Source organism: Acinonyx jubatus, chromosome D2, assembly GCF_027475565.1.
Source record: "Acinonyx jubatus isolate Ajub_Pintada_27869175 chromosome D2, VMU_Ajub_asm_v1.0, whole genome shotgun sequence".
NCBI lineage: Eukaryota > Metazoa > Chordata > Mammalia > Carnivora > Felidae > Acinonyx > Acinonyx jubatus.
Window position 1 is genome coordinate 37,879,173 of NC_069393.1, and position 261,521 is coordinate 38,140,693.

The following is a 261,521-nucleotide window of genomic DNA, read 5'->3' on the forward strand; positions in this document are numbered from 1 at the left end:
TGTGTGTGTGTGTGTGTCCAGCCGGGTAGGCACGATGCCTGCACACGTCTGTGTCTGTGCCTTGACGATGGTGACACTCATGCGGGAGTGTCTGTGTGAGTCTGGGTGACTATGGGGTCCAGTGTGTGGACCTACGGACAGGCACCTGTGTGGACAGAGGAGCTGCTCGTGAACTTTGAAATGAGCAGAAAGGAAAAGTGTGAGGGTCCCCCCACAGGGAAAACAGCCAGAAGGGGTCCAGACTTCTGTCTCGTAGTCTCTGCTGCCAGGCTCCCCAGGCTCTCTCTGCTCCTTAGGCGTCTCCTCTCCTCCCATGGAGCCGCAGTGGGACCGCCTGGCTCAACTGTCCCGTGCCTCAGTTTCCTCGTTTGAAATGAGTGTACTCACAGCGCAGTTATGAGGATTAAATTAGTTAATATAATGGAGGAATTGAAAACAGCCCCTGGCACACAATGAACACTCTTAAAGGATTCACTGGTGCTACCTGGAGGGGCAGAGTGGGACTGAACCGGGCCGGCCGGAGGAACGGGGTCAGCCCACAGCCTGCCAGGCACTGTCCTTGCAGAAGCCTACAAGGGAGATTGGCCTGGAGCCAGCAGAGCTGGGCAGCCTTTGGCGATGCCGGGAAAATGGAGCTTGTGCTGTTGGAAGAGTCACGAGGCACAACCTGAGCCAACTTGGCACTCACTGGCTGGGCACGTGGAGCTCCTCCCCCATCCCCTTCCGGCTTCCCAGCCACCCCCCCCCCAAGTCCCTCCCACCACTTCCTACCCCAGGAGCGTCAGGCATGGTCCTACCCCCAGCCCTGTTTCCTCCTCTAACTGGCTCCAAAGGTCCACTCTTCATGCCCATTCCGCAGATGGGGAAACTATGGCTCTGAGACGTCCCCAAGAGGCATAGCTGGATGCAGAAACCTAGGACTTTGAAGACTCAGAATAGCTTGTAACGAAGGAAAATGCTAATCTGACCCCAAGGGCAGCCCACCTGGTTCTCAGCTCTTCAGGGTCTACACTGGCTTTCAGAGCCCCTGAAACGGCTCCCTCAGCTCTTCCGGCATCACGGGCTGGACCACTAACACACCCTTCTCTGTATTCACCTTATGGACTCTACCCATCTACCCAAACTCAGGAGAACATCCCCTAAGTGAATCCCTAATACACCTCTTCCACCTCTGCGCTTTTGCTCCTGTGTTCTGCCTTGCTGTCCACACCCACCCAGACCTTCATCTATCAAGGCCCACTGCAAATGCCACTTCTTCTATGAAGCCTTCTCTGATTGCCCGATTGCCTGTCCGTGGGTGGCCTCTCTCGATCCCTGGCCTCTAGGGACCTGGAGACATTCCTCTCTTTGGCCTTAACTGCTTTACCTGCTGAAAGGTCCTAGACGACAGACCAGGAGGTTCTCTGTCCACACCCACCCTCACCCCACAGGACAGGGCAAGAATGTCCATGGGCTGGGGTGCACGGTGGGCATGCACACACACACACACACACGCACACACACAGCTCCATAAGCCCCTCCAAGCCCTTCTACCATGGCCATTTCACATAGTGTTCCCCAGCTTAGGCCCCGGAGCTGACTTTCCTACATTCAACTGTCAGCTCTCCACTCACTGTGTGACCTTGGGCTTGGTACCTAACCTTTCTGTGCTTCAGATTGCTCATCTATCACTGGGAAGAATAGTTCTAATGCCACACGGCCGTGGTGAGAATGAAATGAGGTAGCACATGTAAATTCTTACAACAACACCCTGCACACAGTGATCGCTATATGTTTACCATTGTTGTTAATATTTACACTGTGACAACCAGGACACAAAGAGGCACTGGACAGAATCTCTGTCCCCCAGAGGATGGGAGTCCCAGATAGGAACAGGAAAGGGGAGTCGCATTTCTAATCTCATGCAATGGTCAAACCACCTTGGAAGTAGTCGTCACCGGCCCCACTTTGCAGATAAGGAAACTGAGGCTCCGATAGGTAGTACGAGATTCCCTAGGGCTCACAGCCGTAAGTGGCCAGGTTGGGATTCAGGGCCGGGTCGCGAGGGCTCCAAAGTCCATGCTCTTTCAGCAAGCCCGCTGCCTCTCAGTCTGGCAGCGAGATAAGCCGAGTACACAAATAGCTGTAATCCAAGGTAGAAAGTGGTAAGTGCCAAACAGGGACCGATAAAGGCTCGGGGAGGGCGGGCGCCTGCCTGCCTCGGGAGGGGAAGGGGCGGAGGGCAAGGCAGGCTTTTGAGAGCGGGTGACATCTGAGCACGGCCTCCAAGATGGACAGGCCGAGTGGGAAGACTTTCCGGCTGGAGGGGCCAGTGTGCACGAAGACATGAGTGGCCGCTCCCGCAGTACCTAGCGCGGTGCCTCGTGTGTCACAGGGGCCCAATGAGTATTCGTGGAAGGGAGGGAGGAAAGGCAGAGAGAGAAGGTCAGCATGCCCTGACCCCACTTGGCCTAGGAACTCCCCCTCTCACAGGGAGACAGAAGTCAATTCCTCCTATTCTCTGAAGGGTTTCATGGGGCCAAGGGTCCCCCTTGTCCTAGGACACCCCAGAGAAGTAGCTCAGGACTTTCAGGCTAGAGTTCCTGATAACTAGATGCTTTGCTCCACACCAGGAAGAACTTTCCAACACGTAAAGCTGGACCGGGCTTCTCTGTGGGGCAGGGCAGCGATGCGTCGGAGCCGATCGCTAAATTTTCAGGCACTCTGCGAGCTGCTTGATGTGAAGTCTGCATCTTGAAAACTGGCCACGGTGTAAGTATTTACACCATGGAAGTCGGCAAATGCCATCCATCAGGTGTTCCCCATTACGGAGAGCCAGATGTTAAACACTTACCCAGTACACCACTGAGCAGTTGTCTGCCACGCACGGGAGCGAGCTCCCCGTCCCCAGAAGGATGCAAGCAGAGATTGTCACCTCCTGAGACGAATGGCACCGAGGGGCTCTGGCTTAGATGACCTCAGAAGCCCCTCTCTGGCCCCGAGAGCCTATGAAAAGTCAGGTTTGAGAAAAAATTAATCCGAGTAATTATTCATGCTAGGAAATCATTAACCAATTGACTCAGAGGCTGGGAGTAGGGCAGGAACCAGAGGAAATGTGTGAAGCGCCACATGTCGATGTCATAGGTAGGAAGCCTTGTCTGATATCACGCAGGGAGCTGGGGCAACACTAGGACCAGAAGCGCGTCGCCGGGGCTCCTTCCACAGCCTACATGCTGGGCTGGTGGGGACGGGGACATCTTACTGCGCAGTTTGTTTGGGGTCTCTCCTCCAACAGAATATAAGCTCTGTGACAGCATAGACCACATCTGTTTTGTTCACGGTGGGATCCCCAGGGCCTAGTTTTGTGCCTGGCATGCCGTAGGTATTCGATAAGTGTTCGTTGAATGAACCAGTGTGTCTGGGATCCCTTCCTGTGGCAGCATTTGGAGAACTGGGAATATGCCGTCCTCTGAGACCATTACTACTCATGCTTAGCGACATGCAAGGCTGGGGTTCACATACTGATTCTGCCCCTTCTTGTAGGACTTTGGCCAAACCACTGGGCCTCCTGAACCCTCGTTTTTTTTCTCTGCAAAGTGGCTTGTGCCGTCTCTGCCTGCCTCTTGAGGTTGCTGCGGCACTCAGGTAACACATAAAGCGCTCTTTACAAACTCTAAAGTGTTGTACCCATAGGAGGAAAGGGAATGCTCAGGAAGCTGGCTTTGATGGCCAGGCCAAGCCCAAGGGCTCCCAGTGGACCCTGGAGAGCGGCCAGGCTGCTGCTCTCTTTGGGCTGATGCTTCGGTAATCTGGATCAGACCGGCTCTTTGGGGAGCAGGAGTGGGGGGTGTTGCAAAACGGAACTCAAGTTTCTAAAGGGGCAGGGAGGGGAGGCTGACGTGAAGACAGCCAGGGAGAGTTGGGGGAACCTCTTCCTCCTACGACCAAGTCTCCTGGAGCAGAGGCAGCAGGCAAACCAGTAACTTTAAAAGGCATTTTTCTGTCTGCAGAGCGGTTTATTGCCACCGCACCTCATCCCACCCCCTCCCAACCCCCAAACCCTCAGTGCTGCAAATTGCCTTAACGAGTGAGCTTGGACTGCCACTTGCCAAGTCAGGTGGGGGTGGGGTGGAAAATCCCGGCATATTCTGAAATCAAACCAGTGTTCCAAATGATTCCATAGAGAAAGGATTTCTGCCACTCTCCTAGACAGGCGTCCGAAGCCGCCCCCGCCCCCTTGGTAGAGTAGGGGAGCGAGGAGGGGGGCCCCAGCTCACTCGGGGTTGGGGATGGATGAGGAAGGAAAACAGGGGGTGGCAGTGCCCCACAGCCCTCCCAAGAGGCATCGGATTTTCGCAAAGAGGGTGAGGGCAGCGGGAGACTCAGAGCTGGGGCCAGGGAGGCAGGTGGAGAGGGTGCCCATGGAGGGGACGACATGTCAGCCTGGGCCCCCAGGGGAAAGCAAAATAGAAAGGCCCTGTGTCAGCAGCCAGGCCCCTGGCGGCCAGGCTCTCGGCTCCACTCTGTTCGGCGGGATTCTAGTCGGCACCAGCTGCAGTCAGGAACAATGCCTGGATTTCTTTCTTTCTTCTTCTTTAAAAAAAAAAAATTTAATAGAGGGGAGAGAAGGACTGGAGCCACTCACTGAACAGCTCAGCATCAGGGAGGCGTCTGGGACCGTGTGTCCTTGAAAAACAGCACAGACTCAGGGACCCCACGGCTGGCTATGAGGTGCACGAAGGCACATCAAACTGGGAGCCCGCGGCCCCACCCTGCTGCTGCCTCACACTTGCTGTGTGACCTTGGGTAGGTCCATGCCCCACTCTGGTCTATTACCCCAGCAGAGGCTGCCTTCCAGACCCTGCTCAATGCTAACTCTTCTCCTTCCTCCAGACTTTCAGAGTGGTATTTGATGTGGGCAGTCCTTCCTGATAGCCTGTGAACTCCTGGAGCGCTGGGTCTGGTTCATCCTTATGTGCCCCTTGCCTCTCCCACTGCACTTGACCGCCTGTCAGTCACTCAGACACTATGCTGGGTGATGGGATAGAGCAGTGAGCCATGCTATGGCCTGAAGCTTCAGCCAGGGGTTGGACGGGGGTAGGGAGGGGATGGGTGCACATCAAAATAATTTCCCTGCCTAGCAAGGCGTCGTGCTGGGCAAATACAACTCCCTGTGCCTCAGTTTCCTAATGTGTAGAATGGAGAAGCTACTACCACTAATAAAAATCAGCTCACGGGAAGAAGGAAGGAGTTCGTGTGCATGAGATACTCAGTGCCTGGCACACAGTAAGAGCTTACTAAGTAATCACTGATGATAATGATGATGCTGGAGGCATGGGGGCTGAGGCCAGGTAGACAGCACGTCTGCTAGAGTTATCAGGGCAGGCCTCTGAGCATGTGGCTGTAGATGTGGCCTTGAAGGTTGATAGCGGTGTGTCCTAGGAGCAGGAAGAGCGCGAGGAGGTAAGAGTACATATAGAATGCTGGCGAGTCTGGAAGCCACCCAGCATGGCTACACGCATGGGTCAGGGCAAGGGGGCGTGGGCCTGGAGGCTCCAAGACTGCTATCCAGGAGAGGAGGGGAGATGTTGAGGTCTGAGATCTTCTCCCACCCCCTCCAGTGCCAGAGAAGAGGGACCCTTCCCTCAGGGTGCAGGAGCATCCCTCGGGATAGTGGTAGGAAGCTTGATCCTCCTCTGGTCGCTAGTTCCAGACCCCCGGCGGTGCTGGACCTCCTAGCTCCCAGATGGCTCTCTGGCAGCACCAGAGGAGAGAAGAGAGCACTGGATCAGGACACCTGGTTCTTGTCCCAGCTCTGATACTTCCCAGCTGTGTGGCCACGGGCAAGCCACCACCTCCTTTCCAGGCTCGGTTTAGTCCCCGGAAAAGGGGCCATTGCGAGGCTCAGAAGATTAAGATGTACCTTGTGAAGCAAAGTGTCAATGTCGTTATACCTATTTATAGTCCTAGACTGGACTGTTCCCTCTGTGTGTGTGTGTGTGTGTGTTTCCCTTTCCCTATCCGGCCAGAGGAGACCCTCTGAGAGCACTCCCCCGAGCAGGGCCCCCCTCAAACCCTAAAGTGTACTGTAGCTTTGTCCAAGGGTCAAAGGCTCAATCAGAGGGAGAAGGGCCATGGGACATCCCCTGTGTCCCATACTCCCTTACTTGATAGCTATGGAAACAGAAGCACAGAGTCTGTGATGTGCTCAAGATACACAAGTCGGGCAGTGGTGCTTCCAAAGCAGGCTCTCAGTTGACTCCCCAGGGCCTCCCGTCAGAAGAAGGGGTTGCTGGCTGAGCTGGGTCTGGAACCATGGACCTCTGCCCCATGGCGGGAACTGAGAAGACAGCCTTCCTGGTGGAAGGGCCTGGAAGAGTCACGGCCAGGATGCTGGGCAGCTGCTGCCTCCAGGTAAGGAGGGGAGTGGGCCATCGGACTGGAATACTGGGAGGAGGCAGCCCAGGGGGATCTGATGTGCTGAAAGGCACATCCACTCTCTGCTGCACCCAACCACCCGCCTCTAGAAACATAGCTGCCTCACAGCTGGGCAGGGACAAAATGCCTCCCGGATCCACCAAGGTGTGAAGACTAACTCTATTCCCCGTTACCCCACTACCATGGGAGGGGACCCAGTCATTCCTTGGCAGGTGAGTAGGAGTCCACCCCGGAGTACTCAGAAGGTCACCTTGTCTGCACCATTGCCCCGTGATGAATGGAGGCAAGTCCCCATTCTCAACCCTGAGGTCCAGTCCCATTCACTGGATAACTGTGAGACCTTAAGCAGGTCACTTAACCTCTCTGAGCCTTTGCCCTCGGTGGGAATTATGCCTTCTGGCTTGTGGAGAGAATAGGATGAGGCAATATTTCCAAAATGCCTGGCAAACAGTAAGGACTCAACAAATGTGACACTTCTCTTGCCCTTTTGGTCCCTGGGCTCCCTTTTGGGGAGTGAAGGGTGAACTGTGGAGACAGAGAAGGCATTCCTGAAGAGGTAGGAAGTTAGCCCCCTGTGTGTCACTCCTTCACTCCCCCAGCCCAGCGAGGGCCCCTGGCCCAGGAGGCCATACTCACTGTACCCTATACAGGTCCTCTGCTCTCCCCAGGACCTAAAGCCTCTTACCACTGCCTTCCTCATGGCCCCCTGGACCTCCTGGCTCCCCACTCCCTAGGCCCAGGCCTAAGCAATGGCCTTCTTTCCTGCTGATGGTTCCCGGAAGGTAAGGCAATTAACAAAACCTAAGTCTACTCTGAAGATGGGTGTGGACAGGACCCTGCATTGGTGCCCACAGGCTGGCCTCATGCAGCCCACACCCTCCTGATGGGCACTAAGCTGCCTCTGAAGCCACATAATTCCTGGGCCCTGCATTGGCAGAGTGGGATCTGTCTTCCAGTTCTCAGTGGCTGGGAAGAGAAAGCACTTTCCCCTCTGCTTCACCCCCAGATCTCTAGGCCCACAGAAGCCAGGGCCAGGAAGGTGGAGGCACATCGTCCCCGAAGAGGCCTGACCATCGCCATGAGACCTTATCCTTGGTTTACAGAAGCCCAGAGAGGGCTAGCAACTTGCCCACGACCACACGGAGAGTCAGTCTATGGATGAGGATACAGAGCTGGGCCGAGAGGTCAGCAGGAAACTTTGTTAACAAGAGCCTGAGTTTGAATCCTGAAGGACCATGGGCAAGTTACAGGGCAGTTTTCTCTGAAGGGGAGAATGGGAATAGCCTCGAATTCAAGGAAGTGTGAGATTCAGTAAGCCAATGCTAAGAGGCCCTCACCACAGAACCCAGCACACAGTAGGCACTAAATAAGTCACAGCTTCTTGCCAGACCCAACAAGGATCCAACCTGCCTTGTTATCTCCCTGAAAGATGAATAGAGACAGCAAGGGCCTGAGTCCCAAAGACTGGGGCCCAGGATCCCCAGGAGGCCGAGGCAGACCAAGGGCCCAGGGGAGATTTCTCAGACTTACTGCCATCAAGTGTCATGCCTGCCCAGCCAGGAAGAGCTGAAATTACCCTTAGCTCCATGCTACAAAGCGTTGAGTCTGCTTTGTGTGCTGGGCTGCTCTCTGCAGTAGCGTGCTAGTTTTCAGATGTACAGGAGATGGCGGGGGGGGGGGGTGGTGTCTTCTGGACAGGAGCTTTTGAACATGAGTGGTCACCCCGCAAGGTTGCCTCCATTCTCCATTTCCTGGAGGTGGTGAGCCCAGGTCACTCACTGAGGAATCTGGACAGAAATGTCGGGAGGACAGCATCCTGACCCATCTTGAACCGGTCTAGTTCTTGGCTGAGGCTGGATTCCTGCCCTCCAGGCCCCAAAACCCAGAAACTCTATCCCGAGGTTTTGGAGCTGGGGTGGGGGCGGGTAGCTTTCTGCCTGCTGCAATGCTTTAGCTTTCCCAGGGGGAGCAGCTGTGGCTCCAGCCACCACTCAGCAAGCTGAATTACACCTTCCAGCCCTGGGTCAGGCCTCCAGGGGTTTCTAAGGCTACCCCCATGTCCTGAACCTGGGCCACCCAGAGGCTGAGGGGGAGGGGCTCAGGAATGTACTCCCACAGGAATGTTCTGGGACCATGCTTCCCTGGTGTCCTGAGAGGTCTGGAAGGCTTTCATGCCACCCACCTTCCCCAAGGGTGCTCAGCTGCCACCTGAGCAGGGAACAGCAGCATGATAATAGTCCATGTGCCAGGTCGAAAGACTGAGGCCCAGAAAGGAGTGCCCTCCCTTGCACCTAATGGCATACGGAGGCAGAATTTCCCCTGGGAAAATCAAGCAAGTTCCCGGCCTCCCCTCCCATGCCCCTGTGGACCTGAGCTTCCATCCTCTGAGCCCTCAGGAATCCAAGCTGAGTTCCCTGGCTGTCAGAGTAGCTAAGCCTTGAGAATGAATTCAGGGCTGGTGAATGCATTTTGCCTCCTTTCCCTCGGTGGTAGAAGGAGTGATCTAGCTGGTCCTGAAGGAGTTCAAGCCGAGGTCAGAGATGCCCACTGGAGGATGTTTTTAAATAGGGTGGGGGGAGGGTCCTCTGGCCCGCTCCTTGCACTGGCCCAGGGTCGGCGCTGATCACTGCCCAGGAGGCCTGGAGGATCTTTGAGTCTGCGTCGCACGTCCGCGCTCCCAAGCGGGCCTCGTCAATCAGGCAATGGCCCTAGCGGGTCCAGGACGTCTTCCGCTAGTCTCTGTCCTCCGGGGAGACCCCCGCCCGGGCTGCCTCCGGGTGCCCGCCCCCCGGCGGTGTCATTGTTCTCTGACGTCACGCCGCGGCCCCGCCCCTCGACCCCCACTCGCCCCCCCCCCCACTCCCTCCCCACCTCCGGCTCCTGGCGCCCAGACCCTCGCAGCCTGCAAAACCCAGGCCTTGCAGGGCTCCCCCCGCGGCCCGGCCGGGGCTGCGCCCCCTTGCGCTCTCCCCAACTTGCCTTTGTTATTCCAGCTCCCTTCCTCGCCTCGCCTCCGACACCGCGGCGGACTGCAAAACACGGAGCGCGGAGTACCAGCCACACCTGGAATCCGAAACCGGCGCGGGGCCGAAGCCTCCCCCGCCTGTGCTGGGAGGAGAGGCTTGCGTGCGCGCGAGTGTGTGTGTCCAACCCGTGCTGTGGGGGCGCCGATTATGATTTGGGACTGAGGGTGCAGCAAATCACGAGCGGGGGGCGGCTTCTGGGTGTGAAAGGGAGGGGGGAGTAGGGTATGTGTTTGTATATGTACGTGAACGTGAGGATTTAATGCCCAGGGGAATGTTTCCTGTTTATTAGTGTATTGGGGGTTGCACAGCGCTATATGTGTGTTTGCGGTTGTGTGTCTGTGTAAATGTGCTTGGTATGGCCGTGTATACGAGTACATTTGTGAGGGAAAGTGTACGTGAGTGCGTGTTTGTGTGTGCGCGCGTGTGGAAGCGTGTTTGTAAAGCTGAGTGTAGGCGCGGATGTGTGTGCTGTTTGCGTAGGAGTTTCCGTGTGAGTGGCAATGGACCAGAGCCAAAGTGGGTGCGCACTTAAGTGCTCTCGGGGGTGAGTCCGCAAGGGGAACCCCTCGAGTGGGTGCACTCAACTGCGCCTTGTGAGTGCCATCGCTCTCTGCGGCTCCTGGGGCAGCGCCCAGCCTGGGACTAGGGACTGGACCTGGGTCCCGCCGCCCCCACCCTGCCCAAATGCTCTGGGCCGAGGGGCGCCCCCGACGGGCCTCGAGGAATCCACGGGTCTCTGGACAGCGCAGGGTGACGGGGGCAGCCCGTGTGCACTGGTCCTTCCCAGCCGTCGGGGACACAGCGCTCCAGCCTCCCGCACAACATCGCCCTCGGTGGTGGCGTGTGGTGGGGATTTCCTCTGCTCGCCCCACCAGCCAGTCCCCCGGCTTTGGGAACAACACCAAAGCCTCCTCCAGGGGGAAGGCTTTGGCGATCTTGCTGGTGACTCGCTCGCCCCCAAATCGGGTACCTGACAGCGTTCGCGGCCCCAAGTGCACTCTAGCTCGGGGCTTGCGAGCGAAGGGGGGGCACTCCGGTGTGCCGGTGATTTTTGCCCCCTCCTCAATGTGGTCCCGTACTAGCTTCAGCATTTCTCTCCTACTCTAAACTTGCAGGAGCGGGGAGGTGGGGGCGGGCAGGGAGAAGTGGAGGAAGGGGGAGAGAGGAGGAAGGTGAGTGACCGGGTGGTGGTGGGGGGGGGGCAGTGGGGGGGAGGACGTGCGAAGCCCTTCCGACCCACAAAAGGTGAAAGCTTGGAGAGGGCCGGGACCGAGCAGCGGGGAAGAAAGAGCAAAAGAAGGGACAGGAAAGGCGAGGGAGAGAAAGAGGCGAAAAGGAAAGAAGGAGAGTGAGCGGCGAGAGCGCAGAGAGCGCGAGCCGAGCGGAGTCGAGCGCTGGCGGCGGCGGCGGCGGCGGCGGCGCGGCGCGGCGCGGCGCTCCGTTCCATCCGTAGTTCCGCGCCTGCTTTTGCCAGCGGCCGGCGGCGCGGGGCCCTTTGGAAATAGAATAGCCAATGTAATCTGACACTTCAACTTGCTCGGCTCCGGGCGAGTTGATTCACTTACTCACCCCCTAACGCCGAGTTCCTTTTCACTGTCTGTGGACATTAAAAAAGCGAGCGGCGGCGGGCGCCCGGGAGAGCAGGCGACCGGGCGGCGGGCGGGCGAGCAGCGACCCGGCGGCCGAGCGAGCGAGCAGCGCCGGCGCAGCGCGGTGACCCCAGCCTCCGTCGGCGCGGAGCAGGAGCTGAAGCGGAGCCGTTCTCGGCGCCCTCGCAGCGCTCTTCCCGGCCGGAGCCGGGCCTGCCCGGCAGCGGCCGCGGCGGCAGCGGCGCGTCCTCCAGCGGCGGCAGCGGCGCTCGCAGCGCCCGGTAAGTTTGGGGCCAGAACAGGGCGCCCGCTGGCCCCGGGCCTTCCTCCCGCTCCCGGTGGACTCTTGGGGTGCGAGCGTGGGGCGCTAGGTGTTGGGGGTTTTTCCCTTTAAGGGTCCGCCGGGACCAGGCAAGCCGGGCGAGCGGCCGGCGGCCAGGCTCCGCCGCGCTCCCCTTGGCGGCCCGGGGCCGAGGCCCAGGCGACCGGCGAACGCCCGGCTGCGCGGAGCCGGCTTGGGCTGCGCGCGGGGGCCGGGGCTCCTCTGGTGTGCGGGGCGTGAGTAAGGTTGTGCGCGCGCGGACCCTGTGCCCGCCTCCTGTCGGTGCGCCTCCAGCCCTCGTTCTGTACACCCAAGCAGGACCGGGATTCGGTCAGGGAGGGAAGGACCGGGATAGGACCACCTCGGTCTCGCATGTCTCGTTTGGGGAGACGCGAAGTTGTGCGCCCGTGTGTACGAGAGCCGCCGGAGACGGCGCTGGATTTCGGGGTGGCAAGGGGTGGTGATGTTAAGTTGTGCATCTGAATTTCCAGGGAAAACACACACTTTTGTAAATGGGAGGTGGAGGCGCGGTTAAGTTGTTTGTGTGTGAATTGCCCGGGGAGACGCGGCGCACGGTACCGGCGGGGAACGCCAAGGGGTGTGTGTGTGTAGGGGCTTCCCGTAGGTCTTTAGAAGCCGGAGGGGCGTTAAGGCCACGGCCTGGACGGGGCTGCCCCAGCCAGGAGGGGAACCCAGAGGGAAGATGTGCGTGTGTGTGCGCGCGCGCTGCAAATACGAAAGTAATTTCTCCGTGTTCTTTCTTCCTCTCCGTCTCCGGCGGCGGCAGCGGCCCCGGGGGAGTGGGAGGCCGGCCGGGGCGGAGGTTGGGGGGCCGGGCCGGGGCTGGAGCTGGGGTGGGGGGCGGGCTCTGGAAGCTTGTTTCACATTCCTGGCGTCTGGGCTGGGGAGAAAACAGTGGGGAGCGCGGCCTCAGCGTCTGGGGCGCGGGCAGCGGGCGCGCGTCGCCCCCTCGCCGGGGACATCTGTCCAGGAAGCCAGGCGGGCGGGGAGAGGGCGCGGTGCGGAGGGCAGGCTCCCCGCCCCGGAGCGGCGGGGGCGCGGGCGAGGGGCGGCCGCCTTCCCGGCCATTGTGCGCCAGCAGATTTTCACGGGAGACTGCCCCGGAGCCGCCGGAGAAGGCCGGGAGTCGCCCTCAGCCCCGGGTTTAAAAGACACTCCAGGAATGTAAACAACCCGGGCAGGAGGGCGGGCTGGCGGGAGCGCGCCGGGGCAGCGGTCCCGGCCCCCCCACCCCCACCCCATCCCTCCCTGGGGGACAACCCGACGGCGGGGCTGCTCAGCGCTTACCCCTTTACCTGCCACAAACTTTTTCCTCCTCTGCCTTCCTTTCCCACCTCGCCCCTCTAGCCGGGCAGAGAGCGAGGGCCTCTCCGGAGGCCGGGGCACAGAGCTACTAGCACCCGGTGCCTGATCCTGGAGGGCTGGTGGCCCGGCCCCTGCTTGGGTGTCCCTCCTCCTGCCTGGGAGCGCAAGCTTCCTTGGGCAGCGCCTGAGTAACTGGGGCTCTGAGAGCTGCCTGCCTGCCTGCCTGCCTGCCTCCCTCCCTCCCGCTGCTCCTTCCCAGCTCTCCCCCTTCTCCTCTCCCCTGACTGCTTTTCCAATGCCTTGACATGAGGGAGGGAGATTTAACTTGGCAGCCCAAACAAATGTTCTCTCAGAGGTCCTCCAAGAAGCTGGCGGCTGGGCTGGCAGGGTGAGGGCACTGCTCGGCCAGCCTTTTCCTCCTCCCTGCTCTGCCATGGCCGTTTGGAGCCCCCTGGGTGGACAGCCCAGGGCATGGGAGAGTGGAGCCCAACCCCGCAGATTTAAGAGGGCAGTGAGAAGCCGCCTGTGGAAGCCCCTGGCTTGGCGCTGGGCAGAAGCTGCAGGGATCTGCCTCCGGGTGCCAAGGGTTTTCTGGAGGCTTTTCTTGAGCAACAGTTTGTCTTCCTGCTGCAACCTGGGAACAGGGCCTGGTAGACCAGAGGGTTAACTAGGGCTGTCTCCTCCTCTCTCGTGGGTGTGAGGACAGGCTGGTTACACAGGGCAGGGCAGGAGGCCAGAGGCTGTTCCCAGAGGTGCCTGCGTTTGCTTATTATTGTTTTTTTGAAGGTAGAGATAAAGAGGTAGGCGCTGTGGTTGGAGAATGAGCAGCTTGGCTGGCGTTGAATTCGGACTTGACTTCCCTGGTGTTGGTACGGTCCCGTGAGTTTAAAAGTTGTTTGTAAGCTATCAGGGAAGTTTAGGACAGGGGGCCAGCCCCTAGCTTTCTCTGTCCTGGCTGCTTTTTGAGGGGATCCAGGGTGGGAGTGTGGTGGGGGGGGGGGAGCGGGGTGGGAGTACGAATTCCTGGCCCCTTGCTTCCCCTCTGCCTGGCCCTTGTGGTGTGGTTTGTGAATGCCCCATGCCTTGCACTGACCTTTCTGTCGTCAAGTTGAGGATGTTGAAACACCAGCATCAAACAAAAGACACATTGAAAGCCCTATCTGCCACAGAGCACGTGTGACTTTGGGGCCAAGGGAATGCATCTGGAGGGAGATGGTGTTTTCCTCTAAGTTTTATGATTTCGGTTGGGTTTTGTTTCTTTTTCCCAAAAGGACAGAAGCATCTCCTTGTCCCAAGTCACGGGGTTATGAAATGCTGGGTTCACATGTAAATCTCAAAACTTTAGACTTTCGAGAACTGGTGGCAGGCGCTGTAGCTGGGGCGGGGGCTGGGGGGGTGGTGCAGAAGCAGGGAGTTTTCAGGAGTTTTTTAAACGGGTTTTGGGTTGGGGTTTGGAGGCACTCAGGGTATGGCTCACAGAGAAGAGTCAGGGGTAAGAAATTGCTGGACTTCTGGGAAGCTTTGATAACTAGCCCCGTCTTTGCAGAGAAGGATTTCTGGCTTCTTTGTGGGGACAATATGTCCCTTTTTCCTCCCAAGGAAAGAAGGGAGGAGGATCCTTGTTCCTTTCACAGCCAGGAACAAAGTGAAGAAAGGTCCAGAGACTGTGGGGTTTGGCCACAGGACCACAGTTCCTCACACACACACACACACACACACACACACGCCCCTAGCAACAGTTACACATTATCTCCATACCTGGCCCCCAGAGATGTGCCCTCACATAGGACAGGTGTCCACCAGTGACTCATCCTGGAAAAAGTTGCAGAGGGAAGGCTCCCACTGAGCAGAGCTGCGCATTTACTGTTTCCCTGATTGACAGAGATGGGGGGTAGATAAGGAAGGAAGGCACTCTGAGGCCTACTGTGTCCTGGGAGTTGTGTCACAAGAGTGCCCATGTGTGAAGCCACGGATACTGAATTCTCAGGCCTTGGCCAGTGTCCAACACGCAGCCGTGACCCTCGCCTCGGGGTGAGGCATTGCTGTAAGAAATTTGGGCATCAACAAGTTAATTTCCGGAAGTTTCTCTGGGCACTCTGTCACGGAACCAGGAAGCAGGGCCTGCCGGGTTGTGACTGGGTCCCCTACGTTTTCATTCATAACTTTGCTCCTGAGGGCTTTTGCCGGGCTCCTATCACCGCCTCATCTTTATGAGGTTCCTTGGGTTTTGTGTGGACAACAAAGGCCGGGCTGCAGTAATTACCCTGGACCCTGCTGCAGCCTTGCCTGGTGGCTTGCTCTGACCTCTCAGCAGGACACGGTGGCCTCTGTCCACGCCCTCTGAGAGGGAAGCTCTTTGTCCCTAGAGCCCCTGACTGTGGGGGGAGGCAGAGCCTGCCTGGGCTGTAAACTCTAGGGGTGATTCTGAGGTTGGGTCTTGCCCTCAGGGAGGATGAAGAGAGGCTGAGAAAGCCAGTCCCAGCCACAGGCTCTGGAGAGAGACCCTAGAAGACCCTTGGTGCGGTCTTCCCAGTGCCTGAGGAGATGGGGGGAAGAGGTGTCAAGAGGCTGGCTGCTTTGGGCCAGTAGCTTCACTGCTGGCACTCAGTCTTCTAATCTGTAAAATGGGTTCAAAGGCAGGAGCGCTCTGATCCCCCTGGGTTGCTATGAGGATGAGACAGATGTGAGCATTAGAGCCCTTGGCATGTGTCTTCTGAAGTCCTGGCAGGCTCTGGGTGCAGAATGGGACACAAAGGTGTTGCATTGGAGGTGCTGGAAGCATTTTCTAGAAGCCGCTTCCCCAGGCCTACTTCCCTGGAAGCTTATTATCCAGTCTCGGCTTGCATGCATGCCCCCTGTGACAGGGCGCTTACCACCTCTGGACAGCTGCTGCCTTCAGTGGACAGCTATGTTAACGTGCTCTGCTACATGGCATGCTTTCTGGAAAGCAACCCCTCCTGACCTTCACTTTGGGCTTGAGGTGCTGGGGGTCCTCCAGACCACAGACTCATTCCTTCCTGGAAGATCACAGATTCAGGACCATACTGATGGCGCTGGGGAGTGGGGTCGGGGCAGGGGCCCAGACTGGTGCCACAGACATGTCCTCAGGGTCCCACAGTGTGAGGATTGTGATCTGTGGGGGACCCAGAAATGTGTAAGACGGTTCCTGCTCCTTAGGAGCTTGTAGCCAGTAAGGCCAGGAAGATCAGTCCAAATAAATAATTAACCGCTACCAGCTGGCTGCCTGCCACAGGGCGCATGACAGCAATAACCACAGCCCCTCGCCTTTGTGTATGGCACTTGGTGGATTTAGAAGCACTCTCCAAATTTACTGAACTCCAACAACAACAGTGGAAGCTAGCTTCTATTTGGAATTACCGCCACTTAACAGAGACGAAAACCGAGTTGCGGAGAGGTAAAGCGACCTGTAGCTAAGCTGGGACTCAGCCCCGGGCCTCAGAGATGCCTGCACGGCTGCCACCTTCCCAGCCCACCCACCAGGCAGGGACACGGGCGCAGAAGTCAGTGTGACCGCCGCAGAATGGGGCCTAGGGAGCTGAAGTTAAGGAGGAGAAGCCATATATAGGCAGGGTCACGGATGGGCCTACCTGTGTCCACCCCCACCCCTACTGCCCCCCCCCCCTTTTGGCGGACGCAGCCCGTGCCCCCAGCGGCTGGGCTCCTTTCCTTTGGCATCGTGTCTTAACAGCCGGAGCTTGCTCTGAACCCCAAACGCTGCCACTTCTGCTGGGGCCCACGTGTCTGTGCGTGGGGCTTCAACCCCATCCCTGGCCCTAGAGCAGGAAGCAGAGATGTTTCCAGGCCCCAGGTCCCTGGGCGGCCCAAGGCTCTTCCCTGGGCTGTGATGGTTTCTATAGATACAGACGTTGACTCAGCCTGCCCCTCCTCTGGCTGAGTCAGTCCCCAGGCTGTGTGGGGTGGCCGCCCTGTGGGGGCTCTTGGGTTCCTTCTACCCCCTGACACGGCCCGCCTGCTGCCCACGCCCCCGTGCCTGGTTCTCTGGGGCTCGTGTGCCTGCCGCCCCAGGACGAGGCTGCGGCTGGTGGGGTGCAGAGCAGGGAGCAGCCAGGCAAGCTGAGCTGGCGCCTCCCCAGGAAGCCTGGCCCAGCCTGGCACACCTGTACAGGTAATGACTGTAGCCTGGGAGGGCCTTGGGTCCCGCCTGTCAGGCCCAGCTGCTGGGGTTACTGCAGGATCATGCTGGGGGAGGCCGGGGTGTCTGAGCTAATTAGATTTCTTAGATTTCAATGCTCCCCTAATCCTGTTAGCCTGGCTGTAATTGTAACCACTTGAAGGTTTCAGCCGTGGCAGGCTGTTGAGGACAGACGGTGTGGGGACTCCCCTCTGCCCTAGCCCCAGCCTTAGACAGGCAGCTGGGGACTGGGGACTCCTTTTCCAGTTCTCCAGGGGCGGGGGCCTGGGTGATGGTAGGTGTTAGTTATGCTTTTCTGCAGAATCTCAGCACCACGGAGTATCCGAGCAGGCATGGCCCTGAAGGATCGTCTGGCTCAAACCCTTCACTCTATAGATGGGGAAACAGAATTCTGCAGAGGGGCAGGGACCAGCCCGGGGCCTCAATGGCTGGTAGTGGCAGAGTGCCTGGGTCTTGTGGTCTGGCTTTGTGATCTTTGTCCCTGGAGACTTCAAGACAGGTCTGGAATTGTACTGTACACGGCTCATGAACCCTCCAGAGAAGTCGATCCCAAAGATAGGGGCTAGGGGGGGTTTCACTTGTCCCCAAAGCCTGCTCCCCAGTTGGCATTACCTGCCCCCCAGTTGGGGGGGCCATGTGGGTCACCTAGTCTGACCATTAACCCCCCAACACACACACACACACACACACACACACACACACACACACACACACGCACGCATGGGTCTGCATGCCTACATACATATATGCTGCTACCTCTGATGGCCAGGGCTGCTGCTGAGGCCTCAGGCCTGCCTTTCCTAGGGCTCTCAGACATGGGGGCTTTCTCTCTTCCTCCCCTGTCCCAGATTCTTGATCTCTTGGAGGATCCAATTCAATGCAGATTATTGGGTGGGGGGAGCGGTGTTAGAGTACAATCTCTTTGTACTTTCAAAGGCTCTTGCAAAAAAAAAATTTTTTTTGGTGTCTGGTTTAAATGGAAACTGCACCCCCTCCCTACCTTTCTCCTGCCCTTCCCCCATTCGCATTACCCACAACTTCATTCGTCCACCCACAGAGGTTGGTGCTTGGGGGGAGTTGGGGGTGGGGGTGGCTATGATGCCTTCAGAACCCCTACCCGGGAGGTTCCCACCCAGCAGTCCCATCCTGTCCTCCACTTTGCTCTGAAGCAGCAGGGAGAGGTATTTGAAACCCTCCTGCCATTCTGGAAGCTCCCTGGCTCTGTGTTTTGCACCCCTGAGCACGTAGTAGAGACCTGAGGGGCCATATGGGTCCCATTCCTTTTCTAGCCCAGGAAGCTCAACTGTGGAAAGAAAGAATTGGCTGTATCCAAGGGCAGCAGTGAATTAGTGACACAGCCAGGCCTGGAACCCTGTCTGTCCAGCCCATTAGCTCATTAAACATTTGAGCATCTACTGTTGGCTGGGCACAGCCCCGTGAGCCATGCTTCGGAGCTCATCAATAAATGCTGTTCCATCTTTCATTGGGAAGGGCCCAGATGAGCCTGGGGAGGACAGGGTCCGTTTCTGAGAGCTCTTGGGGTAAGGAATAAGGAAGGGGCTTTTCCACGGGACTCCCAGATCCTACACAGCTGGAAGGGGATGGGCATTAGCATTCCAACCCAGCAGCGTGTTTCTTAAAAGGTAACCGTAGGCTGGTTTTAGCGTAGATTTGAGGGAAATAAAATAGAAAGTCTCTAGGGAGGATGCAAAGTTTCTCCTCTGCCCAAGCCTATTTAGTCCAAGAAGATGAGTGGCTCCCTCCATCTGTCCCCCACCCCACCCCCACCCCCCAGCCCTCCTAGCGCTGACTTTTGTCCTTTGAGGGCTAATGGCCTGCTGCCTTGTTCCTGCTAACACTTCCTCTGCAGATGGGGAAGCAGGGAAGGAGCCCTCTCCCTCCACCCTGGGAGTCACCTGCATCGGGCCCTGGTGAGAGCACATGAGGAAGAGCCGGCAGGCTCAGGACAGGAGAGGAAATGCCACGTGCCCCGACCTCACCCTGTCCACAGGCACTTACCTAAACCCCCACCCTGCTCCCGGGTGGACCTTGGCCAAAGGCCGGGAAAGCTGGCACATAGCTGTGACCAGCCAGCCCTCTGGCTGAGGGACAGATAGGGCAGAGAGACCTCTGGGAAGGGTCCTGAAACCCTTCCTTGGCGTTTTCAAGTGGGGAGGGCTTTTCGAGGGTCTCCGTCCAACCTTCTTATTTGGCAGGTGAGGAGACCCAAAGCCCAGAGAGGTGAAGGGACTGGCCTCAGGTCACACAGCAAGCTGGCTCCCCTACATCAGGGAGGCCGAGTCGTCTGGGTAGGGAGGGGTGGCATTTTCTATTGCTGTCATGTTTTGGTGCTCCTGCTGTTGTTTACATCTTTATAAAAATTTCCCAGGGGTGCCCGGGTGGCTCAGTCAGTTAAGCATCCGACTTCCACTCAGGTCATGATCTCGCGGCTCGTGAGTTCGAACCCTGCGTCGGGCTCTGTGCTGACAGCTCAGAGCCTAGAGCCTGCTTCCGATTCTGTGCCTCTCTCTGTCTCTCTCTCTCTCTGTCTCTCTCTCTCTGCCCCTCCCCTGCTCACTCTCTGTCTCTTTCTCTCTCTTTCTCAAAAATAAACATGAAACAAACAAAAAAACTTCCCAAAGTCTACCAGAAACATCGTAATAGCCAGTATCGCTTGAGCAACTAATTTGTTTTCGGCTCTCCTCAGACTGCCTGCATTCGTTTTTCAGCTCTACCCTTTATGGCACCCATGACTGTGGGCAGGTTATGTTTAACTTTTCCAACTTTGGTCTTCATGTCGGCAAAACAGGCTTCTCAATAGTATAAAAGTAACATACTGCCTTCCCCATAGGCTGAGAAGATGGAGTGCACCTGACACATAGTAAGTGCTCAAGAAACAGTAGCCTCGGGCGCCTGCGTGACTCAGTCTGTTAAGCATCGGACTTCGGCTCAGGTCATGATCTCACTGTCCCAGAGTTTGGGCGCCACATCAGCTGTGCTGACAGCTCAGAGCCTGGAGCCTGCTTCGTGTTCTGTGTCTCCCTCTCTCTCTGCCCCTCCCCTGCTCACACGCTATCTCTTTCTCTCTCTCAAAAATAAATAAACATTTCTTAAAAATTAAAAAAAAAAAAAAAGAAACAGTAACCTCAGTCATTGTCATAACCATGGCTCCCACCACGCCCGGCATAGCTATGAGTGTCGTGTGGCCTCCAACTTACAGACGACGAGACTCCAGTCAGATGGATGGCTCAATGCCACCCGGTACCTCAGGACCAATCACAGCTGGACCTGGGTCCCAGACTTCCTGACCCTCAGCCTCCTGCCATCATCCGCAGTCTCCCCTGTGTAGCAGGAAGGGCTGGCAGGTCATTGCTGGCATTTAATTGAGTACATTTTAATTCAACGTAGCAGGAAGGCCTGGTCCCCTTGCCGGGGCCAGGGTGTGGAGACTTACTAAGACGGAGACTTACGTCTGGGTTCCGACCCGAAAACCTCTCTCTCCTCCCCTGCAAGTGGAGGCTAGTGGTGATGCCACCTCCCTCCAGGTTTCTTGCCGTGTGAAGAGGAGAGCAGGACAGACTGGGCCTTGTCAATCATGGTAACTGACTGTGGGACCTCAGCCAGTAGCAGACCCCTCTGGGCCTCAGTTTCCCCACCTGAAAATCATGAGCTGGGACCACATCAGCATTCCCCCGTGTGGGCTCTCAGGACCCCCAATCCATAAAAGGAAGGACAGCAGGGCACAGCCTCCCTCTCCTGGGACCCTGTCCCCCCTTTTGGCCTCATTCAGCAGGTTCCCAAACTGTAGGACCCTCTTCCCACCTCCCTTTTTTATGCACAATAGGTGTCGAAGCTACCAGTGCCAGTCTTGGGAAATGCCAGGCTGCACGGTCACCTCCCACTCTGGTGTCAACGGCTCGGTCCCCTGGTTGGTTTCCCTGCTGCAGAACTGCCTTCCCAGAGGGGCCGTGCACAGTGGGGAAGTGGGGGAGTCGAGGGCAGCTTCCATGTGGACGGGATCCGGCCCCCATCCCCAGCCTGCTTTCTTGGCCCGTCCACCTGAGTTCTACTCCTTAAGCCTGCAGCCCTCTGTCACTTTCGCTGGCCTCCTTTTCTTTTATTGTTACCAGACCACAAATCTATGGCTGGGCAGTCCCAAAAGCAAGGCCAGCTTGGCAGAGGCGTGGGACCTCTGCCATGTCCCTAGAGATGGGCCTCAAAGACACGCCGGCTGTTAGGGCAGGAAGAGCCTTGAACTCCGCCCGCGGGGGCCAGGCACCCCCGAACCCGTGTGCGCACCTCTGCAAGGTGCACGTATTTTTTGCAAGTGCGCGTATTTTTCTGGAGCGATGGTCCACGGCTTTATTCAGATCCTTAAGTCAGTGTGGATGCCCGAGAGCCGTGTAACAAACAAGGCCTTCATCCAAGGGTCTAAAATAACCCTGGGCCCTGAGTGGAACAGGACCGCTGCATTGTCTTTCCCCACCTGCTGTCCGCAGACCCTTCCATTCCAACTCCTTGGTGTCAACCACCCTAGCCGTGGGGGCATCTGGGCTTCTGACACCTGCTTCCGATCCAGCTTGACATTGTATGGGTGAGGAAACCAAGACCAAGGGAGGGCAGGGGACCCGCCCAAGGTCACCAACAGGACATAAGACCCGGTACAGGGGCTGGGGTGGCCCCAGGGGACGGCCTCCTGTGCTGGCTGACCTCACTGATGACACCATTTGGTCTTGCCCTCTGTGAGTGCCTCTGTGAGGTGTACCAGGATTTTGGGATTCGTTGTCCCCAGAAAGCTAGGGACTGGGTGAAGGGTGAAAGTGCCCACTGCCCCTGCCACTGCCTCTTCTAGGAAGGCTGGGCAAGACCGGTTTAGGGCATACTTCCTCTGGCTCAGGAGGCCAGGTTCACCCCAGCTGTCTGCACTGCCTACTTATCCCGCTGTCTTGGGTTAATGTTTTCTCTTCAAGGGCCGTGGGGCTCGCTGGTATTTACGTACGGAGAAGCACTCTATATTTTCAGGGCACCTTGCTGGTATGAATTCTAACCGCTGTTGGTGGGGAGAGGCAGCCCGCGGCCCCGGGGAGGGCTCGAGGCCGAGTTGGGCTCCCATGCAGGCAAGCCCACCGCGTGACCACAGATGAGTCACTCTGCCTCCCTGGCTCACAGCCCTCGTGTCCCTGACTTCCTGGGACCCTGGGGGGTGGCCTGTGTGGCTGGCGGTGAGCACGTCGGGGGACTCCTTGGCCTTCCACCTCCCTACCTGAATTGCTCAGCCCTCCTGAGCTCCGGGACCCCTTCGTGCATCCCATCCTGGAAAAACAGAGGACATCTCAGGTGTGATTTCTTGCCTGGTGTTGGGTGATGGGGCCGTGGCTGAGAAAGGAGCTTGCTCGAAGCTGTGAGTTCAGCACTGATTTATCTTCTGCAGGAGGACAGCTTTCTGATCCTTTCAGCTCAGCCTGGGCTGACGGCATCAGTTTGACATGTGTCCTTCAGCTGCAGGGCTGATCCCTTTAGGCAGAAGGAGCGGAGCCGCTTTGGGGTTTCGAACCCTTGAAGGCCCCAGGATTCTCGGAGCTGTCTGCCTGGTGGCTGGTGCCCTCCTAGCGGGCTCCCCAGAGGCAGCCGGGCCAGTGCCTCCTTCGCCTCCCCTGACAAGGGCTCCAGACGCTACTATACTGGTATTCTTGGGGCCTTGCATCCTCAAGACTTCAGGGAGCTTGGCAGCCACCTCGTCTGATAACCTGTCACACAGATGCCACCCCCGCAGCATCCCCACAGAGCACCTTCTGGTGTGGGCTTGCACACCTCCAGGGGCAGGCTGCTCCTTGACTCTCAGCGGCTCCCTTCACCTAGGAAGCTCTATCTTATGTGGAAGGACGCCTCCTCCCAGGACCCAGTGCTCATCTCTGGACCACACAGAATAGGGTGAACTCAGTTCTTGGGAACTCCCTCCCATATGCTACGTCAGAGATCTCGCCTCTCTAGGCTGAGTCCAAGGCTGGAGTGGGCAGAGTGGGCTTCCTGGAAGAGGTAGCCTCCTGTTCCCCGGGCCTCCTCATTATCCGTGTCGCTGTTTAAGAGCCTGGGCTGCTTGGAGACCTCAGGCCTGACCTGGAAATGGTCTGACGCAGGTCATGAGACATGGAAATAGGCTGGGGAGGCCCCAGCAGTGGCTCCTTGGGGTCTGAGGGAGAGAAGGTGGCCTGGCAGCAGCTCTTCAAGCAGGGTCAGGCAGGCCACATGATTCCAGAAGCGTGTCTATCTTGTAGTCTCTCCTGGCACGCTCGCCTCCCACGGAGCCTGGGAGAGTAGCTGGAGGAGGGGTGGTGGCTATGAGAAAGGGTCCCCTTCCTGCCCCCACCTGCCTTCTTACTGAGTCCCGGTCTGCCCAGCTCTGCTCCCTGCTGCTGTCAGGGAACATTCTGCCTAAGTGTCCTGACGCCCCAGAGACCTGGCGTGGCAGAGGGCCCTGGATTTGGAGTCAGAACTCCCGGCACGGCCTCCTACCGACGGTCTCCCCTGGGGCTGTCCCAAGAGTCAGAGGGGAGGGCCGGCGTTTCGCATGCTGTACCGTGTCACAGCATCAGGGAGCGTGATGTTTTGTTACCGTGTGTGGGGACGATAACGTCAGCACAGAAAGGCCCCGGAGATCATCCAGGCCAACCCTCTCATTTAGCTGCTGAGTCTGACCCCAGAGGGGACAGAGGCCTCCCCAAGGTCACAGGGCAAGTTCGTGGCAGAGCTAAAGCAAAACTCCAGGCGTCCTGCCCATCAGCCAGTTCCTGCCCCCTGTCCCTGTCACTTGACAGAAACCCTTGCTAGAGACACACAGGGGGAGATCCCTCCATGGCTGTGGCATCTGGCTTGCCTGGGACTTACCGTCTTCGTCTCACAAAGCTCCTGGGCCTTATGTCTCTGGCCGTGCCCACCAGAACCGCTGGCCCTGGGGGCAAGCAGGTGTTCCCTGGGACCTCCATGAGACAACCGGCTCCCCCAGCCTGGCACCCCTGCCTGGGGCTGCTGCCCTGTAACAGGGCGCTTGCCTTGACTTCCTGCCTTAGACAGGGCTACTTTGCACCCTGCCGGCTGTTACCTTGGGTGGAAATAGAGTCTCCAGAAGCCCACCCGAGACCCCTCACCTAGGTATCTGACCCAGCTGGCTGCAAGATGTCACCCTGGCCTGGGACACATGGCTTGAATGTGTGGCTCTAGTTTCAACCTGGTGTGACCCCCCCCCCAAACCCCCCATGGCTCTGAAAACCCAAAGACGCCCAGACTGTTGGAACAGGAGGGACCTGGGCAACCAACTTATCTCATCCCCTTCTCATTCCCATTTCTCAGATTAGGGAGGTGAGGCTCAGAGAAGGAAGGAAGCTAGCTGCAAAATCAGCAAGATACTAACTCCTTCCCTGCCCCCGGCCAACCTGGCCTCCTTCCATCTCCTGCCTCCCCGAGGCTGAGTCCTGAGGCTGCCCGGGCCAAGAGTGTCTGGAATAGGGACACTGGTAATAGTAACTGCTGCTTTTCCTGCAGGGTGCTTCCAGGCCCTTGGGCCAGGCCCTGCCTCCCTGCCAGACCTGGGGAGCCAGTGCACCTGGGAGGGGGGGTGGGGAGGGAGCACATGGTTCCTGCTGGTGGGTTCCTGCCGGCCTGAGAGTAAGGTTTCCTGGCTCCTCTGGAGCCCCCAGCCCCTGGGAGAGCAGAGCCTGGGATCCTTCTGTGCCTCCCCTTGCCCAGCCCCCCAAGAAAGATTACTTATTCATTCATCAAGTTTGTTGAACACCTACTATATGCCAGGCACTGTTCCAGGCCCTGGGGATACCGTGGTGAACTTGACAGAGGCCTTGCTTACATTGTTATAGGTGAGACAGTGAGTCAACAATTTCACGTATGCTGTCATTCTGAGCTATAAGAAATATTTTGACGAAGAACAGATCAGGATAAGGTGATGTGAGGAAATGGGGGGGGGGGATTGGGCTTCTTTAGATGGAGTGATCACGGAAGGCTTCTCTGAAGAGGTCACATTTGAGCAGATGCCTCAGGGAGGCAAGAGAGTGAACCCCATGGACATTTGGGAGAAGGGCATGCCAGACAGCGGGAGAAGCACGTGCAAAGGCCTGGTGGCAGGAGTGTGTTTGGCATGATCTAAGAAAGGCAGGGAGGCCAGTGCGGGCATATGGTGCGGGAGAAGGTGGAGGATAAGAGAGGAAGTTAACGAGGTGGTCAGGGAGTTGTCACAGGAGGCCTTTTGGAACATAGGAAGGGCTTCTGACTTCATGCTCAATAATTCGGAAGCCACTGGAGGATTTTAATTAAAGGACCGAGACTATCTGATATGCTCTCTAAGAGGATCCCTCTGGCTAGGTGAGCCAAGAATAAACTATAGGGGACAAGGGTGGAAATGAGGAGACCAGCTGGGCGACTTTTACAGTGACCCAGGTGTGGATGCTGCTGGCTTAGACCAGAGCGGTCAGTGGAGGTAGTGAGACAAGGTCAGGTCCTGGATGTATTTGGAAGGTTGACCAAGGTCATGCCCAGAGGCCCATTGGGAATGCCTGCCCCTCCTCCACAAAGCGGACTGAGTGGCTGAGGCTGGACAGCTGGCTGAGGGCTCCAAGTCCTGTGCCTCTAAGTACTTTTCCTTTTATGCTGTCACCTCTCCTGGACCATAAACTACTCCTCCATAAGGAGTCCATTTAACAGGAGGAAGAGTAGAGGCGTGGCGAGGTTTTCCGTGCACCCTAGTCGGCACTGTAATTTCGCCATTCATCATCGGCTCTCCATTCTTTTCCATTCATCTGCTACACTTTTGTGTCCTCTGCTCTGTGCACTGCCACTTTGTAACACGACGTCACCCTCAAGTGCTGTGGCCAGGGCCTGTGTCAGTTCCTCCACCCCCACAATTCTATCTGAAGAACTCCTACGTATCCTTAAGAGCCCAGCTCAAAAGCTGCACCTCTGAACTCCCTTCCCCGACACTCTCGGACCCCGGGGATTTCTTCCTCCACTGAAATTTCTCCTGTTCCTCTCCCTGCTGCACTCGATTGCCTGCGACCAACCGCCATTGGGGCTGGGGCTGTGCTTCCCTTCACACCCCCTCTTTCCGCTCTGTGTCCTCACAGCCTGGCCCGGGGCCGGCACAGAGGAGGGAACAAAAACAGTTCAGTGTATTCCTGGAGCAGAAGCTAGTTGCTATGGAGACAAGGAAGTGTTGCAACTTCCCTGACTTTTGAGGTTGGGGTCACAGAGGGCAGCTGTGTTTTGGTCCCCTGGGATCAACCCAGGATGACCATTCTAGGGTTCTTATGGACCCAGAGTCACCTCAGGCGGGTCCTTTCCCATCCCTGGGCCTCAGTTTACCCATCAGTAGCATGGGAGCATGGGGGTTGCTTGAATCTCGAAGGCCATTTCTGACGTTCCATATCCCTGTGCCTTCAGTCCTGCCACATAACTACAGGCGGGCCCTTTGGGGCCCCTCTTTGGGCCTCAGTCTCCCCATTGGGTTCACCTCTCTCCTCTAAAAAGTTACCTGCCTGAGTCAGACACTTCCAGAATCCCAGAGTTTCAGCAGCCAGGTGGCCTTTGATAACTAAACCTGGGACTCTTGTGACCTGCAGAGGCACAAAGAGGGAAGTCTTGTTTCCGGGGTGGCAGCAGGGGGAGCAGGAAGGTGGGTGGTAGGGGAGAGGCCAGGCCAGCTCACTCCGGTCTGAACCTGTGCAGGCCCTGGTCTCCTTCCCTCACCTTGAAAGCGGCCAGAGCCAGTGTGCGACAGGTGGGCCTTGCTTCGGCTGAAAGCTGTGCCCTCCGCATTCTAGTGTGAGCAGAGGGCTGGAGTGGCCCCAGAAGCTGCCCACAGTGGCGGGGTGGAGTGGGTGGGCAGTGCCTTCTTGCCATGTCTCCTCTCTCTCCTTTGCTCACCCTGGTAGCATCCCCGCCCCAGCCCCAACACCTGCCTGGCACTTCGGAGTGGTTCAGACTTCCCCATTAGGCCCAGAAAGGGAGTGACCTGGGATGAGAGGGCCTCTGGGCTCTCTGGACCTGCTTGCTCATCCGTAAAATGGGTGGCGAGTGCTCACCTCCCAAGGGCTGCCAGGAGGGGAGACTGAGGAAGGCAGTTTGTGCCTAATAAAAACACTGGATAGGATTGCCAGCTGGAGGCAGGCACAGGCCTCAGCCAGAGGGACGCCCCTTTGAACATCGTTTTCGGGAAGTGAAAGCCTGAGCCTTTTCAGGATGAGAATCTGGCGCTGCATATGAGAAGTACCCACCCCACCCCACCCCACCCCACCCCCGCGACCGCTGCCCCGTCTCTGGGCAGTTCCCAGTGGTCAGGAACCATGTAGCCGTCAGAATGTGCTTCCCTGTCTACCGGCGTTCCCGGTGCCGTCTGCTGTCGGGCTGAGTAACACCCCCAGGGCAGTCCTGGGCCCTAGAAGGGGCCCTGCTCAGGGCCCGAAGACCCATTTCCCATCTCACCCATGGTCAAGGCCTGCTTCTCTCTGCCCTCGGTTTCTCCATCTGTGGATTGAAGCTCCTTCTAGCCAAGACACCTTTCAGAAGCCTGTTTGAGCATTTCTCCCTCCAAAAATAAGCAAGGCTCCCTACATCAGCCCCCCAAGATTGAATATTGTTTATCTCACCTCTGCTCAAGAAGTTCTCACTTTTTAAACAGAGGAATTGCCATCTGGCCACATGGCTTTGGACTTCGCTGTGTGGATGGTGGTGCACTGAGTCACCCGGCCCCTCCTTCCCGGCAAGCCTCTGTCTTATCCTTGCCTCCCCCCGGGGGCCTCAGATGTTTCCCTCTGTACTCCGCCAGCCCTCTGTATACTCCTCCACTGGACTGTCCCCTCTGTGAGGGCACTGGCTGGGTCTTAGTCCTATATCCCCAGAGGGCCTGGGGCAGAGAAAGTGCTCCGTAGTGGCTAGGTGGATGATAGAATGGAAATCCTCATCTAGCCAGATAGTTCCAATTTTCGTAGCACAGGGGTCTCACTCTGCTATGTCCACTTGTTGGGAGTTTTGCTCAGTAGAAAGGATCTTTTTTTAAAAAATCATTTTCTAGTAAGCTCTAAGGCCAGGACTGGTTTTATATACTTTTGGTGAATCCCCATCTTTCAAAACTGGTGCTTTCTGACTTGTGTTTTTACATTTCCTCTATTTGCCTTGTTTGAACAGCTACTTTTTCTTTTTGGGACTCTGTAGAGTAAATAATTCTGCCTCTCATTTTCTTGAGATTTCTCATGCCAAAGAGGCAGGGAGGGTTAGTAAACATTCCGCTTTGGTTGTTCTTTGCTTTGTTCTGTTTTTTCCTTTGCGTATTAGGTTTTATCCATTTTATCTGCCTGGTCCCCGGGCCTCTGACACCCCATCTTCCCAGTGATTGCTCGGTGGCATTGCATCTGCCGGACCCACCATGTGCAGTAGTGCACGTTGCATACTGCACAGCTTAGGGACACGTGTATTGTAACCCCTTCTCCACTGTACATTTATTAGATAAATTTCTGGTGGATGGTGGTAAAATATTTTGAGGAAGAGGAGCCTTGTTCTCATTCTCATAAAGCCCTGTGAGGATTAAGAGTTGGACTGCCATTGGCCTATTGCCCCTACTGAAGCTTGGGCTCACCCTTGACTCCTCCCAGGACTGCAACCTGTAACACTGGGTTTCCACGCCCTGCCCAGAACCTGGCCTGTGGGAGTATGTCACCAGGGAACTGAAGCCTCTAGACTCCACCTTCCAGGTGTTTCTAAAGCTGTCCGTCCTCCCCACCCACATGGAGCAGGCTTCTCCCTCAGGTATCTACCTCCAGCCTTCCCTTTTCTCTACTTGGCCACAAGTGTGACCTTAATAAAAGGTCCCTATGATCTTGTTACCTTCTCCACGCTACCTGAAACTCCTTCATGGCTCCCTACCACCCGCAGCCTGGCACTCAGGGCCCTATAGTCTCTGGCCCCAGCTGAACTTTCACTTGTGTGTGTGTTGCACACTCTGTCCTCTGCCCTGTCTGCCTTGGGAACTCCTAGGCATCCTGCAAAGCCCTGCTCGGGCCTTGGCTAGCCCTTGTACACCTGCCAGATCAAATGGACCGGTCCCTCACCTTTGCCCTAGTTCCTCTAGCACTGTTTTCTGACCACTGTTGCAGCCCTAACCCGGCAGGACTGTAGCTACTGTCAGGGTACCCCAGCCGGAGGCGTGCTGTGGCTCCCTGACACCCAGCACCACACTTGGCTCTTGCAAACATTCCAGAATGCTTGCTGAATAAGTGAATGAATAGAAGATGGCTACCCTTTACACAGAATTGGTAGGTTTTGTGGGTTTTGGGGGGGGGGTGCGGAATGTGTATACACACACACACACACACACGTATGTATTTGCACTCTAGGAAGGTGCCTTTCAAGTGACTTGCACACCTTGGTTGAAAAAGAATTGAATGATTTCAGCCCTGGAGTCACAGCTGCCCCATTTACATGGTCTGACCCTCGGCCCCTTCTCTTTCCCTCCCCATCTCCAGTTAGAGCCAGAGGAGTAACCAGGCTGGGCCAGGCTCCCAGAAATGTCTCCTGGTCCTGATCGTCTTGTGCCAAACTGCCAGGGTCTAAGGCTGCCTGGGAGTTGGCTGTGCCCACGTTGCTGCCCTACTCAGCTCAGCTTCCTGGGAGGAAAAACTCAGCAGCAGCTGCCTGGCCGGGCCGCAGGGCCTCTTGGGCAAGACCCCCTGGGCAGGGCGGGGGGCTGGAGCCTCACATGCACTGCCCACGCACCAGGCGAGTCTGCGGGCAAATGGGCTCCAGCCTACCGTGCTGCTGGGGGAGGGCCGGAGGGAGGGCCACCCTTCTGTTGGGTAAACATGGGTGTTCAGGCCTGTCTAGGCACAGCCCTGTGCTATATCTGTTCGAGGCACAGCATGGCATTTCGCCGAGCTGGGAGTTGCCAGGTGTCAGCCTGAGGGTGACAGAGGAGGACACTTGAGAGTCTCCACAGACCTTGCCTGGGACTCGGCCCCTCTTCTCTGATTTCCTCTTGGCTAGTTTTGGCCCCATGCTGTTGGAGTCCCCGCCTCCTTCTAGGGGAAGCAGCAGACCCCTCTTCCTGGGCCCTGAAACCTAGGGCCTAGGAACCCTCAAGGACGGCGATGTTGAATCGGGACAGAAGCCAGGTAGCCATTGTGGGGGGGGGGGGGCTGGGTCCTTCGGGCACTTGGGGTTGTCAGCTGCATGCTCCCTGGAGGCGGGATCCTCTGCAGGACTTGTCAGCCAGCGTGTCACCATCTGTAAATGATGATACCCTCCCCCCAACACCACTGGCTTTGGAGGGCTGTTAATGTCACCTCTTGCAGGCTCCACCTGGAGCACCGAGCCAGCTGGCCCTTTCCAGGACAGGGGCCAGACCTGCCTCCTCCTCTGTCCCTCTCCCACCTTCCTCCTCCCCAGGCTACCTGCTCCCTTTTTACCCCCACACACGTGTCCATGCGTGTGCACATGAGTTCCAGGGTTTGGGGAGGGAGGGGCAGGTTGCAGAGAGACAGGATGAGCCCGAGTGTAATTTTATTTCTGTGGTTCTCCTTTCAGCTGTCACGGTAAATCTATTTTACTTGTCACTTTGTAAATCATTATGCAGGATTAAGCCTTTTACCAGCTTTTAAGGCTTCTGCAGCCATTGACAACCCACCTCTTCCCCGTCCTGCCTTCCGAATGTCCCTCGCTGCTCTGGGCTCTGGCCCCGCTGCTGTTCCTTCGGGCGTACTCTCTTGGCATGACAGGGAGAGCCTGGGGGACAGCACACCTTTCTTTGAGTTTAGCTGCCCCGTTTTACTGACCGGAAAGCAAGCTCAGGAGGGGCAGGGGCGCCCAGGCCCAGTGCCCCGGATGCTCGATTGTTTCCGATGCCCCTTGAAGCGGTACGGGGGGGGGGGGGTAGCTGCTGACAGTAATGGGGGGCACTGCTCTCAGAGGGTATTCCCTCATCGCCCACAGGATCCTGGCCCCCTCCTCTCTTCGGTGGCTATGGTAAAATGGTTCAACACCTACAGGGGGCTCCAGCTTGGAAGAGGTTGAAGGGAGGCAGAGACGGGTTGGGCTGCCCACATGTGCTGGGGCCCGAGGAGGGCCTTCCGCCTGCTGTCAGGGTGCAGGGGGAGCTGCACAAGCTGGGAGAGGGGGCAGGCAGGGAGCTGGAGGTGTCCTTCAAGTCCCCCCCCCACACACACTGGCACGCAGGATCCCATTTGTTTATTTCTCTGGAGTCCCATGCCCTTCTCCCAGGAAGGCTTCGGGATGCAAGAAGAATGAAACCGTCCGCTGAGATGTTCACAGAGTCGTAGACAGTGGCCAGGGCCTGCTAGGCCAAGAGCCAGCAGCGTGTGCTTGTGCATTTCCTATCGCCCGCCCATCGGAGAGGCCTGCTGAGAAAAAAGAGAAAACAAAAAGGCACCCCCTTGCAAGGCTGACACGCATTTTGGGAGCTGAGGCTTGCGGGGTGCCTCCCATGAGAGGGACAAGGATGTATGTGCTGGGGGCCGTGCTGCCCCATGAGCCCTGCCGGGTTGGGCTCGGCCCTGGTGCTCACTGCCTCTTCCAGCAGGACAGATTAGCCTTCCCTCTAGGCCAGGGGATTCCTTCTTATTACTCGGGTTCCTGTGTTCCCTCCTGCCTGTGGCTGGTAGAGGCCCCTACCTTAGAGGCCAACATTCACCCAACCTGCTTCCCCCATGCCCCTCCCACACCTCCTTTGTCTTGAAACTTGACAGATTAATCACTCACTTGGCATCTCAGTCCCGCAGGATGGCTGCTGGAGCATCCCGTTAGGGCAGGTCTCTTTCTTGGCATGGCAAGGACTCCCGAGGGAGAACAGGAACGCTCTTGCAGCCTCCTGATTGCCCCGTCGCAGCCCCCACCGTGCTGGGTCAGCCCCCACCATGCAGACCCTGCTTATTTTCCTGTCTCTAGACTTGAGCTCTTTCTAGAAGGCCAGAGCCCTGTCCCTTGTATCCCATGGCACTGGGAAGGGGGGCGTGGAGCACAGACTTGCGCCTTGCCATCCTTTGAAAGGATGGCCCAGTAAAAATCCGGAGACCTTGACTTTAAAGAGCTGCACAGTCTAAAGTGGAAACCAAGCCTTGGCTATGTGGCAGAATAGGAATGATGCATACCAAAGTACCAGAGAGATGGGCTAAGAAGTTCCAAGGAGAACTTGGAGCAAGTGAGACATGAGAATGGGTTCGAGTGGTCGGGGAGGGCCCCCCTGGAGGAGGCGGCATTTAAGGGTGGTTTTGAAGATGGAGAGGCTTTAGCTAGAATAAGGGAAGAAGGAGGGGGAGGAAGGACACTTCTGGGAGGCAGAAAGGTGTGAACAAAGGAAGGGAGGTATCCACGCCAGGGGTCTGGGGGAGCTCAGACAGTGCCCCATATCTTCAGGGGAGTAACTGAGGCTGAGTCTCCAGCGACGGCTGGGACCCCGGAGGGAAGGTAGGGTTAGGAGGGGAGGTTCATCCTAGAGGTAGGGGCGGGGAAGCTTTGAGCAGGGAAGGGCAGGGACAGAGCAGCGTTTTAGGAGAAGAATCGGAAAGCAGGGGTCTGCCCAGATTGGAGCAAAAGAAAACCTGAAGCCCTGCTGATCACAGGTGAGCAGAGTCCCTCAGGTGTAGTTCAGGACCCAACAACCAGTGCTGGGTGGGAGGGCCTGGGGGACTGGCTGCTCCTCCAGCTGGGCCCCTCCAGCCGTGAGGAAGAGGCAGTAAAATCAGGGGGGTCTGAAGGTCCAGCACCGGTTCGTCCCGACTGCTCCCTTACTGGGCGATGTGGTCCTGCCTCCGTCCTCAACCTGCCAAATGGGGAGATTTAACAACCCCTGTCCAGCCTCTCTTCCTGGCAGCTGTGAGGAGTACAAGAGGCACAGTGAGCAAAAGGTCTTAGTGAGCTGACATCACCCGTCGGGCTTCATCCCATTCTGGAAAATCGGTGGCAGCAGTGACCTGGGGGCAGCCTGTGCATCTAGGCTTCATTACCAACAAGCTGGGTGTCTTTGGACCAGTCACTCCCCCCCTGCCGCAGGCCTCCGCTTTCTCCTCCGTAGTTGGGCCCATCATGGTAATCCCTGCCCCCCTGGGTGCTGAGCGTTGTGGTAAACGCGTGCCACGTACACGGTCGCTGGGGTTCCCTGCCAGGAAACCGAGGCTGGGGCGTCCTTCTGTGGGCGGGGCTCCACACTGCCTGGCGAGCCCAGTTGTCACGACAGCTTCGTGACGCCTCCTTGTAAGCCTCGGAACTTCCACCGAGAGGCTCTGGTGCGTGCCTCCTGGTCTCTGGCGACTTCTAGGTCCGTTTTGAGTTTTCTTGCACTCCCTGCCCACTCCCTGGAGGCCTTCTTAATAGTCTAGTGGTAGCAAGCTCTTATCAGATCCTGGTTATTCCCCAGCAAGCCTCGTACAAGGCATGTGCCTTTAAGCGATGCTCGTGGCTGTTTAGAAATCCCAACACCAGCTGGCAGAGGGGCGGTCAGGTAGCTCGCTTTTCTAGAAGATGGGTGATTTTTTTTTTTTTTTTTTTTAGAACAGATTTTGTTTTTCTGAAAGAAGAACCCTTGAGAGGGTAAAGAGACAGGGTACCAGAAACAGCACCCCCAAAGCTGTTTGCATATGATGCAGGCAATCGAGGAGTTGAGGGACCAGTCAATAGGAGAAAGGCTCCTGAGGACTCACTTTACATGGGGGAAAACTGAGGCCCAGACAGTAAAAGGGACCACCTTGAAGCCACCCACCCAGAGTGACTGGGTGGCCGGTCCAAGCTTCAGACGGTAATAATAGTGACGATTATTTCATTCTTCTTCTCCGCCATCACCCCCACCACCACATTCAAGAGACTTATTGGGGTCTCAGCACCATGCCAGGCGGTGTGTGTGTATCATCTCGTTTAATCTGCCAAAGAACCCAATGAGGAAGGGACTATTTTTATCCCCACTTAACACACTTGCACAAATGGAGTGGTGCGTGGAGAGATTAAGGCCACAAAGCTGCAATGTGTCAGGGTCTCGAACCTTCTCTCCCACTGCTCTTCCGACCCCTTCGCATGCCCTGGATGCCTCTTTGGGGCCCATCCCCGGGGCCAGTCCCCATGAAGCCGCGTGAAGCCATCTTCCTCTTTCTAGGAGGTGTGGGCACGGAGGCCTTTCTGTATGGGGGAGATGAAAGAACCCGTTTGGGATGATTTTTATCAGCTCAGGCAAGCTGGTTTGACTTACAGGAAGGAGCCAATTTGCATTTTGGGAAAGAGCTGAGTGTAAAGGCCACGGTGAGCGCTGGGCGGATTTATAAATCAACGGTCGACCCAAGGCATTGTATGTCCCCAGCCGTACAATGCTGGGCTCACACTGGCACCACAGACCCGTTCTGCACGTCACAGCTGCCCTTTGGACAGAAAGGGCCTGACTGAGTAAGAGGATGCCAGGGAAGCCGTCCTCCGGCCTGGCTTCCCTGGGCACAGGCAGGCCGGGTGAGTTCGGCCGTGGCCGGGGCTGTTTACCGCGGCTGCTACATCGAGTGCCAGGTGCACCGCCCGCTGGCCAGGACGCGTGGCCCAGAAGGCAGTGAGCATCTCCGCTCTCCCCGAAGCTCAGAGGGAGGTGCCAGGGCCAGGTTCTGTGAGTCTGGGTGGTGGTATCGTGGTTGCTGGACAGCCTCCAGAGCTGGCTGCAAACCCTCGTTCTGCCACTTAGCAGTGCTTTTGCTTTCTGGAGCCTTCCATTCCTTGGCCATGAAATGAGTAGGACTTACTTCCCGGGTTATTTTGAGAATTGAGTTAGGTAAGGTTGACTACTGTCGGTGCTCCTAGTTGTCCCCGCCCTGCCATGGGGTAACTAGGTGATTTGGGGCAAGTCCAAGGCTTCCCTGGGCCTCACTTTCTTCTTCGGAAGGTGACGGGGTGGGTGCCGGTCAGGGACCGAGGATCCTCGGGCCGGAGGGGGCTGCTTCCGCCCCACAGAGTCCAGGAACTCCAGCTCCCGGGATCACCAGATTCATATCCTACAAGCTCCCTGCATGGGAACTTGGGCATTCAGCTTCCCAGTCAGCACTCCATCTTCATGGGTACAAAGCGGGGTAATGGAGGTTGTTAAGAGGAAGTGTACTAATGTATGGTTAGTACTTAGCGTAGAGCCAGGCACATGGTAAACGCTCATAAATAAATTATATCTGGAATATTTATTTCAGGAAAAAAAATCTATTTTCGAATCAGAATACTGTCTCTTCAAATATTCGGATTTAATTCCAGATAATACTATATACCCCAAATGACCATAATCCCAGTAGTTACAAGACTACCCCTATCTGTTCACCTTGCGAACTTGCAGAACCTCCACAGTAACCCTCGTTCAAGGCAACCGTGCTCAGATGAACTTAACCAGTTCTTGCCTGGTCATTCAGCCTTCCCAACCTCCAGCTCACCTCTCTGCCCAGATAAAGATTATCAGTCTTTCTTATCTGACTGCTCTGAGAGCAGACCTGCTGCTTCCCCTGCCTTCGGATTGCACCTGTCTGTTGCCTTGGGCTTAGAATGTTCCCAACAAATGCCACCACGTGAGCAAGGGCCCTTGGCCCCCATTCACCCAGAGACATCCCCTGGATCCCTGCACCCCCATAGGGATGCCCAGTTATTTCACAGGGTGCAGTGGATCTTTTCCCTCACTGCTTCCCAGTCTTCACTGTTCTGAGCCTTTAGGGGATCCGTGTCTTGGGGCCCTGGGGACCCTCGTACCTCAATCCTCATGGTCAGTTTGAACCCCGGCAGACAGTAGCACTAAAGGTGCCAGAGGTGGGTACTATGCATGGCCACTTAGGAAGATGTCCACTCCTGCTGCTGAAACTGACATCTCCTGAGGTCCCTATGGGACAGGTGGGGCCACAGACTTCCCACCCCCATTTTGTAGGGAGACGATTGGGTAGAATTTGGTGCAGTTAGTTACATGCTCTGCTCACGTGGTAAGGCCAGGATTGGAATCCAGTTCCTGGCCTGACCTTAAGCCCTCAGTTCCCCACTTGCCCTGCCTCTGAGGGTTCCTGGAAGAAGCTGAGGGTGAGGACGGGCTGGGAGAGGAGGGGCTGGAGAGGAGTCCTGACGGACAAATGTTTGCCCAAGGAGAGTGTTTCAGAGAATCTCTAGCGTGGAGCTCAGGGGTAGGACGAGGAACATCAACCCTGAAACAACCAGCCATTTTCTCTAGAACTTCTTGATTCAAAATGCTCCTTCAGAGACTGATAGAAACTAGGCCCTCTGCCCCTGACCACCCTCAGACTGAGACACTCATTCCCCACATGGGTAAGGGGGCCTGCCGGGGGTCCTGCCCTGCCAGGCTCTGGGGCTGTGATGGTGACCGGACAGAGAAGATCCTGTCTTCGGGGGGGCCCAAGGAGGAAACAGGCCAACCGATGCCCCCTTTATAATTTATGATAAGCACTGAGAAAGAAACAGTGGGTTGCTGCTTGGAGAATACCAAGGGGTGGGCGTGGGGGCCCTTTAGGCCCTTTAGGCAGGAAGGCCTTTCTGAGAAGAGACATGAGATGATGTGGCCCGGGGGTGGAGAGAACCTGAGGCAGAGGGGACACCCTGTGCAAAGGCAGGCCCTGAGACTGCAAAGTGCTTCGTGTGTTCTAGAAACTTGACGGGAGTCTCATGTGGCTGGGGCCGAGTGGCCTGGGACAAGGTGGGTCCCACCCACATGGTCCACCTCATCTCGGGTCTCCCACTTGCCCCCAGATAGCCAGCAGACCTGCCAGACCCTGGTGTGAGCTCCGGCCCGTATCTGCTTGTGGGTTCCATACAGGGCCAGCTTCCTGCCCCAGCCAAGGGGCAGATGACAGGACATCGGTGGTGATTTCTGCCCCCCGCTAGCCACCTCCATCTTTGCAGCATGAATGAGAGGCCTTCTCTGAGCTCTCGGTCTGTCCCCCGGCTTGACTCTTTTTGGGGGACACCACACATGCCACTCTTCACGACCTGGTATTTCAGCGCCCGTCCTGCGGCCGTGGAGGGAGGAGAAGGCAGAGGGTGGGAGGGCTGTCCCCGGTGGTCCTGGAACAAGCCCAGGTTCTCTGGGCCGTGGCCTCGAGAGGTCAGCCGTTGGCCTCGAAACCTTTGTTTCCTTTGGTCTCTGCTTAAAAACTCTGGTAGCAAAGCTGCCTGGAATGGAGTGTGAAGAACTCGAGATAATAATAAAATCAATTGGACTGTTTCCCCAGTAATTCTAGAGACTGATGCATCATTAATGTTGGTAATACAGTGCCTGTCAGATCACAAACTTCTCAATAAATGTGCAGCTGGCAGGCTCTGATAGAAATTGGAGGCAAGCAGAGAATGAGATTTGGGGCCTTTGATATATGGGGTGTCAGCGGTGCGGTGAAGTTTTTATCAATTTCTGTCACTTTGGGCTTTTGTGCTCACTACATATGTGGTCTTCGTGGCACCTCTCTGCGGGCTGCTTGGATGTTAACTGCCCTCCCCCTAGTAGCGCGAGAAGAGCTGAAGGAGGGGCCTCGACGTCCAGGGGGCCCTCTATGGGGCCTCGTTACCAAGAGCTTCTCAGGCGACGTGAGCCCGTGAAATGGGCAAAACCAGAGGCCTTTGGACCTGCCCATGTGTCACTCAGCCACCCCACGAGCATTTATTGGGATCCTGCATTGGGGGTCTCCAGGAGCATTGTTTGTTTGTTTTTTTTTAAAGTTTGTTTATTCTAAGAGAACGAGTGCAAGTGGGGGAGGGGCAGGGAGAGAGAGACAGGGAGAGAGAGAGAGAGAGAGAGAGAGAGAGAGAGAGAATTCCAAGCGGGCTCCACACCACCGCCAGTGCAGAGCCAGAGTCAGGGCTCGAACTCACGAACCTCGAGATCATGAGCTGAGCTGAAATCGGGTGCTTAACTGACAGAGCCCCCCAGGCGCCCCTCCAGGAGCTGTGATGGAAGCCTTGGGCTTGGGGAGGGGGGAATGGTCAAGTGGTCATTTCTACCTAAGGGTCAAGGGTCCGAGGGAAAGTGGAAGGAGTAAGTGCCTGCACGGCTGTGGCCGTGCCTGCCCCGTAGACAGTTGAGGAAGGCCTGTTTGAGAGGGGGCACTCACAGGGCCAAAAGCACCGTGTGCCCTGGAGTTTACGGGGGAGCAAGGAGCTAGACGAGGCAAGGCCCCCGGGGTCGGGGAGAGAAGGTAGGAACTCCTTGCAGGCAGCATCACGCAGTAGTCAGTGCATACCCTCGGCAGCCAGACGGCTGGGACTGTGTCCCAGCCCCTGTGCTTACCAGCTGGGCAACCCCAGGAAAGTGACTCAACCACTGCGTGCCTCAGTCTCTCCGTCTGCAAACTGGGGGTGTAGTAGCAGAGCCACGTACCCCGGAGGGATCCCGTGAGCATCAGTGAATCGATGCCCGTGCAGATCTCAGAACAGGACCCCGGTGCGTTGCGGGCACCTGACCAGCATCGGCATTCCTTTTGCACGGCTGTCTCGGCTGGCTCCAGTAACCTCAGAGCCACACAGAGGAGCTGCGGAGAGGTGAGGTAGGGCGTCCACACACAGCTGGTAGGAAGCAGAGCGGGCATTTGAGCCCAGCCGCTGCTGAGGCTGGGGTTGGGCACGGTGGGTCGGGTGCCATGGGACCGGCGCCTTTCAGAGGACTGGGAAGCCAGCATTCCTGGGGGGGGGTCCCCTGAGCACCAGGGCCCTTGCCCTACTGGACAGGGGTCCCTCCCCGGTCTCCCTTTAACGTGTCCCTCCCTCTCGTGGCTTTGCAGAGACTCTAGGATTTACTCACTTGTTTTGCATCTGTGTTTGCTTTGAAAGGAAGGCCAGGTTGCAAGGCCCCCTGGGGCCTCAGGAAAGAGGAAGCAATCTTGTTAGACTGGGGTGTGGAAAAGGCAGGGGGCTTGCACTGCACTTCGAGCAAGGAGAGGTGGCATCTGGGCCCAGCTCTGTCCCAGGCTCCCTCTCTGCCTCTCAGAGCCTCCCTGACCCATACAGACCCTCCTGGCGCGAATGCTGGTACTTGTTCTAGGTCGGGGAAGGTGGCTGGTCCCACATTTTGCAGGTGACTTGCCTGGGAAGACTCTCACTCCATACACCCCTCCCCCCTGCCTGCCCACCCTGTGGCTTGGGCTTGGAGGAAGTGTCCCCTTCCGCCCAGAGAAGGCTCAGGCTGCCGTGGGAGTGGGGGCTGGGCGAGGCGCTGAGAAGCTGCAAGGTACAGTCGCTGTGGACGCGTTAGAACAAGGAGCAGGTGGCTGTCTCTGCACTGCCTAGAGGGCCTGGTCCCAGAGGCATAGGCGCAGGCATGTGGGCCTTTCCTACCCTGCATGGGTCCCACCGCTGCTGCAGGCATGACCTGAACATCACTTTGCTTATCCCCAAAATGGGACTCCTTGATTGGGGATGTGGTGGGCCATGCCCTGTGATGCTCGGAATGCATCTGCTTTTGAGGGCCAACGATGGACAGGCGGGTGACAGGTTCCAGCCTGTCCCCGGGAGCTCTGAGCCTCACTGGGGGACAAGACAGGCCAGCATTCCTACAGCAGTGGGACCTAGTGGCTGTGATCATAGCCCAGCTGAGTAGAACAGCTTGGGTCAGCCTGCGAGGGAAGGGCATTCAAGGAGGGCTTCCCACAGGAAGTGAACCTCTGAGCTGTACCCCAAAAGATGAGTCAGTCAATGCTCAGCAGAAAAGGGGTAGCGGGGGGCATCAGGCCTGGGTGGGTGGAAGCCAAGGAGCTCAGTGGGGGCCTGATGACGTCCTCAGAGGACCTTAAATGCCATCCACGCCTTAGAGTTTATCTTTAATGCAGGGTCAACAAGAAAAGATTCGGAGGAGAGGAATGACATAGCCAGATCTGATTTATAGAACAATCACAGTGGTGGCAGCGTGGACAATGTTCTCACAGGTCCCCTGAGAGCCCTGCCAGCATCCGGGAGAGAAGGCACGAGACCCAGCACTGGCAGGGGCCTGGACACGGGAGCAGGGGTGTGGTAGCAGCATCTGAGGGGAATGAACTCCAAGTGCCAGTGTGGGGGTGCCCTTGGCCGTCAGGGCCTGTGCACTCAGAACCCCGGGGCACTTGTTTAATGGTGCAGATGCCGGCCTCACCCCAGCATGTCTACATACTCACATTTAATAGGCTGGTGGAGCACTGCAGGGCTGATGGGCAGCACAGAGCCTGGGACTCCGAGGGGTCCGGAGACCATAGGACGACAGCTGATAGCTGATAGCTGATTGCAGAATCTTGAAGATATACGTGGAGATATCGCAGGAGTGGACTTGGCTGGAGAGAGGAGACAGGACTGAGCTCATACCTTGAGAGTTAATCCAGCAGTTACAGAGTGTCCTTCCTGTGCGGCTCCGTGTGGCGCAGGGCAGGCCCTTGCCCTGGGGGAGCTATTGACACTATAATGGAGGGGGGCACAGTGATGGCACGGTGCCAAGCTCGCTCTGCTGGAGAAGGAGGCAACTGAATCAGCCCTCTGGAGTGTCCGGGAGATTCTCAGGCCAAGAAGTGGGGGAAGGGCATCAGAGGCAGAGGGAACAGAGCCTGCAAAGGCTCAGAATACCGGCGGGATTTATCAGAGGGGCACAACCCTTCCAGTCAGGCCAGAAGGCATGGACTTTGTTCCCGTCTAGGGGCAACAAGTCAGCCAGGCCTCCCAAGTCAGAGAAGAAAGGCCAGGGGCTGCTAGATCCCGAGAGGCCTGAAGTCCTCAGCCTGGTGGGTATTCGGGGGTCGAGGGGAGGTTGGTGCTTACCCGTCACCGCCTGCCCAAGGAGGATGACCAGTCAGTGTGCCAGTCCTCTGACAGCCTGCATGTTTCTCCTTGGCACGGCCACATTCATAGGAGCCGTGAGGTAGAGAAAGCCCTGTTTGTCCAGAGGGAGGGGCCGCCTCTGGGCAGGCGACTGGCGCCTACCCCTCGGTGTTAAAGTCCATCTGGGTGAACCAGGGCAGGGAGGGAGGAGGAGGGTGGCCAGGTGATGGCTGTTCTGGCAAGTACACCTTGTCATCTTAGGTGAAGACAAGCCGTGGGGCCCCAGGGGTCAGTATTCTTTCTCGCTACGGTCCACCCCCTGCCCCCCAAGCACTCACACCGAGGATGCACGGTCGGCCCTCCACACTCTAGGAATGAGACGTGAGGAGCAAGATGTCAATTACTGAGTGCCAGTTGCCGCGATACAGAACAGTGGCTGAGGACCAGAGAGGGGAGATGGCCTGCTCCAGGTCACACAGCGAGTTGGACAGCCAGCCGGTTCGCATGGCACCGTGGCCCTCCAAAGCTCTGACTTGAACTGGCCAGGCACCCACAAGGCTAAGTCTCTGGCCGCCTTCTCTGTACCTCCTGCTTTAGCCACCACTCTAACCCCCCGGGAAGAGGGACAGTTACCTCCCTCCTGAAGGGCTGTCAGCTCGCCCGGGGAGGTACTGCCCGCCCCAAGTGGAAGATGTGCAGCGGGTAACGTGGATTTGGGGAAGTCTTGAACCCCTCCTGACAGGGAGGCAGACATCCCAGCCCTGGAAGTGTGTAAACATAGTTATTTTTAGCCCTGGGAAGGCTGTGGGCACCACAGCGTGACCTGCATTTGGCTCAGCCCCCCTCCTCCTGCCCCACCAGGGAGACAAGGGCTTCTTTGCCCCCCTCTCCCACCAGCAGCCTCAGGGCTGGGCCAGTGGATTCCGGGACGCGCTAAGAGAAGGAGCTGGGTGGGGGATCTCAGCGAGGCTGCCCACGGCCGGGAGCTGAGGCCAAGCCCAGCTCACAAGGGGCAGGATGTGGTTTTCAGAGAGGCGACATTTCAAGTTGCAAGAGAAATATTGGAGCCACACGATTTCATGCTTTTTTCCACGGGCTCTTATTGTCTGATCTTTGTACCTTCCTTGGTCTGGGCATCAGGAGGCCCGGTCCCGAGTGAACATGCTACCGCTTTCACCACTGGGTGCTCCCGGGCATGCGGGGCACGTCTTGGTGTCTCATTTATGCCCTCATCAGTGAGGTGAGTTAATTCCCAACCTGGCTGTGGGGTGGGGCGGGGGAGCTGATGAGATCATGGATGCTCACTCACTTGCTCCTTGAAAAAACACTCACTGGGCATCAGTTTTGTGCCAGGCGCTATTCTGGCCACTGACTGTAAAGCAGGGAGCCAGCCTGGCAAGGTGCTGACCCTCCTAGACTAATGTCCTCCGGGTGGGGACAAGAGACAAATAACAAATAAGGACACGCGTCAACAGTAATCAGCCCGTGATCCGCACGATGCGGGACTAATACGGAGGTAGTTGTGGAGTGGCTGGGGTGGTGGAGGGGGCGTGTGTTTTAGACCAGGGCTATCAGGAAGGACCCCCTGAGAAACTGAAATAACGCAGAATGGACTGTCCGGAGGGGAGGAGGTGGCGAGAGGGAGCAGCAGGTGCAAAGGCCGTGGGGCAGGAAAACCAGCGGGGGCTAGAAGGCAGCAGTGCCGCAGGAGCGGGCAGTATACTTGCTGAGGTGGACCGGGGCCAGACGCACAGGGTGTGTGGGCCTTGGGGATGCCTGGGAGAGGGCTATAAACAGGAAAAGATTTGCTCCATGGGTGCAAAGAGGAGCAGGAGGGCAGTGAGAGTGGGAGGCCAGAGGGGGGCTGTTGCCCTGGTTCAGGCAAAGGAGCTGGTGAGAGGTGGGCAGGTTGGAGCCCAGGGAGGGAACCGTGGAAGTGGCAGGTGGCTTGGCTGAGGGGGAGCGTCTGAATTAAGGAGCGTCTGGATTTGATGCCTGGGTGGTCATGGTGGGTGGAGGGGGGTGCTGGGGAGAGGGCAGTTGATCCAGAGGGGGCCAGCAGAGGGTAGAGGAGGAAGAGATGTGGGGGATGGAAGCTGTTGTGGATGCGTGGCATTTGCAATACCTGTCAACGTTCAAGTGCAGAGGGCTGCCCCGGGAGCAGCCGCATGGGAAAGGCCGGGCCCCAGTCTGGCATGGCTCTCCTCCCGGGGGCTCTCTGCCAGCCTCCAGCCAGGCTGTGTGGGCGTTCGCTCCCTCGGGGCCTGGCCTGGGGTCTTGTCCCGGTGCATGATGGACGAGGGCCTTCCGGTTCCCTGACTTCGAAGTGGGTGTGGGGAGGGGAGGGGGCAGTGCCTGCATCCTTGGGGCAGAGGGGCTTGAAGGCTCTGCCCAAAAGGCTGGGCTGGATGGACCGGAAGATGCCCTGCTGGGGGACACTGGAGCACCCTTTGCCATTGGCTGGACCCAAGCCCTGGGTGTCCCTACCAAGCCTTGTTCTCAGGTGGATTGACTTATTGTGAAGTAGCAGTGAGTCCTCGTGTGTCTGAACCAGGATGCCAAGGACAGTGGGAGTTAGCAACACGTTTGGGGTTGTTTTTTTTAAGTAAGCTCTATACCCAACTTGGGGCTTGAACTCATAGCCCCGAGGTTAAGAGTCACATGTTCTACTGACTGAGCCAGCCAGGCACCCCAACACATATCGGATTTTTAACAGCAAACCTGGTTGACCTCCTTTTTTGTCATCAGCCAGCTGTGTGACCCTGAATATGTTCCCTCCCTTCTCTGGGCCTCGGAATTCCCACCTGAGACACCAGGATGGAGTGAAAGGTTCTCAGGGTCCTGCAGCTTGAAATGCTGCATTTTGAGTACAGAGGATTGGTATTGAGGGTTGTGGTGCAGGTAAAGACTGGGCTGTGGAGATGCCTTGCAGGGACCTGGGGAGCCAATGAGGATAGCACAGAAGCCACTTGAAGGATGGTCCCAGGAGGTTCGTCGGACACGCTGGGCTGCCTGCAGAAGGTCAGAGGGAACAGCTTACCATACAAGCAGTTGTGTCCTCACGAAAATCACTAGGAGTTTTAAAGCCTCAGTTTTGCCATCTGCAAAATGGGGTGATAGACGTCGCTGACCTCGGAGGGATGAATAACTACTGAGGTAACGTGAGGAGAGCGACTTTAGAGGCTCGGCTGCTGCTCGTAAAATGTCTTTGGTTTTGGAGGTTGCCTTCTCCCTGTCCGTCTTCAGTTTATAGCCGGAATCCAAATTTCAGGGGAGGGCTCTTTTGCTGCTGGGGCTTCCTCTGACAGCCACAATCCTGGGCCTGGGAGTCCTGCCAAACCTAACTCTGGAGGCAGTGAACCTCACTGTGGCCTTGGGGACTGGCCCACTGGCCTTGGCTTTCTGAGCATTAGCCTTAGGTATTGCCAGCAGAGGCACCTTGGGGCTCCAACCAGAGGCAGTAATGGGCTCTGAAATCACACCAGTTTTGTTTTGTGTCTTATTTCTCAAAGAAGGGATGGGCTTTGATTTCCTATCAACACTGATGTGCTTGTTGTTGTTGTTGTTGTTGTGCGTGTGCGTGTGCGTGTGTGTGTGTGTGTTTTGATGGCTCTGGGTTTTGGAGCTGTGGTGAACGTGCGGAAAATAGCAGATGCTGTATCCATTTGCCACCAAACTGTCTCGAAACGCTATAAATATTTTCTAAAAAGACTAGCTTCCCAAGCCCGATGTGTTAGTTATCTCCTCCCTGAGAAACCGATTCCCGAAAATTAAGACAAATAACCTCTTAAATCACAGTTGTTAACCTCAGGTGTAAAAACCGCTACCATGCCAGCCGCGGGTCAGAGTGACTCCCTCCGCCTAAGTGACTCCAAGTGGCACAGAGCGGATAGTGGCGGCAGGGAGGAAAGAACCTTGCGCTCAGTCAGGAGGTCCGCGTCAGAGGCCTCGCTCTGTACTCACTGCTGTGTGACCTCGGGCCAGCGGGCTCACCTCTCTGAGCCTCTCACTTTTCCTCATCTGTGTAACAGAGACACGTTACCTGCCTCCTCTCAGAGCAGGCGAGCATCTCCGAAGTGCGTTTGTGCTCCTTAGAGGTGCACAAAGGTGACTGTCAGGGGTTCATGCGCTACATCAGTCACGACTGAGAAAAACCCTCTGCGCCACCCCCTCCCCGGCCCCTCCTGATTTTGTATGGAAGGTTATGTTATAAAGTTTTGTTTTGTTTTGTTCTGTTTTAAACAAATGTAGTTTAACAAAAACTGAGTTGATCCCCAGAATGGCATCGAACCAACAGCCGTCTAGACGGCAGGGGGGATTGACAAAATCCGGGTGGGTCGACGGCTGAGAAACCTGGGGCCTTCTCCAGCTCCTTCACCTTCGCGATTCTGGGAAGCTGTCTTCTGACCAGGGGACCCTTCCTGACGGAGGAGCCGCGGGAGCCCCTCCCCCAGGGGGCGGGCCCTGCTGGCAGCCAATAGTAGTTGTTCCACCTACGGGGAGGTCAGATCCCGCAGGTTTTGTTTTCCTCTCCACCTGGGAGGGACAGCCTGGAGTGCTGTTTAGAAAAGCCACGCTGAGGTCGCGTTGGACTCTGAGAGTATGGGGATTGATTGCTAGTGGCTGCTACGGTGTGGGAAGGGAGCTCGGTGACATACCTGCCTTCCTGTCACCCGGGAGCTCCTCCAAGCCTGCGGCTGGCCCCCGTCCGCCGTGCGTCGCCAGCACCGGACATGGTGGTCAGCCGGCAATGGAGCCGGAAGCGCCTGTTGGAACAAAGCAGGTGCTCCTTGCGCAGCCCGTTAGGCAGGGGGCGTCCCCGAACCACACCGTCGGCCAGGAGGGTCAGCGCCCAGCCCTGTGCTGGTGGAGCCCATGTGCTGCTCAGGCCCCCACCCCTCCATGGCTAGCCCAGGGCTGCGTAGGGGGCGGGTGCCCAGGAAGTGTCTTGACAGACCCACGAAGCTGCCAAGGCTTCATATCCCTCATCCGTTGTTCTCGGGGTCCCCACCAGAGCAGGCGTGCAGGCTCCTGGCTTGGAAATGCTGGCTGCCGTGTAGACAGGCATCATGATCGTGCTTTGTCGTCCGCAGTGTGCTCACTCTACCACTGCTTTCCTATCTGGTCAGTAGGATGCCCCCATTTTACAGATGAGGAAATCGAGGCCCAGAGTTGGCAAGTGACTTGCTTGAGGTCACACAGCTAGTTAATGCAGAGACCTGGCCTGACCCATGACACTCCTCTCCTGGCCATTTTGTCTTCCACACACAAAGAAAGCTCAAAAGACTTTATGCATCCTGATGTTCAAACTAGCTTCCTTCCTTCCTTCCTTCTTCCCTCCCTCCTTCCTCCCTCCCTCCCTTCTTTCCTTCCTTCCTTCCTTCCTTCGTTCATTTGGAGCCTTTGGAGCCTAGTAGGTAAGAGTTCTGGAGCCAAATGGCCTGCTTTGCATTTCAACCACTTGTTGGCCACGTGACCTTTGGCAAGTTCCTTGACCTCTCTATACCTCAGTTTCCCCTTCTACAAAATGGGCATAAATACAACACAGGGCTGTTGTGACCATTAACAGCTTAACAGTGCCTGGCTCAGGGGTGAGGACTCTCAAGGGCCAGCTGGTGGTGTTCGCTCCATCGGGCAGTGCGGGGGCTCCCTTTCCATGCTGGGCACTGAGGAATCGTATACGTGAGTCGACAAGAGCATCTCACGGTCTGGTGAATGTGAAGTGAGAGGTGGATATGTATAGCAAGAGAGCATTTTAGGTGGATGATCGAGGCCCGGGGTGCGCTGGGCCCCATGGGGTGGTGGGAGGAGGGACAGTGTGCCTCAGTCCCAGTGCATGATGGGGTGTTGAGAAAGGCTTGCCGTCAGAGGGAGGCTATTAGGGGAGGGCTTGTGGAGGGCAGGGAGGGCCTGCCAGGTGGGGGACCTGAGCGTACAGGGCACAGAGGCATGAAATGGGTGGCCCCTGGGTCTGGTCCTCGAGCACTGGCTCAGGGGTCTGGCCTGGCCCTGGCAGATCACGGCGTCCGGGATTTCTTTGGACAGAGGGTGTCCGCATCCCACCCCCTTGTTAACTTCTGCAGCTGAGGCCTCTGGGCTCTACTCTGGGGGTGTGGTGAGTGTTCAGGAGAAGTGGGAAGGCTAAGGTTGGTTTGTTCCAGTGCTGGGCGGAGAAAATCCTGCCCAAGAACCTTGGCACAAGGTAACTGTCTCTTGCTCATCAGCTGATGAGCCAGCTCCCTGCCGTCTGTCTGTCTGTCTGCCTGCCTGTCTGTCTCCTCTCTGCATCTGTCTGTGCAGTGGAGTATAAACAGCCCCTCTCCAACACACAGCCACCGTGGATCTGCTTGGACGCCTGGTGTGAACATCCCAGCCCACCCGGAGACCCATTTATTCTGCCGCTGGGGCATGGGGCCGTTTTAATCATCCTCGCTCTGCCACGAGATACAGATGGTTGTATTATTAATAGTCATAATTAATCAGCCTCCACGGAGGATCTTTTCCCTGGGCGTCAGATCCTTAGGACGAGCAGCCCCACGAGGGCCCGTTCCAGCCTCCACTTTACAGACAGGGAATGTGAGGCCAGGAGAAGGAAGTGACTCACGGGAGGGCAGCGGGGAGTGAGTCCCAGGTCCAGATCCCCCCGACCGCTGCCAGCAGCCCAGTGTTCCTGCTCAGACGTGGACTGTCCACCACCCCCACCCCCGGCACACCTAGGCGGTTGGGAGAGCAGCCCTCAGCCTAGGGGATGAGGTTAGGAGTCTCTCCAGCTGAGAGCAAGGGAAGGAAGGTAGAATGGGGGGTGTGGGGGGGGGGGGTAGAAGCAGAGAGAGGCAGGGCCTAGTGGGCTAGCAGGAGAGAGATCTGATCCGGGGGTGTGGATGGGGAGCCGAACACCAGCTCCCCCTTCCACCCCCTACCCAGACGGTGGGCCTGGGCCTGATGCTGGCCGCTTCCCCCTCTAAGTGCTGTGTCCCAGAGACAGTGATTTAATGCTTGCGGCAGGCGGCTTCCTGATTTACAGGCCTGTTCTGGACGGGCCTGCCTCCGTGAGCACAGTGGCAGCGAGGGGCTTCTCACACGGTCCTGCGGATGGCCGCCTGCCCACCTGCTCCCCTTGCACACTTGTCCTGTCGCCCTCAGATTGATGCCATTCACACTCACACACCCACACGTGCATGCACACACGGCGACTGGCATGACCGGCTGAGATGCCCTGTCCTGAGACTCTGCCGTGGTAAATGAATGCGGAGAGTGCCCTGGTCCAGAGTCCCGTGGGGAAGTGGGGAGGTGGGCACACGCTCAGAGGCCCTCTGGCCCATTCTCCATTCCCACAGGGGGAAGCTGGGGGTGGGGAGGGGCAGCACACAGCACCAGGCCCTGGGCCCCCATGTGGTGCACCTGAATCTCCTCTCCCCACCGTGTTCACAGGCTTACACTTACACTGTGCCAGGCCTTGGGAACAGCCCCGTGTCACGGCAGATCAGGACACACACCCAGCCTCTGTCGCCAGTGCACGGGAGCGAGCCAGCGTTGCCTAGCCCGTCCTCTGCATCCTCCCCATCTGGAAAGCGGCTTCAGCAGCAGCCACTTCGTGGGGTCAGCGTGAGGGTTAGGGGAGTATAAAGCTGCCGGCCAAGTCCGAGCCCTCCCCCCCTCAAGCCTCAGTTTCCCAGTCTGTGAAGTGGTAATAGTGAGCCTCCCTGGCCATCTCATGGGGCTTTGGGGAGGATCAGGTAAGAAGTGGGCCCCGAGGAGTAGGGGTGCCCGTGACACTTGTTCCGGCTCTGAGCACGCAAGATGAGGGGCTCTGGGCACGCAGGGGCGGGTAGTATGCGGGGGCCTGGGCCACGCGCCTCCGTGTGACTCCCCAGCTGCCACGCGGTAGCCGTGGGATGTCGGCACGCACTTCACCTTCGTCTGAGTCTCCGGGAACCCTGCGTTCCTCCTCTTTGAAGCAGGCGTAGTAATGGTGGGTCCCGTAGTGTGCTGGGAGCATCCGGGAGAAATGTGGGTTGTGGAGGGCTGGGATGGCCCGCCAAGCTTGACACACAACAGCCGCTCGAGTCCGCGGTGTTTGTTAGTGTTTTTGCCAGCCCGATTGCCACGTACGTGGACGCTGAGTTTGGAAACACAGGTGAACGCATAGTGATTGACCTGTTGACATCACATGACAATAGCATCTATGTTTCCAGACTTCGCATCCGTCAGTTCTCACCCAAGAGTCCAGGCCCTTCGAGAACAGGGCAGCTTAGAGGAGGTGAAGCAGAATCACACCCTGGCCTGCAGGCTGGCCTCTCCTGCCTCCTGGGAGTCAGGGGCCGCCCCCCCCCCCCCCCCAGCACAGCCACCTGGCTCCCCAGTGGGAGGCCAGCCGACGCCTCTACTCTTGTTTTGACCACACCTCTGCTGGCCCGAGGCCCTGAAAAGGAGGCCCAGAGGAGGACTCGATGCCTCGCTTGAGGTAGGTGGGACCACAGATCCCTCCAGCAACCCAGGCACTTTCTTCTGCTGGCTGCAGACTGAGCCCACATGCAACCCCTAGCACGCGTGGGCTCCCTGATCTGTGCCCTGCCCCATGCCAGCTTCTGGGGTCCAGAAGAGGTACAGAGTCCCCATCCTGGCAAGGGCTCTGCCGCAGAAATGAGCCCCTGGTGGCCAGGCCAGGGCTCTAAAGGCTCAGAGATTGTGGGGGCCAAGACGGGTCCAGATGGGCAGGGAAGAGGGGAGGCAGGCCAGGCTGGGGCCAGACCTTGAAGGACAGGGGGGATTTAGCTCTCTGGAAGGGGTGGCGTTCCAGAGAGAGAGAAGTGTGTGGGAAAAGGTTTGGAGTCATTCCTAGGGAAAGGCATGCCCTCTCCCATAAGACATCTGGACTGCTCTGGCCCAGATGGCCTCGGCTCTCAGTGACCAGTGGCTGTGGGGTGAAGCAGATGGCCAGCGAGGGGCGGGGCCCCCCTCAGGCCTGAGCCAGGCGAGGCCAAGTGGCCCACACAAGGCCAGAGCCCGAGACTTTGGCACCAGGCACTCGGAGCTCTCGACTCGAGAGTTAATGATTCATTTGTGGCCAATTTCTGCTGGCCATTGCCTGGAAATTCCCAAGCCTGCCCCTTCCATCGGCTCTGGGAGCTCCAAGAATACGGTCTCATTTACACTTGGCTGAGGACATCTCACCCACTATCCAGGGAATGGCTTTTAAAATTAAAGCAGGAGTGATGCAGGTTAGCCGTTAGGAAGAACTGATTATGGGTGGTAGGCCAAGGGCTGGAGTGGTTGGTTTGTATGCAGTAAAGTTAGAGGCCCCTCTCTAACCCCATTTGCCAAGTGTTCACGGTGCCCCCCCGTCTGGCTCAGAGAGGTGTGAACGGAATCCAGTTTAGTGTAATGTGGAAAGGGGTTGCAACGGTTACCAGGGGGAGGAAATAGAGCTTGACCCAGAGCAGGACTTGGCTAGGTGGAGAAAGCTATAATACATGCAAAGGCCCTGGGGCATGAAAGTCCAAGGGAAGTTGTTCAGGCAGGTTGAGTAGTTGTGATGTGGCTGGAGTGTGGAGGGTGTGAAAGATGTCTAGAAGCAAGGACTCAACTCACAGGTAAAGGGCTTCGAGGACTTGGGAGGACCTGGCAATGAGAAGTCAGGACTAGTACCTGAGCAGGGAGAGGTGCGTTTGATTTGGGTTTTGGGGGTCATTTACCCGTTCGTGTCTTGATTCTGCCGGTCGGCAAACCTTTCTTGGCACCCTGGTCTGTGCCAGGTCACGCCCAAGCCCTGCATAGGTCCCTGCACCTGGGGGGAGGTGGGCTAGAGGGAAGGAGTTACGGGTAGTGATCCGGGGGGGTGGGGTTGCCGAGAGGGTCAACGTAGAGACAGGGAGATGGCCGATGACTTTTTTAGACCCACCCGGCCCCGCCACCCCAAGTCTTCAGGTGAGCAAGGCGGGGGTGTTGACGTGACCTTGAGGTTGCTTTGCAGTATGAATGCGTATCTGTTGCTTTGCAGAGGAGCAAACGGAGGCCCAGAGACGGGAGGGTCAGTGCCGTCCCCCTCTCCTAGTCCCGGCTGGCTGCACACATGTCCCAGCCACCCACCCACCCCCTGCTGATTTAAGGGTGTTTCTCCAAATCAGGCAAAAGAGAGCAGCCTGATCCTGCAGGTTGAAACGTCCGGGGGCTTGGGGAGGAGGCTTCCTTTCTATCTTCAACTTCGCAAGTTTAATTTCTTCTGATTATTTCTTGACAGTCCCAGGCGTTGGTGGTAAACAGCGCTCTCCCCAGAATGTTTCCCTGTGACAGCAGCTTTCTCTGGCGAGGGTGCTATCAACACTTGGCAGGACCTCTTCCCGGCTCCTGAGAAGTGAGAGCTTCTGTCAGGCATTCAAGAATGCGGCTCTCCTGGTGTGCCGGGCCAGCAGGGGCCTTGTCTCTTTGTTCCCCGAGGCCGCCAGTAGCCCAGCCTGGCCTCAGAGCCTCAAATGGCCCCCGGTTGTAGATGGTTCCCAAGAGGAGAGGTGGGGCAGTATCGGGTATCTGCCGGCTCCCCGAGGCCTGGTGCCTGGGTCCTTGGCACAGCTCAGCGGCTGCAGGGAGCTCATCTCCAAAGGGTAGTAGCTCTGCCAGACCCGTCTGTGGCCGGGAGACCAGCAGTGTCCCGGCTCTGTGGCCTCCATGGCCTGCGTCACACTGGCTTAGGTGTCCTGAGTCAGAGGCAGGAAATGGATCTGCGTACGGGGGTGGAGGTGCCATTGCCCTGGGTAGCTGGGGTGAACCCTAACCTCCTGCCTGTCCACGCTATGGGGGGCCTAGCCTGGGTTTGAACAGTGCCTGGAGGAGAGGCTGCAGTGACAGCCAAGCCCCTAACCCCACATGGCCGGTAACTGCCATTGAGACATGCAGAGCTGTTGACAGGATCAGTGCTCAGACACAGGCCCAGCTAGGCTGCAGTGCCTTTGCTCGTGCTTTCCTGGAATGCTCCTCCCAGACTCGTCCTCTGGACGAGAATTTACCCAAGAATTACTTCTTTGGCCAAGCCTTCCCTGAAAATCGCCACCACCCCCCCCCCCAGCCGAAGCTGTCCCCTGTTCCTGTGAGCCACCCTCTGGACCTCCATCACGGCCCCTAGCACGATGTAGTGTGACCCCCCCTTTCCCTGCAGAGGGCCCCCACATTTACCGGTGTGGGTGCGTCGAGCTTACTGCTGCTCCGTGGTGCCTGACATATAGTAGGCACTCAGGAAAAGCGGGCTGGATTTAATGAAGGGGTTCCCAAAGGCTGTGTTGGAGTGTCCCTTTGTTAATGATGTGGTAGAGAGAGGAAGAGGCAGTTTGCCAGCAGAGAGGCTGACCTCCCTGTGCCAGGCCCGCCCCGCTCCCCCCCCTGCACGCAGCCTGGGCCCCCATAATTGCTGGGGGCTGCTGCGGACCCCTCCCCGCCTCCATGCAGCCCAGCGCCTTCCTTGCTGGCAGGAGCCGACTCCCTGGGTTGGCCGTGTGATCACTCTCCAGAAAACACCCCAGTGGAAACTGCATGAATGATTGATAAGAGCTGAGAGCTGTTTAATTTTTTCCCCCTGTTTAATGGCTATCAATAATTTAATACGCTCTCTGTATGTTTTTAAGAAATAGCACCCATTTTGCCGTCTCCGGTTTAGCGGGCTAAATGATTTAAGTGTTGGAAACGGGCTCTGAGGATGGAGGTTGAGCGAGTCAGAGGAATCTGGAGCCTGGGGGTGGGGGGAGGCAGGTTCAGAGCCACCAGCGGCATCGGTGGCCTGGGTGTGTGCGCGTGTGTGTGCGTGTGTGTGTCTGTGTGTGTGTGTGTGTGTGTGTGTGTGTGTGTGTGAAGGTGGGAGGGAGGGAGGAGGGAGGGGGCGGGTAAAAGCCAGCGCCTCTCTGCTAAGAGCAAGATAATTGCTTTTCCGGGTCTCACCAAGCAGCAGCCGAACAGCTGTCAGCTCGCTGCCCCCCCTCACCCCAATGCTGAGCTTTTCTGGATGACTCTGGGGGGCCCAGGGGGGCTAGAAAGGAGTTTCAGCTAGGACCACTGTGGGCTCAGAATCCCCCCTCCCCCTGACATCTTTGCCCCCTTCTAAAGCTTTTAAATCATTTTTATTTTAATGATGCAGTTCGGCTGCTGCCAGCCGTGGCTTCCAGATGGGGTGGGGGTGGCACTGGAGTGGGGAGCTCAGAGTCACTAATCTCGGGGCCCAAGGGGACCAGGAAGGTCATCTGCCAGTGCTCCCCAAAACTTTCCAGATGCAAAGGATCACCTGGGAGGACTTGTTAAAAATTTAAATTTCTGGGCTCCATTCCAGAGCCACAGACGTCCATTCTCCAGGGAGAGAGGCCTGGGAAGCTGTGGGCTTACCAAGCAGCCCAGGTGATCCTTATCATCAGAGGAGTTTGGGAAAGAGAGAGTCCAGCTCTAGTTCCGAAGCTCACAGCACCTACAGCACCACGTGGCCACTCCCTCTGTTGGCACCCCTCTGGGGACAGTGCACGCACCACTCTGTGAGATCGCACACCCACCTGTGGAAAGTGTGCTGCAGTCCAGAATCCCTTCTGCTATTAGGCTGGGCCCACTTAGCTGTCCCCGTGTGTGTGTGTGTGTGTGTGTGTGTGTGTGTGTGTGTGTGTGTGTGTAGTTAACCTCTGCCGCAGGACAGATTCCCTCTCCTAGGCCCTGGTGTCCTGCCCTCTCCCATTCAGGCCATCCCCTGGCTTATCTACGCCTCTCTGCTGGACAAGGAGCTTCCTGTTGTAGCAAAGCACTCTGGGTATCAGAGAAAACGTCCAGGGTAGCCCGGGCGTGGGGGTGGGGAGGGCTGGGCAGACACCATCACTGGCACAGTGGGGGCCCGGAGGGAGGCAGAAAGAGACCTGGGCCTCCCAATCGTCTTGGCCTGTCAGGGGCCAGTCCTGCTGTGGAGACAAAGATGTGACTCATCAGAGATCGTCGACTCAGCCAGACCTCTGGATGCCAGTGAGGGAACTGAGGACTCCCCCAAGGTCACATGTCCATGAAGAACAGAGAGCTGCAGAGATGGCGCGGGGGGCCCAGAGAGGGGCATCGAGGATCGAGGCCCTGGTGCTGGGGGTCATCTGAGACCCCAGTCACCCAAGGGCCGGGAGCCAGGACCAAGTGGGGGTTCCTCCTCACCAGGCTCTGAGAGAGACAGGTCAATACCTCCAAGGGTTTCAAGTAGAGCCGATGCCCCATCTGTCTGGCGTTTCAGCACTTCCTCTGCTTTGCCTGGCCGTTTGCATTGTTTCCGCAGAGATGAGCCCCCGACTGCACGCCAGGCTTGCTCTTTTATTTTACTCGACAATTAAGAGGGAACGAGCGGTACGCATTTCACAGGTGTTACCGTCGACTGCATAATGGGGCACCCCCCCCCGAGCTCTCCTCCATTCTGTAGACCCTCTCTGTACCCCCAAATTCAGCCTCACCCTCAATCTATGTGGGAGAAGCCTGGGTCCCGGGAGATGCGGGCATACAACCCATCTTGCGATCAGCACTCCCCCAGGGCCCCGTCACCCCCTGAAATCGGCTCTGGTCTTCGCGACGTCACTCTGGGGTGGGGGAGGTCTCGTCACCTAACCCTGACAGGGCTCCTGCTTGCAGAGCTCTGAGAGCTGGGGAGACAGAGCCAAAGACTTCTCCATGCTCAGGAAGACTCAGCCCCAGAGAGAGAGCTGTGTGAATCTGGATAGCTGGGCAAAGCCTGGGGCAGTCAGGGAAGGCTTCCAGGAGAAGGTGCCACCTGCCCTCAGGCTTGAATCATGGAGGGAGGAGGAAAGGCATCCCGGGTGCAGAGGTATGAGGTGGCCCGGTGAGTGTGTGGGGGGAAACATCAGATGAGTAGGGCAGGGGCTGGGCTGGTGAGGTGGGAGGACCAGGGCTGGGCTGGATCTGGTCTGCCCAGGTGGAGGACCCCACAAGGTTTGTGTGTTTTCAGCTTCATCCATGCAGAAGAGTGTGCACATCCTAAGTGTAACTTGACCAACCGTCACGAAACGAACACGGTCATGCAACCACCACACAAATCAAAAAACAGAACATTCCAGACCCCCTAAAATCCCCTGTGTGCCTCCTCCCACTCACTGCTTCCCCTCCAGGGTAATGACTCCTGATTTCCAACAGCATGCTATCTGTTCCCTATTGCTGCCCAACAAACCACCCCAAAACATAGTGGCTTAAAATACACGACCACCATCGATTATGTCTCATAATTCTGTGGTTTGCCTGGGCAGTCCCTCTGAGGAGTCCCTTGGGCTCGCGTGACTCCAGTCACCTGAAGGGCCGGCTGGACTGGAATGGAAGGTTGGTGATGAGCTCAGTCACATCTGGCCGTAGGCGCTGGCTGCTGGCTGGGCGGCCTCCGTACGGGAGACCGGCCTCCGACAGGGCCAAGGCCATAAACTGCGCGCCCCTTAAAGCCTGGCCTCCATAAGTCCTAAAATGTTCCTTTCACTGAATCCTGTTGGCCAAAACCAGTCTCAAGTGCAGTCCACATTCAGGGGGTAGAGAATAGACTCTCCCCTCTTGCTAGGAGTTGCTCTGTAAAAGAATGTGCTCCCATATTTAGTCCACCACAAGCACAGAGTAGATTTGCCTGCTCTTGACCTTTCTATAAATGCACCCCTGAAGGGTGTTCTCTAGTGTGTCTGGCTTCTTTTGGTTGTTACGTTTGTAAGATTTCTCTGTATTATCGGACACGGTTGCAGATCATTTGTTCTCATTGCTGTGTGGTGTCCATTCCATTGTATGGATGTGCCAGTTTCTCTCTTCTGTGGTTGATGGCCATTTGGAAAGCTTTGGGGCTTTTTTGGCCATGATGAATCGCACTGCTCTGAACATTCTAGTACACGTCTTCGGGTGCCCACATGCACACGCGTATGTAGAAATGGAGGGGTGCCTGGGCGGCTCGGTGGGTTAAGTGTCCGACTCTCAGTTTCGGCTCATGTCATGGGTTTTGGCTCACGGTTTCGTGGGTTTGAGCCCCATGCCGGGCTCCGCGCTGACAGTGCAGAGCCTGCATGGGATTTTCTGTCTTCCTCCCTCTCTGCCCCTCCCCTACTCGCCCTGTGTCTGTCTCTCTCAAAATAAATAAATAAACTTAAAAAAAAAAAAGGTGAAGAAATGGAGTGGCTGGGTTGCTGATAAGCCACAGGGTGGGAGATACCTCCAAACTATTTTCCAAGCTGGTCGCCAGTGCATGTTCCATCAGGAGTGTTTGGGAAGCCTGCAAAGGCTTTGTGGAGGGGAGTGAGATCTCAGTGGGGCTTTTGGAAAAGTCTCCCCCTGGTTGAAGGTCACTGAGCCTGAGGCTTTCTATAATGTCCCCTCCGGGCCCACCTTGAGCCATAGGCCTCCAGGCTGGGGGACGTAGGGCCATCCGATCAGATGGCCTGCCTGGTCCCCCAACACTCAGGGAAGCTGGGTGCCTGCAGCTGGAAGGGATTGCCATGGCGGTCTCCATCCGTGACAGCTCTGGGCAGTGGGCAAGGCAGTCCCCAGAGAGACTGGGGTCTGCTTCTGGCTTTGGCTCTCTCTTGCTGTGGGACCCTGGGAGGAAACCCTTTCCCCATCAGGGCCTCGGTTTCCACATTCGTGAATCAGCAGAGAAGGGTATCACCATCACCAAGTCTCTTGCCTCTTACCAACCTGAGCCTTGTATTCTAGAATCTAACAGGGGGGGAGGGCATCAGGAGGCCCTTGGAGAGCTCAACGGGCTTCCTGATTTCAAGACACATGTCGGTTGGCCAGTTTTGTTCCTCTTGTTCACCGAACACCTTCACCGCACTGTCCGTCCGTCACTCACTCGTCTGTCCGTCCATCCCTCCAGCGGTCGCTGGCCTTGCGAGCCTCAGAGGATAAACTAGATCTCATTCCTGATGTCCGGGAGCTCTGCCCAGGGAGGAAACGGGCCTCCAGAAAGCCGGAGAAGACCCGGTCAGCCAGACCCCAAGCCCCTGGGTGATGAACAAAGAAAGAAGGGGCAGGTCAGGGAGGGCTCTGTGGAAAGGGCTCAGAAAATTACACAGAATTTGTAAGGAAAGGGCTCACTTCACTTGAGCAGAGTCTCCAAGGCCAGCAGGGCTTTGGAAGACAGAGAGAGGAGTGGAAGAAAGGGCTCTGAGTGGAGCACCAAATTTATCCCAAGGCTGGGGTCCCGGGGTCCCGGGGTCCCGGGGTCCCGGCCGGCTGCAGCACAGTGGTTTGTGTGTGCTGGGGTGCTGGTGCTGTGGCGTGGGGCCGCAGAGGGGCAGCCCCCCACGCCAGGGCTGGGGCCAGGCCTCTAGCACGAAGTCCGGGAGACAGGCCCTTGCCGGGGAGGGGGCGGGCAGCGCCCAGCTTCTGGAATGGCTCCGCTTCGGTGCGCCAGGTCAGCCGGAGGAGCCCAGGCGGGCAGAGCCTGCCGGTCAGTGAAGCTGGTGGGAGCTGCCGGGAAGGTTAGCTTGAAGCTCACTGTGCCCCCCTGGTCTGTCCCGCAGGACTTGCAGCGCTGTGCCCGGCCACGTCGGACCGCGGGAGCCACAGCCGTCTTCCCTCCTCGACCTCCTTCCCCTGACGCTCTCAGCAGCCTCGAGTCCTGGCCATCCGCAGAAGCCTTCGCAGGTGAGCGGGCCGGGCTGGCCCCTGCTGCGGCTCACACCAGCCGGTGTGGGTCCTGGGGAGCGGGCGGCCAGGCTGTCACCACTGAGGCACAAGGGGATGGGGCTCACCTCCTAGTTTTCGCTTCTTCCCTGGCCTCCTCCTCTTAGACAGAGCCAGACAGCGGAGGGGGGTTGCGCCCTGGGCTGGGACTTTGAGATTTGGATGTATTCTTTCGCCAAGTCCCCCGTAGCCTTAAGCAGGCCCGTGCTTCCGCTACTGGCGGCCTCGGCCCTCTCATCTATACGTGAGAATAATAATGCTGGGTCTGCTGACATGCTGAGCATTTCACTGTGTGCCAGGCACCATGCTAAGTGCCGTGTAGCTATTAATTCCTTTCATCTGCACACCAACCTGTGAGGCGGGTGCCTGGTATCCTCTCCATTATATAGACAAGAAAACTGAGGCTTGTGGGTTGGAAAGTAACTTGCCCAAGGTCCCATGTCTGGCTGAGCCTCCCGTGGGGTTCACCTTTGGCTCTATATGGCCCCTAATCCTTGGACCAGTCTGTCCCTGGCCTTGCCCACCTCTGCTAGCCTCTTCTTGGGGGGCAGGAACTGAAGCAATCCCGGGGTCTTCAGAAGTGCTAAGTCCTAACCCAACTCGAGGCAAAGGGAGGGGACTTTTACAAGGTAAGTGTGGCTACAGATGTCTGGGGTCGTGACTCATTTGTGGATGTGATGTGACATGGACCAGGCCTGGCCTCTGGGGTCACCAAAGTGGCACCTATGGCCCCTTCTAGAGGAGGGGCATGTTGGCTGCGTAGGGTTCTCCCTCTCTTGGCTTCCCTAATTCAGTTTCCCTAGCTTGTATTAAGCACTTAATATATGCCAGGCGTGATGTCAGGCCCCAGGATACAGGGGAAAGGGGCTCGTCTCATTCTGCGCTCCGGCGGAGAAGCAGGGAGATCACTGCAGATGTCGTGCGACCCCGTACCAGTGGAGCAGACAATGTTCAGAGGTTAGAGGGGGGCGTTCTGGGGGAGGTAACTCAACAGTGAGGAGCGTTGTGGGGAGACAGGAACAGGGGATAGGTAGGAGAGCCTGGCAGGATGGGGGATGAGGTTGGCAAGGGGATGGGAAGATTATAAAGGGCCACAAATGCCAGGCTGGAGAACTAGATCCCCAGGGCAGTGGGGAGCCATGGAGGGTTCTGAGTCAGGTAGGTACCTAATGAAGGTGGCTGCATTGGAGAGGCCATTGGAAAGACCCTGCTGGAAGCAGGGGGACTAGTGGGACTCTCCCAAGCCACACCAAGAGGTCAGATGCCTCAAGTAGGGCCAGAGCAACGGGCACAGACAAGGAGTGAAAATATAAGACCCCAAGGCAGGGAAGTTGTCAGGATTGCAGTTGGCCAGGGTGGGGGGGGGTGGGGCATGAGGGTGGGAAAGGTGCCAGGATGTGGGATGGGGGTTAACGATAGAGTGAGCATAGGGAGTCTGGCATCCAGGAAGGCTTCTTGGAGGTGGTGGGCCAGGTATCTCTGAGAGAGCCAAGATTTTCACGAGGAGGAGGATGATTTGAGTGGCATTATAGTTACACGTGGGCTTCATGTTCTCATGCAGAAATATTGATACACACAGAAGTCCCAGAAGATTCTCCCCACCCACAGTCATACCCATAACCATGAATGCAAGTGCACACACACTCGTGCACAGAGGTGCATACATGCTTACAAACCTGTCCATGCATGCTCAGGGGATACAGCTGTGCATGCACACCCGTACATGAATGGTCACGCGCACAGATGCACGCAGCAAGGTAGGAGGAGCACTCCCTCGCATGCATGTGTACACAGACATCACTCATGCGTGCTCCAAACATACATGCACGCACACAGATAGACTTGCATGCACATACGTGTTCGCAGACACACGTTCACAAACCGCATGGACTCCCCAGCAGAAAGGCACAAGCTCTCACAGCACACACATGCCCACACACGCTCAGGGATGCCTTCACGTGCACACACAAGGAGGGATGTGTTCCAAGGAGAAGTAGCTATTCAGGGATCGGTAGCTTCTCATCTGTCAAAGCTCCCAGGGCACAGGGAGTTGCAGGTTCTGCCTGGTGCGGGAGGTTAGCCCCTGTGTGGGGAGGAAATCTGGGAAGGACCTCCAGGAGACAGCCAGAAGGTGGGGAAAGATCTGCCGGGTTGCCGTGGAGGGACAGGGCGGACCAAGTGTAGAGCCTGGCTCTTGCAATGTCCCAGAGAAGTGAAAGTTCGTTCACTGGCCCTTCCCTCCTCCCCCAGTAAGCGTCCGTCAGAATTTACTAGAATCGGGACTGGCTGCATGTTTGCCTAGTGAGAAACAAAAACGAGGGGCTCATTGTTCACAAATGATTATGGATTTCAAGACGATGGCGGCAGCACATGAAACCAAGAGTGAGTCCTTCTAAGTGTGGGGCCTTGTGCAGTTGCCCGTGAGGCCAGCCCTGCCCGTAATAGGGGTAGTGGTCATGGGATTAAGCGCCAGGAACTGAGTTTGGATGCTGGCTCCACCAGTAGAGACCTCGGGCATGTCCCCTGTCACCTGTGGGAGGCTCGTCTGCCAAGGGGAGAGATGTCGAGCTCTTCAGAGCAGTGCCGGCATCCACGTCGTCCCCGCAGCCCGTGACGGTGGCTTTGGTTAGGGTGGGATTACAGCCCCTCTGACAGGCAGTGCTGTTCAAGGATTCCCTGACCTCTGGCAGCCTAGTTCTTCTGTGCTTTGCCAAACCCACCACGGCAGGGGGCGGTGAGACGGCTGCTCTGTGTTTTATTTGCGAATCTTCTGCCTGGTCGTCTTTTGCACACCCGTCTCTGCTTGGCAAACTCACTCCTGTAGGTCAGACGCCACGGGGCCTTCTCTGAGCCCGGCCTCTATCTCCCAACCTTTGCCCTGGGATCCCTCCAGGAGTCACCGTGACCTCGTGCACTATAGACTTCTCTATCGTGTGCAAAGCCCTTGCACACTCCGGCAGGCCACTGAGCAAGCCCTGTAGAGGTCCTGTTCCCATTTGCTAAACGGGGAACAGAGGCTAGTGCCTGGACCCAGGTCAGGTCCACAACAGGCAGAGGTGCAGACAGTGGCGACAGAGGGAGGTCGCTGGGCTCTTTCGGTATTTTGGAAGACTGGCTTTTCCCCCTGGTCAAGAGCTCCAGCCTCTGGTGGAACTGGAGGTCTGGCCAGCTAGAGTAGACAAAGCCCCACCCCTCTTCCTCCCTGCGGGTGACTTGGCCCAGTCCCCACAGCCAGGCAGACTGGAGCCAGATAGATGTGGCTCCGGAGCTCGAGCGAGTCCCACATCAGGCAGAGAGGTGAGAGGGTCCCGGCTGGTCTGGGCCATACAGCCTACAAAGGGTGGACACAGAGAAAGGGTTTCTGGCCGGGGGCATGACAGCTGGTCCCACGTGGCCAGCACTCTGTAAAAGGTGCTCTGAACACCCGTGGTGGATGAAGGCAGAGGGCACTGACACGATCAAGGGTATGAACTCTGGGCCTCGGCTTTGGACCTAGCTCTGCCGCTCCTCTGTGATGCCAGATTAGTGGCTTAACCTCTCTGTGCTCATTTCCTCAGTGTTAACGTAGGGATAAGAATAGGACTTACCTCACTGCGTTGTGAGGAATCCAGGGAACTAAGCCATGTGAATCCTTGCGACACTGCCTAGAACATGGCTAGCGCTCCACAGCATACAGCTTGATGGTGGGCGAGCAGCTGGAGGACGGTGACAGAGCTGACGCGAGTGCTGTGGACACATGGAGGAGGGTGGTGACATGGTCGGTGTCATTTAAGAAAGGACGTAGGGAGACAGCAGGATGGGGGTTGGGCTGGATTTGAGTTTCATGTGAGGTAATCGCAAACAGTTGTCGATCACACCTCTGTGGGCAGGGACCCGGGGTGACGGCCACACTCCCTGGCCGGCCCCTTCAGCCCCTGGTTTGTGGCTTCATGCTGCCACCATGCATACCCATCCGCTGTCAGTCAGCAGACTTCCAGGGTTACGTGGTGCAAGACGGGTTCGGGGCTGGCTGCAGAGACCTTGAATGCCAAGCCCAGCTCACAGCGGGCCTGGCCAGGGCCATGCAGAGCTGGCATTCCAGGGTCCCCATGTGGCATGCCTGTCAGTCTTCAGCGCCAGCTGAGAATGCACACCCCACTCTCCTTGCCTGGAATTTGTTGCCTGCAGCCCAGGCCCCTCCACCCCCCCAGCCTCTGCAACCCTGACCCCAGCCTGGAGCTGGAAATAGTTTACAGCCCCCTGATCATTCCTGCCACAGGTGGGACACTCTCTGGGTCACCAGAGCGGGGCTACTGCCCTGGCAGGCTCTCTGGGCAGGACTTTGGTCAAGCCTCAGCCCTGCTCACACACCTTCTGTGTGACCTTGAAGCAGCTGCTGCCCTTCTCTGAGCAGTTATTAATTGGGAAGTCAAACCAGAGGCCTGGGACAGGGCAGGGGTCACAAACTAATGATCTCAAGGGACTCAGCAACCCAGTGAAGCTGAGGTTATCCTGTTGTACAGATAAGGAAACTCAGAGCACAGAGAGGTTAAGAAGCATACCCAGGGTCACAGAGCTATTGGTACAGAGCTGGGATTCCGCCCAGTCTCATTTGACATTTTATTTGTATTTTCCCCACTCTATCAAACTGTCTCGGATAGGTACTTGCATGTTTCTGAGTGATCTGTTCGCTCTGTCAGCCAGAGTGTGCTAAACATTTACCAGGCTCCCGTACCGTGCTAGGCATTGGCATCCAAAAGTGAATCTGCGTTTGAGAAGCTGGGTAAGCACAGCCTTGGGCTTGGATGTCACAGAGTCTCCAGTGCAGAGCACGCTTGGAGGGGGCCCTTGATGGGTGAAGGCAGTAGGAAACGGGAGGAGCAGCTCTTCCCTGACACTAGAGGAGGCAGGCCAGGGGACTGCCTGGAGGAGGAGGCTGGATCCTTACACAGAGGAGTGGAAGACTAAGGTCTTCCTGGGGTCTCCGCACAACTTGGCAGGACTCACCCAGTGGGATGTCCAGTTGGGGAGGAAAATTCATTCAGCCACAGCTGGAGGCAGATGCTGAGGCAGCCCCTGAGGGCCTCAAAGGCTGGGCCAGAGTTTGACCTTGATCCTGCAGAGAGTGGGGAGCCAAAAGGGCTGTCGAGCAGCAGCTCCTCTGTGAAGGACAGGAAGGGAGGGCAGGCTTTGACCCACTAAGTGGGGCTCCCAGCTCCACCCAGAGATGGTGACAGCAAGGAGGAACAGGGTTAGAGGCTTGTTTACTCCAGCTAGCTGGACCCCCAGCTTCTCCAGGCCATCTTCAGCACCCCAGGCACCTCTGGGCCTCTCCTGGGCCAGGGGCTGGAGCTCTTTACCAGGAGGAAAATGCTGGAATAGGAAGCTGCCCAGGTGCCACCCTCTGTTGGCACCACCTGCACCCCTCCCTGTGCAGGACGAACCCTAAGTGATGTGGTAGAGACAGAGAGGCCTGAGACCAGCCCAGGGCCGTACAGCATCACCATGGCAGGTGCAAGAGGCCAGCAGGCCAGGCAAGAGGCATCTTTCCTGAGGGTGGGAGGGAAGGTCTAGGGCTCCCTCTGGCTCTCCCAGAGTCCGGTGTGAGCCTCTCCAGTTGGGTGTGATCACCCCTGTAGGTCCACAGAGCTACACATGCGCCACAGGGACCCCTGACCTCAGCCACCAACAGGACTCTCCAAGGACGGGCTGGGATTTGGCAAATTACGCCAAGAAGGATTCCTTGGGTGTTACTCACCATGGGCGCTTCTCCCTCCCACTGATGTTTGCTCACCTGGCTCTGTCGGAGCTCTGGAGTTGGTCTCCCTCTGGTCCATAAGCCACACACTTAGGATGAGGACAAGCGCGACCATGCCCTGTGTCCAAGGCCCCCAGCCTCAGTGACCTTGCAGGGAGGGAGCGGACACTGGGCGGGGCAGCCAGGGTGGCATCTGTATTGGAGGGATACCATCCCTGCTTTGGAAACATAGCAGGTGTAGACCCTGGCAGGGCCCACGACCTGCAGTGGTGGTAGTGACCTGGCCATGGGGCGCAGTGTTTCTGGAAAGGCAGGACCAACCCCTGAGGGGCTGAGGGCACAGAGATTGGGGCCTGGGAAGTTCTAGGGGTCTGTGGAGGTTCGTCCAGAGCCGGCACTGAGAACTTGCATGGGGCGCTGGCTCTGTTAAGCCTCTTTTGTATTCCACCTCCTATAATCATGACCTCCTGCCAAGGCTTCTAACCATTAGGGCCTTTCTTATCTGTTTACCAAGAAGTGAGGGCTGGAGATTGCAGGCCCAGATGCCAGGGCAGAGAGAATGCTCTGGAGTCAGGGCCCTATTTGAAAGCCGACAATCTACATGGGGGTGAGAAAGGAAAATAGATTCAGGGAACTAGGGACCACTCCTGTCTCTTGTCCGCCCTTTGCCGAGCCACAGCATGGTGCCCAGAGGCCTACAGTCTAGGACACTGGATTTGCAGGTATCTAGGAAAAACATCTGGGCTCCAAGGGAGTGTAGGGTCAAAGAGGGCTTCCTGGGGCTCCTGGGTGGCTCAGCCAGTTAAGCGTCTGACTCTTGATTTCAGCTTACGTCCTGTTCTCGTGGTTCCTGAGATTGAGCCCCTCATCGGGCTCCGTGCTGATAACATGGGGCCTGCTTGGGATTCCCTCTCTCTCTCTGTCTCTCTCTCTCTTTCTCTGCCCTTCCCCCATGCACACTTTCTCTCTCTCTCAAAATAAATAAATGAACATTAAAAAAAAAAAAAAAGAGGGCTTCCTGGAGGAGGTGGAGCTCCAGCCGGACCCTGAAGAATGAACGTGACTATGAACTGAAAACATTCCAAGCAAAGAGACCAGCTGAGCCAAGGCCCTGAGGCAGGCACTCAAGAGTAGGGGTGAGGGGCAAATCAGCGGGCGGATGGAGGGCACAGACTGGGCAGTGAGGAAGTGAGTTGGACATGCCCCCTAGAGGCCAGATGGCAAAAGGAGGAGGAAGCTTGCACTTTGCTTCTAACTTACTAAATCCCTGAGCAGATTCCTGCCATACTTCCATTCCTCAGTTTCCCTCAGATCTCCCTGGACTTCCAGACACAGCAGGGCAGTGCCTCAGTGGAAGGGCCTGCCTTTGGGGAGGCTGTGGGCAGGTGCCAGGATCCTAGGCTCCCTGGGAGTTGGCGGGCAACTGGGCAAGGGCACTGGTGCTGGACCCAGGCCTTCTCTTTGGCTGGGGAGAGCTGACCTCAGACTCCAGGGGCTTGCCAGGAGTCTCCCCCAGGCTGGGAGGAGGGGAGATCGGGCCCTCTGGGGCAGACCCTCCTATGGGCTAAGGGTCTGGCTCCCAGAGCAGACTCTGGAGCTGAGAGTTTGGAGGGTGGGCCTCCCCTGTCCTTCCTATCACCAACTACTGCTTTTCTTCTCTCAGAGAAGGGGGGAAGGGGTGGCCATCCGCAAGGGCATGGGCCAGCTCAGAGCCGGACATAAGGAGGTGATCATTTGAGCCCTGCACGCCCGTGCCAGGCCTGTGATGTGTCGCGGGCTCTGTGTGCTGGTGCCCTTCTGAGTTCAGGCCCTCCCTGGAGCCCTGGGCTCAGCCCAGGTTGTGTTTGCTGTCCCTCCACTGACCCACAGCGGCCTTTCTCACCCTCTCCCTATGAGCAGGGTGGTAGCCACAGGCTCTTCGACTCCTAATACCCAAGACTGAGCAAATCTCCCCAGCAGTTTGCACAGCGGCCAGCTCAAGCCCCGTCAGCCCGGGCCTGGCCTGGGTTCCCGCTTGGGAAGCCCAGAACTGTCTTCTGCAAGAATACAGCAACCACCCACAGCAGGAAGGGCAAGCCGCCTTCATGCAAAGTCTCTTCATGACCTCGGCTCCTCTCACCCTCGTAAATAATGAAATGGTGGGCTTTGTGGGGTCCCGTTTTGTAGAAACTGCAGTTCTGGAAGAGAAGGTAGGAGACTTGGCCAGGGTCATGCCGCCAAGCCAGAGCTCAAACCCAGGGTCCTAGGCCCCTAGTCAAGCTCCTTTGGGGACAAGCCAGTGTTTCCTGTTCATGCCAGAAGGCAGATGTGCCAGGGCCTAGAGAATGTGGAGGAAGGGAGACCCACCCTGGGGGCCCAGGGGCCCAGGAGCCGAAAACACACAGGGGACTGTCTCTCTTCCTTGCCTCCAGCTACTTTAATTGGCTGGGTCTGCCAGTGTAGTGACATTTACCTGGTGGGGAGGAGGGCCTCCTTCCACTTGAATCAAGATGCTAAAAATAACTAGGCCCAGCTTCCCGGGGCCCCTGCCCAGCCAGCGCCTGCCTGCCCACCTCAGCGATCTTTTTCCTGGGTGCTGGAAGCTAATTGCTTTGTGAGCACGCGGTTCCTTGCGCTGAGGACTTCCTAGGGGTCATGGCAGGAATGGCATTGCTCACTCGGCTCCGAAAGACTGAGAGGTCTCTGCAAGGCCTACCTGACCCCCAGGTATTGAAGCAATGGGCCCCTCCCCGAGCCCCTGCACCCACCCCCTTTTTCCCTGGGTGGAGTACCCTGCCAGGCTGGCCACCCTACCCCTACATGTTTGGGCCCCTTTCTAGAGCTGCCAGAGTTTCTCCAGGGTTGCCTGAACTCTAAGGGGAGGGGAGGCTGTGCCCCTCATCCTCAGTGTTATCTGGTGCCCACCTCAAGTCCTAACATGGACATACAAGTCGTGGCCGCCTGCCTTCCTGCTGCCTGTTCATCCTGTTACATGAGCAGCCAAGAGGAGCCCAGGCTTTGGAGCTGGACACGTTTAAATCCAGCTGCGCAACCTTCGCAAGTTTCTGAGCCTCTGTATTCTCATCTGTGAAGTGGGCATCATCAGTGATCTGGTTGTGTCGTTGTCAGAATGAAATGAGGTAATTTGCAGGGTGGCGGATGAAGACAGCTGGGCCCGCAGGGCCACTAGGAGGCCTGAGTACCTCTGGGGGCTTTCCTTTCTCTTCCCTTCCTCTTACTATGGCATCAGCAGGCCCTAGTAACCTAATAAATTTGGTTGATGTGTTCGGACTGGAGGGGACAGTCTTGATCCAGACTGAGGATCAGGGACTCAGTCTCCCTGGGAGCAGGGGTCCCTTGCCTGTTCCTACGCAGCCCCAGAGCGGCCTGCTAGGCCTGCCCCGCCCGGGTGTTTGTCTACTTCTTGCCCTGGGTCAGCGTAACCAGAAATGTGTTGACACTGGCCTACAGGTCCCTGGCTGTGGGGTCAGCCCCGTGGAAACAGAAGTGGTTCTCTGGGCTCTGTCCTTGCTAGCCGTGGGCACCCAGGCCAGTGAGCTCATCCGTGAGTTCTGCATGTGAAAATGGGGGTAGTAACGGCCCCTGCCCCGTAAGCGCTGTGAGATTAAACTAGCACAGATATACAGTGGGGTGTGGCTCGGGGAGAGCACTCAGGGTGCATTAGCCAGTCCTCATGGTAGTAAGATAGCAGGAGCAGTCAGTGGTAATAACCGTGGCCACCTGCCATTTGTTGAATGGTTAGTTTCGGGTGCTGTGTCAGGTGCTAAGTACTTTACATACATTATTTAACTTCATCTTCATGACAGCCGTGCACAAGGTGCTCTTATAAGCATTGTGTTCCAGATGAGGAAACCGAGGCACAGAGGGGTCACGTACAATCTGAAAGTGGTAGAACTAAAAACCCAAACTTAGGTTCAGCCCTGCTAGGGTGACCAACAGTTAGGGTTGGCCCGGGACCACCCCGGTTTTAGTACCGGGAGTTCCGTATCCCACACACCTCTCCATTGCTGGCACACCAGGACAGCTGACCATGCGAGCCCCATCTAAATCCTAAGCCCTGCCCGACCCTCTGGACTCCCTCCTTGGTTCTGGGGCTGGCTGGTGCACTCTGGGCTCTGGAGGTCCTGCTCCCGCTGGGCCCCTTCCCCCACCTCACAGATTCCACTTCTAGACTGTCCTCCTTGCCCATCCCCCACAGCTTGGCTGTAGTTCCCCACCCCCACCCCCATCCAGCTACCTCCTCTCCCTCTCTTCCATCTGCCAGCAGGAGGACTGTGGCTGTGCCCCCACCCCCACCCCGACCAGTCTTCACTCTGCCCATTTGCACTAAGGGCTTTGGCACCTCTGCTCCTGGCTTTCTAGAGATGCTCTGGAGACCTCTTCCTCAAAAGAAGGAAGGCGGAGTGAGCCCCCAACCCCAGCCCTGGCCCAGGCAGCCTGGCGAGATCGCACTGGCCCTCCTTCCGGTGAATTGATGGAGGGCACTGCTGACAAAGGAGAAAGGTCAGCAGGGGGACAGAGCCGAGGTGGTGGCAGCCTGCTGGCCGGCACTGCCCTCCCCCACGTCAGGGCTTTCTAGGGGGCGGGGCCCAGTGCTCCTTGGGGTCTGGTCAATTCCTATTGACTCAGGCAGCCACTGGCTCAGCACGGCTGAACAGCCGGGCCCCCAGAGGACTAGGGGAGACGCCTGGGTCATTCTTGACACCTCCCTCTCCCTCACCCCCACATCCAACAGTCATTTCGACCCCTGACCCATCTCTGAACCTGCGTCCTCCTCACCATCCCCACCTTCTGCTGGCATTCGGGTCTGACCATCTTCTTGCCTCTCAACTACTCGACCCTTCCCGCCCCTCTGCTGCCCTCCCTGGCCTCCCACTGTCACCAGGAATAAAGCCCAAGTTCCAAGGCTGACATTAAGGCCCTCCTTGGGTTCAGTGAGCCTGCCCGGAGCTGCCTTCGCTGAGGACTTCCGTGTCCCTGTACCCTCCCCACCCTCCGACGAGGGCCTCTCCCAGCCCTCTCTCCCTGCTCGGGTGTCTCTCCCTGCAGACATGTCTTTCCAGGGCCTGGCCCACCACTTTCGTCCCCAGGACTCTGTCCTCTGGGGGAGGTTGGAAGAGGTCATCTGTGAGGTAGCAGCACCCTGAGGGCCAAGCCTGCAGCAACAGCCTGTGACCAGGACGCTGGCCCGAGTCATTGCCCACTCCATGCCTTTCCTCTGACTCCCCCTTAAGCCATCCAGTGCACCGCGTGCCCTGGCTTCCGGAGGGCAGGAGCCACCTGTCTCCCCAGCTCACACAGGGGCTAAGCCCCAATGAGGGCAGGAGGCACAGTGGTTAGCGTGCAGGCTCTGGGACCCGACCCCAGCTCTATCACCTACTAGCTGTGCGACCTTGGCAGTCACTTAACCTCTCTGAGCCTGAGTGGTACTAATTGTGGGATATGGGTGGTAATAGTCCCTCCTTCGCGGGATGGTGAGAGTCAGTGTAATGACAGGTGTTGAGTATTTGCAGGGCCCTGGAACATCTTACGGATCAATAAAGTCATCTCTCTTCCTTACCATCAGAGCAGGCAGCTACCCTATTCAGGAGATGGGGGGCCTGCCCTCCAAATGGGCTCCTCCTGGTGATTTGGATGGACCTTCCGCTTCCGCCCCCTCACCGCCCCCTCTTTGCCCTTCATCCTGTCCCAGCACTGCTCCCTTACATCCCCTATGACCCCAGGAAACCCAGACCTCCCTGGCTTCGTGCTGTCACCGGCACACCTGCCTTATCCACCCTGTGTCCACAGGATGCCTTCAGAGCAGGGGCCAGGATTTATTATCAGTTTCCCCCGCGGCCCCTCACAGGTGCCTAGAGCACAGCAGGTGCCTAATGGTTGTTTCCCGGGTTGAACTGATGTTCACCAAGCCAAAGTCACCTCTAAGAACAACACAGCAAGGAGCAGCCGGCCCCTGTGCTCATCTGCAAACTGCCGAGGGGCACTTCTGAGCTGGGGTTGACACTAGGTGAGATGCCTGCCCACCCTAGCGTCCTCGGTGCACTCGGGGGAGGCGGGGAGGGGACTGGGGCGGCGCCACGGTTTGACCACCGTGTTGAAAGGGGTTTCGAAGCCCGTGCCTCGCACCGTCCTCTGAACTGTCTTATTTGCCTGGGTCCTTTCCCCACCCCCATGGTTTTCTGTGAAATTGTGTTATTATATTTAAACAAATCAATTCCACTGCAGAGTTTTCCTGTCCTAATGGTGAGTGTGCGGCACAAATACCATTGATCCCTCACAGCCCTGAAAAACAGTTGATGGATAGCACCCGGGCTGGTCTTTGGAGAGGCACTTAGAGCAGCTGTGTGCAGCCCCCTCTGCTCCCCCACACCCACGCCGCCCCCCCCCCATCACGACCCCACCCCACCCCAAATGTCGAGGTTGTGCAATGAAAGGACACCCCCAGCGCTGCCAGGGGTGGAATGTCAGCACAAGGAGCCGGCCCCTTGTGCTGGTAAAACAATCACAGTGCAGATTTTTATTGATTTTGGCTGAAGGCAGGAGCAAGGCTTACGGAGCAGAGAAGGGGTGTGGTGTGATCTCTGTCTTTCCTTACAAGTTCAGAGCTCTGTCCCGAGTGACGAGTGACGGCAGACAGCAGCTCAGGCACCATCTCCAGACCTTGATGGCGCTGCTTTTTATTAAAGGGGCTGGAGGGCTGGCTGGGCTGGGGGAGTGTGAGGTTCCCCTTGATGAAGTCCTTCGGAAATCCTGCTGTTCAAAGTCACCGCACAGGGCTCTGCCTTGCAGGTCACCGTCACGGGCTTGTTTGAGCTTTTTAATGGCCCCAGGTTCGGGCGGACAGGTATTACTACTCTAGTTTAGAGATAGGCAGCCTGAGTCAAGGGCAGTCACTAGAGCAGGGGAAGGGCTGCTGCCTTCTGCGGCCAGAGGAGCCCCAGGCCCTGAACGCTCCCGTCTCCCTCCTGCACCAGCAATGACAGGAAGTTCCTCTGACTACCAGCCTTTCTGCTGTCCCTTCACCTGTTCCTGGGCTTTCTGTCTGTGGAGCCCAGCTTGTCAGCCGGAAGGGCCTACATGGTCATCATGCAAGGGTCTCAAATCGGCACTCCATGGCATGCCACACAAGCCTGTGCACTGGGCCGGGGTAAGGCAGTAGGGAGCAGCAGGGACTGCGGCAAAGGAGAATGCCTGCCTCGCCTAAATCCCTAAGAGCCCAGAGGTTTTAATAACTCCGTGCCCATGAAACTGTATGGGATGGGACTGTGGGCTGAATTTGTCACTGCCCGTCCCCCATTCTAGTACAGGCCTTTGTTTGGGAGACAAGAATGTGTGGCCTGGAGTTGAGAGTGGCTCCTCAAGGTCACAGTGCAAGGCCACAGAGCTAGGATTTGGGTCTGGGAGGAGGTGGGGCCTCTGGCAGTGCTGTCTCCCGTCCCCCTGGGCTTGGTGAGGCCACCCCAGCAGTCAGGGTTAGGGGGCAGGGCAGGGCAGGGGGCTCTGTCCTAGGACAGATAGGCCCCTCACTCAGGAGACCCAAGAGTGGCCCAGTGTGCCTCCCTTCCCTACACTGTCAGAGCACTTACACCCCCACCCCAACCCCCGCAGACAAACCTCCTGTCCCCTGTAATCAGGTTAGCTCCCTGCTCTGTGCTCCCTCAGCTGAGCTGAACCAGCTGCCTCTAATGGCCTGTGGCTCTCCCCCTCTCCCTGGCTCTGGGGGTGGGGGTGGGGGAGGGAAGGTAAGAAATGAACCATGAGTGGGAAGGGGCTACCTTGCTCTCTCCATTCAGACCTTTCCATGGCTCCTAGGATCAAGTCCAAACCCTTAGCCTGGCATCCAGGACCCACTGCCATGAGGCCCTGCTTATCCTCCACACCCCTGATAATGAATGCTCTTTCCTATGGTCATGGGATGCTATGTCCCACCTCCTGGTCTTTGCACGTGCAGGTCCTTTTGCTACTTCCCACCTTCTCGGAAAACTCCTATGCAACCCTCAAAACCCAGCTCCCATCTCTTCCTCTGGGCTGCCTCCACTCAGGACTCCTGCCTCTGTACTCCCACTGGAGACTCCCCTGGTCTGGAGTGTAATCCCCGTGTTTGGGCACTTTATTCTGCAACCTGGTGCTGCTGAGTTCCTGGAGGAAAAGGAGAATATTTTAGAAGAATATGCCTCCGGATGCAGTATGGAGAATGTTCAGTGAAGGACTAGGGCCAGAAGAGAAGAAAGAAGTAGGGACCAGGGTTGGAAAAGAGACAGGAGTGCACAGAACAGCTGTTCCCAGCCCGTCCACACAGCTCCAACCTACTTCCTGTCAGGGAGGCCATTCCCAGGGACACATGCAGGGCCTGAAATAGACACGTGGGGGCCTTGGTGGTACACTTCCACAGCCCAACACTGAGCGCCAAGCACCCCTCCACTCCTTAGGTGTTGAAACTCCTCTCCTCCCAGGACCCTGCCCTTGCAGCCAAGACCCCCTTCCCCAGCCATGCCCAGGCCTTTTCCCTCCGTTCCTGCTAACTTTGTTTTATAAATAAACGATATAAATAGGCCCCTCTGATTCCTCGGAGTGCGCAACGTTTAAGGACGGGGGCAGGCATAATTGTACTACCAAATCCATCAGCTGCCTAATTACCATTTATTTTGCATTTATTTCTGCTAATTAAAAAGAGAGAAACTCCTAACAACTTTTACGTAAATACTATATTTGTTCCATGTAAAGATGGGATGCTAATTTGCTGGTGATTAGCTGATTATCTAATTTTGTAGCTGTCACACAGGATGGCCCTGTCCCCCCCCTTGGCACCCCAGAAGCCACTTGAAGCCCCTGGTCAGGGATGGGACGGATAGGTCCAGGGAGGTCTCCGTAGGTGGTTAGAAGGTCTGGCTGAGGCCCAGAGGCCACCAGGAGCATCACACGTCACCAGGGTTCAGAGAGGCTGAGAGGAACCTTTGGCTCATTCACTGTTTCTGTGCAGATGAAGAAACTGAGGCCCAGAGAGGTCTAGCATCCCGCAGGAAAACAGTAGCAGAGACAGACTGCTGACACAGGTGTTTAGGCTCCCCTTCCAGCTCTCATCCCGCTGTATCGTGCTAATGTCGGGAGGAATGTGCAGGGAGATGGCTTTGTCTGCAGCCCAGAACTATCTGCACCAAACTCCAGCCCCAGTAGAGGAAAGATGTCGTCTGGTCTGAGCTGATGACCAAACCAGACCTTCTGTGTACCCTTCTGGAAACATACACCTTCTCCCACTTCCCCACCCGGCTCTGGGCTCTGCTCCCACAGGCCCCTGAGCACACCTACAGAGGCTTGCCCCCCAAGTCCAGGCCAGCTTCCCCGGGACCTGCCTCCGCTCATAGTATCGGGCCTTGAGCTCTGTGGGCTACCAGGACCTCTGCGAGTGTCTGAATTTCAGATCTTAAGATTATGTGTTTATTTTCATGGGAATTAGAAAAAATATAGAATTAATATAGCAAACCCGTGATTTCACAGACTGTATTGCTTTGAATGAGAGTAAGTAAAAAGAAAGTGATTTAAATAACAAAACGTAAATAATTTAGAGGGAACACAGATGTGGCTTGAAGTATCTAGTAACTGAAGCTGGGGACATGCTCAGGGAGGGTGTGAGAACACTAGGTCCAGAGGCCAGGCGGGTGAGGCCGGGGTCAGCAGCAGGGACCTGAGGTCAGGGTTGGCCAGTCCCTGGCCTGTGGGCCCCCACTGCCCCATCTCATGCCCAGGCCAGCAGTGTCCCTGGATCATGCCCTTCTCTCCTAGCCCTGCAGTCTGTAGGAATCAGCCCACCTCAAAGGAATCATTTGTCCTCAGAAGCAGTCTAACGGTGGCCGGAGAGGTCAGGACCAAGGTCAGCATGGCCCACTGGAAATCTCGGAGGCCAGGGACCCAGTCCTGGGTCCCTCTGTACAATGGGAGACGGTTGTCTTTTCCTCCTAGGGCTGCTGAAAGGACTCTGAGGGCCATGTGCAAAGCGCCCCTCAGAAAATCACTCCGCGCAGTTGGTGGTGAGCCCAGTTACCCGCCCAGGGCCTCCCTTGGCCACCCGCCGTCGCCACGGTGTCTATGTGAGGTGACTGCCGCCAGAGATCTCCAGCTCATCTGCCCTTTTATCGCCCGGCACACAATCGGGGGAAGCCTGGAAGGCTAGGGGGTGCGGGCAGATGGAAAACAAAGAAAGAGAGAAAACAAAGGCACTGTTCCGAGGAGGCTAAAAGGCAGGGTGCGTCCTCCCTCTCAGCCTGGCCCACAGCGCCAGGCCTTGACCGTTCCCCAGGCTGCTGGCGACCCGCCCCACCCCTACAGAAACCAGCCTTGGACCTCACATGGGGTCACCACTCACTGGGTGACCCTGGGGAAGCCACAGTTCTCACCATGTCTGTAAAATGAGGGAGTTGGACAGCATGCTGTGTGACCTTCAGCGAACCCCACTCCTCACCCCCCGGCTGAGGGTCTCTTTGGGTGGGCCCAGCCCATCTCTAGGACACCTCCCTAGCCCCTCGAAGTCAAATGGGGTGCCCACTTTTGCCCATAGGACGGCAGCAGAGTAAGGAAGTGGGGGGGGGGGGGCCTGTTTACCGCCAAGCTCTTGGTGCTGGTATGTAAGGATTTGTGCAGAATGAATGAAATGGTTTTATCGGAGGGGGCTTAACTCAAATGTCTTCCCTTGGCCGCCGCTGCTGTCGGAGGCTCTGAGTCAGAGAAAACTCTCCCGGGCCCTCCAGAGCAGTACCAGTGAGCAGCGGTTGAGGGCTGGTAACTGTACCAAGGCCAGGCTATCTTGGTTCACATCCTATCTGTGTGACCCTGGGCTGGTCTCTTAACCTTGCTGTGGCTGTGTCCTCATGTGTGAAAATAGGTATAGTATGAACTTTGCAGGTTGTGGGGAGATTAAATGGGTTAATTCACATGAAGTACTTAGAATGGTACCCGATAAAGGTCCATTAATGTTAGGTATCGTTATCATTGTCAGTTGCATCACTGTTATTGATCAGAGGCAGACTCACTGGGGGAAGTCGTCAAGCTCTAGTCTCCAGGCTCCACCCAGCACCGCTCTGGGGACGGTGGGGGTTTTGCAGGCAGCCGTGGAGTCTTCCAGGTGGGGCAGGGTGGCGAATTTGCTGTCAGGAACATGTCTGTGTGAGCATCTCCCGTAAATGGTTTAGAGGGGCCTGGACTCCTTAGGTTCTAGGAATTTGTTGTTGTTTCTTTTCTCGTTTTCAATATGTATTTGTAGGGGCGCCTGGGTGGCTCAGTCGGTTAAGTGTCTGACTTCGGCTCAGGTCATGATCTCGAGGTTCGTGGGTTCGAGCCCCGCATGGGGCTCTGTGCTGACAAACAGCTCGGAGCCTGGGACCTGCTTCAGATTCTGTCTCTCTCTCTCTCTGCCCCTCCCCTACTTGTGCTCTGTCTCTCAACAATAAATAAATGTTAATTTTTTTAATAAATAAATATGTATTTGTAATTCTATATACATTTCCGAAGAGAACCCTGAAATAGTATAAGCTCCAGGCCCTGCAAGCCTGGACGCCCTCCCCCACTGCTGCTTATCCTCATTTCCTTTATTGTATTTCTGAGGCCCAGCCCTGTGCTGCTCACCTTGTGACCCCAGCAGGAAGATGGCCCAGGCCTCTGGGCTGAAGGGGGCTAACTTCTCAGCCTGTAGGCTCTCCCCTGAGTACCCCAGACTGCAATCCACACCCCACACCCCACACGCAGGGCTCGAGGGAGCCCTAAGGAGAGCAAGCAGGGAGAATGCGACCCTTGACGAAGGTCTCCTGCAGGAGACCCCGGATGTGCAGGGCACAGAGCCCTGTGCCTGAGTGCCCCTGTGCTGCAGGCTGGAGCCCTGTCCTCTCTCCTCCCCCCTCTTCCCTCTTCTGCCCCATGTGGGCCCCAGTGGGCAGGCACAAGGGGCGGTTGGGGTCGTGGGAAGCAGGTTGCTGAGTTGGAACAGTTGCCCCTGAGGCTGTCACCAGGGTGGCTGGCTGTATGCCAAGTCCCAGGTTCAGTGCCAGGTGGGGGGCCCAGCCTGGTCCCTGCCCCCTGAGAGCTCTCGAGGTAGCTGGAACCACAAGATTCACACCTGGAAGGGCAAAGAGTGGGCAGGGGGAGGTGGTATGAGACCCTGTCACATCAAGAACCGTAGAGAGAGCCCAGGGGTCGTGAAGGCTGGACACTTATGGAGGGCCTCCTGGAGGACGGGCCCTCACTTGGGGAGGCCCCTGGAGACGTGGGTCCTGTGGACCCTGGCCCCTCCACCAGCAGCAGGGCCTCTCGGCCTGGGCTCTGACAGGGACATTTATAACTCACAGCTGTGCGGTCCTGGGCCCAACTGACTGTGGTAAACCGATCAGGCTTCAGGAAGTCAGTCCCGAGGCCACTCCCCACCCCGACCCCACACTCTCCTTCACCTCCTGACACCCACATCCTGTTCTCAGCGGGAGGGGCAGGCACCGGGGCACAGGGCTGGGGGCCCAGTCAGGGTCTCCAACCTTCAGGCAGAGTGGGAAAGGACGGAGGGGGCTCAGTGAGGTCCAAGAACTAGAAGCCAGGGCCTCTGGGGTCACCCCGCTCTACCCCTCGAGGCACACCTGGGGACATTCAGGCCCAGAAAGTCCACCCTGGAGCCACAGGAGCTCAGGGGGACATTCTGTGCTTTCAAATCTAACTGGAGAGGCGGTTATGCCTCTAGCCCCTGCTGACCCACTCTGGCCTGAGGGAGCCTGATGGAAGGGGCAGATGTGAACCAGAGGCCTCAGAGAATGTTGGGAGAAGACATCTTGGACCCTGGTCCTCGGCGTGGCCTGCAGCCCTCCATGGGGACACCCCATCCCTGGACCAAATTCTTCATAAGACCTTAGTGCTCACCTGGCTAGATTCTCACAGCAGAGTTCACGTTTGGCGAAAGAAATGGTCTTGCCCAGCGCTGGGAAGAAAGGACGGTATTAAGTTCCTAGCCCATCATGACTCTGACCCCCTTGTACCTCCCTTGGCATTATACGCTAGCAGATTCCGGGGCCCTGTTAGCCAACCATCCCTCCCCATGACTCTTTCTCCTTCTGTACAAAGAGAGGGTTGATAAACAACAGTGAGTTTGCCAAGGCTTGGCCCATAGAACTCTGGTAACCTGTGACAAGATCCCGGAATGAGATAGTCCCCGAAAGACCTCCGTTTTTCTTTCATTGGTTTTATATTCATTAAGGTATATTGGCAATATAGGACTAGCATATCAAACCACTTATTTCGTGGACAAGGCCAGATTTATTGAAGCTAAAAAAAAAAGAAAGTGACTTGAAGCAAAGGTAAATACTAAGTCAAAAAATATATATATATACTAATTAAATCATTGTACAGCTGGGACTCAGCTGGGACCAAGAATCACGAAGGTCAGGGACTGGGCTGGTTTTCTGAAGAGGTACGTGCACTGAAAATGGCTCCAAGTGCCGGTCACAGATCTGGTGAGCAGTTCATAATGAGGAAGGAATTCAGGCAGGGGTCAGAGAGTGGCTTTAGAAGTGGCTGCCGGCCGGCCGTGTGAGATAATTCCCCGGAGCCAGGCACAGCAGAGAGGAGACACTGTGGGGGCCTGTGGCTGGCTAAAAATACCCCAACAGCTTCTCCCTGTCACCCTGCCTGGGGGCCGCACAGGAAGGCCATGGCTTTCTGCTTTTCTCACCAGGAAGAAAAAGACAACAACACGAAAGCCGCCAAGCCCCAGAAGAAACAAAACCTAGATATGTTTTTTAGTTTTAAAGGCTCCCGCTAGGTGGAGTTGGCCGGCTCGCCCGAGCACCGCAGGGTGGGGGAGACAGGGCCCCCGATAAATCAGGCATCCCGGGATGTGCGTAAGTGGCCTGAGAGGCCACTGAGATTAGCCTGGTTGTGGGGGACCGAGGTGGGAGGGAGTGGACTACTGTCCGTGTCCCTGGCTATTCACACGTGTCCCGTCTCTCTGTACCCAGGACAAGTAGCAAGAGCCTGAGGGTGTCAGACCAATGCTGTGAGGGGTGTGGGGAAGAGAGCCACTGTCCTTCACTTAGCTGCCAGACCCAGAAAGGTAACGACAGACCCCTGCCGCCTTCCCCTGAAACCTGGCCAGGGGCGTGGTAGCGATGTTGGGGTGGGGGGTGGTCCCCGAGCTGAGGGTTGTCAGCCTTTCCTCCCAGCCCCTGACCCGGGCTTCTCTGTAACTCCTTGTGTGTGTCCGGCACAAAATGCTTCCGGGCTTCAGTGTGTCCATCTCTGAAATGGTTCACCATTTATCCCAATTCTTGAGGGCTCTGTGAATGAATCAGTTGGTCCGGATGGTTATTTGGGCTTAATCTGTCTTAGCAACCTGGTTCACTTTGAACTCCATGGGCATGGCCAGGAGTCCTAGGCCTGGTGGATTGAGCAGTAAGGCCACAGGTCAGCAGGGCCAGACGGGGCTCGAGAAGAGAGGGTTTTCTAAGGCAGAACCAGCCAGACATGTGAGTCATTGGAAATGTGGCTGTGGACTCCTTTGTGGCAGTATTTGAAACTTCGGAGTGATTTCCCTGGCAGCTCTGGGCAGGAATGGTTATCGGTATTTTTAGACTGCGAAGACCAAGGCACAGGGAAGCGAATGGTCCTTCCGGGGGTCACACAGCAAGGTCTGGTCACCAGCAAAGTGGCTCAGCTTTACCCTGTCTGCCATGATCAGTTTCTGCACTTTGACTTCTGCTACCCTGCTCTGGCCTGGTCCACTCACCCTGTAGAAGTCTGGCTGTTGAGCCCAAGCCACCAGCAGTTCTGTTGTGTGACCTGGTGGGACCCACCCCTGCATCCGTCCATGCTCTCACCACCCATCCTTACCATTCACTCATCCATCCGTCCGTCTACTCCTCAGCTCATCCACCTATCCTGCCGGCCATCCATTTAGTCATTAGCTCGCACATCAAACACTCACTGACTCTTACACCAAGCCAGGCCTGAACTAAGGGCTGGGTTTTGAAGCTGTATCCGCTCCAGCCCTGCCCTGAGACAGCGCAGTCGGCAGTGGGGGCAGACACGTGATCCCAGAACCGGGCCCAGTTCCATAAGTTCAGCGCTCAGGGCTTGTGTAGTATCCTTGATTGCATGGGGAAGGGAAGAGGAGAGGCCATGGGCTGGTTCTGCAGGCAGGCATTCAGGGAAGGCTTCCTGGAGGAAGTGACATTGCTCATTGATTCACGCCCCAAATGTTCCTTGAGAAAGTCTCCGTGCAGGGAACTGCTTGATGTTCTGGAGACACAGCAGGGAATAAAATGAACAAAACTTCCTTTCCTCATGATGCTTACATTCTCATGAAGAGGCAGGGACAGTAAACACCTAAAACGTGATTTATGATACGTCAGGTGATGCTGAGTTCTAAGAAGGAAAGTTAGCAGAGTAGAGGAACAGTCTGCCGGGTGGGGTAAAGTGGACATCCTTGGACAAAGGATGGTCATTGACAGAGACATAAATGGAAGGAGGGAGGGAAACGGGTGCTTGGCATGTTCAAGGCAGTAGGAGGGACGCCATGTGGCTGCAGTGAATGAGGGGCTGGGAAATCAGAGAGAGCCTGGGGGACCCACTCATGCAGGCAGACGAGAGTGGAGCAGGGACGTGGCTGGGACCCACGTAGAGAGGGTGACAGCTTGGTCTAGGGGTAGCAGGGGAAGGGATGGGGGGCCATGGGAGTCCGAATGTACTCCAGAGACCTTGCAGACAGGCTTGCCTGTGGACTAGAGGTGCTGGATGAGAGAAGACAGGGACAGTCAAGGAAGGCTCTTGGGTTCAGGACAGGAGCCACTGGTAGAACAGAGCGGTCATTTTCTCAGCCAGGAATGAGGGTAGGGGAGGGCTGAAGGAAGCCGACGAGTGAACTTGGAGATGCCTTTGAGACACCCAAGTGGAAAGCTTGAGTAGGCAGTTGGATATATGAGTCTGGGAGGCAGAGAGGTCCTGACTGGAGCTAGAAATGTGGGAGCCGATGTGCACAAAAGAGGTTGCGAGCCATGAGGCTGATGAGGTCACCTCGGGACTGAGTGGAAAGAGAGCAGATCGGAGGCCTGAGTCTGAGTCATGGGCATCCAGCCCTTGGAGGGAGGGAAGAGACGATGGAGGCAGGAGGGAGGCAGAGAAGGTGCAGCCAGGTATGTGGGAGAACCGAGAGAGCAGGCTCTTGATGGAAGAGGGGAATTTTGCTGGCAACGCAGGGGAAGGACACCCCAGGCCCAGGAAACAGCTCAGATGCCTCACTCAATGAGCCCTATTTGGAGAGGGGTGGAAGGGAGGGAGGAGAAACCAGGGGCCCGTGAGCGCCCAGGCTGAGGGTGAGCCCACGTCCCTCCGGGGATCCTCCCTGTCACCTGGGCCGGCACTCTCTGGTCTCAGCTGAGTCCCTTGCCCTGATGCCTGCACACTCTGCATTTTTCTTTTAAGAAGCTTCTACCTGTCCTGACCTCCCACCTCCTCTGTGAGGCTCTTGGGCTCAGGAGACCTCCCCCTTGCCTGGAGCACTTGTCTGAAAACACAGGGCTCAAGGCGGCTGCTCTGAGCTGCCTGCAGGGGAAGGGCACCCAGCAGCTTCCTATTGAATCTCTAAGCACTGCTGGATCCTTTATCTTAAAAGAAGCCGTAGAAACTTCCTGGACTATGAGTGTGTGTGTCAGAGCTGCTCGCTCACGCTCACCAGTTAGGGCAGAGGAGCTCTCTGCCTTTGGTGGGCGATTGTGCGTGAGTTTGGGTGGCGGGGGGAGGCAGCCACCTTTGTGAGTCTCTGGCACCTTATGCCCAGCTCTCAGCTCACAGCGGAGGGAATGCCCACGTGCTGTCAGGGAAGGCTGCAGAGAGGAGCCGCTGCCTGGAGGCAGGACAGTTGCTCAGTGGGGCCCTAGAAGTGCGATGGGAGGGAGAGTGAGCATGTGGCCAGCCGGGGGCCGGGGGTGGTTCCAGGGGCACGGTCCAGCCCACCTGCCTGGGCATACGGCCTCGAGTGACTGGGAGGTGGCCGAGGCCCAGGAGACTGCTCCCTGCTCAGAATAGGATGAGACCAGGCAGGGACTTGGGGGCCCCCTCCCGAGTTCCTTGGGGAGATGCCCCTCTGACTCTGCACCGGGGACAGGGGGACCTGTGGGAAGCCGCTCTGATGATACACGGCTCTGTGGCAGGAGGCTGCAGGTAATCGAATTAGTGTGCTGGGCGGATGGGACGAGTAATCCTGCGCCTTTAGACTCATTTTTCTTTAAGCCTGTCCCCACCCAGTCTCTCCCTAAATCCTTCCACTGCCTGGGTGATGTCCGGGTGGGAGTGGACTTATCTCCATTGAACAGATGGGTAAACCAGGACCAGAGAGGAAGATGCTTTCGTGATGCCACGGCTAATAAGTTGCAGGGCAGAGCTCTGAACCAAGTCTATCTGAATCCCAAGCCCAGACTCTTAACCTCTGCCCTCCATCATCCCCCCGGGCTCTCCTAGAATACCCAGACTTGCAAGGCACCTTCCTGTAAGCCTCCTCTCCAAAGTCCTCATTTTTTTTCAGATGAGGAAACGGAAGCCCAGAGAAGGTAAGTTACTTGTCCGAGACCGCACAGCAAGCCAAGGGCAGAACCCATAGCAGAATCTTCTCTGACCCCCCGCGTCCACTCAGCCCCGGCCCCCACTGGCAGGTGTAGGGATGCGGCCCTGGACTGGGCCCACTTCCCCTTGGAGCGCCCACAGCCTTCTGTCCTCCCGCAGCCTCTGGCACTCTCTCTAGTTGAAGGCACCAAGTTCCTCATCAGAAGGCTCTATTGTGCCTATTGTTTAAATATAGATTACTAATGAAATGCCTTTTCATTGCCTTCCCAGTGAATAGTTTCCGTGTAAAGTTAATTTGCAGTGTTATGTAAATTCTGTTTAACTTCAATCAAGTTTCTAATTATGTTTTTACCGCAGTAATTCCCATTTGATTTGTCATCTCCTGTTAGGTATTTAATGTTCGGTGGGCGGGGGCGCTTTCTCTGTCTCTCCGTTTTCCAGGGCCCTCTCCCTCCCTGACCCCGGGCTCCCTTTCCGGCTTTCTGCTTCTCCTCCCTGCCATCTTTGTCCCTGCCCCTCGCACCTGGGCTGTTACCCCCCATCCTCTCCTTCCCCTCCCTCCTCCCTTCCCTTCTACCCCTCGCTCTTTCTGGCTGTGTCTTCCCTCTCCCCTCCTCCTCTCTGCCTCCCCGCTGCCTGCCCCCTTTCCCACTGTCGGTTCTTCTGGCCCCCGACCCTGTTTCTCCAACCATTCCTCTTTTGCTCTTCCTCTATTTCTGTGTCTCTCCTGCCTCTCTCCACCCTCCCCCACCCCCGCCAGCTCTCTCTGGCCTCGTTTTTGCCCACGCTCTCCCCTTCACACCCGGTCTTCCCGCTCGTCCCTGCACCCTCAGAAGCTGCCTGGGACAGACAGGGGCGACAGGTAGGGTTGGCTGGGTGCGCATCCCTGGGGAACCCAGGCCTGGCCCTCAGAAACCTTGTCAAGGGCTTTGTAGAGGACGGGCCAGCCCAGCGCTGGGGGCCCGGCCCCGGGAACCCTGGGTTGTGATAAGAACACAGACACTACAGGCGGGCTCTCTGGGCCCACGCCTTACTAACCATGTGACCTTCAGGTTGCTGAGCCCTCATCTGTCACATGGGGTGACAGCATTACCTACCTAGTGGGGTCACTGTGAGAATTCGGTGAAGGACTTAGGAAGAAGGAAGGCAGGACTTAGCCAGGTGGCCTGGCCAGAAGTGGCTTCTATTTGAGAATTCCCAGCCACACCCCTTGTCTCTTTGTAGCCTCTGTGGCGGGTTTCTGTGCGGATGGAGTGCTGGGGGTCAGGTCTGAGGCCAGGGCAGGGGGCTGGTGGCATCCTGGAGCCCGTCTCAGCTCTGCCTGTCAAGAGATGTGACCCCCTTCTCCCTGGGTGGGCCAGTCTCGGGGGCTGTGGAGACAGGGCTGCCATTCCCGGGAAGCATCCGAGGCACAGAACCCCCGGAGCCGGAAGAGCCCTCAAGACCCTGGCCTACAGGCTTTTCCCGAACAGACCAGAGGCAGAGCTGTTCCCGCTAACTTGGAGTAGACACCCCCTTCTCGCACCCTTTCTCTTCCCTGGATGTCCCCAGGGTTGGGCCATGCGGTCCTGCTTCAGAACCCCTGATGGGAGAGTACAAGGCCTTGATAGGTCTGTCGCTGACTCCGGGAGACTCCTCCCTGAGCCTCGGCTCCCCTCCTGCCCCACATCCAAATGCTGGGCTTTGGGATTCTCCCTGGCGGGGCGGCCACAGTTTCCCAGCAGGCAGCTGCCCTCTGGGTGGGGAGGGCGGAAGGAAAACACCACACGGAGGCCCGGCAGGCTGGACGCAGGCTCCTCCCCCTCCTCCCCCAACTCCGCTCTCTTCCCATCCAGCATGTCCCTGGCGTGTCCAGGAAGCAGAAAGCAAGTGTTTGGAGAAGGCATTCTTCTGGGTGAAGAAAGGCAGGCCCAGTCACTTGTCCTTCAGAGACATGGGAACCTGAGCTGACCCAGTCCCTGCCCTGCTGCTGGGCCACATGACCACCTGACCCACTGCGAGTGGTTGTGTGTGTGTGTGTGTGTGTGTGTGTCCATCGCTGGTTCAGGAAACCTTAGCCAGTCACGTGGCCGCTTCCCCTGTTTGTCTAAGTAAGCAGTTCAGGCTGGCTATAGCCAGGGGGCTGAGATACGGAGCCAGGGGAGGGGGCCACACTGGCGTGACTGGTGGACATAAGGATCACTGGGGACAGAGGGCAGCCTCTGGGTTTGGTGTGGGGGGGAATGGCCTGCTTCTGATCTCCTGCCCTCCTTGGGCCTCTCCTACCTCCATCTGTCAAGAAAAAGCATTAGGCTTGCTGACTACAGGAAACCCTCCCAGCCCTGAAACGTCCTCTGACCAGAAAGAGCTCAAAAGGGCCGAGCCCCAGGCTACGCAGAGGGGCTTGTGCGTATATACCCACCATCTGTCATATCCCCTGGAGCGAGTTGCTGAGTGCTGGCCCCTCAGCAGGCCTGACTCAGGCCTTCCCACATGCACCCAGCAGGCCACCGATGAGTTCAACAGACAAGTATTAAGCACCTACTATGTGCCAGGACCTGAGCTGGGCCAGGCCAGGAGTAAGCTTGTCAGAACACAGGTCTTCTGGAACTTCTGTGGAACCCCCACACCTGTGAGATATTTTCCTCCCGTTGGATGGGCAGGATCGCCTTTTATTGCAAAGACCTGACGTACCTGTCATGAAGCAGCCGTGTCCCATGCCACTGCCATTCCAAGAAGGTGGGGCCCCAGCACCAGGCAGGGCACAGCAGGCAAGGTTCAGAGACAGTACCTAGGGCCCAACAGACTGAGCAGCTGGGGTGAGAGTCCCCTGCCTCCAGAGAAGGGGGAGCCAGAGCAGATGTAGGCAGAGTACAGAGGCCCTGAACCCCGGGTACCTTGCAGCCTTCTCGGAGGCCACCTGGCCAGAGAGCCCCAGGAGAAACAGCAGCCCCCGGATCCCCCTGAGCATGGCCTCCCTTGGCCTTCCTCCAGATTTGCCCAGCCAGCACGGCATGCCTTAGCTTTAGAGGACACAGTCCCCTGGGACCTAGAGGAGGAGGGGGGCTGTGGTGGCCTGTGGGAGCCATGCATCTGAGAGCCCACCTGGGTTCATGTATCTGTTTGCCTCCTTCCTCCCTGCTTCTTCTCGTTCTCCTTCTTTTGACAAACACTTCCTGGCGGCCAAGTCTGTGCCAGGCCTGTGTTCCGTAAAAGACGCATCTCTGGCCCCGTGGATGGTCACTACCGCGCAGGCATCAAGCAACGTCCCAGGGCAGACCAAGGGTCCAGGCTAAGCTGATGACCAGGAAAGAGGCAGCCACTGGATCCCCCTCAGGGTGCAGCTGACCCCACAGGTTACCTGGGTTCTGGGCAAGCTTAGGCAAACTTTCCCCAGATGGGCTGACGGAGCCCCCCAGGTGCCCAGGATGAGGGGCACAGAGAGCATTGTCAGACCTTGCTTCCGTTGTGATCGGATTTGGGGGTGTTCAACCCAGAAAGGTCTCACGGGCCCATGAGTTCCAGGCCCCTCTGTTATAGCTGGTGCACTCCTATTCAAAAAAGGGAGAGAAGTGGGGTGGCCAGTGGCTGAGCTGGTGACACAGGCCAACCCTCCTGCCACCCACAACTGAACGTGGATCCTGGACAAGGGTGGCTATAAGGTTACTAGGGCAAGAATTCCAGAATGCCACCTAGGGCTGTGTGTCCCCGGCCTCAGCTTGCACGCCTCCAAAGTCAGGAAACCTAAAATTGCCCATGGCTGTCTTAGTAACTCTCCCTGGGAACGTGTGGCCTTACTACCCCCAGGCTGGAGGCTGGCTTCTGTCTTCTACCCTGCTCACCTTAGGCCCGTGGGCCTTAGACTTCCGGCCTTGACAGAGTACTTTCTGAGCTTCACTCCCTCCAGGCAGAGCATCAAGCTGGGCCCCCTCAGGGTCTGTTTGATTGGAATGTGGCTACACTGGGCAGCCAAAGTTAGCCCCTGCCCCAGGGATCAGACCCATCCCAGCATGGCCCCCAGGGAGGTTCTTAGGCTGCTCGTGGTGCACGCAAGAGACCTGGCTCCCAGCTCTGCTCCTGTCCCCGGGGCGATCTCAGGCAAGACCCAGCCCCAGTCAGGCCCAGACCACCTCCCATCCATGCTGAGCCATGAGAGGCTGTGGGTCTGCGGCTGGCCAGAAGAGTCTTCTGGACGTTCTGGCCTGTTTGCTTTCTGAGGCACCTGTTTGCCCAGCAGCCTCGAGAGAGACCTGGGATGCTGGGGCTCCCAAAGCCTGTGCCCTAGGACCCCAGGAGGAGCAGGGTTGGGGGCTGAAGGCCTTTGTTCAAACCTCTTCCCCCTCACTGGGCCAGGCCACCAGTCTGCATATTCCCTCTACGACCCCCACCTGTAGACAGGTGAGTTTCCAGCTCCTGAGACACAGGGACTGGGTCGGGTTCTCCCAGAGGCCATGGGTGACCCCACAGCCCCTGGGCCAAGCTTCCATCCCACCCAGACTGCTGACACTTATAAGGACTCAGGCGTGCAGAGTGGGGAGTGGGGTGAAGGGGCCTTACTCCGGGGGCTGTGCTGTGGTTTGACCACATGCTGTTCCCCCACATGTGTGGGGGCTGCTCTGCCTAGCGAGGGGGTCACACCTTCTGCAGCTGGTGCTATCCTGTCCCTCGTCTTTGCCCTCTAGGAAGCTCTGCCTTGAGGCCTCAAATCCACCCTTCTTCAGCTTTCTCCCTTGTCCTTGTCCCTTCCTCATGGCTCCTCAGAAGTGACACTGTCCCTCTGCCCAGAGTGGGGGAAGACAGTCACTCCAGTCCCCCGGGTGGGGCTGAACCCCACAGCCCCCGCTCAGCTGTGCCTGGAGCTGTGAGCTGCTGGGAAGAAAACCCGCTGCCTTTTGTTAAGTCCTTTTGCTAGGAAACAAGTAGCCGGAGGTCTAGGGGTCAGAGGTCAAAGGCCACCAAACAGGCCAGGCAGCCTGCCCACTCTCGCCCCAGAAAACTCACGCCTTCTGAGGAGGCCTCCACAGGGCCCCGCCTCTCTCCGGGCCTGGGTGGGGCCAGTGGGACAGGAAGCCAGGGAAGGCCTGGAGGATGGGACTCAGGGTGGTCTGGGCCTGAGCCAGGGATGAAGCAGAGCCCAACCCTGGCCTGGCCCCAGGGCCACGGCCACACAGGTCACCCACCCGACAGGAAACCCTGCCCGGCACCCCCTTTGTCCCACCCCATGTTTCCCTCGGGTGGCGCTTCTACTGTTTCCCGTGGGGGCCGCGCCAGGAATCATACCCTCTTGAGAAAGGAAGCCGGACTTCGGGCGCTCAGCCTGACCTGCCTCTGACCTGCCCTGACCCCCTCCTAGAGCCTCCTGCTGATGGACGCTTTGGGCCCACGCCCATGCCTCACCCCACACATGCCGATGACTTATCTTCTCCCAGACAGTCAGTCACCTTTAGGGGACTGGGAAGAGAAACCTCATAGTAGGGCCAGGCCCGGGAGCCCAGAGACCAGGGTTTGGGGTCTAGGATCCACCACCAGCTTGCCCGTGCCCTTGGCCAAGTCACTTGACCACTCGGGCCTCGTCCGTGGAAAGAAAAGGGAGAGGAAGGAGTTCTGCCCAGCTAAGAGCATCTCATGAGCTAAAGCATTTGGGGGTAGGTGAATTTCTACCCTATAAAGACAGCCAGGTTTGGAATCACGTGCCCCAGAGCCTCCTTCATGCATCCCAAACAGCTGTCTCCAGTCCAGCCAGGGCACTTTGTCTATGATGAGCCCCAAGCAGGGAGAGAGACATGGGCGGCAGCTGGTGTCCCCACGGTGGGTGAAGGTGATGATGCTGGTGTGGCCCCTCTCTGGGTCGTTCCACGTCTGGGACCTCAACACAGGGGCAAGGCTGGGCCTCTGCACCCCGGAAGGAACCTGCCTTTCTCTCTCCTCCCAGGAGCCGCGTGAGGGCGCATGCTGGGGTCTCTGCAGTACTCTGCTGTGCTCAGGCCGGCGGGTCTGGTTTGGTTAGCAGGCTAGGGGCCAGGAGCCGGGGAGGGGGTGGTGCCCAGTCTCCTGTCCTCCCCCTCCCTCCTGGTAGGTGCTCTGAGACCTTCGGTTCTCTTTCACTTGTGATGTGGAGCCTAAGGCACAAGGAGGAATGAGATCGTGATAGCACCAGCTCTGAATGTTTCCGCGGTCTTCTGTGGAGGTGCTGCGGGAATACCCTGTGTACGAGAACGCATTTCACCCTCTCTGTGAAGACACGGCTCCTCTCATCCCCATTTCCAGGGGAGAAAACTGAGGCACAGAGAAGCGAATCAGCCTGCCGAGGTGGTTATGCTGGCCTTTGAGCCAGGCAGCTGGCCCCAGAGTCTGTGTCCTCGGCCACTGAGCCGCCCTGCTTCTCTGACCCGTGGCCCCTTCCCCGAGCCAGGCGCCCCCAGCCTACTCCCAGCTCAGTATCAGCAGGGGGTACAACCTGGGGTAACAGCCGCTCCCAAAGGGGCATAAAGGGAGGGGCGGGATGCCACGCAAGCAGACCCGAGTTGCCATCACATCGGATGGGCTGGCAGAGTCGGGGCCACACCCAGAGCTTGTGGACCAGCTGAGAGCCTGTGAGTAACAGGAGGACTGTAGGTCCATGCAGCCCAGCCCCTCCCTGCAGGGTGCTGACAGTGGCCTTGGGCACATTGCCTCTCTGAGCCTCAGCGTCTCCACCTGCCAAATGGGCAGTGTCCGAGCACCGTGTCTGACCTCTGCAGCCCCTCGGTGGGTGTTCGTCTCTTCCCCGGTGCATCAGGCCACTGGCACGAGGGACGTGCCTGGCAGTAGGGTTGACGTGGGCAGGGTGCAGAGGTGGGAGACCCAGACATATTTAGGGAAAGGCTACAGCTCGGAGTCAGGCTGCGGCCTTGAACATAGAGCTGAAGAGTTAGAACTGAGCCTCGTAGACGGTGGGGAGCCATGGGAGGCTCTTGGACAGGGGTGAAGCGCATTGTCGGGGAGAGGAACTGGCAGCAGGGGAGCCTGCTGTGTTCACCCAGGCGTAGGGCTCTGGTTCAAAAGGAGTCATGTGGCTAAGAAGCTTGGCCCAAGTGGGTGGCTCGGCAGGGCCAGTTTTCCTCCTTTCGACTGGGCCCGTGGTCCACAAGGCACTACCGTCCCGGGCTGGAAGTGTGCAGGGCACCACAGGGAGGGGCAAGGCTCAGCGCTAATGTCTCCTCCTCTGCGTGTCCCACAATCCGTGTCCCCCCTCCTTGGACTGGTCTGGGCTTCCCACCCAGGCCTGGGTGGGGCCCCACTGCTCCTTCCTCCCTCTGTGGCTTTCTGGTGGGGACTCAAGACCGCAGTGGGCCATGGGGTGTGAGCCAGGGTGGGGACACTGGCGGTGGGTGGAGTCACGGGATGGGTGGCCATGAGTCAGGAATTGTTGGGCCTCTGTGTCATCTGGCTGCGTGCTGTTCTGGCCTCCCTGTGCCTGTCTGCCTCCTCGCTCCCAGTCACAGCTGCGCCTGTGGGCAGCTCTGTGGGGCTGACCTTGCTCTGTTTCCAAGAGCCCAGAGCCAAGGCAGACAAGTCAGGCCACCTGGACTCCAGGTCCCAGGCGCCCCCGACACTCGGGGTGATCTTCAGCACGTCCCCTCCCCTGAGCCACACTTTCCCAGATTGAAGGATGAGCGTGGGGGGTGGGGGGCGGCTGGCCAGGGGTTCTCAGACCCAACGGGCTAACCAGCGCGCAGCATCCGTTGGGGCCAGGCCTGGTCCGGACGTGGCAGGTACCGTGTTCTCTGACCTAAAGTTGTTTTCACATGGCGCCTCCCATCACCTCTCATTCATTCGTCCAGCAGACATTCCAGAGGTTCTGGGGGCCACGGGAAGAAGACACCCGTCAGGGGGCTGGCCTCAGCCTCTCTTTCTAGTCTGTTCAGGGGTCCAGTCCCAGAGGTCAGGTTCTGGCAGCCCCAGGGATTGATGGGCACGTGAGAGGTGGCTCCCCCCAAATCCCTTGGAGTTGCTGGGCCGAAGGAGCCCCTCTTCCTGAAGGAATGCAGGGAGACCCCGGACTCCAGGGCGAAGGAGGTCATCCTAGGCTAATCCTGACGCCTCCGCCGGGAAACAGCTACGGAGGTCCTCGTGTCTCCTGGCGGGGACCCTGGGACACGCTCTGGGTGTGCTGTGACAGGGAGAGGCTCTGGGGCTGTTCCTCTCGCTTTACAGATGGAAGATGGAGACATCATGGGATGGGAAGGCACTGGCCCAGGTCAAGGAGGGTAAAAAGGCAAAGGGCCGACTGGAACCTACCTCCCTGTAAGCAGGGCCGGGTGGAGACAGGCAGGCTTCTCCAAGGCAGCTGCATCGGTGAGCGTCTTGGGATAGGCCGCAGAGTGCAGCATGATGATGAACGCCCCCTAGAACCCCCTCCCTCCCCAGCCTTCCCGGCAGCAACCCTGCAGCCCACCGCTGGACTGCCCTTGACAGGGGGGACTGGCATTCCTACAAACAGCAAGAGCTCCTGTGGCCTGGATCCTCCAAGGAGGTGAGCCACCCATTCACCCCAATTAAACCTTCTCCCGCCCAACATTGAGTAAACAGAGGCAGGGGTAGGTACAAGGACTTGGCTAAGGACGTGTGGCCTGCAAACAGCGAAACCAGGATTGCATCTAGGCCTGGGTGACATTGGTGCCCGAGCTCAGACCCACTACCTCCTGCTCGCAAGACCAGTACTTTCCTTTGTCTGGCATTTGTAAATCTGGGCCTCGGCCACCTCCTCAAACTGGCCTGGCCCCCATGTGGCCAGAATCCCAGAGGGATGCCTGTGTGAGGAGTGAGACCGCTGGGGGCTAGCCTGGGTCCAGGAGGGGGGGTCACTGGGAACACTCTGTGCTAGGCGGGGTGCCTGTGCCACTGGAAGCCCCCGTGCCCCTCAGCCTCTCGATCATTCCACCTGCCTCCTCAATGGGGGGAGCACAGGGCTTGGAGTCTAGGGGCCCGTGGAGCTGCCCAGCCCTGTATGGATCACGGATGAAATGTCAGCTCAGTTAGTCCTCCAGCAGGTGTTTGCCCAGATAAGGAGACTGAGACCTGGGGGACAGGTGACCTTACCTTCTTGGTCCACCTTCAACACCAGAACTGACCTGGGTTCTCGTCTTGGTCTTGGGCCCATCCCTGTTCCTCTTTGGACTTATGTCCCCACCTGGGTAAGGTGGCAAGCTTAAACTGAGGACTTCCAAGGACTCTTGTGAGAGCCTCTGTCAGGCCCTGTTAATGCTGCAGAGGAATCGGGATTGGGGACGTGCCAGGGGTAGAGAGCAGGGGTATCCCTCCAGAGCTCCATCCAGTGTCCTCAGACAGACAGTGCAGGACCAAGTGGCAGAGGCAGGACACTGAGTCCCTAAGAGAGGCCCGTTGGCAGAAAATTCAATTTAGATCATCAGCAGTGGGATGGGTGGGTGCCAAGGGCCCTGGTTTGGCCAAGCCCAAGTGGGTGCTCCTCCGGGCAAGACCCTAGCCCCTGGCAAGGGAGAGGCTATGCCCACCCCCAAGGGGCTGATGAGAGGGTGGGAATAGAAAGACCATCAGGTGCAGAGCTTACCCCAGGAGTGTGCTCAGCTTTGGCATGCTTTTTCCATTTATATGGAAAGGGACTGGGAGTAGGTGGTCTTCGGGAAGCCCATCTCTGGAGAACAGACCCGCTGGCCCTGCTCCTGAGTCAGCCTTAGGAGGGGCCTGTGCCTTTTGGCTTTGCCTGGGCCTTTGCCCTCCTGCGTGAGAGACTCTGCCCAAAAGGATGATGCCCCAGACCCCCTGTTTTGCTGCCAGGCCGAGGTGGGCACACCTACCAGCACTTCTGTCCTAGAATTATCCAACTTTCGGTGTTTTCGCCCACCTCGTGTGGGCGACACCCACGGGTGTGCAGACACCCTTGGGAAGCATACAGGCTGGCCCTTGTTGGCCTTTGACCTTGCCTCCCCTCCCCCCACTCCAACCCTGCTCCTTCTCTTCCTCCTCTGTCAGTAGTTGTTGAAAGAAAGAAATGAATGAATGGATGGATGGATGAATGGAATGAAGGAACAACCCCCAGAAGTCATTTCTCCATTTTCACAAAGGGGAAACCAATTTCAGATGTTATGAGGGTGGAGAGGACAGTTCTGGGAGCCCCTACCCTTCTCCAACTCCCACTCTTTGGGTCCCCCACGGTGCCAGGGCGCGGCCCCAGGTTTTGCGCTGGGCATCTCCTGTCACCGGGGCTGTCCCCACCTGGAGACATCCATCAGGGCCCCGCAGCAGACTGGCCAGGCCTACGCTTCATTCCTGAGTCCCGGAGGTCAGCCCATGACACTGGTCTGCACCACCAACCCCCCCCCCCCCCCACTTGCCAAGATTCCACACTGGAGAGAGGGAGGCGTAAAGCCCAGGGGCATGGGCTGGGCTTCCCTGGGCCTGGGTGTGGGCAGGTTGTCAGAACAGCTCCAAATACTCTCAGACGAAGTGAAGACAGACAGGATTATTGAACCAAGGTTAGTTCATGATTCTCGGACAGCCCTGCCCAGGAGCTCTGCACCCCCGCCTACCCCCCCTCACCCCAGACAACCACTTACTAGGTCTGCTTTCTTATCTGTTCCTTGAGGCCAGCTGCGGCTACTTCTCTTTGGCGAAAAGACTCAGCATTTCAGTCCCACCCTGGGCACTGGGCCACCTGAGCCTCTGGGCTCAACCCTGCTGTACCTAGAGTGAGTGGACAAGGGTTTCACAGCCAAAGAGATGATCAGGCACCCGGTTTTAATTGTACAAGGAGGAGGAAGGAAACAGCATCAAAGCGTCTGGAGGTTCAGGAATGGGAAAGATCATTTGGGGGACTCTCAGGGAGAGCAGCATGGTGGAGGTGGTCGTTGGGCACCGAAGGAAGGGGTTTCGATGGGCAGAGCTGTTGAAAGTATGACTGGGGTGAGACAGTACCTCTTCCGCCGCTCTGGTCTCTGCTGGGTGCCTCTTGGGCTTTATGGCTCCCTGGTGACAGGACTGTATGGATGGAATGGGGGCAGTGAGGGCTTATGGGGCCGCTGAGGAAGCCCTGGAAGATGGAAGAATTTTCTGCGTGTTTATGGCAAGCTGAGTTTCTCACTCCAAAGGCACAACAGGCATGCGTGTGTGTGTGCTCGCGCGTGTGTTTGGGGTGGTGATTGGCAGCAGGGGTGAGGCATCTCAGAGGTCGCATGGATGTAACCCCCTGCCCCCCCCACACCTACTGGGGTAGTCCAGCCCCTCCCCCAGGGGCCTGCGGGTAGGTCAGTACCCTGCCCTACAAGAGCAGCCTGGGGCCTCTCCTACTGGATGTTTAATCAGAAGCACAATTCAAAGCTGCCTTCTTTCCTCCTGGCCAGCAGGCTTCAACTTCTACCTGGGCCCAGGACCCTCTCCGTCTGGCTCTCCCCCATGGTCTGGATTCTTCTCCCCCAACTGCCCCACTCCCCCCCGCCCCCCGCGTGATGAGGTCAGGGAACATGTATTCCAGGAATGTGGGAGGTGGGGCGCCAGCCTGGTTTGGATAACCATCGCGGTAAATATTTGCCTTGCTCCCAGAGCCGGTACCGGCCGCCAGGGTAGGACGAGGGGCCTGTTCCCAGGGTCATGTAAGGGGATGTTTTCCCGGGTGGATGTCTGAGGTGGGGGAACCCGTGTCTCCCCAGTGAGCCTGGGAACTGAGTCTGAGGCCACCCGCCCTGCGCAGGGCCAAAGACAGGGCCCCTGGCCCACAGGACCAGCAACTGTTTGTCCCATCTGTGAAATGGGGATAAAAACAGCCCAGGTGAGGAAGGTCAGTGCCACGGGAGCCGGTTTAGGTCGGTTCAGCCAGTGGAGCAGGAGGTTAGACCCAGTTTGGGTGCGTCCCATGTGACCACGTTTTGGTCCCAACTTGGCCACTTATGACCTTGAGTAATTTCCCCCTCCTTCAAACTTTTAACAGCCACCATCCCCTGACCTGTTCCTTCCTACGTGGCACCTGTATTGACACGCCCATTTCGCGTTAAGCTGTCACAGCCACCAGGGCCCAAGGAGCACATGTGTTCACGTGATTAGCAGCACGTGACCGGAACCCTGAACTCCAGCTCAGGGATGCCATTGGTACGGCCACCTACCTACAGACCACACTGGGCTGTCTGACCCCCTCCCCCACTGGCCTGTGGGTAAGTGAATGCTCTGGCCGATACTGGGCTCTACAAGGTCAGCTCGAAGCCTCGCTGATGGGTGAACAGCTAGAGGGGTCACCAGTCTCTGTTTAGAAAGGAGATGAGGGCTCAGAGAGGCCAAGTGACCTGCTCAAGGTCACCCAGCATTAAAGGGCAAACCAGGGATTCCAATCCAGCTCTGCCTACCCTTGTTATCGACCTCACCACTGAGGACAAGACCAGGGCTCCAGCCCAGAACGTGGGTTCCGAACCTTCGGCAGTTGTAGAGAACAACCAGTCACTTACCCACAGGCCTGGAGCCACAGGCACAGAGTCTCCAGGGTGCCCCACATCCTGGATGGCCTGTGGCACAGGCACCTTGGTCCTCCAGCAATCCCGGATTGGCCCTGCGTCTACTCTGGGCCAGCCTCAGCCCCAAGCAGCTAGTCCTGTACCTCCCCTCAGGCCCCGGGTCCTCCCAGGGCATCCCTGCAGGAAGAAAGGTTGGGAAGGTGGGTGTGTATGGGAAAAGGTATCTGGGTCCTGGGACACTCCCCACCCCAGAGTGACCTTTGCCGTGTCCCAGGCCCAGCCTTGCCACTCTCCAGCTGTGATACCTCTGGCCACGTTATCCTCCCTCAGAACTCGGTTTCCTGCTCTGTAAAATGGGCTCCCACCCTGCCCTGTCCTGCCCTGCCCCTGGGAGCTCCAGACACACAATGAGAATGAAAGCGTGGTTTGACCTGCAGTCTGCAAGCCCCTTTCTGCCCTTCTGGCCTTCATAGTCAGAGGCTGCCTTGGCCAGGCTGTCTCCCCACTGCCCGCCCCTGGAGTGAAGAGTGAGCAGTGAGGCTGTCTCCCCACTGCCCGCCCCTCCGAGGCTCACAGGGAAGTTGATAGCCCCCAGCCTATCTCTGTGCGCTCGCTGTGTGACCTTGGATATATCTCTTCCCCTCTCTGGTCTGTTTGCCCCTCTGCACGGGCCCAACAAAGAGCCTGGGTGGCTGAGGGCCACGGGGCCCGCGCGGAGGCACCGTGAGCTGGAGTACCCCGAAGCGGCAGGATGGGCGGGTGTCGTTCCTTGGGGCCTGGACGTTGCTCACTGTGTGAGCGAGGACTTTCCGGCTCTGGCTTCTATCTCAGCTGCCAAAATAATTATTTTCTCTTTGTCAGCGGGTCTGCGGGCCAGCTCGCCTCTGGGAAAGGCCTGAGCTGTGGGTGGTGGGGAGGCAGGAGGCTGATTCCGGTTCTGTCCCAGCCACTGACTTGCTGCGTGTCCCTGGGATGGGGGTGGGCGCTGCCTCTCTTCAGGCCTCAGTTTCCTCCTCTGAAAAATGGGGGAGTCAGAGCCTGCGAATACAAGTGCTGTTTGTGTTCCCACGGCAAGAAGTTTGGGGGCTGCCAGAGCCAAAGGGTCAGGACGCAGAGACGTTGTCTTTCCCTGCTGGGGCGGGGATGTCAGCCCTGGCTTTGGGGGCTTGGGGCTTCGGGGCCTAATGCTCCATAGAGCCCAGCACCAGCCCCTGCAAGGTCATTAATGTCTCAGCTGACATACCTGCCCCTCCGGCCCTCATGGGTGCTACTCCCTATGTTCCCATCCCACAGATGAGAAAACTGAGGCACAGAAGGGTTTAATTAACAAATTTGCGCTAAGCCCCACACTTGGTAAGAGGGCGAAACACAGACTTGAACCAGCCACAGCACCCACTTCTCTCCCACTGCCCAGTGGGGTAGGCCAGGTTTGAGGCCTCCAGCGGCCCCCTGGCATGTGTGAGAGCCCACAACTAATGCGGCCTGCACACTCCCTCTCCCTCTGTTAGCCATGGGCTCGTCCCAAGAGACATTCAGCCCGCAGTCCAGTCAGTTTCCCATTTCTTAGAGGAGGATGTGCAGGCCTACGGAGCGTGGCAGTTGCCTGGAGCCCCCCGGGGAGGCACCTTCAAAGCTGGGACCCAAACTTGGGGTTCTGTGGCTGGCACCCCGCGGCCGGGACTCCAGAGAAGTCCACCTGCCAGGCCCTTGGGTCTGGTCCTCCAGGATCTGTAGGGAGGTGGAACAGAGTAAAAAGCACGGGTGGCCCCTGAGGAGGTGGGCGGGTCAGAACCTGCCCCCCAACTGTGAAGATAATCAACAGTGGGGGACAGGGGACCAGGGTGTCCATGCCTTCTCCCTCCCTCTGACATCTCCACATACCCAGTGCACCCCTGCCTCTCTGCCTGCTGTTCCCTCTGCTATGAGCACCACTCTCTCTGGTCTGGACCCCCAGAACAGCCTACATGCCGGTCTCCCTGCCTCCCAGGGTCCCTCCCAAGCCCTTCTCCCCCAGCAACCATGGGAATCTTTTCAAACTGGAACTAGGGTTATGTCCCTCGGCTGTTCAGACCCTCCCGTGGCTCTCAGTGATTGGCCATGCCCCTTGACCCCCACTCACCCCACCTCTCCTTCCCTCATCACACCTACCACCCGCCCGCTCTCAAGTCCTTCACTGAAGCAGGCTTTCTTCCCTGTCTTTGAGTCTTTGCATATGCTGGTCCCTCTGCCTGGAATGCTGTTCCATGCATCTTGGCCTGCCTCTCTTCTGGCTCATCCTTTGACTTTACTTCCCCAGGGAGGCTCCCCTGAACCTTGACTCCATGCTGCGTAGCCCCTGTACTCATTCTTTCTGGCAGATGCCCCTTCTAATTATGTAGCATTTAACTGTTGGAACCCCCACAGGGACAGGAACCCCCATCCCGTTCACAGCTCAGGATGTTTGTTCAGTGTTTCTTGAGCGAATGAATGAACAACACTGAGTGCTTCTGTCCCCGTATGTCCTTAGATGCTCCTAGAAGGCCTGAGAGAGCTTGTGATCCCATTTGACAGGTGAGGAAACCAAAACCCAGGGAGGCCAGGGCCATATCCACATAGCTGGTAACGGGCAGATGGGGGTGTCAGGGGATTATTGGTGTCAGGGCACTCCATGATTATGCCCCTCTTCCGCTCAGCCCCTCTGAGTCTCCATCTGTCAAATGGGGATGACTTGGTTTTGCCCAGTAGGTGGGGGGGGGGGGGGGGGGGGAAGTGGCAGCCCGATCGGTTCCAGGGCTGCCACGAGGGGCTCCTCTGACCACCCCTTCCCCTTGCAGCAGGATGGAACTGCAGTGAGGTGCGGGGGCTGAGCACTGCTGACCAGACGTGGGACGCTGGTGGTTCGCGGGTCACTGAGGTAGGTGTGCCGCGGGTGGGGAAGGCTTGGCCCGGGTGCTTGGAGAAGGGGCAGGCACGTCCTGAGTAGCGACTAGGTGTTAGCCCTGGCATACCCAGCCTTTGATTGGGCCTCGGCCCTGGTGGGCGGGACTGGGTGCTGCCCCGCCCCCTGCTTAGACCTCGTCGGCCCCAGAGGCCTCTGGGACCTGGCCTTTGTCCAGAGTGCCTGCCGGGGAAGGGCTGGGGGAGAGCACCCAGGGAGAGGGGCAGGTTTGGGGTCCCCAGCCTTGGCGCAGCACCTGTGTCTGTACCACTCAGCCCGGGACGCGTGGGCCCCGTATGCCAAGCAACATGGCGGCCACGCAGGAAGAGGCCTGGGTGAGCAGAAAGGCCTATTTGCTGAAATGGGCAGTGTGTCTGGCCACCTCCTTGTCTCCCGCAAACACGCTGAGGTGCACGCACGAATCTCTGGGCTCTGGAGTGAAGAGTGACTGCGTTCAAATCCTGGCTCTGCCACCTGTCCACTGTGGCCTTGTGCGGTTTCTCTGTGCCTTGATTTACCTGTCTGTAAAAATGGGATGGGTTCCCAGCACCTGCCCGCACAGGTGCGTGGACACACCTGGCACCAGAGGCGCTCAGGAGGACACGTCAGAGTCACTGTCAAGGATCCTAGGACCCTTCCTTCTTTCCATACACCGCAGCTCCCGCATCCCCTCCTCCCTGAGCGCCCAGCAATGCCAGGATGGACACGGACTGGTCATCCAACATAATGAGGGGGCGGGGGCTCCCAGGGAGCTCCCAAGAGCAGCAGGAACCAGAAGGTTCTGAGGCTGAGCCTCCCAGCCCTGCCTCTGGCCTGGACACCAGCGTGTCTCATCACAGAGAGGCATTTTAGGGTTGATCGCACTTGGCCCCGTGCCAGAGGGTGACCTGTGTAATCCCTCTTTACTCTGTGGTTCCCAACCCAGAGATGAGAGGCCTTCACAAAAGTGCTGACTTGGGCCAGGGCCCTTTGTCCCAAGGCTCTGGGGCCCAGCGGGGGGAGGCAGAATCTTTGCTCTGGCATGAGGCCTTGCCTGATCATGTCCCTGCTGCCCTCAACTCCCCTCCTGAGGCCCCCGTGCTCGTAGGTGCCCAGACACGGAGCCAGGCAAGCCCTGGGATGCTGCACGCTTCAGTCAGGCTCTGGAACCAAGGGGCAGGGCTGCAGGAGGTCCCGGCTCCCTGCCATTGGCTCGTGACCTTGGGCAAGACTTTCACTTTTGTGAGAGTGGGGGCCAGGGTTCTCATCAGAAAACAGGGATAATTATACCAGCCCTTCTGGGAAGGCCGTTACGGCGACGCTCGGAAGCCTGAAATATTTTTAAATGTTAGAGCTTAGTGAGAGTCTACTGTGTACCAGGCACCATGCTCCTTAAATACATATTTCTCCCCGCAGTAATCCCGTGAGGAGGTGTGTTTAGTGCCTCGTCCGTTCTCCAGAGGCTCAAAGTGGTTAAGAAACCCATAGAGCTATAAGTAGCAGCATGGGGATTTGAACTGTGGAATGAAGCGGCCCATGATGCCTTAGAGACCAGGGGCGGAGCCACAGGCCGGCCTGAGGTGGGTGCTCAGGAAACCGCCTCCCTCTCCGCCTTGTGCTTTGGCCTGGCCCTCCAAGCCCCGCTGCCCTCAGGAACCAGAGGGTGGCCCCTGAAGGCTGGCGACCGCCCCTCCCCAGAGGGCCTGCCGGCAACCCGATAAGGCTAGGGGGACCCACTGCTAATTGTGAGGTAACCTCTGAATTCTCCTTCACGGTGGGTTCTCTTTTCGGATGTGTTTCAAGGTAATTCATTCCCTTTCCAGAAATTGCTAGTGGCGGAGCATTAGGCAGCTGGTAATTAATCATAGGAGCGGCTTGGAGTTTATTTAAAAAAAAAGGCAGACTAGAAAGCCTTGATGGAAAAAGAAAAGAAAAGAAAACCACTCCAAGGCAAGGGTGGTAATCAATACCTCAGTGTCCTAGAAACGGCTGGGGGTGGGGTGGCGGACACGCCTCTCCTCCTTTTCTTCCTGGGGCTGACAGATGGTCAGTGCCTGCAGTAGCCTGTGCGAGGCTCTGCCCTTCACCGTCAGCTCCCTGGGCCTCGTTGAGCAAGTCACTGCCTCTCCCCGGACTCAGCTTTGCCACCTGTAAAATGGGCGAAGGGCAGGTGCCAGACTAGAAACGGATATTGTGATGATGTTTGTTCACTGCCACATCCTGGTGCCTGGTCCTATTATAATTTGGAGCGACAGCTGGAGTGAGGGGCCAGCTCTTTCACTCTGCAAGCTAATGTTAAAGGACAGCCTTGCCCAGCAGACTGGCCCAGCAGAGCTTGGGCCCCTCCATGGCAGCCACACCGTCTCCCTGGCATCCTCAAGTTCAGCTTTCCAAGAGTCTGAGCCGTCTGGAGATTTTTTTCAGTTGCCCTCTGAGTGGGTAGTGAGCTCCTCGTCACCAAAAGTGTGCAAGCTGGGGCCGCACAGGGCAGTCAGGCAGCAGACTGGGTGGGAGGGCGTGAAGAGCATCCCTGAGTTTGAGACAGAACATGAGGTGCTCCAGGGTGGATGCGGGAGGCTGGACGAGCAGAGAGGGGAGCCCCTGCCCAGAGGTCCCCTGGGGAGGGCTGGAAGAGGCCGCTAAGAAGGTTGTCCATGGAGGACACCTGTGCTTTGCGCTTTGGTGCCTGTTCCCTCCAGAAGGAAGGAGGTGGTGTGAGTCTCTCTGTCTCTGTGTGGTTCTCTGTGTGCCCGTGCTTCTCTCCTGTCCGGCTCCCCCTGTCTCCTCACAAAGGCACCCCCGCTCTGCCCCCTTAGCTCACCCACTTTCTCCCTGTGCCACGTCCAGTGCTCCCCCTTGAGCCCCCTCTGGAATTTCTCTCTGAGCCCCAGGACCTTCTCACTTCCGCTCTCCTTACCCTCAGAGACACTCCTAGCCAGGCGTCCCCGCAGACATCTGCTCTGCGTCTGCTCTGTGTCATCGCCTCTGTCATTGCCAGGACTCAGCAGAACTGAGACCTCCCGGGCTCCCAACCTGCCGCCCTGAGCCTTGTTCTTGCAGCTCTGGCGGCACACGGCTCCCCCCACGCCCACCCTGCTCTTTGGAGGTATCCAAGGCAGTGCCCGCACTCCCGGCTTCGGAGGCTGTGCGCTCCGTGTGGCCTTGAGCTGGAGCAGACGCCATCCCGTCTCCAGGGACCCCCCGTGCTGACCACTCGGGATGGAGCCCGAACTCCCGGCTGCCCTGTGCTGTCCTGGGCACCTGGGCCTCTGGCTGCAGGCTAAAGCAGGGAAGCGAGAGGGGGCGTGTGTCCACTCACGGGGGGGGGGGGGGGGGGTTGGAGCCTGGCATTGCCCTCCAGCGCTAATAAAACTCCTGCTGTAATTAGAAGTGAGGTGTCCGAGAGCTGGCTGCCTGGCGGGAGCCAGTGTGTGCTCATGAATAAATAAGTTGTCCTCTCCCGAGGGGAGAAGGAACCAGAGGGTGGCCTCCCAGAGAACCACGGTCCTGAGGGTCTCAGCGGTCTGTGAGGTAGGCTGCTGTGTTCTGGTGGCTGGACACCTCCATTCACGTGGACGCCTTCTGGAAGCTCCCTCGGCCCCCATCCCTGGCCGTCAGACTCCCTGGGAGCGCCAGCCTCCGTGCACCGGCAGACTCAGCCTGGCACTCGAAGCCACCACCGCCGGCCCCAGCCTCCTTGCAAGGCCGCGTCACACGCTAGCTGTCCGCCAGTGCCCTGGGCTGCAGCTTCCCTGTGCCGCCCCCTCCTCACCTTTATGACATGTCCCCGCCATGGCACCTTTGCTCCTGCCCTTCCTTCTGCCTTGAAAGCCCTCCACCCGCGTTGCTGTGTGGCTGGAAACTTTTGGAGCCTTCCTCAAGCTGTGCTTCCTCTACAGGGTCAGACGTGGCCTCCACACCCCCTGGGCCCCACGCCCTCCGCTTCCCAGAGGCCCTGCTCCTTTCCTCCCTGAACTCTCTCAACTCCAAACCTCTTTATGCTCCTGTGTTTCTAGACTGCCTGCCCCCTTATCTTCTCTTTTGTCTTGATTGTGTATTGGAAGGATAACCTATTGGCTCCTCTGTGCTCTTTTTTCCTCCTGAGTCTTTGACACCTGGTGTGTATTTAACGCCTACACCGCCCGCAGATGCCGGTGTTCAGCGGCCCCGTGGGGTTCCCTCATTCGCAGGTGGGGAAACTGAGGCTGGGAAAGGCAGTCTTGCAGATAAGAGTTGGCAGGGTGAGTGCGTGCCTTCCCTGTAGGCAAGGCTCTGCTACCTTTCTGCAGCTCAAAGTAAGGAGCTGGGGCACGGGGCATGGGGCACTGGTCATAAAGGTAAATTGAGGTGGACAGGACCGTGGCTAGTACCTAGGCAACCACACCTTCAAAGAGAGGGGACATGTTGTGAGGGTTCCATTTCTCTCACCGTGGGTTCTGGGGTCCTGGTGCTTCCCCACCGAATCCCCAAACAGCCCTAGACCGAGGGGACCAACACAGGGTGAGCCACATGGGGATCAGTGCTGCGCCTTATCACTGCACGCACAGCAGACAGCCTAGAGCACTGGGGTTCAGGGGGTCCGAGCACCCAGCTCTTCCCAGGAAGAGAAGATGGCCCCTGTCCTCCTGCCGCGCCATCCAGGACGTGGTCTGAACTGCAGAGGTGCCCAAGCGCGGGTCCGTGGAGGATTCCCACACGGTGGGGAGATGCCTGGGGCAGGCAAAGCTACGAAAGCGAAAGCGGGAGGGGGAGGAGGGAGTTGTCCCTGCAGATCCTGGCCCCGCCCCCGCTGGCCTGGAGGGACCTCCCAGGGGCACACCAGCAGCAGAAAAGCCCCTCCAGAGCCCTGTGCCCTCTGGAGCCAGTTTCCCCCTTTGGGACCTGCAGTCCCCGCCGGCTGCACGTTGCTGCCTGCTCCGTTGACAGCTGGTCTCTTGTTTGCCTCTGCCTAGGGATCGTGGCAGGAAGTCTTGGAAAGTCCAGGTGCTGGGCTCATCCTCCCCCCCACCCCGGGTCCCCCACCACAGGCAGGGCTGGGGCCACAGCCCAAGGAGGACCCCCCTCCCAAGGGCTACCTCCTCCCACCTGCGGAGGGCTGCAGAGCTTATGCGTGCTGAGCTAGCCCCGCGAGACACATCTAGCCCGTCCTTCAGCCCCCTGCACCCATGGCTTTTCCTTGTCTCCACTCCTCCATGCCAGCCACCTGCTGTCTCCCCTGCAGGGCTGGAAACCCCTCAAAGAAGGCTCGGGGCAGACTGAACCTTGTCCCCCATCCACCAGGCATGCATGGCTCCTAGTACGCCTATGCTGAACAGGCAGGCACTCACCTGTGTGCCCTTAGTTTTCTTTGGGGACGGCAAGATTTTATCTGGTGTGCCAGTTCTTAAATTTTTTTTTTTAACATTTATTTATTTTTGAGACAGAGAGAGACAGAGCATGAACGGGGTGGGGTCAGAGAGGGAGGGAGACAGAATCCGAAACAGGCTCCAGGCTCTGAGCTGTCAGCACAGAGCCCGATGCGGGGCTCGAACTCACGGACCGCGAGATCATGACCTGAGCCGAAGTCGGACGGTTCACTGACTGAGCCACCCAGGCGCCCCTGGTGTGCCAGTTCTTAATGCGCCGGGTGGGCTGTGTTAAGAAGGATTCTGAGTCTGTGTGTTTCTCGTGGCGCATGCTTGTCCTTTCAGCCCCCAGCTTCCTGGCCAGCAAGTCCATTTGTCAGGTGTCTCGGTCCTGGGCTGTGGCCAGTGCAGGCGTGGGGAGGAGACGGTGACCTCAGTGTGGTCCCTCAGGTGTCCGTCTACTGAGGCTCCTGGGCAGACTGCCCTGCGAACCTTCCAGAGCCCCTGGGGTTATAGGGACCACATAACTCCCAGAGAGCTGACTGGGGAGCACCGGTCCCATGCCCACCACTCCGGTTAATGCGATCGTGTGAAAGCTTTTTCCTCACATCTGTCTTTCCTGTTAAGTGCTTCTCACCCTTCTTCCGTTCCGGTTTGGGAAGCAGCACATCTTGCCTCACAGCTGTTTGGGACCCTCCGCTGCTTCCCCGAGGCTCTTTGGGGGCCTCTTTAAGAGCCTGTGGGAGCATCTCTGCTTCATAACCCTGGTGGGATGCTCCCGTGCTGCCCCCATATGGCCCACGCTCTGGTTGGCCGATGGGACAGCCTAGTGTGTGACGGGTCTCACTGGGTGGCCCCTGGTGAGGTCTCTCAGCCCCACCTCCACCCGACTCCCAACCGCCCTGGGTCACCCTGGCCTGGGGAGCCAGCCCCCTGCACCCCCACCGTCTCTGCTCCCGGCAGACGCCCTCTCAGCCAAGGCTCCCGACCATCCTCCGCCCAGCAGCTCCAGGGTGGCCAAGCACTGAGCCAGGAGAACTTTGATGAACGAACACTCGTAAATAACCCAAAACATTTTTCTCTGTGTGTGGAAGAAACACAACAAAAACACCCACATCCCCTGGCCAGCTTCGCCTGTCCCGTCGCAGCTCCAGGAGGGCTGGTCCAGGTCATCCCATGCCTGCCAGGGGCTCCTTCAGCGGCAGCTTGCATACCTCCAATGCTGGGGAGCTCACCACCTCCCATAAGGGTTTGCTCATGCATGTACACTTCAGTGTGGTAAGGGATGCTTTATGACATGGGGTTAAAGCATGGGTTTCAGGAACAGGTGGTTCTGGGTTCAAGACCTTGCCTTGCCACCTGTCAGCTGGGTGAGTCTGGACAAGTGGCTTCTATCTCTGATACCCTCGGTTAGATCGTAGATGAGGAAAATCTACAAGTGGGGAGAGGCCTGCCTGTCTGCCAGGGGTGCCAGCAGCCCTGTGTGGCACCAGCCTTCTCTGGTAATGGAAGAGGGATGCCCTCAGGGAGCTGCCCCCACCCCTCAGCACTGGAACATCTGCTTGAGGTTGGCATCGGGTCTGGCAGCCAGATACCTCCCTCCCCAGGATACCGGCCTCCTGGGTCCTCTCTGGAGCTCTCCAGTGGAAACTTTCAGGATGGCGATTCCACATGGAGACACAGTACTTCCCCAAAGTGCCAACACACACAGATCACCAGGGGCACTTGTTCAAATGCAGATTCTCAGGTGTCTCTCTTGGAGTCCGATTCTGTAGGTCTGGAGTTGGGCCTAGGGTTCTGAATTTTTAACCAGTGCCCCACTTAACACCTATGATCATGCCAGTCTGGGACACATGGATGCCTGTAAAAGGGAGCTGGCCTAGAGGTTGGGCCCTGGACAGTGTCATGGCCTTCCTGATTGAACTTGGGCAAACCTGTCGCTCTCTGTGGCTGAGTTTTCTCCTGAATTCACCAGGGGTTTCGGCGATCTGTAAGGGCTCTTCCTATTCTTCTAACCCCATGATAATAAGAAGGACATTCCCTGGAGTCCTCTCTGCCAGGACCCCTGAGGCAGACCTCTGGGTTTCAGCCCCATTCCCTCTGGCCACAGAACATTCGGGTCATCAGCCGCTGGCCAGCCCCAGAGCCCCAGGGACAGAGAAGCTGTTCCCTGGACGTGATGTGTCATTTAGTGGTGGTTCCCCTGGGCCTTCCAGGAGGCTTTCAGATCAGCAGGCATCTGCCGAATCCACTCAGATTGGAAATGTCTTCTGCACGCTGAGATAGACCGCTAACTCGGAGCCAGCCGAGGGAGGCAGGATGAAGTGGGGTTATCTGGCTCCTCCGAGGGGCCTCAGAGCTTTACTAGTTAACACACACAGAGGCCTGGAGTGTCAGAACTAGGGAGTGGCCTTGTGGAGCCCCCTCTTTTTATCGACGGGGAAAGTGAGGCCCCAGGAGGAAAATGAGTTGCTAGGTCACCCGGGGAGAAATGGGGAGCAGTGCTGGAGCCCAGGCTTCTTGGCTTGCAGTCTGGTCTCTGGGCCATGCCTGCCACCCACCACGCCTCCCCTTGGGCCGTCTTTCTGGGATGGATATTCTCCCCCACCCACCACAAGGCCTGAGCCCTAAACCAGCCCTCTGCTGCTCCTGGGAAGAAATGGGGCCATCTCAGGACAGGGACCAAGGGGCTGCCTCCTCCCGAAACACTGGGCCCTTCTTTGATCTGCACTGTCAGCCTGAATCAACAGCCCCTGCTTAGCTCCCGGTCCCCCACCCCAGCCAGGACAGCCCCCATGGAAAGTTTCCAGGAATATCCACGCTGAGGGCAACATGAGCCAGAATGAAAAGGCTCTCACTCCCTGGCTCCCTCCCATTTTCCACTCGCTGGTGCTCAAGGGAGTTAATAAGCAGAGGTGAAAACACCGGTCCTGTCCTAATGAGACCTTGTTTGAGGCGGCTAGGGCCTGGCAGGTGACAGAGGAGGAATTATTCACCATCTAGGCGTTCACCCGTCCCCCCACCGCCCCCCCCCCCCCCGCAACTGGGATGATGTCAGGACCTGGGGCGCAGAGTCTGGGCTGTGCTGTCACTCAGACGAGGGAGCAGGGCTCCTTTGACCACTGGCATCCAGCTTACATAGCCAGCCTTGGGTGTGGGCCGGGGTGGGCGGCTCAATCTCCTCCCTGGGCCAGGAGCCCAGCCGGGCCCTCGGTTCATACCCGGCGCCTGGTACCAGACCCACCTCAAGCCCTTTGCATAAGCCGGTTCCTCCTCCCCACACTCTCCCTCTGTAAGCAGTAAGGCTGCAGTATTTAGTAAGCACCTACTGTTTGCCTGGATCTGTGCTCAGCTCTTGGGGAGATAAGGCAACAGAAGACCCTAGGCCAGCCCTTAGGTTGGCACAGCCTAGGCCAAAGTTCGCTTGCAGGGAAGAGAATTAGTCGTACCCAGTGCTCTGGGACCAGGAAGGTGTTGAGATCAAGGAGAAGGAGCTCTTGAGAAGTATGGGATATGGAAGGCTTCCCGGAGGAGGCTGGCTGGAGCAGACTGACACTCAAAGGATTCTGAGGATTTCCAGTGGGGCTGAAGGTGAGGCAGGAAAAGCATAGGCTTAGGTCAGGGTATCGCCCAGACCAGGACCCCGGATAAGCGCCTGCTTGGGCAGGTGACTGTAGTATACTGTGAGCTTGTGCTTGGGGGTGGTGGGGGGGTGGGGGTTGGGGGAGGAGGTGGCTGGGTGATGGCATTTGTGTCCCAGAGCACCAGTGGGAACACACCCGTGGCGAGGAACAGCAGGGAGGCCGCTGGACAGAGCAAGGCTGGGGCTATGCTATTGAAGCAGCCACGGGCTTCAGCCTGGCGCCTCGTAGGCCATGTATCTGCTGAGCGAATGAGCCGTACAGGGGTGACTGTCCTGTAATTGTGGTGGGAATGAGCAGTACAGGGCGGGCACTCGGCAAATGCTGATTGGGTGAAGGGTACATGGCACGCACTTGGCCGTCTGACAAGTGAGAACCCAGGTCGCAACAGAGACCAGGAGGCAGGGGTGGGCAGAGCCCAGAGCAGCCCCAGAGTAATTCTTCAGAACCCGGGGTAGGAGATGCCCACCAGGGGCACACTGTGGCTCCTGACAGAGTGAGGACTCGGCGGGCCAAGTTGCTTAGGGCCCAGCTGCAGTGGGGGCCTCGAGGGGCATGCTTGTACACGCCTTCAGGACACCCCCAAGACAGACCCAGCCGCCCTGCAGCCTCTGGGACAGGGAGAAAATGACTACCCATCACACGTGTGTCACTGAAAGGCAGAGGACAGCGGAGCTCCAGGGTCCTTAGTCAGTACTAATAACGAGAGCGATAATAATAACGATGCCGGGGTGTCTGGGTGGCTCAGTGGGTTAAGCGTCCAACCTTGGCTCAGGTCATGTCTCAGGGTTCATGAGTTCGAGCCCCGCATCGGGCTCTGTGCTGACAGCCCAGAGCCTGGAGCCTGCTTCGGATTCTGTGTCGCCCTCTCTCTTTGCCCCTCCCCCGCTCATGCTCTGTCTCTCTAGCTCTCTCAAGAATGAATAATAAACATTAAAAAAAAAAATAAAAGAAATAATAACGATGCCAGCAGGGAGTGCGGCATCTCCCTTGGTCTGAAACCCTTTGAGGTGGGACCAGCATCATCTCCGTGTGATGGGTGAGGAAACTGAGGCAGGAGGTGGTTAGGAAGATAGCCGAAGTCTCCAGGCGGCAAAGCCAGGATGGGAACTCGTGATGTCTGACTGTGACTCTCCCGTGGGGCTCATCCCACCCAGCCCTCACTGCCAACATGCGGAACATCTGTTTTGACCCAAAGAAGGAAGACACAGACTCTGAGAAATCATTTGAAATCGTCCATGATCGCTCTGTACACAGGTCCTTCTGGTCCCTTCCCAGCTTTGTGGGAAGGTGAACACCCAGTGGTTAGAGAATGGGCCCTTCCCCTGAATTGGGCTTTTGTAATGCAAGTAAATTACCTGCGAGAGCCGTTTGATAATTTAGGTGTTTAAATGGTAATGACTGTGGGGCCAGCCCAGGAGGAGGGGAGGAGGCCGTGAGTCAGATGGGAGATTCAACAGGCACTTAATCTCAGTGCAGTAGGACTTTTCTAAATCTGCCCGTTCTGCACGAAGAACCAACTGACCAGAGACACTGGGCCGCCTCCCCCTGGGGCTGGGCCACGCTGGACGTTCTTGGCTCTGTCAGAGAGGGTTGCGGAGCTTCTGGGGGGTGGCAAGAGCTTGGTGGCTGTGAGTACAGAAGATTGCGAAGGTTCAGGGGACAGCCTGTGTGTCCCAGTTGCCAGCAGATCCCTCAGGCTCCAAGGACAACCTGCTGCTTTTTTAGGGGTTTGGGGAGGGGTCTCCTGGATAGTAATAAGGAAGAATTTTAAGAATAGACCTTGTTCAGCAAACGGAGAGAGAAGTGACTTGCCCAGGGTCATGCAGCCAGGATTTAAGACCGAATCCTTGCTGTTAATCACTGTGATATCGCTCTGTGTGTGTGTGTGTGTGTGCGCGTGCGTGCGTGTGTGGTTTTGGGTAGTCTTAATGATAGTTGTGTTAATCAGCACCTGCACCGTATAATTTGTATACATTATCTAATTTAATTTTCCTAAAGCCTATTTTGCAAGTGAGTAAACTGTTGGGCAGAGAAGTTAAGTCATACAGTCATATGGTCACCCAGCCCTTGGGCGATGGGGTCAGAACTTGAACCCAGCTCCATGTGACTTTCAAGCCTGAGCCCAACCAGACTCAGGGCACCGAGGACCCGCTCTGGGCGTTGCCAGGGGAGAGCCCCTGCCAACCAGGAAGATCAGAGGTGGCTTCCTGGAGATAGATGGGTTTTGTCTCCGACAGACCAGGTATCTTGAACTTTCAGGTCCCAAGCTGTGTAAGGCCCCATCACCTGACCTCCCAGAGGCTCTTCCTCTTGGTCATAAAAGGAGAAGAAAAAGGCTTCCTTCCTGCGGCCCAGAAGGACCAGGCAGGTGGAGGGTGTGTTACCCACGTTCAGCTGGGCTTGCTGAAGCAGCCAGCATCGCCATGGGTTAGGCCTGCCCAGATCAGGGCCCAGAGCCCTTCCCAAGCATCAACTCGGAGCCTTGCAACCAGGGCAGCTCAGCTTTGGGGGGGCCAGAGACACACAGCTCCCGCTGGGAGTTGCAGGGAAAGGCCAGGACAAAGTAGATGGAACAGTGTGAGAAGACATAGGGCACAGCCAGCACGCAGTTGTTGGCTGCAGGGAGGGGAGTGGGAGCAGCGGTTTGTAATGAGGTCCAGTGGCTCACACACTCTTCAGGGGGCAGCGGGGAGCCAGCAAGGACACCGACACAGAAGGACACGGCACGTCACTTCTCACTGAACTGTCATTGAAATGCAGCTTGTGGTAGCCCAGAGATAGCACGCGGGCAGGTAGTGGCTCTGCTACCCTGGATGCTGGCGGGAAAGAGGTGCTCATGGCGGGGAGCCCGGCTGTAGCTGCGACGTCCTTCTGCACGTCTGGCCTTCCAAATGCAAGCCTGGTGGGGGCCGGGAATGGGAGAGGTCAACGAGTTCATTCAGAAACGGGGGTGCGGTGGAGAGAGGTACACACAGTGCCCCGGCTAAATGTGAGATTCCAGAGACACAGGGTGGTAGGGGCTGGGGGAAGCTCAGGGGCCAACAGATCCCACCTCCTCTAGCGAGAGGAAACCGAGGCCCAGAGACAGGAAGGGGCTGGTTCAGAGGGGCCCTGGGCTTCCTTGTTTGTGCTCCTGCCCTCCGGCGGGGCTTGCCACCTCCCACTCCGTCTGACCTTCCGCCCCAGCTCTCCCCCTGACCACGAGTGGGGGGCAAGGCTGGAAGGGATAAGGGTCAGCGTGCGTCGCCTGCAACACCTCGCTGAGCCTTGGAGGGCACAGAGCAAGGGCATTCCTAGCAGGGCATGGAGGGGGGCGGTGCCTCGGGGCCCCGCAGCCTGTCTTTCTCCGTTCCTAGACGCCGACCTTGCAGCACCTGGACAGGGAAGGAGAGCACCCAGAAAAGTCTGCCAGGGCTTTGGAGCTGGTGCGTCTGTGGCATGCTCTGTGTGTCTACCGCAGGGCCCCCTCCGTACCTCTGGCTTGTCTCCCTGTCCTCCCGCAGCGGGCCTCCCGGTCACGCTCATCCGTGCACCCTCTGTGGCTCTTCCCTGCACCCATCTTTGTCTCTCTCCTTCCTTGGCTCTCTTGTGTTTGTCCTGCCCAGGGCAGCTGCACAACTCCAGGGGGCGTCCCATCCACACCTGTTTGCTGTCTCGGGGCCTTTTCCTGACTCTCTCGGTGCTTCCCTGACTTGTGCCCTCTTTCTCGCTGCGTCTCTTGCTGTCTTTTTTCTCAGTCTCTTATTTTCCCTCTCTGGGCATGTCCCTGCATGTGTGTTGTCCCCCCTCCCCAGACGCATGCACACACGGTCTCCGCCCCTCTGTGGGCCGGGCGCGGGTTCCTCCCCACGCCTGAAGGCACAGCTCAGCTCCCTGCAGGCCGGCCAGCAGGAGGGCAGCCCGGAGCTGGAGCCCCGAGCACCCGCCCCCTTGGCAGCCTTGATGTTGTCCTTGCTGAGAAGGTTCTGTGTCCGTGTCTATAGTGGGCCTCCCTGGCCCAGCTCACGGGACTCCTGGGAGCCAGTGCGAGCCTGGCCATCACTCGCCTGGAAGGTGGCTCCCGTTTGGGAATGGGAATGCCCTGGATAGGAAGAAGAAGGGAGGGGACAGTTGGTGAAAAACACAAACAAGCAAGGGATTATGATCCCTGAAAATGTGCCCTTTGTCTAGTGTTGGAATTTGCCCAGAGAGCGAGCAGCGGGGCGCGGGGAGGGCGCCGGGCAGAGGGGCCAGGGTGGGAGCTGCCATGGAGCATTGGGTTGGGGCCGCTGGGTGCGGGCGGGGACGCGTCTCCTCCTCCCCTGGAAACGTCATAAATACGTGGCTGATGAGACGAGCCGCCAGGTCTCTCCAGACCCACCGTGTGAGCAGAGCCTCTTGCCCAACCACCGTCCTCCGTCAGTCATTCAGCAGACGTTTATTTAACACCGCCTGTGTACCAGCGCTCTTCTGAGTGTTTGGGAGACATCAGTGAGCAGGAGACCAGGCCCCTGCCCTCAGGGAAGTGACATTCTAGCAGGGTGAGAAAGAGCAGAGATGTATTGAGCTCCGAGGCCTTCCTGACAGTCCCCTCACCCATTCGTGCCACAGGGCGGCTGGCTGTCGGCGTGGAGGGCCTCCTGGGTGCCAGGACACAGCCTCCTCCCCGTCAGTGTAGACCAAGGCATTCAGTGCCCACTGGCTGAATGCACACCCCTGCTACAGGCATTTCGCAGTTTACCAGGAATTTCCAGAAGCACCTGGAGAGGGGAGGGACCCGCAGGACCTGTGTGGTAGGAGACTTGCAGCCAGCCTGGGCTAGGGCAGCTTCAAACAGCAAGGAACAGAGCCGAGAGCAGCCCTGGGATGGGGTGGAGAAGGGAATTTTGCAGCACAGCACAAGGCCCCCAGCTCCGTGGTTGCCCACGACGTGATCCTAGAGAGGTTCCTAAACCCCGCTGTGCCTCGGTTTCCTCATCTGCAAGATACGAAGGTCAGACAGATCACAGGCTTGTTCTGAGCTCAAATGTGATCACGGTGCCCACTTGTAGGCGTGTGGTGTCGATCATCGGTCAATACTGTCACAGGGGACAGTCTCCCTTTGCCTGAGGGAGAATCTTCCCCCCTGGCAGTTGGGAATCTTCCAGTCTGGTTGGGAATCTTCCAATCTGGTTAGAGGTCATTCTTGCTTCACCATTGGGAAGCCTCTTCCCTCTGTGGGCCTCAGTTTCCCCATCTGTCTATCAAGAGAGTAGGGCTCGCCGACATGGGAGCCAGGAGGCCAGGGATTGCGCCTTGTGCGGTGGGATCACCGGGCACATCACCTGCTAACAAACCCCCATCAGCTGCCAGGCACCTGCAGCCAGAGTTGTTCCGGAGTAAGGCCACTTGGGGATCCCACGGGGTCCCCTCTGGGGTCCCGGGGCTCCACCGGGCCTGCCAGGGGTTCCCAACTGCAGCCACGCCTGGAAGTTTTCTCCCCACACAGCCGGCTGGTGGAGCGCCTGGCAAGGACCCGTAAATTGAAAACATGATGTTTCCTGTCAGAGGCCAGCGCGGGGCTGGACTCGGTGTGGCCTTAGAAAGCTGGCCTCGCTCTCAGGAAGCCCTGCTCCCCACAGCACCGCCACAAAAACAGTGGAAAAGTGAAACCTTTTCAAGTCTGTGTTTCCACTGTAAACAGGGGACGAGAGCTGGCCCCTCGCCTCCTGGCGCTGCTCTGCTGTTCCTCCGCCCTGCGCCGGCCTGCCCAGTCTTTGGAGGCACCTCAGCTGCCCCTTCTGCCCCAGACAGCGTCCCTCCAACTCAGAGAAGCCCTGTCCCCCTAATCATGAGGGCTTCCAAGTTGAGTTCAAGCATTAGCCCTCAGTACCCGTCCTGTGAGGTAAGAAAGACGAGGGGAGGAGACACGAGAGCACAGAGAGGGACAGGACTCGCCCGGTCACACAGCGAAGTGAGGGCGGCGGTGGTCCCCTCCTTCATGCCTGCGGTGACTTCAGCAGGCCTGCAGGCCATGGCGGGAGGCTCGTCATGGCGGACGAGCGTGTGAGCCTGTGCAGAGCTGTGCCCCCCTGCAGCCAGAGTTCCTTTGACTTTGTCCAAGTCAAGATGGAGAGCCTAAGAATGTCCCTTTCTTCCTTACTGTAAAAGTAATGCACGCTTCTTGTAGAAAGCCTGAAAGTCCCATAAAAGTTGAAAGAAGAAAAATAAAAACTGTCCGTGACCGTCCCCACCACTGGTCATGCTGACCAACATTCTGGTGTATTTCTTTCTGGTGACTTTATGACTTTTTTTTGTTCTTTCTCTTTTGGACTCAACTTATGTCATGAGCAGGTTTCGGGGTCATTCAGTGTTCCTAGAAAATGACTTGGTTTTTCTTTAAATTATTTTATTTTATTTATTTATTTTGAGAGAGACAGAGACAGCATGAGTGGGGGAGGGGCAGCGAGAGAGGGCGAGAGAGAGAGAGAGAATCCCGAGCAGGCTCTGCTTTGTCAGCACGGAGCCCGACATGGGGCCCGAACCCACGAATCTGTGAGATCATGACCTGAGCCAAAACCAAGAATCAGACGCTTAAGACTGAGCCACCCAGGCGCCCCTAGAAACTGTGATTCTTAATGGTTCCGTGGAAGGACCTGGAACAGGGCCAGGGCCATATCCTCCTTCACAGGTGTGTTTGGTCCCCGGCCTGGGTGTGATGTGGCATCGGTGGGGACACAGTGGAGAGAGGCCCCCAACCCTGGAGTTTATGCTGAAGGCACCCTGGCATGGACCTCGGGGTGGAGAACCCAAGCGGCTCTGATTCGGCATGTGACCTCGGGCCCGTCTGACCTCTCTTCCCATCTGTGAAATGGGCGAATGGGCTTCAGCCAAGTCCTCGTTCGTGGCTAGTCAGCCTGCTACAGAGGCCCTGCTCGCCAGCTGCCTGCAGACAGATTCTTTCCTTTATTCAGTCCAACGCTGAGTCCCTACTATGTGCAGGTATTGGCTCATCAATTTGACAAAAGGCCCCTGTTCCCAGGCCTTTTCTCCCCACCGTTGTGCCTCCCACACTCCTGCCCCTCCTAACCCTCAACCTCCCCAGGCCCCCCTCCTCTCCAACCCCTCACCAGCCATGGGCTGGAGCCCGGCTGGGCGGGGGCGGCAGGGGTCCCAGCAGGAGCTATCTCCGGCCCCTTCCACCCACCAACGTCCTTGGTGGCCCTTAGACAGCTTTATGGAGGACGGATGGAGGCTGTCTCCCTCCTGGCAGGTTTATTTCTTCTTTTTTCAAGACTTGCTCTGATTTTTCCACATCGGCTTCCCTGGTACCCCCCACCCCTCCCTCTGCATGCTTCCCCCTCCCTCCCCCTCCAATCTGTCAACCCAGCCAGGAGAGAGGGCCACTGGCCTCCAAGGTGATTGAATTATTGGGGGGGGGGGGGGGGAGACAGGCCAGAGTTTTCCGCGTGAGTGCTTTTGGCTTCCTGCCCTTGGAAAGGGGCTGGAGGAGCGGGTACGGCTGGGGGCCGTGGGTGTCCCAGACAGTCCTGCTCTGTCTCCCGTCTGGGCTACAGATGAGCCCTGCCACTGATGGTGCAGGCTAGTCAAAGCCACTGCCCCTGTGCCCAGCCCAGCCCTGCTCAGGCCTCGGTTTTACCTCCAACTGAATGGGCAAGTCTGTAGGAAGGAGAGGCGTTAAGGCAGCCTCAGGCACTGACTCACATAGGAGAATCTCTTCCACATCTGCCGTCTGTGCTGCGGGACCGGGACCCAGTTTGAAGACACATAAAACATCTACTGTGTGCACCGGGCACATTCACATGCATAACTTCACATCAACCTCCCCTTTGAATAGTAACTCAGAGATAGGTGGCAACAGATAAGAGTTGCTGGCCTCGTTTTCACAGTTGAGAAACATGCCTGATCCAAACTCCCCCTGCTCACCTGTGGACTCCTGGACGACCAGGGCTCTGTCTGGGGCTTTTCAGGTTCTCCGGGGAAAGCAGAAGGCCAGACACTCGAAAGAGACCCAATAAATGCTTGGTGAACTTCCTTCTACTGAAGGGAGACCAGAGAGGTGAAGTCACTAGCCCAAGGTCACACAGCTAGAGGTGGAGCCCTGCCTTGCCTGTCTCCAAGCCACTTCTCCTGGTCTAGGTGTTGCCAGAGAAGGCTGCCATTCTGGCTGGCATTGTCCAGCCACATGGCTGCTGTGGTGGCCTGAGAGCTTGGGGTTCCAGGTCCAACCCCCTTCCCACGGGTGTCTGTGCCTCTGCTGGTCGGGCCGCACGCACACCCTCTCTCTCCAGGCTGCCTTCCCTCAGACGAGGGGCCGAGAGGGGAGAGCCCCCTCCCCCGCTCTGCTCCGCACTCCCGCTCATGGAAATGAAAAACACATTGGCTTCATTATCCCGGACTGAATGAGCAGGGTTGCCATGGCGACAGCCATCTCGGGCCGAGAGGGGGCAGGGAAGGGGCTGGCAAGGCCATGGCAAGTGGGGACCGGGCAGCAGGTGAGCAGGTGCACCAGGCGGGCAGGCGGTAGGAACAATTGCTCCTCGTGCCGCCCGACCCTGCGCTGGGCCCCTGCCTTTAGATCGCCACCCTGGGACCCAGAGAAGCAGGCAGGTCCCATCCTCTGCTGAGTGGCCTCTGGTCCACCTGTACTACTGGCTGTCCATCTGTCCCCTCCCTGGAGGATTGCTGAGGGTGAAGGTGGGCTCATGCCTCGCACCATCCTAGAGGTCGAGAGCGAGGGAAAAGATGGGAGGTGGGGAGCCAGATGAAAGCAGTAAGCCCCCTCCCCAGCTGGGACCAGTCCTGGGGCTCCATGCCTGAGGGTGCCAGACTCTGCACACCCCAGGACTCCTGTGTGACCGGTGTCGTGCCGGGGACCCTGTCCTCAAGCATAACCCTCTCCAAAGAGGTTGGATCTTCAAATATCCACCAGGAAAGTCGGGGTGATGGTGGTTGTGGGGATGACAGCAGGGAGGCCTGAGCCAGCATAGTCTATGACTGTGGAGGCCCCAGGAAGGTATCCATGCCTCCAGGCCTGAGCTGGGCTGTCCCCATGGCCCTGACCCTGATAAGCCAGGCTTATCCCTCCCGGGGGCCTACGTCCCATCTGCCTCATGGCCTGTCACCCCAGGCCTTGAGTCTGAGAACAGCACCCTAGGTAGGCCCAGGCTGTGCTCAGGCTGGTCCAAGGGAGACTGAATGTACCCCCTTTCTCCTCTGGGCCACCTGGTGGTGCGGGAGCCCAAGCTGGTCCTCTGGATTATTCTCGAGCAAACACTGCTGCCTCTCTTAGAGCAGATTGCCTCTGCCTGTCCCTCCTCACGATCCAGAGATGCCGGGACGGCTGCTGAGGGCCCCTGCCCAGGAGTACTGAGTGCCCACGAGGGACCTTGCCTTCAGGCAACACTGGTCAGAGAAACCCCACACTGACTCCAATTCCCGTTTCACCCTTGCTCCTAACCCTAAATTTAGACTGAGCCTCACCCCCAATCTTCTGGCCTAGTCCGCCTGGGCACGTTTCCAACTGCGCTCCGTCCAGCTTCTGTTCGGGCTGTTCTGTCCACCTGAATGCCCTTCCTTTGCAGCCTGCACATCGCCAAGTCTAACCTCCTCCTGCTGAGAAAGGCCATGTGACTTGTCCAAGGCCACTGACAGTCAGGGCAGCATGGCCTGGGCTGGGACGTCTGTTCCCCATGGACATGGCTCAGGGGTCCGTATGGCCCTAGATCACGAGCCCAGCAGAGCTCCAGGGGCTGGGGACAGGTTCCCTTCCACTTCTTAGAGGGGAGGCAGAGAGCACCAACATTTTAGCTCCTTGACAGCTGTTCTCAGTGGGGAGGGGCCCAGGAGGGGTGCTCTGGGGCTGACCCCAGCCTTGCTGACCAGGCCTTAGTAAACGGAGACAGTCCTGGGGCCCCTCCCACAAATGGGCCGCGTGCCTCCCAGGAGACAGGTGGTGAGGAGCCTAGCCCGGCAGATGTGGTTGGGGTGTCCATGGCACCGCTCTAGCCTTGCCTTCCTGCCAAATGGAGGGCGGTGCCGAGGGGAAGGCAGCACAGGCAGGGGAAGCCCCAGCGCCTCCCTGGGGCAGAGGAAACCCAGGGGTTCTCAGCTGCAGGCAGATCCCAGGGGCTCATTCTAAAATGCTGGTTCCCCATCCATCCCAGGGAGGCCAGCGCAGAGCCCAGGGATCAGTGTGTTTGCAGCTTCCCAAACCCCAAACCCAAACCATGGGCTATGCTTGACTTGCTGCCTCCAGGCACCTAGCCAGCCTGCCTCAGGGTCCCAGGCCCTGTGCCTTGAGCCTCCGTGCAGAAGTCCCCCCTCCCTGTGCTTCTGGTCCCAGGCTCATGACCCCTTGCTGACCCTCCCTGCATCATGTCCTACAGAGGGCCAGCCTCCGGCCAGCCCTGGGGCCTTGTGCCTACCCCTTCCCCCTCTTCCTTCTCATCCACATCCCCCTGCCCCAAAGCCCATAGTGCCCATGACATTTGTCCCCTCCATTGACCTCCCCTGACTCCGGGGCTGTGTGTCCCGGGCCCACCTCCCAGCCACCAGCACGGCTGCCGCCCAGCTCCCCGCCCTCGGCTAAGGGCAGCCGCTGGGCAAAGCTGTCATTTTCCCTGCCAGGGATTATAGGTTTGGGACTGAGGGAGTCTGAACTGGAGGAGGAGGAGCCGGGACTCTCACCCCAATGCCAACCCCAAGAGACACCTCACGGAAAGGGTGGCCTGGTGCGGAGTGCTCTTTGGGCTGGGACAGGGATTCCTGTAACCAGGGTCACCCCAGCTCTATGTGTGCACGTGTGTGCAGTGTGGATGTCTGTGTGTGCCTGGCCTCTCAAGAGTCACGGGCTCTCTCATACGCATTTAATTTAATCCTCCCACAACTATCATGCAGGCAAACCGAACCCATTTTCCAGATAGAAAAGACACAGCTCAGAAAGGTTGCGGGGGGGGGGGGGGGGGTTGGGGTGGCGCCTGAGTGGCTCAGTCAGTTAAGCGTCTGACTCTTGATTTCAGCTCAGGTCACGATCTCACAGTTGGTGAAATCGAGCCCCACGTTGGGCTGTACATTGGCAGGACAGAGCCTCCTTGGGATCCTCTCCCTCCCTCTCTCGCTGCCCCTCCCCAACTCACGCTCTCTCTCTCTTTCTCTGTGTGTCTTTCTCTCTCAAAATAAATAAATAAACATTAAAGAAAAAAAAAAAAAGGGCAGTGGACTAGCCTGGGTCACACAGGAGACTAGAGCAGAGTCCGGAGTAGGTCTGCCTCGCCTTCAGCTGCCCACCTCCCGCCGGGTGGCAGCTCCCCCATGCCCTGCCCCCACCCGTCCTCCCGCCCATGGGCAGCAGAACTGACTGGGCCGTCACAGGCCTCCACGAGGCCCCAAGTAGCGGGTCCCGTGGTCCAGTGGTGTGTGCCGCAGCCACCATGCCGGCTGCCGGGAAGGCTCTGCAAGGCAAGACTGGAGGAAGAGGGCACGTGTCCCTTTGGTGCTCAGCCATCAACAGCGCCCCTTCGAGCTGGGCTTGGAGGGATAGTGTGAGCCAGGCCTGGAGTATGGCAGCCCCGGTTCGGGGTGTACAGAAGCTGGAAGCATCTCCTGGTGGTTCACACGCCAGTGGGGTGACCCCAACCGGACCCAACCTGAGCCCCCCGTTATCCACTCTGGAGGGAAACGGAGTGAGTGCCTGTGTGCCAGGAACAGGGCCCAGGGACCTCCAATAGGCTTTGAAGAGTTGAGGGAACACGATGGGGTGGTTCCCAGCACAGGCTCTGGAATCAGGCTGCCTGTGTTGGGGTCTGAGCCGAAGTCACATAACCTCCCTGAGCCTTGCTTCAGATGAGACAAACCTAAAGCACATCGCATAGAACAATGAGGGGAGCAATCCACGTTCGATAGATGTCTGCTCGGGTCCCCCTTCTTGGTTCTGCAGGTGCTAACGGGCCCTGCTTCTCACCGTCTGACCAGTGACTGTGGTGTGACATGTGATGGGGCCTCTGGGGGTGGGGGGTGAGGGCGTGGGATAGCTAACCTGTGCCTCCTGGGGCTTCCTACGGGCCAGCATTTCTGATGAGCAGGACTGGGCCACCAGGTCAGCGGCCACTCCCTGGGCTGAGCCGGCCAGCTCTCCTGGACCCATTTCGTGAGTGAGCCAAGGCTGGGGGGAGCCCTGCCTGTTCTTGGGAATTCACGGCATGTCTGCCTGTCACAAGTACCTCGATAGGGAAGATTTGTGGGTGAGATTTGCAATTCTGTTTTCTCTGAGGGTTATAAATCAGCTGCGTGCACACCCTGGCTGCAGCGTGGGCCTGAGGCCACACACACGCGCACTCACACACACGGGCGGAAATGCGGTCCGGGTCCCGCCTGCCGTTCCCCGGGGTGGGAGAAGGCACTCTCCAGGGAGCTGAGCTCTAGGAAGGGAAAAACCCAGGTCTCTAACTGCTGCCCGGCCTTATAGGCTCCCAGAACCAACCAGAATAAAGGGGTCGAGGCTGGGAGACAGGATGCCCCAGTGGTTGGAGAAGCCGCACATTATAGGAGTTATTAGTGTAAGCGCGAGTCTGCCTGGCTGGGACCAAACCTTGGCCTTATGCCTTTCTAGCCATGTTGCTTACAGAGCTTCAGGCCTCAGTTTGCACATCAATGAAATGGAGCCAATTATAGCACGTACTTCAAGGGATGGCTGAGGAATAAAATAAGTTAACATGTGTAGAATGATTTAAACATCACAAGCATGTGGTACGGGTTCTGGAAGGCTTGGCTTTTCTTCCTCCTCATCATTACTAGTTAAGAGATATCTGTAGGGGTGCCCGGGTGGCTCAGTCAGTTAAGCGTCTGACTATCGATCTCAGCTCACGTCTTGATCCTATGGTTGTGAGTTTGAGCCCCGCGTCAAGCCCCATGTCGAGCCCCGCACTGAGCATGAAGCCTACTTAAAAATAAGAATAAAGAGAGAGGGATATCTGTGTTTTGGCGTCAGACTAGGGCTTGAATCCCAGTTCTGCTTCTTGCTAGCTGTGAAGTTCGGCATGCTACTGAGTACCCAGTCCCTCATCTATAAAAGGGGTTATTACTACCTACTTCGTGGGGCTGACTGGGCATAAGAGCGATGGAACTTATAAAGGACACGCTATCGGGCCCTCGGGGAACATCTACCGCTGGTTCGGAGCAGGTGGCTCTGCTCCTAGGCCTGTCTTCCTGGGGAACGTTTAGAGGCAGAGGGAGGCTCTGGGGAGGGGAGTAGAGGGGTGAGTTTCGGAACTTCTGTGTCCCTTCCGCCACCAGGGGAGTAAATCTCCAGCCAGAGTCACTCTCCTTCGCTGCCTGGCACCGGGATTGGCAGGTGTGGCTCACAAGCCTGCCTCTCACTGGGTGGCCTTGGACAGGTCACTTGACCCCTGAGTTCCCTCCAGCGAGGAATAACTGTGCCTGCCTCACCAGGCAAGTAGTGGACGAATTAAATGAAATGATGTGTGTGGTGCTCTTAGCCCAGCGCTGGGCGGCCAGATAAGTGCTCTGGGATGCCATGGCAGGACCTCTCTCTGCCTCCTTTCCTTTCTCCCGCCTGCCCCCAGCTCCCTCCCACACCCAGCCCACAGACGGCATCTTCCCAGGCCAGATGTTTAAATATGCCTCCCCGGGAAGATGGGCCCTAAAATCCACGAATTGCTTGTGGAGCCACTCTAGCGACCCAAGATGGAGGAGGGAGACGAGCTCAGAAATTTGGACCTGCTCTCTTCTGATACAGTTCCCCGGTGCCAGCCACCCCCTGCTGCAAAGTGTGCTGGATGGGAGGCTCGGCCTTGCTGGGCCATCGGCCGCCCACCCTAGAGCCTTCACTGCGCCCTCAGGGTCCTTGGGTGCCCTCAGACTCAGGCTCATTTCCAAGTTGTTTCTGGCACTTTTTACCTGCTCCGTTGTAAAGCCCTGGAAAGTGGTGATCTGAGGATGAGTGGCTCCTTGCACGACTGTGGGGGGGGGGGGGGCGGTGGGGGGAGAGACGGGGACTGGTGCCCACATTTTTGCACCTCTCCCACCCAGCTCACGGCCCAGGCAGGCAGGATGCTGAGGCCTCTGCCGTGGATAATTGCTGGGAGCATCCCAGGCCAAGCCTTGGTCTCCCGGCAGAACTTTGGAGGCTGGACTTCTCTGTTGCCAGGGAAACCAATGTGTTCCCTGGAAAGGAAACCACAGTGCTTTGGCTGTTAAGACACCCCCCTCCCCCCTCCCCAAAACGAGTTCCCTCCAAAACCGATTCCCCCGAAACTGTTGAGTCGGCAGCATGCCGCCTCCTCCCTGAGCCTCTGAAATTATAGAAAATGAAATCTGCCCCTGACCTTGTGCTTTTCACCTCTTTTTTAAACATTCCACTGTAGCACAAGGACATGTTTTGTTTTTTCTTATTTATCTTCCTCCCATGCCAGCTGGGGCTCTCAGTCCTTCTCTCCTCTTGTTGACTGGAGCCAGAAGGGGAAGGACTTCCACATTTTTTTTTCGTTCAGCTGTCAGCAGAAATAAAACAAGCAGGTTTATATTTGGAAAGCAGAGGGTCTCAGCCACCAGATCGCTATGTCCGGGGTAGGTCATAGCCTTCGTGTCCCCTCGCGGCTTGAAATTTGATCTGCAGATTTGCAGGGGAGGGGTGGGGGGGGGATTGGAATGGGCCTGGCTTTCCTCACATTGACTTTTAAATGCCATTGGAGGGTCAAGGGTGATTCCTCAGTGGCTGACAACTCGGGGCCCAGGCAGAGATGGTTCTTCGAAAAGAACCCCCAGGGGCACCTGGGTGGCTCAGTTGGTTGAGAGGCTGACTTCAGCTCAGGTCATGGTCTCACAGTTCGTGAGTTCGAGCCCCGCATTGGGTTCTCTGCTGGCAGTGCAGAGCCTGCTTCAGATCCCTCCCCCCCCCCCCACCCCCCCCCCCGCTCTCTCGCTCTCTCTCAAAGATGAAAAACTGAAAACATTAGACAAGAATCCCCTAGGAAGACCTGAAGCGGTCAGGTAGGGGCAGGGTCTGAGGTGCCCACATTTCCTTCCCATCCGTCTTGCCACCGTGTGCCTGGAGGCGGGGAGCTCTCACTCGGCTGCACAGGCGAGGCACCTGGGTCTCAGAAGGTCCTGAGATTGTCTAAGGAGTGGAGTCAGGGCTCACAGCCAGGCCCCAGTGACCCCACGCATCATTTTATTACGAGACAAAGCAAAACAGGAAAAGAGGGAAAGAGAAATGTGGCCAGCGTTCACTTTCAAGAGCCCTGAATGCTCTTGAAGGGAACGGATGTAAAGGGAACTTGGTCCAAATCCCAGACATCCCCCTTGCCCCTCTTGGGCCTGGGTCTCCCCCCCCCACCCCGCACCTCCCCCCCAACAACTGCCTGGGACCTCCTCCCAAGGCCCCTCCCAGGTCTGCCTCAGGGTCAGTGCTATCAGGGCCACTTTGTTTTGATGATCTGAGCCATTAATTTTCCACCTGGAAGTGACTCTCTGTTCCATAAGTAATTTTAAGCAAATTCTGTTCCTGTCCTTGCGCTTCCGAGGCGGGGAACAAACAGGAGCCCGCTGGCTTTTCCACCTTCCTCAGCAGAGGACGGTTTGTGAGGCAGCTTGTGCTCCAGGCCATGTGCCTTTGGAGCCCTGGGCAGTGAGGGTGCAGGTGATGCCGTCCGCGAGAACAGCGTCAAGGGGCCCGAGACCCAGCCCCAGCTCAGGCAGGTGGGGCCCGAGGAGACACTGAGGCCGTCTCCAGTCCCCTGCGGTCCCGTGCTGGATTTTCAACAGGTCTTTCTTGGTGACTCCTGAAACCCTCTGTCAGATCTTGCTATTAGCATGAGGCTCTAAGAGTGTAGAGTAAACTAATGAATTACAGCATGATTACACAGCACATAATTAACTTTGTAATTAATATGCAACTGCCACTTAAACTAAAACACTGCTTATAGAGACGTACGGCAATAGTAAATCACAGGTCAGAAATAGCACTTTGGAATTTTCAAAAGAATGAGCGTAAGCAGGGAATCACTTAAGGCAGCAGGGCGAGTTAATTAAAAAGCAGATGAATTGTGAGCATCCTACTTCATTTCAGTACCTTCTACCTTAAGAAAGACCCTGAGGCCACCCTTCCCGACTGACTGGCCAGGCCTGGTCCAAAAGGGACCGGGCATGGGGCGCCTGGGTGGCTCAGTCGGTTAAGTGTCCGACTTGGGCTCAGATCATGATATCACAGTTCGTGGGTTCGAGCCCCATGTCGGGCTCTGTGCTGACAGCTCAGAGCCTGGAGCCTGCTTCGGATTCTGTGTCTCCCTCTCTCTCTGACCCTCCCCCGTTCATGCTCTGTCTCTCTCTGTCTCAAAAATAAATAAATGTAATAAAAAAAGGGGGGGGGACTGGGATGCGGTTGTATTTCCAAAATAAAGACAGGCCTTCCTTGCCCCATCCTAGCAACCCCCACGGCTTAGCCCTCTACCAGTCACGCTGGCCCTGTGGGGGCCAAGCCCCCTGGTCCTTGGGACCTGGCTCCACCCTTCCTCCTCCAGAAAGCTTGTGGGGATGCCCCCAGCCCAGCCCTGAGCCTTCCGTAGTTGGGCCTCCATGGTGGGTGCTGACAGCAGGTGGGTTGGGGAAGCTCGTCTGCCTTCACCTGGATTCTGGGTTTCTAGAATATAGGGATGCCATCTCACTTTTTTTTTTAAATCCTTTCTCCCCCCAGCCTCCTGCCAGAGCATTAAAGCAAGAAAGTGCCTGGGTGCCTGGGTGGCTCAGTCAGATAAGCATCAGGTCATGATCCACCCAGGTCATGATCTCATGTTTGTGAGTTTGAGCCCCGCGTTCAAGCTGTGCTGACAGCTCAGAGCTGGGAGCCTGCTTTGGATTCTGTGTCTCCCTCTCCCGCTGCCCCTCCCCTCCTCATGCTCTGTCTCTGTCTCTGTCTCTGTCTCTCTCTCTCTCTATCTCAAAATTAAATAAACATAGAAAAAAAAGCAAGAAAATGCCTTAGGAACCACCTCACCCAGCCTCCATTTCACCAAGACAGTCCAAGGGCTGAGTCCTTATGGTCACAGGGTGACGTAGGCCTCAGCCTGGCCGGAACCCCTCCCCCGTATCTGTTCTAGCCCTGCATCAGGCTGGCGAGGCCTTTGAAAATAGTCAGACCCAGGTTCCCATCCCAGCAACCCCACTGCCTTGCTGTGTGACCTTAAGTAAGTTGTATAACCTCTCTGGACCTCAGTTTGCTTATCTGTAAAATCTGAGCAATGATGCCCAACTCCTTGGGTCAGTGTGAGGACTAAGTGAGCTTACCTGTGAAAGGGCCAGGGGCATGGTGAGTGCTCCCTAAATGCCGAGTGCCCTCGGCCACCCTCTGAGGTTTAGGGGTGCTTGGAGAAGTATGTGACATCTCAATCAGCCCCATCTGTCGAGGGCTGAGAAAACAGGCCCAGAGAGGCCAACTGTGTGTCCACAGCACTGCAGGTGTGCTGGCATACGGTTGGGACCCCCCCCCCACCCCCCGCCCCAGGCCAGGAGCCCACTGAGGACGGACACCTCTTGTGCACATGTCCCACTCTGGGCTGGGCACAGCCAGTGCAGGCTAGCACAGAGCAGCACCCTGGGGGATGGCTGAACTCAAGGCCTCTTGCAGGGCACCTGGGGCTGGGCCATCTGCAAAGCCCCAGGATGGTGCAGAGGGAGCCTGGCTTAGGGGATGGATGGCTGGGCTTTGAAGCTTGACAGATGTGGGTTGGAATCCCAGCTCTGCCATTTTGTAATCTTGGGTGAGATCCTTCCTCGTTTCCTATCTTAGTTTTCCCATCTATAGGTGGTGCTAATCACTCCTATCTTTGGTTATATTATTATAAAGATAATTCGCATAAAACGCCAAACGTGCTACCTGACACACTGTAGATACTTAATGCTACCTGTTTTGTTCTCATTATTATTCACAGCTATGAACAGAGGTTTCCCAGCGGGCTCCCCTCCCCCACAGCCTCAGGGAGTTCTCTGAACTCTGGCCTTCTGGGCCACCTCGGCCTGTGCCCTACCTTTGCAGGTCTTGGCTTGGGTGGGGCGGAGAAGGAACCGGCCTCTGCCTCAGGCAGCTCATGTGACCTTCCAACTCTGGCCTTTGCCCCGGCCTGTGCCAATCTCCTGACCTGGGCCAGCCTTGCTGGGGGCTGGGAGCTGAGCGGGAGCTGGTTGAGTGTATCGTGATAACCAGTGGCTTCTGGAAACTGGCCGGGATACTGGATTCAGAATCCAGGGCCCTAGGCTTCAGGGATGGAGGGCTTCATATCTTGACACCGATGCCTGTGGCTTCTCTTCCCACAGACACTTGAGTTTCTGGTTCCCCTTCCTCAGCCTACCAGCCTGCCCAGCCTCCCCTGTGTCCTCCTCCTCCGGGTTCTCTCCCTGCTGTCTGGGCCTCCACCCTACAGCCACTCCCCTTAGGTCAGAATTTCTCAAGGCCAGTTCCCGGGAAACTAGTTCTATGGGATTTTCAAATGGGTTTAGTGAAAAAAAGTGGTTTGCAATCTAGTAACTTTGGGAGAAGTCAAGTTCTGCGAGGCCCCCGTGTACAAGAGTGCTTTCGTGATCTGCCGGGGAGGGTAGAATACACAGCTTTTCTCCAGCTAATGAGACCAGAGCATCCTTTGTTTAGGGAGGATCTCAAGGGCCCTATTTCTGAGGAACAGACCCCAGGCCACCTCCTCCCGGGTGGGCAGGGCACCGCCCTGTTTTTGCCAGAACTGGCAGTGTTTCCCCTCTGCTCTCCCTGCCTCCATCACCTAACGCTGACTAGCTGGACAGACTCCACGTGGGCATCCAGACTGCTGCCCAGGAGGAACAGAGCCCAGCGCACATGCTGTCAAGTACTAACCTGATCCGCCTTCCTTCTGGAACTTTCCACCACTGGCCTTTGCCACTAGGACAGATCCCTTCAGCTCCTCGACCTGACGTTCTGATCAGTGGGCAAAGGGATGCCTCAGCCACCCACGTCCTCAGACACCCAGCCTCGAGCCCAGGGCATGGTTCTCAGGGTTGCCTGTGTGAGAGCAAGCCCCGCCCCTACCCCATCCAGAGCACAGCCCCTTCTGTTGTTGCAGAAACTGAATTTCTTTTTTTTTTTTTAATATTTATTTATTTTTGAGAGAGACACAGAGCGTAAGTGGGGGGCGGGGGGGGGTTGGTGGCAGAGAGAGAGGGAGACCCAGAATCCGAAGCAGGCTCCAGGCTCCGAGCTGTCATACTGAGCCTGACGGGGGCTCAAACCCACGAACTCCAAGATCATGACCTGGGGCCAAAGTCAGCCGCTCAACTGACTGAGCCACCCGGGTGCCTCAGAAACTGAATTTCTGCCTAAAAGTTTGCTGCAGCTAGATTGAAAACTAGATATTTTGAGTAAGTTTTGAAAATAGGTTTAAAAAAAAAAGGTTGAAGATCTTTAGTATCTAGGGTTGTGGTGTGTGTCCCCCCCCCCCCACCCCCACCCCCACCCCCAGCAAGTCCCGGCTCGTCTCTGGCCCCGGTTTCCTCCTGCCTGTGATGGAGACGATAAAGCCTACCTGGGCCTGGTACAGACCCAGCGCTCATGGGCTCAGGCTGTGCTGAGTGCTTCCCGTTCACTAGCTCGGTGAACACAGCAGCCTATGAAAATGGGCACTGTTATCACCACTCTCGTTTTACCGAGGGGGAGCCTGAGGCACCCGGAGGGCAGTATTTTGCCCCAGGTCACAGAAGCCAGCGAGTGGCAGAGCCAGAATTTGAACCCAGGCCGCCCGGTCACCTTGACCGCTAAGCTGTGCTGCCCGTGTAAGATGAGGTACAACAGGGCCAGGTGAGGTTCTGACGTCCGCGCTGAGTACTCCGTGGAGTGCCTTTGCACGGTTAGAGCGCCGGTCAGCATGTGGCTTCGGACCACCTAGGGGGACTTTTGTCTCTTAGCAGACAGCCAGGAAACAAGTTTGCGGGTTGCCTGTGGGATGCCCGCTTTGTGCCTGGAGGGTTCCAGGGATGAGGCCCCTGCTCCCCCGCCTGGGATGCGGGTGGCGCAGTCCCTGAGCGGCCTCCGAGCAGAAACGCCCTGAGTACAGATGAGGCGACGGGCACCACACCCGGCCGACTCACCCCCTGCTCTACGGGCCTTTGGGAGAAAGGGGGCACTTGTGGGGTCAGGTGCGCCGGCCTCAGCCCAGCCGGGATGCTGAAAATCTCTGCACGGAAACCACAGGTGCTGGCCAGCGGGAGCGGAGCCCCTGCTTCCCGGGCAGGCCCCTGTTTGAGCCTTCTGCATCCACAGGCCTGGCCCCGGCTCTCTGCAGGGAGTGTCTAGATGTGGTGAGGGGCAGAGAGAGTCGAGTTCAGGGCATCTAGGGCTCCTGAGGCCTGGGTAGGAGCCCTGACCCCACCTCTGACCCAGACTGGGCCTTCAAGGCTCTGCTCCACTGCCTCCCCTACCCCTGCCCTGGGCCTCAGTTTCCTCATCTGTAAATGTCAGGATAGGCCTGAGCAGATGCCCAGATCCCTTCTAGATCTAAGACATGAGGACCGTTTTATTTGTTTTTCTGTTTGTTTATTTTTGAGAGAGAGAGAGAGAGAGAGAGAGAGAGAGAGAATGATCAGAGGAGGGACAGAGAGAGACGGAGAATCCCAAGCAGGCTCTGCGCAGTCAGCCCAGAGCCCAATGCGGGGTTTGAACTCACGGTCCTAAGTGGTCCTAAGAGGTCCTAAGTAGGTCCTAAGTGGTCCTAAGTGGCTCATCTGGTTCTATCTGGCTCTGCCTTGGCCGTGCCCGTCTGGAGCTCAGGCAGAATATGCCAGGCAGGTAGCTTTGGAGCCTTGAGGAGCTGGGGGGAGAGAGGGCAGTGGAGAACACCTCTGTGTCTTCTAGAGCCAGAGCTATAAGAACATCTGCATGGTATTCACAACCTTCTAGAAGGCTCCAGCTGGTGATCAGGGGATCCTGGCGCCATCTCCAGCTTCATCCCACCCCCTGTCCTCCAGGGGCCCTCAGAGAACCATTCCCATGCCTCTCTCTTCTCTACCCGATGGCACCTGAGCCTTTGCATTTGCAGGCAAGAGCCTCAAGACAGAGCCAGGTCAAGGCCACTGCCTGAGCACCACTGTCCCGGGGAAAGTCTGCGGCCCGGGCCTGGCACCAGGCAGCAACGTGCATGACTCTGTCTCTGCACTGTCCTCGGCTCTCCACGGCAGACAGTCACCTGTCTGCCCTGGCAGTCGGGGCCAGGGAAGGAAGTGTCTAGTTGAGGAAGGCCTGCCACGTTCCCCTGGAGAGCATGATGCGGTAAAACACCCGGGATTTGTATTCAGACCAGGGTTCGAGTCCTGGCACTTCTCAGTAGCATGACCTGGAGCAAGCCATTGGACCTCTCTGAGCCTCGGTTCCTTCATCTGTAGGACAGTGCGGACAATCGGAACACCACAGTGGGTGTGGAATTCCGAGGCATAAGGTGGGGCAAGAAGAGAATTGAATGGCACATACAGATTCAATACTTGTTTAGAGGCTCTTTGTTTTAGGAAACGAAAAGCAGAGGCAGCGTGGCCTTGGGGATGAGAGAAAACCCAGTGACCTTGTCCAGGATTGAATCTGGTCCTCCTTTGCCTGTTGGGTAGAGAAGCTGTCAAAAGTTCACTATGAGGTCATGGATTTGGAGTGTGATGGGGGGCAGGGGGGGTGGCAGGAGGGTTTGGGCGTCATCACATGCTCCGGAGGGATGAGGCACACCCAAATGCAGCTGGGATTCCCAGCACCGTGCGGGTTGGGACAGGGGGCTGGCACTTTGGTCAGGGCAGTGTTGACACATGTTCTCCCAAGTGAGTTGTCCCTCCCTCTGGATTAACCTTTGGGTTCCAGAACAGGCTGTCCCTCAGGAAGCCCCTACTCTGGCACGCCAAGGGTACATCGTGTTGTCCCATTAACCACCACTGACCACGGGTGTTCCTGTAGACACGGGGGGACGGGGTGCGGGGCTAGGAGATTGGGTCATGGAGAGAAGTGGGTCCACCCTTCCAGGAGCCTCGAGTGCCGAGCCAAAGCACCTGCCCTGTGTGGCCAGGAGGCCGGAGCTTTGTCAAGCCTTGGCAAGGGGGCACTCCCTGAGCTGAGGAGGGGCCGACTGGATTTGGAGGAGCTGTGGTCCAAATCAGAACTTCCCTTTCCAGAACACTGTCCCCTTTCTCAGCTCCTCAGCCCAGCAGGGCGGAGGGGGCCACACCTTTCTGTTGGACAGCTGAGAAGCCAGGCTCGAGGAGATAACAGGGGCCTCCCACAACCTCACAGCCAGGAAGGTCTGGCTCTCAGGTCCCCCCCCCCCTACCCGGGGGGCCTCACCCTGTGCAGGGGCCTGCTCCAGCTGCCTGGCCAAGAATGGGAAGCAGCTGGTCCCGGTCAGCTGCCTGGGGCTGCCTCTTCCCTCCCTCTCCCTTTCCCATCTCCTGTCCCTCTGCCCTTCCCCGACTTCCCCGGGCTGGGGCACAAAGTCAGTCTCCTCTGACTGCCTCTGCTTCACCACTCCTCTCTTCCCCTACCAGCAAGCAGTGTGCCTAGTGCATGCTGCAAGGAGTGGAGGGGACACCCGCTGTGTGACCACAGGCAGTTCCTGCACCTCTCTGAGCCTCTACTCCTTCGCCGCCTCGAAGATGAGGAGGGTGTCAGATTCCATCAGTGCTTCCCTAACCCGAGTCACTTTCTTCCCACGTATGCTATGTTTAAAATGTTTCTTTAATCCACGCACGTTGCCGTTGCTTCCCAATGTAACCTTATCCGAAATAATAATACCCACAGACTCAGCAGTGATCATCGTCCTAGTCCAAACACGTCCCTGCAAAAATGGCAGACCACTGGAGATCCTCCTTGTTCCACCAGGGGTCCGCCACTCTTCGGGAAGCGTGGCCCGGGTTCATGGAGCCTCTCCTGGTGCAGAATCCCTCTGATGAGGGCTAGGTCTTGGGGTTTTCAGCTCGTGCTACTCTGGGTCACGTATATGCCAGCAATGGCCATCCATCTGTCTAATGAGCATTGCTGAGCACCTGCTGGGTACCAGGCCCCGGGCTGGGGTCTGGGAATCTGTAACCGGAAAACATCCCAGCTGATGGGGCAGACGGATACAAAGACATTCCACTGGTATGGTCTGGTACCACCAAGATGATGCGTGACAGGTACACCGGGGGCATACGAATGGAAGTGAGTAGCTATACTGGTAGGAGACAACAAAGACGGTGACTTGATAGATGAAGGGGACCAGGAATTCTGGGCTGAGGGACAGAGGCAAAGACGTGGAGGTGTGATCTTCAGAGCACAGTCCAGGGTACAGGGGGAGGACACAGGATGTGGCTGAAGTAGTGAGGAGGACCTAGACTGACATGCCTGTGCGAGGTTGGCGAGTCCCTGCTGAAGCCAGGATCCGTGACACCTGCTCCTCTTGGAGTCTCGAGAGCAGGTGAAGGAGCTGGCTGGGATGGGTCCCCTAGCCCCGCCCCCCCCCCCCCCCCCCCCCCCGCGGCTCTCCCTCCAGGCTGTCCCAAACTCGCTGGCCTTGGCAATGTCTGGGAACACAGCCTCTGCTCTGCAGGCTGTAGGTACAGCTCCCCCCCCACCAACCCCCGTCCCTGCTGCCAGCACCGCTCGCCCCAGGGGATCTGAGCTGCAGATGTGCATGGTGATTGAATCATTTCTGCACACCACTGCTCACACAGCTCCCCTGGGGACCCCGCCACTTGCCTGTGCAAGCTGTCAGGAGATGTGTGTGCTCAAGTGCATCTGCGCTAGCACTCGAGTGTGTGTGTGTGTGTGTGTGTGTGCACGTGCGCGCGCGCACCTACACCTGAGTGTGCAAAAAGGGTGCATATGTATGCGAGCGCGCACACACGTCCGCAAATGCGCCTCCCCTGGGTGCCTGTGAGTCAAGGGTACCAGTTGACTTGTTTGGCCGCAAAAGTGAAAAATAAAACATCCCGATGTCAGCGTGGCTGATGTTGGCCCACCACCCTCCGGAGCTGCCTCCAGGGCCTCAGCACCCCACATTTCCACGGGGCAGCGAAGAGCACCCCACTCCCTGTTTCCAGGGACGAAAGGGCCAAGGGCCATGGGGCCCCAAGGGCCATGATGTTTTCAGGGAGCCAGCCAGATGGGATCCAGTCCCACTCTGCCCTTGTCTCCCTCTGCACCCCCTCTCCCGCCCCCCACCCCACCCCCGTCCTGCCACACGAGGGCCTCCTGCGTCTCTCGGCCCCCTACTTCCAATCAGCCCTCTGTGCTAGGCACCAACCGAGGGGACACGGGGCCAGCGCCGTGCTAGGTGGTGAGGAGTGGCATAGAAGCCTGGCCCTCCAAGACTTACCTGGGAGTCAGAAGACCACACCGGCTCACGTGTCACCGGCAGAGAACATATCTGCCGTGTTAAGCCAGGCTGAGCACAGGGTGCAAGGAAGAGTGGGTGGCCGAGGGGGCAGCGTCCCCGGGAACAGGGGCTCTCCCTCCCGGGATTCCTGGGGCTGCCCTGGGACGGGCTTACGTAGTTGTTAACGTCAAACATTCTACACTTGTTGAGATAGAGTTTCCCAACTAGCTGGAGCTCCTGACACAGAAATCCTAAAATGTTCAAGTGGGAGGGGCTCTTAAAGGCTGGCTACCCTTTGTTTTACAGGTAGGAAAACGGAGGCCTGGAGGAAGGAGGCAGAGCAGGGTGCCCCCCTCCCACCGAGACCCCTCCCCAAGCTGACTCGTTTTGCAACTCCTACAGGCACGTGGCTGTTCAGACCAGGAGGGAGAGGGCTTGGGGCCAGAGGGGGTTGGGGGCTTCACTGCTTGAGCCCACTGCCCGTTCAGAGATAGGCAGGCGGCCGGGGACGGGCTGGGGCTGTAGATGCACCCAGGGCCAGTACACGCCAGTGATCTCTAGTTGGGAGGGAGCCCGGCCACCGAGGGCACTGGAGCTGCAGCCACGGAGGATTTGTAGCTACTTGTAAAGGCTTAAAGGAGCCCAAGCTCTGAGGAGGGAGGCTGCAGCCCAGCGGAGCAACACTCCCACGGCGGAGGGCGACCTCTGCTGGCCACTGAGCACATGGCCACTGCCCCCGAGCTGCCCGTTTGCAGGCAACTCCTGCGGGGGGGGGGGGGGGGGGGGTGGCGGCTAGCGAGTGGATGAGTTTGGACAGATTGGGTAGAAAAAGGGGACATCTCTTTGGGCCCAGACACAGCTTGAGTGGGGACTTCCAGGAGGCTCTGACTCCAGTCTTGGAGGAGTGGGAAAAAAAACCGCATTAACTGATTTTAGAAAGAGTGTTTGACTCTCAGCCCAACCCCTTCCTGGCTGTGTGACCCTGGTCATGTTGCTTCCCCTCTCTGAGCCTTTTAGGATTAAGTAAATTACCAATGCACAGGGTCAGGCCTGGTGCCTAAACATGGCAGGTCCAGGACAAATGGAGGATTCCAGACTGCTCCTCAATGAGCTGCCTGTCATAACTCCTTCGCCTCTCCACACCCAAGACTCTTAGCCTTCCACGCCTTCATCCTTTTTCTGTGGGGGCTGGAGCTGCCAGCCCCATCCATTCCTGGGGTCAATAACCCCAATTGTCCATTGATCTCCAATGTCACCTCACCTGTGAGCGTCTCCTTCATCAGCTGGACGTTCTGTTCTATAGATTAAGACACATAGGGCATGCAGTTGTCCCCATGATCTTCGCTATCTCTCCTGCTGCCTGCCACCCACCCTGAGTCTCACCAGTGTTCCAGGCCAGGACCGGGGGACACTCAGCAAGGAGAAAAGCCTCTGGGCCCCAAGGTGGCTGCCTAAGTGGGTCTGGGCTCCTGATGCCTGCTTAGAGCTTCCCTGGCTGGGCTGAGTGCCCCTCAGTTTCCAGGAACAACATATCGGTCATTCAATAACCATTTAGCAAGGCCCCACTAGGTCCCTGACCCTACATAAAATATTGTGTGCCTCCTGGGAAAAGTCTACCTAGAGACAGAGTCTTGTGAGGCCACCTAGTCCCCACTCACCATCCTGCTCTACAAAAGGGGAATCCAAGACCTAGAAAGCCAGAGGAGTCTGCTCGAAACCGCCCCCCCCCCCATTTGGGGGCACTTGGGTGCTCACCGCAGAGGAAGAGGGCCCTAAAGAGAGAGCCCCACAGTGCAGGTTTCTAGCCCTCTGGGCACTTAGCTTCACCAACAGCGCCCCCTGCTGGCCGACTGGGCACCATGGCTGGTCCCTGGCCCCAGGAGCCCTCTGGGAGTGAGCGCTGGCTGGGGCTCTGTAGGAGTCAACTCAGAAGGAGAAACTCAGCCCCTGCCTGGGGAACCGACAGGAGTAGCAAGGGGAGCAACATTTCTCCCATGACACACACCTGCCACACCGCAGCAGTCTCCCGGGGGGACCCCCAGCCCCTCCCTACTCGTTGCACCAAAGTTTAGGTTCTAATGGGAAAGCCAGGATGCTGGAGCTGGCTGCCACTACTAAAATTTCTGAGCCTCAGTTTCCTCACTTAGAAGGAGCTCAACAAATAGCCGCCTAGTGGGTAAGACAGAGTGACTACTGACTTGACCAAGAGTGCCATGAACATAAAAGAATTATCTTAATCTCTCCGTGGCCGATAGATCTAGCAAGAAGACCCGGCACAGTGCAGACAGATATTGAAAAGCATTTACTGGGTGAGTTGGAAGCGTGCCTGGATGGGTACGTGTAGACTGAAGGTGTTGGGATGGATGCGTGGGTAAGTGGATGGATAGACAGATGGGCGGACAGGCATGTAGACGGACAACGATGTATAGAGAAGTTGGCTATCTGGGACTATAAATGTGTGATAGGTGGGGTGGATGGAAGGATGTTGGTGGGCGAGGGTAGAAAAAATAAATGTTGGGCGCTACCCCTACATTTACCTTTTTGTGGGAGAGTTCCAAGGCAGAGTGACCCCAGAAAGCATGTATCAGAAGTACAAATGCCCCAAGGACCCACACACTCCACTCCTAAGAGTATGTTCTCTAGATTAATTCACACGTGGGCGATGTGACCAATACAAAAGGTGACCCTGCAACACTGTTTGCAATAATGAATCTGGAGACAGCTTCAGGCCTCATCACTCGGTCTGCAGTGTGAGCCTTCTGAGCAGAAGGGCCTCGTTTGGGGCCTCAGGCCTTCGAGCAGTGCCTGGCAGGGGTGGACATTCAGAATTTAGTTGGATAAATTTCAGAATTTCGTTGGATTCATTAGTACCTTGGAATACGGTGCAGCCATTAAAAAATGAAAAGGCTCTTTATGTCTTGACGTGGAATAAACTTTGAAATATTATCAAGAGGGAAAAAGCAAGGTCCCAAGTAGTGCGTGTAGAACGTTATCGTTTTATGTGTTTCTTCAGGGGTGGCAGGGGACAGTACCCATAGTTCTTTGCTTCTCTAAGAGGAGACCCTCAGGAGACTGGTGACACTGGTCCTCCCAGGAAGGCCTCTGGGGGCTGGGGACAGGGTCAGCACTTCACTGGATACCCTCGTGGGCTTCGATTTTTGAACCACGCAAATGAGTTGCCTTTTCAAGTACAAATGGAGCGGTAAGAAGTGCTTTGAAGGAACTGTGTAGCAAAGAGCTCCTTGGAAGACAACCAGGCCTTTCTTCCCAAGACTGGGCCTGGACACACCATGCTGGTCGTTCGCTCTCGTGCTGGGGGCAGAGAGCCAGGACATGGAAGCAGACAGGCACAGACAGACACAGTCCAGTCTCCTACTAGCCCTGGGGACTTGGCAGATCTCGGACCTCAGTTTCCTCATCTGTAAAAGGAGGATAATTGTCGTCTTACAGAGTGGGCACGAAGAGTAAAGGAGAGAATGCAGGGGCCCAGCCTACCCAAAGTGCCTGGTAAATGGGAACTTTGGTGACACAACAGGAGATGAGGGGCCTTCTGGGAGGGCAGTGTCACAGGATAGCAGAGGAAACCAAGGGCCATGGGCCTCTGTTCAGCACTCTGTGTCCGAACCATGTGTCTGCAGCCTGAAATGCCCGCTGGGTTACGGAAAGCAAACCAGAAGCCTTGGGCCGACTTCTGCTTTGCCCCAGGGACCTGGACCCCTGAACAGTGGGTAGACTCTCTCCTCTCTCTCCAGTTTTTTCTCTTTCTTTCTTTTCTTTCTTTCTTTCTTTTCTTTTCTTTTCTTTCTTTTCTCTTTCTTTCTCTTTCTCTTTCTCTCTTTCTCTTTCTTTCTTTCTTTCTTTTCTTTTCTTTCTTTCTCATTCTCTCTTTCTTTCTTTTCTTTCTTTCTTTCTTTCTTTCTTTCTTTCTTTCTTTCTCTCTCTTTCTCTTTCTTTCTCTCTCTCTTTCTTTCTTTCTTTCTTTCTCTGTCTCTGTCTCTGTCTCTCTCTCCATCTCTGCCTTTGCCATTGTGGCCCCCCCCCAGTGGCCTGAGGACCCCAGAGCCTTTCTGAAGGTGACAGAGTTGCCTTCATTTACTCAGCTTCCCCACCCGGAAGGAAGTCACACTCCTGTTAAAGTTCCCAAGGCCCACAGCCATTCAGGAAGTGAGCCCGGTGACCATGACATTCATGTACCCTGCCCACTGGGCCGTGAGCTGATAGTCGGAGCCCTAGTTCCTGGTATGGGCTCTGACACTGGCCACCTGTGCCACCATGGGTGACTCCCTTCCCCCCTCTGAGCCTCAGTTTCCTTGTCTTGAAGAGAGGGGTGGTGCTAATTCCCACCCTTCTCCTTTCCCAGGAAGGCAAAGGGCGAAATGGAATTGTGGTCCGTGGTGTGGAGAACTCTGAAGCATGGGGGGTTGCGGGGGGGATCCTGGTGCCACGACAGGACGCCACACACGCAGTGAGGGTCACGTGGGAAGACCCCTGCGCGTGTGCACGCACACACAGAGCCACGTCACGTAGGCTGAGCCCTGAACTGGGAATCGGAAGGTGGGGTCGCCGTCCCCACCGCCCCCTAACACGCACGCGCGTGTGGTAACCTGTGTGCCGAATGTGCAGTTCACGTCGTGTCCCACGTGGCCGTGCCTGCGCAGTGCTCACGTGAGTCATCCCCAGAGATCACCCAGGAGCAACTCCTGCTCCCAGCCCAGGTGGGCTTCCCCGGGGGCTGGGCAGCTGTGGCCGAAGTTCCTCCCTCCGGTGCAGGGCCGGCTGGGACAGAGGCCGCCACAGCTCAGAAAGGGCCCTGGAACCTGCCGGGAGCCACTGGGGCCGGCACGTCCGCGTTGCGGCTGGAGAGTGGCCGTGAGGCCGTCAGGCCCGGCACGACCCCAGTGACACCCGCTCTCCTCTGTCTTCACAGGCTGGACAACGTTCATGGCTCTCGGGTAGAACCCAGTGAAACGGCCAGAATGAATTCTATGGACAGGCACATCCAACAGACCAATGACCGACTACAGTGCATCAAGCAGGTGGGTGTGCGGCCTGGGCTCACTTCTCCTCCCCTGCCCAGCCTGGCCCAGCTGGCGAGGGCCGGGCCGCCAAGGCAGCAGAGCAGGAGAGGTGCTGGCCTGCCCTACGTAGCCGGGCCTCGTGGGCGCTGGGTGGAGGTGACAGCAGGCAAGGGCTCACTGCCTGGGTCTCCCTGACCCCCTCGTGAGAACGTTCCTGGCAGAGATCAGCCTAACTCCCGCATCGCATCGCACAGCAGGGCTCACCTGCCAGCTCCGCCCTGTCCTGTCCCTTCCCTCCCCTCCCCTTTCTCCCCTTCCCCTCCCTTCACTCTCCTCCCCTCCCTCCCCCCTCCCCTCCCCTCCCCTCCCCTTCCCTTTCCTCCCCTCCCCTCCCTTCCCTTCCCCTTTGCTTCTCTCTCCTCCCCTCCCCTCCCCTTCCTTCCCTTTCCCTCCCCTTCCCTTCTCTCTCCTCCCCTCCCCTCCCTTCCCTTCCCCTTTGCTTCTCTCTCCTCCCCTCCCCTCCCCTCCCCTTCCTTCCCTTTCCCTCCCCTTCCCTTCTCTCTCCTCCCCTCTCCTCCCTTCCCTTCCCCTCCCCTCCTCTCTCCTCCCTTCCCCTCCCCTTCCTTCCCCTTCCCTCCCCTTCCTTTCCCTCCCCTCTCCTCTTCTCCCTTCCTTTCCCCTTCCCTTCCCTCCCCTCCCCTCCCTTCTTTTCCCCTTCCCTCTCCCCACCCCCTCCCTTCCCCTCCCCTTCCTAGCTGTGTGATCTGGGGCCAGTGCCATGCTTTTCTGGGCTCTGCTGTGCCACCTGGGCCGCTGTGAAGATGCAGGGAAGTGCCCTTCTGCTCCAGTGGTTTCCTATAAAGAAACAGAAAAGAGAAGGTTCTGGGGAATTTGATCATCTTACAGGAAAGGTAACTGAGGCACAGAGAAGAGAAGGGAGTCAGCTGAAGTCACACGGCCCAGCTTCACTTGTGTGAGGCAGGCCTCATCCCTGAGGGCAGCCAGCTCCCCGTCCTGTTGACGATCACACTGCGCTGAGGGGGTGCTCTGCCTGCCAGCCTCCTCTCCGGATTGTTCAGAGTCGGGGCACATTCCAGGTGGGCTCAGAGCCCCCCACCTCCCCCCCACTTTAAGAAGTCTGGCTGAACCAGGGTTGGTGGGCGCCCCCCAGTGTTGGCCGGGAGTGGCGCACCGCCCTCCGGGCGCAGCCTCCTTGCGGCCCTGAGTGCCTGTGCAGACTCTTAAGTGTTACTTTCCTCCAGGAAGCGCTTTGACATCAAAGAGACCTGGGCCCAAATCCTCACTCCTCCATGTGCCCGCAGTCCCTGATCTCAGACCTGTCGCTTTGTTCCTCTGTGCCTCAGTTTCCCCACCCGTCACATGGGTCCGGGCTGTCGCATGGTGGCAGGGGCTGTTGTCCTCAGCGTCTCAGGGGCAGGGAAGCAAGCGCTGGGGTGAGCCCTCTGGCTTAGGTGCCTTAGCAGCACACTCAGGTCACCAGCATGGGCCACTGGCCTCAGGACCCCGGCGGGGGGGGGGGGGGGGGCAGAGCTTGCGGCCCCACCCCCCCCTCCAGCCTGCCCTCCCTGAGCGCCAGGGCCCGGTGGAGCTGAGGCTGGTCCTTGGGAACGAAAGCGTGTGTCTTCTCGTAAGCATCGAGCACAGCTCTCTCTCGGAAGCCCGGGCAGGGTCTGAGGAGAGGAAATTGAAGAAGACTGGTTACAGATTGAACTCAGCCCAAACAGCTCCCCCAAACGCCAATTACGCCTCTGCTCACAGTCACAGAATAGAAGCCAGACGGTGCCCTCCCTCCAGCCCTGCTCTTACCTCCTCCTGGAGGCTCTGCAGGGCTGTCTCCCGGCTCAGCCTGTGGCCCCACTTCTCCCAGCCCTGAGGGATGGGCCATCAGTGGCCTCCACCCCCAACAGTGCAGTCAGGTGCATGAGCCCCTCCTAGCGCCAGGCACGGTGCTCCTTCTGACACCTGCTCACACCCTGACCTTTCTCCCGTGCCTGGCTCTGCGTCCCCAGAGATCAGGGTGCCCTTTACCCCTTTGAAGCATGGCACACGGGGCTCAGATTTACCAGCCAGCGAGGCCGAGTCCCCACTCCACCACTTGCTAGCCACCTAACCCTGCTTAAGCAGCCACTCCACCCTGCTTGGTCTGCAGAATGATGCATCGTGATGGATGCCCAGCCAGTGTATGCCCGGGCAGCCGGAAGGCCAGGGATCTCCTCGGCCGCCCTCCCCCAGCCTGCCCGACCTGCGCATGTGCACACACGGGGCACGCAGAGCTGTGCGCTGGGGCCAGACCCCGACACGTTTGTGAGGGCGAGCGGGCCATCCAGAGGCCTCCCTGGGCCATCCAGAGCTCCCTACACTCCCACAGCCCCCTCCACACCTCCGGTCAGACATGGCTCAGCACTTAACGTCTGTCTGCTCCACAGCTGCCCCAGAGGGCGGCGTGTCTGGCTGAAGACTGTTGATTCTCAGACGTCCTCTAGCCTAATCAGAAGAGAAAAGCAAGCAGGTCTGCGTGCTCTGAGGATGACAGATGTGTTGGCTGTGCCTGGCTCTGGTGGGTGGGTCTGTGGCTCCCAGAGGGGGCCTTGCAGCCTCGGACTCCCCGCCCTGCCTCGCTTCTACAGCACAGCAACCCCCCACCCCCACCCCACCCTGGTTCTAGCGTTGCTCACACTCACCATCCCCCAAGCAGCCCGCTGCCCCTCTTTCCTCCGGGCCACTGGCTCGGCTGCCTTTCCCCCCCCTCAGCCCCCCGAGACGGGAAGAACCAGTGCCCTCTCCACAGTGTGCCCCACTCAGAGGTCACAGGCACATCTGGGCTGCACGTGCAAAGCCACACAAATCAGCGAATTCTTGCACAGCAGCCTCCCCCATCCCGTGGGCCCTTCTGAGCGCCTACACCCTCCATCTCTGAGCCCCACTGCTTCCTGGGCACCCAGCCACCCCACCGACCCTGCTTTCTCCCTTGAGCTAGAGGCCCTGTGGGGCATGTGTCAGGCCTCCCTCCAGGCTAAGTTCCTTGGGGGCAGAGGACGTGTCGTATTCATCACAGTCAGCAGAGCCTAGCACGGTGCTCAGGCTGGGGCAGGGCCCACGAAAGTTGAGGGGAAGCAGGGGAGGGGTGAACTGATGGATGGAGAGGAGAGCTAAGGGAATGAGTGGGTGGGTGGATGGATGGACATAGGGATGGGCAGTTAGGCAGGTGGATATCGATAATGGATAGATAAATGGATGAATGAATGGATGGACGGGAGGTTGGAGAAATTCTGGATGGATAGATAGGTAGGTGAATGAATGATAGATGGAAAATGAATATAGTAGTGAATGGTTGAATGGGTAAGTGGGCAAGGGGATGGATGGATGGATGGATGGATGGGTGGAGTGATTCATTTTTGGATGGATGGACAGGTTGTTTGATTCACAGATGAACTGATAAGAAGATGCATTCATCACGTGGTCTGGGTAGTCAATCCAACTTGGTCTAGGCTTTGTTGTCCCCTGCTCCTGCCCCAGCAGACTCAGTGGCCAGTGGATATAGCCCAGATCTTCTGAGGAATTGTGGAGACAGGCGGACTTTCTGGTGGGAGGTGAGCTGTTAGAACCCAGTAACAGCCACAGCCAGGGAGGCCTCTGCCATTGATTCACATCTGTGCTGTCATCCACTGACCATCAAAGGCTGGCCACTCCACATGGCGCTAGGGACCTGCTCTGAAGTGGCCAGGCCACCGACCTATAACACAGATGGACCATCCTTTGGACAGTTAACTGCTCACCAACCATTTCTCCATGGGCCTGGCCTCGTGCCAGTCTTGAGAGTTCCACAGGTGAACAGGGCCCTATTTCTCCTCTCAAGATGCTCATAGGAGAGAAGAAACTGTACCAAGTTCAGAGCAATAGCAGCCTTTACCTGGCACCTACTTGGTAATAGGGAGGTCATTATTTAAATCACTCCTAAACTTTGTAGCAGTCCTGTAAGCTGTGTGACAGCTTTTTACCAATGTGTGACCCCATTTTACCGATGAGGGGTCTGGGGCTCAGTGACTGAGATAAATAAGTCTGACCCAGGTCACCCGTTCCTATGCAGTCCAGTGACCTCATAGACGAAACAGGAAACAAAAGCGCAGAGAGGGGAGGGGTCTTGGGCCAAGGCCACAGAGCCACACAGCAACAGTCACTGAACGGGATGCCCTGTGCCCAGTGAGTCGGGCCCACCAGTGACCACCCAGAGCCCAAGCTGAAGGCCACATGAGCTGGCCGGCACAAAGGTGGAGAAGCTTGGAGGTGGGCTGGCCAAGATACGGACGGCTGCGTGCTCAGGGGCCAGAACAAAACTGGGCCCCTGGGACTGGCCTCAGAGGCCACTTGTGAGCCCAAGAGCCCTGCAGGGTGAGGGTGCTATGGGCGGGCAGCTCTGAGAGCAGCATGTGGTGACTGTTGACCCTGCTAATTGGGTGTGACATCACATAAATAAACGGAATAACTCGGTTAGCAGAGAGAGGCTGCTGGGCAGGGAATTAGCCGATTTGCATGGCTTTCCACTCGGAGCCCAGACGGCCAGGCCACCCGTGGCCTCGGAGGGGGCACGGTTTAAAGAGAGAGCATAGGAGGCGGAGGTGAGGACCCACCCCTGCCCTCTCCAAGGGCCCTTTTGTCCATATGGAGGTTCCTCCCAGCTCTGCCTGTGCAGAAGGAGCCCGTGTGAGCCAGGGCTGAGAGCTGCACGGAACAGCTGTGCTTCCCGGGGAGACTCCGAGAGGCAGAGTCAGGGCCAAGGGCAGCCCCGCGTGGGAGCACCCCACGCGCCAGGCGCCTCGCCAGGGGCCGCACGAGTCTCATCTTGTCCAGCCTTCCCCGGCCCCGTGACGGAGGGCCTGCTGCTGTTCGCCTGCCCTCTCTCTCTCCTTCGCTGCTCCCTCTCCCTTTTCTCCCCTAGAGGCAACTTGTTCTAAGTCATTTCACTCTCTTCCGTCCATTTTTAAATTTTTCTTGCACAGACCACGTTGTAACGATAGTCACAAAACCCTAAGCGAAAGAAACAAAAGTTTCCCGCCGCTAAGCCGTGATCTGTCATCCCCCTTTTACAGAAGGGCCGATGGAGGGAGGTTGGGGAAGGTGAGGGACTGCCCTGGGTCAGCAGCAAGCGGGAGGTGAAGGCAGAGGGAGCCCCCGGCGCCCCACACTTTCCATTCCTTCCCAATTCTGGGATCTGGCCGCTGCTAAGACCCCTCCCTGCTTCGGCTCCAGGGCAGACTTGAGCTGCAGGAGGGAATAGAGTGCCCCCCCCCCCCCCCCGCCCTGCAACCGCAGGGGAAGCCATTGTTCCCTGTGTCTCCCAGCACCAAGGCAACAGGGGCCTCAGAAGTTCCCACCAACCCTTTTGCAGCTGGCCTCACCTCCGACCCTTGTGGATACGCCCTAGGTGTCCCTCTGGAGGACCCACAGTCAGTGACACTCATCGCTGGGATCCCAGCTCCGCACCTAACCTGCTGTGTGACCCTGGGCGAGTCACCCACCTGCTGGGCTAAGGCCCAGCCCCCCGGGGCCTGGGGAGACCTGGGCGGGGGTTAGAGAGTGAAGCGCCCACCACCCACCCAGTGGGCCCCGTGGCCTGGGTCCCAAGCAGAATCTAGAGGCCTTGGTGTCAAAATTCAGTCTCTGTTGACTCAGACCCGCTGACCGGGAGGGGCTTGAGCTCAGGCAGGGACCCCTCCCGACAATGCCAGCAGCTTCCGAGCCTAGCCAGACTGGGCCCGGGGAAATCTGGCTTTGGGGAGCTAAGTCACACACACGAGACCCCAGTGTGAGAATAGCCTGGGCGCAGTGTGCTTATAGTTGACTCCCTGGCTGAGTTTGGCCTGGGGGTCTCTTTCTGATCCACCTGACCCCTGCCCTTGGTGGGCCATGGCCGCACTTGCTCTGAAGCCAGAGCTGGTGGACGTCCAGACCTGGGTGGTGATGGTTAGCAGGAGTGGGCTTCACCAAGAAGGAATCTCCAGCGCAAGGCTGCCCTGGCTTAGGGAGAGCCAGTCCCCAACTTGGGGGTCACGGGCTACCCTCCTGAACCCTGCAGAGCTCACCCGCCCCCACTGCCAGCATCCAGGAAACACTTTAATACTATCGTCTTTCTCCAGACCTTGGTTTTCCCATCTTTGCAATGGGGCTACTAACCCCCATCCTGCCAGGGATGAGGTGGGGTGGATGCAAAGGGAAAGCGAGAGAGAGGGAGTTTGGGAAGGTTCCTTATTCCTGGCCCGCCCCAGAGCCACTCCTCCCCAGTGGGGCCTGGGGTCTTCGCCACCCCAGACCTGCACGTTGCCCTCCTGGCCTTGTTCCTGGAGCTTCATGCTGCCTCCTTCCCTCTCCCACAGCACTTACAGAACCCTGCTAACTTCCACAATGCCGCCACGGAGCTGCTGGACTGGTGTGGGGACCCGAGAGCCTTCCAGCGGCCCTTCGAGCAGAGCCTGATGGGCTGTTTGACGGTGAGTCTGCACCCCCTCCCCCACCTGCACCCAGGGCGGATGCCTGGGGACCCGTGTGCCTGTCCAGCTGTCGGAAAGGCCGCAGATAACAGAGGATGAGAGATAGAAAGACAGCAGTGCTGGAGGGCACAGCCCGTCTGTGTGCACCACCCCCCCCCCTCCAACATACAGCCTCCGGGAAACCAGTCTGATGGGGAGACACGGCTGTCAGAGTGATACGGGCTCCCCACACCTGATGGGAAAGCACAGCGCCTTGCTGGGTTGGAGGGGGTGGGGAAGCTCCAGGTCTGGTGAGGGTAAATGTTCCACCGTCAGCAAAGCAGAATTTCTAGCCATTCTTTAAAAAGAAAAAAAAAAGTTCATTTATTTGTTTTGAGAGAGGGAGAGAGAGAGTGTGCACACACAGGAGGAGGGGCAGAGAGAGAGAGAGAGAGGGAGAGAGACTCCCAAGCGGGCTCCACACTATCAACACAGAGCCTGATGCAGGGCTCGAACTCACAAACCGTGAGATCATGACCTGAGCTGAAACCAAGAGTCAGACTCTTAACCGACTAAACCACCCAGGCGCCCTGAGTCATTCTTTTATCCGGTGGTTCATTCGTCCATTTGGGCAAACATCTATCGAGCTCTTTTTGTAGTCATCCATTCTTCTACCCATTCATTTAAGCATTTAATGAGCTCCTACTACATCCATCCATCTGTCCAAATAAACATCGATTGAGCCCTCGTTTATCACATATGATCCCCTCTGCGAAGCCCTGCGAAAGCACAGAGTAAGACTTTGCCAAGCGCGATTCCCTCTTTAGCAGGGAGACTGGTGTGGAAAGAGATGGTCGAGAGAATTGTGTACGAGGTGAAGCGGCCCAGAGAAGGGAAGCATGAACTGCCTGGGAGGTGGGGCGGCTTGTGGAAAACTGGGGCAAGGAGCTGCAGATACCCCTGCGGGTATCTTGGACAGCATGTGCAAAGGCCCAGAGAGACCACAGAACCCGGAGAGCCGAAATTCACTCAGCTTGATAAGGGCCTGGGTTGCAGGCTGGGCAGATGCCAGGCCCAGAACTTGTGGCATGATTTGCCAAGTCTCGGAGCTCACCGGCTGACAGCCATGGGGAAGGAGCTTGCTGCTTGTGAATGACCCCAGCCACATGACGTGCATCCATAAGCTCGAGGGAGCCTTGGGGACCAGCGAGGGCAGCTTCTCAAAAGGCCCTGAGTCAGCTTTTTTTTTTTTTAAATTTTTTTGAATGTTTATTTATTTTTGAGAGAGAGAGAGAGAGACAGAGCATGAGCAGGGGAGGGGCAGAGAGAGAGGGAGACACAGAATCCGAAGCAGGCTCCAGGCTCCGAGCCATCAGCACAGAGCCCGATGCGGGGCTTGAACTCACAAGCCGTGAGATCATGACCTGAGCTGAAGTCGGACGCTCAACCGACTGAGCCACCCAGGCGCCCCAGCCCTGAGTCAGCTTTGAAGGAAACATGGGTAAACAGATTTCTGGAGAGCCCAGCTACCCCAAGGCTTGGAGAGGAGGAGCCAAGGCAGATGCCTGGCCAGGTAGGAATCTTTGGTGAAGTTCAGGGGCACCATGTTCCCTGAAAAGCTCCAGATGGGAGGGAGGCAAAAGGTCCAGCATGGCCCTGGCTGGAGCAAAAGGAAGAGTGACATTCTCATGGGTCATCATTATAAAACACCCCTTCTGTGCCTGCTACTGAGCATGGTCCGCTGCATAGACCTTCTCACTGAATCTTACATTCCATGAAGCCGGCCCTGCCATTGTCCCCGTTTTATAGAGGAGGAAACTGAGGCTTGCCATGATGGCTTCCCAAGGTCACACAGCCAGCTAGAAGTGGGTGTGGGATTCAAGGCGAGACCCCTCTGCCTCTAGAGGGAATGCTCCTGGCCAGTGGAGATGCCAGCCGGGGTGGGGGCCGGCTCCTCAGGGCTCCTCCATTTGTCCGAGGCCGATGCTGTCTGGTTTCCTTGGAGCCACTAGGCCAAATCAGGTGCCGCCCAGCCCTCCTCATCCTCCAGCCCGCTGGGCTCCCCTCCCTCTACCAGCTCCCTTAATCCTCTTTGCAGGGATCCTGGTTCAGGCTAAGCCCCACAGGCAGGGACAGATGTTACTAGAGGCCCCCTCAAACAGTCAAACAGGAGGTGGGGGACCATGCACAAGGTGTGGCCAGACTGGCTGCCACAATCCCCCAGCACCCCGCCCCGAGCCTGGCCCTGCCTGGGATATAGGGATTCAGAGCTGAATCAGACAATGGCTCCGTGCATGCTGGATGGGCATGGGGTGTGAGGTGACCAGTAGCTGGCCCCACCCCAGCTCTGCCATTTATTCACTGAACAGACATTCACTGAGGCCTTATGCCGGGCACTGGAGGAGGGCACAAGCACAGCGGACCTCTCTCAAGCAGCGTATGTTCCAGTGAGGGAGGCAGTCACTGAACTCATAAAAGAGTAAATAAGGACATACATCAGTGCCCTGTGAGAGGGGTAGAGTGCTGGCTGGGAAAAGTCTCCTGAGGAGGTGACCCCCAGCCGATACCTGAATGGCAAGAAGGAGTCATCCATGAGAGGGGAGGGTGCTCCGGGCAGAGGGCACTGCTAGTGCAAAGGCCCTGAGGCTTGATTTGTTCAAGGAACAGAAGGAAGTCTCAGATGGCTGGAGCACAGAAGAGGGAGAAGGATACAAGAAAAGGTCAAAAAGGGAAGCAGCAACAAGCCAAGACAGGGCCTGCAGCTGAGGGAGAAGAGCTTGGATATTATTTGAAGGGTGATGGAGGGCCTTGAAGGATCTTAAGCAGGTGAGTGATGGGATATGATTTGGGTGAGGACAGAAGCACTAAGGGGAGCATCCTTGGAGGAGAGGCTGGAAGGATTCTGGAGGTCTTCCCGGAGGAGGGAGCCCAGGGAGGAGCCCGTAGGCTCTGACTAGCCAGTGGGGAGGCTGTAGCTTCCTGGGCAGGGGCAGCTGTGTGGACAGAGGCACAGCGCCAGCTCTCCTGGGCCTCCCCTCATCACACGACAGCCTAAGGCATGCACTTGTTCAGTGTGGGCTTTGACCCCCACCTCTCTGGCCTGCTGCCTAGCCAGAAAGGGGCCTTTGGTTCACCTGCCTCAGTTGCAGAGACGGGAGTTTGACTGTCCCTTGGAGCTCAACAGAACCAGCCGCAGGGAAGTGTGGGGAATGGGGAGTCACAGAAGAGAGTCTCAGTACCCAAGGCGTTTTCCTGGCTCCTCGGTCCTTATGAAGACCCTGCATGGCAGGCAGGGGAAGGATCACCGCTTCTGTTTTACAAACAAGGCAACTCAGGCGGCGAGGGGACGGCGTCCGTCCCAGGGCCCCGCTGCTGGTCCTCCCGTCCCCCTGCACATCCTCAGCCCCAGCCATGTCGTGCGGGAGGGACAGGATGGGGGAGGTCAGAGATCCTAGGGGGCCTAAACAGGGCAAAGCTGCTGAGCTCCCCGCACGCACCCCTCCCCATCCAGTGGCAGGCCGGGAACTCCAGGTTGCCACGATCCCCTGGGTGACCCCTGGGAACAAATTCCTCTGGATCCGGCTTACTTGGAGGACAGAAATTAAAAACCACTTTGCCTCAGTCAGTAAACGGGTGCATCTTTGTCATACTGGGGTTGGGCCCTGGGGTGAAAGCAGCCAGCAGCCCCCTCGCCCCACCTTCCCCTTCAGGCCCTCTGACCCCAGGATGCAGAAGTGCAGGAGCCCTGTGGCCCCTCCCAAGGGACAAGGGGTGTGAGCCGTGGTCACCGCTTCAGACCACGTTTATCCTAACCGTGCCAGGGGCTCGCTTCCTGGCCCTTCCCTTAACATCAGGCCTCTCTGGACTCAGTCATCCTTCCTCCCCGAAGGTAGAACACACTTGATATGCTCCAGGAACAGAAAGAAGGAGGCCAGAGAACAGGAGAGGGGAGACCTGTAGGAGAGGAGGTGGCAGAGGGAAACAGGCGCCAGCTCGCTGAGAGCAGTGCCCTCCCCATCTCTCCAGTGGCAGCCTCCCCTTAGCCTCAGAGAACTCGCTGCTGAAGCCGTCAGGGTATGTCCATAAATAGCATTCATTGAGCTGTGTGCCTAGTCCTGGCTCCCATCCTCTCAAGGAGGGAACTGCACAGGGGAGCCGACTGAGGCCCAGAGAGCTGAGTCACTTGGGTGAGGTAGGACAGGTAGCAGGTGGCGGAACCAGAGCCCCATCCCGTGCCTGACTCCAGAGCAGCAGCGGCAACAGCCACAGACACCTGCCGACCCCTGCACTGAGACGGGGAAGAGGGGCAGAGAGGGAAATGAGGGCTGTGCCCTGAGGGGCTTGTGTTATGACCGTGAGACAGAACTGGGACACACGGAGCTGTCAGAGCCCCCCAGCACACAACCTTGGCTATAGTGGACGTCCTTGCATTTTTACCGAGGAGAAACCTGAGGCTCAGAGAGGTTAAGTAACCTGCCTTAGGCTGCACAGGATACGGTGGAGCAGAATTGGAGTGCAGGCCTGGCGTGGCTCCAGTTCCCCCTGACTCCCTCAGAGGGTGTCAGAATCCAGCCCCACGCCAGGAACAGAAGTCCTTTCCCTAGCATCCCCCAGACAGCTTGTCCTGCTTCGGAGCCACTTTTCAAGGCAACACTCTCTCTTTATGGGACTAACGTAACTGGCTGCGGGACCTTGAGCACACGCCCTCTGTCATCTCTGGGCTTCAGTCTCCCTCTCTGTGGCACAAGGGGCTGGACTCCCTGACCCCTAGGTCCCTCTGGGACCCCGGGTCTCCCTCTCAGGCCTCCCGGAGCTGGCTGGGCCTGGGCAGCCAGCAGAGGGCAGCAGCACCTCTGCGGAGGCCTTTGTGGAGGAGGGGTCTTCCCCTGGCCCACCTTCAGGAAGGGTTCCATGCCAGCCCCCCCCCCGCCGCCGAGGTGGAAGCAGGCCTCTGAAACACAACAGGATACACAGCCAAGTCCACCCCCGCCCCGCCCCGTCAGTCAGACCCACCTCACAGGACTTTCCTGGGGGTCCACAGGCTGGGCCAGAGGAAGCCAGGGGGTGCACATAAGGCACTCTAGGGCCTCAGGGTCCAGCTTAGCCACACCTGTGCTGTGCTGCCCTTCAGCAAGGCCCTGCCTTCTCTGGGCCTTGGTGAAAGGAGGCTGCTGCCAGTGACCCTTCTGAACGCTGGGGCTCAGGGGATTTGGCGACAAGCTGACCTTCCCAGGCCTGCAGGACAGCCCTTATACCAGCACCAGGCCTCTCTTGCTCAATTTAGCTAGTTTGTTTTTTGGTTTTTTGGTTGGTTTTTGTTGTTGTTGTTTAAACCAGAGCAACAGGATTAGCCAGTATTGGCCAAACAGAGGGACCTTTGCCTTCCTGCCCTCAACACAGGGCCTGAGGGTTCTCCCTGCAGTTATGGCCTTAACCCTTTTGGGGCTGAAAAAGAGGGCCTCTCGTGGAAAGAGCCCAGGCTCCACAGGCTGACTGCCTGGGATTGCATCCTTGCTCTATCGTGGACAAGATTTGAAACCTTTGGTTGTTCTTCACACTCAGTTTCCTCATCTGTGAAACAGAGATAAGAATTCCGCCTCCTGGAGCTATCGTCAGAATTTGGCACTTTGCTGCGTACAAAGCTTTTACTTGGCTCCTCTTACCAGGGAGACCATATTCTCATTACACTATTTGCCCTTGTCAACATTTCCCACAAACAGCAGCCTCACTGATGCACTCGTCGAAACAAACTGCTCACTCACATCCACTCCAAGGTTCCACCAAAGAAAAGGGCACCATAGTCAACATCTAAGCTGAAGTGACCCTTCCCGACCCACTGTAGAGAGTGCCTGTCTCCAGACCTGAAATGTTCAACAGGCCACAGAGAATAAGTGGCCTTGGTTTTGCTGAGTGGACGGTGAGCCTAACAGTGAGGATGCCCTGCCCAGAGGTGGCCCAGAGCCTCTGGATCATGGGGTGTGTGTAGGGACAGGAGGTGCGGCAAGAACCACAGTCAGGGGCAAATAGAGACTGTGGAAAAGAGGCCCGGGGGAACAGAAGGCTTCTGTGTCAGGGACTTCTGTTTGCAGCAGAGAAGCTGAGCAAACATTCAAACCTGAGAAGTCCTTTTTCCTCCTTGCCCTGGGACTTCCCAGGAGGTGGAGGGGTGCAGGGAGACAGGGCCCCATTCCAAGAGGCTGTGGGTATCCTGGGAAGGGGGAGTCCGCTGGCTCCTCCCTGGTTCACCATGGGCAGTCTGTCCAGGCCTTAAGTATCCATAGTTTTTAAATGAGAGGGTTGGCCTAGATTAGCTGTTTTCCCAACCTTTTTAGCCCTAGACCCCTTGTAACGAACCCTTAAATATAAAGCAGATAATGAAGAGCTATCCCAGTGGTTACAGAGGCTGGGCCAAAACCCATGGCAGCCGGAGGCCCTCTGAGCACCTGCCTCCGGGGCAGGTGGTCTCTAACGGCTTGCTGTCGGTGACGGAGTCTTCTCTTTCTCAAAAGAACGAGCTCCCACATCTGGGAGCACTCCTTTCCCACTCAGCCATAACCGCCCCAGCTGCTTAGCCTGCACCGACTCCCATCTTCCAAGGTCCTTCCTTCTTAATAAGTAAACCTAATTTTGCTGCTGTTAATGAGGAAGGCGGGCAGGAGGGAGCCGGTCTGGCAATGGCAGGACACCTGGGAACGGGTGGGGAAGGCATGAAGCCTGATGGGTGTGAGCCTGCAGAGCCGTCCGTGGGTCCCCCAGGAGCACCCCATCCCACACTGCCCCCAGGGACTGTCAGCCCTTCTAGCCCCTCACCTGTCCCCCTTCCGACCCGTACTTTGGAGGTTCTCAAGGAGAAAGAAGGGACCTCCGGGCTCCAAACACACAGCCATTAGCAAGCTTCCATCAACATGCTTATGGGAGCCTCCCACGTGCTGAGCAGGTGCATGGCGCCGGGTACAGACCCCAGGCTGAGCATGAGGGTCCTGCAGGCTCTGGGCTGGGGTCTGAGAGGCTGCAGGTCACCTGGCCCAGAGCGGAGCACTGGGGAGCATAGGCGTGTGCATCTGGAAAAGCCTTAGCGGTCTGTCGAAGCTGAAGCTCCGTGAGCAGCGTGTCCAGTGCTTATCCTCGAGCACAGATCTTGACTCGGGCTGAACCAAAGCTGCTGGGTGAGGGCCATGCCTAGAGTAGTGAGGGCAGTGAGCATCCACGATGGGGGGGGGTGCAGGCGCTCAGGGAGGGGATGGGAAGAGGTGCCAGAAGACTTCCCGAGGGCCGGGACTCAGAAGGGAGTTTGAGGAACTGCTGTAGGGGAAGAGAGGCCTGGCCTGCAGCCACCCAAAACACGGTGGTACAGTACCCCCAGCCGCCTTCTGGAATGTGGCCGAATCGAGTCCTTGAAAGCTGTAGGGCCTGGGCTTTGGGGTCAGGCCCACCAGCCGACCGGAAACCCCTGAGGGCAGGGGCCAGGATCCCTGGGCCTGGCACGGAGGAGGTGCTCATCAATGCTTGCTGAGTGAGCAAGGCGCACAATCTGAGTCCCAGCTCTGCCTGATCTTGGGGACCTGCCTTAGCCTGCGCACCTCACCTGCCTCACCTGTTAAACGGACACACGTGCCACTCTGGGCTCGGAAGCCGGGCGCCAGCAGGGACTCACTCTGCCCTTCCTCTGCCTCTTGCTCGCAGGTGGTCAGTCGGGTGGCAGCACAGCAAGGGTTCGACCTGGACCTCGGTTACAGACTGCTGGCAGTGTGCGCTGCGAATCGAGACAAGTTCACTCCGAAGTCTGCGGGTAGGTGACCGCTGGGGGTTCCACGGACGTCACTGGGCGGTGGGAGTATAACCAGATTCTAACTCAGGGCTGCATGCCACCCCTGTCAGCGGGTGCCTTGGTTCGTCCAGATGTGGCGTGAGCCTCCAGGGACCAGCAGCTTGTCCACCAGGCTGGGCAGCCCATGGCTGAGGCTCCGCCCCTCCTCTCAGGCAGTATGCTTACCTGTGGGGGTGCATCAGGGCCCGTGAGGGTCCCAAGGCACACCACACCCCAACAGGCTAAAGGGAGACATGCACCATCTCATTTTGATGACCCCTTGGCATAAGCACTGGGATCATCCCCATTTTACAGAGCAGGAAACTGAGGCTCAGAGAAGCTGGAGAGGTTCCTCAGGTCACACAGCTGGAAAGTGCCAGAGCTGGGGCTGAGGCCTACACCTATACTCGAGTCAGCATTCTTGACCCTGACACTCCACCGTATTCATTCAGAACATTTGTACTTAAAACACAAAATGAAAGTGAGTCAGTGCATGCAGGGTTCTAAAGCCTGCTCCGCATAGTATTAGCCACTGCAACTTTGCCATTGCTTGGGACCTCCTGCCCCTATATTAAACAGAGGCCACAGAAGGTTCTAGCAGCATTCTGTGCGAGGGCTTTAACCACACCAAAGATACAGTTTTATATCTCACACCATCCTCAGCATCGTGCGTAAGGTTGGGGGTGCTGTGTAAGCTTTAACACCCGACAGAACTGGGACAACCCAGCCCTGTCACTTGCTGAGTGTGTGGCCTCCGAGCCTCAGTTTATCTCCTCGGGAAGGCAGGAATGATAATGAGACTTACCCTGCAGGGGTCGTCGTAAGTTCTAGAAACACGTGTGCATCGACAAACACAGCGTCTAGATGTTGTTAACCTTTTTTATGTTGGAGCAATTCATTGGAAAAGAAAAAAAAATCCATTATTTCCTTTGTATGATAATAAAACAGACGTTTTCTCTGAATTCGTCAATCAGTTCTTTGGAGTATATATAGAAACAGCCTTAACGAAAACGTTTAAAAGACTTCTCACGATGTATTTTCGTAAGTCTGCTCAACCTATCCTCTCTCAGATGCGGGTTCATGCTCCTCTCCATGTATGTCTGCAGACCGTGCACACAGACGATAGGTCTTTTACAGGGTGTGTGAAATTATGGTTAGCCAGTCGCTACTCTAAGATCCTTGACGTGCCAGCCTGTGCTGGGATATCGCTGTTGTATTGAACTGCTTGCCAGAAAATGGTCTTGGAATCTCATAAGTGACGTCTATTCCTGATGGACTCTGCAGTTTTAATAATAACTCAAGTCAATACAATTTTGACAAGGTAAAAATTGCTCCTTATCCAAGAAACATTTATATCCATATCTCTATGAAGCTCCTGCTCTGTGCGGGCACCTGGCCAGGTATGGGTTCCGACGAGGAACGCAACAGACATGGTCCCACCTCGGGAAACTTACAGTTTAGAGCAGAGGTCAGCAGACTTCCGTGAAGAGCCGGACAGTAAGGAGCTCCGGCCTTGCGGGCTATACAAAAGCAAGTGTAGACAGTATTTAAACAAGTGGGTATGGCTAGTTCCAATAAAACCTCATTTATGAAATCAGGTGGTTGGCTCTGGTTTTCCTGACCCGTTGCCTATGAGAAAAGAAAAAACATCATATAACCACAGGTGTATGTGGGTGGGTGTGCATATGCATGTATGTAAATTCCAGCTGAGCTAAATTCCATCAAGGAAAAGTCAGGGATGCTATGAGACCACTCGGGGGTGGGCGGAGGCTTCCCTGGGACCTGAAGATTGAGAAGTGTTGAATAGGTAAAGGAAAAGAGGAAGAGCTTCTTCCCAGGTAAAGGGGACAGTCTGAGGAAAGGTCCTGAGGTAGAAGGAAGCACGGCTTTTTGGCAGAACTAAAACAAGGGCAGTGGTTCCAGAGCTCAGAGGCAGGAGTCAGCAGCAGTTAGACACAAGCGGCCTGTCTTGAAGGGTTGTGGTTTTTGTACTACGAGTGATGAGAACATGGCTAAATTCTCCTTTTGCAAAGATGGCTCCGGCTACCAAGGAAGAACAGATTGCACAGGGGAGGGGGACAGTGTAGATGCAGGGAGCCGGTTGGCAGATTGCTGGGGACATCAGGATGATGGTGGCTGGACCAGGAAGGTTCCACTTCCTGTGGAGTAGAGAGAAGGGGATAAACCCAGAGGGTGTGTAAGTGGCAAAACCAAGTCAAGGATAGCGTGGACAGAGGGATAGGAGGAAAACAAGAGAGCGGGCTGTCCCAGAAGCCCCAGCTGCTCCCTCCTTGGGGAGGAGAGGCCCAGGTCCCTGTGCAGCCCTTCCCTCGGGGGTCTCTCATGGCCCTGCCGGTACGTGCTGGGTGCTCTCTTGTGCTTTGCTGCAATCCTCAGCTTTGTCTGTATTTAAGGATGAGGAAATGGAGCTCAGAGAGGTTTGTGACTTACCTGTTGTCCCACAGCTCGTCGGTGATAGAGCTGGGACTTCAACCCGTGGCCTCCTGACTCCAGGCCCAGTCTCTGCCCACTCCACCACAGCTGACTCTGGACCTAGACTTTGGAGGCCCCTGTGCTCCTGGGCAGGATCTGGGAGGCTACTCCATCTGGGAGAGGCCTTTCCTTCGTTCAAGTCTCTCTAGCGTGGCCCTGCCCTTGCTAAGCGGCATCTTCCAGCCTCGCTTCTCCTGAAACAAGGGCTTTGTTCTGCCCTCTGTTTGCACTCCCGGCTGTGCACAGCTCTTCACAGTGTATTGAGCCTTTTCCCAGGCCCTGCGTCTGCTAAGTCGTATGATATACCGTAGGCCCCTGAGGCGAGGCCTCAGCATATACCCATTCTGCAACTGAGAACACGGAGGCCCGGCAGTCCCTGTAGCTTTGCTACCACTCGAATTCCCTTCTTGGGAGGCAAACCCCTGTCGGCACCGACAGCCATGACTAACCACTCTCACAGCTCACCCCCACCTCCTCGAGAAATGTGGCCCTCAGGACTCGGGTTCCCAGCCATGCCCCTGGTTGGTCCTTCCTCCGGGAAGGCAGGCCACCAGTGTGAGGGCGAAGGCTTCAAGCTGTGGTAGAATGCAGGGTCGGCCAGGGGCAGGGGCAGGACCATGGGAGGTACGGAAGCCATGGGGAGCTGAGCAGTGACCCCGAGTTCCAGGGGCGGCTCCGACACTGGCCCCCGTCTTCACTGTGTTGCCCACCTCCCAGAGCTGTGGCCTTGCCTGTCAGGATGCCTATGAGGATTAAGCGAGGGCCCCGCCGACACCTGGCACCCCTGTGCCAAATAAATATTACTTTCCAGTCCTCCTTCTCTGCTCCTGTCTGCCTTTTTCCCCCTGACATGGCTCCCTACCTCTCCAAGGCTTTTTTCTGCCCCAGCAAGGTTGTTTCTCACTGCTCCATTTCCCTGAGGTTCCGGGGACTGCGTGTGACCTGTTGTAATCCCACTTCTGGGTGCGGCGCTGAGGGTCTCTGGGGCCTCAGGTGTGGGTGCGGTGGCCACACTAGCCACAGCCGGGCTGCCGCAGTTCTAGAACATGCTCTGTCCATAGAGTCCGACAGCCAGCCCACGCTACCTCTGGCCCTCCTCCCTGACTCTGTCCAACCTCCCATTGTGTCTGACCTGCTCTCGCGGTTTTCACCCTCCTAGTCCCTCCCTCCCCTTTCTTTCTGAGGGTCTCTGCCTCCCTTCCCTGGTGCCCCTCAGGCTTTCTCCCTATGTGATGTGTGTATGTCTGTGCATGTCTGTGTATGTATGTGTCTGTGGTAGTGAGCATGTGTGTGTGTGTGTGTGTGTGTCGGGGATATGTGTCTGCGTGCCTGTGTGGGGTGGTGAGCTTGTCTGTGTGTGTGTGCCTATGTGTGGTGGTGAACGCGGGGGGGGGGGGTCTGTGGGGGCACATGCCTGTGTGCGCGCGTGTGTGTGAGTCAGGGGGGCTGGGTGCCTGTCTGTGTGCGCCTCCCCTCTCCCCCCTCCCGCCCCCCTCCCGCCCCATCTCCGTGTCTGTCTCTCTTGTCAGGAGGCCAAGCTGGGGCCGGCCTAGGGCCGGTGGGGATGAGATCATGCCGCGAGGAGCGCTGCTTTGTCAGGAGGGATGGCGGTGCGCTGGGCTGGGCTGGGCTGGGCTGGGCTGGGCTGTGCGCGCCGGCGTTGCCGGGCTCGGGAGCAGGAGCTGGGGCCCGGGGGCAGCGCCGCATGGCGGGTGCGTGTGCGTGTGCGCGCATGTGTGTGTGTGTGTGTGTGTGTGTGTGTGTGTGTGTGGGAGAGACAGAGACGGAGCGTGAGCGCAGAGCAGACACTGCAGCAAACCGCCAAGTCAGGCGTCTCCACGTGGGCCCCTCAGATACCCAGCCCCCAGCTCTTTGTTCTGGTGCAGCCTTTAGCCTGTGCGCTCGCACGCCGGAGCACGCGCACGCGGGCACGACGGCCCGAGGCCTCCTCGGGGGGGAAGGTCCTGGGGCGGGGGGGGGGGGGGGCTCCCCGGGGGCTCCCCGCCCCTCCTCTGCCTCCGTGCGGAAGGTCACCTGCCTCCTGCCTCCCCTCGGCCCCCCGAGAGGCCGCAGCGGCCCCCCTGCCCCCACCCGCCGCCGCGTGCCAGCCCTCAGCAACTTGGCAGGCGGCGCGGAAATGTCAGCCTCCTCGGGCGGCACCGATCGGGCCCACGCCTGCTGGCTGTGTCGGCACCGAGCAGCAGGCGGTCGCCATGTCTCAAGGTCCCCGAGAGCCCTCTGCGTGCCTCGGCCGCTGTCCCCGGCCTCAATGACTCTGTGTCCCCTCAGCTGACCCCAGAACCCAAGGGAAGCCGGGGGGGGGGGGGGGGGGGGGGAGCCAGGGCCCAGAGAATGGAAGGGGACCTGCCCCTGCCTGCGGTGCCCTCTGCCTGGCCTCACGCCCCTCCTGTCCACCCGCAGAGGGTGGGTGATGGCTCTGGGCTCTTGTCTGGGAGATGAAAGGCTCTAAGCTGCTGGCAGAGGGGAAACCCACAGAGAACAGCAGGTATGGGCGTCCTGGGAGAGGTGACCAAAAGGCTTTGGAGAAAAGACCCGAGAACTCAGGAGAGGGCCAGAAGAGGCCGCCCCTGACAACTCCCAGGAAGAGGCCAGCCTTCCTCAGGGACAGCAGAGGGCGGTTGCCAATCACCCGCCTGTGGGCTGGATGTGGCCCGCAGACTTCTGAGCTCCGATGTTTGGTGGTTTTTAAAAATGCTTATTAGTTGCCAACATTTGCTCTTGGGGAGATTGTACCATCAAGTCAAATGCCTGTCTTCCTTTGAATGGGAACCTTGGGCCCACAACCCATGACAGTCAGGGTGGTGGCTGACCCCCCAAATGGGTTCTGTGTTTCCCCCATTGTCTTATGCCCAAAGCATTTCCCAAATTTGGAAACCCATCAGACCCTGTGGACATGTGTGTTTCTGACCTCTGTTCTAAGCACACGCTCACACCCCAACGCAGCAGCCTGAGCCCGGGTCCTGGCGTGGAGACCCAAGCAGAGGGGGTGTCGACAAACACCCACTTGGTCCCACTTCTCTGATGTGCTGACAGCCCCCAGAGGAGACATTCGTGGGAAGGGGACTGAAACATGCCCCGGGCCCCCAGCCAGCCTGAAAGGTGAAGAATCAGGAAGGTTGGCAGTCTGTGGTCCATGCGGGAGGGGCTCGGTCCTTCTCTGGAGCTCTCAATCCCAAGAGACCTTCTGTAGCGACTTGTATAGCAGCCCTGGGACTCAGACACAGACCCCGACCGGGGGGCCCCAGCCATGGCACACCGTACCGCCATCACAGGGTTGGGATGGGACAGGCATCAGAGGCCAGCCAGGTCATTTCACCACTTGTATCCAGGACTCTTAAGCAGGAGAAGGAGGCTCATAAACTATTTCCCTCTGTCTTTGAAAACAATCCTTCTTGCTCCCACCTGGCTGAATGGGGGCTCTCAGACCTCCTGGGGGTGGGGACATTCCTGGTCTCTCTTAGAGGCTCTGCTTCTGTCTCTACCTTCACACCTCCCCCAGGACCTGTCTCCACCCCCCTCTGCCTCTGCCCACCCCAGAGCACGCAGCCACCTTCCCATCACCGTCACCAGGGAGGACAAATGGCCTCATTCAGGGACACCCTGCCAGATCTGTCTCTCTAAGACAAAGCTGTGCGCAGCTCTGCGTGAAAAATGGCTTGCGGCCGCCCAGTGAGCAGGCGGGATTGGTGGGTGCAAATTGCAGGGGATTTGTTAACGCTTGCCGGCTTCCCCAGAAACAGCAGGGCAGGCGGGCCCTTGCCCTTGAAATGCCAGGCTGCCAGGCTGGGCGCCTTGTCAAGGCTGGGGACAGACTTCCTCCTGGACACCAGCCCCACCCCCACATCTGAGCTCAGCAGAGCTGGGGTGTGGGGGAGGGATTTGGCTTCCTTCCTCCTGCACTCCAGGGCAGGTCCCGCTCAGGAAAGGGCTCTGGATTTCATCACCAGGCCCCTGGGAACCGACTCATGGTCAGCCCTGTTTAATGGATGAAACCTGTTCACAAGGCTCGCTCACCTCCTGCTGATTCACTGCCGTAGGAGAGGCCACTGGGGCCCTTATCAGCGTGTCCACTTTATAGAGGAGGAAACGAAGGCTCTGACAGGGGAGAAACAGACCCAGGCCGTATGACTTGTGGTGCTGGAAGCAGGGATCGGACCTCCAGATGGTCAGATCTGGAGCACAGGGAGCTGTCCCCCTTCCGAGTGACCCTGAGGGAGCAGGTGGGGTAGGTCGTCCTGGGCCAGTGGCCCCTGGCTCTCCTCCCCTCCCCCAGCTCCCTGAGGGCTGGGGCCTGGGATCGGGTGGCCTCACTCTGCTCTTGGAGAAAGAGAACAGTGGGGAGGAGTCCACGTGACAGAGTTTGTGGACACAGCGTTCCCAGGCTAAGGAATGGGGGGGGAGGGGTAGCACGATGGTCCCTGGGGTGTCCCGAGTGAACAGTGAGGAGCGGGGCAGTGCCATGGAAGAATGGGAGAGGACCGATTTGGAAACAGCTCCAATGCCCCGGAAAAGAGATCTGGGTATTTCGATGGCCACTCCACGGTCATTAAAAACCAGGTCTCCCAAGAATTACTATGTGGAAGTGCTTGGGGATAGAACATTAATTTTTAGGAGGGTAACACAAAATGGTAAGTTCAGTGTGACCTCAGCCAGGTGCACGGGAAACAGAAAACAGAAAAGAAGATACCGAAATGTCAACTTATAAATAATGGATCTGTCTGGAGGGGTGGGGAGGGGCGGGTGACACTGATTTCCCACATTTTCTGCGGGGAGCACAGATTTCCGTTTGGAAGCAGAAGCAGCGATGGGCATTGTTGGTTCCTTTGGCGTTTGGCTGGCGTTGGCAGGGGTGGAGCGAGATGAGAGTGCCCTTGTCTCCACTGGTTCCCCAGGAGCCCCGGGGGGCAGGCCTCTGCTTGTCTTTCGGGAGGCTATTCTTCCTGTCTCCCTCTCTTCTGCGGGATTAGCTCATTGCTGGCTCCCCGACCGAGCCTGGGTGTGCAAGGACACAGCTGCCTGAGGCCCAGCTGGTGCTGATCTGCTTAACAGGCCTGTCCAGCACGAGAGGGGGGCAGAAGGCTGAGGGCATCAACTCATGCAGGGCGGGGAGGCGGAGGGGGCGGAGCGGGGGGTTGGGGGCCAGGACCCTGACAGGCAGCATACGGAGCCCTCTCAGGAGGGGGCTGCTTCCACCTGGACCCTCACGGCCCCAGTCCAGAGCCCCAGCTGGGACTGCACACCCTCAGGCCACATGACTGGGGCAGGGCTCTGGGAGGGGAAGGGAGGGATGGATGAGGCTCCTCCAAGGGGAAGGCAAGGCTGCCGGAGGTTCCTCAACCAAATGATGTGTGTCTGAGTTTGGGTTCTCCCTGATGCAAACTGCAAATCGAACATTCTGGCTCAAAAGGTTTATTGAAGAGAATCCCAGAAAACACCGGTGGAGAAGCAGGGAAAGAGAGGGAGGGGAAGGAGTTCAGTGACAAGGTGTCGTGAAGCACGGTTCCTGCTGTGACTGCCTGCCAGGGAGCTCTGGGAGACAGGAGAAAGCGCCCCTCAGCCTGAGAGGCAAGGACGAGGAAGTATTTACTCTGCCTCCGGCAGCCATTATTGGTGGAGGGCTGCGTGGGGTCGGGGTCAGGGGACACCCTCCAGCCCTCACCGTGGCGATGACGCCCGGCAGAGTCGGGGCACACAGTAAACAGAGGGTGTGTGACGAGGCACCCACAGGGCCGGAGCAGGGCACTTTCCCCCTTTCCATTGTTTGCATCCCGTCCGCCTCATCCCTGCCATATTCCAGTCTTGTTCCTAAGACAGTCGCATCCTTCATATGGTTGCTCACTTATTTTGACGTCAAGTTGGAGATGGCAAGAGGAAACTTTACATCTCCTTTGCCGCCCTAACTGGCAGACTGGCCTTCCTCCTCGCCACATTCAGAAACTAACTGTCAAAATCAGGACGATAGAGCCCCTGCCCCTTGTCTGGGTGGAGCCACAGGTGTCCTGTCCATAGCTACAGCCTGGGCCAGCTCTCTGCCAGTTAAAAAGACAGGTGGGGGTTTAGAAAATTGGGAGTCCCTTCCTTGAAATAGCAACACCCTAAAAGTGGGAAGAGATCTGACGTGGTAGGTGGTTTTCTCATTGGGTCCCGTGACCACCTAAGGCATCGCAGAGGCCACATGTCCTAGTCCACACCTGAGGGTGCTCCTGTCGAAGAGGATAGTCCTGCTGCCCGAGGCCACAGGGGGCCTGGGCACGCCCCCCCCCAACCTCTGGGCCCCTCCCAAGTCCGTTTCTTCCATAGTCCAAAGAGTTCTCATCTTTTCTCTACCTTCGTGGCTACAGGATGAATGATGGAGTCGTGGGCATGAGAACACCTCTCGAAAGAAAAAATAGTAAACTGGAATCTTCAGGACAGGGAATGATTATCATCTTGTCCAGTCCCACTCTGTGCCAAGCACGGGGGCTACACACATATATAAATGCACCACACAAAGTCTCTGCTCTCGAGATTTGAAATCAATGAATGCTCCCATTCTGTGGGTGAGAAATGACAGTAATCCTACACACAAACACAGCCCTTTACACAGCCTCCCTTGTCCAGCCCCGTGAGATCCTCAGGGCGGGCTTATCCCCATTTAAAGAGGAGGGGACTGCAGCTCTGAGGAAGTGGGCGGGGGGGAGGTGGCCTCAGCAGGAGAAGTGGGACCAGTGCTCTGGCCAGCGCATCCCTGCTTCTCTGCGTGTGCCCCCCGAGGGGTGGGCACAGCCTCTTGGGAGATGCAGGAACACAGTTACTGCCCTCCAGGCACCAAGGCTGTCACCCCACAGCCACATGCCGCCCCAGCCCAAAGGCACGTTCGGGACAGGGATCCTGCCAAAACAACCCCCGCTGCCCCAGGGTGCCCCGAGGATGCCATGGCTGCCCGAGAAGTTAATAAAGCCATCGGCAGCAATTAATTCTGCAGAGGAAAGAGCCAGGTAAGAGGATTAAGGAAGCCAGAGCTTTAGTTTTAAGATGGAGCTTAGCATTCCCACTAACAGAGGAGGGATTTCAAGGGATCCGCGGGCGTGAGAGTGAAATGGAGCGGGAGCTTGGCAGAAAGCAGGCGAGGTGGTGATGGTGGTAGTGGGACTTCTGAAGCAAGCTTTGCCAGCCACAGCCTTATAAATACCTTCTGTTAGACAGACAGACAGGTGGGAATTAACAATGGTGCCGGTGCCGGGACTGTCTGCCTTGCCTTTTTAGATTTACAGGGCAGGGCATCTGGATTGGCCAAAAAAATCTGATTTACAGCCCCTTTCAGTCACGATGATGGCCAGCACATGGTCAGCATCTTCCTGGTACCGGAGCACTCGCTGTGTGTAGCAGCCACGAACCCACTTACCCCACATGATGATCCCAGACCCACGTCTACCCATTTTACAGATGAGGAAACCGGGGCTGGGGGAGATTGCGTAATGTGATCAAGGCCCTTTGGCTCAAAAGAGCCAGAATTGTGGCTCAAACAAGAATATCTGATCCTGAAGCCACAGGCTGCCCCGTACTCTCTATGAACAGGTTGAAATGAAATCATGTTAATGACTCACAAGAACGTGTCAAGATCACCTGAATTGCTTGCAGGGAGAGGTATTAAGTATATGACAATGATCTGTCCTTGTCGGTAGGTTGAGCACCCTCCTATCTTTGAGCTTATTCAACACTCAGAGTCCCACGGATGGTGAGTGGCAGAGAACCCAGCACATAGCCAGCATTCTGTACCTGTCAGCTGTTTTAATCGAAATGTCCTGGTCAGCCCCGATTTGAAATATTGTTCCCAAAAACCATTCCCAGGGAGGAGTAGTGACTAAAAGCATGGACTCCAGAGCAACCTGCCTGGATGTGTGTCCCACCCAGCCTTCCCATTCACCAGCTCTGTGACCTGGGAAGAAGTCACTTGGCTGCTCCATGCCATGGTTGCCTCAGTTGATGACAATAATGCCTCCGTCGTAGGCATTAAGTGAGCGACCATCCATACAGTGCTCAGAACAGGACCCGGTATACCGCGTGTTAGCAATTTTATTCCAACATGGTGGCATTCAGATGGTCTTAGGAGGCCTCTTCTACCTGGAGGTAAACACAAAAGCCTGTGCCTGACGCTGTGTCTGGAGAATCCAGAACCTGTGTGTGTAGAGAGGGCCGAGATAAATGCAAACCATACCCACCTCTGAAGGGGTAAGAGGTGAGTAGGGTGACAGTTCCTTCCTGAGGCTCCAGGAGAGGTTCACGTGGGGTCAAGAGCATGTCCTCCTTCCCCCCAGGGAGAGGAGGCTGAGCCCCAGAGGGGAAGGCAGGCTGCCTGCAGGAGTGGAGCGTAGAGGGCTGGCTGAGGGAGGCCAGTCACTACCAGCAGAGCTTGGTCTGTACCTTGGGCTGGGGAAGTTTGAGAGCCTCTTTTTTCCCAGCAGCCCCTCCCAAAATTCTGTCAAGAGAGAAAGCAACCTTCAGAGTACTGTTTGTTGAGTGTCTGCTTCATGCCAGCCACTGTGCTGGGTATGTTATGAATATCCGCACTGATCCTCACAAGGACCCAACCCATTTTGTAGACTGGAAACCTGAGGCACAAAGAGATGTATCCACTTGCCCAAAGTCACCTAAATCTTTTCTAACAAAGCGAGAGACATTAGATAGATGGCTCTAAGTGGATGGATGTTTGGTTCGTTGAGACTGAAGAGACGAAGGAAAGAAGCAAGAGAAAGGGAAGGAAGGGTGGACCAGGGCCCTGCCGCAACTCCAAGTACTTGCCCCTCTACCCTTCCCTGGTCATGCCTTTTCTCTCGGGATCGGGTTCTTTGTGAGTGACCCCTTGGCTGGTCCCCAGGGCCTATCTGGCAAGCACACTCAGGGAGGAAGTTCTTGGCCAACAGACCCTGCCCTCCTGCCCGTCATCAGCTGGCCAGGTAAGCGTGCACAGCAGAGCTAGGGCTCAGGAGAGGCCAGACCTTAAAAATTGTGAGTCTTGGCCTTGTAAGCCCCTAGGTCTCCTTGCCTCCACATTTTCAGCCACCCTCAAGTCAAGGCCAGCTAGCTGCTGGGATAGGACAGGTCTCAGGACATGCAGAACCGAGATCTGGACACCAGAGTAGGGGCGGCATGGAGCAGGGGTTTAAGCTTAGGCATCAGGATCAGGCTGACCGAGGCTCAGCCCAGTTCCATCACTCCCATGCCACATGTGACCCCCCCCTGCCCTGGCCACATCTCCTGAAATGTTCAGCACAAACTACTTAACACAAGCCGGCATCTCAGAAGGGCTCTGTACATAATCATTCAGATTAAGTCTCGCATTGCAGCACAGGCTCCGAACCCTGCTTGCTATGTGACTTTACGCAAATCGCTTCACTTCTCCAAGCCTGGGGTCCAGCAGATCTAGAATCCGGGTCTCCTGGCTGGAGCGGCAGCAGTTCTGTTTCCATGGCAACCCAGCTGCCTCTCGGGGGACCATCTGGATCACATCACCCTGGCAAGGTGCTGCCCAGGCAACCAGGTGTTTGTGTCTTGCAGTGGGAGACTCTGCAAGGTGGTGATTCCCACCTCACTGGGGACAAGGTAGTGGCCGGGCAGTGGCTGGAAGGAAGCATGGGCACCTTGGCCAGACCTGCCGCCCTCGCTCTTCCTGCATCCAGAGAGGAACGCACCTCAGAGCTTGGAAACTCTGGCCAATGACTTTCCTTGAAGAGCTGTTAACAGTTGCTTCTTTATATTCCTGGGTACATTTTCTGGCTTGTTGAGGCTGGCCAGGTGGGAAACACTGCCTGGGGCTGGACTCCTGTAGGGAATTCCAAAGGACCCAGTCTCACCTGTCTGGGATGAAGACTACTATTGTCTTCTGACAGGAAACAGAAGTTATTGGGAGGGAGGAGTGAAATTAGGAGTCCGCCTTTCAAACAGGCACATAATTATGACAACAGAAACTCGGGTGCAAAGGATAAAACGAAATTCACCCCTTCAACAAAGGGCATGGGCCCCTATTATATGCAGACTGTGTGATTAGCACTTGAGTAACCCTGGAAATTGTACCCTCGAGGAGTTTACAGACCCTCCATGCTCAGGAAAAAGACAAGGTCAATAGACCCGCATCAGCAGAGGGTGAAGCTGAGATGGGGTGATGTGGAACCCACTGGGGCCAGCCACTTCCGGCAGGCAGGCAGGCAGCTCCCAACCCAGATGGGATCGGACGGTTCAGAGATAGACTGTGCTCTGCCATTGCTTCACGTAGGTGAGCACCTTGACTCTTAAAACAGCCTATGAGGAGGCATTCTGTCCTCTTTTCCAGTTGGGGAAACTGAGGCCCAGACTGTGAAATTCATGCCCAGGGTCACACAGATGGGCAGTGGCTGGGAAGAGATCAGAACTGGGGCTCCCTGCCTCCTCGGAGCACCCTTTGGGGAGGCTCCATTTCCCGGATGCCTGAGGCCTCCCTCTAAGCTGAGCAAAACAGTCCTCTGCCTCTGTCCTTTCTCGCCCTCTTCCCCTCTCTCCCTCTCCCTTTGTCTCCCCCACCTCCCTTCCACTTCCCTCCCTCCCTCCTTTCTCCCACTCTCCCTGTCTTTCTCCCCTCTCCTTTCCTCCCTGTCCCTCCCTCTCCCTCTCTCCTTCATTTCCTTTGTCTCCCCTTTCCCCTTGGGACCGCAGCTCCAAGCGCCACTGGGCCCGAGGGCTGCAGCTCAGCCCTGCCCAGGAGTCACCAGCAACGTTTGCTTGTAGGCCCCAGGCTCACCATCCACAGGTGCACCCCCCAGGTCCTGCCCCAGCCCAGCCCCATGCTGCGCCCCCAGACACGTCCGCTGCTGTGTCGGGTTGCCCCCCCTTCTACGTACCCTCCGCCAAGGAAGTGACATAATTGCCTGTATTCCCATTTCCTCCAGGCTCCCCACTCTCAGATGTGTGCCCCAGATGTTTAGACTCACTTCCTCCCAATTAAGCGTCTGCTGGGAGGCCGGGAGGCAAGGAGGCAAGGGGCTGCGTGTATGCATGCGAAAGGGCTTGGAAGGGAGAAAATGGAACCCGTCCCCCCACCCCAGGGACAGATGGGAACTGGCCTGCTGTTGGGGTCCATGGGGAAGCCGAGCGTCTGGGAAGTGCGGCCAGATGCCCCTGCGGTTGGCCGCCAGCCCAGCCGCTGTGGAAGCACCAGCCCCTTGGCCCCTTGTCAGTCTCCAGGGGAAGATCCTCTCATGCCCAGCCCCTGGGGACAGGCCTCCCTTGTCTGGTTCTTCTCCTCCCTCATAAGAAAAAGAAAGAGGAGGAGAAAGGTACTGGCCCCTGTAAAGCTCAGGGAGTGGGCAGGTGACCCCACAGATCGGGTCTGTTTCCCCTGAGGCACTTGTGCCCTTTGTTTGGCCAAGGCTGGGCTTCAGGGTCTGGTCCTAGGCCTCCTCCTTGTGCGGAAAAGGCTGCCTCGGCTCCATATCACACTCATATGTCCACACAGCCAGGAGTCGTACAAAAAGCATTGGCATCCAGATGCATGATACAGAGTGGGTCTGGGGACCAGAGAACCCAGCGCCCCCAGTGGGGCAGCTGCTGCATGGGGGGCCGCCTGAGGCCGTGTGAGACACAAGCCCAGAACCGCAGCCTTCTCCAGTCCTGTGAGAAATCTCCTTAGGTTTTTAACATGGAGCCACCCCTTATTGAAGACGCAGTGCTGGCCAGTCTGTCTGTGACTGACGGCTGGCTCTCGGGTGGCCAGTGGAGACATGGGACTTAAATCGTTGGGGACCAGGACTGGGACAGATGGACCCATGACTCGTGGGAGGGGAAAGGGTCAGTCTGCAGAGTTTGTGGGACTGGATCACCTTCCCTGAGTACAGAAAGAGGGCTCAGGCCATGTCAGCAGGGAAGGGTGCTTCTGAGGAGCTCCTGAGTGGGGCTGGGGGTGAGAAGACGGGCCACCGTGAGGCATAGAAATCACCCATGTGGTTAAGTATCCAACATGGAGGTCGGCCACCCTGGGCTTACGTCCTGCTCTCCTTGCTTTCAAGCTGGGTCACTTTAGGTAACTGGCATGACCTCTCTGAGCCTCAGCTGTGGCGTCAGGACACGGAGCTAACCATATACCTCCCTGCTAGAGTCGTTTGTGTTGAGGTGTTGAGGATTAGAGGGGACGATGCGGGGGAAGCTGTGCCTGCGTGTAGTGAAAACCCTGTATCCGTTTGCCATCTCCCAGTAACAGACAAAACAGGTGGGTGGATAGGATAGCACCCTTCCCACCCAAAACTCAGCCATGAGAGGAGGAAAGCTGGGTCAGGGAGGAGGACACTGTAAGTTGGACAGGAAAGGAGAAGCAGGCAGACAGTGCCCTTTTGGAGAACAGGAAGTATGCAATAATAAGGAATAGGTGTAGTTAAGTGTCTGTGTTTTCGTTACTATTACTCCCACAACAGCTCCTATCACTGCTAATACTACCATTATCGATAATCCCATGCCAAACCTCTAATGCTATCATTTTCTCCTCCTAACCAACTAAAGAGTTCACTTGTACTGAGTCCTTACATGTTCCAGACACAGAACAAAACACTGCACACGCATTCTCTCGCCTCCACAAAAATATCGGGAGGAAACTGAGACTCAGAGTTGCTAATGACTTGCTCAAGGCCATGTAGCCAGCAAGTGATGGGGCTGGAATTTGGACTCAGGCAGTCCCACTCCAGACCTGCACCCTTGGGTTCCGGGGCAGATGCCTTCCAGAAGGAGGAGGAAGGACACTTGACAAGCGCAGGGTCCCGGATGAATGGAGGCCTGGCGCGTCTCTGGAGCAGGGCTGCCTTGCAAATGAGCCCAGTGGGAGATGCCTTTGTGGAAAAGTCTAATAACCTGTCTCTTGCCTTGTTTCACGAAACCTGAAATCCAACTGCTTTCCTTTGGATCTGAGCACTTGTCCTCTGTAGATTAGCCTTGTTCATTCTCTCTGTCATTTGAGGACCACGGTGAGGGGCGTTGAGGCCAGGTCCCACACTCGAGCAGGCCTGGCTTCCAGTTCTGGCTCTGTTTGCAAGCTGGGTGGCCCTAGGCCTGTCCCTTCACTACAAGGCCTCACCGAGTGTCCTGTCCTTCCTACCCGGAGGGTAGGAATCAGTGAAGCTCCCCTGTGACTCAGGGACACCTGGCACAGCCCCAGGTGCAATACTTTTTACAGGTGAGACCCTACCCCCCCCCCCCGCCACCCCCCACCATTCCAAAGACCCAGGCCAGTGATGGCAGGAAACCGACACACTATGTCTGGAAAAGACCTGGAATTTAGAGATTTTTCAGCCATTCATTCAGCAAATATTTATCGAGCACCGCAGCATCCCAGGCCCTGTGCTGGATGCCTGGACACCGTGCGAGTGAGGCGGATGTGGTCCCTGCCCTCTGGGAACTCAAGGCTTGGTAGAGAGGACAGACTTGGAATAAACACCCCCCAGTGATGATGTCACTGTGATCAGTTCTACAGAGAACAGCTTAGAGGCTTTCTTGAGGAAATGACCCTAGCGATAAGGACTTCGAAGGTCTTCCCAGAGAGGAGGGCAGAGAAGGGCGTTTCAGACAGAGGGAACAGCATTTGTGAAGGCCCCGGGTTCCGAAGGAATGTGGGTTCACATCCCCTCTCTACTTTTTCGGATTTGGTGTTCCCTGCACGAGATGCTTCTGAGCCTCAGTTTCTCACCTGTCGAATGGGAACAATGCCACCTGCCTCCCAGGGTTCCGAGCAACTGAGAGATTAAGGAAAATGAAGGTGCTGGTGTCTAACACGGCTTCCCTGAATGCCTAAGGAATCCGGAGGCTGCCACTTGGCTCCCGGTTTCCAACTACCCCCCGACACCCGAGGCCTCTGTCAGTACTGGCTGTTCCTCAGCGCAATTAGGTAATTAGGCCAAATTCAATTACACACCACACTCCCAGGTCTGTCTGGGGCCCGAGGGAGGCGTGGGCTCCCCTTGCTGAGGGGGAGCAGTGGAAACACTGGCTTGGTTCCCAGGACTGTACCTTCCTGCCATGTATCCCAGAATACTGCCTACATCCCAAATGGGGAAACTGAGTCAGGGGAGAGGCAGTGCTGTTTGGCCTCAAACCGTAGCACCCCCAAGGCTGAGATCCCTGCGCTGACTTCTTTTCCCGCCTCGAGCACCCCAACTCAGGCTGCTGGCCCGTGGCTTTCCCCGCCTTTCAGATCCATCAGGGATCCAGGCTCCTCGTCCCCCTGGACCGGCTCCCAGATTGGTGGGAGGGTAGGGTTCAGCTTCTCTGTCACTCCCGGATTTGTGGCAATTTTCCCCGCCCAGCTACAGGCTGGCACCCAGTCATTGCACAACACTTTGTTTGGCATGTGGGTTTTTGCAGTGAGCCTGCCTACCTCCAGTAAAGCTGGGCAAGCCAGGGTTTATAAATGCCTGTAAGAGACTTGCTGCAGGCATCTCGACAAGAGCAGCCCAGGTTGAGGGTAACAAAAGGGCCTTCCCAGAGACCGTGCATGAGACTTCCAGGGCTTTGAATAACAGTCTAGGAAGCTCTAACTTGAACCTGATCCTGGCAACGCTGGAGAGCCAGGGAAGGTTTTAGGTAAGGTAGCGACGTGGTCAGATTTGCCTTTTATTATACCTTAGCAGGTAGAGGAGGGACCAAGGGGCCAGAGGCAGAGAAAGCAATGTGGACGCTATTCTGGGTGTCCAGAAAAGAGACTGCTGGGGTGGCATGGTGCCATGTGTAGAGAGAAAGGGACAGATGGTGACTCTCTGGCAATGCCTTTTGCCCACGGCCAGCCCCTGGCCACCCACAGCCGGGCCTCGGAAGCTCCACTGGTGACGTGAAGTTGTGTTATCCTTGATTCTGGAGTTATTGGTTCTCAAGACTGTGCACAGCAGCTTTTGGGGTGAAAAGTCTTAACTTTAGATTGATTCATTTAATTCTAAAAAGAAAGTGGTTTATGGGGTTCTTTTCCCAGTCCCAAAAATAATACACATCCTTTATAAATACTTAAGGCATACGGGAAATTATAACAAAAGTATAGCCGAAATCCCGCCAACATAGGGTAACACCTTGGTGAATAGCTGTCATTCAACAGATACTTGTTGAACACCTACTATGTGCCAGGTACAGAGCCACCAGGGATACAGCAGTGACCAAAATAGACAAAATCCCTGCCCTCGTGGAGCTCAAAGTCTACCAAAAAGGATACGTTTACAGGTCCAGGGCACATACATTTATAAGAATGGACTTAGTGGGCTCACCACCTTGGGACTGGCTTGCCGCGAGAGGATTATGTGTGCCGTAGCTATCTTGTCCTTTATAGGTGGTCCGTGGGGGTCAGCTCAATTGTGACAGTTCTTTTAGGGGCCTTCCGTTCAGATTTAGGGAGACCGGTGCCCCTAATCCGCACTAGATGTCCACACTCGATGGGGAAACGGTCGTGACCTGCTCTTGGTCACACAGCAATGCCCCAGCCTCTTTCCCAGGCAGCATCTTTCGGTTGGGGACTTGGCCTCCGGTGGAGGGGTGTGCTGTTCTCACCTGCCAAGCTCAGCTCTACAGATCCCGATTTCGACATCAGGCCTCCCACTCATTGCCCTGCCTTGGCGGCCACTTTGGATTTTCCTCAGACAGACATTCCTATGTGGCCTGTCTGCTCACGTCCAACTGCTCCCCCACCCCGGCCGCCAGAGCAGGGGGACACCTGGGACCACACTGGGGAGCGAAGAAAGCCGCCAGATTCCCTGGGCTGCTGCGGGCTGGCAGCAAGAGGCTAGAAGGGGGTAGGCGCCGCTGAGAGGGTCCTCTCACTCAGGACTGTCAGGAGGAGGGAAGGAGCCCACCAGGAGATGAAGGGTTCCCCGGTGAACTCTAATGGGCCTGGAAGGTTCATAGGGCTGCTCTGTTGCTGCCCCAAACACACTGAGGTGCTGGGGCATGCTTCTCTCCTCTTACCTATGAGAGCACCCCAAGGCAGAAAAGGCCACAGAAGTCATAGCCTACCAGTCTGAGCTCCCCTCTGCATTTCCGCATCCTTAACTCACACACCTCAGGTGACAGGGTGGTCACCAACCCTCCCGGGCAGCCCCGACTGTCCATTGTTTGAGCCCAAATTGAATGCCTCCACCCACCTTCCTGATGTGTGTGACCCACTGTGGATGAGAAAAGGAGCTGAGAGGTCCAGAGTCTGGCCTCCAGCCTCTCTGTGGGGAGAGGGAGGACAGAGTGGGGCGGACCCTCCATATCCGAATCCCGTCGGCTCATAAAAAGAGGCAGCTGATGGACAAGAGCCCTTTAGAACAGCAGGCCCTCGTATCCGTGTAGCACTCCACGTTTGGAGAACAAGTTCTTAACGCTACACTTGGTGGGAACACAGCATTGGGAGACACGGCTTGGGGCTCTGGAACAAGCCAGAAGTCGTAGGCTGGTCCTGGCTCTCCCACCGACTTGCTGTGTGATTGGAGGAAGGCCAGGCCCCTCTCTGAGCTTCGGTTTCCTCATTTGAAGTGAGGCTAGGGGGCTCTTCACTCCAATGCTGCATGAGTTCATGATCCCCAGTGGTCAAGAAGAGACTCTGTAGGGAAAAGGGTCGGTGGTAACAGGCCATGCAGGCTGCAGTGGCGGGGGGGGGGGGGTGGGGGGGGGTGCATAGTGGCGTCAACAGTTGCTGGGGCAGCCTGCATTCGGCTCCACCGGCCCCCCCGCCCCCCAGCCTTGGGCCAGAATGTGTGCGTTGCCTTAACTCTTTCTCTGTCTGAGCCTCATTTCTGCTCAGAGAAAAACGGAGGGCATCCTCCCGGGGCCTGCTTGAGCCTTTGTCTGGGGTGTGTCGGAAGTGGAATTCAGCTGCCCCGGGCCCAGACAGGGAGGTATGCTGCACAGGCAGACAGACAGACAGCTCCAGCAGGAAGGGAAATTGCCTTTGCAACTGCAGGGAGCTTATGTCAGTCCAACCCGGGGGCCTTCCGGAAGCCCCCTGTCAAAGCTGTGTCCTGGGAGAGGCAATAAAACCCCAGGACTGCTGAGGCACGGACATTCGAGCTGCCTTGGCCGTCCCTTGCCTTCAAAGGCGACTCCAGAAATCAATGGAAGGAGATTCATTAGAGGCCTGGGTGGCGAGCTCCCCACCACCTCCGGCAGCCCCTTTGTTTAGCTGGCCTGAGCTTCCTGTCTGAACAGGCTGCCTCCGCTGGCCCGTGCTCTCTCAGACAGTGGGTCGGGGCCCCCATCTCTGGGCCAGGCAGGCCGGGGGAACAGGGCACCACAGACCCTCCTGTTCACTCATTCATTCCTTGACTCACTAATTCGTTCAGGCATTGGGCTCTTGTTTCATTCATACAGCAGAGATCCCGCATCTGCCTGGCATCCTTTAGAGCCTGTCAACGCAACAGGTACAAAACAGACAAAAGTCACTGTTGACATGGAGCTCGCCTTCTAGTCAGGAGACAGCGTTCACAAGAGAAATAAGCAGTCATAAATGCTGAGGAGAGAGCTAAGTCAGGAAAGAGTGGGAGGAAGTGTGGGGTGAGGCTGCCGTTTGGGGCAGCGTGGCTGAGGAAGGCTCCCCGAGAAGGGGTCACCGGAGTGCAGGAGGCCTGTGGGAGGTGGGAGGGACGAGAACCCGGCTACCTGGAGAAGACCACGGCTGGCGCACCTCTGAGGGTGCATCTGGGCCACTTGCGGCCAGAATGGCAGTGAGGCTGGCTGGGGCAGAGTAAACCAAAGGCAGACTAAAAGGAAATGAGGTCAGCGAGGTGATGGGGACCGGGTCACGCGGGGGCTTGTGGGTAATAATAATGGCTTTGGGACATAATGCTGACTGAGCCAGAGCCACTGCAGGAAGGGATTTGAGGAGAGGAGGGATGCACTGTGACTCCAGCTTTAACAGCATCTCACCAGGGGTATTGTTTCGCTAGGAATGCCATCACTGACGTACCGCCACCAATTAGGCGGCTTGAGCTACAGAACTGCACTGTCGCATGAGTACTGGGGGCCAGAAGCCTGGGATGTGAGACCAAGGTGTCGTGTCGGCAGGGCCACGCTCCTCGGAAGACACTAGGGAAGGATCTGTTCCAGGCCTCTCTCTCCCAGCTCGTGGCACCATGACGCCATTGTCACTAGGCCTACTTCCCCCGTGCATGTCTGTCTCCGTGCCCAGATTTCTGCTTTTTAAGCAGACGCCAGTCATATGGGAGTACGGCCCACCCCAGTGACCTCATCTTAACTTGATCATCTGCAAAGGCCTGTTTCCAAATAAGGCCATATACACAGGTACTGGAGAACAGGACTTCACACTCTTTGTGGGGGACACAGTTTAACCCACACCATCCCAGCACAGCCTCTCCGCCTCTCCAGAATGATCACCCTTATCTCCTTTGGGCCCCTGAGGACCTGGAGTTAGGTGGTTTCACTTCCGTTGTACAGAGGAGGAGGTACAGGCCGAGGAAGCCTAGGTGACTTGTCCAGGGCCACCAGCTCGTCAGCCCTTTTTTCCTGAGCCTCCGCCTCCAAATCCAGGCACATCCCCTCCCTCCAACAGCTCCTCAGCTAGCAGGGACATGGCCAGTTCCCTCCCAGCTGCCTGCCCCGCCTGCCAGCCTCTCTGTCCCAGTGGCACCTGCAGGCCAGCCTCAGGCAGAGGGGAGTGCACCTTCCCAGCTGAACAGTTAAAGGGCAGACAGCTCTTGAAGACTGAAGCCACCAGAGTACCCATTTTGTGCCTGGCTCCTGGGTTCCCACCCACCTCCTCCCTCCTTCAGCCTGACAGGGGGCTTTCCTGGGTCCCCAATAACCTTGCAATCATAGGGCTTCTCAGAGGTGCTGAGTGGAGGTGTGGGGCAGGGGGGTAGCTTTGTTTTCTGAATGAAATGATGATAAGATTTGGGCAGAAGCCAAATGCAGACTTCTGGGAATGCAGTCTGAGTATGGGATGAGGGCCCTGCTGGGGGAGAAATCCAGGAAGGGGCGTGGGGTGCTGTGATAGGACGTTCTGAGCCAGGGAGCTCTCGTTCCCCACCATGTCCCCAGTCCCCCTCAGGTGGAGCCAGGGCAATGAAAATGTCAGGTGGATGCTTTCAATCGCACAGAAGGTAAATAGGAAAAAGAAACACAAAATATTTCGGTGTATGTAATGTGGTGTGCTGGAAAAAATGTAAAACAAGGGTCGGGGGACATAGCTATCATCACTTCAGCTCGCTGCGTGACCTCGGTGGTCCCCCTCCTCTGGACCTTTGAGTCCCATCTTAGCAATATAGTATGATGGTCCAGTGCAGACCTTACAATCAGATTGCCAAGTAGTTTAAATCCTTCTGGCAAGTTGTCCAAACCTCTCTGTGCCTCGATGTTATTCCCTGTAGACTGGGAATGATAATCACAGCTCGCCAGAGAGGGTAAGGATCACATGTTGATACTTGGAAAGTGTCTGGAAGCGTGCCTGGCAAAGAGCAGCCCCTCAGTCACTGTGAGTCCTGTATGATTAGGAAACAGGAGAGGCCTGGATCCAGCCTGGGGGTCCCAGCTCTGTTTCCCAAGTAGGAGTGCACCCTCCTGCTGCCCCCATGCGTGGGTAGGGTTCTGAGGCCTGACAGAGACACCTCCATTGGCTGGGTACTCCTGGACCTCATCACTGCCTTTCCTCTTCAAGAGCGTACACATAGAATTGAGGGGATTGCCCAGGGCAAAGGGAGAAGGGAAAAGGGACGGAGGGAACAGCATTATCAAAAGCCATAGGAGTTCCTGTCCTGGCCCCCTCAGAGATGGGCAGGAGAAGCCCCAGGAGAAGGTCTCCGGAGACAAAGCCCCTGAGTTGACCCCTGCCCCCACTGCAGTAGCTTGAGCCTTCCTGGACCCGCCACGCTGGCAGTGAGACAGATACTCCCACGACCAGTGACCCCTCCCCCCGCCCCGCACCCAGTGCATTCCTTTATTGAATGTACTCTGGACCCTGCACTTCCTTCGTGGGTCCTGGGAGGGACCCAGTTGTATGAAAATGGATAAGCCAGGAAGCTCCCAGGACCAATGCTCATGCCTGTCACACTCATGTGGAGATCGGCCCAGGGCCTCCCTGTCTCTTTCATTCTCCTTCCGAGTGCTCCAGCCTGCCTGGGTGACATTTGTGAGTCATTGGGATCCTTGCTGAGACCTGCTGAATCAGTATAAGCCCTGCTTGAGGAAGACCCAGCTCTTCAGAACTGAAGGCCCAGAAGAGCCACCCCTTGGGTTCATTGTTATGCCTCTCCTCAGCCCCAGTCAGAGCAAGCTTGGCTTTTGTCTGTCCCCAGGTCTCCCAAACAAAGCCTGGCACGGTGGCGACCCAGCCCTGAGCCTGGAAGCCCTGGGCGGAGCCACTTTCGACCCCTGGGTGATCTACATCCTAGGTGGCTTTGCTCTTTTCCCCTCACTGGCCTGGGCTGGGATGGGATCCAGGAGGCCCAGCCCTCTGCAGGTTAGCAGGGGAGCCCTGGACGAGGCTTGTCCTGCACCCCCAGGCTCAACTGTGGTCCCCTCCCCCCATGGACCCGCAGAAGTGGGTTCCGCATGAGAGGTTCCCCCGGCTGGGTGAAGAATCCTCCCGCCCGCGCCCTCCGGAACGAGCCGCTGCTGCCTTCCTGGCTGCAGCAATGTGATTTATTGGCGGCTCTTCCTCGCCGGGGCCCATGGCAGGAGGAGTTCAAACACCCGCAAGAAAAGCCACCCGCTATTGATCCCCACATCAGGCTTCCCGAGCCCTCGCAGGCATTCATCAAGGAGCCCGAGCGCCGGGGCCACAGCTCTCCCTTTCTTCCTCCTTTCTTCTGCCTCCCAAGTCATTCCCCCCCCCCTCCCGGGCTGTGCCCCCCTCGCCGAGGTCACTCGGAGAGCTGGCCGAGAGACTGCCCTGCCAGCAGAGGTGGAGGGTGGCTTTGTCTGCAGCCCTTTCCTGCAGATCCTTATCGAGGCTTGCGCCCGGAGGGCGGAGCAGGCCACTTCGGGCTCCGTCCAGGCTTTCGAGCAAATCTTTGGAAGTTGGAGAAATGGAGTTGGAACCAGAAGTGAGGAGAAGCCCTTCTGGGGCAGGAACTGGTTCGAGTACCCGTATTTCTGTAGACTTGGGGCTTGTAGTATTCATAAGAGCTCGCTAACCTAGTGGGCCCTGGGGGGCTTGAATAGGGCCGCGCAAGCCTTGAAATTAGCATGTGAAAACCCTAGCTGCGGCCGGGAGGACTTGTGGGCGGGCCGGCTGGTGAATGGATGCTTAAAAACAATTTGTTTTTCTAATTACGTAAATCTGCTGGTGAACAGTATTTACTTTTTTTTTTTTTTTTTTTTTTTTTTTTTTGTCTTACCTGGGGAAAGTAAAAAATGGTTGGTCCCAGGCATGTGGAATTTAAATAGGCATGTAAATACTTTTCTCCCACTCCAACCTTGCAGGACTGGGAGGCTGGGGAGGTGGGTCGGTGGGGTGTCTTGATGGTTTTCCAGGCAGTGATGCCAGGTCTGTGTCCCTCTGGTGTAAACTTCAGGGCAGTCCAGATTATGGCTCAACCTACAGGAAGTGGTTTTTCTGAACTCGGCGCCTGGGGGCTGGCTCCATGGTACCAACTCACACAAGGCATTTCAAGAATGAACCTGGAAGTTCCAAACATTTAGGTCTTTGGTAGCTCAGAAGGCACTAAAAATCAGACTAGTACTGTGAACTATCATTGCACAGAATTTCTGGAAGGGGAGGATCCAGGAGAAGTGCATTCTGGTTATCTGAGGTCTTGGCTATTTGAATTCTGGATAATCTGACATCATGCTAAAACCAGATTAATGTTAGAACCCTGGTTTGGGGGGTTATCCATCTCATGTTTTCTTCTGAAAAGTAGGTCAAGTTGTCAGGCCCCATCTGTTTCTGGGTGTCAGTGGCTGGGCACTGGGCTTTGGAGAACATTTTCTAGGGGATCTGCAGTGGGGACTGGGCCAGCCAAAGTGAGAAAGATAGGAGAGAGTCTTTATAGGGCCACAGGGCTCTTCCCTCTTGGGATCCCAAACCCCTATGGGGCTGCTTACGTGGGCAGGGCCCCAATGAATGTCTCACTGAATGATTGTCCCCCAAAGAAACCATTCTAACCCAGAATAAGGAAGACTCCTTAGAGGAGGTGAGATTGAGCAGAGCCTGGAATCTGTGCTGAGTGGAGGAGACCCTCTTTCCCTGGCTACTCCTGGGGTTGGCCCTGCAGGAAGGGGATGCCAATTAATCTCTTTTGCAGGAAGCCAGTTCTTGTCCAAAAGGCAGCAAGTTATGAAGTATGAATTAATCCATTTAACCAGCTCCTCGGAGGGAAAGCCCATGACAACTGCATTTCCAAATGCCATCCCCGAAAGTGATATTTCAAGTGGCAGTGGGTGGGATTAGAGCCTGCTAACGATTTATGTCAAACAAGGAGCAGGAACATAATTTCTAGATAAGTGATTTGTCTCAGCCACTTCCAGGGCGAGCAGGAGGACAGACAGTAAGGTTTAGGGGCCAGCCAGAGGCTCAGCCTGAAAAAGGAGGGGCGTATCTGAGAATGAAGTCTCCAGAAGCAACAAAGGCTAGTGGACCTGGTCAGTTCCCAGTCACGTCTCGGAGAGCAGTGAACAGCAGACAACATAGAGGAGATTTTCAAGACAGTTCTGGCTACCTTCCATTAGGATGAATGGTGGGACCCCACTTACCTTCCTTGTCGTTTGAGTTAGCTAGATCACCAAGAAATATACACTGGCTGGTGGGAAGGGCTGGGGGAGGGGGCTATAACACGTTTCTCCCAAGGGGGTGATGGTAATGCGAAGAGGGAGGGGCGTAGAGCCCTTCGGGCAAGAGAGGGGGTGGGCTTCCAGCGGTCTCTCAGGGGCGGAGGGGTGGAGAGGGAGCAAGCTCAGCTCAGCGCCAGGAGCCCTTGCGAAAGACAGGCTGGAAGGAAGAGGCCTCGGCCACCACAGGATGCAGTGTCAGGAAGGCAGTAGCTCCCGGGGCGGGGCAGGGCCCAGCCGCGCACCGCAGCCGCCCCCGGCTTCCCTACAGCCGCTGGCCCAGGGCACAGGAACTCCCCTAAGTCGGGGAGGTCGAGCGTTATGTGAGCCAGCTCACCCTGCCCCCGGCTCCGCGCTCGGGGAATCCCAAAGGTAGCAGGGGCCTCTGTGCCAGGTTGGATGCCAGGTCGCCTGCTTTCTCCGCCCCCTAACCGGTTCCGAAAATCCTTCAAACCGAGGTCGCAATCCGGTTGACCCAGTCCCGCCCCGCCCCTCCCCTTCCCCCACCCCCACCCCCACCCCGGCCAAGACCGCCTCCAGGCCAGCTCCCTCCTCCGCCCCCACAGCCCCCCCCCCCGGGACCCTCATTAGCATGACCACTCGGGAGGATTCGCAGGGGGGCCGTGGGGGGCGGGAGACACCCCCAAGTCAACCACCGCCAGCGCCTTCTCGGCGGCCCCCTCGGGCGACAGCGCTCCGGGAAACCCACTCTCACAAGTGTTGCTTCCAATTAATTGCCCAGGCGGCAGGGGGTGGGGGGAGGGGACCCTGGTCGCCGCCCCCGCCCGGAGGCTGGAGCGCCGCTCGTCGGGTCGTGCGTTCGCTCGGCGGCGGCGTGCACCAGCACCACCCCTGCGTGCAAGTTTGAAATGTGAGCTGCCTCCGATTCATACTCGCTCGCGCTCCCTCGCAGCAAAGTGGCTGGGCCGACGGTCTGCGCGCGCGAGTGAGTGCGGGCGGCGGGCTGGGGGGCGGGGGTGCGGACGGCGAGGCTCTTGGGGCGGGGAGGGCGCGCGCGAGCCGGGGCTCCCTGGAGACGCCGAGGCAGGTCTGCTAGCCTTTCATCTTCCTCGCGCGCTCCTCCTCCTCCCTCCCCTCCCCCCGCCGCGGCGCGCCCGGCCTCCCCGGAGCCCCCAGCCCCACGCGGGCGCACGCAGGGTGGGTGGTCGCGCCGGCGGGGTCCCGGCGCGCAGCGCAGGGCGCGGGCCGTGGGAAGTTTCGCTGGCGCGCCCCGTGCGCCCCCGCCCCCCGCGCGCCCCCGGCCCATCCCCGTCCCCGGAGGGCTGTCGCTTGCGCCCGGGCGCGCGGCTGGCTGCCTCCTCGGCGGCGGCGGCCCCATTAGCGGAGCCTCCGCCTGTGATTGGCTTCGCCCGGGAAGCTGGAGACGGGCGATGAATAATTGATGTGTGCGGTGCGGTAGCCGGACGGCGGCGGCGGTGGCGGGCAGCAGCGAGCGGGAGCGCGGGAGCCGGAGCGCCCTCGGAGCGGGCAGCGCGGAGCGAGCGGGCGCCGGAGCCGCCCGGGCCCCCGCGCCGCCGCCGCCGCCGCCCGGGCGCGGAGCGGGGATGCAGGCGGCGCCCGCTGCCTGCGCGCAGCCTTTGTTCGGCGCCGGCTGAACCCTGCCCGGAGACGCTCGCCGCGGCCGCTCACGGCCGGGCCCCAGCCGCCCGCGGGCGCCAGGGTGGGACCGCGGCCGACGCAACTTCTAGGTGAGTGCGGGGCTGGAGGGGTCGGCGCCGGGGCGCCCGCGGGCCGGGCCGGGCTCCCTCCGGGCGCGGGGGTGAGTGTGCGTGCCTGTGTGTGACAGAGGAGGGCCGGTGCATTGTGGGTAGCGCCGTGTGCTGCATGGTGTCAGCCCGAGGCTTGGCCGCGAGAGTGGCACAGGCGTGCACCGGGCCCGTTTTGTGCGCCCACAGAAGGGGCCCTCGTTTTTTCTCGGGGCCCGGGGCCAGGGTGCTCCCCCGTACTCTTCTCGAAGGTGAAGTGTTGGCTCTCTAGCAGACATCTTACAAGGCTCCGTCCTCAATCGGTTCCTTTTGCAAAAATAAGGATGGGCCAGGAAGCCTTCCGGGGAGGCAGCGGCCGAGGGTCTTTAACTTCAAGCTGCTCCTTTGTCAGCTTTGCAGCCCTAATGTTGAAAGAGCCCAGAGACCCCCACAGGCGCTGGTGATGCCACCATTGCGGCAGGGCGCCCTTCGGAGAGCTGATGGGTGCGGAACGGGGACTTCTGACAAGTGTTTGCTGGGAAGCCTGCTGGAGGAGAGGGTTTGCACTGGCCAGCAGGAAGGCGCCTTTCTGAGGCTGCCTGACACCAGGCTGTGAGGATCTTGTTTAAGGCCTTGGAGAGAGGGGTTCTCAGAAGACTGCTGAGGCTAACTGGTTGTTTCCTGGTCCTGAGCACATGGTTTTGTTGTTGGGGTCTTTCTAGCCTTGGTGCCCAAGCCACTAGATAGGTCCCAGTTCCCGGGTCCAGCAGAAAGCCAGCTCCGGGGAGACTGGGAGAGTTCAGAGCTGTGACTTTACTTGCCCTAACCCTTTGCACCAGTGGAGGGAGGCGGCACCTCCTCAGATGGGCTTCAGGTAACTGTCATTCTCAGGGTGGGGGGGTCCAGGTACCCTGCCCTTGACCATCAGGCCAGACTGCCAGGTGGGCACTGGGCATGGCTGGTGGCTCCTCCAGCAGGAAGATTTTGAGAGGCAGCTGGCAATGAGTTAATGGCCCATCCTTGAGAGTGGGTGCAATCTGGGCCAGAAATCCTGCTGGGGAGTGAGAGTGGGCAAGGTGGTGCCCCCCTGAATTCCAGGATGTCCCTGATGGTGTATAGGGTCCCAGTTCTGGGGCAGGATGCTCCTTTCCCATCCACTACAGAGCAAAAGGTTCTGTCACATGGCAGAGGCTAGGGGGTGGGGCTGTGAGCCTGGGGGTCCACGTGGCTACTCATAAGCCTGTTCCCCTTTTTTGTGTATTAGCTGAGCAGTGACTACCCGCCCCCCCCCCCAACTAGCGGGATTCAAGTCCCCTCCTGAGCTATTTTTACCCTGAACTTCCTTAGTGAGAAACCACCAAACAGCGATGCTTTGGTGAGAATCTGGGTCTGAACCGGAAGCAGCAGCCTGCACTGAGTTTGACTTGCTTCACAACGCTGTCTCCTCTCCCCTGCACAGCCTCCCAACCCCTCCACCTCGCTCTCTTGCCTCTCGGTTCTCACCACAGCCTGTGCACTCAGAAACTTAGGAGACCCAGCTTCAGATGGGAGAACATGTGTGAAACCCTGAGACCACCCGGCAGGGGACCGAGGAAGCCAGTCTTAGCTCCCCCTGGAAGGAGGCCTTGACCGTGAGCCCCTTAAAGGCAGGGGTCATAGTGGTCCTTGTCACAGTGTAACCCAGCGCCCACCACAGCGCCCGGCAGGTGGGAGACCCTCGGTGATGGCTGAGTGCATGAGCAGAAAGCAAATGGGGTGCTGCTTTCTCTGCTAGGGTGGGGAGGGGACAAAGCGGTTAAAGAGCACTTCTGGATTTAAGTTAGTGTTGGCTGAACACGAAGCAACGAGGCCCTGCTCCAGTCCCTGGGAACTCTCAAATGAGTCCCCATTCTGGTGTCAGCCAGTCAGACTGAGAGAGGTGCCCCCGCAGATACTCAGCTACAGTCCTGCCTGGGAGTTTCCTGGTGGCTCTTTCTGGGTCACATCCCAGGGAGTGAGGATGGCAGAGTGTATCTAGAACTGATAGCCACCAGCCCCGGGGGCGGGGGGGGGGGGGCTGTTTATAAATTTCAGTGAATTAAAAGCAAAAGTTCAGCTTTCTCCTTTGTAACAGCCGCATTTCAAGTGCTCAACAGCCACACGTGGCTGGGCAGATTGTGGAACATTTCCACCATGGCAGAAAGTGCCATTGGCCGGCACCGGCCTAAAGGGATGGAGACGTAAAGCAGAGGTGAGGGCCTGATCCAGGGCCCGCAGGTGCGAGTCTGTTCAATAAAGCCACCTTCTGTCTTCTTAGCACTTTATTTCCTGACCACTTCCCTGTGAGGGGAGCATGGGCTAGCCAGGTACTCCCATTTCGTGCGGGAGAAAGCTGAGGTTCAGTCTGGCCCAAGGTCACCCAGCCAGTGGCATGTGCCCCTCCCCTACGAGTGCTCTGCCACCCAGCAGAGGTCAGCCAGGGGGCAAGGGTGGGCAGCGGTCCCAAGAGCAGCGTTAGACCTCCCTGAGGACCGTCGTGGTGCCTGGTAGGCGTCAGTCTTTGTGAAGTCATCCATCGATCGGGCGGGAGAGCCAGCTCAGCCTCGGGTCCCCAGGAACAGAGAGTTCTGTGCTGGCAGAGCTGGGAGAGGGAGAGAGAGACTCTGGGTGAGGGAGGTGTTTACCTTGATCGATGCAGCTTTGGTCCCCAGGGAGAGGCTGGCTCTTCTCCGCAGGGAAGGACCCCGGCAGTGGGCCCGTGGCCAGGTTCGTTAGCACCACCCCAGAGAGAGAGGTGTGCAGACCCCAGCCCAAGGGGAAGAATCGGCTGGGGACATATGGCTGGCCCAAGATACCCTTTGCTCCCACCCTGCCAGGGCCTGCTGCCCCTCGTGCCATGGGGCATTCGTTTGGCGCACTTGGCCTCACTTCCCCCCAGAAGCCTCAGCTGCAGGAGGAAACTCTCCCAGGGCCTGGCAGGGAGGCAGCAGCCTCACGGGGGAGCCTGCTCAGGGAAAAACAAGCCCCTGCCCTCCAAGCACGCCCAGCTGGCTTCTCAGGGAGCTCCCAGGCCGCTAACCACAGGCAGGGAAGGACAGTCAGCCCACTGCCCAGGCCGGTGCAGGGACTCCCTGCTCCCAAGGGTACGCGGCAGGTGAGCCTGAATGGAGTTAATGCCCTCTCCTCTCATGGTCCACTGCAAATCCCAGTCTGTCATTTTGAACTTGAGGTTTCTATAAGATTTAATTGTGCCTTGCTTCAGTTTTCTGTTCCAGCCCTGAGATGAGGTCATTTTGTCGCTGGCTTAGGCCCTATGTCCTGAGGTCCCCACCTCACCCCAGCATCAAGCCTTACGGCAGCCTCCAGCTCTTAAATGGCCCTGAGCTGACAGAAGGACAGGGTCTGAAAAGGGGGGTGGCTCTCCGCCAGGGACCTCCACACACCCGGAAGGGGGTCTTCAAGGCCCATCCAGGAGGCCTTAAGAGATGAGGGGACCTTTGGCCACACGCCCAGGTTCCCAGTCCCCTTGAATGAGGGAGGGCGGTGTTCAAGGCCCCTGTGCCTTTCCCTGGGGTCAGGGTGGGCCGCCCTGGGAACGCCCACAGCACTCTTGCTCCCCAGAGTCTGACGTGCTGTGTGTTCTTCAAAACAGACTGACAGGGCCAGGCCCTCACCCCACTGCCCAGAGAATTAGGCTGGGTTGCCAGGCAGTCCCCAAGCAGTTGAGAAAGTGGGCCCTTTTCTTCCCTTTCAGTAGCCCAGGCCTTGCCACTGACCTTCGCTTGGAGCCAGCTCTAGGGCCTTCTCTGAGCCCCCGTGACCCCTGCCAGGTCCTCCTACTGGCCCCATCCACCTGTGGGTAAGGCCTGGCCTTGTGAGTGCCCCACTCCCGGCAGTAGTGGGTGCTCCGTGCGCGTTTGGTGAATGAACAGGGGCTTTCGCCAGGATGCCCACGTTCCTGGAGGCCACGGCTCCCTCTTGGGAGTCAGTAGTTCCGAGGTAGGGCCCAGCCTCTGTGATTTGGCTTTGGTTTTATAAAGTTCCTCCAGATAATTGTGATACTGTTCATGGAAACGTGGCTTCCAGGGCCCAGTCCTCAAATGATAATATCTGTGATCTGGTACCAAATTGGGGTGCGACCTTTGGCCAGTCACTTCCCTTCTGGAAGCCTCTGTTCTCATCTCTGTACCGAGAACAGTGCTCGCTGTCTCATCTCTAAAAGGTAAACTCCACTCTGGGAGGCTCGTGCTAGAGGGGGCTGGCGTGCGTGCTGGGGGAGATATTAAGGTGCAGCAAGGCAAGGAGAGTTGAATGAACACAGGCCTGTGACTCGTACCGTAAGAGCTGTGGAAGGAAGAGGGGGAAATGGTGACTTTGGGGCTGGAGTAGCCAGAAACTCCCCCCAGGCAGGACTTGATTTTGGAAATGGGAGAATTTGGGTCTTGGGCACAAAGGGCAGGGAATCTTAGGCAGGAGGGTAGAATGACCACGCAAAGGTTTGGAAACCAGGAGGGGTGTGGCACCCTCAGGGAAGGGAGGGTGTCCCTCCAGAGGAAGCACCAGAGGTGAGCATGGGAAGTGGAGCTGTTGCTGAAGCTCCGTGGGGAGCACAGATTTTATCCTGGGGGCAATGGGAAGGTTTTGGATCCACACATGCCCCTGGGACTCCCAGGGCTTCCAGGAGCAGGGATGCTGCTGAGCCGCAGGCAGGAATCCACGCGGGGAAGTGGGGAGCAGCGCGAGGCCTCAGTGCGAGGTCACAGTTCTGCTGCAGGAATATCCCTGCCTCTGCTGACGCAATGGAAAGTCTCCTTGTTGCAGGGTTCCTGTTTTGTGGTTGCCCATGGTGGGGGGCGAGGGCAGCCAGCTCTTCTTCTGAGGAGCTCCGGGAACTTGGGGGAACTTGTCCAGACCTCCCCTCAGCGCCCTCAGCTCTGTCCTGGAAAAAGGGGAGATGTGTTTGTGTCTCCAGTCCCCTGGGGGTTACAGCCAGGCCCCAGAGGTTTTAAATCAATGTGGGCAGTTCCCTGGGACTAGAGGAGACTGGTGACAGGGGATAGCCTCTGGGCTTGCCGAATTTGATCTCATATCATGTCCGTGGTCTCCTCGGTCAGAGCCTGAGGCAGCTAGAGATTTATAGACACCCTCTCCACCTCCCAAGAGTGTAATCAGGTTGGCAGGTTCACAGTGTGCACAGAAGACATAACAGGGTCTGGTTCAGCTCCTACGTGTGGGAAGGTGGACTCTGAAAACTTGGCAGGGGGGCGGGAAGCCCGTGGAGGCCTTCTTTCTATCTCCTCTCCATCCCGTGGCTTCTAGGCCCGGCTCAAGTGTCACCCACCCAGGAGGCCTTCCCTGGTCGCCCACCCCCAGCCTACCTGTAGACATGGGACCCTGTCCCTGGCAGCCCTTTTCACCCTCTGGATGTCCCGGACCCATAACCTTATGCCAGCCCGTTTTATGGGGTCGCTTGCCCACCCAAGTGTCCGCCCCACTAGGTTGTGAGTTGTTGCAAGACAGGGCATCCATGACTTCTGTCAGGGCTGGGTGCTTGATAAATGTCTCTTAAATGAGCAGCCCAGGGCGTAACTGGGTCACAGCAAAGGCAGTCACCCAGGAAGAGATGGAGAGGCCTGAGTTCCTGGCACAGCTCTGGCTGTTCCCAAGTTGACCGCGTGACCTGCCAGAGCCCTTGTCCTTTTTGGGGAACCCACCTGTAGGAAGACCACTGGACTTGCTGTGCTGTGTTATATGTGGCTATTTAGATGCATTTTAGCCAAATTAAGTGGAAATGGATTTTCAGTTCCTCAGTCACACTAGACGCATTTTGGGTTCTCAGTAGCCCCGTGGGGTTAGTGGCCCCCGTGTCGGACAGGGTAGTGGTGGGACTTTTCCATCGTCACAGCTCTGTTGGACAGAGCTGCACCTGGGAGTCTCACAGGGCCTTGTAGCTCTGCCATCACGGTGCTGTGGGGAGGCGGGGTCCCGCCGAGGCCTGCCTCCCTGTCAGCAGCCCCAGTGACTGCTCCTACCCTGCCTCCCCTTGCTCAGGACCCTGGACTTCCCCACCCCACCCCACCCCCCGACCCCCATCTTTTCTATGAACCATGGGGTCCCAAAGGACCTCCCTTGCCCTGTCCCCACCGGGGGTGTTAAAATGAGGCATCCTTCCAAAGACAGTGTCGGGGAGTAATTATGAAACCCACATCTGTCATTTGCTGGGTGGCTTTGGGCAAGTCGCTTAACTCCTCTAAGCCTGTTTCCTGGTCAGCAAATAAGGCTGCCTGTACTTGCCTCTGCCTGGCAGGGTTGCAGTGGGGAGTAGATGGGATGGGGTGGAAGGCATTTAGCTCGATGTCTGGCACATAATAATCGCTCAGTAAGTGGCAGTTTTCATTACTGTTGGGTTGACTTCATTCCCTCACGCTGTACGTTTAGCTCCTAAGCCAGCTGGGCTTTTGGTTTCTCCTGAGTTCCTGAGTCTGAGAGGCTGGGTTCTTGTCCCAGCTCCTCCTCAGGCCTCAGTGTCCTTGTCCGTGAGATGCCCCTCCCACCGTGAGGTCCCCCTCCCACCAGAGAGACCTTGCTCTGCAATTGGCTGGTCCCTGCTCCTGCGTGACCACTGTAGCAGGAGATCTTAAGAAGGCCGGTGGGGTGGGGGGGTCGGGAGTGTGTGAGTGTGCCTGCCAGTTGTCTGTCCCCATGGAAAGCTGTAGCGCTGTCCCCTGCTGGCAGCCTTCAGAAGGTCCCCATGTGTCCTAGCTCCGCAGGAAGTGTGCATGGGCCAGCACCCGCACCCACTTTTCATTTCCCTCTTGGGGAAGGCGCTGTAAATCCCTGCCTTGGACTCCTAAAGCCCTCTGGATGACGTGCGCAAAAACCTCTCCCTTTTGAGGTCCACGGACCGTTTGCTGGGGTCTGTGAGCCCCAAGTTGTGTGGGGTGTGTTTTCTGGCCAGAGGGTCCCATGAGCTATGCCATGTTGATGTGGCTCTTGGGGTCACAGCGGCCCTGGAGAAGGTAAGGCTTGTGGGTCCAGGCCTGGCTTCCAGGGTTTCAGAGGGCTTCAGGAAAGACACTCAGTGAAAGGAAGCTGGGAGGAGGTCCCAGGAACTTGTGTACTTGGTGTGGGGCTCTGGGCAGCAGAACAGCACTCAGGCCCAGCCTTGGGAAGTGAGTGAGGCAGCAACAAATTCAGGGGACAGATGGTGTGTGGGTGCAGGGACAACCGGGGTGGAGGCCGGAACCAGGGGCTTCCTGGGGGTTGTCTCCATGGGGAGAGGTGGAGGAGGTGAGGGCTAGGCATTCATAGAGAGGGTTCCACAGCATGGGGGTGGTCGTGGGGTGGGGGGGGGGGTGGTCAGGTGCAAGGGGTATTGGCCCTCCTATGGCTTTACCTATTGTGGGCTGGAAGACCTCAAGTTCTCAGAGGTCCCCCCTCCTGCGCCTTGCCTACCAGCATCTCCCCCAACCCCTCTTCTGTCCCTTCCACACACTGGGACTAGAAGGGACATGCTCTAATCCTCTCTGAGCCTCAGTTTTCTCATCTGGGAAATGGAATAGTACCCATCTCATAGGATTGTAGGAGGATCAAAGAGTATATTCCAGCTACAACTTTAAACACAGTGCTAGGACCCAGTCAGGCCTGAGTGAACATTAGCTATCCTTGCTGCCCAGTCATGGGTGTCCTTGCATTTGTGCAAGGCCCGTTTCTCTAGGGACACATCCTCCTGCTTCGCTGCCTCGTAACCTTCCACCACAGCCCAAGCCTCTCAGAACTCTACCCCCGACCTCCACCCACCCATGCACCTGCGTGGGGGCCCTTTCCCTGCAGCACAAGCCCCGAACTGGTGAACATGCAGTTGCCCACCTCCCCCGTGAGCCCAAGAAATCCTGGAGCCAACCCCCCCGCACTGGCTCCCCACTGGGGCCTCCCAGAGCTCTTGGCCAGGAGCTCAGGACTCCCTCAGCATTTGCTGAGAGAAGCTTGTGGCTTCTCTGCAGGGCTTTGGGACAGCTTGTGTAACCCTGTGGTGTGTGTGCTTTTCACTTGCCAACAACAGGCCCCTGAAAGCTCTCGGGCCTTTCCGAGCACCTTTCTCGGGCACCTCCTGGAGGTGCCCTGGAGGGAGCCTAAGCAGGAACCGTCCTAGGGGCTCAGGGCAGTGGCTCTCGAAGCAGAGAACACCCTCCCCCCAACCTCACTGGACCCAGGGTGGCCTTTACCCCTGGGTCTCCACTTCTGTGCCCCCTCCCCCCCATGTGGTGGCACCAGGGAAGGGGGTGCCCAGAGGTCCGCATCAGGCTAGGAGAAGGGGCAGGGGCCAAGCATTTGCTTCTCTTTGTGAGCACAGGCTCCAACTCCTTCTGTCCGGGCCACTTTGACCCTTGAAACAAGGAGGGATCCTCCACCCTCCCTGTGCCCCTGCCCGAAGGTACTCTGAGTAGTGGGCAGCCCTGGTGGGGTGGGCCTGCCCCTGCCGGGGAACAGGGAACATCACTGCGCGGTCAGGTCACCCTCCTTACCCTGCACTGCCTCACTGCGAGCCAGGCTCCCACAGCCCGTGCCCGCCCCCGCTCCCCCCAGAATTAAGCCTCCCCAGCATCAGGCCTGTCAGGGGCTGATAATCCTGTCAGCTTTGCATGGAGTTGTACCTTCTCCAAGAAAGGCGTTTGATGACCTGGATAAGCTCTTTGTCCTCAGGTTACAGTCTCTTCCATGGAGATTTCTTCCCAGGTTGTGGCTTCCTGATTGCTCTCCCCGTTCTCCCAGGAGCGTGGGGTGCCCCCCGCAGTGCTCTTGGGCTCCTGCCCAGAAGGAACCCAGCCTCTGGCCAGTCCTGGCCTGGGCTGGCTTCCCAGGACACCTCCCTGGTCTTAGATACCTGTTACCTGCAGCCTTGTTGGCCTCCACCCGGGTGATCTGAGCTTGACATTTCTCTGCCACTTGAGCTGCCTCCTCCCTAAAATGGGGGCACCCTCCCCTCACAGGCCTGTTGTAACAGGAGCTATAGAGTGCATGCAGGCTGCTGAGGGCACGGGATGCATGCCCTCCGTGCCTGTATGCTTACTAATATGCTCGCCTGTGACCCTCTCCCAGTTCACTGCACGATAATTACAGCACTCAGCACGGCCCTGCGTTTGTGCGGGAATATTGGATTTCTTCAAGTTCATGGCTGGAGCTCATTCGAGTTTTTATGATCCACATCCAAATGGGCAAAAAAGTACACACTAATATGTTTTGAATGAATGAATAAATAAATGAAGGGTTGGCTCTGGGTGGGGAATGCGGAAAGAACAACAACAACAAAAACAACAACTAGTCCTTGCCCTCTATGAGCCTAAAGTCCCTTAATGACCTAATGAAAATAGAGCCAGGAGGCACTGGTGTGCAAGGCCATATGTGTGCCTGGGCATGAGACGAGGGTGAGCCTCATGGGGGGGGGGGGGCGGGGGGGCGTGCTGGAGAACAGAAGTATATGATAGAATGTTTGAAAACCTCTGTGGGTTTTGCATTTGTGTGCAGGTACCTCGTACCCATGCAGTTGAACGTGGTTGTGGACATGCGGGGGACATTTATAAGTTGAATGGTTGTTGGATGAATGTATTACAGCAGTGCTCTTGTGGGTTTGCATAGATTTGCGAGCACAGGGGTGTTGGGAGTGTGTCTGTGCTGCAGGAGCCAGGTGGTGTGTGTGACATGTTCTTGTCCCTGTGGGGCACACAGGTATCCACATCAGCCCTCTCGCCATGCAGGCCGGTGCAAGGGAGAGGCGGGGCCGGGCTGTGTGTGGCCAGCCCCTCGTCTTACCAGTTGTGTGACCTCAGGCAAGTACTGAGGCTCTGTGACCCCTCAGCCTCCGCATCTAGAAACGGGGATGACGATAGCAGCGACCTTGAGATTGCTGGGAGCACCCACCGGGTCCATGTGCCTGGCACAAGGACACGCTTCATAAATATCCGTTGTTATCGTTATGCTAGGGTAGGAGGATGGTTCTCGACTCCACTGGGGCCCACAAGTAGAAGGTGTCCCAAGATAAAGGCAGTCAATGTGTCTGGCCCTGTGCTGTCCCTTCCCCAGTGCAGGCATGCCCCTGGCCCTCTCAAACTGGAAGACAGACTTGGAGCTCTGAGAGAGGGGCTCACCCCGAGGCCTGAATGTTTCTAGGGATATTCTTCCCCCTGAGAGATGGCCAAGGGCATATAGCCCAGTGGCCTTCTCTGTGCATCACTCCAGGGACTAGGGGAGGGCCTGGGAAGGCTTGCTGGAGCTGACCCCAGAAGGCCTGTGTCGTCCTCAGGAAGAGGACTCTGGACCCTCCCAGCCCTCAGGAAAGGGTGTTCCATGGCTTCCCCGGGAAATGAGCCCTGACTATCCACAGCTTCCTCTCTGCCTGTTTCGGGGATGGCAGAGGAATTCTGTGAATGCTGTCAGAGCTACTTGGAGAGAGAGAGAGACTTGCAGACTGTTGGGATATCAGAGCTCTGTAGAGTCATATACTGCTATGTTCCACCCCTCACGAGAAGTCACTTGCCTCTCAGGGCCCCCGCTTTCCCCATCTGAAAAATGGGGCCATTAATTCCTGTCCTCCTTAGCACTAGGGTTGACGGACCCAGGGCAGTCTGGGTCTCTGTGACCTCACAGCCCTGTCCCCTGACCACAGACGCCTACGCAGGGAGCGGCTCCCACTCGAGCTGGTCCCAGCCTTCTGCGAGCCTCAGCATCCTGTTGCCAGTTCTGTTAGCTCCCCTTTAAGGGGTTGGTGTGGGGAGAGGAAACACCCTGGATTGGTGGCCTTACCTTAAACTTCCCACCCAAGGACCTGACTTTAGGGTGCTAAATAAACAGAAGCCAGGGGTCATCGGCTGCCCCCAGGCCCCCAGATTTGAGGTTACAAGTTGGAGCAGGGAGTACAGATATCAGATGTTTCCAGAGCTCGTCAGAGTCTAAAAATGTGCTTCTACCCAGGTGGTACCTTCTCTCCCCTGGGAGGGGAGCTACTGTCATTACCAACCCTGGGCAGATAGGGAGACTGAGGGTAGGAGTCAGGCAGGGTCAGGCTAGAGTTGAGGCTCTCTGGTCTTTTACCTCAGTGCCCACCAGTGACAGCGCCTAAGGGGGTGTGGGGTCCAGACCATAGGATGGGAACCTTGGTTACGGTAGCCTGAGCAGAGAAAGGATGAGACAATGACCCCAAAAGAGGGCCACCTGCCGGACGTGGAGCCTGCCCGGGTGGACACGCGGGCCCGTGCGCGCATGCACACGGCCACGCACACAGATACTCCCCACCCTTGGGGGATCCCTCTCCATCTAGACAACTCGACTGTAGTTTCAATTCTCGTTTTAGCCAACTTTGTTTTTAATGTTGAACAACTATCCCTTGTTTGTATATACTTCAGCGGCAAAGTCCCTGGGGGAGAAGCAGTCTGTTTTCTTAGGCGGAATCCTGGAAGTCCAATTAGGGAGTGATCGTTCCACTTCTAAGGTTTTCCAGCGGCTGCCTGGCATACCCTACGGAGCCCCTAATTAGGCAGCCAGGGCGCCCCGGTTCAGGGCCCAGCCCGGCTGGGGGTGGCCCGTTTGAGGGCCAGGCCGGGGCAAGTTCAGAGCCCGAACGCAGGCCGAGGAGGGCCTACAGAGGACAGGACACGGCCCTCTCCTCCATTCGAGGAGGGCTGATCCTCCCACTTGCCATCCACAGCCTTGACTGCCTGTAAGGGCGACATGCGGGACATGACAGCAGAGGCGGCCGCTCGGGGTTTAAGGAAAGCCACACCGGTAGGTCAGGGTGGCCTTCAAGCCCACGCCGAAGCTGGGTACCATGGGGCCCAGGAGAGGATTCACTCGGGTGGGGAAGGGCTTCCCTGGCGAGGTGAACTGTGAAGTGAGGAGGGCGGTTAGACCGGTACAAGGGGGCAGGCAGTGCGAGGAGAGCTGACAGGGAAGCAAACACCTGATATTTTCACCGTGGACGTGCTTTTCAGTACGTTGCCCCATGGTCTCCATGCACTTTGGCTGGGGAAGAAGGGCATGTGGTTGAAAAAAACACACGCCTTGTAGCCAAGCGCGGCCTGCAACCTACAGGTTTGTCTGAGTTGCTGCAGCTGGTGCCTGCTCGCTCCCTGTGGCTCTTGGCCTCCAGCCTGGGCTGGCTCAGTCCTGTGGTGCCATGGAGTGCCCGTGGCCGCCCTGGGGGGCGTTGCCTCTCCCCTGGCCCGGGCCTGTTCCCTACAGCCTCTGGGAGGTTCGGATTTCTGCCCACCAGGTGGGCAGCTCCCCCTGTTCCCCGCAGCAGTGGCTCAGCTCACAACACTGCCCTGCTCCTGCCACCTGAGCCCCCCAGGTGCCATCTGCCACCCTGTTTCCAGGCAGCAGGTAGGTGGCCTTGGGGCAGGGGCTAGGGGAAGGCAGGCAGATCCCAGATGGGGCAGGCAGGGTGCCCCAACCCTGAGGGGCAGGTAGTGTGAGGCCAGCCAGCTGGCACCTGGGCTGTCCCACCTCTCCGGGACTGGGCGAGAGCAAGTCTGGTGAAGTGTTGGGTGTGCGTAGCACGGGGATTTTTTAGTACCTCTGTCTTGTTGTCTCTGCGTGTATGAGCGGTGGAGTCTGTGGGCATCTGTGTATCTGAGTATCCGACCATGTCTATCCCAAGCCTGGTCATTCCCTGGGCTTCCCTCCCTGTGTCTCTCCACCTGCATCTTCCACATCTCTCGCTGTCTCTGCATCTCTGTGTCCCTGCCTGTCTCTGTCTCAGTTCTGAGCTGATGAGGGTTCCTTTGCCGTCAGAGCTACCTCCTCCCCCCCCCCCCCCCCCACGCTGGGTTGCTCTGCTTAATTTCATTTTCCCGGGGCTCCAACTCACAGAAATAAACCCTCCCTTCCCACCCCTGCACTTTTTTGATTTAACAAGCCTGCTGGAAAACAATAGTGATTTCCGCATCGATCATAAACAGAAGTGATTACCATACAATTACAGCCTGAACCATCAGCCTCGATGCAATCACTGAGCCGCATTGTAAATCGGAAGACAATTGCCTGCAGAATTACCCCCAAATTGGTTTAAGTGGCAACAAAAGAGTGTTGGCATTTTGGCATTGTGGAGAGGGGTGGGGGGAGGACTGGTGGTCCTGGCAGCAGAAGGTCCCCGTTGGGGAACTCTTGGGGTGTCTCCCCTGCCTTTGAGCAGGTGGCTTACTAGGGAGGGCTGCCTGCCACCTTCCCCCACCTCATTCTTTCTCCTGCAATTACTGCTCCTTGCCCGTCTTGGCACAGTTTGTTACAAATTCATTTATACTAATGTGTGAGTGGCTAAGTGTACCGTCAACTGGGACAGCGGAGAAGGGTGACTCTGGGGGGAGGGGGTGTTCCAAGAGGCCTCCTCAGCTCCCCTGCTATGGCCTGCTCCCCACTCCCATCTGCTATATGGTTCTTCCAGGCCACCCCATCTCTCTGGACTCTTCTGATCTGGCTCCCACCTCACAGCCTTCCCTTCTCATCTCCCAGTCCGATGGGCATCTCCCACCAGGAACCTCCTACATTCCATCCAGGGCAGCCTGTTCCCTCCTACAGCTGCAGCGTGTCCCCTGCATCCTACCCAACTGCCCAGGCCAGCCTGCTCCTGGAAGAGCCTGCTGGCCACCACCGCAGCAAATTTGAGGAGAGGCTCACAAGGTGGGCCTCCACTGACCGGTGCCTGTCCCTTTCTAGCCTCCGGTTCTATGAGAAGTTCACTGCCAGCTGGACATCTCTTGAGTGTCTGAAGACTGCTCCAGAGCTCTGGCTGTTTCTGCAGGGGGCCTGTCTTCTCCCGGGGAAGCGATTTCTCTCTAGGGTCAGACTGTTCTGAAATTATTGGGAAAGCCCTCACCCCTCCCCCGCCTGTCACACTTAGATTCTATCAGATTTGTCCATTTCCAGGTTACAAATGCGTTTGCATGTTCCTTCTGATCCTCACAGAGGGGGTTGCGTGGGCTTGGGATTTTATTCTTGTTTTTGATAAAGAAAGGAGCCCCCGAGGGTGATGCGGCCTCTGCCAGGTCACGCAGCCAGTCAGTGAGGGATGGGGATCTTCGGGCCCCTATTGGAGTGCTCCGTCCTAGGTGCTGTCTCTCCAGCCTTTCCAGCCCCGCACACAGGCTGAGGGGCTCAGCTGGCCTCTGACTTGCCCTGAGACATCAGGTGGTACCAATCACTGGAACAGGTCCCAGTGAGAGAGCACTTGTGGGGTGCTGCACCTGCTTGTTAGCGCCTCTCGCCCCCACTGCAGCCCTGGAAGGGGATGCAACTCACCCAGGGCCCTTAGGTGCCTGGTGCCAGAAGCTGGTTCCCACACCGTTGCCAGCCTTCCGGCCTGTGCTGACTGGCATCCTGTAAAGCGGGAGGAAGCCTGATGTCCCTGATCTTTCTTGCTTCCTGGTCCCGGTGCCACCGAGGCTCCATGCCTCGTTGCCCTGGTCACTCTGCAAAAGCCTCAGGACGGGACCCCATCTAGATGTGGTATATTTAGAACCATGAATTCTGTTGGCTGCCTCAGCTCTGCCCCGTGCTAGGCGGGGCCTCGGGGCCACCGTGGGCTTGGCCGAGTGACTCTGGGGCGCCTCCCCGCCCGGCACCCACCTCCTCAGCTCTGGCACTGAGAAGAGACCGATGGCATCCGCAGACTGGTGGTGGTTGGGGGAGAGGCTGCTACCCCCTGCCTGCCCCGCTGACCTGCCCTCGCAGGCCCCACCCCGAGCCTCTGCTCCCTCCCGTGTGCCACCTGGGTAGCCTGCCCCTTTCCAGACTCCGGTTTTATGAGATGTCTGCGGCCAGCCGGATGTCTAAAGACTGGACTCCTAAGTTCCAGCGTCCCTTGGGAAAACAGGGGTTCGAGACCATAAAGACCTGGACCTGAGTCCTGCCCTTGCCACTTTATGGTCTGTAAATCTGCTTTTTCTTTCAAGTGGGAGCGTACCCACCCCGCTGGACTAGGAAATGACAGAGGCGACCCTGTTATCAGTTCAGGGTCTTCAGGTAACAGCTGCTGTGATCCTCGGCCTCTGAATCACGTCCTCCCTTTGAAAAGGAAGGGGCCTGGCCTTCGGGGAGCACTCATCCCGTGCACAGCTTTGCACTGGCCATTTTAAGGCTGTCTGGTACCATTGTATTTGCGATGTCTGGCACCGGAGCCAGAGCCCCGTGTGGCTTTTTACGTTTCATGCAGTAGAAAGAGTTAAATACAGTTGAGCACACTCACTCCTCACCGTGACCACGTTTCCAGCGCTCAGTCGTCGCACGGGGCCTGCGGCTGCAGTGTGGGCAGTACGGATACAGGACACGTCCGTCACCGCGGAAGTTCTTCCGGACGGTGCTGCACTGTGTTGTCACCCCACTTCACAGGTGCAAAGCTGAGGACCAGATCAGTGGCACGACACACCCGGAGTCCCGGATGGAGGAGAGGGAACTGGGGGCAAAGCTGGGCCCTCCTTGCGCCAGCTCAGAGACGTGCCCTGTCATGAGCCCTCCGTGAGCTCCTTATTGGCCAAGGACTGTGTCTGCTTGTACCCCATGCCCAGCCTGAGGCCGGCCCCAGGGTGGGCATTTGGGACAGTGTCTGCTGAGTGGGTGGTGGAATGAACAACGGAGTGAGCACCGCCTGCTGAAACTTGGGGGCGCACTTACCTCCCCTCCTGCAGGAGGCACAGAGCCAGCTGCTGAGGAGTGATGGATGGCCCCTCTCCAGAGATAAATGTGACAGTCAAGGTAATCGGATTGTGTGTGACGGTCTAATTTGTAGGCGAGGGTAGGAAGCGCCCAGCCGTGCCTTGCCCCAGCCGCCCATATTAGTTTAATCAAATGCCCAGTATCTAAATGACTGGGCCCCAGTGATGGATGATCTGAGCTTTGTTAAATGCTGTTGCCCTGTCAAACCAAACTTCCCAAGGCCCCGCCAGGCTCCTGGGCTCTTTAATTTGTTTTTTCTTGCTTGGTTATCTCTGCATGGGGCAGAGAAGGGGGGCTGGGGTTCTTCTGTCTATCTTAAGTCTCTGGTTTTTCAGAAAGAAGGAGGAAGAGGCCAGAGCTGGGGGAGGAGGGAGGTGGGGGTCACTTTGCGCCTCTTCTGAGAAGCTCCCTGGGTCGCCGCACACAGTCTTGGGGAGCCCTACTCCCCAGAGCCCTTGCACCTGGGCCTCACAATGCGCTGTGGGTCTCCTGTATCTTCTAGACTCTCCCACCACCCCGAGGCAGCTTTCTCATTCTCTTAATGGGATATTTTGGTATAGCAGAACTTCTTTGCTCTCATGTTGGATAATTTATCAACTTTCCCTTATGGCTAGTGCTTGCAGTCTTCTTTGAGAATCTTCCTCAATCCCAAGGTCATGGAGCTATTCTCCTATATCATCTTCTAGACCATGCGTTGTTTTGCCTTTTTCGGGGCGGCGGGGGGCGGGGGGGTGGTCTGTCGTGTGAAGTAAAGGTCAGGTTTCCACTCTGGTCATTCTGTGCTCTGAGCATCTCCTGTGTGCCCCAGACCAGGCTGGATCTTTGGAGAGACAAGAGATAGAAAAGGCTCCATCCTGTCTTCCGGGAGTGACGGTCTCTTTGAGCTGCAACATGTGTTCTTAAGAAGGCTGAGAGTAGCACATAGATCATGCCACCCTTTGTATCAGGGCGGGGTCTGCCCACTAGTGCTGTGTCCACACCCAGCTCTTCCATTCATGTTGCTACCCGTGTGCTGGGCATTGTTCTAGGCACTGAGGATGTGGCAGTGAACGTAGTACATAGAAACCCCTGCTTAGGGGGGCGCCTGGTGGCTCCGTCGGGTAAGTGTCCTAGTGCAGCTCAGGTCATGATCTCACAGTTTGTGAGTTTGAGGCCGGCGTCGGGCTCTGTGCTGACAGCTCAGAGCCTGGAGCCTGCTTCGGATTCTGTGTCTCCTTCTCTCTCTGCCCCTCCCCCACTTGCACTCTGTCTTTCTCTCTCTGTCTCTCAAATAAAGCATTAAAAAAAGAAAGAAAAAGAATGAAAGGAAGGAAGGAAGGAAGGAAGGAAGGAAGGAAGGAAGGAAGGAAAGGAAAGAAGGAAGGAAGGAAAGGAAGGAAGGAAGGAAGGAAGAAACGAAGGAAGGAAGGAAGAAACGAAGGAAGGAAGGAAGAAACGAAGGAAGAAAGAAAAGAAAAAAGAAAAGAAAAGAAAAGAAAAGAAAAGAAAGAAAAGAAAAGAAACCCCTGCCTAGGACGAGCTTTTGCTCTGGTTCAGGGAGTGGTCATCAGGATAAAAAGTAATAGCTGTGGAGAAAGATTGCTCAAGGGAGGGAAACAGAGGGAATCTGGTGGCAGGGGAGATATTACAATCTATAAACTGGAAAGGGTCGGGAGAGCCCTCACCGAGTGAGGACAACTGGGTGAGGGGATGAACCGTGTGGATATCCGGGGTGAGAACCTTCCAGCTGGACGTAGCAAAGGCCATGACGTATGTAAATGACAAAATAGCTCTGGAAATAAAACCTAAAGCTTCTGGCATGATTCACCCTGATTGAGATGAGCTGGGCAACAAGACTGGGGTCGGAGGAGGCTGGTTTTGGTTCGTGCCCTTTTCCTGGTTCTGCATGTTTTTAATCACGGGTACACATTACTTCTTCAAAGTAACGTTTGGGAAGTTAAGAAGGGAGGGTGGTGAGGTGTAACAGGTGGAACCGTCAGATGTCATGGAAGAATCAGGCGTTTGGAGGCCAGCATATGTGGGCCCCAATCCCTCTTCGCATCTCTGTCGGAACTGTTAGCTTCACAAGGAGAATGGATTTGTCTGTTGTGTGCGTAGAAAGTAATCGTGTTAATTAAAAATGGACAGTCCCGTTCTGCCGGTTGTTCCGGCTGATTGTCCTTGGACAGATTCCTTAACCTCTCTGCGTGCCAGTTTCCTCCTGGAAAATGGGGGTAGTGATCCTGACATCACAGGGCTGTCAGGAAAATGAACGGAGAGAAGGGATGTGTCGAGTTTCTGCCTGGCTCGCAGTTGACCTTCACGAGGGCATGTCCCGGCATGGCCTGGCTGTCTTCAGGACAGAGGCGGGGAGGACAGCCTGGTCCTCAGATCCTCCAGGGGTTTGAGATCCCAGGAAGGCCCTGCACTGCAGCTCCCTCAGGGGCAGCTGGGTTTGCTCCGGACGCCCAGGCTGATGGCCGTCCAGACCCTGAGGCCCTGCTCGGTGGTCAGTTATGTGACCAGCAGGCCCTTGAGAAGCCTCCTCAGGATCCAACTGGCCCAACTAGAAGGTGCCTGCTGGGTTAGGACCAGCCAGTCATCTGGCTCCGACGCCCCTCCCTGCCCCGGGTGTTTCCTGGGTGCTGTGTTAATTTTTCATGGCTTCCATCGGAGGCAGAAGGCAGAGAGCCGTTTCCTGCAGGGAGAGAGCAAGTGCTGGGGTGGGGAGGAGGGAGGCAGAGCGGCATGGTGATTAAACACTGCAGAGGCCTAAACAAATGACGGCTCCCTCCCCCAGCTGCTCTGGAAGAGAAACCCGGAGCCAGGCCTGAATGAAGGTGGCCCAGGCTGCTGTCTGCAACCCCCCCCCCCCCCCGCCGCCTGCCTTACCTGGGGCTGCCTCCCGAGAGCTACAGCCATGCTGAGCCCCGCAGGACCTCCCAGCCACTCCGGGAGGCAGGTACCAGGGCAGAGAGGGCTCAGGACCATACAGCTAACACACTAGCAAGTTCTGGGGAGACTACAGTAGTTACCTCACAGGGTGTAGGCTTGCGTGAGACAGTGTGTGCAAAGGGCTCAGAACAGGGCCTGGCCTGAGTCCAGTTCTCCAACCACAGGAGCCACTGTCAGGGTTGCCCTGTTAACACCTTCAGAGCGTGTGGGTGAGATTGTTTTACCTGCAGGTGAAGAAAGAGGTGCACACACCGGCCAGGATCTTGCCCAAGACCACACAGCCCACAGCTAGTAGATAAAACCTGGACTCACCCACTTTGGACTCCCTACCCAGTGTTCTTTCTCCTATACCCGGGGCCAGGAAGAGAGGCCAGGGTCAGACCGCCAGGGCCTTGAACGTAACAATCGGGGAAGTCAGCCGACAGTGTTAGAGATCATGTGCCAAGCACACAGTTCCCCTTGACCTGAGAGCCTGTGTGCCTTCTGAACCCAAAGAGGGAAAGGGAGGAATTTTTCCTCCTTTCTCCAATCACGCAGCAAATGGCAATTGAGCTCCCCCCTTGGTCCAGAGCAGTGGTTCTCCAAAGCGGGGTTCTCAGACCAGCAGCATCAGCATCGCCTCGGAACTGGCTAGAGATGCAAATTCTTGGGTTCCTTCCCACCCCCGCTGAATCAGACACCCCACTGGGGGCCAGCACTCTGTGTTTCAACAAGCCTTCCAGATGATTCTGATGCACAAGCAAAATTGGAACCCCCCTGGCCTGGAGATCCAGGTGGTTCAGTCCTGCCCCGGGACCTCACCATCCAGGACACCGATTCATGCAGACATCACCCAGATGTGTTACTCTCTAAGAAACAGGTGCAGCCAGGAAGTACTGTATGTCAATGGAATTCTTATAAATGATTATTTTCATTGCAACAAGGCAGCTGGATATTTAAAGAAACCTCGCAGAGAATCATTTCATCTCGTAAAGGAGCTTCTGCAAAGAGAAAACTCCTCTCCCATTTCCTGCCCACCGCCCCTCCCCCGTGTTCTATAAATTCAGTCTCTAAGTCATCTTTTCTTCGAGTGGTGTCCACCTATCCATAACTAAAACAAGTCGACAATATGAGATAGTCGCCAAACTGCACCGGGAAGCAGTGCTAAACTGCTAGTCCGGAAGCCCCGGAACTAAACCGGGAAGTTTAGGGAAGCACAGTGGGACCGTTCTGGTGTTTCAGGCAGCCAGGTTACCCACTGCCAACCCCCGCTAGGCACCTGGAGACATGGCAACAGCCAGCCATGGGTGGCTACCGGGGTCCCATCAAATATCCACACTCAGGGCTTCTCAGGAAAGAAGCGATCCACTAGAAAGCCAAGGCAGAAACATGAAATGTGCAGGCGGTGGACTGCTCTTGCTGGGTGCGTGGATAAGAGAAAAGAACCCTGCAACACGGTTTTGGGTAGAGAACGCACTGGAAGGCTGTCATCTCCCACAGCGTGGGGCCAGGTCACCTGCCCCCGAGCTAAAAACACGGGCCTGATTTGCAGAGTGCCTGGCACCAGAGCAGGAATTCTGTCCCCACCCTTAACCCACTTGTTGTGCTGCCCAAGCCTTTGTATCGTTTAGTCTTCCCTTCGCGAGCCCAGGCTGGGGAGGAAGGGAGCATCGTCTGCCTTTCTTGTACTGTGAACCTGAGACTGTTGCAGGTTAAGGAGGTCCCTGAGCCAGGGGAGGCGGAGAAGGATTGGGGGTGGTCCAAATACTTGGAGGCAAAAGAGCTGGGGCTCTGGCCAGCGGGTCTTTTCTCAGCTTGCTCTTTCTCAAAGAGCAGTCAGTGACCTAAAGTCAATTCTCAGTAGTCAAGTACCTGGATCACCAGGCAAAGCGCCACCCGCCCCAAGTCTCTCTCTTGTCCTTGTCCCCATGGCACACACACCTTCAGTCACTCTGGGGCCGGGATGCTTTCCAGGTGGTTCCTTTATAGAAACGAAGGCGCCCTGGGATCAGCACCTTTCCCAAGGCCTGGTCTCGAGACCCCAGGACGGTCTACTCTGGCTTCGTGAGCCTAGGCTAGGTGAAAGGGAACCTCCATTTGAGGGTCTTGGGGTTTTGTCGGCTCCAGCTCCCACGAGGGCCAAGAGCCTGGGTTTGGCCACCGGGGCCAGAGCTAATGATGGGAGTGCACAGCCAGGCCTCTCACCCCCACCACCCAGACTCACAGCCCCCTTGCCTACCTTGAAGATGGACAAGCATGATGGTTAGACTCGGCTTCTGGTCAAGCCTGGGAAGGGCCTGGCTCCACTCCGACCTCTCCTTATGCTAGGGGTGGGAGGAAGGAGGACATAGACCCACTGCCAAGTACTGAGCTAGGAAGCCTCAGCAAAGTCAGCTACCCAGGGAAGAACCGGATTCCTGTCACTGCCCCCGCCCCCCCATTACCTGAGAGTGAGTGTTCAGGCCCCAGGAGAAACTATACATACAGGACAGAAACCGGCTCTCTGGGTGGCACCTGCTGGAATGAGGGGCATACAGCTTCCATGGCTCCTGGGGGCACACTGTGTGCCCATGTGGCCCAGGTCTGGTCTTGCAGACCCAGTGGGCATGCCATGCCAGGGCCAACAGTATGGGGAGAGCTCTCCTCCATCTTGCTTGGGTGGCACCTTGGAGCAAAATGGAGCTAGGGAGACTTCTTGACTCTCAGGACCCTCCTCCCAGTGGATATTCTGGTCAATCCTTGAGTGGCCAAAGGACCTGTCCTTTTGGAACCCATGTCCCTCCAGGATGGGGGGGGAACAGATGCACAGAGGCCACCTGGCTTTAGTCTGTTGTGGGGTGTCTGGGGTCATCCCCTCCCCAGCATGCTTGCTTTGCTATTAATGCTGTAGAATTTTCAGCTGAGGTGGTCTAGACCCCTACCCTTACCCTATTAGCAGCAGATGTCCCTGGAGTAAGAGGAGAAACTCCTGCCTTGGTCCTAGCCTGTCACATGCTCAGGTGTGCCCTGAGCCAGGTTCCCCAGCTTCTCTGTGCCTGCCCTTCGTCTCTATGATGGGGGCTGTGGCCACTCCACGACCAGGTAGCTTATGAGGGTCCACAGCCAGCTCACACGCCCCTCGCAGGGGCACAGGACACAGTGATGGCTCCCTGCCAGCTGGTCTTAGCGACAGCAGCAGTTTGGCCCATGGCCTCTGCCTAGGCCCATCCCACAGGCTGGCAGGACTGAGGGGCACCACTAAGGAAAAGGGGGCATTCTCTTTCTGATGAAAATGGCCCCCTGAGCTTGTTTCGGTTGTCTTTTCAACTGAACCAGTTATCCTGGAAGGCTCTAGGTGGTGGAGTGAAGTAGGCAGGGACTTTTCCAGGCTGGGATTTTCCTAAAGCCCACAGACAGGCTCAACCTGTCTGACATCTCCTCTGGGGTCTGAGGACCTGCCCAGCAGGATGAAGGACAGCCAAACCGGTTTGGGTTGGGAATCATCCCTACAGCTCAGGCTCTGAGGTCCCCTGGAGTTCAGTTCCCAGGGTGAGTTAACATGCCTTGAGCCTCCTAGCTCCTGCCAACCTAGACACCCAAGGGGAGAGGGATGGGGGCATGTGTAGAGCCTTCTGGGAGGAAGGACACAGCCCAGAGGCCCTCTCTGGCCATGCAAGGACCCGAGATGGCAGGATGCTGAGCACAAGGATGCAGGTAGGGCCAGGCAAAGCAGGCCAGGAGCCTCCGTGCTCATCCGGGGCCAGCCACACTGCCAGCCTGGTCCGTCCTCCCCACGTGTGGGGCCTGAGTGTGTGCGCAGATACAAAGGGCAGGCAGACAAGGAGAGGGGCAGGGTCACTGGCGGCCAGAGGGCCAGCAGATGATTCCTCCTTGTCTTGACTTTCCTACCCCCACAGTGATGGCAGGTGACAGAGCAGGGAGCAGAGTGTGGGATTGATCTAGAAAAACCAGCAGTTGAAACTGAGGACAGCGTGCCCCTGCCGGTGGTGGTAGTACAATGATACAGCTGTTTTTGCAGGAGAGTAAGATTTTCTCACAAGGAAAGTACCTCTTGTTTTATGGTCCAGGGGTCAGCTGTCAGGGCCAACCAAAGTCCAGCCCACAACCCCCCAGGAACGATGTTTTCTGTAACCAGAGGGAAGTCCTACCCCCTCCCCAACCCCCATTACCCCCGGGTCCTGCTCTCAGACCTCAGCACTCCCACTCCCTGCTCTGGGCTCCTGGATTTATTAAATGGGGTACCTGGGCAAGGTGAGATCTCTGGAGCCCTTTCCTTCTATACACCCGGGGAGGGAAGCGTCCAGGCCAGACATGAGGACAGGTAGCTCATCCCACAATCCCACAGCACCTGCAGGATTAAGAAGGGTGGAGGCTGCCCTCAGCCCTGAGAGATGTGAGCCCCCTTATGAGACCAGGGCTGATTCGTGGAGCCACAGACCTCAGAGAGCACAGCACCTGCCCCCCTCTCACATATGGCCCTGAGACAGGAGGAAGTTGCCAGAGGTCACACAGGAAGTTGGTGCAGACCGTGGGACAAGAAGCTGGGATGGCGCCAACTCACGGGATGAGAGGTGGGCAGGAGGCACAGAGCTGCCTCCTGGGGACGTGCCTGTTCTCAGATCTGTGACACCACAGACGCAGGGAGATGAAAGAGAAGCCATCCTGGACCAGCCCCCGGGTCACTATTGTGTTTGAATCACCTGCTCTTGGGCCTCTGTTTCTGCTTCCTAAAATACGGACCGCCTCATCCTTGGCGGCCCCCGCTGGGGGTTTGTGAGGCTCAGTGAGGCAGGGGGCGCCGGGCAGGCGAGCAAAGGGCTGTCTCTGCACGCTCGTGATCCCATCAGACCCTCCCTGTCCATGCTGGGGCAACGTCACCCCATTTCAGAGGCATGCACATAGACCCCAGGCCGGCCCACTGGGTCAGTGGCCACATTAGGGCTGACACTGGGTCTCCTGAGCCCAAGCAGCCACTGACCCCGGCTCTGCCTGTCTGTGGTCATGTGCATCCTGTGCTGTTTTCTGGGAGGAGATGACCTTGGAGAACTGGCAGGGAGGGGCCCTTTTTCCATCTCCAGGGGACCCGACAGAAGTGGGCCCACAGAGGAGGACAGGCAGAAGAACAATTCCACGGACAGCTTGGGGGTCATGGGTCAGAGCAGGAATCCTGCCCTTGGCTCCTGTCGCTCATCCCACTCCTGCTAGATACGCAGAGGCATGTGGACTGAGGAGGGGCCGAGGATCTGCCCGGGCCTCCCAGCTAACCACCCCTCGTGTGGGGCCAGAGGAGAGGCCCTTTGTCAGCTGCTCTGTCAGCCCGGTTAGAGAGGGGGGCTGCAAAGTCAGTCCCCACTCCCAGGCACTCTTGGGGAAGGAAACTGCCCAAACTGGCCACCTGCACCACGAGGCCTGAGAGCAGGGCTGGAAGTGAGCAGCTTCTGGGCTCAGATATGTGGGGGGCCTATTGTCTTGCCCGCTTCAGAGAGTCTGGCAGGGAAGACGGGCATAGCTGGGAACTAGGGGACAGCGCTGCCTGCCCAGGGAACACCCAGCATGAAAGAGGTGCTACAAGCTCGGGCCCGTGGTATATAAGCATTTTTGTGACGCTCTTACAGATGAGTGAAAGAAATTGTGTTTTATTTGAGCAACAGCATGTAGATGGGGACACAGGGCAGCCTCTCTGTCCTTAAAGGAGCCATGTGCTCAGTAACAACACAAACGGTTATTTGCCTATAGTCCTTTGTATAGGCCAGGCACTGTACTAGCATTTGATGTACATTAGCTGGTTTAATCCTCCCGACAGCTTAGGGGGTAGGTAATATTTACTATCCCCATTTTACTAAAGGGAAGACCAAAGCACAGAGAGGTTAAGTAACTCACCCCAGGTCACACAGCTGCCAAATGGCTGAGCTGGGATTTGAACCCGAGCTGACTGGCTCCAGCGTGTGTTCTCCACCACTCTGCCTTCTGGAGGCAGGAGGTAGTCAGCGTTCTACAGCAAAGACTTGCCATTTCTTACATGTGGTTTAGAGCTTGGGCCCTTCCTTCATCCTGGGACTCCTCACACCAGGCCTGTGAACAGAGGTTCCTCTTCTTGTCTTCCCACTTTATAGATGACAGGGAGAGACCAGTCCCCGCCTGACCTCCTCCCCTCCTGGCCCCTCACTACTCCTTTTCCCTGCTCGGCTCTGGAGAGTGGGATCCTGGTCTCCGGACACAGGCAGAAGTCCCCGTGGTCTCTTACTCCCAAGCTTCCCTGGGCAGTGGGTCTCAAGGCCCCTTTCAAGGATGAAAGGAAGGTCAGAAGCTGGGAAGGCGTGGCCTGGGTCTGGAGGCTGGAGGGGGAAAGAGCATGGCCAGGGAGCCCTAGGCGAGGTGCTCTGGGATCCCCTTTGAGATGGCCACTTGTCCACATGAACACCAGTGTCAACCCAAGAGCAGAGAACCCAGGGCGGCAGCCAGCCTCCCAAGGTATAGGAACTGAGGTTGTTTCTGTAATCTGCTTACCTTTCCTACTCCACTTTGGCGTGGCCCGCCAGTGGGTGTGCGTGTCACAAAACAGGTGTCAGTTGACTCAGTTACAGGTGTTATTTGATCACAGCGCCAATCTCTAGACCCGTCCGGATAGGATTCCTTTCGGGGCTGATGTTCCTGAGGCCAGGTCCCAGCCCCTGGGGAATGGGGAGCTGCTGACAGGTTTAAAAGCCACAGGGCACCGGTCACAGGTTGACCCCGATTGTCTCGCTCTCGGATGCAGCAAGTGCAGTCTGTCCGTCCCTCCCGCCTTGCCTGTATTAGGTTATCAGCTGCGATTCTCTTCAGTGCATTGGTTGTGTTGGTGCATAGCCTGTGCCAAGGGCCGTGCTGGGTGTCAGGGTTGCAGAAGCGAACCCCTCGGCTCCCATCATGGCCCGTGGGTTGCTGTGACAACACAAAAGCGCACCTTCCCCCGGATAGCCCGGCTCTCTGACTCATTTCCGCATCCATTGAACATCTCCCATCCCTACCAAGCAGCGTACAGCCTCCGGGGACACAGACTGGAGAGAGGTGATCAGAATACATTTGTGGAAAAATTCCTCTGGCCGCCTTGCATAGTGTGGGTTGGCAGGAGGCAGGTTTGGAGACGGAGATAAATGATGGGCCGGGCTTGTCGTAATTCAGGGGCGAAGGGACAAGGCCTGCAGAAGGTGATTGCAAGAGGCAAGAAGCAAAGGGGACACACTGCAGAGATGATCGGGCTGCACTGGTCTCTGTGGGGGGCAGAGGCGGGGATGTCTCCCTGAGGTGGCTTGAGGTGCTCCCGGGGAATTTGGGTGGATCGGGGAACAGGACCTCAGATGCGGGGTGGGGAGCTGGGAGGAGCCCAGCGTGGAGGCCCATACTTGCTCCCAACTCACCAGGCAGGGCCCTCCAGCTGCCCAGGCCAGACTTTCCCGCTCCTGCTCCCACTTCAGAGGGTCCTGATGGCACGGTCCTGATGGCAGTGAGCTGATGGCACGGAAACATTTGAGAGTGGGTCCTTAATATTCCTCGTTGAGCAGTGAACTCCACTGGCATGCTCCCAAGGGATCTTTGTGCCTCGCCCTGCAAGAATCTTCCTCACCCCCTTCCCCAGGGGGTGGCCACAGCCTCCTGGGCACCTCTGAGTCCTGCCCCAAGCCTGGGTCTCAGAAGCCCCTCCTTTCTCCCTTCTTCCCTTTCCTCCTCCCTCCCCCCTTCTGTCTCTCTCTCTCTCTGTTCCTCTCTCTCTCTCAAACATACACACACACACACACACACACACACACACTCATATACACCCAGAGTTCCTCTGTTCTCCAGCAGCCTTTTAGTCGCTAAGATGCTCTTTGATACTTAATATGCCTTTGTTTCATTTTGCATGTAGCTTCCCCAGGCTGCAGTGCATTTGATAATTGTCTGGCTTGGCCCTTACATCCAGGTCTCTATACCTTCCCCCTGACGCCCCCCCTCCCCATCCATGGCTGCTCCCATCCCTTCCCAGTCTGCAACCCTTCCCCAGAATGAGCAGCCCAGGCCTCTCACTGTCTGAACGTCCCCTGCTCGCCTCCATAAAGAACAAATGCCTTGTTTCCTGTGGCCACTTGGCTGCCTCTGGTGCCTGGCTGCTTTTCAAGCTGGAGTGCAGCCTGGCAAGGGGCAGGCAGCCCTTCTCCTGTGCCCAGGTGAGCTCGATCACCCCTTTGATGCTCTAACTCCCCGACCCCAGCCTCTGCCTCTCCTCCACCCGCACCGGCTCATTGTCTGCTGGCTGCTGGGCTTGTCTGGAGAATGCAGCTTCACCCACACCCCCCTCCCCACACCTGGAACCCAGGCAATTCCCAAATCCTGCCGCGCAGCCTCTTCCCACCCCCACCCCGCCAACTCTCTGGTGAGACCAGCCCGTCCCACTAGTCCATCTGGCCAGCCCCTCCTGCGTGTCCCCTCTGCCAGCAGCCTCAGGTACAGAGACATGCAGGTCCTGTCACTGCCCCCAAGGAGGACACATCTGAGACAAGCCAGGACTAACATGCCCTGGGCGCCACTCCCGACCTGCCCTCACTTTTGTATCTGGTTTCCTTTTGCTTGTCCCTCAAGCACCCTGTGGTGGCTGCAGGGTTCCGGAATAGCCAGGAAGATCTTGGGGAGCAAATGTCGGCCATTTTCCCACCCTACCCTCCTAGATGTGCATCCTGTGTCCTCCTGATGCTCAGACCTGGAGTTCATTTCCATTTCTCTTTCAGAAGAGTGCATGCTGCTTTAGCCATAGCATCTTCTGGCACAGGGGTCCCTAGACACATCTACCGCATCCCAGTAATAGAAGGTGCCCCCCATTGTCATGCACACCAATATTTATGTCCCACTAGGAAGGAAGTCCTACCACTAATCACAGCACAATATGACATCAACTGTAAGACACATGCTGTGGCAGATGGCCCTAGTTTAGGTCCATGGCAGGTCTGGAGTGGGAATCCGGTGTCCCTGTGGCTCCCTGGGTAAGTTGCAGAGTGACGAGTGCAGGCAGTGGGAGCGAGAACTCAGCTGTCACGTCATCCCCTGGCTGGAGTCCCCTCTCCTGTCCACTGACCCTCAGGGCTGCTGCTTCCCCTGTGCTGTGGCCATCAGGAACTTGGCTGCTGAAGACTAGGGCTTAAGATAGGGCCAGGTGAGGTGTCCGAGTCTGGGTGTTGGGTTGCTCTGGACCCCAAGGAACCCCTCAGATGGCTGCTGTTGGGCTAGGGGTCCCATGGTGGATCCCAGGGAAGCCCAAATTCCTCCCTTTCAGGGCTAAAGGCACCTTTCCAGTGGCTGAAGCAAAGGCAGAGCCGCCTCTAAGGGAGGACTTGATTTTTGCATCCTGTGTCTCCGGCGGAGCAGGGCACATGATATTGTCCTCACTTTGCCCCTTGGCACCCACCTCAGCGGCTCAGGAGGGAGGCAGGAGGAAGGGGCCACTCCACAGAGCCTGCAGCCAGCTGGGCATCATCTGCTCCAGGGCCTGGGACTTACAGATGCCCTGCAGCCACCCCAGCCCCTGTGCACTTCTGGAACCGCATTCCTCTTCGGTTCATTTGACTCTGTTGTATGGCCCCAAGTGGCCGGAGACACCGAGGCCCCCATCCTGTTGGGCACTCATCTACCAGTGGGTCAGTGATGCCCATTGTCATCGTCGCAAACACGTGGATAGTACCTACTAGGGCCTGATGGTAACTCAGCTCATCCTTACAACTACCCTATGAGGTGGGGAGTAGAATACCACCACCCCATTTTAGAGATGGGAAAACTGAGGCACAGGAAGATTAGGCAACTTGCTCAAGGTGTCACGTAGGTGGTAGAGACTGAGCTGGGATCAGGTTTCGTGGACTGGTTCCAAAGTCAGTGCCTCACCAGCTCCCCCAGGGCTATGTGGTGGGTGTGGGATGCAGGGGGCTGCTCTTCTGGGACTACTGTGGGTTACAGGGTTCCTTTGTTCCCTTGCCCACCCTCCCTCCCTTTCTGGCTTCTGCTCGGACAGCCCTGTAGTTGGTTGGCAACACTAATCATAGCTCACATCCATTCTCTGAGGCAGGCAGCCCCCGTTAAGCCCATTTCACAGATTGGGAAACTGGGTCTCCAAGCCACGAAGTAGCCTGTGTGAAATCTCACGGTGGCAGGACATGAGCCAAGTACTGTCACCTGTGGGACTACAGGGCCAGGGCACCTAGCCCCCACTTCCCGTGGCCTGCTTACCATTGTCCCTGCCCTCTCTTGGGGCAGCGGGGGCACTGGTGCCCATTGGGGCTGCCTTGACACCTCCTGGAGGGGGCTGGGATGGCCTCCTCCCATTCGCAAGGTGCTTTCCTGCCAGTGGGAACAGGGAGCATCTGCAGACCCTCACCTGCTCTCCAGAGACCACACACGGTGCCTTCTGGGCCTCCATGCTTATTACACCAGACACTGTTTTCAGCACTTTGTAGGGGTTAGTGTCATTTACATGTCACAACAGCCCTCCAAGGAGTGAGCATTGCCATTAATGCCTACTTAACAGGTAAAGAAACTGAGGCCCAGAGAGCTCGTATGATTTGCCCAAGGTCATGTAGCTCTAAGGGGTGGAACCCAGGCTGTCCGGGTGAGTGGTCCTCCCAGGACCGGCCAGAGGGCTGGCCACGGTGGCTGTCTACACAGTACGAGGGGCCCCTGAGATGTGGAAGGCTGGTATCCCCTCCCGAAACTCTTCCCATTGCGGGCACCCTCATGCACTCTGCACCACACCTTCCGCTCCCTCCCACCCCATCCGGGGACTCTTCGTGCCTGGCATCCCTCCCGAGTCCCAGAGCCTGTGCTCAGTGGTCCCTTTTCCTTTCCCACCGCAGAGAGTGCCCAGAGCAGAGACACAGGGCCAGAGAGACGTGCAGGCGGGGCTGCCCCATCAGAGCACACGCACTCAGCTCGGCCCAGATGCACGCATACAGGCAGTGCACATCCAGACACACCCCACCCTGCTGGGCTGTCTCTCTGTCCCTGTGTGATCCCCTACCTGCCTCTGTCCGTCAGTCCTCCAGGGTTTCTGATGGTGCCCAGACTCCTTCTTTGGCTGCACATTCCCACACATCGTCATGAACCGGCATTTGCCCCAGAACAGCTTGCGTTCGCTTGCACCATGAGAGAGCACGCACTGTGCCTGTGCAGCCGCCACCATGTGTCTGCCAGTGTGGCCTCTGTGCTCACCGGCTGCTCAGGCCGAGGGGGTGAAGGGTGCTGCCTCCCTCGCTCCCTGCCCTTTGCCTCCTGATTGTAGGAACGTGGCTGTCCTGGCATCTGTGTGATACCGTGACTGCCTAATGCACATGTCACATCTGCTCACAGCGTTCCAGACTCTTCACAGCCAGGCTCTGCTATGCCACCGGCTCCCTTTTATTCCCATAACGGAAAACCACTCCACTAGCAGGGGGAAGACAAGGGCTGTCCTTGAGCAAGCAGGGGGGTGGCCCGTGACATTGCAGGAGAGCTCCTGCGTGGCGTGGTGCCCCCCGGGAAGGGTGAGGGCTGGGAGGCGCGGCCACGGGCAGCGGGCAGCACCATCTGTGGCCATCCTTTGTGCTGGCAGCCGAGCAGTCCCTCCGTCGCTGCGATCCGGCAGGCCTCGTGCTTGGCGTGCAAATGAGTTTCCAGATGCCCAGTGCCCGCCCCCTCCCCCCCACCACACACACACACAAGAAGCAGTAACTAGGGGCTTAGGAGAAGAATGGAGCAATCTGGAAATTCATTTCTGTTTGTTCCAACCTCTCTGAATAGGCTGCCTCCCCCTCCAGCTGCGGCAGATGTGTGCTGAATGCCCGCTTTAGGGGCGCTTTGCCCTGGTTCTGGGCAGACACACGCCAGGGTAGGGGCCTCCCTGTGCAGGTGGTGGCAAGATGAGCCTCACAAAGAGGGCCAGGACATATCTCTTAAGACCTAGCTGCCCCCCCCCCCCCAGCAGCCCCTCCTGGAGGCAGAAACAGGTGCTCTCCTGGCCGAGGGCACAGGCTGCTTTTCAGCCCACACTTTTCTCCTTGACCGGGTGTCTTCGGGCCCTGCACCAGCAGAGCAGACAAACCCATCAAGCCGGAGGGCCCGTCACCACCCCGCCCCGTTCCCTGCAAGAACCGCTGCCCTTCTCTTGTCCTTGAGCCCCCAGCAGGTCCCTGGTAACGGGTGGACCTTGCTCCCGGGCAGCCTCAGCGGGACGGCATGGGCAGGGTTCTCCGGTTCGTCCTAGTGGCTGGCCCTTGGCCCCTGCCCGCCTGGGGAGGAGCGGGAAAGAACCCCTAGCCCCCCACTACTGATCAAGTTTACGCAGGCCACGAGAAGGGGCAGAGTGTGACATGACTTCAGGGGGTCCCTGGCCCTGCCTTTAGGGTTTTCGGGCTAATGGGGCTCTCTCCCCGGGGTCTGGGCAGTTTGAAGCGACAGACCTGTACAACCCCTCCAGGCAGGGCTTTGTGCCTCAAGGTTGTCCCCCCCCCCCCCCCCAGGGCCAGCTGAATGTGGCAACGGGCATGATTTGCACGTGGCCTGAGGGGTTCCTCACTGAACTGGCGGGGCTAGAGACCACAGCCACTTGGTGTCTGCCTCCTGAAGGGTTTCATCCGCTCCCCCACATTTTGGTTCAGGCTTGGGCTTCCCCACTGGGGTGTGGGGCAGGGGACACACCATCTGTGCCTCTGCCCGTCTAGGCGTGGTTACTGTGAGCGAGGGACTTCACCCGCCTGAGCTCAGTCTGCTCATCTGTAGAATGGGGATAACAGCTGGCATTCTGGATCATGCAGGGCAGATTTGAACAGAAGGGCGCGGAAGCATGTTGTACAGCATCTAGATGGGAGAGCCTGGAAATGACGGAGCGGGCTCTGCACCCAGCCAAGTGGCTGAGCTGAGCTGTCCTGGTTCCGAAGGCTGACTACTTCCGTAGCCATCAGACAGACCAGTCCGGCTGAAGTACTCATGGCAGGAGGGGGCCAGGGTGTGGTCACCTTTTTTTGCTCCCACGAAATCGTCTCAGCAGTTTTCCTGTCTACCCCTCACCACGGCCCTGGGAGGAAGGCAGGGCAGGAGTCGTTATCCCTCTTCCTCTGCAAGCAAACGGAGGCCCAGAGAGGGTCTCCGAGCTCCGTGGGTTCACACGGCAAGGGGGTGACAGCCCGGCCTTCCGGACTCCCTCATGCTCTTTGGAGGGCCTGGCCAGACAGACTGAGCCTAAGCTGCTTTTGGCCCCTGGTGGTTACCTCAGGCCGGTGGAAGATGATTCCCCAGCACCCCGTTAACTTCAGCTGCTTTTCTCTCGGTGTTTAATGTCTCTAAGCCTGGGCGTGGAGGGTCCTCCTGTGCTTCTGCCCTTGCTGCCCCCTCACACGCTCTAGCTTAGCCCCCACCCGTGGGCCGCCCTCTGCCCTGGAAATCCTTCGTTCTCCAAAGCGTGGGTGCCCAGCACACAGGGGCCAGCCGCTGGGCTGACTGGAAGGATGGGCCCTTCTGTGGGGAGTTCTTCCGGGGAGGACCCTGCAGGCACTCCTGTGATCCTCACTAGGCTCCAGGAAGGCTCTGGATGCCTTGTGAAGTTTGCCCCGCCTGCCCTACCTCTGGGGAGGGGGAGAAGCCATGTTGGGCTGCTTGTCCAGAGGCTTCGCTGAGAAGTCTGGGGGTGGGCCGGCAGGCCCTTCCTAAGCTCACCCCACACAGGGTCTGTGCATGGCTCCCTCCCTTGCTTCGGGGGTGTGTCCCCTGACGTCCCCTCCGTCATGTCCGGTCTCTCCTCTTTGCCGCCTCTGGGCTTGTCCTTCTCCAAGAGGTAGCCGTTGAAATGCGCCCCCCTCTGCTGCCCTCCTCCAGCATCAGGAGCCTTTTAGCCCTTCCTTCGGGGTATTAGTCCCGCTGTACAGGTGAGGAGGCTTAGTGGCTCTCCCAGTGTCACACGAAGGTGGGAGCACCCAGTGTGGGCCCGCGACAGGGGTGTGGGCGTGGCAGGAGGAGGTGGCCGTGGGGCCCGCTGACCATCCTGTCCTTCCTCATAGCCCTGCTGTCCTCCTGGTGCGAGGAACTCGGCCGCCTGCTGCTTCTCCGACATCAGAAGAGCCGCCAGAGCGACGCCCCCGGGAAACTCCCCATGCAGCCTCCCCTCAACTCCATGAGCTCCATGAAACCCACTCTGTCACACAGGTGAGTGGGCACGTGCCTCCAGGGGTGGGCGCTGGGCAGCCAGCCCTCAGGCCCCGACGTACCCTTGGAAGAGCCCCTCAGGTGGCAGGACTGGGGTGGGGGCCTCTGAGCAGCCTTGAGGATATTCCCTGTTTTCTCAAATGCCACTGTTCTTTAAATCCATGTGGGTGAGCGCCGTTTCTCCAGCGTGACAACGGAGGCTGCAAGCACTGGTCTTACCCAGCCTAACTGCTTTGTCCCTTCAGTGGAGGGCCGTCTCTTCTTGAGGTTCTAGACTCTGGGCTGAAAGGTAACCATCCTGAGCCCAGGGTCTTCCCCCTTTTCCTGAGCGAGGTGTTGGGCAAACCCGGAGACACCCGGGGCCCAGAAGGGGCTCGAGAACGTCACAGAGCTGATGGTCCCACCGGCAGATGGATGGGGCCAGAGCCAGCCCAGGCCGACCACGCAGGAACCGAGTGAGGCTGGGCTGTTAGCACAGGGGTGGGGCCACCAGAAGCGCAGGGACACAGGTGGGAATGGCGTGGCGGAGGCCATCAGGCACTGAGGAACTGGCCGGTCCGCCCTGCACCGGCCTCAGAAGGAGCGTGGGCTCAGGCCCAGCAAGTTCTGTGGCTAAGTATTCCGCAGGTCCCTTGCTGAGCTGGGCACGCTCTCGCCCAGTGCTCTACCGGCTGAGCGACAGACCCGCCATGCTGTCTGCTTTTCCTCTGCGGGTCCCGCCAACGAGCGCGTTTCGAGGTGAGGTGCATTTGCAGTCAGAGCTAGGCTCCCGTTCGTGACCCAGCCCGACCGAGGCACCCGCAGCCCAGAGCACCCCGCAGGAGACCTGGCTCACACCGTTGAGGTGCTGCCACAGACGCAGGCACTGGCCACACTCCACAAATTGAATTGGAGACTGTTGATTCTCAGAGCCACAGGGGAGCTCCTTAGGTCCAGCACCCTGCCCAGACAGGACGGCCCCAACACATGGTTCCCTGCCTCTGCCAGAAGCACTTTATAGGACGGCAAGCCCGTCACCACTGCCTCACCACACCCTCAGCCCGACCTGTGACCACTCAGACTCAGGACAGCCCCCCTTCTGTGCGTGTTTCCTGGTGGGTGGTACCGTGTTGGCATTCGGGCCAGGGCGTTTTTTCATGGTGCGGGACTTTGCAGGGCATTTAATATCTCCGTCCCTACCCACTCGGTTCTTCTACTGCCCCCTCTCCCGCCCCCACGGTGCTAAAGTACCTTCACACAGTCTTGGGGGTGAGGGTATCACCTGTGGCTAAGAAGCACTGCTCTAGAGAGACAAAACCCACCTCTGGCCGCCTTCCTCCCCTCACCCTGGCTCAGCAAAAAGCCACAGGTCTTGTCCGTCTGAGCGGCTGCCAGCCGCTGTGCACTAGCTGGGGCTGAATGCAGCCTAAACTACCCAGCTCGCATTTACCCTTCTTTTAGTCTGTTCCCACTCTGCCCCGCCAGACTCATCCTGCCTCTTGTTGCCTCACACGTCCTGTCCTTCCAGCCTGTCCCCCGCCAGTTGGGCCAGGGCCCTGCAGCCCCGCTTAGAGGCCTGCCTCAGACCTGCTTGGCCATGACCGTTCAGGCCACGGGGCGCCATGGATCTGGACCCTGGCCAGGCCTTTGCCAGGCTGTTGCTGAGCTGAGCTGCCGGCATGAGAATGTCCCGTCCTGGAGTTCACCAGATGAGGGATGTCTGTGCTCCAGGGGCTACATCTCGCTAGCTGGGGAAGTAAGACCAGTGAGGCAACTTGGGAACTGCCAGATCCAGGCAGGGTTAGGGTTCGGTGACAGGTCGGCCTGGCCTTGGGGTTCCAAAGGAGGAAAATGGCTGTCAAGAGGCTGCCCAGACCACATGGGCCTTGGTCTTCAAGGGTTTGATCTGAGAGCTGGGCAGGTGGCTTCTAGGAGTTTGAACTGGCTTTCCCTCAGTGGGCCGAAGAGCCACTGGCTGGTACCCAGTGCCCTGCCACCTGTACCACCACTGGTTCAGCTCTCTGTATGTGCTCACGGAATGATAGAGAATGCAAAACAGCAGCCTCTCAGAGATGGGAGAGCCCTGTGCCCTGGAAGGTTTCAGGGAGAAGTGATGGATGACCAGCTGCTTCCGTGGAATGTGGCCTCCTTAACGTAGCACATTCTGGACGACACCTCCCACCCTGAACGTCAGGACTAGAAGGGAAAGTGGGCCCAGAGCAGGACAGTGACTTGCCCATGAACACACCGCATTGAACCACACACAGTGCTCTGCCCTTCCCTCTGCTGCTGGCCGTTCAAGATCAGTGAGGTGCTGTCTGGTTGTTCACCCAACCCTGATCCAGACCTTGCCCTATTCCCCATTCTGTAGCAGGGCAGCTGAGACCAGAAAGAAGTGTCATCAGTTGAACAAGGACCGGTCCACATCCCTGCAGACGCAGGGCTGAGGCCGAGATCACATTGTGAGCCAGTGATTCGAGTCTGGTTGGTCTCTACTCGTAGCTTCATGAATTTCCTGGGAAATTCCCATGAGGGGCATCACCTTTTAAGTCCTCATGTAATTTCCCAAACCAGAAGGAAAGAAAGTTGAAGAGAAAGTCAAGTATTTTCACAGAAAGGAAACTTTTCTGACCACCCTCCTCCACAAGTGTATTGAGTGACGTAGGGACAGAAGCCCCTCTTGCCTTATAATTAAGGAGACCCTAACCCAGGTGAGATTGAGGACCCTGTGATGTCCAGGATTTGATGTTTGAGATGTGTGGCTGTTTGAAAACTCAGGGGTCCTTGTCTGTAGGCTCTGAGGACAAGTAAATAAAAGGGTGAGGGAGCCTTGGAAGCCTGAAGCCCCAGGCTCTCTCTGGGGAACTGTGTGACTGTCGCATGGTCACAGCCATTTACATTTTTGTTTTAATGTTTGTTTATTTTTGACGTGGGAGAGGGGCAGAGAGAGAAGGAGACACAGAACCCAAAGCAGGCTCCAGGCTCCGAGCTGTCAGCGCAGAGCCTGACGTAGAACTCAGACCCACAAACCGCGAGATCATGACCTGAGCTGAAGTCAGACGCTTGACCGACTGAGCCAGCCAGGCGCCCCGTCGTGGACATTTAGAGGAAAGGTTACATGGAGGTTGGTGCCACGGCACCAGGCTGGGAGTTGGGGCCCGTGACCCCTCGAGCCGATAGGCACACGGTGGCACTCATTGCCACGCAGGCCCCAGGCATCAGAAAGGGCCAGCCGACGGCAGCCCCGTGGCAGTTGCTGAGGGTGACAGTGTCAGGAGGAATGTCGAGTGCCCGCACGTTTGGGGAGGGCTTTGTGGTCTGGAGCAGTCAATGGGCCGTCTTAGAGTCTGGTCCTGATGAGCGAGCTGTAGGCAGGTGTGTGCTCTCCACTTTACAGGGATGTGCAGAGCTTCGGGCGGGAGAAGGAGGGCCGGGAGAGGCCAGCCCAGGGCGGCCCGGGGCCTCGGGCCCACGGTCCTGCAGCTGGACCCCTTCACAGCCCCCGCAGCGGCCCGGACTTGTTGCCGGCAGACGTTTCTGCCTTCTTCTTGCTCATGAGCGGTTAAAAAAGCCATTTGTGATTAGCACATTGTCCATATGCAAATCAGTGCTGCAAAAGTAATTAAAAGCCTAATACGTCTTGTTTACACTCTTCGTTTAATTATAGCCAGAGCCCGCTAGAGCTGGGGAACACTCCCGGAATCGAGGGGTGCTGCCCTTCTTCCAGGAGAGGGGTTTGCGGCCCCCCCAGAAGAGAGGTGCCTGGTGCGGCCCCAGGGCTCCCCTCGGTGTGGCAGGTTGGGGCACAGGCCCTGAGCCAGGCTGCGGGAGGCGAGCTGCTGCCCTGGCGTCTTCCAGCTGGGGAACTTTGGGCAGCTCTGTAACCTCTCTGTGCCTCAGTTTCCTCATCTGTAGCACTAGAATAACAGCAGTGCAGGACTTGGAACGTGCTTGCCGCCGGGCCTGGCACACAAGATGTCCCACGGGCCAGTCATTATTCCCCCAGCCCTCCGCTTAATGCCGGCAGACTCTGGCGCTCTCACTCTTGTCAGCTGACGAAGAAGGGGTCATTCAGAGCTGACCCCTGGTGTTCTCCTTTCCTTGGTCACATCACACTACCTTCACCGCCTTCATTGTTAGCTGCTTTTGTGTAGCCGTACCCAAAGCTCAGAGGGTAACAGGCCCTTCTTGCCCCCAGAAAATTAAAAAAAGACAGAGAAAGTGAGGAAGAAAGCAAGCAAGCAAAGAAAGAAAGAGAGAGAAAGAAAGAAAGAAAGAAAGAAAGAAAAGCAAGGAAGGAAAGAAAGAAAGAAAGAAAGAAAGAAAGAAAGAAAGAAAGAAAGAAAGAAAAAGAAAGAAATGAAAGGGGGATTGAAGGACCCATAAATCCTGCTCCATCGGTTCCAGATTGCTAAGATACAGGATCTTTTCCTTTCCTCCTTCCTATTGATAAAATTTAAAACCCTGTAATATGCAGTTAGCGACGCATTTCCCTCTATGTTTCACCGCAGGGAGGAAAGGAAGCGGCCCGAGTCGTTGTGATGATAGAGAGCAGTGTTAATGGTCCCCCTAAATTAAAGAGGGTGGGAGCTTCGCTCCTCACTGGCTTGGTGTTTCATTAATGGTAACTCTACAGCCTTGCATGGAGACGGGACCAATATAGCCAGATCAGGGAAATTAATTAGGGTCTGACAATACCCTTAATAGGAATTCATTATTTCTCCCAAATAAAGTGGCTGTTAGAAATGCAAGGGAAGAAATAACTCAGCCCTCCCCTCCTCTTCCCTCCATGAATGTCTGTGTAGACACTGCCACAGGAGGTACCCGGGAGCCAGGAATCATCACTCCCTCTTGCTGGGCTTTACTCATTTTCTCACATTTAGCAAACATCAGTCAGTGCCCATGGAGCTGCCAAACAGACATGTAAATCGTCTACTATAACTGCAGTGTGAAAAGCTCTTTCATGTGACAAAAAGAGCTGAGGGAATAGAGGAAAACGTCCTTGCTTCTGCTTAAGAGAATCACAAAAGGGAGTATCCAGGCTGGGCTTTGAAGTATAGGTAGGAGTTCACTAGGAACAGGAAGGCAGAGGGACACTGAAGCAAAGCCCCAGAGGCTCAGAAAACAAACAGGAATGATGATAACACTCCCTCTCATCGATAGCATTTCTGCAGAACTTCTAAGCACTATCATTGTATCAGCAAGTAAACATGGGTGCCTACCTACGTGCAGTCAGGCTGGAGAAACAGAGAGGAGAGTGTATGTACAATTTAGCAGGGACTCTGTGCCAGGCACTGTGCCGAACTTGTATTCGTATGTTTCATCTTAGGAGAGCATTCGTCCCATTTTACAGATGAGGAAGTTGAGCTGACTTAAGTTCAAGTTGATACAAATTGTTGGTAGCAGAACCCAGGTTTGACCCTATAAAGAGTCTAGGTTTAGAGCCTAGAAACTTAGCCTCTGTACCACAGGGCCTCCCTCTGCCATTTGAGTATTACCCTCAGAAATGTTTGGTTGGAGTCCCTAAATATCTGCCAGGATACTTGGTGCGGGCCAAAGCTGATGATTTGATGGATAGAGTGTTTTTTCCTGGGTCACTGTTTGGGTTTTCTCTGCAGCCTGTCTCTCAGACCAAACTTTGCAGGCCCTCTGTCCCTTCATGCTGGGCAGCTTCCCTGAGAACCCTCAGGAAGCTGTGCCCCTTGGAATTCTCAGGGACTGCGAGATGTCCCTCATAGCTTGTGCTGCCCTCACGTTATCACCATCTTCCAGCAGGGAGGCGCCATCTTCCCCGATCCTTAGCTCCCCGAGACAGTGGGGCGTGGTCAGACCCATCTGGCAGTCTTGCCCTTGACAAACTCTGGGACCCTTTGAGCCTCAGCTCCTAAGAGATGCATCTGCCGAGCCCACGTTAAAGGGAATGTGTTCTCGGGTGAAAGCCCCTTCACACAGTCCCTTGCTTCTAGAAGCCACGCGATAAATCGTAACAACGACAGCAACAGCCAGCAGTTTTAGGTGCCTGCGTTATGCCAGATATGGCCATTGTGCCTTAGACGTGTGAGCTCGTGTAATCCTCGTGACAGCCTTCTGAGAGAAGTACTAGTATCCCCATTTTACAGACGAGGACACTGAGGCATAAAGAGAGTAAGGAGCTGCTTCATTAGCCCTTCTCTGTCCCTCTCCCCAGAGGGCAGGACCTCTCACTTCCTGGGTGCCAGTGCCCGTGGGGTCACAAACGCACTGTGAGTGGTCAGCAATCGAAATTAAGGAATGGACGCCGTTTTCCCTTCTGAGGCATCCCTCTGAGGAGAGTGTGGAGAGGTGGGCTTTCTCTCTGGTTAGCAAAGGCTTTCTGAGCCCTGTAGGTTTGAAGACATCATGCCAGGCACAGGTAGCCTAACTCAGGACTCCTGGGGCAGAAGGAAAAAGGCAGGAGGGCTCTCATTTGGGCCCCCCACTCGGGCCCTAGGAATGCGAGGAACAAGTAGAGCTCAGGCCAGCGGATGCGGCAAGGGCTTCCTGGAGGAGGTGGCCTTTGGAAGAGGAGCCTGGGAAGGACGAGTGGCATTTTTTTCAGGGTGAGGATACAGCATCCCAGACCGGGAAGAGGCACAGAGATGGGAAAGCGCCTGTCCCCGTATTAGGGAGCTTTTGGCAGGCAGAGCCCTGCTGAGATTCCAAGTGGCTTCTGGGACTGCTGTCTCTCTGGGTGGATTGGATTCTTAGGGCAGTTTTGGCTGGGCTAGACTGCAGCTGGGGGGAGCTGTGGCATGAAACCAGGCCGTGCTGGATTGAGGGCGCACAGAAGGAGGCAGGATTCCTAACAGTGGGATTCTCTCAGCTCTAGGGGCCCTGGCCTCCCTTTGAATTGCAACCAGGTATGGGTAAGAGGAGAGAGTGGTTCCCGACCTGGGCTGAACTTATCTGCAGGTTAAATAGTATTTGCCGGAGGAAGGAAGAGTCTCAGAACTACACAGCCCTACACAGGCCTTCTAGGCCTCTTCTTCATCACCCTGGGCCCCCTCCCACACTAGAAGGGCCCAGGAACCTGGCTTGTCCTTGCTCCTTGGGCACAGGGAGCCGGAGCCGGGCAGCCCCCCTGGCGGTGGTGTCTGAGTCCGGGCAGAGGCGTCGGCAGGGCTGACTGCCATGGGCCTGTGGGGGCGAGAGCCTTCACTGCGACAGCAGGAGCCGTCTCCCCAGGAGATGAGTCACAGCCGTGTTGGTGCGGCTGCCACTTCTGCTTCTGCAGCAGGTGCGAGTGGGGGCGAGCAAGTCCCCGAGACCGCCCCTCCATGCGTGTGCCTGTCTCTTCCCCCGCGTGTGCACAGCAGCATGTCAGCGGGGTTCATGTGCACGCACACATACGTGTCCCCCTCCGCACGCGTGCGCTCCTGGTATGTGCCTGGGCTCTGGGGTGAACCTTGCAGCCGGGCGGTGGGATGCCCAGTTTGGGAACGATGGTTCCAGTCGCTTCTCACCGGCTTTGGGGTGGAGGGGATGAAACAGGAAGGAGCTGGTTTCCGCCCACAAGGCCCACCCACGGAGCTGCAGGGCAGTTGGGAGCCTGTTTGTGGGCCTGTGCAGTATCCTGGTGAGCCGGGGCCTCCCCACCCAAGGCGGTGAGACAGCAGCTGCCGGCTCCCCGCCCAGGCTTCAGGCGGGGCCCTGCTGGGTTACAGGGGCTCCCGGAGGGCTTTGCTTCCCGAGCCTGCCGAGTGCGTGCTCAAAGGACACGAACCTCGGGCAGAATGGGCCATCAGCCTGGAGGGTTGATGGCAGCTTGTGGGGCAGGTGGACTGGAGAGAGAAGACAGACTCACCCTTGTGTTCTGTTAAGCTGATGGGAGTCCTGTGTTCAATCTTGCACACCTAGAATGAGCCTCACAGGACAGCTGGTGTCTAGGGGTCTCCTCTCCGTTGTTTAAAACTGTCGCCTGCAGGGCCTCCCTTCGAGACTGTGGTGTGCCAGGCCCGCGACCAGATGGTACCCCAGCCCTCTGTGACTTGTGCCAGAGAGGTGGGTCTAGCCCAACTGTGCTGACGAGCAGGCTCGTTGCTTACTTGCCTGTGCTGCTGCGTGCCCCCCTCCCCCCGAGCTCTCTGGGCACCCAGGTCCCCATCGGCCATCCCAGATGCAGAGTTTGAGGTGTCTGTCACCTTTGGCCTGTGCATCCCGGCCTCACCCCCCATCATCAAACATGATGCAGACACGATGCTCCCGGCAGGAGCAGGGAGCAGGCAGGAGGGCTGGTTCCCGAGGACATTTCCTCCCCTTCAGGTTCTTGGCCTGCTGTTTGCCCCTGGAAATCACGAGTAATGCTCCAGCCTATGTCCCTTTCTAGTTGAGAAAGCCTTTTTGTCTGCATTCGTCTCTCTGAGCCACATCAGACTGACACGACCAAGGCCTGTGTTGCTCAATCTTCCTTGACTGAGACCCAGAGTAAAAGCACGTATTAACGGCTGTGACCCAGGACCCACTCATACGTGTATATAAAATCAAGATGTTAAGTTCAGGGAATAATATGTATTCTCACCACGTGTTCATGCTTAACTACTTTCTGTTTTATTCCCTCTTTTTTCCCCTCATGCTGGTTTGATGTCTTGACCCGCTCGGGTTTCATGACCTACAGCTTAAAAACTCTTGAGAGGAGAGTGGGCGAGTACCATTCTTAGGCCCGTTTTACAAAGGAGGGGACTGAGTGCAGACAGGTGGGAGGAACTTGTCCCCCGAGCCAGGGAGGGACAGGACTTGTATCCAGGGTACCCTGCCCCCCCAAAAAAAAGCCAGGAGAGGAGGAAAAGGGAGCAGTAGGATTTCTCTGAGACCAGGAGGTCGGGGCAGGCCACTCCAGTGAGGTGATTTCTGAGCAGAGATAGGAAGGAAGCCAGGGGCTGGCCGGGCAAGAGGGTGTGAGGCCGGGGAAGAGCAAGCCTGGGCAGACAGTGCCGTGGTCCTGCCCTCCAGTCCGACCGCCCCCGCAGGGCCCCGCGTGCCTTGACTGTGTTGACTGCCGAGGGTTCGGCCTGGCAAGAAACAGGCGTGAGACTCAGACCCCCGGCTCCTCTCTGGCTGCTTGTCATGCAGGACTGCGGCTCCTTCCTATAAGTCCTGACCTCTGGGCTGGCTCCCAGCACCCCCAGGGCCTGCTAAGCTGGGGTAGAAGCTCTCCAGGAGTGAGTGAGAGCTTTTGCCTCCTGCCGACTTCCTGTGACGAAGGCACGAGCCCAGCAGAGGCACGAGGCGCTTTCTACCACGCCACCCTCCTCCAGGCCTCCTTCCCCCATCCTGGTACCCAGCAGTGCTGCCCGGCAGGCCTCACTGCTGCCCGTCGGGGTGCTGTGCGGGGCCACTAAAGCAGATGTGGGTGCTCTGTTTCTCTGCGCCTTCTGGGGCCGGGTCTGGGATGTTCTCCTGGTGAGAGGTGCCAGAGTCCAAGCGGAACAGGCTCCAGAGGAGAGACAGCTCCGGCTCAGCACTCATAAAGCCTGGGCCTCGGGCATGTTCTCGATGCTGTAACCCCAACAGCCCTCTCCCTCTCCCTGGAGTCACTCTTTGCAGCAACTAACAGGAAGCCATTATTGAGCACTTACTGTGTATAGGGCAGGGTGTTGGGCCTAAGGTTAAGTCCTTGCTTCTGGTGTTTAGGGGCTTCCCAGGAGATGTCACCAAACACAGTGGGTACTTCTGGGCCTAGCGACGAGACTGGGGAGACGTGGGTACGGCTGCTCCAGGAGAGCTGGGAGCCAAGCTGGGAGGCAGGATATGCTGATGAGCTGACAGGGTAAATCGCTCTGAAGTGTGTGAGTTTGGACTTTGCCTTGTAAACACTGAGAGCCAAGGAAGGTCTTTGATCACGCAGAGCGTCTTGGGGGTTGGAGGGAGATTAGCTTGGCAGGGATGTGCAGGAGAGACTGGGGTTGGGAGCAGGGGAGGAAGCATGGCAGGCAGGCCTGTACCTGTGATGCAGAGTCGGGAAGGAGACTGACGTAAGGAAACTCCTGCCAAAGTCCAGATCCGCAGGGCTGTGTGGCCAACCTGCTCTGAAGGGTCGGGAGGAAGGGGGAAGAGGTGAAATTCAAGACTGGGGCCCTTCCGGCCTTTTCTGAGAAGGGACCGGGAAGTTCCAAGGGGAAGCGGGTGTGGGGGAACCAGAGCTTTCTGGAGGGACCACTTCATGTCAGAGCGTGGTTGGAGGAGGAGCTCAGGTTGGGCCTGCGGCTCTCTCTTCTTCCTCGCAGCGCGGCCTGTGGACTTCGGTGGCCTAAGGTGAGACAGACAGCCATGGGGGTGTCCCCAGCAATGCGGGGAGAGGTGGTCGCTTGGCACGGTCCGTCACCGTGCGATGTCACCTGTTCGGCGTCGGACAGCCTGTCAGGGCTGGGGGGTCTAGAGCTGGCTGAGACGGGGGTCACCTGGGCTGGGCTGGGCTGGGCTGGGAGCTGCGGAGCGTGGTGGAGTGGCGGGGCCCTCCTGTGTACGTGGCCCCTGAGAGAACCCCCCCCTCTGTCTCCCTCTGCAGTGATGGGTCGTTCCCCTATGACTCTGTCCCTTGGCAGCAGAACACCAACCAGCCTCCCGGCTCCCTCTCCGTGGTCACCACGGTTTGGGGAGTGACCAACACATCCCAGAGCCAGGTAAGAGCCTTTCCTGCCCCCAGCCCCGGCCCCTCCCAGGCAGGACCATCCCCTGAGCCCCGGGGCCTTTGGGTCCCCGTCCCGTGCCAGCCCTCCTGGCTCTCCTGGGCTCTGCCTGGCTGGAAAGACCGGCTCTCAGGGCACACTCAGCTGTGGGCACGCCTCTACCCTCCACACCTGCCTCAGGAAGGTGGCAGCTGGCCCCTACACACCGTCCCCGGTCTGGGGCCCTTCCTGGGGAATGAGTCTCATCTGACGGAGAGCCAGTTCTTCCCCAGCCCACGTTTACTTTGGTTGGATAAATGGGAGAACTGGCTGTTACTGGCCTCAGGGCCCCAGTGTCTGGGGTCTTTGACACTGGGTAACCTAGGTTAGATTTTAGCAAAATGGTGAGCTTTCAGCTTGTGACAAACCCCTCCCCACATGCCTGGCCAAACCTGCCTCCTGCTCTCGCCCCTTCCTCTTTCCTCCACTCCTTCCTCTCCCGCCGGCCCAGCCTCTGCCATGGCCATGCGGAAGGCTCCGGGCTGTTTGCCGCCTGGGAGGGCACCACCGGGCCTCCCTGCAGTCTCGGGGCACAGGGGTCCCTCGGCCAGCATCCTGCCACCCTCTGGAGCTGGCAGATGGGCTCTCTTCGCCCTCACGGAGCAGCATCCCAAGGCCTCTGTGTGGCCCGACCCTCCGGGCATCCAGGACCCTTGGCAGGGGGAGGGCTGAGAAGTCCAGTGCCTTCCACCTGGCACCAGGGGCAGGACCAGCCCTGCCTCACTCGATCATAGGATGAGGCTCTCCTCTTCTGTGCTGCCTGCTTCCGGGCTGCATTACCCCTTCGAAGCATTCATATGCTCTGGGAACAATTCATGCCTCCACTTTTCTCCTCCTTTCTCTCTGTTCTCCCTCTTTCACCATCGCAACCCCCCCCCCCCCATGTCTCCTTCTTCCTCCCCATGCCGCCTGGGGTACCGCTTGAGTGACAACCACTCTCTGCCCACAGGTCCTCGGGAACCCTATGGCCAATGCCAACAACCCCATGAATCCAGGCGGCAACCCTATGGCATCGGGCATGACCACCAGCAACCCCGGCCTCAACTCTCCCCAGTTTGCTGGGCAGCAGCAACAGTTCTCGGCCAAGGCCGGGCCCGCTCAGCCCTACATCCAGCAGAGCATGTACGGCCGGCCCAACTACCCCGGCAGCGGGGGCTTCGGGGCCAGGTGAGCAGCCTTCCACCCAGGAGGAAGATTCCAGTTTAAATGCCAGCACCGTGCTTCCTGGCACATCATTCCCCATTTTTGAGGCCGATCTGTGGGTCAGACACTACAGCACCTGCCGTCAGGCCCGTGGTGATGGGACCGTGTGCTTGGGCCTCAGAGTGACCCTTGTGCCTGGTGTCTGTATATGCTGGGACCCACGGAGAGGGCGGCCCCAGCAGCGGGGGGAGAGCTGCTTCACGCAGGTCAGGCAGGTCACCGCCCTGCCGGTTGTGGAGGCAGAGATGCATAAGGTCAAGAATCACCAGGGTCAAGAGGAAGGGAGGAAGGTGCACAGAACCCCAGGAAGATGCTGCAGGGATGTGGGGGGCAGGCAGAGGCAGCCTATTCCTCCTCGGCCATCCCGTACTGTCCAAGACCACCTCTCGGGCTTCACCCCTCTCCGCAGCCCTCTAGCGGCCGCGAGAGTCCGTGCCGACCGGCACCCGACACGGGCGGCTTGCTGGTCACCAAGTGACATGAAGGGCTGCCAGCCCACAGGAGGCCCCGCGCCCCTTTGGGTTCTGAGTCTAAACACCTCCCCTGTCTCTGAGCTGGGGGCAGGAGGGCTGGGAATGACCCCTCTTCTCCCTCCCAGCCCAGGGCTTACCGCGGTTCATCTGTAGATTCAGGCGGTATCTAAGTCTTCCCTTCTTCTCGCTTGTAGCTACCCCGGGGGTCCTAACGCCCCCGCAGGCATGGGCATCCCTCCGCACACCAGGCCGCCTGCTGACTTCACTCAGCCGGCGGCTGCTGCCGCGGCAGCTGCAGTGGCGGCGGCGGCAGCCACAGCCACGGCCACAGCCACGGCCACTGTGGCAGCCTTGCAGGAGACGCAGAACAAGGATATAAACCAGTACGGACCGGTAAGGGCCCCACCAGTCCCAGTCAAGCCTCGGCCCGCTCAGCAAGGCAGGCAGCCCCGGGAGTCAGGCCTGGGGTGTCAGTGCCCTGGGTGCTGGGAAAGCTGATGGGGTCGGGGTGTGTTTGGGCTTTCTTGGAGGCACGTGGAAAGGTGTGTGTCAGGACGTGGGTGTGGCGGGGGAGGGGGGTTTGTGTTTGTTCCGCGTGGGTTTGTGGCTCGTGCGTGTCTGAGAATGGGGAAGGAGGTACCTCAGTGCCCTCTGGGCTGCTGCTCGCCAAAGAGTGGACTCCATGTCTAAAATGTCTTGTCACCAGTCTATCCCCGTGGTGGCCTCTGAAGACCATATACTCCTTGTCATCCCATCTGGGGGTTGAGCCCTGGTCCCAGTTCTGCTCCCCTGACCTTCAGGACGGGTGGCATGTGAGGCGAGGGGGTTCCCCGCAGGAGTGCAGGACAGGGGACAGGAGGTGGGGACCGTAGGATGGGCACAGCTGGGACTGCCTCAGATTGCCGATGGAGGGTGTGTCTCCATTGGCCAAGGGCGGGGCCAGGGCTTCCAGGAAAGGGGCTCCTGCCTCCATCCTCATCCCCCCCCCCATCCTTCCACGCCCCTCCCCACCTCTGCACCTTCTTCCCGTTCCCTGCCTGCCTCCCTGGAAATGCTGCCTGCTCTCTGGAGTGACTGCGCCCCCACCCCATAACACCCTTGGGCTGCATCTTTCCCGTGTGGCCTGCAGAGGGCAGCGGTGAGCCCAGGAGGCCAGAGATTCCCTTGGGGCCTGGTCACCAGCTGCAGCCACACAGGAAAGTGCCCCCCAACCCAGAGCCTCCCACCTCCCCCACCCTTCCCTCCCTGCACTTTCAATGCATGTGGCATTTTATTCTTTTTTTTTTTTCTTCTTCTCCCGTTGAAGGTCTGTTCCTCTTTCCAGATGGGTCCCACCCAGGCGTATAACAGCCAATTCATGAACCAGCCCGGGCCGCGGGGGCCTGCCTCCATGGGGGGCAGCATGAACCCCGCAAGCATGGCGGCTGGCATGACACCCTCGGGGATGAGCGGCCCTCCCATGGGGATGAACCAGCCCCGGCCGCCCGGCATCAGCCCCTTTGGCACCCATGGGCAGCGGATGCCCCAGCAGACCTACCCGGGGCCCCGGCCCCAGTCCCTGCCTATTCAAAGCATAAAGAGGCCATACCCGGGAGAGGTGAGTGTGACAGCAGGCAGGTGGCGTTCATGGTGGGAGCTAGGGGCAGGGTGGGGGAGGGGGGAAACCTGGGGCTTGAAAACACGGACTGTGGGCAGTACTTTGGAAAGGGTACGAACTGACCTGGACAAAACCTGGACCAAAAGGCCAAGCCTAAGGACTGAGGAATCGGGCTCCAGGCTTTAAGACCAGCTCTGCCATTTCCCAGCTGGAAGTCCTTGATCAAGCCGTGTCCCTTCTTGAGTCTTGGTTTTTCACCTATAAAAGATGGTGACAGTCCAGCCTACCTCCTGGGGCTGCTTGGAAGATTTGAATGAGGGGCTGTACCCAGGGCTCTTGGCCCCAGGCGGGCACGGACAGCTGCAGCTGCCGACTGGCTACTGGGTGACTTGAGTAAGGAGCGAAACCTCCTCGAGTCCACATTCCTCACATCCACATGAAGGCTTCTCACTTCCAAGAGCGAGAGAGGAGACAAAACCCTGTACATATCTAATGCCTGTGCACGTCGGAGAAGTGATTGGAAGGCAGACAGTGTGCTTCTTAGGGCTCTTCGCCATCAACTGTCAGCTGCTCTTTCGGGAGGAACATTGCCTAATTGGCTGCCCAGCCAGCTCGGCCAAGGGGGCGGTGAAGATTTAGGGAAGTAAAACCCACACCTGTCCTCTGGGAACCGAGACCTCAGCAGGAAAGAGAAGGTCTAAGCAAGAACCCATAAGGCAGTGATGCACGGTGGGGTGTATGGAATTCAGCTTGAGGTCAGAGAAGGAGGACTTCCTGGAGGGGGTGTCATAGGGCCTTCCGTGAGCAACGGGAAAACAAGTTGGCAGCAAGTGGCCTATCTGGGTAAGGATTTAGCTCAAGAGCAAAAGACACAGGGCCCCTAGAATCCTAGCCCAGCGCCCACGCTCCTCAGGGAGACTGCCTCGATTCCTTACCTAGGCGAGGCTCCCTGCTGAGCAATTTCCCGGCAGCTGTCTGCTTGCTGCCTGTTCTCAGACCTGCTTCCCCCTGCTTGTCTCAGAACTGTGGCCTTCAGCTCGGGCTTGCAAGTGGGTTTAGAGTCTAACCTTAAGTTCCTCGAAGGTCTCTGTGATTCCCTCAGTATTCACCCTGGCTGGGGCTTGGCCATTGTTGGAGGCGTCCTGAATCCAGTTAAGGGAGAGGTCAGGGACCTCCTCAAACACCCAGACACTCCTGGGTGGGCACGGGTGCAGGGAGGTACCAGCCAGAGAAGGACCGTGGCTGTCAAGGCACTGGCTGTCCTTGTGCTGGGGTCTCAAGCCGCTGGCCTCCATCTCCCACATACAGCCCCCCACATGAGCTCTGGGCCCTCTCTCGCCCCTTCTGTGCTCACACTCCCAGCGTCCCTGCTGGCCGGGCTAGAGATGTATGTGCAGACCCAGACTCAGGGCTGCAGGCCCCCAAGGAGGTGATGGCAGGAAGGGAGATCGGGAAAGGAATTCCCAGTCGTTGCTCTGACATCCGTCTGTGCCTGCCCTGTGCTGCGCTGCCCAGGGCCCGCCAGAGGCCTTCATTTATGTTTACTAAATCATCCTCTTCGTAGAATGCTGATGCTCCCCGGCTACAAAACGCCTGGCTCCGGGCTGTGACGCCGGGTAGTCACGTGGCCTGACGCTGCCTGGGAAGGCAGGCCTTCCCTCGCAGCGGCATGCTTCTAGAACCTTTGAGCTGTTGGCACGTTGGGCCAGGGGCAGGTGCCAGACTGCCCCGTGCCACACAGGACTCCTCCTCTGCAGTCTGGTGGGAAGGCCCCAGCCCCCACCTGCGTACCTCCTCCGGTGACGTGACGGGAACCCACTGTCATGCAGAGCGGCCACCGTGTCCCAGCAGTGTGAGTGGCAGATTCTCTGACACTGGCGTGGACACCTCCCTCCTCCACGGCTTACCTTCAGATCCTGCTTTCATTTGTTGAGCGAGGATTTATGGAGGGTCCACTGTCTACCAGATTCCGGGACACAGCTGGGACCTCTGAGCCTGGAGGCAAGAGAGACAGTTACTAAACCAGGAGCTTCAACAGACAAGGGAGAGGGAACCAGCGACTCCACAGGACGTGATGGCCTGGAGTGTCTGGGCGGCAGGTGGCCCCTGAGGGTCACTTAATCTTACAGAGGGGGAAGGCAGCTACGAGGTGGGCATCAGCGTGTCATGTGTCACGTTGTAGATCTCCGAGGACAGTGGTCCTGCCCCTCCCTGGAGCTGTCTTCTCTCTCAGTTGCCTGTCTTGAGAAGGGTTGTCTGGAACCTCCACAAGGCGGCTTTTCCCCACCCCTGCAACATGGCCCAGAACGGAGTGGCTGTGCGTTCTCTTCAGTGTGGGCTCTGGGGACGGTGCCTCCCAGATTCAGCCTCAGATTGCAGGGGTCGAGGGAGTCCCCTCTCTGGAAGCACATCCTGTTGTCTGCCTTCCCCCGTCACGTACCAAGTACTAGGAGAGGCACAAAGGGGGCTTTGGAATAGGGCCCCCTCACGATGGCAGGAATGAGAGGCTCTGAAAGTGCCCTCGGTTCGGGGAGCAGGGTACTTGGAGAAGACATCTTCACGGTGAGGGGGCCTCCAGCCGCACAGCCAGAACCTAGTGTCTCAGAGCAGCAAGGGCCTCAGACATCATCTGGTTCAGCCTCCCCTCTCCGGGTGGGGGAGGGGGCAGTTTGCCAGTGGCAAACAGCAAGGACAGAGGTGAGGTGGCCATCTGGTGAGTAGCTTGGCCCCACGACACTGACACACCTTCTCCTCTCCTTTGCCGCCACAGCCCAACTATGGAAACCAGCAATATGGACCAAACAGCCAGTTCCCCACCCAGCCAGGCCAGTACCCTACCCCCAACCCCCCACGGCCGCTCACCTCTCCCAACTACCCCGGGCAAAGGATGCCCAGCCAGCCGAGCACGGGGCAGTACCCACCCCCCACGGTCAACATGGGGCAGTATTACAAGGTGAGTTCTACCACCCCACAGGCCCCTTCCTCCCTCCCCACCTCCCATCCCCACCCCCACCCGTGTCCTCTTGGCTCTGTGTTCCCCTGAGGCACCAGGGGGCAGGCAGAGACTTCCAGGATGTGTCATCTTGTCCTCAGAGCCATGTGTGCAGCGACCAAAATGTCCGTTCCTATTCTCACGGGCTCAGACAAGGGTTTTGTCCTCTCCTTTCACTATTTACAGCACACGGGATAATAATTTTAAAAAATGCATTTTTTTAAAGGAAAAAGCGTCCACCTAGATATATTAATATTAGTTCTAAACCTTGTTTCCCTACACGCACATGGGCATCAGCCTGTTCTGAGACTTACTAAGGCTATAATTTTGAATCTGTTTCTTTCACTTGACGTGAAATCACAAGCGTGTCACTTACTGCTACAAAGTCTCCATGGTTTTTATTCTTTTAAGGATGTTTAACATTCTGCGGATACATAACCACACCCTATTTTATTCACTTTTTATTGGATATTTGGGTTGTTTCTGATTTTTCACTTTGGAAGTAACAGTATCACAGGTATTTTCAGGTACATAGCTTTTTCCTCCCTCTTTTTTTTTTTTTTTTTAATGTTTATTTATTTTGAGAAAGAGGGAGGGAACAGAAGCAGGGCACAGAGAGAAGGAGCCAGAGAATCCCAAGCAGGCTCCGCGCTATCAGCTTAGAGCCCAAACGGGGGCTTGAACTCAGGAACTGTGAGGTCATGACATGAGCCAAAATCAAGAGCCGGACGCTTAACCGACTGAGCCACCCAAATGTCCCTCGCTTTTTCCTTCTTTGGGATTATTGTAAAGTACATCTCAGGAGTGAAGCCTGCTCTAGAAACACTTTTACGTATATTTGGCGAGAATTCATGCTGACTTACGTGACCACCTTCGCTGCTCTAGCTTTAACACACTAGGTGTTTCTGGGTTTTTTTTGTAAACTCATGCTGTATCACTAGCTATGGAAAGAGAGAGGAAATGCTGTCCCCGAGGGTGACCTGCTCCACCCCTGTCCCGCTCTGCACCCCAGCACTGGATGGGCCTCACCAGCATCCCCTGTATGGTACCACTGGCCAATTTTCACATCAGGAAAGAAAGCAGGCTTCTGGTAGCTTTTCTGCCTTCCACGTTCATCACGTTGTTTATCTTGTTTTAACAGCCAGAGCAATTTAATGGACAAAACAACACCTTCTCGGGAAGCAGCTACAGTAACTACAGCCAGGGGAACGTCAATAGGGTATGTTCCAGTTTTCATCCTAGCTCTAAGCCCCATGCACCTGTGTTTCTAAGGGGCCATGCCATCCCCGGGCCCATGGATCAGGGTGCATTCCCCGGTCGTCAGCTCTGGGACACAGTAATGCCCAGACAGAATCCACGGGTCCAGGCAGGTGGGCCAGGGATGCATAAGGACTGGGGCCAGAAGGGTGAGGGGCTCCTGGGGTGCCAATTGCCCAGGATGCTACAGGCCCAACTCCATCTGGGGACCCCCTGAGCTGGGGGGGTTGGAGGGTATGGTCTAGAGTCATTATGTAGGCAACCAGAGACCTGGGCTTCACCCCAGCTCTCCTCTCCTCCTGAGATTGCATTAGACTAGTCCCCCCTACCCTGAGTCTATGTCCCTGTTTGTCAAGTGGGCAGGGGACCCTGCACCTGCCTAGCACTGCAGTGCCGTGACCCAAGTGAAGGGTGGGAAGGCCCTTCCTAGGCCCACCTGTCTTCCACTTGAGACAGAGGCCTTAGTGCTGACCAGGATAGACGTATGTCCCGAGGGGTGGGGGAGGGCTCTCTTCCCTTGAGGGACCAGGAACCATAGTCCCAGGACTGTGGGGTGGGTGGGGTGTATGTCCACAGACATAGTCCCTCCTGTCCCTGTGACCCCATAACCTATGTGTGGTTTCTCTTTCCCCCCAGCCTCCTAGGCCGGTTCCTGTGGCAAATTACCCCCACTCACCTGTTCCAGGGAACCCCACGCCCCCCATGACCCCCGGGAGCAGCATCCCCCCGTACCTGTCCCCCAGCCAAGACGTTAAACCACCCTTCCCGCCTGACATCAAGCCAAATATGAGCGCTCTGCCACCACCCCCAGGTGAGTGCCCCACCTCCTCCCTCTGTCTGGCCAGCCCCACCTCCTCCCTCTGTCTGGCCAGCCCCACCTCTTCCCTCTGTCTGGCCAGCCCCACCTCTTCCCTCTGTCTGGCCAGCTCCATCCAGGGCCCTGCAGTGGGCCAGGAGCCAGGGGGCTTGGAAGTTGGACTGCCTGTGGGGGCTGGGTGTGTGGCAAGGGCAGGAGGGCTTGAAAGCAGATAAGCCCCACCCAGAAGGGAAATTTGGGGTAGGGCTGTGCTGCCAACAGTCCTCATCACCTTCCTGAGCAGCTGGAGGCTGGAAGGAAAAGCGGCTCCCAGCTGTGGAGAGAGGCTGGGCAGAGAAGCCTGGCGCTTCCAGAGTGGGGAGTAGGTGGGCATAAGAGGGGAAGTAGAGCCAGGGTGAGTGGGGCACGGGACTCAGGGGTGGTCAGGATAGGGTCGGGTGGACTGACAGAAGCAACAGGCTCCCTGGTGTGCACGCAGGCAAAGAGCCCAGCTTCTGTGGCCCTGTTTACACACACGCCTGTGTGGCCCCGTGAGCGTGCAGTTAAGGGTGCGTGTTGCATGGGCGAGCGAGCTCCACCCACAGCCCTGGAGCCCATGTTTCTGTGTGCCCGTGCGGCCACAGGCACGGGGCTCATCCAGCTCCTTCCCCACCCAGCCAACCACAATGACGAGCTGCGGCTCACGTTCCCCGTGCGGGATGGCGTGGTGCTGGAGCCCTTCCGCCTGGAGCACAACCTGGCTGTCAGCAACCACGTCTTTCACCTGCGGCCCACAGTCCACCAGACCCTGATGTGGAGGTGAGTGTCATGGCGGGGGGCACAGGCTCAAGCCAGGGGGAGGAAGCCCCCGGTGGTGACCTCCCTAGCCCAGGCATTGCCGTGAACAGATCATAGCAGCATCTGCCTGCCGCCTTCACCCGTTCAGCATCATTGATTGGGCCCTGCTCTCTGCAAGGTTTGGGGGATGTCACAGGCCTCGGCAGGTATGGTGGCCTAAGAGCAGGGAAGAGCTGTCACTCACCCTGGTCCTGAGAGACTGATCGGGGACGACCTCCCAGAGGAAAAGGTGGCTAGCTCAGACCCAAAGGCCAATAAGGTAGTATTCAACGCAGAGGCCCTGAGTTGGCAAGAGGAACTTGAACATGGCTTGCTGTGGCTAGAGCGGGGACACAGAGGGATGGGGCTGGCTTGGGCGGAACCAGCAAGTCCGACAGGTTGCGAGGGGCTGGCCGCCGAGCCAGGCAGCTGCTCAGACGTCCAGACACACTCGAGTACAAGGTCTGGAGGTGGCTGGCCAGGCCAGGCCCTATGTTCTGTGCCTTCCACACATGACGTCACTACCTGGATCTTGTCAGTGGGCAATGCTTGTGCCATTGGCAGTGAGACCAGAGAAGCTGATTAGCTTGCAGGGCTTCTCACAGCAAGCGGCAGAGCTGGGACTCAGACCCAGTTCTCTTGAATGCCGGGACCCACTGGTGTCTCCACCCTCGGCCCTTCCTCCTCAGGCAGGACTCACACTTGCAACCTTTAGCTGCCCAGTGAGCACCTAAAAGGCACGAGACGGGTCTGCCCTGGGCACATACGTGCGCACGCACAGCTCACTCGATGCCTTGACCACACTGAGCCGGCTGACCTGGGTGCTGCTCCCAACTGGAGTCTGGTTTGGACATAATCAGTCCCCTAGCTGGTCTTGTCACATTACTGTCTGTCCGTTTCTTTCCTCTGTCTCCATCCTTGGGGCACAGGATAGAGGGGCTACGGGGAGCAGTCAGGAGGAGAGCAGCAGAGCTGTGGGGTGTGGCTGGAGTGAACAGTGCAGGGGACTCTGGGCTGTGGCGGTGGGTTTGGACTGGGGATGTGGGCAGGGGGAGCATCCAAAGTGGGAGAGGAGAGCCCGGGGAGGCGAAGGCGGTGGTGCCAGCGGAGGACGCGTGGCCCTGAGGGACTTGGGCTGCGGCGAGGTGGCCAGGCGTCACCGAGGCCCCGGGCAGAGCCAGCTGAGCCTCACCGCACCCCCTCAGGTCCGACCTGGAGCTGCAGTTCAAGTGCTACCACCACGAGGACCGGCAGATGAACACCAACTGGCCGGCCTCGGTGCAGGTCAGCGTGAATGCCACGCCCCTCACCATCGAGCGCGGGGACAACAAGACCTCCCACAAGCCCCTGCACCTCAAGCACGTGTGCCAGCCGGGCCGCAACACCATCCAGATCACCGTCACGGCCTGCTGCTGCGTGAGTGTGCGGGTGGGGCTGGCGTGGGGGGCTGAGTCCCCCCTCTGGCCTGCAGCCTTGACTGCGGGTCTCTGTCCTCATCCCCGCAGCCACGGCAGTGGTCTTGCAGAAACACGTCTTCACAGACGTTGCCCCAGGGCTGGGGAATAACTGTGTGTGTCCCCCCGATCCGTGACCTGCTCTGGATCCACATCTGAGCCACACTCCTGTCCTCCCAGAGATCCGGGCCTGGCACACAGGGCTTGCCCAGGGACCTGTGGGGAAATAGATTGCCTGCCTGTCCTGCTCTGCTGGCCTCGGTGGGGGACATACGGGAAGGAAAATGACTGATCCTGCCCTTATGAGCAGAGAGACAGAAGTCACAGGATGGGGAATGCTGTCAGAATGAGGAACCTGTAGGGGCTTGTGGGGGTGTGCAGTCCTGGAAGGCTTCCTGGAGGAGTGAAGACAGGGGTGACCCCCTCTGGCAGGAAAGGTGGAGAACACATGATATGGAGCCGTGCCAGGCAAGGTTAGGAAGTGAGGCCCACTCCAGTCCTCATGCCTGGTGTCCCATAACTCATGCCAGGAGGTTTTCAACATCCGAGTCAGCGTAGAGCCCAGGTAACGGTCCCCCAAGTGGTGACCGTTGCCCGGGTCCCCAGGCTCACAAGTCCCAGGACACATCCTGGGCCTCAGGAGACCCTCTTCTAGAGTGGCATCACTGTGGATCATGGGCCCTTTCCTGTGCTTGGCCTCCAGGGGCCTCTGGGCACAAGTGGGGCCAGCCGTGGGGGCCTTGGGGCCCTGGGGTGGGGACTGAGTACACTTTTCCTTGGCAGTCCCACCTCTTCGTGCTGCAGCTGGTCCACCGGCCCTCCGTGCGCTCCGTGCTGCAAGGCCTCCTCAAGAAACGCCTCCTGCCCGCGGAGCACTGTATCACGAAAAGTGAGTGCGGGGGCGCAGGGAATGAGAACCGGGACCGGCCTTTGGCTCCATGCACACACCCCGGGGCCCGAGCGTCCCTTGGCACCAGTCCCCACCGCCCCCCTAGCTCATGTCCCTCCTTCTGGAGCCGTGGGGGTGATCAGATGAGCATGGGCTGTGAGGCCTGCCTCAATGGAAGAGCTGGCTCGCAGCACAGGATGTGAGGCAAATTAAAACCACACACCGTGGTGTAGACAGGCCAGGCAAGCTTCCTGGAGGAGGTGATCACCTAGAAGATCACTTCTAGGAACTGGACAAAGGGGATCTTCACCCAGGGATGGATTCTGGACCGGCCTCCCCACCTCAACAGCTCATGTATAAACTAGAGACAGGGTCTTGGCTCAGAGTCCCCTCCTTTGGAGGAGGCACCCAGGTGATGACTCGGGGGCAGTATGCAGGGCGATGCACCGCTGCCTCTCTGCTCGACTTGCTTCTCCACATCACCTCCTGAGCCCTCCGTCCCCGCCCGGCGCTTGTCCGTTCCCATCTCCACCCTTGTAGAAGTGAGCACGGGAGCGCCTGAAGGGCTCTCCACTGACCCAGAAAGTCAGTGGGAAGGGCCAGACCGTGTTTCTGTAAGTGCCGTAGAAAGTCCCCCATGCTGGTGAAGGCGGGGTCTGTTCCTCAGAGACTGGGGAGCTGACGCGGCTGCTCCAGGGACACACGCGTTCCACACGTCGCACGTGGGGGCTGCCGTCCCAGACAGCTGGGTGGCCCAGGGCACCCGGCGGGCCGAGCTCCCCTGTGACCAGGCCTGGGTGCGCTAGTTATTCCCAGGACCTCCCAGTGTCCGGGGGGCGGTGGAGAAGCAGGGTGTGTTTTAGCCACACGAGGGAGTGTGATATGTGCAGGGTGGCCCCGTCCTCCTCAGCCACCTGTGCCTCCTGCCCCACAGTCAAGCGGAATTTCAGCAGCGTGGCTGCCTCGTCAGGCAACACGACCCTCAACGGAGAGGATGGCGTGGAGCAGACAGCCATCAAGGTGTCTCTGAAGTGCCCCATCACATTCCGGCGCATCCAGCTGCCTGCTCGAGGTCATGACTGCAAGCACGTCCAGGTGAGTGGTCCTGGCAGGTGCGGCTCGAGCGGGAGCAGGATGGCTGGCGTCTGGCTGGGATGGTGAGGGGCAGGCGGGGGCGGGAGGGCTGGCAGCAGGGCCTGTTTCTGGTCCCCAGAGGACTCGGCGGCCATCAGCAGCCGGTTGTATTCACTCCCTCCGGCCTCCGTCCATCCTTTGAGCGAGCATCTTCTCTGCATGCTCAGGACTAGGTTCCCAGGGGACCCCAGAACCGATTTGGACAGTCCCAGTCCTGACATGTCAGAAGCCAGCTGCAAGTCCTGCACGTACGGCCACAGCTGGCCTGGAGCCCCAGGGCAGGGACACCTCTGCCTGATCACTGCTGTGTCCTGGGGCCTGGCCAGGACACCCAAGCAGGTGTTCAGGAAGTGGCCGTGGAATGAGTGACTGTCGTGGCCTGGGTTGCTCTAATAGAGCACTGTGCAAATGTGGGCAGCCTGGATGGGTGGGATGCCCTGGGTGGGGGCTGCTCAGGAAGAAGTCCCAGAAGAGGGGGAGTGGCCATTCCTGCAGAGGCTGGGGGGCCAAGCCAGGTGAAGCCTCGGCCCCTCCCTCCACACAGCAGGTCTGGAGGGCTTCGTGGTGGGAGGAGCTTCCCTCGGGGAGAACGTTGTGGGCATCAACACATACTGATGAACTCCACTGGGTGTGTTCTCGGAGCCGGGGCTGGGCTGACGGGGAAGCCAGGCCGTCATGGGTCAGGGTCTGTGGAGACACGCTGTTGGGTGAGCCAGGAAGCCTTCTGAGAGGACACAGGCGAGGGGCCATGGGGCACAAGGGCGGTGTGAGAAGTGAGCCATGCAGGGACTCAACGTGGCCGGCTAGCCATGTGAGCAGGGGAAAGGCCTCATGATCGCCAGCCCCCACAACCCAGCCCCCGTCTCCCCGCCCCCCGCTCCCTCCCTGCTGGGAGATCTTCACAAGGGTCCCAGAGACGATGGCACTTGCACCTACGCGTCCTCTCATCTGTCTGTCTGTCTGTCTCCCGGCCTCTGCAGTGCTTTGACCTGGAGTCGTACCTACAGCTGAATTGTGAGAGAGGGACCTGGCGGTGTCCTGTGTGCAAGTGAGTAACACCTACCCCGGCGGGACCTTCCTCACTGGCCTCCATCTGGGCCTGCCGTCTGGGGTCTAGCACCTCCTCCTGCCCTAGGAGCCAAACAGAGAACCCAGACACGGCAGAGGAGCTCAGCACACAGGGGCCGCATGCAGTCTTCTTGTGTCAAGTTGTCACAAGGCTGTGCTCTCCTGTCACTGCCTCCAGTAGTAACCCGTGGCAGAAGCAGAGTCTTTGACATGGTGGGGAGGGGTGCGCTATGCGCTAGTCCCTAGGCTCCAAGAGCAAAGGCCAAGCCCCCTTCTCTTTTTTTCTAGTAAAACGGCTCTGCTTGAGGGCCTGGAGGTGGATCAGTACATGTGGGGCATCCTGAACGCCATCCAACAGTAAGTGGGCACCCCCCCAGCTCGGGGCACATGGAGGGGGCGGGGGAATGCCCACCTGGATTGGAGGAGGCCAGACGGGGACATTCCTGATACCCCACCCTGTCCCCAGCTGCAGACCATTCGCCAACCCAAGCTCTCACCTCTGTGACTCTACCTCAGGAACTTTTCTATCCGGGGGCGAATGAACTGTCTAGAAAGGACTAAGCTCAGCCAGAACAAGACAGTGCCCCGGACAGCCACTTCCTGGGCGGGAGGACTTGGAGCCAGCTGTCCTGTGTCCAGCCACTTGCTTTTCCTCACCTCACCCTCCCCGTCTCTCAACAGATGTAAAAATCCCTCACACCCCTGTCATATGGCAGAGCGTGGCAAGGATGGGACAGGGGCCTAGGCAGGGACAGTTCAGTGTCTGCCTGGGCTAGAAGCCCTTGTATCCCAGGCCTGGTACCGTGTGACCTCAGCTCTGCCCCCTTGCTCCCCACCAGCTCCGAGTTTGAAGAGGTCACCATCGACCCCACGTGCAGCTGGCGGCCAGTCCCCATCAAGTCAGACCTGCACATTAAAGATGACCCAGATGGCATCCCCTCCAAGCGGTTCAAGACCATGAGTCCCAGCCAGATGATCATGCCCAACGTCATGGAAATGATCGCAGCCCTGGGCCCTGGCCCATCCCCCTACCCACTCCCGCCTCCACCGGGGGGCGCCAACTCCAACGATTACAGCAACCAAGGTGGGTGACGTTGGATGAGGTGGGAGAGTCCCAGCAGGGGTACAGGGTCTCTGGGCTCACGTGACAGGTGCAGGGGGATTGTGGTGTGAAGAGGTAGAGGCAACATACACCCCAAAACACAACCCATGTCACTGGACTTGGGGGTATGGTGGCCCATTCAACGCCATTGTGTCTCCTTCGCCACCTGGTTCCGTCCAGCCCTATGGGTCAGCACCCTGCTGAGAAGTGGGCTCTGCCTCCTGGAGTCCAGGGGACAGCTCCTTGCCTTCTTTGGAACCTGCTTTGCTGGGGGCACTAACAGAACACTCCCACCTGGAGTTCTTGGCCCTTCCCCCAGCCCTTCCGTGTTTCTCTGTGAGATCTGTATTGTCACGGTCCCTGAAATGCTCCCATCCTTCCAGGCACAGAGTTCCAGGGGTCTCTGGCCACCAAATTCACCATCCCTGCCCTCTCACTCTCCCTGCTGTCCAGACCAAGCTATGCTGTACTGCCCTGGGTTCCTAGAAAGTACCCAGCCCCCTTAAACACTGGCAATGGCAGCTCCCTGCAGGATCCAGGCTCCTGGATGATTAGAGGCCCGGAGAGGTTAACCCACATAGCAGGATCCCACAGCCTTCCAGTATGCTGGTCCTCTGATCCTTCTCCGTGGCCATGTTGGGGAGGGAGCAAGGGCCAGGGAGGCCAGACAGCTGGCTTCCGATGGTGTCACCTCGAGGCTGGTGCAGCTCTCTTTGTGGACTTGAAATCCTAATCTCCCACTCTGGGCTGCGGTCTTCCCACTGACCTACGTGCAGCCATGTGGGGGACAGTGAGGAAACAGGTCTTGGGGTCTAGCGCAGCAGATCCTGAGGAAGGCTCAGACTGGGGCATCATCTTCCCCTGCCCTCAGGAGCCTGGCCTACCTCTTGCTCACACTCTGTTCCTGCTCGTAACTGTAAAACAGCTCAGGTCCTGGGGTGCTGAGGCCCACCAGAGGAGGCTGTATTGCTGCTCCGTCTAAGGCCACAGGAGCCAGGACAGGAGTCACATCTTAACTTACATACTCCGTGTCCCCCCACTCCCCCCACCCCGTGGCTGCCTTCCCTCTGGGTGACACTGCCCCGGTGCCATCTTGTTTTCTCCCCAGGCAACAACTACCAGGGCCATGGCAACTTTGACTTCCCCCACGGAAACCCTGGCGGGACGTCCATGAACGACTTCATGCATGGGCCGCCCCAGCTCTCCCACCCCCCGGACATGCCCAACAACATGGCCGCCCTCGAGAAACCCCTCAGTCACCCCATGCAGGAAACTGTGAGTACCTCTTCATCGTCCTGACCTCCCTACCTCCCCCTTCACCCCCGTCCTCCGCGTGGGGCGGCTGGGAGCAGAGGGCTCCCCCAAGGACCTTTCTGATGTTTGCCTAGCTCCCTCCCAGGCAAAGGGGAAGACTGCCAATTGGGTCTGGGGGCTCAGAAGGAAGTGAGAGGCCTGACCGAGGCTGAGTCGGTGTCCTTGGACTTGGCCAAGGACGTTGGTTTCACCTAGGACGTTGGATTCTCAGATGGGGGAAGCTGCAGGCTCCTGTCTGCACACACACTGCACGTACACACGCCCACTTCCCACACATGCCCACCACACCCCCACACACACCACTGCCACCAGCCTCTCTCCCTGACACGCACACTCAGATGCTGACCTACCGTAGCCCCAGCTGTCTAGAATTTTGTCTCACACCTAGGCACCTGCTCCCCAGGGGTCTGAGTCTTCTGCATATCGCCACCGCCTGCTCAGCCTCAGAATATTCACGCCCCGTCCCGTGTCACCTATTAACACACCCAACAGTGGTAAGAGGCCTGGCCACCCCAGGTCCTCTTCCAGTGAGTACTGCATGGCTCTGTTTGACTTAGCACACATTTCCTGAGCCTTTACTCTGGGCCAGGTTTTGTACCCGGTGTGAGCAAGACAGACACAGGCCTTGTGCCCACGGAGCGAAGGTTCTGGCAGCGCTCGGATGGAGACAGCACGGTTGGGGTGTTTGGGGAAACCGGGGCCTGAGGGCTGAAGTCAGACCTCAGTCGTTCTGTCTGTCCCTGGTCTCTCCCCTCAGGAGGAGGGGCAGTCGCAGAGGGCCCGGCAGTGGGGTTGGGCGGGCCTGCACCGGAAGGCCAGGCTGCAGGCCCCCCATCTTCCCCCATGTGGCCTGGGAGGAAGGGCCTTGGGATCGCACTGTGATCCACACGAGGTTGGCTCTGCCAGAAGCTGTCCCGTCCCGAGCCACCCGATTCTCAGCAAGAGTGGCTGTTAACCGGAAGGCTTCTGGGAGAGGGACACTGCAGCATCTTTCCTGTGGAACTCCAGAATGCCAAGTCAGACATAGCTGCTGTCACGGGGCTTCAGCCACATGTTCTCAAGTTCCTTTCTGCCTCGTGGAGCTTCTGACTTCTGGGGGCCTCTCTCCCAGCTCCCCCTGTTTCCTCAGCAGTCCATGCCCAGGAGTCACCCAGATCACACCCCACACACGCTCACCTGTCACACACAGAGGTCCCAGCACTGGACAATGGCAGCAGGATGTCGCTTACTTTCTGAGCCCTGCCACCTGGGGTCTTTTCAGAGGGCCCTAAGCCTGTGAGTTGACTTCACAGCCTGCCCCCCCACCACCACCCCCGCCGCCCAGGGGTGCTCCCTAGATATGCACCGTCCTTCCCTATTTCTGGGCTTTCGCTAGACGGCGACCCAGAAGTACAGCTGCGAAGAGGGATAGTACAGTCACGGGTAAACTTCCCCGCGCCAGGGCAGCCTGGCCCTGGCTGAGCACCAGCTGGATGCCCACGTGTGCGGACACTGGCAGAGAGGCTCCCATCAGGTGCTGGGTCACTGAAGGACTCTTCCTTGCAGGAGAGGTGACCGGTGTATCAGCAGGTCTCAGAGCGTCCCTCCGGGCCTGAGGGGGACAGCCGTTGTCAGCAGATCTAGAGACTGTCTGCCTGGGCTGGGCTGGGCTGCTCCAGGAGTGTGGAGCCACTCCCTGCCCCCCAGAATGGGCACTGTGGGGCACCCACGGGCATGGGTGGGAGTCACAAGCTGGCCTCTTACTGACAGTCATGGTGGCCATTCTTCCAGCCTCTCCTGGTCCTTCCCGCCTCGTGTGCATCCCCCCCACACCGTCCCACAGTCGTACAGTCGGTCCCGGGATGGAAGGGGCCCTGTGCTGCCTGGGGCTGGCTGGACTGAGCAGAGGCTCCCAGCAAGGCCTGGGAGCAGCTTTAGGAGAAACAGGAAGAGGTACTAGGGTCTGGAGATCAGGCTGCTGTTTCGAAACCCACGAAGGAAAAACGAAATGTGTGCGTGGCCTGGAAGATGGGATGGGTAGGAAGGTATAAAAAGACCAAGGAGACGTTTGCTCACCGGCAGCCTGGCGGGTCAGGCTCCCCTTGGCTAGCATCATGTGAGTGCAGTTGGGGGACCTGCTGGGGCACTGGCTGTGGGCTGAGAGTGTGGACTTGTGCTCCAAGATCTGAGCTCTGAAGGGAGGCTGCTTGGGATAGCACCCAGACCAGCAGGGAAGTTTCGATGTCATACACCATAAGGCCCCCTGCCCGGCCACAGCCCTGGTGTTTCAGTCCACGTGCACACAGGAGAGCACGGGCCTCTAGTGGATCTGTTAGAGAAGCACTTCCTGCCTCACCGGGGCACCCCCTCTGTGAGGCCTAGCACCCAGCGAGGCACAGAGGTGCCTGCCTTCCTCGGCACCCAGGGACGCGGCCTACAGCTGCCTAGGTGGGTGGCCAACAGGAAGGGTCTGGCAATGCGGAGAAGCCCTGCTCTGCCCCTTTGACTTGGGGCTCACTTCTGCCCTACCCTGGGCAGCGGGCAGGGCTGGTCCCAAGGGGCCAGCCGCTGCCACCTCGGGCCCTTGGAAGGTGCCTCTGTGTCCAGCATCGTCCCCCCTTCCCCCCGGCCAGGGCCCGTTGTGGGACGCAGACCCCTTCCTGAGCTGCACGCCTGCCCATGCTGTCTGTCCGTGTCTGCTCTCCGCTGCCCCTGGCCCTCGGGGGGCAGCGAGCAGGGGTGGGGGGAAGGGGTGTGCCGTACCACGCTGCCAGCGTCACCCTCCCCGCCTCCCCACTCCTTGGAAACATGCCCATTTGCTTCTCCATTCTGCCCTTCCTGTTCATTGTGGTGATGGTGTCCGGGCTACAGAGGCAGAGGGGCTTGCGGGGGGCCTGGACCATGCTCTCAGTGTCTGCTTGTCCCAGAGCTCCGGGCCACCTCCCTCCCGGCCCCCACATGGCCTCAGAGGCCCCGGCCCCGCCTCCCTCTCCACAGCCTCCCTGACTGGCAGCCTCGGGGGAGGACTTTTTTTGTTTGTTTCTCCGCAAAACGACAACGACCACAAAAAGCATTGAGCTTTGTAAGGGGGTGGCTTTGTTTTGGGGGTTTGTTATTTTCCTGGTTTTGTTTGGTTTTCATTTCTCCAGGCATCTCGTTGCTGTACCTCGTCACCTCACATTTCTTTTCTCCTGCTCTCTCCTCCTCCACAGATGCCACACGCTGGCAGTTCTGACCAGCCCCATCCCTCCATACAACAAGGTTTGCACGTCCCACACCCCAGCAGCCAGTCAGGGCCTCCATTACATCACAGTGGGGCTCCTCCTCCTCCTTCCCAGCCTCCCCGGCAACCGCCACAGGCCGCTCCCAGCAACCATCCACACAGCGACCTGACCTTTAACCCCTCCTCAGCCTTAGAGGGTCAGGCCGGAGCACAGGGAGCATCCGACATGCCGGAGCCTTCGCTGGATGTAAGTTGGGGTCACCACCGGCCTGGGGCTAGGCCTGGCGCTGGGACCTGCCCGAGAGCAGGGGTGGGTGTCGAGGGCTCAAGGCCCAGGGTGGAGGAGGTGCAGCTATGAGGGGGTGGGTGGGTGGTGGGTGGGCCTAGCCAGCCTGCCTCCCCTGGCTCCAGAACCAGGAAACCCCACAGTGGGGAAGCCTCACCAAGGGTCCCAGCATCCCTCCCCCGCCCCCTTCCCCACCTTGCCGGCACCTGCCCTTCGGTCCCCTCGGCCACAGTCCTGCAGCCCCTCCCTGCCCCACCCCACCTTCCCCCACAGGCCCTCACAGAGTCCCTCTGGGCCAGGGTCCTGGAGGAAGCACAGGAAGGCCCCCTGCCCTTCTTCCTTCCGACCCCCTCCCCGCCCCCACCCCCACATCAAGCTTGCCATCTCAGTGTTCGCCACACTCTCTGGCCTGAGGCAGGGGAAGGGCTGGAGTGACAGGGTCCCTCTGTCTGTCTCGCTGGTATGTGTCTGTGTCCAGTTTCCTGTCCGTGTGTTGTCCACGCCCTGTGTTGCCGCTTTGCTCCATTGCTCACTCAGAGAGGCCCCGGTGAGGGGTGACAGTAGGACCAGCCTCGGGTCGTTCCAGGACTACTGGGGCAGAAGTGGGTGGCTGAGATTCAGGGGTCTCCCTCCTTGAGGCCCGACCGGTCTGGAAAGCGGGGTGGGAGGAGCCCTCGAGTGATGGGGGCCGGGTAGCCGGCTAGGGTGGGCCGGGAAGGGACACGTGGCACTTGCCCCTCCCATCCCACGCCCCTAGGGTCTAGATTCCCAGAGAGGAGGCCTGCTCTGCCCTCTCCACGCCTCAGCCCCACTGTGGTCGCCCTCTGCCCCGGCAGGCAGCGGCAGTCTTTATGGTGAATGGGGTTTCCTTGGCTGTGCGGCCATCTAGGGTTCGCCCCCAGCTCTCCTCCCCAGACCCGTCCAGTGAGGGTGCTCTTAGGTTCATGAGGTTCCCCGGTGTGACAAAAGGAGTCCGAGGACCTCACAGTAGAGGATAGGGAGAGTCTGCAGCCACAGCCCAGGGGCCGCAGGGAAGGATGGTTCCGTGCCGCCCTCTGGTCATAGGCTCACCAGGGAGCAGTGAGCTCCTGGGGGGAGGTCCAGGGTGCCGAGAGCTACAGGGACCACCGGCCTTACGTGCAAAGTCATGTGGTTTCTACTGGGAGGCCTTCGTGACCCAGGCTTCCTCTTGGCAGGGTCTTGGGGCCAGAGGAAGCCCGGAATCAAGAGAAAGCCCCCTGACCTGCCACGAGCCTTCCCGGCTGGCGGGCCGAGGGCCTGTCTCCCCCACACTGGAAATAAGCGCGGGTGTGCCCCAGGCTAGCCCAGTGGCCTGGGCGCGTTTGAGGCCAGCCAGCACGGTTAGTGTCCCCTGTCCCGCCAGGACCCCGGGAAGCAGGTAGAGAAGCACGCACCCCGGCAGTCCTTGGGGGCACCCCTGCAGTCCTCACCCTGGGCCAGCCCAGCCCCTCAGCTGACACCTCATCTGGGCTTCTGTACTTCTTTTCCAGCTCCTTCCAGAACTCACAAATCCCGATGAGCTCCTCTCGTACCTGGATCCCCCCGACCTGCCGAGCAATAGTAACGATGACCTCCTGTCTCTCTTTGAGAACAACTGAAGCCCACCCCTCCACTGGGGCCATCCCCCCCCACTCTGCCTCCTTCCCCGTCTGTCCCACACACACTTTACCACTGGGAGCCCATGCCCTCAGACCGCCCCTGCTGCGGCCTTCTCAGAGCAGAGGAGCGGGAGGGTGCACTGTGAAGGCTGTGTGGGTCTGGTGCCCGTGCCCAGAGCAGGCCCTGAAGATGAGCCTCGAGGTGGGGAACCGGCCCGGCGAGAGGGCACACGCTGACAAAGCCTTCCTGGTCCCTCTGTGTGTGCTGATTCCAAACGACCCTCCAGTGCCCCCCGAGGTTCTTCCGGTTTCTAAACTGTAACCCTGCCTCCCTGCTTCCTGGCCCAGAGCCTCCTTCAAGTGACTGAGCCTGAGAGAAGGCGCCCCGAGACCCAGGCAGGCCCCGAGCCTTGGAGGAGCAGTGACGGTTGGCGGCAGTGAGAATGGCCCACCCACCACCACCACCACCACCACCACCACCACCACCACAGAAAAGCACAAACCTCTGGGAAAGAGAACTCTCTCAGGGGCCAAGGTCGTCGCTTTGACCCCTGACCTCTAAGCCAAGATACCCTGTAAACACTCTCTCTCAGAAAGCAGAGAAAAAAAGGACAAGATTCTGTGTTCGAGAGAGGGTGTGCCATTCCTGCTTGGGGACCGGTGGGAAAGGGGGTCAGGGCCTCCTCAGAGCCAGGACAGTGCAGCTGGCCCCATGACCTCTGGACTCAGTCCGGGGCCCGGCCTCGGGGAGCAGAGGGAGAGAGTCCCCAGCCAAAATTACTGTGCCCTTAGTTGGGGGGCAGGGGGATGCCGCCAGCCGGAGTCCGATAGGAACGGCAACTTACAACTTTGCTCCGAGCCACTCCCTGTTTTTCAGTGACGATTAATTAAGCTACGGAGTCATCTGAGAAAGGGGACGGTAGACTTGGACGGCAAGCAACCCATTTCTCTCCACGCGTCCTGTTTCCTCCCTCCTGCCCCCACCCACGTCTCCCAGACTGTTACGGGGGACACCTGCTTCCCTCTGTCCCACTTCTGCTGTGTCTGCCCCGACAGCCGGGTGGGCCGGTGGAGGGGCGGGGGAGGCTCAGGCGCCTGTGCGGGCATGGCGCAGGCACCTCTCCGGCCCCCCCATCCCGGCTGTCCCTGTGCTCAAGGCTGCCCCAGCTGCACCCCAGTCCGTCACCACACGTGCCGGGATGTGCCCGCCAGCGTCACGTGGTGTCTCTGTGCCGCACTTGGCTGCCGGCCTCTCCTTCCCTCTGTGTCCCCCTGCCCTGCAAAGCTGCCCACACTCCTGCTCACCGGAGCAGAAGCAGCCTCTGGTCTTTCCCTCCACTGCCTCGCTCCATCCGGCTTACTGCTCTCGGAGTCTCCCGGGTAGCTTGTGGGGCGTCCGTTTCGTCTGGGGGTCCTCTGTCCCCCTAAGCCGCATGGCCTGTGATGCTGCTGGGCCGTCACTTGGGTCACGTCTGTGAATTCGTTGCGCCCCTCCCTGCTGCTGCCTGGGGTCTCCTGCTTCCCGTCCACTGTCCGTGTTCTCGAGCTCCGTCTCCCCCTGTGGCGGGTGGTCCCCAGCACTCCTCTGGATTTGACCGGAACGGTGGCCCCAGCTGTTGATTTCCAGTCACTGTACCAGACAGCCGGCACAAGGTTTTCTGTAGGAAAGCTGCCATTGTCCCCGCCCCCTTTTCCTTTGTCCCGTTGTCGAGGTTTTTTCAAACAGCGTGGTGTTCAGTATGCAAATCAATTATTTTGAGAATTGCTTTTGTAAATATCTTTGTGAATATTTTAGTATTGTCTTTGATAATATTCAACATTTTCATGACCTGGTTATAGCCTTTGCTGGTGTTTTTAAAAGACCTTGACTCAACAACAAGACCGAGTCCTTTTTTTTAAAAAACGACAAACAAAAACAAAAAAGCAACCAGGGCTATTTGTACAGATGAAGGGACAAAGTACGTGGGTGGCTGTGCCGTGAATTCGAGCAGGCCGCCCACTGTTCAGAGCCATCCCCAGTCAGCTGGTGGGGACGAGACGATGCCAGGTAGCACGCGGCCGTCCTTGCCCAGTGGCCAATAGCCCTGGCAGGTGGCCACGCTCCTGTGTTCGGCCATCTGGGAATGTTCTGCCCCAGACAGACTTACAAATGCCTTCCTTAGAAGTTCCTGCTTCCTGCTGTGGCTACTTTTTCCCAGAAAGGCCTGGGGTCCATTCTGGTTCTTATCGGGTGTCCCTGCTCTGCTCACCAACCTACCCACAGCTTTCTAGTACAGAGGGTCGATCTGCTCCCCACAGCCCGGGCTCTGGGCACCTCCCTCAACCACCTCGGAGGAAGCCAGGGCTCGGCACCCGAGGCAGGTTTCCTGGGGCCCCTCCCAAGCGAACCTCCACCAGCAAGTTGGACAAAGAGCTTTCCCGAACCGTGGTGCCTGAAGCCCGTGCTCTGGGAACGTCCTCTCCCGGAGTGATTTTGGAGCCAGGCCAGGGGGGTGAGGGAGGCAGAAAGGTGCCCGGGGCTGGAGAGAGCCCCGGTTGGTGATGGATTCGGGTGACGACATCCTCCCCAAGCAAGGGCGCTTCCGAACTCCGGGCGGGGGGCGGGGGGGATGCTTCCCTCATCCTTTTGGACGACTACTTGGAGCCATAAGTAACCTCAGCAAAAACGAGGCCTCAGCAAGCCACTTCTCTGTGACAAGCATCCACCCAGGCCGTAGACACGTTTCTGCTGCCACTCTGCAAGACGGACAGGGCGCCAGCGGGCAGGCGGGAAGGCCCCAGTACAGGCAATCACCCCATCTCCTTGGTTCGAAGCTTTACCCGTGTATCATGTTCCCTGTAGCCATTTTATTTTTGAAGACACTTCTAATCCTTACTCCCTAATGAAAGCCCTAACCACCCCCCCCCCAGAGCTACACGTCTGCTCCCTCGACCTGACCATCTAGACAGGATGACGTCAGCAGCAGCGACTCAAGGGACGTGTGTACATATGTAAATGAGAAATAGAGACACGTTAACAGATGCGTTCATTTCCCTTGGAATGTGTATTGTTTTTATTTTACGGAACAAAACGAAACAAACAAACAAACAAAAAAAAGGCTTGAAACTCCATCTTAACGTGAAAAAAACTAGACCCTGTTAGCGTTTGTGAGGTCTCTCTCCACCTTTGTCTTATGTAATATACTCTGCCCCTGTGTGGAAAGGCATTTTTGTTCTGTTTTGTTTTTTATTTTACCTCCATGTACTATTTAGCTTCCGGTGTACTGGTCCTGCCACCTGTGTATTTTTAGGGTGCTATGGAAATAATGAAAAGAAATGGGGATTTCAGACGAAAATTGTAACCAAATTCATACTTTGTATAATTTTTGATATCATGATTGCAGGTGATTCACATGTCCACACATAAACACACCCACAGCGCAGCCTGAAGTAACCCCCACAGACATTGTCATCGTCTTTGTACATCTCTGTACAATGCAACCATTTCAAACTTTAAGCTGGTCAGAAACCTAATTGTGATTTCTAGTCTTGCAAAGCTGTATGTAGTTAGATGATGTGACAACCTCTAATATTTATCTAATAAATATGTATTCAGATGAAACCTGTATATTAGGTGTTCATGTGGTTATTTTGTATTTAAAGATCAAATTATTTGACTATTGCTAGACATTTCTATACTCTGTTGTAACACTGAGGTATCTCATTTGCCCATGTTAATTGTTTTCTAAATAAATGGACAAAAAACGAAGGTTTGGCGAATTAGCTATTTTGTGAACTTTAAGGAGCGGTTTGGGGGTTTGTTTCTGCTTCTAAACCACCACCCCTGCCTGATCACCTGGCAAAACGAAAACAAAACAGAAACAGTAAGCAAGCAAGCAAGCAGGCAGGTGGTTTGGTGTTGATCTGGAGGAGCCCCTACCTCGGGTGTCCCTGGAGGAGACACTGGCGTGGCCGGGTGAGCATGTTCAGAGCCCAGAGCCTTCTTCCGGCAGGACCCTGATCTGCGGCAGGCCCCGCTCCTGACAGTGGGACAACCAGGTGGGGAGGGGACCCTGAGCAGGGCCAGGCCCCGTACGGGCTGCTGGGGACTCAGGGAACGTGTGCAATGCTGGCCGGGGCTCTGAGAGCAAGCCTCTTGCGGATTTTCCGACTTTACAGACCGGGAACCTCTTCGTGCCAAGCTCCAGAGGGTGCTGTGCAAAAGCAGCCAGAATGAAGAGCTGGACCACTGACTCAGCCACTCTCCTCGTGGGCTATCCCTCTCACCGTCTCCCTCTGGCCACCCTACTCCCCAGCACCACCGCCCCCGACCCTATAAGGGGACCTTGGGTTTTCTCTTCTCTGTGACTGCGCTTTACATGGGGTTCTAGAACTACCTACCTGGGCCACTGTCCTAACTATCCTCAAAGAAAGAAGCGGGGGCTAGCAGGCTCCCCAAAATATATCCCCTGGAGTGTGTGTGGGAATGTGTGTTAGGAGAGTGTGCAGGTCCCCTAAGTGTGTGTGTGTGTCGGGGGGGGGGGGATATGCAGGGGGGGGATATGGGTGCTTCTGGGGCTTCTCCAGGGTGGCCAGTTTCTCTTTTCAGTGGGAGATGGAAGGGGAGGGGGGGAAGGAAAAACTTACATTAAAAATGGAATCCTGGGTGGCGCCGACTTCAGCTCAGGTCACGATCTCGTCATCTGTGAGTCCGAGCCCCGCGTCGGGCTCTGTGCTGACAGCTCAGAGCCTGGAGCCTGCTTCAGATTCTGTCTCCGTCTCTCTCTGCCCCTCCCCTGCTCACGCTCTGTCTCTGAAAAATGAATGAACCTTAAAAAAATTTTTTTAAAAAATGGAATCCTGTTGGGGCGCCAGGGTGGCTCAGTTGGTTAAGTGTCCGACTTCGTGTCTACCTGGGTCATGATCTCACGGTTCGTGAGTTCGAGCCCTGCATCGGGCTCTGTGCTGACAGTGCGGAGCCTGCTTGGGATTCTCTCTCTCCCTCTCTCTCTGCCCCTCCCCTGCTTGCATTCTCTCTCTCTCAAAATAAATAAGTAAACTTAAAAAAACAAAATGGAATCCTGGTCACTGCTAAGCCGCAGGCACTGACTGCCTTCTGCCAGCATCACGAGGGCCGGAAGCATTTTCTCTGAGAGCAGACACCCCGGTGGGTAGCATGAGTGAGAAGGGCCCACCCCAGCCTCCCGTCGACTCTAGGGCAGTGCTTCCCCACAAGTGGAGGGACCTATGAAAGCCCAGTTGGGCTGTGACCAGCATTTAGATGAGGACTAAGCAGAACACCAAGAGCACTTTGTAGGGTTACAGAGCAAGGGTGGAGATTAATCATGAAACATGCGTTGCAGTTTGTGTGTGTGTGTGTGTGTGTGTGCGTGTGTGTGCTGAATCATGATGTGAAATTAATTCTTACTTGTGGGCTGTGGTTGAAAACAAAAAGTTTGAATGCCATGGCCTTGAAGGCAGGAAGTGGGCAGGGGGTGGGGAGGGAGAGGCAGGGCGGTATGCTCCTCTAACTTTGCATAAAAAGCAAACCGTCCAGGCATTCCAGCTGCAGAGCCTGAAACCCGTAGTGCAGCTAAACACAGGCCTGGAGGGGCCTGGCCAGGCTGCGTGGAGGCCTGCTCGCCCCGCCCCGCTAGATTCCCCAGGGACTGGCCTAGACTAAGACGTCCACGGGAAAAGCCCGAGGAGGGCCTGGCTCAGGGCTGCGTGCAGGTCGCAGCCCCCGGGTGTGGGGCCACACATCACATCCTCCAGCTCCTGCGTCATCTTGGGTTTCTGTTCTTTGAAACCCACCCCTCAAAGCCCCACCCTGAATCCGATGACTGTCCCTCCACATAAGGCCATAGGGTGCTGTTGGGGAAAGTCACTCAGTCCCACAGGTCGATGCCACGACAAAGCAGTGTCTCTAGTCTCACCGAGACCTCAGAACATGGTCTCCTCCCCCGCCCCCGTCCACCCACGTCCCTGTACTCCAGCCACCTGCTCAACCACGCCCATCCCACTCTAAGCAAATTACCCGACTATCACCCAGACCCCCCACCTGCTCCCCCACCCACAACCCTACCTCCACCCTCCCCCGGGCTTAATCTTCTTCTGTCCAGGCCCAGAGGATGTGGCGTCCTTTCTCCAGTCAGGGCCAGCCCCTCCCCCAGCCCCTGACACCCCTACCTCCTTCTCTTCTGGGTGGGACTTCATCAGTTGGCCCCTGTACCTTCCTGTAGCTTCCCCGAGTGTGGCGCTTTAGGCCCTAGGGTTGTGAGGTCTAACAGCCCGCATCCCCAGCCTTTGCTGGCCACCTCTCCCCATTCCTTCTCATGCGGACTCCTGGGCCGAGGAAACTGCCCACGCTCACCGTCTTTCCTTGCTCACTCGCCATCCTCGACGCCCTACGGCACACATCTCAAAAGTTCCCTGAAACTTCTCTAGCAAGCTCACCTGTGACCTCTTGGTTGCTAGAGCCCCTGCTGCTCTTGGAGATCGGCCCTCACGACTGCATTTGATAGTTGCCATCCTCCCTTGAGACTCTTCTCTTGGATCCCGTGACAACAGCCCGCGTTGGGTCTTCAGTTCTACTTGAGTGCTTCTGACCATGCCTTTTCTGTCGTCTTCATGGGTTCCTGCAGTAACTAGGTGCTGTGGAGCTCCTGCCGGCTCTGTATCTGGCACCCATCCCTCCACTGCTAAGGGCGTTGACTGCCTGCGGTTCACAACTGCTCTTCACCAGGGAATTGCCCTCAGCAGACTGGACCTCCTTGCCTGGGAGGCTACCCACTCCCCCACTCCCACACACACCCCTGCCAGGAAGCCCGCAGCAAAGACTGAGTGCTAACAGCACAGCCTCTTTGCTGCAGTGTGGTTCGTGTTCCAGAGTCTTCTTTGTGGATCAGGCCAGACTTTACCTGAAGTCATATGCTTGCTTGACTCTGTCCCCTTCCTTCTTCTGCCTCACGACCTCCCTTGTAGGTTTCTCCCGAGAGACGTCCCTCAATGAATCACAAGAATCTGAAGGCCTGTCTCGGGCTCTGCTCCTAGGCGACCAGACCTAAGGCAGCAGGTGCTGGGAGCGGGCCTGCGAGCCAGCCTCTGAGGACAGGATGCTAGGGACAGTCACTGACCGGACGGCAACAGTGCCCCATCCCCGGGGATAGCACAGGCACGGGACAGCCATGATTCGCTATGACTTCCACCTGCAGAAAACTGGTAAGGGGGCTGCACCATCTGGGGCAATCTGGCATTTGAGAGTTAAGAGGAAAGAGTAAGCATTAAGCCTATGGAATGGAGCGGCCATTGCTAAGTGCCATCGACTCACTCAAGAAAGGAAATTGCATTCTCAAATGTCTTACTCGGCCATTTAAAACGAAGTGTGAGGGGCGCCTGGGTGGTTCAGTCGGTTAGGCGGCCGACTTCGGCTCAGGTCATGATCTCACGGTCCGTGAGTTCGAGCCCCGCGTCGGGCTCTGTGCTGACCGCTCAGAGCCGGGAGCCTGTTTCAGATTCTGTGTCTCCCTCTCTCTCTGCCCCTCCCCCGTTCATGTTCTGTCTTTCTCTGTCTCAAAAATAAATAAATGTTAAAAATAAATAAATAACTAAAACAAAGTGTGAGAGTCCGAGGAAAACACTGAAGGAAGGAAGCATCGAAGCACGTATCTCCTGCAGCTGGAGTGCAAATGAGGTGAGGACCTCACCATAGGGGTCCGAGAAGTCCAGAAAGCACTCCGTGCTTTGGCCAGGCGTCCTATGCCAAAATCAGGCCCCTCACAGGGGAGGAGTGAGACCTCAAGACTTGGGACGGGGACGGTCGTACCACCTGTGCCAAATGTCTATTGCCACTTGGAGGGTCTATTATAACCAGCTGGCAGAGAAGGAAAAATTGCTGAACTTGGTTCACAGATGAGACACCTTGGGGTGTGGGTGAAAGCCACAAGTGGAGCCCCACTCGAGATGGAAAGACCGAGGCGGAAGGGAATCCTTCCACTAGGCAGGGACCTGGGCAGGACAACCGGCCATCTATTTTGCATGGAGAGAGAAGTGACCTGAAAAGGGGGGCAGATACATACTCCTGGGCAGTGGCAAGTGGCTTAACCAGTTGCTTAAGGGTGTGGAAAGAGCAAGATTGGACTACCAGGGACAGGGAGCGCGGGGAAGGAGGCGGGAGGTTAGGCCTATGGAAGCGGGCAAGAAGCGTGAGGATCCACGTAGCACATTTTTATGTGCACCAGAGAGCCTCCGCCGCAGGTAACAGCAGACAACCATGGAGGCGAGACAACTGGGCCAGCGGACGTCAGCCAGTCTCTGTTCTAACCCCTCTCCCCCCATCTAGGCTTGCACAATCTGGGCTCAGGACCAGAGTGTCGTGGAGACAGAGATCAAGTTACACGTGAGCCCACCAGCTTGGGTTTCCTCTCTCGAAGGCTGATCCAGCTGCTGCCCTGGCTGAATTCCAACCTGTCATCAGCAGAGACCATGCCGACCCCCTGAGACGTGAACACCCCGTGAGGAGACCAGCTAGCCCCTCGGTGGCAAGTTTATCACCTAGGACCTCTTCCACCCTAGAAAGGGCAGTGATCCACTCTGTCCAGGATCGATGCCTAGTCTGAGAATGGGTCTGCCTCTCCTTCTTATGGAGCCTTAGGTCGCCGCCACTGTCTGAAAGCTCACGGACACGGGCTCCCGTACAACATCACTACAGACAGAGCCTACTTACAGAAAGGCGGTGTGCCCGTGGATACATTCTGATAGGTTCCACTGGCCCTACCACAGGGTGCACCATGCTGATCTCATGGATGGTAGAATGGCCTCTTCGAGATGCAGCTGAGGTACCAAAGGGGTGACATCCTGGGAGAATGGGCTGCTACTCTCCAGGTCACACTGCACATGGCAAAACAATGACCACCCCATGGTCTGCCAACAGGCAGACAGATTAAACTCAATGTGAGAAGCAAGTGGATCTGAGCGGGGCAAGGAGAGGACTGTATGAACACCAATGCTCCACCCAGATCCCCTCTGCTGGGCCCAGGCACCCCTCCCCCAGCTGTGGGAGTATGGACCCTTTCTCTAGAGAATGGCCCTGAGGAGGCAGGAGCTGCGTCATCTGGGAAGTTGCACCCTCTTGGGGGCAGCCGGCAGCCCACAATGACCAACGCAGAGTATGAAATGAATGCCAGCTCCCTTCCTTCAGGAGAGACTACTCTGTGATGCGCTCATGCTCTGAAGCCCTCGCTCTGGGATCAAGCCAAGAGGGTCCTCTCCCTGCGCCACCCCCCTCTTACAGGTGGTTTCAGAAGAGCCAGCCCACAATCCATCAACTTCACAAGAATCCGGGTCTCAGGCTCTGCTTCCGGAGAGCCCCATTCAAGGCAACAGCTCTTTGTTCTCGCATTCTCTAAATATTGGTCTTGCCCCCTTGTCTTAGTTGTCTTAGTCTGCAATTTCTCTGTGTGCATCTCAACCTCTCCTATGACCTTAATAACCAAGCTTTTTTGCAGTTCGTGCATGCTTTTATTAATTTTTAATAGTTCATTTTTCCAACAACGTTGAAGTAGTCGAAAAATATTGAAAACCTGACAAATAGGTATCATAAAACTTACATTATTTTAAACTTAAATATTTCATTTATACCCCAAGCAGAATCTATTATCATTTTACTTTCCTGTCTTCAATGGAAGCAAACGCATCAATAATATCTTAAAAATATACATGTTACCTATCTGCTTTTCAACTGAGATTTGCCGTATTTTATCATTTCTCATAATCTAGTGACAAGTTTAAATAATTTCAAAGTGATAGCAGGTTACTAAAACCTCATTCGCAGGACCCCACTGTGTCTATTATTATTAAAGAGACTATCAAGACCACTTCTGAATTTGGGTAAGATTACACTAGGCAAAATTTGTGACTCGGGTTTAGAAGAAAAAACATGATGGTGGTGTTTTTTTTTTTAATGTATGAAAACTGACACCTGCATCCCCTGATTTATACATTTCCAATTTCTTTCTTTTTTATTTTCTCATTCAGATGTTATATTCATGTATCTTCCTAAGTTTTAAAGCACTAATGACTTGCCTCCTTAAATATCTATCCAGTCCGACGTCTTATTTCCATCCCTAATGCTGTTACTGTCATTCAAGACCACTGTCAGTTCCCATCTGGACAATTCGCCACTCTCTCCCCTGTCTCTTTGCCCCCAGTGTTGTTCTCTTCAGATCCATTGTGATACAGACTTCTGTCACTCACTCAAATTTGGTTCCCCTAAGCTTCTGGGCACCTGGAATGATTACACATCCCCATTCCTTATAGGCAGGGCTCATGTGAACAATTCTGGGAAATGGGTTATGAGCCTACATAGTGTGGGTCACCTCTAGGCCACAGCATTTAGTTACCATTGCGAGGATCCCCAATACGCCTGTCCCTGCCATGTGACAAGGAGGCTACGTGTTTTAAAGAGTACGGTTGCAGGATGGCAGAGCCTCTATGAGCCTGAGTCCCTGAATGGTTTCTGGAGCCAAGCATCCCACTGATCTATGGTGGCAATGTAGCTTGAGTTAAAAAGAAAAAAAAAATCTTTATTAAGCTAGTGACATTTAAGTGTCACTTTCCTTTTTTTTTTTTTTTAGTTTTTTTTTTTAATTTCTTTTTTTCAAAAGATTATGTATTTATTTTGAGAGAGAGAACGCACTCGTGGAGGGGCAGAGAGGGAGAGAGAGAGAGAGAGGGAGAGAGAATCCCAAGCAGGTTCCTCACCGTCATTGCAGACCCCGACCCGGGGCTCTATCTCATGAACAGTGAGATCAAGACCTGAGCCAAAATCAAGAGTCAGACGCTTAACTGACTGAGTCACCCGGGTGCCCCGAGTGTTCATTTCTTACTGCAGCAAAAAACTAGCCTTTTCCGCCTCGTACATCCACCCTTACATGACTAGCTACTGCTGCTAATCGTACAGCCATTTACTGAACATTTGCTACCTGTCCGGTACTATACTAATTGCGTTATTTGTTTAATTCTGTTTTTTCATTGCAGCACAACCACAAGGCCACGCCATTTCATAGAAGAGAGGAGTGAGGAACAGACAAGTAACTTACTAGGAGAGGATGTTCCAAACCCTAATGTCTATAGCACCAGACAGGGAAAGGTCAGGTGTAAGGTACAAATACACGGAAATATTCCTCACTTCCATTAAGACATATGCTCTCTCCCCTTGTTCCCCCAAGACAGCACCCTCTTGGCTTAATGTTCATTTTGGTACGAGACATGGTGTAGCTGTCTTCTAATGTTTCTGTACACAGTTACCCCAAACTTAGTGACTTAAAACAACACCAATGTATTATATTCCATTCCTGAAGGCCAGAAGTACCAGATGGTTCTCACGAGGGTAAAAGCCTCTAGGGCTTCCTTAGGGAGACCCTAGGGAAGAATCCATTTTCTTGCCTTTTCCAGTTTTCAGAGGCCGCCCATGTTCCCTGGCTCATGGCCCCTTCCTTCCACGGCCAGCGAAGTCTTTGTCATTTCTCGTCCCTCTGACACTGACTCTTCCGCCCCATATTCCACATTTAAGGACCAGCTGGGATCATTCCGCCTTCTCAAGGTCAGGTGATAAGCAACCTTAATTACATCTGTAACTTTAATTGCCCTTTGCCGTGTACTGTGACATATTCACAGATTGCAGGCATTCGAGCACGGACATCTTTGGATGCCATTGCTCTGCCTACACATGGATACAGAGAATTATTTCTCTACTGTAAGAAAGCAATAGTGAAAGTTGCTGCTGAGGCACGATGTGCCCGGGCATCAGTATCAGGCAGACAGTTGGGAGAAGGTAGAGATTGTGGACAGCCAGCAAGCATCAGCGGTGACCAAGGGGCGTCTGCTTCTCTAGGTGTTTGCTGCCAGGTCAAGGTGCCAACCCAGTTGTTGGCTGATTTTCGAATTTTCCAAGACACTCTGGACATGCAGATTTTTTTTAATGTCAACAAGCAAACAAAAATATACAAAGATGCCGTGTGGTCCAAATAAAGCCCAAGGTGGGCTGCATCTGACTCAATGGCCCTTAGTCCTTGACCTTGACCCGGGGCCATATGCTGGTTCAAGTGGCAGGACTGAGATGCAACCCCAGAGCTGTGGGACTCCAGAGGGCAAGGCTTAACCCCATGTTCTGTACCTCTAGATCTCCTGGAGAGACCCATTCCTGCTTATAAGCCCTTCAGAGGTACCCATGGTCTGCAGATCTCAAGACTGGTCCCGTCTCCCACCATCGCAGCCCTGAACTTCACTCTCTCCTTAGCCATCATTGCATACCACCCTGTTTCTCCCTTCCATATCTCTGCCGATGACTGTCCCCTGTCTCTGAACGTCACGCTAGACTTTTGCCTACCCTTCCCCTCTTGCCCTGGCTGCGACTGAAGGGTGGCCGTGTTTGGCCCACACGACCAAACCCCCCTCTCTCTCAGCCAGCTAGACCAAGATAGACACACAACCCAAAGGATTAGCTGGCCAGTGACCCATCACATTACCTCCTTTGCTCAAGAATTTGGCCTGAGATGAAAAGGCTGCGGGGTGGCCGCCTGCGGCCCCAGTTGGGCTGGAAGCCTGGCCTCCTCTCTGAACTCTTCCGGCTTATAAAGGCTGTCTGTTGCTAGGCCCCATCTTTGCCTGGAACTTAATCCCTCCCCTCCAGACTGCATGAATTCCTTGTACCTTCTTATGAATTGTCTGATATCAAAAGTTAAGTCTTCTGACCCCTGCCACTAGACCAAAGGGAGATTTCTAGCTTTTAACTAAACAGACACCTGTTACAATGAGAATCCGTGTCCGGCAAAGATAAGGTCTCAGCTTTCGTGGGCTTGAGAGGCTCTGAGGTCCGACCAGGGGTCCTTTCTCCCGGCCCAGTGTCGTCCCCACGAGGCAGGAAAGACCAGCCAGAACTGGCGAGACAACTAACACATAAACCTGCACACACTGCCCTTGGAAGCACCCCAGCATCTCTCTTTAGGTTGGTTTTGTAGCCTGACATTCGAGGTGGTTCCTGGCTCCTTGGAGAGGACGTTTAATGTCCTGCCTTGCAGCAAACACCCCTCCCTTCTGGGCACAGTACCAGCTTATTTTGGGGAATCATTCTGTTCCTCTTTCTGCCCCTTTCTGATATGTGAGCTGAGCTATGCTGCTGTAATAGATAAACACCACACAATTAGTGGCTTAATATAACGCCCACGTCATAGCTCGGTGTGGGTATTTCTGGTTGGGTGCCATCTGTGTGGTCACTCAAGAACTCAGGCTCTTCTCCTCTTGTAATTCTGTCCTCTTTCAGTCTTGGAGCTCTCTGAATTAGGCTGGCAGATGGGAAAGGACAGGGGTGTCCCACAGGGAGTGAGTTTGTGGGCCAGGCCCACATTCTACCGATCGGTACTCAATCGCATGGTTATACCTAACTGCCAAGGTAGCAGGAAGGAGTTCAGAGAGAAGGCAAAGATCTGAACAAACTCAGCCTAAGAGAGAATCCTAGGGAAGGATTCTGCTTGGTCAGCTGGGCTCTGTGCCCACTCCCTGGACCAGTCACGTGGACTAGAAGGCAGGGTTGCGTCAGTACCCATGGGTTTGATGAACCCTCAGTCACTGTATCAACCTCCGCTGCATAACAAACAGCTCTTTATTATTCATAGCCTAAAACAACTACTTATTTTTCCCATGAGCCTGTGGGTTGAGGAGCAGTTCTGCTGATCTTGGCCGGGCTCTAATCTCAGTTGGCTTGCTCACGTATCTGCAGTCAGTGAGCAGGTTGGTTGAGGATGGCCTCGCTCGCATGTCTGGTAGTTGGCTTGCAGTCAACTGGGGTGATGGGGTAACTGGGCCATGTGTGTCTCATGGCCCATCGGGTTAGCCTGGGCTTGTTCAAATGGCCGTGGCAGATTATGTGAGATGAACAGGAAGTCCGCAAGACTTCTTAAAGCTCAGAATGGGGACAATATTACTTCTACCTCATTCCTTTTGTCAAAACAAGTCACAAGGGCAGCCCCGATTCAGGGCATGGGAAAACAGACTCCGCCTCCTGATGAAGAGAACTTCAATGTCACGTCGCAAGAGGTGTGAATAGAGGGAGGCGATTGCAGGGCGGACAACTGCAATCTACCACAGCCAGATTTTGCTACGTGGTTCCATGGAAGTTGACAACAGCCCCACTTTCCAATCTGTCATGACTGGTCTCAGGGCGGGCCCAGAACCACGCGGGAGCGATCAGAATCCTTCCTTGGTTTTTCCATTCTGGTGCTAGAATGGAGAAACTCTTTTCCTCTGACCATAAAGTTCTGGGGGTGTGAGTCTGAAAGTATCTGGCCGTCATGTCTCAGGCCACATGGAGAAGGAAGACTGCAGGTGAGGGACCGTGAGCCTGCCATGCAGAGGAACAGAGAAAAATGACCGAGAGAACGAGGATGGCTCTCGTATTTCCCAGTCACACCCATGACTTCCTCGGTTACATGAGCCGGTGGTTCTCCTCTTCTCTAAGCTAATTTGAATTGGGTCTCCGCCAGCCACCACTGCAGCTTCTGGAGAAACAACCTGACAAATGCAAGCTCTTCCTTTTGGAATGACCTAAACCAAAACCTATAATTGCTGCAGGATTAATTTATGAAGGGGCCCTGAGAGAGATATGGACTTGGGCAGGGCTGGTGCCAGCCATCCCTCCCCCGAGCTACGCCACCCCACCCCAAGAAGGGTGAGTCTCCTGGGGTCCACGGGAGAGAGGACCTGGGGACTTAGAAACTCCAAAGTCAACCTGGGTAGAGTCTCAGAGCTTGGGATCATAGCAACCATCTCAGGGCCGAGGATCGTGGGGTCCAACATCCTAGGCTTTTCTGAGTTCGTGCATCCAGACTGCATGCTTAGAAGATTCCATTGCGGCTCGACAAAGTAAGACAACTCGTGTATATGTGAGTGAGTGAGCTTTGGGTACCAGCAGCAGAAACCAACGCCGATTACCCTAACAGAAGGATAAGGGCATTTGTTGGGAGGATGGGGGGGTGGGGCGGAGAGGAGGGTGGAGAGGCTGGGAAGGAGGAATGGAAAATGAGCTTGTAACAGGCAGGAACACCACTCCAGACAGGCTTTGGGAGCAGGAACTGGTAGCACAGCTTATCAGGCACAGCTATAGGAAAGAGTGAATGAATTCCTGTGGCTTTTTGTTTCCTGTCCTGGTATCACATCCTGCTAGAGAACATCTGGTTCTTGGTCAAGCTGAAGGCACAGGCAAAACTATTCCCCACTTCCCTCTACACAGGCCTCTGAGGAAGATTCTAGTAGAAGGTGCCTCGGGGACCCCATTAGTTTATACCAGGAGTTCATAAACTGTGAGTCCAGAGCCAAATCCCAACCAGGTTCTTGTTTTCAGATCCTGTACGCTGAAAACGGCTTTCACATTTCTTAGCGGTTACATTTTAAATGATTACATAAGTACTTACATCATAGTCTCGATTTTGCCTCTCGGCCCCTTTCGAAACCTAAAATATTTATTGACTGGACCTTTAAAAAATATTTACAGACCCCTGGCTTACACAGTGGGGCTCAGGCATCTAGACATATTGATCCACAAAGACAGAAGCCGTAGAAGGAAAAAGATCTCCTCCAAAGGAAGTCAGAGAGTTGGTAGCAAGGGGAAAATTGTGGGAGACCAGACAAAGTCTGGTGTGTGTGTGTGTGTGTGTGTGTGTGTGTGTGTGAAGGCATGCACGCATGTCTTCAGGCACAGATGTCTCTGCACCAGTTCTGTGGTCTGGGAAGAAACTTGGCAATGGAAGTGATATGATTTGGACAGGATGCCCTTTGCTGTCATTGTCAAGCTAACAGAAGAGATACATTGCAATGCGGTCGGAGCAGGGAGGAGTGAGAGCCCTCTATGCATCAATCAACATCAAGGTGACTGTCAGGAAAAAGGTTGAGTCTATGTCAAGTGGAGAGACGTGGATGTGTCTTACAGCTTCGGGAGCCTTCGGCTACCATGAAGAAAGTCCAGCTCTCGGAAGCTGCCGTGTGGAACGGCCACATGGAGTCCCACAGAGAAATCGAGAGATGCCCACAGAGTCCTGTCTTTGCAGCTTCGGCACCAGCCATGGGAGTAAGGAAGTCTTCAAGATGACCGCTGCTCAGTCACCACCTGGCTGAGTCCGCAGAAGACTCCGAGAGAAAACCGCATAGCTGGGTCCAGTCAACTCCCAGATCCATGAGCACAACCAGTGGTGGCTATTACTGGAGCTGCTGTGTGGGCCTAGTCTGCACGTAGCCACAGGTCATCAAGCCAACAGCATGGAGGGAATTCATCGTTTCCATGCAGGTGTGCTGGGTTTCTATTTTAGAAGAACATGGGCTTGGAGAACGGAGGGATGGGGGTAACCCTTCGCCATCCTCCCCACGCATGACCGCCAGGGCCAATCCAAACAGGACCCCTGGGATCCTGAGTAGTGCAAGGACTGTGGGGCGGCGGTGGCTTCTTCATCAATGTGACCTCTTAAGTGAGCAGGGCACCTGCCCCCAGTGGTGTGCAGATGGAGAAACGGGAACATTATCCCACGAGTCCCTTTTTTCCAGGTTCAGGAGTCCCAGGTATGGGAGCTCCCTTACCTCTTGCCACAGCAGGAGAAACAGGGATGGTGACAGGACCCCAGGCGGACAAGCCCACCAACCCTTGGGTGCCTGGAAAGATCCAAGGACGGAGGTCACATAGAGGTCTCAGATACCCCACACTGCCTACTGAAGACCCAGGCCAGCCCCTGCTGCTGCCAGGACAGACCAGAAGGAACAAGTACAAGGAGTAGCCAAGTATCCAGAGGGCCGTGAGGAAGATGTCACTGTGAAGGGTGTTCTGAGCCATGATCCACATGTGAGCGTTAATCACACCGTGAAGGAGGCGTACTTCCAGTCTCCTCCTCTGTGGCTTTCCTTGTAAAGTGCATATCTCCTGGGAGAGGAAGCCCAGAGGACAACCTCATGCTCAGGTGTTTGTGACTCACCTGAGTCAGGCTGAGGGCCGGGAAGGAGGCTCAGGTGATACCCAACCCTGCCACATGCCGACCCAGCTGGAGTGACACAAATGCCTACAGATAGTGACTCACAGGGCAGCCCCTCCTCCATGATGTTGATTGGGCCTGGAATCCCTTCGTGGTGTGGGGACTCCAAGCCAAAGCCTTCAGAGCTGACCAGACCACAAAGAACCTTCCCAGGGCAGAGAGAGAGAGAGAGAAACCAGCTGTCAAAGTATTATAGACGGCCGTGAGACCTTGTGCATTGCAGACATTCTCCAGGACCTCAGTTACCTGATCCAGGTAGTGGGCACCCCATTCACGACTCCCCACTTGAAGTTCAGGGCAAGTGAGGGGGCAGAGAGGGGCAGGGCTGCACACGTGTTCTGTAAGCTATGGAGGGAAGTGCACGTGGAGGAGGCATCATCCTTGCTCTGACGTCAGGAGAGCTGGTCCCAGGTTCCCACCCCATGGAGCCTCCAAGCTTGTTGGGAAGGCAGACGCACCCTCATCTTGTGAAGGTCCAGAGGGGTTAGTGTTCAAACAGAAGGGTATATGGCACTATGGAAATGTCAAGAAAGCCAGCAGGGCAGGGGCTGGGCACAAGCTTCACCTTTACCAAGCGCCCGATTAATATTTGTTTATACACATAGCCATATAAGCTCCATGAGGGATGCAGTCCATTTTGTTTGCTGCTGCGTCCCCAGTGCCCAGAACAGAACCTTGGTATACAGCAGATGCCTAATAATTACGTCAGTGAATGCATGAATGAATGAACGAACAGAAGAGAGGCAGGAGAAGGCTGTCAGGTGAGCGAACCACAAAGAATGAGTCAGAAGTGACGTGGAACAACAGTTCAGGAAGAAGAAACAGTATATGCAAACACTCAGGTGCATGCCGGTACCCAGCGTTTCTGGAAATGGAAGAATTCTCACCGTGCCTATAGAAGAGGGAAATGATGACTCTGGGTCTTTACCTTGAGGACACTGGGAGCTACAGAGGGTAACTGCCTAATTAAATATGGTTGAGTTTTTTAAACAACTTTACAGAGACACAAACCATACAACCCACCCATTTAAAGTGTGCAATTCAGTGGTTTTTAATATATTCAGAGTTGTGAATCACCACAGTTGGTTTTAGAACATTTTCATTACCCCCAAAAAGAAACCCCATGCCCATTAGCTATCATCCCTCGACCCTCCCATACCCCCCACCCCCAGGCAAGCGTTAATATACTTTCTGTCTCTATAAATTTGCCTAGTCTGGGCATTTCATATAAAGAAAATCACACACTAGGTAGTCATTGGCGGCTGGCTTCTTTTACTTAGCATAACATTTCAAAGATTCATTTGTGTTGTAGCATGCATTGGTACTTGAATTCTTTTTATTGCTGAACAATATTCTAATGTATGGATCCATTACATTGAGTTTGCCCATTCATCACCTGATGAACATGTGGTTTTTAAAAAGATTTTCTATGGGGGAGCCTAGGTGCCTCAGGTGGTTGAGTGTCTGACTCTCGATTTCAGCTCAGGTCATGATCCCAAAGTTGTGGGATAGATCCCCACATCAGGCTCTGTGCTGAGTGTGGAGGCTGCGTGGGATTCTCTCTCTCTCTCTCTCTCTCTGCCCCTCTACCCCACTCCCTCCCCCCTTCTCTCAATCTAAAATAGAGATATAGATAGATGATTGATAGATGATAGATAGATAGATAGATAGATAGACAAATAATTTTTTTAATTAAAAAATATTAAAAGATTCCTCTATGGCTAAAATTACAAGACTAACAACATCAAATGTTAACATGGATGCGGAGCAACTGGAACTCTCGTACATTATTGGTGGGAGTCTGTAATGGTACAACCACTTTGGGTAAGTTTAGCATTTCTTATAAACATACATCTACTACATACCTGAGCAACTTAACTTGTAGGTATTTCCACAAGAGAAATGCAAATACATGTCAAAACAAACACCTGCAGTATTTTTTCATAATAGTAAAACCTGTAAACAACCTCCCTGTCCATCAATTGGACAATGGATAAGTAAACTGAGCCTTTCTCATAAAACGGAATCTTATCCAACAAGTCACAAAAGATGGATGAGAGTGGAAAATATTATGCTGGGTGAAAGAAGCCAGACATAAAGAAAGGATTACATACTGTATCATTACTATGAAATTCCATTTTTGTGTGTGAAATTCAAGACCCACAAAACTTATCCGTGGGAGAAGTCAGAACAGAGGTTATTGTAGGTGAGACATAGGTGATTTGAAGGGGGTACAAGAGAACTTTGCAGGGCGATGGAAATGCTTTATACCTTGATTGGGGTGTTGGTTACACAGGGATACACATTTGTCAAAACTCTTCAAAGTCACATCCAGATGGCCAACAGGTACATGAAAAGGTGCTCAACAACATTCATCATCGGGGAAATACAATTCAAAACTCCAACGAGATATCACCTTGCACCTGTTAGAATGACTATTATCAAAAAGACAAGAGGTAACAAGTGTTGGCAAGGATGTGGAGAAGAGGGAGCCCTTGTACACCATTGGTGGGAATGTAAATTAGTGTAGCCACTGTGAAAAACAGTATGGAGTTTCCTCAAAGAACTGGAAATAGAATGACCATATGTTCCAACCATTCCACTTCGGGTATGCATCTGAAGAAAACAAAACCATTAAGTCAAAAAGATATATGTGCCCTATGTTCATTACAGCATTATTTACAATAGCCAAAATATAGAAACAGCCTAAATAGCCATCAATGGATGAATGGATTAAAAAAATGTGATACATGTATACAATGGAATACTACTCAGCCATAAAAAAGAAGGAACTCTTGCCATTTGTGACAACATGGGTGGACCTCAAGGGCATTATGCTAAGTGAAATAAGTCCAACAGAGAAAAACAGAGACTATACGATCTCACTTATATGCAGAATCTCAAACAAACACTCTATGATTCAGAGAGTGGATTGGTAGTTGCCAGACGTTGGGGGTAGGGGTGGGAGAAATGGGTGAAGGGGGCCAAAAGGTTAAATAAAAATCAGGATCCAAAAAGTTCTTGAGGTTCTGGAATAATGAGTCAAAGGAAAAAATGTAAGGAAAATTTCATAGCAAAGGATGTCAAGTCTCGATAGTAGGTTAAAACAAACGTTGGACAAGAAGAGGTTTGAGGATATTTGAATCAGCTCATGTGAAATAAAACAAAACAAACCCTCTTTACACTCGGGGCACCTGGGTGTCTCAGTCCATTAGGCATCCAATGATTTGGGCTCAGGTTATGATCTCGAGGTTCATGGGATCGAGCCCCACGTCAGGCTCTGCGCTGACAGAGTGGAGCCTGCTCGGGATTCTCTCTCCCTCTCTCTCCTCCTTTCCTGCTCACTTGTGCTCTTTCAAAATAAATATAAACTTTAAAAACAAAACCCTCTTTATACTCTACTCTTAAGGTCTGTGCGTCTAATTGAATGTCAGTTCTGCTTGAATAAAGCCAGGGATGGGGGAGCATGCCCCAAAAGCCTGAGGGAGAAGGACCAAGGTGCTCCTAGAGCACATGGAGGGGCCTCCTGCAGCCTCTGAGGCAGGGCTGTGGCCTGGACGTAGGGCAGGGGACGCAGAATGGGGAGGGACGGTAGATGAGCAGGATGCTAAGGAGACGGCACTCCTGATCGGCAGGAGCGGGGACCGTGGGGAGAGGAGGAAGGCGAGGTGACTTCTCTCTGCTCCTGTGATGGGTTAGCCCTCAACCTGTTCCCGCTCCTCCCTGTGGCCTTCCTCCCCAGGCTGTTCCACTTCTGGGTGTTGGGAGCATCCTGCCCTGTCACCTGTGTCAGGCGTGTCTTGTGATGCTTCCTGACTCATGGGAGCAGCAGCACAGGTGACCAGCTCTGTGAGGTCAGCAGAGTGGAGCAGGCTTTCCAGCTGTGCGCGCTGCTCTCTGGCAGAAGGGCGCGGGCCTGGCAAGCCGCCTCACCTCCTGCGTGGTTGGGGGCCCTCCCGTAAGAACCACCTGGGAGGGGGCACCTGGGTGGCTCAGTCAGTTGAGCGTCTGGCTTCATTCAGCTCAGGTCATGATCTCACGGTTCGTGGGTTCGAGCCCCGCGTCGGGCTCTGGGCTGACACCTCGGAGTCTGGAGCTACTTCAGATTCTGTGTCTCCCTCTCTCTCTGCCCCTTCCCTGCTTACGATCTCTCTCTCTCTCTCTCTCTCTCTCTTTCTCTCAAAAATAAGTAAACATTAAAAAAAAAAAACAAAAACACCTGGCAGGTATCACCCAACCTCCCGTGTAACAGAGGAGAGGCCCCCGGAGGGCAAGGGAGTAGCTCAAGGCAACGCACTTCTGATTT

The 261,521-nt window shown here is 57.2% G+C and overlaps 3 protein-coding genes and 1 long non-coding RNA gene across 21 annotated transcripts; 2 read left to right on the forward strand and 2 right to left on the reverse strand.

Annotated features, from left to right (window-relative positions):
- Positions 1-1,755: 1,755 nt before the first annotated feature.
- LOC113600194 (uncharacterized) lies at positions 1,756-10,865 on the reverse strand. Its single transcript, XM_027062410.2, has 3 exons — positions 9,397-10,865; positions 2,834-2,985; positions 1,756-2,122 (listed from the first exon to the last, which is right to left on the reverse strand). The coding sequence occupies exons 1-2, from the start codon at positions 10,532-10,534 to the stop codon at positions 2,948-2,950; spliced, it is 1,176 nt and encodes a 391-aa protein (XP_026918211.1). The 5' UTR covers positions 10,535-10,865; the 3' UTR covers positions 1,756-2,122; positions 2,834-2,947.
- A 204-nt stretch (positions 10,866-11,069) lies between these two features.
- ZMIZ1 (zinc finger MIZ-type containing 1) lies at positions 11,070-240,662 on the forward strand. Of its 11 annotated transcripts, none has more exons than XM_053206990.1 (25): positions 11,071-11,313; positions 57,120-57,243; positions 95,850-95,929; positions 134,184-134,292; positions 140,667-140,780; positions 148,443-148,548; positions 208,139-208,283; positions 218,785-218,899; positions 219,894-220,111; positions 220,815-221,013; positions 221,927-222,217; positions 224,988-225,170; positions 226,351-226,428; positions 227,103-227,277; positions 227,940-228,081; positions 229,305-229,515; positions 230,337-230,442; positions 231,377-231,537; positions 232,557-232,624; positions 232,933-233,001; positions 233,484-233,728; positions 234,855-235,021; positions 238,252-238,509; positions 239,745-239,909; positions 240,060-240,662. In XM_053206990.1, the coding sequence occupies exons 4-25, from the start codon at positions 134,233-134,235 to the stop codon at positions 240,165-240,167; spliced, it is 3,384 nt and encodes a 1,127-aa protein (XP_053062965.1). In that variant the 5' UTR covers positions 11,071-11,313; positions 57,120-57,243; positions 95,850-95,929; positions 134,184-134,232; the 3' UTR covers positions 240,168-240,662. The 11 variants fall into 11 exon arrangements, with proteins under 11 accessions (XP_053062968.1, XP_053062965.1, XP_053062969.1 ...); XM_053206994.1 differs by having other exon boundaries at positions 221,945-222,217; XM_053206992.1 differs by having other exon boundaries at positions 95,853-95,929.
- LOC106969696 (uncharacterized) lies at positions 192,703-206,084 on the reverse strand. 8 transcript variants are annotated; one of them, XR_008292026.1, is made up of 5 exons: positions 205,129-206,084; positions 201,512-201,602; positions 200,622-200,785; positions 198,357-200,186; positions 192,703-193,878 (listed from the first exon to the last, which is right to left on the reverse strand). XR_008292026.1 is itself a non-coding variant. In XM_053206999.1 (3 exons), exons 1-3 carry the CDS (start codon positions 205,288-205,290, stop codon positions 200,130-200,132), a joined length of 1,200 nt encoding a protein of 399 aa, XP_053062974.1. In that variant the 5' UTR covers positions 205,291-206,084; the 3' UTR covers positions 194,221-200,129. The 8 variants fall into 8 exon arrangements, 3 of the variants coding, with proteins under 3 accessions (XP_053062974.1, XP_053062975.1, XP_053062973.1); XR_008292027.1 differs by having other exon boundaries at positions 200,622-200,800; XR_008292025.1 differs by having other exon boundaries at positions 200,622-200,803.
- A 6,922-nt stretch (positions 240,663-247,584) lies between the features above and the next one.
- On the forward strand, positions 247,585-249,885 carry LOC113600196 (uncharacterized). Its single transcript, XR_008292028.1, has 2 exons — positions 247,585-247,839; positions 248,488-249,885. It is a non-coding gene; the product is annotated as an uncharacterized LOC113600196 (long non-coding RNA).
- Positions 249,886-261,521: the final 11,636 nt, after the last annotated feature.

Bases quoted from the DNA above. Each gene is read 5' to 3' on its own strand.
- LOC113600194 (XM_027062410.2), bottom strand. From the start codon at position 10,534: ATGCTGAAGCTAGTACGGGACCACATTGAGGAGGGGGCAAAAATCACC. The intron at 2,986-9,396 runs GCAAGTTGGGGA...GACTTTTCATAG, and splicing joins AGGGAGCTGGAATAACAAAG to GCTCTCGGGGCCAGAGAGGG.
- ZMIZ1 (XM_053206993.1), top strand. From the start codon at position 134,233: ATGAATTCTATGGACAGGCACATCCAACAGACCAATGACCGACTACAG. The intron at 140,781-148,442 runs GTGAGTCTGCAC...TCTTGCTCGCAG, and splicing joins GCCTGATGGGCTGTTTGACG to GTGGTCAGTCGGGTGGCAGC. The intron at 148,549-208,138 runs GTAGGTGACCGC...CCTTCCTCATAG, and splicing joins GTTCACTCCGAAGTCTGCGG to CCCTGCTGTCCTCCTGGTGC.
- LOC106969696 (XM_053206998.1), bottom strand. From the start codon at position 205,290: ATGGTGGCGGCTGCACAGGCACAGTGCGTGCTCTCTCATGGTGCAAGC. The intron at 201,603-205,128 runs GTAGGGGATCAC...CCGTGCCATCAG, and splicing joins GGACTGACGGACAGAGGCAG to CTCACTGCCATCAGGACCGT.